This window comes from Somniosus microcephalus, chromosome 8, assembly GCF_052327205.1.
Source record: "Somniosus microcephalus isolate GS21.2 chromosome 8, FLI_Smic_1.0, whole genome shotgun sequence".
NCBI lineage: Eukaryota > Metazoa > Chordata > Chondrichthyes > Squaliformes > Somniosidae > Somniosus > Somniosus microcephalus.
In genome coordinates, this window is record NC_140994.1 from 197,662,148 (window position 1) to 197,921,008 (window position 258,861).

General features: G+C 44.4%; 2 protein-coding genes and 1 long non-coding RNA gene across 4 annotated transcripts; 2 read left to right on the forward strand and 1 right to left on the reverse strand.

Moving 5' to 3' along the window:
* Positions 1–122,030: 122,030 nt before the first annotated feature.
* Positions 122,031–189,677, forward strand: LOC147114022 (ras-GEF domain-containing family member 1C-like). 2 transcript variants are annotated; one of them, XM_085995545.1, is made up of 14 exons: positions 122,031–122,983; positions 148,385–148,567; positions 152,566–152,688; positions 168,232–168,369; positions 171,889–172,101; positions 177,590–177,664; positions 179,722–179,817; positions 179,980–180,082; positions 180,970–181,049; positions 181,151–181,246; positions 182,123–182,218; positions 185,705–185,828; positions 187,040–187,112; positions 187,652–189,677. In XM_085995545.1, the coding sequence occupies exons 2-14, from the start codon at positions 148,391–148,393 to the stop codon at positions 187,674–187,676; spliced, it is 1,419 nt and encodes a 472-aa protein (XP_085851671.1). In that variant the 5' UTR covers positions 122,031–122,983; positions 148,385–148,390; the 3' UTR covers positions 187,677–189,677. The 2 variants fall into 2 exon arrangements, with proteins under 2 accessions (XP_085851671.1, XP_085851672.1); XM_085995546.1 differs by lacking the exon at positions 122,031–122,983 and having other exon boundaries at positions 148,013–148,567.
* LOC147114023 (uncharacterized) lies at positions 123,596–217,126 on the reverse strand. Its single transcript, XR_015079337.1, has 3 exons — positions 216,173–217,126; positions 126,512–126,630; positions 123,596–125,840 (listed from the first exon to the last, which is right to left on the reverse strand). It is a non-coding gene; the product is annotated as an uncharacterized LOC147114023 (long non-coding RNA).
* Positions 217,127–218,241: 1,115 nt separating this feature from the next.
* Positions 218,242–240,782, forward strand: LOC147114024 (dual specificity protein kinase CLK4-like). Its single transcript, XM_085995543.1, has 13 exons — positions 218,242–218,260; positions 218,451–218,611; positions 218,691–218,943; positions 220,123–220,213; positions 220,722–220,788; positions 223,189–223,299; positions 227,518–227,684; positions 234,112–234,206; positions 234,315–234,444; positions 234,527–234,609; positions 237,503–237,582; positions 240,122–240,212; positions 240,300–240,782. Exons 1-13 carry the CDS (start codon positions 218,252–218,254, stop codon positions 240,426–240,428), a joined length of 1,467 nt encoding a protein of 488 aa, XP_085851669.1. The 5' UTR covers positions 218,242–218,251; the 3' UTR covers positions 240,429–240,782.
* Positions 240,783–258,861: the final 18,079 nt, after the last annotated feature.

Sequence of the window (258,861 nt, forward strand, 5' to 3'; positions counted from 1 at the left end):
GTGATCATCAACTACCAATGAGATTACAACACATATCCCAAGGCAGTTAACAAACAACGAATCACAATACTTTTACTAATCAAGGAATAATCACCACATTCACCCCTCCTTTAAAATATACTCTAACCTAATAACTTTTACAATTTACAATTAATTATTTACAACTAAACTATGCACGAGAATAAAACTATTTACATAACACAATACTAAATGAACAACAACGAATAATAACATTACGCATAAGTATTAAGTATCTCTCAACTAAAACAATATACTATAATATTTCAACAATTTTTAAAACATTACTATCAATTTAAAAGTCCATTTTCAATCGGCCGACCGGATATCTTGTTCGTGTCGACCTTCTTAACCTTGGTGAAATTCCTTGCCCTCCCACGCCAGAAGGCACAGAAGTATCTTCAACAGGAAGGCTATCCATATCCCGATTCTCAACGGTTTCCGGATTAGAAATCCCACCAGAAGATGCACTGGGACGGTCATAAACATCTATCAAAGGCTGACTAATAGAAGTATGATTATCTGCAATCAGATTGGAAATATTCGTAGTATCTGTAACAGCATCCACATTATCCGAATCATGACCATTATTATTATCCTCAGAAGAGGGCTGGCCCCCACAAGGAGCCAAGTCTTTAATTGAAACAGTACTTTCTTTCCCATCTTGGAATCGAATATGAGCATATTGGGAATTTGCCTCCAACAGCTCCACCTCCTCCACCAAGGGGTCATATTTTGACAATCTAACATGGCGTCGAAGCAACACAGGTCCCTGCATAGTAAGCCATGAAGGTACCAAATATCCCGTAGTAGATCACCGCGGATAGTTAAAGAACCTTTCATGGGGGGGTCACATTAGTAGCCGTTGAAAGCAATGATCTAATGGAATGCAGGGCATCAGGCAGTACCATTTCCCACTGTGTATTCTTAAGGTTCCGGGATGTCAACGCCAACATAACTGCCTTCCAGATCACCCCATTGTATCGTTCGCACTGTCCATTACCCTGGGGATTATACGGGGTAGTTCGACTAGTAGAAATTCCCCGACTCTGAAGGTATTCCTTCAACTGGGAAGACATAAAAGAACTTCCCTGATCCGAATGGATATACGCAGGCATCCCAAAGATGACAAAAAGTTGAGTCAAACATTTAATAACTGTAGCAGCTGATACATCTGCACAAGGAAAAGCAAAAGGGAACCTTGAAAACTCATCCACAACAGTAAATATATATCGGTTTTGAGTAGTTGAAGGAAGAGGTCCCTTAAAATCAACACTCAAACGTTCAAAAGGAGAAGTAGCCTTTATAAGATGAGCTCGTTGAGGCTTAAAGAAATTCGGTTTACACCGAGCACAGATAGAACATGATGGAGTCATCCGCTTGACATCTTCAACTGAAAAAGGCAAGTTCTTACTGCGTACAAAGTGTATCATCCTCGTAACCCCAGGATGACATAAGGCATTGTGAAGATTAATAAGCTTATCTCCGTGAATCACCGAACAATAAGCCCTCGACAGTGCATCAGCAGCAACATTATCCTTCCCCGGACGATAAACTATGTCAAAATGGTAACATGCCAACTCAATCCTCCATCTCATTGTTTTATCATTTTTAATCTTTCCAAAATGTTTAACATCAAACATAAAGGACACAGATTTTTGGTCAGTTACCAACGTGAAATGTCGCCCCGATAAATAATGTCTCCATTTACGCAATGCTTCTACTATTGCGTATGCCTCTTTTTCTATTGAGGAATGTCTTTTTTCACTATTATTCAAAGTACGTGAGAAAAAGGCCACAGGTCTTCCATTTTGGTTCAAAGTAGCCCCAATTGCAAAATCCGAAGCATCCGTCTCAATCACAAAGGGAACCTGCTCATCAATGGAATGCACAACTGCTCCTAAAATATCCTTTTTAAAATTCTCAAAACATGTCCTGGCCTCCCATGATAGAGGATATGTCGTAACCCGAATAAGAGGCCGGATCTTCCGTGAAAAATTTGCAATCCAATTAGAATAATAAGAAAACAGTCCAACAACTCGTTGCAAAGCCTTAGAATTAGTAGGACAAGGTAAATCGATCAATGGTCGCAGACGTTCTGGATCTGGTTTAATCTTATTTCCCGAAATAATATACCCCAATAGATTTACCTCAGTAGCCGAAAAGACACATTTCTCTTTGTTAAAAGTTAAACCAACTTTTTCTGCAGCTTGAAGGAATCTTTTTAAATTAGAATCATGCTCCACCCTTGATTTGCCACACACTGTGATGTCATCTAAGTATGAAAAGGTGTCAGAGAGGGAGTTATCACTTATAAAAGCATCCATTGCCCGTTGAAAACAAGCAACACCATTAGTAACACCAAATGGTATTCGGCAAAACTGATACAGCTTTCCACCAGCCTCAAAGGCCGTATATGGTTGATCCTTCTTAACAATAGGAATCTGATGATAAGCACTCTTTAGGTCAATAGTGCTAAAAACTTTATACTGAGATACTTTATTGATAAGCTCATCAATCTTAGGCAAAGGGTACGCATCTAATTGAGTATACCTATTAATAGTTTGGGAATAGTCTATCACCATTCGTTTCTTGTGTCTCTCGTTAGTCGTGACAACTACCTGTGCTCGCCAAGGCGAACAACTAGGTTCAATGATTCCTTCCAATAAGAGACGTTGAACTTCAGAATTAATAAATTCTCTATCCTGACTACTATATCTTCTTGACTTGGTAACAATTGGCTTACAATCCGACATCAAATTGGAAAAAAGTGATAATGGAGGAATAGATAAAGAGGTTAATCCACAAATAGATAAAGGTGGCTTAGTCCCTCCAAATGAAAGACTAAGAGACTCGTGTAACTGAAGCACATCATGTCCAATCAAAATATCCGCACAGAGATTAGGCAAAACAGATAGGCGTATATCAGTATACGTATTACCTAGAAGAACCATTTTCACAAAGCAACAACCAGCTATTTGTGAAGTAAGGGTCGTCTGAGCCATACACACCTGATACGTAACAGGCGAAATTTTCAAATGCTTCTCCTTCGCAAACTGAAGACTTATAAAACTCTCAGTACTGCCCGTATCTATAAGGGCCTTCACTTCCAACCCATTAACTTGAGCCGTAACTATAGCTTTGTTTAGGCCATGAGCAAATGCAGCAGAAATTGATGCAATAAACGCCCTATCTAAAGGCTGAATAGTCACAGAAGAGGTAGTGGAGGAAGACCCTCCCACACCAGGAGAAGGGAAGGTAATTGAACCTGATGATTTGCACACACGTGCATAATGACCTCTCTTGCCGCATTTACTACACACAGCCTCCCGAGCAGGACACTTCAGACGAGGGTGCCGGATATTCCCACAAAAATAACACTTCTGAATCCTAGAGGCAACGGCCGCCGAAGTAGAAACTGTTTCAAAATCTAGTAAACCACTCCCATTAATTCCACATAATTCCTTTTCATCCGAAACTGCCGAAACCATAGTCGCAGGCCGATTAAAAAGAGCATAAGAATCCGAACTTCTCTGAGCCATATCCAATGTAGAAGCTTGCTCAAAAGCACTTTTAAGATTCAGAGTCTTATTTTCTAACAACCGCTGACGAATTGATCTAGACAGTAATCCATTAATAAAAGCATCCCGTACCGATTCGTCCTTATATTCTTCAGCCGTCACAGCCTTATAATTACAGTCAACACTAAGGCACCGAAGTGCTTGTAAATAAGTATCCAAAGATTCTCCCACCTGCTGCCTACGGGCAGATAGAAGATGACGTGCAAATACCTCATTCTTTGGTTTAACAAAAATGTTTTCCAATGTAGAAGTAGCCTCTTCATAAGTTTTACAGTGCAAAATATATTTATATACATCCGGGTCAATGTAGTTGATCAGCATATTCAGCTTATTTAGAGCCTCTTGATCCAACACGCCCAAAAAGTTTTTAAATGTACAATACCAATGTTTCCATTTATCATCCACTCCAGCAGAATTGGGGTCAGCCTTGAATCGTTCTGGTTGAAGATATCGCTCCATTCCAACATAAAGTTAATAAATTGAAATAAAGAATAGATTTGCCTTCCAAAGTTAGGCTTTATTAACTTTAAAATCAGCAGCATATCTTTCTACATCCAGTCCCAACTAAAGCTAGAAAAGGACTGAATTTAAGGTAGCCACAACACATCATGTGATCATCAACTACCAATGAGATTACAACACATATCCCAAGGCAGTTAACAAACAACGAATCACAATGCTTTTACTAATCAAGGAATAATCACCACAGAGACGCAAACTCTTGTTCCCGGACAGTGGCAAGAAGCCTGCCACCAGCGTCTACAGGAAAGCCTGGAGGGAGGTCACCCACAGGGTCACATCCAACAGCGAGGTCCCCAGGACTGGTGTCCAATGCCGGAAAAAGTTCAATGACCTCACAAGGATTGTCAGGATGAGTCCCCTTTCCAGTGTCCTCCTCATCCTTGCATGTGCACCTCACATTATGGGCAAAGGGACCTAAAAGCCCTAATGGCCAGCCCTCATCCAGCAGCTCTGGGACTGGCATGAACATCAATTGCACATTCTGCACTTTACACACTGGCCAAGCTATTCGACCATGGGAGGCAGTGCACACAAGATCAGGGCACCACACTGGCCAAGCTATTCGACCATGGGAGGCAGTGCACACAAGATCAGGGCACCCCACTGGCCAAGCTATTCGACCATGGGAGGCAGTGCACACAAGATCAGGGCACCACACTGGCCAAGCTATTCGACCATGGGAGGCAGTGCACACAAGATCAGGGCACCACACTGGCCAAGCTATTCGACCATGGGAGGCAGTGCACACAAGATCAGGGCACCACACTGGCCAAGCTATTCGACCATGGGAGGCAGTGCACACAAGATCAGGGCACCACACTGGCCAAGCTATTCGACCATGGGAGGCAGTGCACACAAGATCAGGGCACCACACTGGCCAAGCTATTCGACCATGGGAGGCAGTGCATACAAGATCTGGGCACCACACTGGACTTAGAGGCCGTCCTTTCTCTTGCAGGCCAAGCTGGCACACAATCAGAAGAGCCGGACTGTGACCGGGGGAGGCGGTCCCCAGATCCAGCAGCTCAGTGACCTTGAAGAGCGCGTGGGTAGCCTCATGGGTGCCCGGGTGATTGGCCCCGTTGCATCTGGAGATGCCGACCCTGTTCTGGGCACCAATGGTAAGGGCATCACCTTTTGGACCTCTCTCGTCCCACATGCGCTTCAGATCTACATCCTTTGCCACTGTCCGACCAATGCGCTGAATGCCACCACTCATGCCTCCCTCGCTGACGCCCTCTCCTCACTCTAAAGCTACTCTTGTGCCTTCCTGCTTTCAGATGGTGAGGAGGAGGTCCCTGAAGCTGCCAGTGACAGCCCCTCGGAGGAGGAGGAGGAGGAAGAGGAAGAGCAAGGCGGCCCATCAGGGGAACCCTCAGCCGCGCCAGGGGATGCCAATGGAGGGGACACGTCTTCCCTGGAGGACAGCCAGGGGGAAGTGTCGCAGGGGAGTGTAGCTCCTGTGCCCAGTGGCGTGCAGCAACGCGGGAAGGGTCGGCCAGCTCAGCGGCCTTCTCCCCAGAGGGAGAGTCCGGCCTCCAGTCCGGAGACGGTCCTCGCCAAGGAGGTGCGCCTCCTCGATCAAATGTCCGTGGACTCGGATCGCCGGCACACCGAGTTCATGGGGGTTGTGGCACGGTTGCCTGAGGCCATCGAGTCCCTGGCTCATTGTGTGGCCGATTTCGGCGCCTCACAGGCCAGGAGTTTCGAGCAATTCAAAGCAGCACAGGCCGCGAGTCGGGCCGAATTCGGGGCAGAACAGTCCGCGAGTCGGGCAGAATTCGGGGCAGAACAGTCCGCGAGTCGGTCCGATTTCGGGGCAGAGCAGTCCGCGAGTCGCCAGGTGATCAGTGGTGCCGTGCAGTCACTGGCTGGTCTGATGCGGGCACAGACCAGGGCAGTACGGGCACTCACTGCTGCCACACTCGCTGTGTCAGCCAGGCATCGCCAGGGCACCCGCCGCGCTGCAGCAGCACAGCGGTCTGTCCTTCAGCAGATTGCTGCGCATGCTGCAGTGCTGGCCCGGGCGAGTGCCAGTGTCTCAGGCGAGCAGCGAGCACCTGCCATCAGCCAGCTTGCCCCCATTCCTGCAGCCGCCACTGCCACTCCCCCAGTGGAGCTGCGACGAGCTGCTGGAGAGACTGCTGCTGCCCAGCCACAGCTGCAGCAGTCAGCAGCCGGCCCCTCGAGGGCCAGAGCTCGTCTAGGCCGACCCCCAAGGGCATCTCCCGTCACGCCATGTGCCCCTCAGGAGCCTTCCCCCAGCCTTGCAGCAGCCACTGGGCACACTTTGAGGAGGAGCAGCAGGGCGGCCAGGGGCCGCGAAAGGCTGGTCAAGGAATCGCCCTCGCGGGCCACAAAGTAGAGGGTGTGGGCAAATGTGTTTTTATATGGGGATGGTTGTTTTGTTTATGGGGATGGTTGTTTTTGTAAGGCCGAGGATGAAGGCCATTTTTGTGGAAATGTTTTGTTATTCCTCCCCAGGTTGTGGGAGTGAGTCATGTGTCTGACAGTTTTTTGGGTGTGTTGTCTGTTTTTGGGTTTCATGTGGGAAGGGCCCTGAGTTTGTTCAATAAAGCATTTTATTTATTCAGCTTGTCCATGTTTGATGTTTGAAGTGGTTGTTGCCTTAACCGGCTGAGGGCTTGCGGAGCGGCTGCATTCAGGTCCCTTCATTGCCACAAGCCATTCCCTGACAGGGGGCCTGGAAGTGACGTTCAATAAGCCGCCGACGGGCGGCCCTTGGACCTTGTGCCTCCCTCCTGGGCTGGTACTCCTCCCCCTCCTCCTCCTCCTCATGCTCCTCCTGCTCCTCCTCCTGAGGTGGTGCTCCAGCGTGAGGTGGCAGTGCCTGAGTCCTGCGGATAGCCAGGTTGTGCAGCATGCAGCAGACGACCACGACCTGGGAGACTCTCTCCGGCGAATACTGCAGAGATCCTCCGGAACGATCCAGGCAGCGGAACCGTTGCTTGAGGACGCCAATCGTTTGTTCTATGATGTTCCTAGTGGCTTGATGGCTTTCGTTGTATGCCTCCTCAGCAGGGGTCCTGGGCGCGCGGAGCGGGGTCATGAGCCAGGTACACAAAGGATAGCCTTTGTCCCCGATAAGCCATCCTCTTGGGGGAGGCTGTGCCTGGAACATGTCAGCCACAGTAGTCTGTCACAGGATAAATGCATCGTGGCTGCTGCCTGGAAAGCGGGCATTGACAGCTAGGATGCGCTGCCTGTGGTCACACACCAGCTGTACATTGAGGGAATGGTAGCCCTTCCGGTTGCGGTAATCCTCGGCATTGTGGATAGGTGCCCGCAAAGCCACATGCATGCAGTCAATGGCGCCCTGCACCATGGGGAAGCCCGCTGTTCTCGCAAATCCCACTGCACGCTGCTGCTGCTTCTCCAGGGTCATGGGGAAGGAGATGAATTGGTGTCTCCTTCTGAAAAGGGCATTGGTCACCTGGCGGATGCAGAAATGCACGGCGAACTGGGATATGTTAGCAATGTCCCCAACAGCGGCTTGGAAGGAGCCGCTTGCATAGAAGTTCAGAGCCACCGTGACCTTCACTTCCACCGACAGAGACGTCCTGCACCTCAGCTGTGGACGCAGATCTCTGTGAAGCAGCTGGCAGATCTCTGCAACCACCTCCCTTCTGAAGCGCAGCCTCCTAACACACTGCGCGGCAGGCATGGTGAGATAGGACACCTGCTGGCGGTATTTCCTGAGTGGGTAAGGCCTAGGTTGCCGACGCCTGTTGCCCCCTCTGCGTCTAGCCAGGGCTGCCCCTCTCACACAGCATCTGCGAGCCCTTCGCACATAATGCTGAAACTGAGGGTTGGCACCCCATGCAGCCCCCATAATATACTGGCAAACAATGACCTCACAATGAAGGCGAATTGCCAAGCTCTGGCCTGAAGCCAAAAATACCTCTCCTATGTTGGGCCAAAGCAGTAAGCTCTCTTCCTTGGTCTCTGTCCAGAAATCCATTGCACAAGAGTGATTGCTGCAAAATGGCTGGCCTTTATAGTTCAGGGTAAGTGCCCTTTAATTAGCGCTCCCCGAGGCCCGCATGGCCTCTGCTGCATTCCAGTTCACAGTCCTTAGGAGCGCCACGCCCACATTGGGCGGGTGCGACTGAAGTTCCGGATTGGGGCGCACAAAGGGCGTTGCACGAGGAAATGACGTCATAATCTGCGCGCGCAGCTGAGCGGGTGCAAACACTTTGCGCCGGCGCTAAATGTCTACTGAAGTTGGGCGTAGGCGCAGATCGCCCTGCGCCCGGCCGCTAAGTGCCTAGCGCTCGAGCTCTACTCCTCCTAAGGCGCTAACGGCTGGCGCACGCAACTGACTTTCTAGGCCAATATTTATTAAATTCATAGTTACATTCATGCATATAATATATTTTTTGACCTAAAAATTGTATTTGATTATGAAGTAATATTTTGGCATCTCTCAACACAATCCCTTAAGTACCATAACAATGTAATTGTCATGTTAATTGATCATGATTAATTGTTGGGAGGTTTTTTTTAAAAACATTTACTCAATAATTATTCAATAATTGCTGGCCTTATGCAATTTAATTTCTGAGTATAGCACTGCTCTGCTCATATCCTAATTGCTGGAACAATCCAAAATGCATTACAGAGGAAATTTATTTTTAATAATTGAAGCTAGTTCTATATACAGCAGTGCATGTCATATATTCGGCTAGTCATAATATGCAAAAAACATCTGTCTCTCACTGTGGTTCAGCTCTTTTAAGCTTTTTTTCTTTGTGGGTGTTTGGTCAAAATGCAGCTGAGCAAAAAGTCACTGCATGAAGTAATGCAGAGACAGGAACCATGATGTAATCTGGTGTCATTCTTGATAACAGTCAAATGTTTTCCTCTGAAACATAGGAAATTTAGACCTACAAAAGGGGCTGTCTTGACAGAGCCTGGACACTAGATTAATTGTCTTTGTTATGCGAAATATACCCTCAACCGTTTTTTGAGGTTATCACTGGTATTATTTGTGCTTATTGCTATTGGTACCAAAGTTCCCTTTAAGCCGCGTGGCCACGCAGCTGTCTGGAGCACCCGCGCAGGCAGCTTGCCGGCTTTACAATAGGAAAAACCACGCATGTGCGGGATTTTAAATGGGCCGCACAGCCCGTTAAAGGGGCCGTGCACCAAAAAAAATATTAAAAGGAACATTGATTGGGGCAATAGCAAAACATTGCGGATGCCGGAAATCCGAAGTAACAACAGAAAACGTCAGAACTGAGAAAAAGCAGGAAATGAAACAGATTAAAAAGCAAGTTTGGGGGCTGGGAAATGGGGGAGGGGATGAAAGAACAAAAGTGAAGGTCTGTGGGAGGTGAAGAGACATTAAGAGATATTCAAGGCAAGACGAGATGGTAATAGGGCAGGTAAAGAAACAAACAATGGCTCTAGATGAAGTGTGAAATGCGCTGGCAGGGCGAAAGACAGCTGCCATGAGGGAGAGAAAAAAAAAGGAAAAGGCACAAACCAAAAGTGTGGATAAAAAATATATATAAATATGATAGGGGCCGAGGTTACGATCTGATTGATGCATGTTTATTGGCTGACCAACTTAGATTGTTAGTTTTTGAAGTTCATGATTGGAAGTTTCTGAACTTCACATTTTCATTCGCTCTTGCTACTCCTCAATGCTACATTCTCAGTTGTGATTTCTTGCTGTTTTACAAATATAACATTTGAGCCAACCAGCTGCAAGTATGCCACTGGAGCTGCGACTGACGCAGGTGCGTGCTAGGTGCAAATCTTTTATATATACTAGTGTATCTCCCATGGCATTGATTACAGGTAGTCCAGGGTATGAGCCACAGAGCCGAGTCATCAAATGGAGAGCGGTGCACGAAACAGACCAGCAAGTCAGAAAGCAGAGTGGGTGGGAAACAGAACATGTGCCTGAGGAGAGGAATAGTTGGACAAAGTTGGAGCTACCGTGGGGTAGAGCAGGGTGCAAGATCCAAGACTAAGCAGGGACGGTCAGTTAATGTCAGTTGGCAACTGGGACCAGAAAACTCCTCCACCTGCAACAGGCGTAGTTATATCAAACAGTTGAAAAACCCAGAGAACTGGGTTGGCAGAAGCATTAGTGGGGCTAAAGCATCTGCTGACTGAGCAAGGGAGCAGAAGTTTGGGATCAGAGGAAAGTTTGGGACCAGAGGAAAGTAGGGTTAGAGAAAGCAAAACCTTACTTTAAAAAAAAAATCATTTATGGGATGTGGGCGTCGGTGGCAAAGCCAGCATTTATTGCCCAATCCTAGTTGCTCTTGAGAAGGTGATGGTGAGCCGCCTTCTTGAACTGCTGCAGTCTGTGAGGTGAAGGTATTCCCACAGTGCTGATAGGGAGGGAGTTCCAGGATTTTGACCCAGTGATGATGAAGGAATAGCGATATACTTCCAAGTCATGATGGTGTATGACTTGGAGGGGAACTTGGAGGTGGTGGTGTTCCCATGCGCCTGCTGCTCTTGTCCTACTAGGTGGTGGGTTTGGGAGATGCTGTCGAAGAAGCCTTGGTGAGTTGCTGCTGTGCATCTTGTAGATGGTACATACTGCAGCCACGGTACGCCGGTGGTGGATGGGGGGCCATTCAAGCGGGTTGCTTTGTCCTGGATGGTGTCGAGCTTCTTGAGTGTTGTTGGAGCTGCACTCATCCAGACAAGTGGCGTGTATTCCATCACACTCCTTACTTGTGCCTTGTAGGTGGTTGAAAGGCTTTGGGGAGTCAGGAGGTGAGACACTCACCACAGAATACCCAGCCTCTGACCTGCTCTTGTTGCCACAGTATTTGTGTGGCTGGTCCAGTTAAGTTTCTGGTCAATGGTGACCCCCAGGATGTTGATGGTGGGGGATACAGTGATGGTAATTCCGTTGAATGTCAAGGGGCAGTGGTTAGACGCTTGCTCATTGGAGATAGTCATTGCCTGGCACATGTGTGGCGCGAATGTTACCTGCAACTTATCAGCCCAAGCCTGAACGTCATCCAGGTCTTGTTGCATGCGGGCATAGACTGATTCATTATCTGTGGAGTTGCGAATGGCGCTGAACACTGTGCAGTCATCAGCGAACATCCCCATTTCTGACCTTATGTTGGAGGGAAGGTCATTGATGAAGCAGCTGAAGATGGTTGGGCCTAGGACACTGCCCTGAGGAACTCCTGCAGCGATGTCCTGGGGCTGAGATGATTGACCTCCATCCGCCACAACCATCTTCCTTTGTGCTAGGTATGACTCCAGCCAGTGGAGAGTTTTCCCCCCCAATTCCCATTGACTTCAGTTTTGCTAGGGCTCCTTGATGCCACACTCGGTCAAATGCTGCCTTGATGTCAAGGCCAGTCACTCTCACCTCACCTCTGGAATTCAGTGTTTGGTCCAAGGCTGTAATGAGGTCAGGAGCTGTGTGGTCCTGGCAGAACCCAAACTGGGCATCAGTGAGCAGGTTATTGGTGAGTAAGTGCCACTTGATAGCACTGTCGACGACACCTTCCATCACTTGGCTGATGATTGAGAGCAGACTGATGGGGCGGTAATTGGCCAGATTGGTTTTGTCCTGCTTTTTGTGGACAGGACATACCTGGGCAGTTTTCCACATTGTCGGATAGATGCCAGTGTTGTAGCTGTACTGGAACAATTTGGCTAGAGGCGCGGCTAGTTCTGGAGCGCAAGTCTTCAGCACGATAGCCGGGATGTTGTCGGGGCCCACAGCCTTTGCTGTATCCAGTGTGCTCAGCTGTTTCTTGATATCACGTGGAGTGAATTAAATTGGCTGAAGACTGGCTTCTGTGATGGTGGGGACCTCAGGAGGAAGCCGATATGGATCATCCACTCGGCACTTCTGGCTGAAGATGGTTGCAAACATTTCAGCCTTGTCTTTTGCACTCACGTGCTGGGCTCCACCATCATAGAGGATGGGATATTCATGGAGCCTCCTCCTCCCGTTAGTTGTTTAATGGTCCACCACCATTCACGACTGGATGTGGCAGGACCACAGAGCTTTGATCTGATCCGTTGATTGTGGGATCGTTTAGCCTTGTCTATAACATGTTGTTTCCGCTTTTTAGTATGCATATAGTCCTTTGTTGCAGCTTCCCCAGTTTGACACCTCATTCTTAGGTATGCGTGATGCTGCTCCTGGCATGCTCTTCTACACTCCTTAGTGAACCAGGGTTGTTCCCCTGGCTTGATGGTAATGGTAGAGTGAGTGATATGCCGGGCAATGAGGTTACAGATTGTGGTGGAATACAATTCTGCTGCTGATGGCCCACCGCACCTCATGGATGCCCAGTTTTGAGCTGCTGGATCTGTCCCATTTATCACGGTGGTAGTGCCATACAACACGATGGAGGGTGTCCTCAGTGTGAAGACAGTCACTGCTACCAATGCTGTCATGGACAGATGCATCTGCGACAGGTAGATTGGTGAGGACGAGGTCAAGTAGGTTTTTCCCTCATGTTGGTTCTTTCACCACCTGTCGCAGGCCCAGACTGGCAGATATGTCCTTCAGGGCTCAGCCAGCTCAGTCAGTAGTGGTGCTACCAAGCCACTCTTGGTGATGGACATTGAAGTCCCCCACCCAGAGTCCATTCTGTACCCTTGCTACACTATATTATAGATGTTTGTTATAAAGTTAGTGGTACTTATAATTGTATTGTGGTAAAGTTTTATATAAATAGGGATATCTATCTGGTGTGGAACCCTTTTTGGATCAGTTCCATTTTTGTAGTTAACAAGAATTTGATTACAGTACAGATTAAACAACATTTTTAACTATAAAGGAAAAGCTGACCCTGATCAGTCCAGACTCCTCTATATTCCAGCTTTTCTTTTAACCTCAGTGTCACTCTGTCTCATTCCTGTCTTCCCCAGTCCTCAACTCAATGCACAACACCAGGAATAAAGTAGCAAAACAAAAAGTCATGAGTATACATATTGGGGAATTTCACCCATCTCATGCTCCCAATAGGGAGCCACACTGGAAGGGAGCACAGGTCAGGGAGAGGGCTATAATGTTTTGGAACAAATGAATGACATTTGGGTTTTTCCCATGTACTACAGATTAACTTTTAATCTTTTCCCAAAAGCTACCTGAACAATCAAATGTGCTCGCCCCTAATCAGACATACATTTCCCCATGTCTGCTCCCCAACAATTCACAAAGGTATTCAAAACCACCCAGCCAATTCACAGTGACCTCCCTTACTCATGTTTTTTTCACTGCTGGTCCTGGTTCCAGCACCTGCCTGATCCTATTGCATAGCTCTGGAAACAGTTCTATTCTCCAGGCTGTGGATGGAAGTTCCTGATTCAGCAAACTTATCACAAGATTAAGAAATCATGTCTGCAGCATGCAGCCCATTCCTGGACCAATCTAACTGGTATAAACTGGAATTAGGACCAGCAGATAATAGCATCAGAGATTGGGGCAGCTGTAATCTCCTGACTTAGCTACCTTGGGACAACAAATCAGCTGTAGCAGAACAAGTTTGCACTACAAAACTTGATTTACCAGCCCAAGTGATAATAAGGGTATATATTGATTAGCAAACAATATTTACACCTGCCAACACTATTGGATGGTGAGTGCTATTGCCACATTCTTATTGTCAATGAGGATTGTTTTAATGAAGAAAAGATGATTGAAAGGTGACATCCAGCTCTTTAAACTGATAATAGGATTATGCAAAGTCTACATAGGCAGGTTATTTAAAAGAAAGACTTACATTTATATAGCGCCTTTCACGACCATCAGACATCTCAAAGCGCTTTACAGCCAATGAAGTACTTTTGGAGTGTAGTCACTGTTGTAATGTGGGAAACATGGCAGCCAATTTGCACACAGCAAGCTCCCATGTGATAATGACCAGATAAACTGTTTTTGTTATGTTGATTGAGGGATAAATATTGGCCAGGACACCAGGGATAACTCCACCACTCTTCTTCAAAATAGTGCCATGGGATCTTTTACGTCCACCTGAGAGAGCAGACGGGGCCTCAGTTTAATGTCTCATCCGAAAGACGGCACCTCCGACGGTGCAGCACTCCATCAGCACTGCATTGGAGTGTCAGCCTAGATGTATGTGCTCAAGTCCCTGGAGTGGGACTTAAACCCACAACCTTCTGACTCAGAGGCGAGAGTGCTACCACTGAGCCACAGCTGACACTAACTTAACTTAAACAAGTGAAAATCTAGAGGTGACAAGTACTGAATTAAAACAAATTCAAGGTGATGATTATCTAGGTCTAATCTTATCCTCATGTACAAAAGCAAAATACTGCAGATGCTGGAAATCTGAAATAAAAACAGAAAATACTGCAGGTCAGGCAGCATCTGTGGAGAGAGAAACAGTTAACGTTTCAGGTCGATGACCTTTCATCAGAACTGGAAAAATTTAGAAATGTAACAGATATTAAGCAAGTAGAGAGGCAGGGAATGTAGTGGGAGGGCAGGGTGTGAGGGGAACAAAGAATGATCTAAATGATCATGTTTCTTCGTATGGGCACAGCGCCAGGGACCCGGGTTCGAATCCGGCCTCGGGCGACTGTCTGTGTGGAGTTTGCACATTCTCCCCGTGTTTGCGTGGGTTTACTCCGGGTGCTCCGGTTTCCTCCCACAGTCCAAAGATGTGCAGGTTAGGTTGATTGGCTATGATAAATTGACCCTTAGTGTTAGGGGGATTAAATACGTGGGGTTACGGGGATAGGGTGGGATATGTGTTGGTGTAGGGGTTGCGGGGATCGGGTGGGATATGTGTCGGTGCAGGCTCGATGGGCCGAAATGGCCTCTATCTGCACTGTGGGGTTTCTGTGATTCTGTGATATGTTGTCCATATAAAATAATTAGTTAGGGTTCAGGAGTGTGGATTGTGGAGTACAATTAATGGTTAGGAATCTTTCTCAATTGCTTTTTTAAGGTTGGGCAGACATATTATAGTTTGGATAATTTACCTATAGTTAGTTGTCTCCTGAGGAAATTGAATACATTCCATGATGCAGCAAATTTTACATACTCTAGAAGCAATTGGCCTGAGAGACTGCAGCACCTTTTTTTTTTTCTATACTTTTATATAAAATTGGTATGCTCACTTTGATGGTGTTTAGGATGCCAGGATGGCCACAACACTGTAAAACTCCAATGTACTGAATTGATTCTTTGTACAATTTTCTCATGTCAAGAATGATGCACAACTCTTCCCTGTCCAAAAAAATGATTTGCCAAATTATTTTCCATGAAGGCAGTGCATTTTTTTTAGTGAATTCTGTTTTTATTTTACTTGAAATAAACAAAATTCTAAGAAGGATGTTTTAATAAGAGGATTTGGTAAAGTTATTTATTGCAAAAATATGGTCTTTAAGTCATTTTTTTTTCAGTCTGACTGATTAAGAAGCAACTGATAAAAATAAAACAAAATCCTTTCTTCAGCAACATCTTTAGTAGCAGACCTTCCTACCAGCTGTCTGGCTTCCTTCCTGTTCTTTCCCATCTGTAAGAGGTGACGATCAGTAACTTGTCAAACCACGAGCACATTACAGCAGCAATGAGTGTTTGACCTTGTCAGTACCACAGTAGTTGGTCATTTTCAGGTCCCTGCTCAAATGGAAGGTGCATTTTCTTACAACTTTTACAAGGAGTCAAAAATACCGTAGAATCTCATTATAAAATTTATTACATACCTCCTGTTACAGAAGACATTTCCCTTGGTCTTGATTGAAGTTTTTTTCCTAATCACTGGAGGAGCTCAGACTCGGCATGATCCCCCAGAAGCTGCTTTGCTGCTCCCTGTGCTATTATAAAAAGGTTTGACTATAATTTCATTGACCTAGCTGGGATAATATTGTAAGTTAATTGGAGAGATTTCTGATGGATAGAATTAACTTTGAGGTTTAGAGGTATCAAATAATTTAACGTTTTCCCCTGTGTATTTGTGGCTAAACTCGATATTTCTTAATATTTTGGAACATTTCAAACATGGATTTAAGCAAAATTGCTGGTTGGTGAATAATTGGCATAAGTAAAAAAAAACTGTTTAAATACTTCAACATAGGTAATGCAGAATAAACCTGACTCGTTGTCAATTTAGTACATTTAAAATAAATAGTGAAGTTTAAATGTATGACAAACAGCACTGTGATAGTAGCAGCAGATGGTGATGTGATGTCTAAATAGTGGCTGTGAATAAGTTAATATGCATACATCTGTGTTGATGTGATAGTGTGCAAGATGCACAGTTCATTGTCATCTTGCAGAGCAATGAGGAGAGGTGCGATTAAGTCATGTCCGTAAGAAAGGGAGAGTACAACACTTTCATTGTATAAATCTGAGAAACATAAGCATGGCAGTGAGAGAGAGAATTCATGTAAATAGGGCTTATAGAAAGAGAGACCTCATTTTAGATGGTGTTTGTCTGACTTGTTTTAATTGTTACCCTACTCGAAATATCATCAGCAATTCACACTCATATGAAGCTTATATAAGTGTTAATGCTGTTAAATGGTGTCTACACTATGAGCTGTCGCTTGTTTATGAGTCTTGGAAAATAAATTAACATGTTTTGATCCTTTTAATAATTCTTATACTGTGAAGTTCTCCAGATATGAGACGTGTGCAATGCACACAAGAAGCTACTAATGGTGGTAATGAAGCTATTTACCAGTTAAACTCTTTACCAGCCACTGACTGAGCTTTTCAGACTAGGTGTGTAGAGTAGTTTACTTATTACTTTATAGAAACAGAAATTTTAGCACAAGAGAAGGCAACTTAGCGATTCTTGCTTGTGCTGAATTTGGGCCCCTCTCAGGGACTTCTTTTACATAGTCCCATTTTCCTGCTTTCGCTCTTACCCTTTTATATACAAGTTTCAACTAATTTAACCATTATTCATGCACATCAGGCACAACATGTTTAAGAACCTGCAATCGCAGAAGCTTTTCAATTTTTAATGTGACTTATATTTATGCCATAAAAGTGCATTAAAAGAAACAGAAAATACAGAGCAGGTCTCAGTGAGGATAAATTTTTGATAACTGTTTAAAAGATTGCAATAAAACACCAGCAGAATGACTTTCTTTCCTGCTGCGTTTGAAAATCTGGTCATAATGTGAAGAGACCCTCTGAACAAGCACAACTGGAAGATACTCGCATTTGTGTGTTGGAGGCGTGGCCGGTTTTGCGGGTGGAGGTCCGTTCGGGTGGAGGGTTGAATGCACAGCAATGAAAGATCAAGGAGTCTTGGGCGCATTGTGATTACACACGTAATTTACTTATGCCCAAAATTCCGTGACATTTTAAGCTACGTAATTGGTTTGCACCCAGATTATGCATATCCGTGGGCGCAAATGTGGAGGAAACGCCAGGCCCTAGTGCTTACATTGAGATCATAGCCTCATGTCTTCAATTTACCTAACAATAAAAATAACCTATTTATGTTTATCTTGTCCATTTCTTTTATCATTTTGAATGCCTCCGTTATATCCCCCTTAATCTTCTCAGTTCAAGAAAATACAGCTCTAGTTGCTTCTGCCTTTCCTTGTAACTGAGACCCTTCATTCCTGGTAAATATGTGTTGCATTTTCTTGAGGGCTACATTAGCATTTCTACAGAAAAAAAATCCCCAAACTGCACAATGTATTCTAGATGGCTTAACCATTGTTTTGTACAGAGTCACCATGTCCACAATGCTTCTGTTTTCAATGTTTCTCAATATAAAGACCAAAATGTAAATTGCCTTCTTAATGGTCAGGTGCGAGTTGGAGCTGGAACTAGCAGATCAGAGCATCTGCACACACCATTCCCTTTGCTCCACCATTGCGTTGCAAAATTTACTATTTAAAGTATATATCCATTTATTCTTGTTCCCAAAATCCCAAAATACATTTTATGTATTAAACTGCATCTGTCACACAACTGCCCATTTTCCTAGCCTGTCCTCCTATGGTCTCTTGCACTCTTCCTGGCAATTCTCAATTTTGTATCATTAACGACATTTGATATCCACCCCTGCGTGTACAAGTCCACAGAAAACCCATTTACTGTGGCCATTTGCTTTTAGTCTTTTATGCCATGTGTTAATTTCCTCAACGAATTTATTATGTGACACCTTATCAACTGTTTTCTGGAAATTCATGTTAACTAAATCTATTGCTTCACCGAACCTTCTCAGCCTATACCTTTCATTATTCTCTCAAAATATTCTATTAGGTTAATCAAACATGACTTAACTTTCACAAATCCATTTTGACTATCTCTGATCAGTTCATGTCCTTCTATGTATAAATGAATATTTATTTATTCTATCTGTAACTATGTTCTCTAGTAATTTTCCTACTACTGGCGTAAGGCTACTGGTCAATAGTTATCTATTTAGTCCACCTCCCCTTTTTTGAATAGTGATGTAACACCAGCTATATACCATTGGCAAAGCTTAAGGCTGTAAGAAATTTTGAAAAATCATGCTTAAGTTCACTGGTATTTGCTCACTAATCCCCTTCAGTAGTCTACCATTTGACCCTGAATACTTAAATGTTTAGCACTCTCAGGCCTAGAAATTCAGGTGGCTGCGCCATCCGTTAGCGCCTTAAGAGGGCGCTAAGTGGGTCGCAAGCCACTGGCCATGCCTCCCGCCAAATTCAGTGGGACGCTAATGGTGGCGCTAGCCGTTAGCGCTGCGCTGCTACCGATGATGTCATCGGTGTGCGCAGCGCCCCACTGACGCCCCGGCCGCGATATTAGGAAGCGCCCCTGCTTTACCACCGGATGCTATGTGCAACCGACTCAGGGGGGCCTACCTGCGGCGGTAGAGGCGCAAATTAAAGGAGAGGTGTGGGGTGGCCATCTTTGTTGTTGGCCGCCTGCCACACCTCTCTGCGCTCCCGTCCCCGGCCTCCTAACAGCAAACCCCCCTCCCCCCCCCCCCCCCCGCGGAGCGCCGGGCTCTTTTGCCGGCACTCGCAATCCTCAGTGGCCCAGCTGGGCCCCAGATCGCGCAGAACAAGGCCCCTCCCCTTTAAGAAGGGGAGGAAGGCCTGCAGTACTGCAGCACGACATGTCGCAGCGTGTGGCGCTGCGGCACGTTGCGCAACGATATTCAGTTGCAGCGCCCCAAGAGGGATGCGAGGAGCCTCCAGTAGCGCCGCGCTTCCCTTTGGGGCGCTCCAACTGAATTTCCGGCGGGCGGCCGCAAATGCTTCCGGGGCACTACTTTTAGCGCCCTGGCGAGGCTGGCGCCCCAAACGGGGCGCTACTGAATTTCTATGCCTCAGTCTCTTGAGAACCATTAACTTATTAACCCATATATCTGTTAGTTACCTTTCTACTTCCTCATTCACAAACCTTTGAACATTCTCTGCAAATAGTGAATCAAAGTATTGATTAAACATTTAGTTGGCTTAGTTTAGACACTGAAGGAATTTTACTTACGTCTGTACTTGGTTTGTCTTAATCAGCTTATTTGCAAGTTTGCAGATCATAGTAAATGTAAAAATTGATTTGTCAAATTACGATTTACAAATTAGAATTTTCCTATTTATTGACAAATGTTTTTAATAATATGAATTCAAAATAAATCAAAGTGAAATAATCATTTTTACAAATAAATGTATAGGTACAGTTTAAAGCAATTCACAAATGTAGTTCAAGACTGAACTATACATAGGTTTGTTTTCTGCAACCATGTCAGCTGTCCTAGCTACCTGTAAATAATGTGTAAGCTGCACCTGAACACATGTTCCAACCAAGTTTCGAGCATGCTGATTAACACTGTTATAATATCTAGATACAACTAATTTCCCGCTTCATAAAAACATCAAATACCAATGTGTGCATCAAGTTTTACAGCAGCTTGTCTTTTCGGCAATAAATAAGTATTGTAGAGGTGTATTACAGGAGTGCTACTATCACTGTAATGTACCTTGTAAGAGATTTTACCATATTTATATACAGAAGATTGGAAGCAAATCAATTGGTGGGTGATAGTGTCCGCATATTGCTGAGAGTGTTTACCATGATGATTAATTCTTTTTATTATTGTTTGAGTACAAGTGAAATAAAAACCTGAGAGGTCTATTCTCCATATATGACCCCGCAGCCAACATGGTGGCAATTGAGCTGAATTTTCACAGCAAGCTGTATCTGATTATTCTATGAATAGAGCCCACCCAAAAGATTCTTCAGTGCAGTTCCCACCACTTAAAACGTCCACATTTAAAACAGTCAGCCAAAAAGCGATAACCATTACCCATTTGCAGGAACGTCAATTTCAAAGTTGCCAGTTATACTGCCTTAGGTGCACCGTTTATTTCGGACAGATACAGCTGCGTTTACTCATTAGTTCACACCAGGTTATGGTGCACTGAATGTGTTACGTCCGTGAATAATTGAGACACGGACAGCAGGAGTGAACAAAATAAGTCTTTACTGGTGGAAGTCCATAGTGAAACTAAAAACACAGAGGCTCACTAGCGCCTTTTATACAGGGGTGGTCACTGCCGGTACTGCAGTCTGAGACCAGTTATTCTCTTAAAGGTACATACACAACAATTCCTCCCCTTTTAGATAAACAGTACATAACATTCATTTAACAACTAAATGATAACTAATTACAATCACAATTACTGTTGCTAGATACATTGGTTAAGTTTAAGCAATTATAAGTTCAGTCTTTGAGGAGGCTTCCTGATTCTGTCTGGATAACGCCTCTTTGGGGTATCAGGTTCTTCTGGCAATGTTGAGTCGGGATCAATGTCGTTGTTTGGTTCATCTGCTTCCAATATTACCGGTTCTGCGGTAGCTGTAATTGGAACGTCGATTTCATTACCAGGTGTATCAGATCGTGGTGTGGAGTTGACGTTTTCCAGTGACTCTAGAATCTGGTCAGCATGGTGTCTTACAATGCTCTCCCCAGCGTCCACGGTATACATGAGAGGTCCTTGTCGTGTACAAATCGTTCCTGGCTGCCATTTCTCAGTGCGGTAGTCCCGGGCCAAAACTGGTTGACCTATCTTAAAACTCCTGGTCGGCCTTTCATTCATATTCTGAAACTGCCTGTTCTCCACATCTCTTCGGACGTTTGGCTTAACCAAATCCAAGCGGCATCGTAGTCTTCGATTGAAGAACATCATGGCTGGAGTTTGGTTGGTAACCGCATGTGTCGCATTCCGGTAGGCAAACAAGAAGTTGTCCACCTTGTGTTGTAGGGGTATATCTTCATTACACATTGCCTTGATAGCCTTCTTGAATGTTTGGACAAACCTCTCGGCCAATCCATTAGTGGCTGGATGATATGGGGCAGATGTGTAATGCTTAACACCATTGTTCTTTAAGAACCTCCGGAACTCTTCAGACACAAACTGTGGTCCATTGTCAGAGCAAATCTGTTCAGGCAGCCCATTCCTGGCGAATATGGTTCGTAAAACTGTGATAGTTTTTTCCGTGGTGGTTGAGGACATTTTTATTACCTCTGGGCACTTTGAATGTGCATCCACCGCAATTAAAAACATCGAGTCCATGAAGGGACTAGCAAAATCAATGTGCACCCTTTGCCATGGAGATGAGGGCCACTCCCATGGATGCAGAGGAGCTTGTGGTGGGGCGTTTTGGACCTTCTGGCATCCTGCACAGCTCTTGGTCATCTCTTCGATTTCTCTATCGATTCCCGGCCACCACACAAACGCTCTGGCTAAGTTCTTCATTTCTACCCCACCCAGATGACCCTCATGAAGCTCATTGAGCACTCTATCCGTCAACTTAGGTGGAATTACTACTCTGGATCCACACATCAAGGTTCCTCTGCACACTGACAGCTGTTCTCTTCTCGGCGAGAATGCTGGCAGCAGTGGTTCGCCATGTGCTGGCCATCCCTTCACCGTTAAATCATAGACCCGTGATAGTGTCGGGTCATTCCGTGTTTCCTTTTCTATGTTTGCATTCGTCACAGGGAGACATTCGACTATGGTCGAGTGGAATAACTCCATTGGATCCACTGCAAGGTCTTCTTCTTCCACCGTCGGCAACGGTAGACGTGACAATCCATCAGCATTTCCATGCTGTTTAGTTCCTTTGCACTCGATGTCATATTGGTGTGCCCCTAGGAAAAGGGACCATCTCTGCAGCCATTGTGCTGTCATTATCGGTACGCCCTTCTGAGGGTTGAAAAATGGAGACAAGAGGTTGATGATCGGTTAGTAGAGTAAATTTTTGACCGTGCAGGTAGTGATTGAACTTCTTCACCCCCCACACTAGGCTGAGGGCCTCTCTGTCAATCTGGGCATAGTTACGCTCGGCAGAAGTTAACGAGCGTGACGCAAAAGCTATCGGCCTCTCTAAACCATCAAGGAATTTATGTGACAGTACCGCCCCAATGCCGTAGGGAGACGCATCACATGCCAGCCTGATTGGCAGTGCTGGGTTGTAGTGAGCCAAAACTTCCCTTGAAGTGATTAAGTCCTTACTCTTCTGAAAAGCACGCTTACAATCATCGCTCCATTTCCATGCTACCCCCGTTCGTAGCAGGGCGTTCAGTAGGTGCAGAAGTGTCGACAAATTCGGCAAAAACTTATGATAGTAATTCACCAATCCGAGGAATGACCTCAGTTGCGACACATTTTCAGGCGCTGGGGCCTTAACAACCGCTTCAATTTTGTCAGGGGACTTATGTAACCCCTCTTCATCAATCACGTGGCCACAATACGATATCTGTTTCTTAAAAAATTCGCAATTGGGGCGGTTGGCTCGCAGCCCATGTTCCCGTAGTCTAGTGAGCACCTGTTCTAGGTTGTTAAGGTGTTCACTGTCATCTTCATCTGTTACAAGGATGTCGTCCAAGTAACACTGAGTCCCCGGAATCCCTTGCAGGACTTGTTCCATCGCTCTTTGCCATATCGCCGGAGCCGATGCTACTCCGAATACCAATCGATGATACTGGTAAAGACCTTTGTGAGTGTTTATCGTGAGATACTTCCTAGAGGACTCTTCAACCTCCATCTGCAAATATGCTTGTGCTAGGTCAATTTTTGTAAAACGCTTCCCTCCAGACAGTGAGGCAAAGATGTCTTCTATCCTTGGAAGAGGATATTGTACTGTGTGAAGGACTGGGTTCACCATCACCTTGAAATCCCCACAGATGCGAATCTTCCTTGGCTCCCCGGACTTATTGCTTAACGTTTTCTTCATGACAGGAACGCTGTGTGTCGCCCACTCGCTCCAGTCGACCTTAGACAACATGCCCGCCTTCTCCAGATTCTCCAGCTCTGCCTCGACGGGTGGGCGAATTGCATATGGTACCGGTCTTGCTTTGAAAAACTTGGGAACTGCATTCTCTTCTATTTTTATTGAGGCGGTTACGCCTTTAAGCGTGCCCAGTTCTTGTTGAAATACCTCTTTGGCGTTAGCTAAGATTGTTGACAATCGTCCAGGAGTGACGTCTTCATCTTTTTTACCGTCCACCGTCATTGCATGAATGGAATGCCAATCTAAGTTTATCTTCCTGATCCATTCCCGTCCCAATAACGATGGTCCACCATTTGGCAGTATGTAGAGATACAATTTCCGTATTTTCTTGCCATTGTATTCGACAGGCACCCTTATTTTTCCTCTGGGGTATACTTTTTGCCCTGTATACGTCGTCAAGACGATGGATGTCTCTCTCAAGGGTATGTGTGAAAATAGCCGCTCGTAGTCTCGTCGATTCATGACGGTTAGCGCTGATCCTGTATCCAATTCCATTTTAACTTGGGACCCTGCTATCATGAGGGTGACCCAAATGGTTCGGTGATCCTCTTTTGTGATTACATTGTGAAGTTTGAGACAGCTTAGTCTCCTGTTCCCGGATTCACTATCGCTCATCTGGTCTTCGGAACTACTGTCCGTCATCTTTTGTACTTTCTTGTACGGTTCCTTAGTAGCCTTTTTGTTGTCGCTGGTCTTCTACCCAGACCTGCAAACTCGTGCAATGTGTCCCATCTTCCCGCATTGCCTGCATATTTTGTCTTTGGACCAGCAGTCCTTCTGGTCATGGTTAGTTCTGCCGCAGCGATAACATTTTGCAAATCCCCGTGTCATTTCGTGGGTGCCGTATTCCTGTGGTTTTTGTTGAATTTCTGCAGCTCCCCTGGCTGCTGCTTCATACGATACTGCCACGCTGAAAGCCTTATCTAGCGTCAGCTCTTTCTCTGAGAGTAACTTCTTCTGTGTTCCTTCACTCAGGAGTCCACAGACAAATTTGTCCCGTAGGGTATCTGCCAGTCCTGCTCCGAACTGGCAGTGCTTTGATAGCTTGCGTAGTTCCGTAAGATACTCAGCATTGCTCTCATCTTTGTGCTGAGTTCTCCTGTGGTATTTAAATCTTTCTGCTATCAACAGTGGTGCAGGGTTTAAGTGTTCCTGTAGGACAGCAACAATTTCGTTAAAACTCTTCGCCTTCGGTTTGGCTGGAGCAATCAGGTCCCGCAATAGGCCATACGTTCTAGCGCCCATTAAGTTTAGCAATATCGATGCCTTTTTCCCCTCCGCTATTTCGTTTGCCTCGAAATATACCTCGACTCTTTCCACATACGTGGTCCAGTCCTCTATTGTATTATCAAAAGCAGTGATACAGCCAGTCTTCGGCATCTTGCAAATCTAAAATGGCGCCTCCCGCGCTTTGCCTTCTTCCCCGATTTAACAAAATGGCGCCTCCCGCGCTTTGCCTTCTTCCCCGCTGTTGTTAGCGCTGCTTTCCACAGTTTCTTGCGCATTTAATATTGATTTTTTTTCTTTTATTATTTTCCCATCGTGGAGCGGACCCTCTGGGACACTTTCCTCCCTCGTCTTAGGTCCGAACGCTGCCCGGCTTCGAAACACCGGCCGCGCCCTGTCTGCTCCACCCTCTCTCTCTCTTTGCTTCCCGACTCGCTGCCCGGCCCCGTTGAAAAGCCACCCGATCGAGCTCTAGCCCGCCGCAGCCCAGGAAGGATCAGTGCACTACCTGCCACCAGCCCGATTAGCTGGGAAACCACAGACCGAGGAACCAAGCCTGGCTCTGGACAGTCTCTCCTGCAAGTTTTCAATCTGACGATTTGGAGGGCGGTTGCCCACGGTTGACGCCCGTTTCTCGAGTTTCTTTGGCTTTTATTTATTTATTTATTTATATATTTTTTTTCTGGCTTCGACCTTCAATGACGTTGTCTGAGGTGCTGCCAAGTTGCAGGTAAGTTCGTTTCTTACTCGTCGCCAGTGTTACATCCGTGAATAATTGAGACACGGACAGCAGGAGTGAACAAAATAAGTCTTTACTGGTGGAAGTCCATAGTGAAACTAAAAACACAGAGTCTCACTAGCGCCTTTTATACAGGGGTGGTCACTGCCGGTACTGCAGTCTGAGACCAGTTATTCTCTTAAAGGTACATACACAACAGAATGTAATAAAAGAACCCTACTGAGGCAGACTTCACTTTTCTTAGGTTTCCATTTCTCCTACAATTTAAAATACAGGATTATTATCCTGAGCACTGCCTCCAGATTTTTCTCATGTTCTCTCCTATTCCTTTCAACCTTTGCTGTGTTCACCGAGCTTTCACGAGTAGAAAAAAAGACATAGGACCATGAGTAGGCCATTTTGCCCCTGAGCCTGTTCCAACATTCAATGAGATAAACATCCAAAAACGAGCACTAAACTTCCTAAATCACCTCAAATCTAGCTCCCCAGACACCCTTCATTTCAAAGCCTTTCAGACCCAAGAGCTAAACCCAGAAAAGAGTCCCCTGAGTCAGCTGCTACTGAAACTAAGTACTCAGCCGGACCCTGACCAGCCCCAGACCAACACAGCCGTCCAAACACCAATCCGAGTGAACCAAATCATTAAACAATGCAAAGAAACCTACCTGGAACATTGGAACAAAATAACCGAAAGCCAAAGCAGATTAGAATGTTACCGGGCCCTAAAAAGAGATTATAAACTGGCAGACTACCTCACGACCATCAGAGACACAAAACAGAGACAGACCCTCACCAGGTACAGACTAAGCGACCACCAACTGGAAATTGAAAAAGGCAGATACAAGAAATCCTGGCAGCCTAGAGAGAATAGAATATGCGATCAATGTCTGGCCGGCGAGGTTGAAACAGAAATGCATTTCCTCCTAAAATGCGAAAAATTCAACACATCAAGAAACATATTATTCAACAAGCTAAGCCAAACAACCCCAGATTTCAAGGAATTGGATGACCTGTCAAAATTGAGATTAGTCCTGGGAGAAGGAGACAGACCATACCTTGGGGCCAAATATGTAACAACATGTCACAACCTGAGGACTGTTTAAAAGTAAGACTGTTTAAAATTAATATTGTTAAAAGTAATATTGTATGTACCCAACAAATGTCAAATCGATTGACACCTACAGAATGTTGGAAAACTGTACCTTTTTGCTATGTAAGCTTTGGCAATATGGTTCCCTGTAAACTTTCATGCCAATAAAGCATTTGAATTGGAATTGGAATTGGATCATGGCTGATCTATGACCAACTCCATATACTTGCTTTTGGCCCATATCCCTTAATACCTTTGGTTAAGAGAAATCTATCAATCTCAGATTTAAAATTAACAATTGACCTAGCATCAACTGCTGTTTGCGGAAGAAAGTTCCAAACTTCTATCACTCTTTGAGTGTAGAAGTGTTTTCTAACTTCATTCCTGAAAGACCTGGCTCTAAACTTTAGGCTATGTCCCCTAGTCCTAGATTCCCCAAACAGCAGAAATAGTTTCTCTCTATATACCCTATCAGTTCCCCTTAATACTGTATCTTGAAAACTTCAATCAAATCACCCCTTAACTGTCTAAATTCAAGGGAATACAACCCTAGTTTGTATAATCTCTCCTTGTAATTTAACCCTTGGTGTCCAGGTAACTTTGGTCTTTGGGCCTCCACTGCTTCTACCTTTTCACCATTTAGAAAGTACTCTGATCTATCATTTTTAGGTCCAAAGTGACCTTATACTTGCCTATATTGAAATCCATTTTCCACAGTTTTGCCATTTAATTAATCTATTAATACCTCTTTGTAACTGTATGCTTCCATCTACACTGCTTACAATGCCACCTATCTTTGTGTCGTCAGCAAACTTGGATATGTGGCTCTCTATCCCATCATCTAAATGGTTAATAAATAGAGTGAATAGTTGAGGCCCCAACACAGATCCCTGTCGGACACCACAAGCCACATTCTGCCAATTAGAGTACCTGCACATGATCCCTACTCTCTCTTTCCTGCCGCTCAGCCAATCTCCTAACCAGGTCAATAATTTGTGCTCAGTTCCATGAGCTTCAACTTTAGCTAACAAGCTCTTATGAGGGACTTTCTCAAATGCCTTCTGGAAGTCCATATAAATAACATCCATAGACATTCCCCTGTCCACTACTTTAGTCACCTCTTCAAAAAAAAATTCAATCAGGTTCATCAAGCATGACCTACCCATTAGAAATCCATGGTGGCTCTCTCTGATTAGCTGAAAATTTTCAAGGTCTTCAGTCACTATCCTTAATTATAGACTCTAGTAATTTCCTGACAGCAGATGTTAGGCTAACTGGTCTATAATTTCCTGGATTCCCTCTCTCACATTTCTTAAATAGCGGAGGGACGTGTGCAATTTTGCAATCTAAAGGAACGATTCCTGAATCGAGAGAACTTTGGAAGATCATAGTTAGGGCATCTGCAATGTTCTAGAAACATAGAAACATAGAAACATAGAATATAGGAGCAGGAGTAGGCCATTCGGCCCCTCGAGCCTGTTCTGCCATTTAATGAGATCGTGGCTGATCATCCAAATTCAGTACCCTGTCCCTGCTTTCTCCCCATATCCCTTGATCCCTTTAGCCTTAAGAAATATATCTAACTCCTTCTTGAATATATTTAATGAATTGGCCTCAACTGCCTTCTGTGGTAGAGAATTCCACAGGTTCACCACTCTCTGGGTGAAGAAATTCCTCCTTAACTCAGTCTTAAATGGCTTACCCCTTATCCTTACACTGTGACCCCTGGTTCTGGGCTCCCCTGCCATTAGGAACATCCTTCCTGCATCTAGTCTGTCTAGTCCTGTTAGAATTTTATAAGTTTCAATGAGATCCCCTCTCATTCTTCTAAACTCTAGCGAATATAAGCCTAATCGACCCAATCTCTCCTCATACGTCATTCCTGCCATCCCAGGTATCAGTCTGGTAAATCTTCGCTGCACTCTCTCCATGGCAAGAACATCCTTCCTCAGATAAGGCGACCAAAACTGCACAGAATACTCAAAGTGTGGTCTCACCAAGGCCCTGTACAACTGCAACAAGACATCCTTGCTCCTGTACTCGAATCCTCTCGCTATGAAGGCCAACATACCATTTGCCTTCTTAACCGCCTGCTGCACCTGCATGCTTACCTTCAGCGACTTGTGCACAAGGACACCCAGGTCTCGTTGCACTTCCCCTTTTCCCAATTTATTGCTGTTCAGATAATAATCTGTCTTCCTGTTTTTGCCACTGAAGTGGATAACCTCGCATTTATCCACATTATACTGCATCTGCCATGCATCTGCCCAATCACCCAACCGGTCCAAATCATACTGGAGTTTCTCTGCATCATAGAAACATAGAAATATAGAAGATAGGAGCAGGAGTAGGCCATTCGGCCCTTCGAGCCTGCTCCGCCATTCAATGAGATCATGGCTGATCATCCAAACTCAGTACCCTGTCCCTGCCTTCTCCCCATATCCCTTGATCCCTTTAGCCTTAAGAAATATATCTAACTCTTTCTTGAATATACTTAATGAACTGGCCTCCACCGCCCTCTGTGGCAGAGAATTCCACAGGTTCACCACTCTCTGGGTGAAGAAATTCCTCCTCATTTCAGTCCTAAATGGCTTACCCCTTATCCTTAGACTATGACCCCTGGTTCTGGACTCCCCGGCCATCAGAAACATCCTTCCTGCATCTAGTCTGTCCAGGCCTGACAGAATTTTATAGGTTTCGATGAGATCCCCTCTCAATCTTCTAAACTCCAGTGAGTATAAGCCCAATCGACACAATCTCTCCTCATACATCATTCCTGCCATCCCAGGTATCAGCCTGGTGAATCTTCGCTGCACTCCTTCCATGGCAAGAACATCCTTCCTCAGGTAAGGCGACCAAAACTGCACACAATACTCAAGGTGTGGTCTCACCAAGGCCCTGTACAACTGCAGCAAGACATCCTTGTTCTTGTACTCGAACCCTCTTGCTACGAAGGCCAACATACCATTTGCCTTCTTAACCGCCTGCTGCACCTGCATGCTTACCTTCAGCGACTGGTGCACAAGAACACCCAGGTCTCTTTGCACTTCCCCTTCTCCCAATCTATTGCCATTCAAATAATAATCTGCCTTCCTGTTTTTGCCACCAAAGTGGATAACCTCACATTTATCCACATTATAATGCATTTGCCATGTTTCTGCCCAATCACCCAACCTGTCCAAATCGTACTGGAGTTTCACGACATCCTCGTCACAGCATACCCTCCCACCCAGCTTTATGTCGTCTGCAAATTTGGAGATATTACATCCAATTCCCTCGTCCAGATCATTAATATATATTGTGAACAGCTGGGGTCCTAGGACCGATCCTTGCGGTACCCCACTAGTCACTGCCTGCCACTCAGAAAATGACCTGTTTATTCCAACTCTTTGCTTTCTGTCCGCCAACCAGTTCTCTAACCAAGTCAATACCTTGCCCCCAATCCCATTTGCCTTAATTTTGCACGCTAATCTCTTATGCGGGACCTTATCGAAAGCCTTCTGAAAGTCCAAATACACCACATCCACTGGTTCTCCCTTATCTATTTTACCAGTTACATCCTCAAAAAATTCCAGTAGATTAGTCAAGCATGATTTACCTTTTGTAAATCCATGTTGAATTTGTCCGATCCAGTCACTGCTTTCCAAGTGCTCTGCTATTACATCTTTTATAATGGACTCTAGCATTTTCCCCACTACCGATGTCAAGCTTACCGGTCTATAATTCCCCGCCTTTTCTCTACCACCTTTTTTGAATAGTGGGGTAACATTAGCTACCCACCAATCCATGGGTACCATTCCAGAGTCTCCTCACAGCACACATGCACACCCAGCTTTGTGTCATCTGCAAACTTGGAGATATTACATCTAGTTCCTTCGTCTAGATCATTTATATATATTGTGAATAGCTGGAGTCCTAGCACCGATCCCTGCGGTACCCCACTAGTCACTGCCTGCCACTCGGAAAAAGACCCGTTTATTCCAACTCTTTGCTTCCTGTCTGCCAACCAGTTCTCTATCCAAGACAGTACAGGTAGACTACCCTTTATCCGAACTTCCGAAAACCGAAACCCTCTAAAAACCGAAGGTTTTTTCGGTCAGCGTAAGTCGTGCGCACGACCCCCCGTGGACCCCCCCGCGGACCCCCGCCGACCCCCCCGCCGACCCCGACCCCCGCCGACCCCCCCGCGGACCCCCCCGCGGACCCCCGCCGACCCCGACCCCAGCGGACCCCCGCGGACCCCGACCCCCGCCGACTTACGCTGAGCAGACGGTCAGCGTAAGTCGTGCGCACGACCCCCCGCCGACCCCCCCACGGAACCACCTGACTCTCTTCCAAAGGCTCAAAAGCAACGAGAGCTCTGAGCCCGCGGCGGTGCTGGCCCCTGTTCCGACCGAGCATGACGACCTGTTGGTGGAAATGAGGAACTTCATTGCATTCCAGGCTAGCAGCGACGGACAAACCATGACTGCGGACCCCCCCGCGGACCCCCGCCAACGCTGACCCCCCCGCGGACCCCGACCCCCGCCGACCCCGACCCCCGCCGACCCCCCCCCGTGGACCCCCGCCGACCCCCCCGCGGACCCCCGCCGACCCACCTTCCGAAATCCGAAATTTTCCGAAAACCGAAACACGGCTGGTCCCGAGGTTTTCTGATAAAGGATAGTCTACCTGTACCTTACTCCCAATCCCATGTGCTTTAACTTCCCACCTACTTCCTTTTAAAACCCTGGTCCTGGGGATTTGTCACTCCTTAGAGCCATTATTTTCTTCATTACTGTTAATTTGCTTATGTTAATTATGGTGAGTCCACATCCCTGATTCAATATTAGTTTCCTTGGGATGTCCGGCATGCTATCCTCTTCCTCCACTGTAAATACTGATGCAAAGTAATTATTTAGCATGTACGTCATTTCCTTATTTTCATTTATAATATCACCATTAAAAGTTTTTAAGGCGCTCACATTGCTCTTAACCACCCTTTTTCCTAATATAATTGTAAAAATTTGTGTGTTGATTTTGATATCCCTTGCAAGTTTCTTATACTCTCTCTTTTAACTGCTCTTGCTATCCGTTTTGTCACCCTTTGCTGTTCTTTGTATCTCCCCCGTTCGCCAGGATCTGTGCTATTTTTTGCATTGTTGTTTGCTTTTTATTTTATTTTTATGTTGTCCCTTACCTCTTTAGTTGTCCATGGCTTTTTTTGGGGGGAAGTAGAACTCATAGGGGTATAAACTGATTCTATATCATGTTAAATTCTTTTTTGAACATCTCTCATTGATCTTCTGTCATTTTACCCATTGATCTGTCATTTTACCCATTAACAGATTTGTCCAGTTTATTGTGGACAGTCTCTCTCATCCCGTTAAAGTCAGTCTAAATCTAGAATCTTAGTAGCTGTTTTGCATTTCTCCCTTTCAAACACAACATTAAACTCAGTCATATTATGGTCACTATTAGATAACTGTTCATGCACTGTTAGGCTGTTAACTAAATCTGGCTCATTACTCATTATTAAATCTGATATGGCCTGCCCCCTTGTTAGTTCTAGGACATATTGGGCTGGATTTTGTCAATGGGGAGTTTTGGAGGCGGGACTCCCACTTGTTGGGTTTTAGTCCCACCTCCATCGACTTGTGGCCAACCCACGCTATTTTCCTTTGATTGACCTTGTTAAGCCCGTCCAGCGGGCTTAGCAGGCTAATTAAGGGAAAGCCAGTTACAGGTGACGTCAGCGAGTGCCGTTTCATCTGCCAAGAGCTTTTGACAGATGAAATGTCATCGTTTGACAGCTCTGTGAAGCTGTCAAACACTGACAATCTGTCTTCTAAGTCGTGTCTTTACTCAAGACTCAATTAGAAAGCCTTCCTGACCAGAAAGCAGAAGGCTGCAGCTTTTGACAGTTCAGCGGCCATTCTGCTTTCTGTGCCGGTGAGCTGAGGGACTCCCGAGACCTGAAGGGAGGAAGCCTGCAGGAAGAAGTAAAGGTAAGTAAAACTTATTAAAACACTTTACACCCACCTCACACACTTACCTCTGCACACATGCAGCCATTACTCACCTGCACACCAGACATCTCGGCCCCTCCAACCCCCGCAGACCGACAGCCCGCCTCGCTGACCCTGGCGAGGTTTGGAGCCGTCAGGAAGCCCACACTTCAGGGCTCATAATAGAGATTAGCCAAAAAACTTCCTGTTAACCGCCTGCCAAAAAACTGCCTGTCAATCAAGGGAAACTACCTGTTAACAGGCAGTTAATTGGCATTAATCCCCTTCCCGCCTCGAGGAGGTGGGACCCGGTGCGGGTCGGCTACCCGCCTCCTGGCAAGATGGCATGGAGGCGAGTTGGGCACCCGCCCCCAAATTCTGCCATTTTCCCGGCAGTCCCGCCTCCAAACCCGCCTCCCCAGGCTGGCAAAATCCAGCCCATTGTTGCAGAAAACGGTCCTGAACACACAAGAAATTTGCTACCTTTCTGACAGGAGCTCGTCTGCTTATCCCAATCTATATGGAAGTTAAAATCCCCCATTAATACCGCTCTGCCTTTACTAAGTTCTTATCTAATCTCTGCATTAATACATTCTGCCACTTCACAGCTGCTACCAGGGGGCCTATACACAACTCCCACTACAGTCTTAAATTCTTTTCTATATCTTAATTCTACCCATAAAGTGTCCACTGCCTGCTTAAGTCTCATTATATCATCTCTTATCATAGAAGTAATTTCATCCTTAATCACCAATGCTACTCCTCCCCCCATTACCAGGTTCCCTATCCTTCCTGTAGGCCTTATAACCTGGTATATTCAGTTCCCAGTCCTGACCATCTTGTAGCCATGTCTCAGTAATGGCTACCAATTCGTACCCTCTAAGTTGAATTTGCACCTGCAATGTATTCAATTTGTTCATTATACTCCCTGCATTTGTATTAAAAAATGCTTATTTGGGCCACACACCCTAGCCTGTCCTTCTGCTCTAATGTTTTTCTCACACATTTCTTATTTCTCTCTCTCCTGATTTAATTATGTTACATCTTTTAGTTTTCCCTTTACCTGTAGTGCCTACCACACAATTTATGACTGTTGCTCGACTCTCTTCCTTTTCATTTGGTTTAGAATTAATGGCCCTGAATTTGCGGTCAGCAGTGAAGCGAAGGCGTTCATTGCTGGCCCCGAAGTACATTCTGCACAAGGATCTCGCAATCCCGGTGTTGAGAACTTCGGGTTTTCTGACCTTGAATTCAATTCAACTGAACTTAATGGGGGTCCCCTTGTTCAAACTGCTAAGCAGCCAATCAAAAGCCAGAATTCTCTCAGACAGCGAACAAGGAAGTGAGTAAGCCCTTAAAATTCTAAGGGGGAAAAATTCGGTTGGTTAACGCCTCCCTTTAGCGCCAGGAACTTAGCGCCCGAACGCAGCGATTTTAGTGCCGCTCACGAAATTGACCAGTTGATTTGTGGCAGCGCTAAACACTACCACCATGATCTCCTGCGCCCACAGATAGTGACGTCAGACAAGCGTGCAACGCCCCGGTAGCTCCCCAGACCGGATATTGAGTTGCGCACCCCTGCCTTAGCGCCTGCCACTAGGAACGACAGGTGGAGGGGAACGTTTTCAAGTCAGGAAGGGGCTGGGGGAGCGCAATTTAAAGGCGGGTGCTTCCTGCCTTTTCTTGTCGGCAAAAGTTTTGGTTTTAATGCTGTCCTAAGGAGTTTTGGCCCTCAGCACCACTTTTGAGGTTCCTAAGCACCGAGCTCTTTTCCTGGGCCTATCCATTAGTGCTTCCAACACAATTGCTTTTGAGGTCTCTTCAGGTCGAGATTCAAGGCTGCAATGAGCAAGGAGTGGCTGGCCAGTAAGATGGCCCCTCCCCTTTAAGAACTGGATGGCGCCAGTCTGTCTGGCTTCCATGGTAACTGACATCGCCTGAGCATTGGTAGCATTCTGAGGTAATGCCTCGCTCCCTGACGTTTGCGCCTTGAGAGGTGTGTAGTGCCTGATTAGCGCTCAAATCACCTCCAGGGGCGATAGTGGTGCATTTTGCAGTCGGAGGAGATAATTAGTGCCGGGAGCTAAACTTTGCGCCCAGCCGATATTAGTGCCCCAAAATGGGCGATACCAAATTTTTCCCTTTACTTTTCAGAATAGCTAGAGAGAGCAAAAGAAAGATTGAGGTTCTCACATGGGGAAAAGGCAAACCTAACATAAAGATGGGCAAATGTCAAAAAAAATTAACATTTTTTTGAAAAGTTACTTAATTTAAATTTTTATTAAAATGGACAAATTTCACACTGCACAAAATTTAAATGAGTTTCCCAGGCCCTTAACTTTTGTTTAGCAGTCAATACATTGTTAAAGCCCCAGTTACACCTAATCCCTTTGGGTCTAACTCTTAGTGGGGAGTTGAACAGCATACTTATTGCGGAAGAGCCGAGGTTTTCGTCAGTTTCAATGATTTACAGGATTTCACTGATTGGCGGCTCTGTGGTGGGGGCAGGGGGCACAGCGCAGCCGGTTTCGGAGCTACCATTGACAGACCTCAGCTTTGAGATTTCCACATGCACTTGCGTACTCTGACAGTTCGCCGTCATACCAACTGCAAATTCAGGGCCAATATTTATACTACCTTTTCCACGTGCAATAGTAAAGGCTGAGGAAGCTTACCTACTCTTGAAAAACAGCACTATTATTTTAATTGCCCTCTCTCTGGCAGTCTTTAAAACAGTAAAATTCAGCTCAGCAGCTACTCGAGGCCAACTAACTGGAAATTAAATGACTTTTAATTTTATTAATGCTACTGTAGGAACGTGGGTTCCTAACTAAAAGACTGAGTTCTACTCAGGCGATCAAACAAAACAAACTTTAATGAAACAAACAGGTTTTAACAAGAAACTGCAGGATAACATCGAATGTAGGTCTGCTCTCTTTGGAGGCTCCACGAGGACTGCCCCTGCAGTCCCGTGGCTGACGTCATGACATCATCACGTTCTCCCACCAGTGGGGAATCACGTGATGAACGGCGTGACGTCATCATGTTTTAGCCGCGCTGTTAAAGTAACCACGCTCTGTACAATTAAACAGCATAAATAAAGATACAGACTCAGGCTGTAGCTAACATGTTGTTAAAGGAATTATATACAAACGATCTGAGTCCTTTGGTGGCTCCGCCACATGCGCCCCCCCAGAATTGTCTTTAACAGCAAAGTGAGGCGTCGAGGAGACCTGACAAGTCTGTCCGAGCGACTTCGGTAACCCTGCGGAGGAAGCTGATGGACGGTGGTCGAGCTGGCGGGCGGTTGCGGTTGAGCTGGCGCAGCGAGTGTGGTCGAGCTGGCGGGCGGCTGTGGTTGATCTGGCACAGCGGCTGCGGGCGGTCAGCCACGTTTCGGCGGTTGAGCGATGACGACTGGGCGGTCCAGGTCCAAGTGAGCCGGCTTCAACCGGTCCACCGAAATGTGATCCGGCTTTCCTCCGATGTCGACCAAAAAGGATTTGTCTCCTGATTCAATGACACGGAAAGGACCAGTGTAAGGGGGCTTGAGCGGATCCCGGTGAGCGTCATGGCGGATAAATATGTACTCGGCGTTCTTCAGCTCAGCTGGCACGTGGGAGCTCTGTAGGCCGTGATTTGATATAGGCACCGGAGCGAAGCATCTGGCCGCTTCCTGGTGGCTGACGAGTTGCTGGGAGGTGGACCATGACTCTGTGGGAGAAGGGAGGAAATCCCCTGGTACTCGGAGCGGCTGGCCATAAACGAGTTCTGCTGAGGACGTTTGCAGGTCTTCTTTGGGCGCCGTACGAAGACCCAAAAGGACCCATGGGAGTCTGTCCACCCATCCCGCACCTTGAAGACTGGCCCGTAGGGCAGCTTTAAGCGACCTGTGGAATCGCTCGCACAGGCCGTTCGCCTGTGGATGATAGGTGGTGGTGCGATGAAGTTTGGTGCCGAGCCCCTGAGCTACAGCCTTCCAGAGCTCCGAGGAAAATTGTGGCCCACGATCGGAGGAGATGTCCGCCGGTACCCCGAAACGAGCAACCCAACAGGAGATGAAAGCTCTAGCGACGTCTGCTGAAGTGGTGGAAACCAAAGGAATTGCCTCTGGCCACCTAGTGGTGCGGTCCACCATGGTGAGGAGATGCGTATAACCATGGGAAGGCGGAAGTGGCCCCATGAGGTCCACATGCACGTGGTCGAAATGACGCTCCGGAACAGCGAATGTAGCCACTGGAGCTTTTACATGACGCTGGACCGTGGCCTTCTGGCAGACCACGCAGGTGTTGGCCCAGTCACGGACATCGAGGTGCATACCCTTCCAGACGAACTTCGCCGACATTAGCCATTGTGAAGCCTTCATACCAGGGTGCGACAACCCCTGTATGGCGTCAAACACCTTCCGGCACCATGCGACTGGCACGATAGGTCGTGGAACGCCCATGGAGACGTCGCAAAGGAGCGTGGTGCCTGCGGCCTGGAAACTGACGTCGGTCGCTTGGAAACTAGAGGGGACGGTTCTGTATGATTGGACCTCTGGGTCCGAGGCCTGATCTGCAGCCATGAGGGTGTAGTCAATCCCAAGGTGAACCGCATGGACCATCGCGTGGGAGAGGCAATCCGCCACCAGGTTGTCTTTACCAGACACATGTTGAATGTCCGTGGTAAATTCAGAAATAAACGTCAGGTGACGTTGTTGACGAGCTGACCACGGTTCGGCGGTCTTGGCCATGGCGAACGTTAGAGGCTTGTGGTCAACAAAAGCCGTGAAGGGACGTCCTTCTAATAAGAACCGGAAATGGCGGATGGCTAGAAAAAGGGCCAGCAACTCCCGATCGAAGGTGCTGTATTTTCTTTCATTTCTCCGTAGTTGACAGCTGAAAAATGCCAGCGGTTGCCACGTGCCGTTCACCCACTGCTCCTGCACTGCGCTGATGGCGTAGTCTGACGCGTCGGTGGTAAGGGCGATGGTGGCACCTGGAAGTGGGTGCGCCAGCAGGGTTGCGTTGGCCAAAGCGCTCTTGGTGTTGACGAACGCCTGGTCCATCTCGGCCATCCAGCTGATTGGATCCTTATCGGACTTGCCCTTGAGGGCCCCGTACAAAGGCTACATAAGCTGAGCCACCTTAGGGACGAATCGGTGATAGAAATTGACCATCCCGAGGAACTCTTGCAGGGCCTTGATGGTTGGCGGGCGCGGGAAAGAGATAACAGCTTCCACCTTCGTCAGTAAGGGGACGGCGCCATCTGATGTGATGCGGTGTCCCAAGAAATCGATCCGCTGCAGGCCGAACTGGCACTTGGCCAGGTTGATGATCAAACCGTGCTGACTGAGGCATGTAAAGAGGGTACGCAAATGGCAGATGTGCTCTTCCTTGCTAGCGCTGGCGATGAGAATGTCGTCGAGGTAGACGAAGATGAAGTTTAGGTCTCGGAGCACGGAGTCCATCAAGCGCTGGAAAGCCTGTGCCACATTCTTCAAGCCAAACGGCATCCGCTGGAACTCAAAAAGGCCGAAAGGGGTGATGACTGCAGTTTTCGGGACATCTTGCAGGTGCACGGGAACCTGGTGATACCCCTGGACGAGGTCGACTTTTGAAAAGATAAAATTTCCCGCCAAATGAGCCGAGAAATCCTGAATATGCGGGATCGGGTACCGATCAGGAGTAGTGGCGTCGTTCAGGCGTCGGTAGTCACCGCATGGCCGCCAGCCGCCGCCCGGTTTTGGAACAATGTGGAGAGGCGAAGACCAGGGACTATTCGACCGGCGAATAATCCCCAGCCGCTCCATCGTGTCGAACTCTGCTTTCGCAGCCGCGAGCTTGCCGGGTTCAAGCCTTCTAGCCCGTGCATAAACCGGGGAGCCAGTAGTGGTGATATGATGTTCAACACCATGCTTCGTGGCCGAGGAGGAGCAAGTGGGCCTGGTCAGCTCTGGGAACTCTCCGAGGAGCCGAGTGAAGTCATCCGGAGATGGGAAGGTGCAGGCGATAGAGCGCGACACGGTGGTACCGTGGTGGCACGGAATCGAGTGGAAGGTGGTCGCATTGATCAACCGGCGGTGCCGGACATTGATGAGGAGGCCGTTAGCACACAGAAAATCCGCCCCTAGGATGGCCTTCGAGACTGTGGCCGTGACGAATTCCCAATGGAAGCGCTGACCGCTGAAACACACTTGGACCCGCCGCTTTCGGAAAGTTCGAATGGCTGCGCCATTAGCCGCCACGAGGGAAAAGCCGTGGTCCCCAGCTTGCATATTGAGATTTGACGCAGGTAGGATGCTACACTGCGCCCCGGTGTCGCAAAGGAAACGTTGACCCGATAGGGAGTCGGTGATGTAAAGAAGTTTCCCCGAAGATCCGATGGCCATCGCAGCCGCGGAGCGCCCGTTAGACCCGGTCTTCCTTCGCCAGGAACGCTGCAGGAGCTTTGTTTTTTTGGGGGGCGAAAAGCTGCAGGGAGAGCGGCAGCATCGTGCTTTCGCGCCAAAACGGGCGTGGTAGGAGCACCAGCCCGCTGCAAGAGAGGCTGGAGCCGCGTCTGTGGGGGATGGGCGTCTTGTGGCAGCGCAGCACTGCTGGGTTACTGTGAAAATCTTATCTGCTTCGGCAGCAAGCTCAGCGCAGTCTGTGACCTCAGACCTGGCTAGGGCAGCCTGCACCTGCTCCGGCAGTTGGCAGAGGAATAGCTCCCGGAAGAGGAAGCATTCCGGTTCGGCACCTAAGAGCGTGAGCATTTGGCTCATGAGCTCGGACGGTTTGGCGTTCCCGAGGCCAGGCACAGTGAGGAGCCGGCGAGCGCGTTCTGACTTCGAGAGCCCGAAGACTTGTAGCAACTGCACCTTTAACGTATCATACTTGCGGTCAGTGGGTGGACTACCGAGGAGGCTGATGAACCGCGAGGCAGTGGCGCTATCGAGGGCGGAGACCACGTCGTAATAACAGGTCTGATCCGCGACGATGTTCCTGATGTCGAACTGGGCTTCAGCCTGGATAAACCACGCGGCTGGTTGTTGCTCCCAGAACTGTGGCAGTTTCAGAATCACGGCGTTCGTTTCCATGCTGAAGATCTTCCGCGAAAACCGTTCGCGAAAGTCGGGGTCACCAATGTAGGAACGTGGGTTCCTAACTAAAAGACTGAGTTCTACTCAGGCGATCAAACAAAATGAACTTTAATGAAACAAACAGGTTTTAACAAGAAACTGCAGGATAACATCGAATGTAGGTCTGCTCCCTTTGGAGGCGCCACGAGGACGGCCCCGGCAGTCCCGTGGCTGACGTCATGATGTCATCATGTTTTCCCGCCAGTGGGGAATCACGTGATGAACGGCGTGACAGCATCACGTTTTAGCCGCGCTGTTAAAGTAACCACGCTCTGTACAGTTAAACAGCATAAATAAAGATACAGACTCAGGCTGTAGCTAACATGTTGTTAAAGGAATTATATACAAACAATCTGAGTCCTTTGGTGGCTCCACCACACTACCTCTTTATACTAGCCATCGCATATAGCAGGCAAATCGTGTTCGCTGGTACCAGTAAAAGTGGCCATGAAGCTGTCTGATTGTTGTAAAAACCCAACTGGTTCACCAATGTCCTTTAGGGGAGGAAACCTGCCGTCCTTATCCAGTCTGGCCTATATGTGACTCCAGTCACACACCAAAATGGTTGACTGTTGACTGCCCTTTGAAGTGGCCTAACAAACTGCTTGGTTGTAAAAAGGCCCACCACCACCTATTCAGAACAACTAGGGATAGACAATAAATGCCAGCCTTGCCAGCAATGCTCACATACCAAGACTAATTTTTTTTTAAGTAATTGCCCTTTAACAGTAAACTTCCCAGTAATGCCCCTTTAGCAGTAGAATTTCCTGTTCTTGACATATCACTCATGCAAATAAAATTTGTACAGTGTATTCTATTTACCTGTAATGAAATAAGTAAAGAGTAATAGATACTAAGACTGCTTACACAATCATATAGAGAAGTAAAAGTAGGGGAACATATAGGCAATAGTGACCATATATATGATATGTCCTTCTGTATTAGCATCTTAAAGCATAAGTATGACAAAAACCAGGTTAATAGATTGGAGAAAAGCTGATTTTGAGGGGCTGAGAATAGAACTTGGGAAGATAAAATGGGCAACAATATTGGCAAACAACGATGTAGAATGACTATGGGAGACATTTAAAACAGTGTTTAATAGAGTGCAGGAGAAATATATTCTGCTGAAAGGAAAGAACAAACTAAACATTAATGAGACTCCATGGATGAATAAAGACATAAGGGAACAATTGAGGGTAAGGAAAGAGGCATACATTAAGTACATAGACAGCAGAGGATAGCATAAGAAAGAATACGAAGGGATTAGGAGAGAAGTCAAAAAAACAATTAGGAAGGCAAAGAGGAACTATGAAATTAAATTATCAAGGAACATAAAACAAAATAGTAAAATATTTTACAGGCACATCAATAAAAAAAGGTTAGGATGGGAATAGGACCATTAAGGGATGGACAGGATAAGACCACAGGTAACACTGGAGAGATGACAGAAATATGAAATAATTATTTTGCTTCAGTACTTACCAGGGAGATAGAACAGGTGGACATGACATTGGATCATGAGATGAGTAATGAGATAAGTGCATTTAAAATTTTAAAAGGGGATATTATTAAATAAACTAATCAAACTCAAAGAGAATAAAACCCCTGGTCTGGATGGATTGCATCCACGCATTTTAATAGAATCTAGGGAAGAGATAGCAGAGGCATTACTACACATATTTAATAATTCATTAGAAAAAGGTGTAGTGCCAGAGGACTGGCGGATAGCTAACGTAATAATTATATTTAAGGGGGATAGAACATGTCCAGGGAATTAGCAACCAGTCAGTTTAACATCGGTGGTAGGAAAAATAATGGAATCCCTACTAAAGGAGAAAATGGAAGAACATCTAGGAACGAAAAGTATAATAATGAATAGTCAGCATGGATTTCAAAAGGGAAAATCTTGCTTGACCAACCTTATTGAATTTTTTGAAGTAGCAACAGAGAGAGTAGACAATGGTAATGCAGTAGATGTCATTTATCTAGATTTTCAAAAGGCCTTCAATAAGGTACCCCATAATAGACTGATGAACAAGGTCAGAGAATGCGGAGTCGGGGGACAAGTAGCAGAATGGATTGCTAGCTGTCTTCAAGACAGAAAGCAAAAAGTGGGAGTAAAGGGTAGCTATTCACAGTGGCAGAAGGTGGGAAGTGGTGTTCCACAAGGATCAGTGCTGGGACCACTACTGTTCACAATTTACATTAACGATTTAGACTTTGGAATCAAAAACACAATTTCTAAATTTGCAGATGATACCAAATTGTGGGGGGATATTCAATACTGAGGAGGACTGCAACAAATTACAGGAGGACATTAACAAACTTGCAGAATGGACAAATAATTGGCAAATGAAGTTCAACACAGATAAATGTGAGGTATTACATTTCGGTAGGAAGAATAGGGAGGTCAATTATCACTTCGAGGGTGCAAGTCTAGGTGGGGTGGAGGAACAAAGGGATCTCGGAGTACAAATACACAAATCACTAAAAGCTGCGCCACAGGTTAGCAAGGCCATTAAATAAGCAAACCAAGCACTAGGGTTTATTTCTAGAGGGATAGAATAGAAAAGTAGGGAAGTTATGCTAAACCTGTATCGAACCTTGGTTAGACCACACTTGGAGTACTGCGTACAGTTCTGGTTGCCATATTATAAAACAGAATATAGAGGCACTGGAGAGGGTGCAGAGAAGATTTACAAGGATGATACCAGAAATGCGAGGGTATACCTATCAGGAAAGGATGAACAGGCTGGGTCTCTTTTCTCTTGAAAAAAGGCTGAGAGGTGACTTAATAGAGGTTTTTAAAATTATGAAAGGTTTTGAGTGGATAGAGAGAATGTTTCCACTTGGGAAGAGCATAACTAGAGGCCATCAATATAAGATAGTCACCAAAAAATCCAATAGGGAATTCAAAAGAAACTTCTTTACCCAAAGAGTGGTGAGAATGTGGAACTCGCTACCACAAGGCATGGTTGAAGCGAATAGTACATATGCATTTAAGGGGAGGCTAGACAAGCATATGAGGGAGAAGAGAATAGAGGGTTATGCTGATAGATTTAGATGAGGAAAGACAGGAGGAGGCTCAAGTGGAACATAAACACCGGCATGGACTGGTTGGGCCGAATTGCCTGTTTCTGTGCTGTATATCCTATGTAATCATCTCGTCAACACCTTCCGAAGACATAGACCGTGATTTATAGTTGGCATCTAAAACCCAAGAAGAGATTACAACCGTAAAATCATTCCCAGGTATATCAATTACTTATTTCCATGGCATACTGTGCAGTTATTGAGGTTGTTTTATTGAGCTTTAATTCCTTTTTCACTGCAGCTCATACAGATAGACCCTATACTGCCAATGGAGGTCACAGAGATTGACAGCCACATTGCCTCATGTAATGCTTTACAGAAAAATCTGTTGTCCGATTATTGCAGTGCATAGTCCCATATAGTTCTCAACAGAGTGTTATAACAAGAAAGAGAACTTTGTTTGAAAGCTATTGCCACATTAGGGCTGAATGAGGTTAATGTAGTATGAAGTCTGAACCATAAATTGTGTCATGCCATGCATATTCTGCACTTACTGTAATGTAGATCCACGGTAAAGAAGGTCAAATGGAGAATTTTACTAACTGCCTAGACTAGCATATAAAAAACAATGCTGTTAAGTGCCTGGGCCTTCTAGCAGTATTTGAAAGGGGACCGAGAATTTTAACATCAGATGATTCACTTGAAAAATGTAACAATTATAGAGCTGTAGTCTTTAATGCAGCAACAATGGAATAGTCAGAAATCTAAGCTTATTTTTAATTCAAACTGTGTTTTCATCTGAAATTATTGGTACGTACTGTGTTACAGTGTTAAATTAAGCTCCTGGAACACAGCACATGTAAACTAAAACATAAATTTGCGAGAGCTAAAAACATATTCTTTAGGACTTGAATGACTTCATCCAATTTTATTTAGTTTTTGTTTGCCAGTAAAGAATTTAATTAACTTAAGAACTCTGCTTCTCCCAGGTAATTGTTTTATGGGGTGTGCTTTGGTACAAAGCCAGCATACTATTAAAAGCAGATGACCACCTTGTTCATTAAAATGCATCTGATGTCTCATTTTACCAATATATGTCAGAAGTTTAAGAGTGCAAGAATTCTAATTTCTAATGCTAAACTCGAATTTTGCAGCTTTTAAAGCACACAGGGATAGTTTTTCATTTAGCAGGACCATTGAAGTGGCATTTTAACCACTGTTGGATTTTCTTTCCTGCTGGTAGAACCAGAAGAGTTATATTACCTGCCATATTTCCAACTCCACCCCTGCTCTCCCCCAGCTTCCATCTCTGCACCAGTATTGAGAAGGAGCCAGTAATAGGAGGGAGCCAGATGTGTGTATTCCTCTATTGTGGTGGCCACCAACCTTTTGGACATTTGCCCAGAATTTTCTGGCGTGGGGCAGCATTAGGGTTGCATATACAGCTCAAGCAAGGCACTCATCTGCATTCTTCTGGCTATGGTTATCCATTGTATCAAAGAACCTTCCAAGTGGGCCAGGAGTTGCTGATGATAAGGAGCCCGATGCTGAATGTGAACCATCATCTTCTTGAATGGAAGCAGAGGAACTCTGGGCTGACTACTGTGAGCTTTGAGTGAAGGTGTTGCATTTGGATAAATGCTGCTGCATCTTTGTGGCATTCTTTACATATGGCTTTGTATAGTGCTTGCACATGTACACAGTCTTTCCATCTTTAATGCCTGGGGTAAAATGCTTCTACACATCCGATGATAAACGTGGCATTGTTCTATGCAGAGAAATAAAGGGCATTCATCTCTGTGTCGAACTGCGGTCGATCAGCACGATTGCAACAGGGTGAGTAAATTTTTCCTGATGCTCCATGTGATGGAAGCATGACCTGTGCACGCACGACGCTACATCACCAATAGAGCGAGCTAATCGCTCATCCACTCATCCAACCAATCAGGTCACATTTGTTCACAGTCACACACAAAACTTGTAATTATTAAAACAAGCCAAGTAAGAAAATAAAAATATATTGATTAAGAAATTCATTAATAATTAAGATTCCATCTCTGTTAGTAATTTTAAGAGAGGACCTGTGAAAAAAATGAAAGAAATACAACAACAAAAAATATTATGCTAGCATGTGCTTTTTTGGGCGAAATTCCCAAAATTCCCAAGCTAAACTGCCCGTGGAAAATTTCCAGAAATTTCCCAGAAATTTACCTGAAACTTTCCACCCCTTCGCAACCCTAGGCAGCATGCCCCATTCGTTAGACTTTTTCCCTCACCCTTCAGCACGAAAATGTTTTGCCCTGCAAGTTGCTGGAAGTGCGAGCTGTTAATGGTGTGGCACGGTCAATGGAGCATCTGGGACCTTGGTGAACGACTGAACGATAGGACCAACAGTCTATCTATTTAAGCATTACGATTTAAGGGTTGAGAACGAAACAGAGGAACGACAGAAGGAAACAGGGTGAATTAGAATCAAATCAGGTACAGAAAGAGAAATAGAGAGAGGGAAAGAAAGAATGGATTAAGAGAGAGAGAAAAAGGTAGAAAGGAAAAGTAAGTAAAAAATTTAAAAAATTTAAAATGTAACAATCTCTAACTATAGTTTGCTACCTGCAGGAATGAGTCTCCACAGTTTCAATTGTTCCCTTTCTGGTGCAGAGCAGTTGAGTCATATTGCAGGAACATAAATCTCGTCGTTAAAAAAGTACTTTAAGTATTAGCCCTAACTTTCTGCGGCGAGTTTTATTGGCAATTAATGAGCAAATGCAACAATTTCTTGAAACTCACAGGAAGGTTGAGGGCGAGTTTCTGCTTTCGCGAGGCTAATGATTCGCAATTCACGGGGTATCTCTTCCTTGCCACAAGTTGCTGGACGATGTACACATTAATAACAGCGTGCTCATTAACTCGCTATTATTTTGGCAGCAAAATCTGGGCCAATATCTTTCTTCTGATGTATGCTTATTATTAGTAGATCTCAGTGATCTAACTTCTGTCCATACTAAGATTGGAGCTCGTACACGTTTGCACCAGTGAAACAAATGATTTTAAAATAATGCATCTGTATCTTATTTATGCTGGGATACTTTATCCATCTACCCTAACTGACAAAAAGGCTGTTGTGAAGTGGAAGTAGATTTTAATTGCCATCCTGTCACCAATTAGGGAAATGGGAAATTGCAGATTTTAGCTGGTAGTGGAGTTCAGAGCATCCTCTGAAGACATTATAAAATTATAAGCTTGTTTTATTTGGAATGCAGATATTCAGAAATCCTATCATAATATTCAAAATATGTAATAAATCTTTTCTGACAAATAATAGTTAAAACCAGAAATTTGGTGATTAGAACTTAGGTGGGGAAATAATTATTTTTAGGCTTATCATTCCAAAATATTGGACTCAGTTTTATGTAACTCATTTTCCTGTAGTTAACTTCCAAGAAGTCAGTATTCTGCTTTCTTTCAATTTGTGCTTTGTGTTTTGAGTCAAATTCATTATTGTCAGGCTATTCGTGTCTGGATTTGATTAGAGATTTTCTGGTAGGGGATTATCAAGGGAAACAGGAAGTGAGAAATAACAAAGTAAAATGGAACTAGTGTTTGGAGTTTTTGCCAATAGGTTGAAGATTACCTTTGGATAAAAGGTATAGGCCGAGGTAGAAAATCACAACACACACTTATTTGCAGTTGATTCTAAGAAAGCTATGTAATGCAAGTCACCACATAGCAAATTTATGTTCAAAGGGGCTTTGTTTTTCAAAACTTGAAATGTTATAGATTAGATTCTCAGAAAAATTGAGTCCTCTTGTCCAGTTGAACTGTTTACATCGTGAATACAAAGAGAAGGCTGTGCTCTGTCGTTCTGAGTCTCGGCTATGTTTCAATGTTTTATGGTGAGCTGCAGAACTGATCTTCCCAGATGAAATAAATATGAAGCACAGTTTTGATACTTACCTTGGCATTGCCATGCCATTTCTAGGTTTTAGTTAAGGTGGGGGAAATGTGCTGCTGAGATAGTCAAAAGCACAAAATGGAATTGAAGTATTTTTGCTGTCCACCATTGATACCAAATAAGACATATTGGGTGTCATTTTCATCTTCACTGCTTGGGCATAATGGAAATGAAAATCAAGCAGTTTCTATAATGGGTGGGCAACCTATTGCACTGGTTAGATAGAGAAGATGAAAACTGCTCCCATTGGGACTGATTTTCAACCCCCTTCTGTCAGTTGGGAATGGGTTGGCAGTGCGATTAAAATGGCAATGCAGCATTTACCGCCACATTCCCGCCAATGTCCAAGTTACCGCCAATTTGGTGAAGGACTTAAAATGGGCGACCCAGGTACCTTCCAGGCTGGAGCCTCATTAGACTATGCAAATCAGATCCAATTATGTCAACAGGACCCAGATGCAATTTTGACATTTCACTAGGTGGTGCGTGCACTAGGAATGCTCCACCCAGTGGTACTTGGGGTAAAGTGGCCTAACCAACAATCCTTAAAGGGACTGCAGGCAACTCAAGAAATCACCCCCCACCCCTCCCCCCACCCCACCCCCTTAAACTTACCTGCTGGGTTCCACAGTAGAGCTGCTGGATTTTCCCTCCCTCCAACTGACGGATTGCAACTGAGGGAAGACCATGAAAACTGTTCAAGCTTCCATCCACTTGCTCCCTCTGCCTCCTGCCCAATGGAAGCAGTCATTTGAAAGTCAAACCCATTGTATCCATTATAGTTTTCACACAGAACACCACATTTCCAAATCACTTGTGACATAAATGTAGCAATCCATATAATAAACAACAAACTTGCATTTATATAGCACCTTTCACATTCCAGGACGTCTCATAGCACTTTACAGGCAATGAAGTACTTCTGAAGTGTCTTTATTGCTGTATTGTAGAGAAATGCAGATTCTGTGCACAAGGTCTCACAAATAGCAATGAGATAAGAACAACAACTTGCATTTATATAGCACCTTTAACGTAGCAAAACGTCCCAAGGCGCTTCATGGGAGTGTTATAAAACAAAATTTGACACCGAACCACATAAGGAGATATTAGGGCAGATGACCAAAAGCTTGGTCAAAGAGGTAGGTTTGAAGGAGCGTCTTAAAGTAGAAGAGAGGGGTTTAGGAAGGATTCCAGAGCTTAGGGCCTTGGCAGCTGAAAGCACGGCCACCAATGGTGGAGCAATTAAAATCGGGGATGCTCAAGAGGCCAGAATTATAGGAGCACAGATATCTCAGAGGGTTGGAGGGGCTGAAGGAGATTACAGAGATAGAGAGGGGCTAGGCCTTGGAGGGAGTTGAAATCAAGGATGAGAATTTTGAAATCGAGGCGTTGCTTAACCTAGAGCCAATGTAGGTCAGCGAGCACAGGGATGATGGGTGAACCGGACTTGATGCGAGTTAGGGCATGGGCAGCAGAGTTTTAGATGACCTCAAGTTTACGGGGGGTAGAATGTGGGAGGCCAGCCAGGAGTGCGTAGGAATAGACAAGTCTAGAGATAACAAAGGCATGGATGAGGGTTTCAGCAGCAGAGGAGCTGAGGCTGGGGCGGAGTCAGACAATGTTCCGGGGGTGGGAATGGAGAATCTGTTTTTCAGTGATGTTGGTTGTGGAATAAGGAGAGCTAGGTAATATGGTCTGGGGTTGGGTCAGGAAGGGAGGAGACTGATGCAGCTGAATGCATAGTCTCCATCTTGGGGACAACAAAACAGTCCATGAGCTGCTCACACAAGACTTGAGAGGAGGATGGGTAAAGCAAAAGAAGGTGGTCAGATGTGAATGAGCAGTTTGCACAAGTAAGGGGACAGATTTTCCTGTTTCTGCAACTGAGCATATTGGATTGCCTGGGCTCAACACATAGGGAAGAAATGGATAGGAAGGATTGCACAGACGTGCATCCTCCTGCCTGATTTTGCTTTATAAGCTGCACCCTGGCTATCCAAAAGTCCTTGATATCATTTGTTGGATGTACTTTATTTTTGTTATCTATGTGGTCAAGATATCAAACAGCATTTTTAAAAATAATTGTTGTTATAAACAAATGCTGGTACATCTGATATTTAACTTAAGTAGAAAAGGAAACAATTCATCTTAGCTAGGAATTGTCAGATTCCTTGGTAATATGCTGAATGAAAGAGATTCCATTTAATTCTTACAAATCATTCATTTGTAACAATACTGCGTTCACAAAAACATAGAATAGAGTTCACAATAACTAGCAATTGTGTTTTAGGTGGGGGTGCAAACAAGTGATAAAAACATTGGATTCACTTCAGATTCAATAGCACTTACCTTTCGTTAGTGGCTGTAGGGTCACTGAAGAATTTTGAGCGAGGCAGGCCCGGCATCTGTTCCGCTCATCACAAACACATTTTACAGAGGGGTCGTTTAACTGGCGTTAGGCCCCTCATTAACATAAGCAGGGGGCCTATTACCCAAGGCAAAGCCGCTGACTCCATAAGGCAGCATTTGTAATGCAGGCACTGATCGGACACGGGATGTTGCGCCCTGAAATTGGTCCTTTTTCCCACTGCTTTTTTTACTCTGGACATTGCAACCGCTTGAAAAGTGGATTTTGAAATGTATGATACTATGGTGGATAGTAATATAACTTTCCATGGTATATTGGCTGCTAAAGAAATAATAGGTGTTTGGTTTACAAGCAATAGTTCTCTGGAATGGTACGAAGAACAATTAATTTTTCCGCGAGTGTATTGCATAAAGGAAAAGCAATGACATTCAAACTGTGGTGCAATAATACAATATTATGTGTGGCTCATGCCAGAGGATTTAATTTGAGATCAAAGTATTGAGGCTTAAAACTGTTAATTTTTCTTCCAAATAATTCTAAAGCTAAAGATAAGTTAACTATAAGCATTCATTACATAATATTTACAACACAAACAAGCCGTCCAGTCCAATAGGTCTATGCCTGTGTTTATGCCCCACACGAGCCTCCTCCCACCTTACTTCAACTCACCCTAGCAACCTTCTATTCCTTTCTCCCTCATGTCTTTATCTCGCCTCCCCTTAATAGGCATTCTAGATATTCCAATTATGGACTGAATTAAGCAAATCAGTAATGCTTCTTGATATATTCTGAAATGTATCCAGTCCCAAATAAAACCCAAGGTCAATCATAAAACAAACCCAAGGTCAATCATAAAACAAACCCAAGGAAAACCAGTTATTGTTAATTGTACAATAAGAAGATGTGTAATCTTATATTTTCAGTCTCTCTTCTAATCCACAGCAGATGCAGTGCTGAATATGCGTCATTGGCAAGAATTTCATGATGCAGCTGTAGGAGCTGCATAATGCACTAACAATGAAATCCACTAAAAAATGTTGCTGACCCAGTGGTTGCGATCGGCCATGTGGAATGTTGCTTTTTGTTGTGACTTTTATAATAATGGGCCCCAAATTCCTGGGTTGGGGGAGGGCATAAGTCACTATTTGCATCCCTGCACTTTCTCTAAATTATCAGACTGCTTGTCCGACATCCAGTCCTGGATGAGCAGAAATTTCCTCCAACTAAATATTGGGAAGATCGAATCCATTGTCTTCTGTCCTGCCACAAACTCCGTTCCCTAACCACCAACTCCATCCCTCTCCCTGGCAAACTGTCTAAGGCTGAACCAGACCGTTCCCAACCTTGATCATATTTGACCCCAAAATGAAGTTCCGACACATATCCACTCCATCACTAAGACCACCTACTTCCACCTCCGTAACATCGCCTGTCTCCGCCCCTGCCTCAGCTCATTCATTGCTGAAACCCTCATCCATGCCTTTGTTACCTCTAAACTTCACTATTCCAAAGTCCTCCCACATTCTACCCTCTGTAAACTTGAGGTTATCCAAAACTCTGCCCATGTTCTAACTTGCAACAAGTCCCGTTCACCCATCATCCCTGTGCTCACCAACCTACATTGGCTCCCGGTTAAGCAATGCCTCAAATTTAAAATTCTCAACCTTGTTTTCAAATCCTTTCATTTTCTCGCCCCTCCCTAGCTCCGTGATCTCTTCCAGCCCTACAACTCTCCAAGATGTCTGCGCATCTCCAATTCTGGCCTCTTGTGTATCCCCGATTTTAGTCGTTCCACCGTTGGCGGCTGTGCCGTCAGCTGCCAAGGCCCTAAACTCTCGAATTCCCTCCCTAAACCTCTCCACCTCTCTTTCCCCCTTTAAGACGGTCCTTAAAAGCTACCTTCTTTACCAAGCACCTGCCCTAATATCGCCTCTTGTGGCTCGGTGTCAAGTTTTCTTTGTGAAGCACCTTGGGACATTTTACTATGTTAAAGGTGCTATATAAATGCAAGTTGTTGTTGCTGCTGCTGCTGCAGCAAGAATATGGCATGGGATCTAGGTCTGCCAGGTTTCCATTCCAAAAGTGACTCAGTATAAATTCTGACATGTTTCAGGGCGTGCTGAAGAAGGGCCCATCCTCACAATGCCAGCCATATGTAAATCACGGAGTTAGCATGGGATCACAAGTGATGAAGAAGAACATTCAGCCCATATTAGTTTTCCATCTAGAAGCACTGTGCAGTCCCCAATTGCTGCATCTAGTTGCTTCTTAAATGCATCCAGGGTTTTCACCTCCAGTACTCTCCCTGGAAGTTCATACCAAGTGTTGATCACTCTGCATGAAGAAGAACCTCCAGATATCAATTATAATTACCTTTTACTAGTTTAAACCCATGTCTATTTGTCTTATGCCTACAATTTAATTTATATTTTGGATTACATTTTCCATACCATTTGCTACCTTGTATACCTCTAGAAGACCACCTCTCAAATGCCTCGCTTCTGGGCTGAAAAGCCAAAGTCTCTCCAGTCTTTCCTCATGTCATATCCCTAACACCAGGGATCAGCCTTCTAGCTCTTCTTTGCACTGCCTCCAGCACTTGAAAGTCTCCCTTCAGTCTCAACGACCAGAACTGGACACAGTACTTAAGGTGTCGTCTGACCAGAGGACTGCACAGTTTGATCATGATTTCCTCTGACATATGTTGTGTATGTACCTTTAAGGGAATAACTGGTCTCAGACTGCAGTACCGGCAGTGACCACCCCTGTATAAAAGGCCCTAGCAGGCTTCTGTAGTTTCAGTTTCCAGGTTGTCTCCATTCAGTAAAGACTTGTTATAATCAACTCCTGCAGTCCGTGTCTCAATTATACACGGACATAATACTGGCGACGAGTAAGAAACGAACTTACCTGCAACTCGGCAGCACCTCAGACGACGTTATTGAAGGTCGGAGCCAGAAGAAAGAAAAAATAATAATCCAAAGAAACTCGAGAAACGGGCGTCGACCGTGGCCAACCGCCCTCCAAATCATCGGATTGAAAAATTGCAGGAGAGACTGTCGAGAGCCAGGCTTGCTTCTCCAGTCTGTGGTTTCCCAGCTAATCGGGCTGGTGGCAGGCTGGGCTGCGGCGGGCTAGAGCTCGATCAGGTGGCTCTGCAACGGGGCCGGGCAGCGAGTCGGGAAGCAAAGAGAGAGAGAGAGGGTGGAGCACTCAGGGCGCGGCCGGTGCTTCAAAGCCGGGCAGCGTTAGGACCTAAGAAGAGGGAGGGAAGTGTCCCAGAGGGTCCGCTCCACGACGGGAACGGTTCTTCAATTAACGGTGCAAATATTGAAGCGCGATAGAAAAATAAAAATACCGCGGAGAGCGGCGTTGGCAGCAGCGATCGGGGAGGCGCGAAGACCATAGGGCGTCGCCATTACAGGATAGTAAAATAAATATAATCGCCAGCAACAGCATTGGCAGCAGCGGCGGGAAAGCGTGGGAGGCGCCATCTTAACTCGGCGGGGAAGAAGGAAAAGCGCGGGAGGCGCCATCTTAGATTTTCAAGATGCCAAAGACTGGCGATAACACTGCCTTCGATAATGCAATAGAAGACTGGACCACGTATGTGGAAAGAATCGAGGTATATTGCGAGGCAAACGAAATAGCCGATGAGAAAAAGGCATCGGTATTGCTAAATTTAATGGGCGCAAGAACGTACGGCCTATTGCGGGACCTGATTACTCCAGCCAAACCGAAGGCAAAGAGTTTTAACGAAATTGTTGCTATCCTACAGGAACACCTAAATCCTACACCGCTGCTGATAGCAGAAAGATTTAAATTCCACAGGAGAAATCAGCATAAAAATGAGAGCAATGCTGATTACCTTACGGAACTATGCAAGCTATCAAAGCACTGCCAGTTCGGAGCAGGACTGGCAGATACCTTACGGGACAAATTTGTCTGTGGACTCCTGAGTGAAGGAACCCAGAAGAGGTTACTCTCAGAGAAAGAGCTGATGCTAGATAAGGCTTTCAGCGTGGCAGTATCGTACGAAGCAGCAGCAAGGGGAGCTGCGGAAATACAACAAAAGCCACAGGAATACGGCACCCACGAAATGACACGGGGATTTGCAAAATGTTATCGCTGCGGCAGAACAAACCATGACCAGAAGGACTGCTGGTCCAAGGACAAAATATGCAGGCAATGCGGAAAGATGGGACACATTGCACGAGTTTGCAGGTCTGGGAAGAGGACCAACGACAACAAAAAGGCTACTAAGGATCCGTACAGGAAAGTACAAAAGATGACGGACAGTAGTTCCGAAGACCAGATGAGCGATAGTGAATCCGGGAACAAGAGACTAAGCTGTCTCAAACTTCACAACGTAATCACAAAAGAGGATCACTGAACCATTTGGGTCACCCTCACGATAGCAGGGTCCCAAGTCAAAATGGAATTGGATACAGGATCAGCTCTAACCGTCATGAATCGACGAGACTACAAGCGGCTATTCTCACACATACCCTTGAGAGAGACATCCATTGTCTTGAGGACGTATACGGGGCAAAAAGTATACCCCAGAGGAAAAATAAGGGTGCCTGTCGAATACAACGGCAAGAAAATACGGAAATTGTATCTCTACATTCTGCAAGATGGTGGACCACCGTTATTGGGACGTGAATGGATCAGAAAGATAAGTTTAGACTGGCACTCCATTCAGGCACTGACGGTGGCTGGTAAAAAGGATGACGATGTCACTCCTGGACGATTGTCAACAATCTTAGCTGACGCCAAAGAGGTATTTCAACAAGAACTGGGCACTCTTAAAGGCGTAACCGCCTCAATAAAAATAGGGGAGAATGCAATTCCCAAGTTTTTCAAAGCAAGACCGGTACCATATGCAATTCGCCCAGCCGTCGAGGCAGAGCTGGAGAATCTGGAGAATGCAGGCGTGTTATCTAAGGTAGACTGGAGCAAGTGGGCGACACCCATCGTTCCTGTCATGAAAAAAACGTTAAACAATAAGTCTGAGGAGCCAAGGAAGGTTCACATCTGTGGGGACTTCAAGGTGACGGTGAACCCAGTCCTTCACACAGTACAATATCCTCTTCCAAGGATAGAAGATATCTTCGCCTCACTATCTGGAGGGAAATGTTTTACAAAAATTGACCTAGCACAAGCATATTTGCAGATGGAGGTTGAAGAATCGTCTAGGAAGTATCTCACGATAAACACTCACAAAGGTCTTTACCAGTACAATCGACTGGTATTCGGAGTAGCATCAGCTCCGGCGATATGGCAAAGAGCAATGGAACAAGTCCTGCAAGGGATTCCGGGGACTCAGTGTTACTTGGACGACATACTAGTGACAGGTGAACATGACAGTGAACACCTTGCCAACCTAGAGCAGGTGCTCACTAGACTACGTGAACATGGGCTACGAGCCAATCGCCCCAAGTGCGAGTTTTTTAAGAAACAGATATCGTATTGTGGCCACGTGATTGATGAAGAGGGGTTGCATAAGTCCCCTGACAAAATTGAAGCGGTAGTTAAGGCTCCAGCGCCTGGAAATGTGTCGCAACTGAGGTCATTCCTCGGATTGGTGAATTACTACCATAAGTTTTTGCCGAATTTGTCCACAATTCTGCATCCACTGAACGCTCTACTACGAACGGGAGTAGCATGGAAATGGAGCAATGAATGCAAGCGGGCCTTTCAGAAGAGTAAGGACCTAATCACTTCAAGAGAAGTATTGGCTCACTACAACCCATCACTACCGATAAGACTGGCGTGTGATGCGTCTCCCTACGGCATTGGGGCGGTACTGTCACATAAATTCCTTGATGGTTCAGAGAGGCCGATAGCTTTTGCGTCACGCTCGCTAACTTCAGCCGAGCGTAACTACGCCCAGATTGACAGAGAGGCCCTCAGCCTGGTGTGGGGGGTGAAGAAGTTCAATCACTACCTGCACGGTCAGAAATTTACTCTACTAACTGATCATCAACCTCTCGTCTCCATTTTCAACCCTCAGAAGGGCGTACCGATAATGACGGCACAACGGCTACAGAGGTGGTCCCTTTTCCTAGGGGCTCACCAATATGACATCGAGTACAAAGGAACTAAACAGCATGGGAATGCTGATGGATTGTCGTGCCTACCGTTGCCGACGGTGGAAGAAGAACTGGCAGTGGATCCAGTGGAGTTATTCCACTCGACTATAGTCGAATGTCTCCCTGTGACGAATGCAAACATAGAAAAGGAAACACGAAATGACCCGACACTCTCCTGGGTCTATGATTTAACGGTGAAGGGATGGCCAGCACATGGCGAACCACTGCTGCCAGCATTCTCGCTGAGAAGAGAACAGCTGTCAGTGTGCAGAGGAACCTTGATGTGTGGATCCAGAGTAGTAATTCCACCCAAATTGAAGGATAGAGTGCTCAATGAGCTTCATGAGGGTCATCTTGGAGGGGTAAAAATGAAGAACTTAGCCAGAGCGTTTGTGTGGTGGCCGGGAATCGATAGAGAAATCGAAGAGATGACCAAGAGCTGTATAGGATGCCAGAAGGTCCAAAACGCCCCAGCACAAGCCCCTCTACATCCATGGGAGTGGCCCTCATCTCCATGGCAAAGGGTGCACATTGATTTTGCTGGTCCCTTTATGGACTCGATGTTTTTAATTGCGGTGGATGCACATTCAAAGTGGCCAGAGGTAATAAAAATGTCCTCAACCACCACAGAAAAAACTATCACAGTCTTACGAACCATATTCGCCAGGAATGGGCTGCCTGAACAAATTTGCTCTGACAATGGACCACAGTTTGTGTCTGAAGAGTTCCGGAGGTTCTTAAAGAACAATGGTGTTAAGCATTACACATCCGCCCCATATCATCCAGCCACTAACGGATTGGCCGAGAGGTTTGTTCAAACATTCAAGAAGGCTATCAAGGCAATGTGTAATGAAGATATACCCCTACAACACAAGGTGGATAACTTCTTGTTTGCCTACCGGAATGCGACACATGCGGTTACCAACCAAACTCCAGCCATGATGTTCTTCAATCAAAGACTACGATGCCGCTTGGATTTGGTTAAGCCAAACGTCAGAAGAGATGTGGAGAACAGGCAGTTTCAGAATATGAATGAAAGGCCGACCAGGAGTTTTAAGATAGGTCAACCAGTTTTGGCCCGGGACTACCGCACAGAGAAATGGCAGCCAGGAACGACCTGTGCACGGCAAGGACCTCTAATGTATACCGTGGACGTTGAGAAGAGCATTGTAAGATGCCATGCTGACCAGATTCTAGAGTCACTGGAAAACGTCAACTCCACACCACGATCTGATACACCTGACGATGAAACCGAAGTACCAATTGCATCTACCGCAGAATCGGTGATACTGGAAGCAGACGAACCAAACAACGACATTGATTCCGACTCAACCTTGCCAGAAGAACCTGATATCCCAAAGAGGCGTTATCCAGAAAGAATCAGGAAGCCTCCTCAAAGACTGAACTTATAATTGCTTAACTTCAACCAATGTATCTAGCAACCATAATTGTAATTGTAATTAGTTATTATTTAGTTGTTAAATGAATGTTATGTACTGTTTATCTAAAAGGGGAGGAATTGTTGTGTATGTACCTTTAAGGGAATAACTGGTCTCAGACTGCAGTACCGGCAGTGACCACCCCTGTATAAAAGGCCCTAGCAGGCTTCTGTAGTTTCAGTTTCCAGGTTGTCTCCATTCAGTAAAGACTTGTTATAATCAACTCCTGCAGTCCGTGTCTCAATTATACATGGACATAATAACATATACTTAACTGTCTTGGCTATGGGGTTTAACTTCCTATTAGCTTTGGTAATTGCTGCTCTGGTTTAGTTGGACATCTCTAGTATAGAGTCTACTAAGACTCCTAGGTCTCTTTCAAGTTTATCTTTAGCTATTTCAACACAGACATGGAATACATGTGTTGCTTATTTTTCCATCCTATTTGCAGTGCTTCTCTGCATTAAATTTCATCGTTCATTTGTCTGCCCATATACTTACTTTCTTCAATTCACTAATTTTTGAACTGCTTCTTCCGATTCCGCTGCCGCTCCCAGTTTGGTATTATCAGTAAATTTGACACTTTGCATTGAGTTTCTGAACCTAAGTCATTTATATAAATTAGAAACAGTAGTGATCCTAACAGTAAACCCTGGGGTATCCCACTCCATATGCCCCACTCTGACCTAACTCTAACGTGTACTCATTGCTTTCTACCTTTCAGCCAGTTTCTTATCCATTCCAGGTTTTACCTTGAATCTCTGCAGATTTGAGTTCAGTTAATAGCCTTTGACATGGAACTTTATTAAATGGCATTTGGAAGTCAAGGTATACCATGTCTTTGGGCTTACCACATTCCACTTGGGTTGTCACTTCCTCAAAGTCAAGGAGGTTGGTCAGGCAGTATCTTCCCATTCTGAATCCATGTTGGCTACTATTTACTAGGTTATAATTATACAGATACTATTCAAGTTTACTCCTGATGATCATTACCATTATTTTATATGGGGAAGTGTGACAATTGGGTTTATAGTTGCATGTGTTTGTTTTACCCCCCTTCTTCAATATGAGCTATGTGGATCTGTTTCCAATCTACCAATACCTCCCCAGTGTCCAATGAATCCTTCATAATGGTTGTCAGTGTATCACAAATCTTCTCTCTAGTCTTCTTCAGCACTTTCGGAAAATACCATTTATCCCCAGTGGTTTGTTTGTTTTGAACCCTTTTAGCCTGTCTAGGACTTCCATCTCGCTTATACCAAAGTCGTTAATTATACTTCAATTAACTCTATTTGAGAATGCGTGTTAATCATATCTTCCCTTGTGAATACTTGGAGGAAGTAAGCACTCAGAATATTAACTGACGTGCTCATCCTTAGTTTCAGTTCTATTTGCATCTTTTATAGTTTTCATCACTTCTCTGAGTATCTTTGCACTGTTGTAGTACTGAAATAATTTTTTACTATTATGTTTAGCCTCTGACACCATGCTTTTTCCTAGGTATATGTTTGCCTTTCTAATCACCCTTTTAGCTTGTATCTGCACTTTCTCATATTCCTCCTAGTGATCCCTTTCCCGTTTCTCTGGAGGATTTGTAAAGGTTTTTTTCTTTCTATCAGTTTCAATTTGTTTGTTGATCCATTTTGTTTTTTCTGAGTCTATTGGTTTTCAATGACTTCAGCAGTCCTAAATTCTATGATTTTCACCTTCCCATCCACCTTTGTGAATGTGTGCCACAATTTAAAAGGTATAGTTTGCCAGAACCCACTCATCAAGCAGGAAGTACTTGATGAAAGGGAAATTGCAGAAGTGAGATTGCTTATGCAGACTTTTGGTTATATCTTGCCATTAACTGCAGGTATCTGAAAAAAATGTACTGTCGTATTGAGGAAGTCTTCCCCTACAGTCTACATTGTGGTATCCTGTTGTGTGCTGCATAACTTTGGTGTCCTCTGGAACATCTACCATCAGTCCTTTCCTGTTTGCAGAGAGGCTGATGATAACACTGAGGAACAGGCCCATGAAGATTAGGAAGCAGGTTCAGTGACATGCTGCTAGACAGCTGACAGCCAGGCTTATTTGGCACACCTTCACAGATGCAAGAGCAATAATTCTGGGCCAATCAAAGAGAAGCCTCCTCTCACCAACTTCTCTCTGGTCTAAGTAAAATCCTTGCTCTCTACAGCTAGCCATCAAGTCCTGATCCTGAGCCTTAACATCAGCACATTACCTGGTCCCCACTGTCTGAGAAGAGAACCAAGCAGTGCACATTCCTTACATCAAATATTCCAGTGATTTATTACAACAAAAGATTACTCACTTTGTCACCATTCGCACTCCTTACAATCATGCAACCTTTTCTCTGCCCTATTCCAACATAGATTCTATGTGCCACCTGAAGGCCTAGGGTCTGAGGTGTCAAAGGCTACTGCAAAATATTATTAGCTTCTTGGGATAGAGGTGGCCCTAGTCTCAGGCACTCCCAATCCAGTGAGCGGGAGCGCAATGTCAGGTGGCAGTAAGATCCCGCTACGGATTGAAGAAATGGTCCTTGGCACTCCGATACATCACACGGAGGGGGTTTCTGGAGGGCCTCGCAATTGTGAGGGGAGGGGAAACCTGTGACACAGTAGGCTTAAACCTTCCTTGTGGGGCCTGGAATAGTACTCCTGGTAAAATAACTTACCTTTTGGGCCTCCTCTGGCCCCGACTGCTGTTCCCGCTAAGTTGCCCTGGCTTCTCCGCGCAGGCCTCTGGTTAAAATTGCAGTCGGGCCCCGATGACATCATATTTTTTCTGCGTAAGAGTGGTCATAATTATATCAGAATCATTGGCAAGGATTGTCCTTAATTATTCTTTGAAGATCTGGATTTATTTGCTGTATATAGTTTCAATGCTGAACACTGTTCTCTGAATTTAGAATTTTAAAGATAGTGACCCACAGACCATTTACTTATTACCTTATAATAATTTCAAGGATTAATTATTACTTTGGTAAAGGAAAGTGGTTACATGAAAATAAATTAAAATTTTTGATGTAGATTTTAACTTTTGAGCAGCCGACTGGTAGAGTGTACAGGAGCAAAGAGGCCAGAGCCATTTCAAGGCCTGGGCCGCACTTAAATGGAACCGGCAAGCTGCCCGCCCAAAAGGGGCACCCGATGTAGCTCGTCGGATTCAGGCCCGCACAGGAAGGTAAGTCCTGGGGGGAAGGTTTGCAATTGTGGCAGCAGCCCCGATTATTTTTGTGGGGCCTGGAGGAGCACGCTTGCTCCTTCTGACCCCTTAAAAATAATTTAAAACTTATCTTTTTGGAGCTTGTATGGCTGAATCACCAGTAAAACTCATTGGCGTGTGCTCACTTGTCTCCCAAAATGCGAATATAGAGACCAATACTGCACATTATAAAGGCCTAGGGCAGGATTTTCATTCAGGAGTCGGGTTGGAGGCGGGACTACAACTTTCGGGGTTGTAGTCCCGCCTCCATCGAGGTGCGGCCAATCCACACGATTTTAACTTGATTGATCTTGTTGAGCCCGCCCAGCGGGCTCAGCAGGCCAATTAAGGGCCACCTAGCAACAGGTGACGTCACAGATTGAAATTTCATCTGTCAAGAAGTTTTGACAGATGAAATATCAGTGTTTGAAAGCTGTTTGAAGCTGTCAAACACTGACAGTCTTACTTCTAACCTGAGTCCTTCGCCACAGACTCAGTTAGAAATCTCTTCTGCACAGAAGGCTGAAAGCTGTCACTTTTGACAGTTCGCAGCCATTCTGCTTTCTGTGCCGGTGAGATGAGGGACTCCCGGGACCTAAAGGAAGGAAGGCTGTAAAGGTAAGAAAAGGTCATTTAAACTTCTTTAATCACTTTAGACACACCAAACACACTTACCTTTGCACTCATGCACACATCACTCACCTGAACACCGACATCTCGACCCCTCCAAGTCCTTCAACCCGACGCCCGCCTCCTCTAACTTGGCGTGGTTTGGAGCCGTCGGGAATCCCACACTTGAACCTTAAAAATAGGGATTAGGCTAAAAACTGCCTGTTAACTACCCGTTAACAGGCAGTTAATTGGCACTAATCCCTTCCCGCCTCGGGTAGGCGGGTCCCAGTGCGGGGCGGGTACCCGCCTCCTTTGAAACTGGCATGGAGGCGGGTTTGGGTGCAGGATGGGGTCGGGACCCCTGATTTCGGGATTTTAACCCCCCACACGCCTCCAATCCCAACTCCATGGCCCAATGAAAATCCTGCCCCTAATGCCTGAAACAAGCGGGTGCTTTAGCCACCCAGTAACAGGCCTCTTTAAAAATGGCAGCGGACAGAGAGTCCAGGCTAATGGGGTGGTATGTCTACCAATCCCATTTTGTGGCTGATAGAGGCTCATTAATGCCGATTTGGCCCCTATCTGTTCTGCTTGGAGAAAAGCAATAAAATTATACAGCATTTTTCAGTTGTGTTTGAGTAAAATTGACTACAGAATGCTGATTGACTTTAGTCATGGTTAAATCATCTTGAGCATACTGAGTTAGCAGCAAAGTCAGCCATACTGAGAGCTCGGAACCACTCAGTTTTCTAATGCAATTTGATTTTTGTGTTCCTATTAGGATCTTTACAATTTCACACTGTCATGTAGATTCACCAATCCGATTTAGATCAATGGAGCTGAAGCAGAGCACTTTTTTGCACCCTTGCAGATATGCTGGGGCACAGTTTCATAATCAGAGGTCTCTGCCTTTCACTGGAGCATAGGAACATACTGTCAGCACTTCACTTTAAACTTGCTAATTGATTTGCTTTAATAATAAAAAATATAGTCCAGGGACTGCATAAAGGTCTTTGGCCTAGAAATTCAGTTGGGCGCGCCAGCCGTTAGCGCCTTAGGAGGAGTAGATCTCGAGCGCTAGGCGCTTAGCGCCCGGGCGCAGCGCGATCTGCGCCTCGCCCCAACTTCAGTACACATTTAGCGCCGGCGCAAAGTCTTAGCGCGCGCCCTGCTGTGCGCGCAGATCATGACGTCATTTACTAGTGCAACGCCCTTTGTGCGCCCCGAACCGGAACTTCACTCGCGCCGGGCCATTGTGCGCCGGGCGGCCCTAACGACTGTGAAGTGGAACGGTACACAGCCGAGGCGGGCCGCGGGGAGCGCTAATTAAAGGGTACTTACCCTGCACTATAAAGGGCAGCCATTTTGCAGCATTCACTCTTGTGCAACGGTTTTTTGGAGAGAGACCAAGGAGGAGAGCTTACTGGTTTGGACCAACATTTGGACAGGTATTTTTGGCTCAGGCCAGCGCTTAGCAATTATCTTTGCCTTCATTGAGAGCTCAGTGTTTGCCAGCATATAATGGGGGCTGCATTGGGTGCCAACGCTGAATTTCAGCCTTATGCCAGAAGGGCTTACAGACGCCGTGAGAGAGTGGCAGCCCTGGCTAGATGCAGAGGGGGCAACAGGCGTCGCCAACTGAGGCCTTACCCACCCAGGGTATACCGCCAGCAGTCCTCCTATCTGACCATGTCTGCCGCGATGTGTGTAAGGAGGCTGCGATTCAGAAGGGAGGTGGTTGCAGACATCTGCCAGCTGCTTCAGAGAGATCTGCAGCCACAGCTGATGCGCAGGACGTCTCTGTCGGTGGCAGTGAAGGTGACAGTGGCTCTCAACTTCTATGCCACCGGCTCCTTCCAATCCGCTGCTGGGGACATCGCTAACATCTCCCAGTTCGCCGTGCATTGCTGCATCCGCCAGGTGACCGAAGCCCTTTTCAGAAGGAGACATCAATTCATCTCCTTCCCCATGACCCTGGACAAGCAGCAGCAGCGTGCAGTGGGATTTGCAAGAATAGCGGGCTTCCCCATGGTGCAGGGCGCCATTGACTGCACGCATGTGGCTTTGCGGGCACCTCTGGAGCATGCCGAGGATTACCGCAACCGGAAGGGCTACCATTCCCTCAATGTACAGCTGGTGTGTGACCACAGGCAGCGCATCCTAGCTGTCAATGCCCGCTTTCCAGGCAGCAGCCACGATGCCTTTATCCTGCGACAGACAACTGTGGCTGACATGTTCCAGGCACAGCCTCCCCCAAGAGGATGGCTTATCGGGGACAAAGGCTATCCTTTGTGTACCTGGCTCATGACCCCACTCCGCGCGCCCACGACCCCTGCTGAAGAGGCATACAACGAGAGCCATCAAGCGACTAGGAACATCATAGAACAAACAATCGGCGTCCTCAAGCAACGGTTCCGCTGTCTCGATCGCTCCGGGGGAGCCCTCCAGTATTCGCAGGAGCGAGTCTCCCAATTCGTCGTCGTTTGCTGCATGCTGCACAACCTGGCTATCCGCAGGACTCAGGCACTGCCACCTCACGTTGGACCCCCACCTCAGGAGGAGGAGCAGGAGGAGCATGAGGAGGAGGAGGACGAGGAGTACCAGCCCAGGAGGGAGGCAGAAGGTCCAAGGGCCGCCCGTCGGCGGCTTATTGAACGTCACTTCTAGGCCCCCTGTCAGGGAATGGCTTGTGCCAGTGAAAGAACATGATTGCAGCCGCTCCGCAAGCCCTCAGCCGGTTAAGGCAACAAACACTTCAAAGATCAAACATGGACAATGTTAATAAATAAAATGCTTTATTGTACAAACTCAGGGCCCTTCCCACATGAAAAACAAAAACAAACGAAACCCCCAAAAAACACTCAAACACATTACTCGCTCCCACAACCTGGAGAGGATTAACAAAACAGTGCAACTAAAATGGCCGTCATCCTCGGCCTTCGTGAAAAACAAACATCCAATTCTCGGCCTCAAAAAACAAACATCCAATTCTCGGCCTCAAAAAACAAACATCCAATTCTCGACCTCAAAAAACAAACATCCAATTCTCGGCCTCAAAAAACAAACACAACAATTCTCGGCCTCAAAAAACAAACACAACTGGCCACACATTCGACTTTTTGGCCCGCTAGGGCGATGCCTTGGCCATCTTTGTGTGGCCCCTGCCCGCCCTGCTGCTCCTCCTCAAAGTAAGGCCATTGACTGCTGCAAGGCTGGGGGCAGGCTCCAGAGGGGCACATGTCGTGACGGCAGATGCCCTTGGAGGTCGGCCTAGTCGAGGTCTGGCCGTCGAGCGGGCGGCTGTGGAATGCTGCAGCTGTGGCTGGCCAGCATCAGTTGCTGCAGCAGCTCCTGGCAGCTCCACTGGGGGAGTGGCAGTGGCGGCTGGAGGAATGGGGGCAAGCTGGCGGATGGCAGGCGCTCGCTGGTCGCCTGAGACACTGGCACTCGCCCGGGCCAGCACTGCAGCATGCGCACCAATCTGCCGAGGGACAGACCGCTGTGCTGCTGCAGCGCGACGGGTGCCCTGGCGATGCCTGGCTGACACAGCGAGTGTGGCAGCAGTGAGTGCCCGTGTTGACCTGTTCAGTGACCTCATCAGAGCACCCAGTGACTGCACGGCACCACTGATCAGCTGCCCACTCGCTGCCTGAGCTGCCCCGAATGCCGCCCGACTCGCTGCCTGATCTGCCCCGAATGCCGCCCGACTCGCTGCCTGCTCTGCCCCGAATTCCGCCAAACTGATGGCCTGTGAGGCCCCGACGTCGGTCACACTCCGAGAGAGGGACTCGATGGCCTCAGGCAACCGTGCCACTACCCCCATGAGCTCCATGTGCCGACGCTCCGAGTCCGCGGACAAGTCCTCGAGGCGTTCCATCTCCTCGGCGAAGACCATCTCCGGACTGGAGGCCGGACTCTCCCTCTGGGGAGAAGGCCGCCGAGCTGGCCGACCCTTCCTGCGTTGCTGGACGCCGCTGGGCCCAGCAATTGGACTCCCCTCCGACCCTTCCCCCCTCTGGGGAGAAGGCCGCCGAGCTGGCACCCCCCTCCCGCGTTTCTGCAGGCTGCAGGTCCCATGAGCTCCCCTCCCCTCCGACACTTCCGCCACGCTCCCCTCCAGGGAAGACGTGTCCCCTACATTCGCATGGGTTGCCACGGCTGAGGGTTCCCCTGATGGGCCGCCTTCCTCTTGCTCCTCCTCCTCCTCCTCTTCTGAGGGGCTGTCACTGGCAAGTTCAGGGACCTCCTCCTCACCATCTGAAAGCAGGAAGGCACAAGAGTAGCTTTAGAGTGAGGAGAGGGCGTCAGCGAGGGATGCATGAGTGGTGGCATTCAGCGCATTGGTCGGACAGTGGCAAAGGATGTAGATCTGATGCACAAGTGGGACGAGAGAGGTCCAAACGTTGATGTCCTTACCATTGGTGCCCAGAACAGGGTCGGCATCTCCACATGCAACGGGGCCAATCACCCGGCCACCCATGATGCGCTCCACGCGATGTTGCAGCTCGGTGAGTGGCTTGATCTGGGGTCGGCCTCCCCCAGTCGCAGTCCGGCTCTTCCTATTATTGGCCAGCTTGGCCTGCAAGAGAAAGGACAGCCTCTAAATACAGTGTGTCGCCCTGATCTTGTGTGCACTGCCTCCCATGGTGGAATAGCCTGGCCAGTGTGTCGCCCTGATCTTGTGTGCACTGCCTCCCATGGTGGAATTGCCTGGCCAGTGTGTCGCCCTGATCTTGTGTGCACTGCCTCCCATGGTGGAATAGCCTGGCCAGTGTGTCGCCCTGATCTTGTGTGCACTGCCTCCCATGGTGGAATAGCTTGGCCAGTGTGTTAAGTGCAGAATGTGCAATTGATGTTCATGCCTGTCCCATAGCTGCTGGATGAGGGCTGGCCATTAGGGCTTTCAGGTCCCTTTGCCCATAATGTGAGGTGCACATGCAAGGATGAGGAGGACACTGGAAAGGGTACTCACCCTGACAATCCGCGTGAGGTCATTAAACTTTTTGCGGCATTGGACACCGGTCCTGGGGACCTCGCTGTTGGCTGACACCTTGCTGGCGACATGCCTCCAGGCTCTCCGGTAGGCGCGGACCGGCGCCTTCCTGCCATTGTCCGGGTACAAAATATGGCGCCTCTTCTCCACACCACCAACCAGCACACTCAGATCACGCTCTGAGAAGCGCTGCGCTCGTTCACGGGCCTTCTGCATGGCTTCAGGCGCTATTTGGGTCCAGCAGCAGTGTTCAGGCCTAGCTGGAGGGCTCCACTATCCAGGGCGTGGCAGCAGACAAAGTCGACCCTTCCCCCTTAAGAGCTGGCCGGCGCCAGGGTGTCTGCTGTCAATCACGAGATGGCCGCACCTGCGCTGCGCCCAGCCTCGGCGCTCTCGCTCAGCACCTCCGGCTTAGCGCCTAAAGAGAGGCGTCCAGCGCCAGTTTTAGCGCTCGAGCAAACTCTTAGGGCGAAGCTAATGAATATCGGAGAAGTGGCCTCGATTTGGCGGCGGGCGCAAACTTTAGTGGCCGCCCGACTTTACCGCCCCAAAAGTGGCTACAATGAATTTCTAGGCCTTTATGTCTCCTCTCGGACTGTGTCATCCAGATATTGGTTAACTCTGTTCGAAAACCATAATAATATCCCATCAATGCAAGCTGTGTCAGCCAAATGGTTGTCGGTAAAGGATGGGTAAGTGATGCTTTCAGAAAGACAATGATTCCGAGAGCTGTAAATAGCTTTACTGAACTACCCTTAAGATTTGCTTTCAGATCATGTAGGAAGGTTTCTGCCAGCTGCACACTCCTGCTTTCCCTTTTTAAAAAATAAAATTGTTCATAACTGGTGCAGTCCTTTGGCACAGTTTTGAGTTGCTACTGTAGCTTGACATTTTGTTTTGGTTATGTAAAAATAGGAATGTTATTAGAATTCAATACTTGAATTCCAATTTTAACCCTGCTGAAATAAATGTCCTTTATTGTATGTACTGTAGTTGCATCCAATATGCTGACAAATTTGAGAAAGCTAATCCCATAATGATAAAACCGTTATATGCACCAACAATATTGCACCTGAGGAAAAAATCCCATCCAACAAAATGACAATATTTCTGTTCTGTCAGCAAATACTGCTAACCCTTTGAGGATTACTACAATAGCACTGTTGCATCATCTCCTCAAATAGTACGAGAATAGAGTTTTATTTTTTCATCTACTATAGTTTTATAAATAGAAAGATTCTGCCTATACTTTATTCTCACATATTCCCTCATACTTGGTATTGCTGTTTTCAGAATATTATTTTGCAAGAATTGGAAAAAAAAATTATGTCCTCACAAGAATGGGAATGATCTGTTCTGTGCTTTAGGCTTTCATTGAATTCTATCTCGTCTGCAACATCAGAAGTTGATCTAAATATCATTTAATATGACAGTTCATTGGTGCAAATAACATTCAGTATTCAAAGATTCAAGATCAGAACAATGAAATAATAAATCACGGTGCATTCAGTTTCATAAATATTAATTTAAGTGGTGCACTGAGCTCTGTAGCTCACTTGATCTGATCATTACTCTTACTACAAGAAGCTGATATTGCAGGACCTCTAACTATTAAATCAGGCTGATCTGGCATTTAATGGTGAAACATTACATTCAGCTCTTCTGCTCCACAGCACATTCTATCTACTCTTTCTGTTAAAACCTGCTACTTCCCCTGGGCAATGGATTTCACCACTTCAGATGGGTGACTGAGGGAGGACACATTGGTGTGTACGTTCTGTCTAGTTACCCAAGCAACACACATTAAGGTTATCTATGGAGATACCTGCAGTTCGGAACAAAGTGGAAAACATAGTTGTGACTTTGCAGGACAGGGTAGGAAATTCCCCCCTTTTTCTTGAGGTTCTGGATAATCAGCATCTATGGAGAGAAAAGACAGGATTACATTACTGGGATAAGTTTTTTAAATTCATTCCTGGAATGTGGGCATCGCTGGCAAGGCCGGCATTTATTGCCCTTGTCTAATTGCCCTTGAGAAGGTGGTGGTGGTGAGCCGCCTTCTTGAACCGTTGCAGTCCGCGTGGTGAAGGTACTCCCATAGTGCTATTAGGGAGGGAGTGCCAGGATTTTGACCCAGCGACAATGAAGGAACTGGAATCTATCATCAGAGACAGTGACAGAGCACTTGGACATGTATCAGTCAATCAAATAGAGTCAGCTTGGATTTGTGAAGGGTCGGTCATGTCCGACTAATCTAGTTGCATGTTTTGAGGAGGTCACTCGCATGGTGGATAGGGAAGTGTCTATGGATGTTGTCTATATAGATTTCCAGAAGGCATTGATAAGGTTCTGCACAAGACATTATTAGAAAAAATAAGAGCGCAAAGAATTGGAGGTAATGATTGATGGACTTTTGTTAAGTAAGGGTATCAAGGGAAAAGGATCAAATGCAGGTAAATGAAGTTGAAGTACAGATCAGCCATGGTGGAACAGGCTCGAGAGGCCCCAGCCCAATCTGAATCAGATTGTTTGCAATCTGTGTCCTTGGCGACCCTGGGCTGAGCTTGTGATACCATATCCTCACCATCATAAAGATCATCTATTTCCACTTCCATATCATCACATACCTCTGTCCCCATAGATAAGGGGGCACCAATGGTGGGAAATATGGAGATGGCAAAAACACTGAATGAATATTTTGTATCAGTCTTTACAGTAGAAGACACTAAGAATATCCCAACACTGGACAAACAGGGGGCTATAGGGGGGGAGGAGCTAAACACGATCAAAATCACTAAGGAAGTGGTACTCGGTAAAATAATGGGACTCAAGGCGGATAAATCACCTGGACCTGATGGCTTACATCCTAGGGTCTTCAGGGAAGTGGCGGTAGGGATTGTGGATGCATTGGTAATAATTTTCCAAAACTCCCTGGACTCAGCAAAGGTCCCGACAGACTGGAAAACTGCTAATGTAACGCCCTTATTTAAAAAGGGCAGTAGACAGAAGGCTGGAAACTATAGACCGGTTAGCCTAACACCTGTGGTAGGTAAAATATTGGAGTCCATTATTAAGGAGACAGTAACAGGACATTTGGATAATCATAATTTAATAGGACAAAGTCAGCATGGTTTTATGAAGGGGAAGTCATGTTTGACAAATTTGCTGGAGTTCTTTGAGGAAGTAACATATAGGGTGGATAAAGGGGAACCAGTGGACGTAGTGTATTTAGACTTCCAAAAGGCATTTGACAGGTGCCACACAAGATTATTGCTTAAGATAAAAAATCACGGGATTGGGGGTAATATTCTGGCATGGATAGAGGATTGGCTATCTAACAGAAGGCAGAGAGTTGGGATAAATGGTTCATTCTCAGACAGGCAATCAGTAACTAGTGGTGTTCCGCAGGGGTCAGTGCTGGGTCCCCAACTCTTTACAATCTATATTAACGATTTGGAGGAGGGGGCCGAGTGTAACATATCAAAGTTTGCAGATGATACTAAGATGGGAGGGAAAGTAGTGAGTGAGGAGGACATAAAAAACCTGCAAGGGGACATAGACAGGCTAAGTAAGTGGGCAGAGATTTGGCAGATGGAATACAATACTGGAAAGTGTGAGGTTATGCACTTTGGCAGGAAAAATCGTAGTGCAAGTTATTATCTTAATGGCAAGAAACTGGAAAGTACTGAAGTACAAAGGGATCTGGGGGTCCTGGTGCACGAAACTCAAAAAGGTTAGTATGCAGGTGCAGCAAGTGATTAAGAAGGCCAATGGAATGTTGGCTTTCATTGCTAGGGGGATAGAATATAAAAATAGGGAGGTATTGCTTCAGTTGTACAAGGTATTGGTGAGACCGCACCTGGAATACTGCGTACAGTTTTGGTGTCCATACTTAAGAAAAGACATACTTGCTCTCGAGTCAGTACAAAGAAGGTTCACTCGGTTAATCCCAGGGATGAGGGGATGGACATATGAGGAGAGGTTGAGTAGATTGGGACTCTACTCATTGGAGTTCAGAAGAATGAGAGGCGATCTTATTGAAACATATAAGATTGTGAAGGGGTTGGATCGGGTGGATGCGGGGAGGATGTTCCCGATGATGGGTGAAACTAGAACTAGGGGGCATAGTCTTAGAATAAGGGGCTGCTCTTTCAAAACTGAGATGAGGAAGAACTACTTCACTCAGAGGGTGGTACGTCCATGGAATATGCTGCCCCGAAAAGCTGTAGAAGCTACATCATTACATAAATTTAAAACAGAAATAGACAGTTTCCTAGAAGTAACGGGAATTAAGGGTTACGGGGAGCGGGCAGGAATTTGGACATGAGTCTAGGTTCGGATCGGTCATGGCCCTGTGGGTAGCGGAGCGGGCCCAGGGGCCGTGTAGCCCGATCCTACTCCTATTTCGTGTGTCTAATTCTGTTAGATTCAGGAGATGGTTCTGTGATAGTAGATTGGCGGTTAGGATCAGATCAGCCATGATCTTATTGAATGGCGGAGCAGGCTCGAGGGGTCGATTGGCCTACTCCTGCTCCTATTTCTTATGTTCTTATGTTCTTAATGGATGTGGTTTATTTGCATTTTCACAAGGCATTCGATAAGGTGCCACGCAAGAGGTTATTAAACAAAATTAGGGCTCATTGGATTGGGGGTAATATATTAGCATGGATTGAGGATTGGTTAATGGACAGAAAACAGAGAGTAGGAATAAACAGGTCATTTTCGGGTTGGCAGGCTGTAACTAGTGGGGTACCGCAAGGATCAGTGCTTGGGCCTCAGCTATTCACAATCTACATCAATGATTTGGATGAGGGGACCAAATGTAATATATCCAAGTTTGCTGATGATAAAAAGCTGTGAAGAGGATGTAATTTGTGAGGAGGATGCAAGGAGGCTTCAAGGGGATATAGACAGGCTATGTGAGTGGGCAAGAACATGGCAAATGGAATATAATGTGGAGAAATGTGAAGTTATCCACTTTGGTAGGAAAAATAGAAAAGCAGAGTATTTTTTAAATGGTGAGAGATTGGGAAATGTTGGTGTTCAGAGGGACCTGGATGTCCTTGTACACGAATCACTGAAAGTTAACATGCAGGTACAGCAAGCAATTAGGAAAACAAATGGTATGTTGGTCTTTATTACAAGAGGATTTGAGTATAAGAGTAAAGACGTTTTACAGCACTTATATAAGGCCCTGGTGTGACCACACCTGGAGTGTTGTGTACAGTTTTGGTCTCCTCACCTAAGGAAGGATATACTTGCCATAGAGGGAGTATAATGAAGGTTCACCAGACTGGTTCCTGGGATGAGGGGATTGTCCTATGAGGCGAGATTGAGTAGACTAGGCCTATATTCTCTAGAGTTTAGAAGAATGAGAGGTGATCTTATTGAAACATACAAAATTCTTACAGGGCTTGACAGGGTAGATGCAGGGAGGATGTTTCCCCTGGCTGGGGAGTCTAGAACCAGGGGTCACAGTCTCAGAATAAGGGGTCAGCCATTTAAGACTGAGATGAGGAGAAATTTCTTCACTCAAAGGGTGGTGAATCTTTGGAATTCTCTACCCCAGAGGGCTGTGGAGGCTCAGTCATTGAGTATATTCAAGACAGAGATCGATAGATTTTTGAATATTAAGGGAATCAAGGGATATGGGGATAGTGCAGGAAAGTGGAGATGAGGTAGAAGATCAGCCATGATCTTACTGAATGGCGGAGCAGGCTCGAAGGGCCAAATGGCCTGTTCCTGCTCCTAATTCTTATGCTCTTATGTTCTACCTTCGTTCATCTACTACTGAAACTCTCATCCATACCTTTGTCAACTCCAAGCATGATTATTACAATGCTCTCCTGGCCGGCCTCTCATCCTCCATTCTTTGGTAAACTTCAGCTTATCCAAAACTTTGTTGCCTGCATCCTATCTGTCACCACGTCCTGTCACTCATCATCCCTGTCCTTGCTAACTTACATTAGCTCCTGGTCTCCTAACACCTCTAACTTGAAATTTTTATCTTTATGTTTAAATTTCTCCAAGGCCTTGTCCTCCCTATTTCTGTAGCCTCCTTCAGCACTACAGCCACCTCCTAACCCAAACTTTCCATTCCACTGACTCTGGCCTCATGTTTTCCGCATTTATTTACCCCACCATTGGTAGCCATGCCTTCAGCCACCTAGGCCACAAGCTCTGGAATTCGCACCCTAACCCCTTCCACCCCCATTGCCCTCTCCTCCTTTAAGACCCTCATTAAAGTCCACCTCTTAAACCAAGATTTTGGTTACCCTTCCTAATATCACTTTACTGGCTCAATGTCCAGTTTTTCTCCTTGTGTCTCTGTGTTTCTACATTAAAGGCGCTATATAAATGCAAGTTGTTATGTTTTATTCTGAAAAAAAGGAGTAGATTCTGATAGGATGACATGCTGAATCAGTTGGTAGCACACTCACCTCTGGGTGAGAAGGTTGTGGGTTTGAGTCCTGTACAGGGTTTGGTAATCTAGTGCAGTACTGAGGGAATGTTGCATTGTCGTGATGTGCCATCCTTCAGCAGTGATGTCTGCCTGTTCCAGTGGTTTCAGGGAACGTTGAAGTTCCCAAGGTAGCATTCAAAGAAAAGCAGATGAAAAAACAGTTGCACTGTATAGGGAAATAATGACAGTGCGACTGGGTCATTTCTTGTTAGCTTGTTCAGGTTACAGGGAAAGCATATGGGCCAATGGCACACTGCCAGTTTGCTGCCACACTAGTCTCTCAGTACATTCACAAACTATAGTGTCACTGTAAACATCGACCATGAAATTACTGCATTCAAATTTACTCTGAACTATGGTAGAAAACCACTAGTAAGAAATGGAATGAGCTTTGTGTATCTGCAGCTATCATAATTTGCCCAGATTTCTCACTAAAGATCTTTGTTTGAGTTTTGTCAAGTGTATTAAAAGAGAGCAACTTTTGAAAATTATTTAGGGACTCAAAATTCTAGGTATACTAAAATGTTAAGTGATTGAATACAAGTTTGCTTCAGGAATATTCTTCAATAATAGCATAAAGCTGCTGTATTGCATTAATAAGACTGAGTATAGAACTGGTTCAATTCAGCTTAGTCTTTTGCTTACTGTTACAGTATTTTAACCAGTTCATTTTATCAAAGTGGATTTATAATACGGGGCAGCTGTTGCTGTGTCTCTAAAGATGAATAATGAAGCATTACACAAGGCTTTGCTGATGCAGTTTTCTTGTGCTGTGCCAAATGCATCTGTCACTTGAGCTCTGTTGGAAGATGAGGACAGGTCCAACAGTAGCACTAAAACAGTCATCACTGTGAAGAATAAGATTAGAAAATTTCTATCAGAACATGCTACTCACAATAGCATTTCTGATATTTTCAGTAATTATTGAAAACTTATTTTCTAGTTAAAATTAATTAACCAGTAGAAAAATATCAACAATATTTAATACCAAACACAAATTTTATATTTCAATTGATGTATTTACATTTGATACATCTAAGTGTCTTCCCAAATATCCTTAGTATGGCAAAAGCTCAGTTATACACTCAATGTTAACAGGACTTGGTATGATTTTACAATGTCTCGTGTGAAGGCAACATTTGACAGTACTATCTGTAGTACGTATCACCACCATGACTTATGTGCCATCATTATGTACAAAATCAGTACAGATTTTGTAGTTTATTAAATATGACCAATAAACAATGATTTGTTCATCAGTCACTTTATTTTCCTCCTTTTGCTTATGGGCAAGCTTTTTGATTTGCCATTGGAGGTGCGAGTAATAAATTGACTACAACCCAATTACTGAATTTTGCCCTCTTGAATCAAGGTAAAAAGTGTAGATCTGCCAAATAGACAGCATTACAATTGGGCTTATCTGTGTCAGCTTAAAAGGTGCAACTGGAGCAGAATTAGCAATAGATTAATGGTTCAAGACTAGATCAAGACCAACAGTTTTGAAAATACATCACTTACATTTATAGAGTGACTTGTTTGTCATATTCTTTTGCAATCCTATTCATTGTCATTGAAATCATGTATAATTTAAATGTTTTTTTTAGAGTATGCTTTCACAATGGTTTGCTAGTTTCTTAAACTTCTAAGAGGGGCCTACTCCTGCTCCTATTTTCTTATGTTCTTAAGACAATAGCTACCTAAAATATTTCCTCAACACAGTAATGTTACTACTTCAAAAAGCTTCTAAACATTGTCTATTGGTCGGCACTAGCCTACTCAATAATTTCATTGTTACATGTTGCATGAAACTTGTGAATGGCCCATTTTTAGGCATGCAGTGGGCGGAGTATCTGATCCCTGTGCTTGAACGATGCGGTCCGAGGCACGCTAGATATTGAGCCTTGGCCCTCATTTCCATGGAGGTGGTGAGCTGCGCAGACCTGCCAGCAAAGTGCCGTTGAAGCTCAGGCCAATGCTCTGCAAGCAGCCTTAGTTTGATTCCAAAAATGTGAAGGGACTATAACAAAACGGCCCAGAAGAACAACAAAGGGTTTGTTGTCAAGGACAATGGCATAATGTTGCTGATGTCCCCACATCATCAGCGTGCCAGTAGTACATTTACCATTCATATCAATGAGAAGCATAGCTTCTTTAAAATCATTCTTGCAGCTACCGCAAAGATGTTTATTCTTGTTTATTTCTGCTTTAATTTTTCCAGAGCACAAACAGGATAACAAGTAAAATTATTTATAGCCAAAGCATATGATATCTACATATTTGTTAACAGCATTCTGTTTTCCGTTGTAAGATTCGTCAATAATTCTTTACAAGTTGCAGCACACTGCTGGCGTGGTGATGTCAACAGTCAGCTACAGACAAATTCTGGGGCTTTCTAGTCCAGTAGTTTGATACCCAGAAATTATAACAGAACACAGAACAAGTGAATGATTGATACATAATTGATCATTATGCATTATTTCATGATCTAAGTTGTTTTAAAAATATTGTGCCAAAGGTTTTTTTCCGAAATGATTCTGAATGAACTTGACTATGCACACACAGTGGCAGTAAAACTTGGGCCAGAATTTTCCTTACCTTGGCGGGTCCGGTGCGGGCAGTGTCGGTGGCGGGTCGCAGCCCCGCTGCTGGCTCCATCTCGCTGTAGAAAATGAACTTACCTTAATGGGGCCTATTAAGTCCGCCCAGCGTGTTACCTAGCACAATGAGATGAAGCGGGTCTGATCCTTAAAGGGACCCTGGACACATTAACTTTTAAGTTTAATCTAAAATAGTGGGTGTTGAATCTTTACTGTACAATAATATAATAAAAGTTATATGAGTGACAAAGAAATATTTAAATTAAATTATCATTAAGTAATATGCCTCCATTTACAAATACGATCAAGAACATAATTTAAAAAGTACATTCATTCGGAAGTTATTGGTGCTATAGTCACAAATCTATAGACTTTTGTATCAGTAACTGGTACAAATAAAAGATGTGTGTGTATAGGTAATACATAAAATTAAGCAGATTTTAAATGTCATTGTAAAGAGGTGGATTTACAATCTTATGCAAGTTCAGCAGAAGAGCTGTGGAATCCCTGACAAACAGTGTAAGTGGTGCTTACAATGTGTTTCTGGGATTTCTGCAGCTCTTCCGCTGAAGTTAACAATGGACAAGTGAGAGAACCTCTGCAAAAATTCACCCTAAAGCCTGAGACTGAAAAATTTAATTAGTCATATTTAGGGACTGAAAGCAAATTGACCAATGGAATGAGAAATAAGAATTAAATTGTTACGGTTGATGACTTGATTTAATGTGTAACTGGACAATCACAGTATACTGTGAAAAAAACCTGACCAGAAACAACACAAAAATGTATTTAAATGTCATTTTTTTAGATCAATTCACTGCAATTACTGTTCAGTTAGAAGGCAACAGCCAAGAATGGCCAGTGAAAGATTAAGGCCTAGAAATTCAGTATCGCCACGTTTGGGGCGCTACAGCCGGGCGTTCGCTAAATTTAGCGCCCGGTGCAACTTAGCGCCACCTTCGCCGAAATTGAGTTGCATCACCCCAAGAGGTTGCTGCTGCGCTAAAGCAGGCGATGCACGACTATCATAAGGCACTAAACCGGCGAGCCGAGGCGCTAACACCAAGGGCGGGTGCAGCGCAGGTGCGGCGAGTTGCTGATTGAAGGCAGACACGCTGGCGCCGGTCAGCTCTTAAAGGGGGAGGGTCGATTTGTTTGGCTGCCACGCCCTGCACACTGCAGCCCTAAAGCAAGGCCTGACCATTGCTGGTTCAACAGTTCAACGCCCAGAACCATGGGGAAGCCCGCTATTCTTCCAAATCCCATTGCACGCTCTTGCTGCTTGTCCAGGGTCATGGGGAAGGAGATGTACTGACGTCTCCTTCTGAAAAGGGCATTGGTCACCTGGCGGATGCAGCAATGTACCGCAAACTGGGAGTTGTTGGCAATGTCCCCAGTAGCGGATTGGAAGGAGCCAGTGGCATAGAAGTTGAGAGCCACCGTCACCTTCACTGTCACCGACAGAGACGTCCTGCTCCTCAGCTGTGGCTGCAGATCTCTGCGAAGCAGGTGGCAGATCTCAGTGACCACCTGTCTTCTGAATCGCAGCCTCCGAACACACTGCTCCTCAGACATGTTCAGATATGAGAACTACTGGCGGTATACCCTGGGTGGATAAGGCCTCCTGTGCCGACGCCTGTTGGCCCTTCTCCATCTGGCCATGATTGACACTCTCTCACGGCATCTCTAAGCCCTTTGAATGCAATGCAGAAAGCCAATGTTTCCACCCATTGCAGCCCCCATTATATGTGGCGACTCTAGGCTATGGCACTGAAAGTTAAATCCATGTGCAAAGCTCTGGCCTGAAGCCAGAAGTACCTGTGCGAGCGCTGAGTTAAAGCAGAAAGCTCTCTCCCTTTGTCTCTCTCCAAATATCCGTCTCTCACACAGGATTGGCACAAAATGGCTGCCACTTATAATGCAGGAGGAGTCCCCTTTAAATAGCGCCCCCCACGTCCCGCAGCGACTGGGAACCGTTCCCCTCTACCAGTCTCTAGGGGCGCCAGGCGCACAGAAGGCGGGCGCCACTGAAGTTCCGGATCGGGACGCACCAAGGGCGTTGCACCATGAAATGCCGTCAGGATCTGCGCGCGCAGCTGAGCGGGCACTGCGGTTTTGCGCCGCCGCTAAATCTTGCCTGAAGTTCACGAGAGGCGCAGATCACGCCACGCCCGGGCGCTAGCCGCTTAGCGCCCCACTTCTCCTCCTCCTAAGGCGCTAGCGGCTGGTGCTAACAACTGAATTTCTAGGCCTAACATTTATCCAGTATCTTTTCAAGTAGTACAGAATTTCCATCAATCTGTTAGCTAATGTAATCAACATATTTTCATTTTGGTTTGTTTCCATGTTGTCAAGTAATCAGCTGGAGCAATGGCCACAGAACTCATGCCTCAGGTTGACAGACATGATTCCTGAGCTGTGTGAATCCTGTGGCCATGTAGGGAAATTTAAAAAGTAGGGGGAAAAAGGCTCTTAAGTGCCTGTAAAGTACCTCATAATGATTTCAATTGGGTCCCCCGCCACTGCAGGTCGGGTCAGCTCCACACTGACAGATGCGCTGTGGGAAAGGCGCGTGGGAGCGAGTTGACAGCGGGTTCCTGACCCGCTGTCAAAAAACAACTTTCCCACCCGACCCGCCACCAATCGCGCCCACTACCACCATGGAAAATTCAGCCCTTGATGTTTGTCTTGCATACAGAAAAGGGTGATGAAAATCCACAGCCACAGCATTTCAATTGGGATGCACCCTCCCAGGACCTCCAGCACTGACTCTGCCAAAGGTCACTGGGTGTTAATATTCTACGCTGGTGCCCACAACATTGGGGCACATCTCAGGAGCATTATCAGACAAAATTTGACATGAGGAGATAATAGGACATTCTTGTGATTTAATTAATTATACTAAAAACTTACTCTATTTTTCATTTTTTTTAAATCTAAGGGTTCTAGTACTTCAAGCAACTGATATTAAAAATATCAAGCATATTTGCCTTTGATATCTGGTATGGGTTATTGAAACCCATAATCTTTGAAAGAAAATAGATTAACTAAGGGTGCATTTGATGTGAGCTTCCTGACACTAAACATACTCAGAAAATTTAGGCCAAATATAGTATAAAAATGCAGCCTGAATCCAGAATCAGTTCCTCACCTTCCACTGGAGCAAAGCTGAATGAGACTCCCTAGAGTGGGGACTCACTCCACTTCAATTTGGCCCTTCACATCCAATTTACAGTACATCACTTTAGCTTTAGTGTGAAACTGAAACTACTTTGCACCATAAAGTCTATAAATAATTTATACTAGATTCTTAATTCCATTGCATCTGCTTTATTTAAAATAACTCTCGTATTATACTCTCCTGTAAATTAAAGGGCAATATTTTTTTGCACTGATGACATGATGGTCCACAATCTATGTAATTTCAATGCTACTTTTAATGGCTTATTATTATTGTTTTACTCTTAATGAATCCACAAAATGCTGATTATAAATTGTTATAAATAGTACAATTTTAAAGGGGATGCAGGGACAGAGAGACCTGGGCATGTTCATACACAAATCTTTGAAGATGGCAGAGCAAGTTGAGAAGGCTGTTAAAAAAGCATATGGGATTCTTGGCTTTATAAACAGAGGCATAGGCCTCGATTTTCATTGCGCCGTGGAGGCGGGCTTGGAGGCGTGCGGGGTTTAAAATCGCAAAATCTGGCGGGCGGGACCCCCCCCCCAGCCTGGTTCCTGACTCTGAGCAATTTTAACTCATTCGTGTCTGATTGCCCCGACTCCGTCCCGCATCCAACAGGCAGGACTGGTCGTTCAGGCCCTTAACAACCACTAAATGGCCTTTATAATCCTATTTTGAAAGGCCCTTGCGAATTTAACCCTTTTCCCACGTGAAACACGCCTGGTGGGAAACACGAATGTGAAACCTGGCGGGAGCACTATTGGATTGCTGACTATCAACTGCAGGTCAACCATTAAAGAGGAGATTTGATCAGCCATAATTTGTAGGTGGCAGGACTTTGTTCTTTCAGGTCTGGGGCAACTTTTACAAGGCGTAACCACACCTGTGGAAGGTTGGAGCCTCACACCCATCTTCAGTGTGACCTCCTGGGAAACCCCTCTCACCACCTTCACTCAGTGCTTCTTCAATGGAGGCATATGCCAGAAGCATGGGAGCCATTTATTTCCTTCCCATCTGGGCATTAGAGGAGCACGAGCACCAGCCGCGGCAGCAGCAGAACCAGGAACAACAGCAGCACCAGCAACAGCAGCAGCAGCAGGAGCGCCAGGCTGCTGCTCACCCACCTGAAGCTGCACAGGCCAGAAGGGGCCAACGACTGGAAGCCCGTCGGCGCAGGAGATACCTCCCAAACAGGGTCTACAGACGCAGGGTCAGCTACCTCAACATATCTGAGTAGCAGTGCCAAAGGCGACTCCGACTTTCGCGAGAGGTAGTGGGTGACATCTGCGCAATGCTACAACAAGACCTGCTGCCCAGAGGACCAGGTGGACAAGCATTACCAGTGGCCATCAAAGTCACCACCGCACTCAACTTTATTGCCTCAGGCTCATTCCAGGGATCAGCAGCAGACATCAGCGGCATCTCCCAGGCGGCCGCACACACTTGCATCATGCAGGTAACCGATACCCTCTTTGCCCTCGCACACAATCACATCCATTTCACCAAGGATCGAGCAAGTGTCATGGCACGAGCGGTTGGATTAGCTAATCTGACAGGCTTTCCAAGGGTGCAGGGTGTCGTTGACTGCACACATGTGACCCTTAGGGCACCCCATCGCAATCCAGGTATTTTTGTCAACCACAAGGGCTTCCACTCCCTCAACGTTCAGCTGGTGTGTGACCACAAGAAGGAACTTTTGCATGTTTGTGCCATGTACCCTGGCAGTTGCCATGACTCCTTCATACTGCACCAGTTTAGTGTGCCTCCGCTATTCAGTCTGCCAGACCAACTTAACAGATGGCTACTTGGAGACAAGGGCTATCCCCTGAAGACATGGCTAATGACGCTGTTGAGGAGGCCAGCCAACGAAGCTGAGGAGCACTACAACTCCAGCCACATTTCCACCAGATCCATTATTGAGCAAACCATCGGTTTGCTGAAGATGCGCTTCAGATGCCTGGATAGATCAGGTGGAGCCCTACAGTACTCAGCAGCCAGGGTCTCAATAATCATCGTGGTTTGCTGTGCACTTCACAACATAGAACAGCGTCGTGGCTTACAGATTCCTGAGGACCAAGTGGCTCCTCACATATCCTCCTCAGATGAGGAGGAGGAGGAGGAGCAGAAGGAGGATGAGGAGGAGGAGGAGGAGGAGTGCAAAAACAAACATTCTGCAGAGGCCCATCAACCAGCGGCCGCATTACGCGAAAACATTGCTGCCCGGGATGCAAGGAACGCACTCATCCTGGCCAGATTTGCTTAGCCTAGTCAGTCAAACACTTTTGCCTCGCTGCTTCTTACCAGAGCTTTGTCAGTGGCCAAGAACCAGAGGATTCCTAGCACTCTGACCAACATACTGACAGTTGCAAGTATTCCTAAGGCCTCAATGTGGAAGTCCCAATAGCGAAATGACAGATGCCACAACTGCAACATTTGCCATCAGAATTTTTATGTTCAATAACGATGTGATGGCATTTTTACAATAAACACAAAATTGCACCCAAGTGACTACCCTTGTGACTATTTGTGCAGAATTTTCCTCTTACGCGTGCTCCTACGTGGTGCCTCCCCTGTGGCTTCAGCAGATGTGGAGGCCCCTTGCTCACTTTCCTGCTGCTGCTGTCTCGACATCTTTGGTGGGCGTCCTCTGGGGTTGCGAGCCTGTGAGGGCTCGTCAACAGTCTGCTGCTCCTGCGGCTGTGCAGGGGTTGAGACGTCTATCTCACTTGGGTGTGGACTCCGGTGGGGCTCTAATCGAGGGGTCTGCAGTGGCATGGAAGTGTGAGCGCTTGGAGAGGAGCCCCCACTTCCTTGAGGTGTGCCACCAACCTCCCTCTCATGGGTCAGGTCCCCCTCAGCGCCTGCAAGTGGCTGGAGAGCACCTTGCTACACATCAGGGGGGCCATGGGGACCCGTATCTGCAATGGCAGTCCTACTCAGAAGGACATCCATGAAGGTCTGGTTTCTCTGTTCAATAGATGCCCATCACTCCTCAAGAGATGTCATTCTATTCTGAACAATGACCATGTTTTCCATACCCTAGCGACTAAGCTCCTCCATGGCCATAGCCATCCTCTCCTCTACCATAGCCATCCTCTCCTCTACCGTAACCAGCCTTACCACATAGGTAGCCATCCTTTCCGTGGTGATGCGTTCATGTGCCAATGACTCCACAAAGGCTCTGCTCATGTTCGCTATGGACTCCTCCATTCGCTCCACACTCGCAGCAACCCTAGAGACAAAACCTGCCAGAGACTCCTACATCTGTGCCTGGAGTTCCATCACCTCTGATCATATGGATGGACCCAGAGGCAGAGGGTCGACATGCTGCTGAGCCGAGCTGGCAGAGTCCTGCGCCCTCCGACTAGAACTCTCCACTGCTGTCCCTGTCTCCACAATCTGCTGATGCTCACTTGTGAGCTGTGATACACCAGGTGACAACACTACTCTATGTCCCGTAAGTCCCACCGAGGTGTGAGTGTCTGCGCTGGTGCTGGGTGCGCTGAATTCTGCTGACGCTGCGCCCTCAGAGGTTGCAGCTTCCTCTGAGGAGTCTGGCTGCTCAGCCTCTTCTTCCTGGCTAGGGGGGATGGATGCTTGTGATGGTCCTGTGGGAGAGTAAAGGAAAGAGTCAGAGATGTAATGCAAAGGCTACATGCACATAGCTTTTAGCAGATGCTCATAAGTCCATCTGTTACAGCTTCACAATCATTATCAGCGACTCATGCAATGTCAAAGAGAGAGATGGGAAACTTTTCTGTCACCAGCTTGCTCTGTTACACCCGTCTGTCCATCCCCCATGCGCGAATCATCCTCTATTCCCATAATTTCCAGGACGGCCTCCTCCCAGGGGGTCAGGTGGGCTATTGAGGCTGTCCCTCCTCCTGTCCTGGCTCGCTGTCTTTTGTTGTGAGCTCTCTTTTCCTGCAATGAGGGAGACAAGTGGAGGTTGAGTGAGAATGAAGGAGTGAGTGTAGAGATTGCATCGCATAGATACTTAGAAGGAGACAAAGATGGAGTGAGGTTGCAAGACCAAGGGCCCTCCCTGTGTGTTGTCAGTTGTGTTCAAAGCATCAGAGTGATAGGGAGTGTGAGGGCTGCATGGTCGAATAGTTATGTGAATGTGAGCATAGAGAGAGAGGGAATGGGTAAGGGTGCATGGATGTCAGTGTCAAGTGGGATGTGGAGGAAGAGATTGCTAAAGCTGAGTGCTGGTGAGGAAAGGCAATGGAGATCAGATTGAGGGTGATGGAAAATTCATACTCACTTTTCCAGTGCGCTGAAGGTCATGAAATCTTTTCCTGCACTGTATCTAGGTTCTGCGGGTGACTCCCAAGGAGTTGACCTCCTCAGCCACCTGCATCCACACTGCCTTGGTCTGAGTGGAAGGCCTCTTCCTCCCTGATGAAGGGAAGAGCACCTCCCTGTTGGCCCTAGCCCCATCCACTAATGCCTGCAGTGCCACCTCGTCAAAGCGAGGAGCTGATCTGGCCCTCCTGCTTGTCATATTTGCTGCAGCTCCCTCACACTGCACAGTCAAGAAGCTTGGCAGTCTGCAGAAGAAGCAAGGCTTGCTGTGGACCTTAAATGCAGCAGCAATGATGATGTCATCGGGGGGGACTTTCAATCATGAAAAACCCATTTGCAAAGGCTTCTCACACGTTGGAAATGAATTGGCCAATTCAGTTAAAATTGCATCAATCTCCCACATCCATTTAGATTCGTGTGGGAAACACGAAATTCGAATAACACGACACCATCCCGCACCTGAGTTAAAATCCTCCCCACCCCCCATAGAGTACAAGAGCAAGGAAGTTATAGTAAACCTTTTTAAATCACTGGTTAGCCCTCAACTGGAGTATTGTGTCCAATTCTGGGCACCAAACTTTAGGAAGGATGTAAAGGCCATAGAAAAAGTGCAGAGGAGATTTATTAGAATGGTACCCGTTCTCTCCCCATACCCCTTGATGCCTTTTGTGTCTAAAAATCTATCTATCTCCTTCTTAAATATATTCAGTGACTTGGCCTCCACAGCCTTCTGTGGTAGAGAATTCTATGGGTTCACCACCTTCTGAGTGAAGAAATTTCTCCTCATCTCAGTCCTAAATGTCCTACCTCATATCCTGAGACTGTGACCCCTTGTTCTAGACCCCCCAGCCAGGGGAAACATCCTCCTTGCATCCAGTCTGTCTAGCCCTGTCAGAATTTTATACGTTTCAATGAGATCTCCTCTCATTCTTCTAAACTCTAGTGAATACAGGCCTAGTCGACCCAATCTCTCCTCATACGACAGTCCAGCCATCCCAGGAATCAGTCTGGTGAACCTTCGCTGCACCCCCTCTATGGCAAGTATATCCTTTCTTAGGTAAGGAGACCAAAACTGCACATAGTACTCCAGGTGTGGTCTCACCAAGGCCCTGTATAACTCTAGGAACACATCCTTGCTCCTGTACTCAAATCCTCTTGCAATGAAGGCCAACATACCATTTGCCTTCCTAACTGCTTGCTGCACCTGCATGTTTGCTTTCAGTGACTGGTGTACAAGGACACCCAGGTCCGTCTGTACATCAACATTTCCCAATCTATCACCATTTAAATAATACGCTGCCTTTCTGTTTTTCCTACCAAAGTGGATAACTTCACATTTATCCACATTATACTGCATCTGCCATGTATTTGCCCACTCACTCAACTTGTCTAAATCGCCTTGAAGCCTCTTTGCATCCTCCTCACAACTCACAGTCCCACCAAGTTTCGTGTCATCAGCAAACTTGGAAATATTACATTTGGTTCCCTCATCCAAATCATTGATATATATTGTGAATAGCTGGGGCCCAAGCATTGATCCCTGCGGTACCCCACTAGTCACTGCCTGCCACCCCGAAAAAGACCCATTTATTCCTACTCTCTGTTTCCTGTCTGTTAACCAATTTTCAATCCATGCCATTACCCCCAATCCCATGTGCTTTAATTTTGCACACTAACCTCTTATGTGGGACCTTATCAAAGGCCTTCTGAAAATCCAAATACACCACATCCAATGGTTCTCCCTTATCTATTCTACCAGTTACATCCTCAAAAAACTCCAGTAAGTTTGTCAAACACAATTTCCCTTTCATAAATCCATGTTGACTTTGTCTAATCCCGTTGATATTTTCTAAGTGTCCTGTTATCACATCCTTTATAATAGACTCTAGCATTTTCCCTACTACTGATGTTAGGTCTGTAGTTCCCTGTTTTCACTCTCCCTCCTTTTTTAAATAGTGGGGTTACATTTGCCACCCTCCAATCTGCAGGAACTGTTCCATAATCTATAGAAATTTGGAAGATGACAACCAATGCATCCACTATTTCCATGGCTACCTCTTATTATTCTGGGGTGCAAATTATCAGGCCCTGGGGATTTATTGGCTTTCAGTCCCATTAATTTCTCCAGTACTTTTTTTTTACTAATACTAATTTCCTTTAATTTCTCCTTCTCACTAGGCCCTTGGTTTCCTAGCATTTCTGGGAAGTTATTTGTGACCTCTTCCTTGAAGACAGAACCAAAGTATTTGTTTAATTGCTCTGCCATTTCCTTGTTCCCCATTATAAATTCTCCCATTTCTGACTGTAAGGGACCTACATTTGTCTTCACTAATCTTTTTCTTTTTACATACTTGTAGAAGCTTTTGCAATCCACTTTTATGTTCCTTGCAAGTTTACTCTCATACTCTATTTTTCCCCTCTTAATCAGTCTCTTGGTCCTTTTTTGCTGTACTCTAAACTGCTCCCAATCCTCCGGCTTGCTACTTTTTCTGGTAACTTTATATGACTCCTCTTTGGATCTAATACAATCCTTAATTTCTTTTGTTAGCCATGGTTGGACCACTTTTCCTTTTGTGTTTTTGCACCAGAAAAGAATTTATAACTGTTGCAATTCATGCATTCATTCCTTAAATGTTAGCCATTGCTTATCCACTGTCATGCCTTTTAATGAAGCTTCCCATCTATCATAGCTAACTCACTCCTCATACCTTCGTAGTTTCCTTTGTTTAGATTTAAGACCCTAGTTTTGGATTGGACTTCTTCACTTTCCATCTTAATGAAGAATTCTACATGTTATGGTCACTCTTCCCTAAAGGACCCTGCACAACAAGATTATTAATTAACTCCTTCTCATTGCACAATACCCAATCTAGGATAGCCTGTTCCCTAGTTGGCTCCTCAAGGTACTGGTCCAAAAAAGCATCTCGTACACACGCCAGGAATTCATCCTCCACAGTATTATTGCTAATTTGGTTTGGCCAGTCTATATGTAGATTAAAGTCACCCATGATTACAGTAGTACACTTGTTACATGCATCTCTAATTTCCTGTTTGATGCCATCCCCTACATTACCGCTACTGTTTGGAGGTCTATAGACAACTCCCACCAATGTTTTCTGCCCCTTGATGCTTCTTAGCTCCACCCAGACTGATTCTACATCTTGATTTTCTGAGTCAATATCCTTTCTCACTATTGCTCTGATTTCATCCTTTACTAACAACGCCACCCCACCTCCTTTTCCTTTTTGCCTGTCCTTCCTAAATATCAAATATCCTTGGATATTCAGCTCCCAGCCTTGGTCACCCTGCAGCCATGTCTCCGTAATCGCAATTATATTGTATCCGTGTACATCTATTTGCGCTGTTAATTCATCTACCTTATTACAAATGCTTCGTGCATTCAGATACAGTGCCTTTAGATTTGTCTTTTTAACATTTTTAGACATCTTAACATTTTTTTGTACTATGGCCCTATTTGTCTTATTATCATTTTTTCTTACCCGGACTCTATTTGTTAATGCGCTCCTTTCCTTCAATTCCTGACACAATCTGGTTATCCTTACCCCAATCACTTTCCTGCACTGCTTCCTTGTCTTTTCTCTTTAGCATTCTAGATTTCTCTCCACCGGAACCCTCCCCCCCACTTTAAGTTGAGTTTAACTCTTCACACTCAACCGTCCAGAATTGTATATGGACAAACAAATATAGGAACTGCTGTAGAAATTCCATCTTAGTGCTGACTGTTACTATCAGTGACTATAAATGTACCTTCCTCCAATTATTTTTATTGCATAACTCTTACTTTACTTGATGACATAAGTAGCAGTTAAGTCGTTAAAAGTAAATTTTCTTAGCGATGCCTTAAGCAATTGAGCAATTGTGTTTTGTGTAAGGGGTCTCATCTACCTTTCACTCTACGGAATGAAAAAGTAATGCAGCTTTTGATACTCTTCTGTTTTTTCAACAAAACTAACTCCATAAGAATGATTGCTTTTTTCTTGCAATAGAACAAAACCATCAAGCAAAAGAATGTTGATGCAATTGGAATTATGCTGGGAACAAAGGTTAGGTGTGTCATTACCAGTATTTGGATGTAGCACGGTCCTACAATTTATTTTAAGTTACTGATTTAGCAGCATAGAAATGTATACCTAATGGGTCAATATTTTATTTTTCAGTGCCTCAAAATACTAACTATGTGAACACAGCAAAATTAATTTCAAACTGCCTTAATCTGTTCCTGAACTCAGCCTCATTGAAACATTGGTTTTGTATATTGTATGTTTTTTGAAGTGTACCACCCTATTTTCCGTGCTTCTGATCATTGTATGGATCGATGGATATCCCAATAATTCCTGAGTGTGCGTATCAACACATCATCTTGTAAACCTGAAACGCTTGCTGTGACTGAGCTTTTGGCTGTGCATTGGTTTTGTTACCGTTGAAGGATGATGACCTAAAAATATCATTACTGTGGATCAGTTTTGGTTGTTCCAGACTGTTCCGCATGTTGACCAAATGCTTCAAATAGCCAACAGGATGAGACATGGCCTTACTTGATAAAAGATAATTGAGCTGCAGCATTAGGAGACTTGTCCCATGATCCATCAACAAAAAACAGGCAACAATTCTAGCAAAGATGAAACTGAGTCTTTTCCGGATATGAATTGTGTTCTCCCACGCATTTACCACACAACTTCTGCAAATCTCTCATGCAGCAAGAGCTTCCCTGTTGGACTGTGGCCTTGAGCATTGAAGTGCATTCTGCTGAACAAAGTACTCTTTCATTCCTCTGTAATTACAGCTACCCAACAGTAACTAAAAGGGTCTGTGTACTATATGTTGTATTTCCAGTAGATAAGAATTAATACGTTGCTTTCCTTTTGCGATTAATGGTGTCATGAAGCCGCATCACAAAATCCATTCTGCCAGAATCAATGATGTCAGTAAATCAAACTCTTCATGGCAACTGTCTACATTTACTGTAAGTTCATCAACTGATGTCTTTGTCAGGCAGAATGAGAAGCTGCTTATTACTCCCAGTTGTCAACTGGACTTTTGTAATGTTCAGTGAAACATATAAACAACTACTATAGTTTTTGATGTAAACAATACCATCCAAAAGATAAGGACCCAGAAATTCGATCGCGCCCAGAAACGAGCATACAGTGGATGGGGCGCGTACTGTGCGTACCTGTTGGGGTTGGCTCGGGCCGCATATAATATTCGTGCTGCCTACTGATTATAATTACTCAGGTGTGCAGCCAGTGCTACCCTCACTACTCATTGGCAGCACGGCTCTTGGGCGGTGGGGGGGGGGGGTGGATATCGGGCATATCTGATGCCACTTAAAGGCAGTCAGCATCTCTTAAAAGGGAGATGCACTCTGGCTACAGACAACAGGGAGACTGCACAGATTCAAGAAGATGGCTGTAAAAGGTCCAGACAAGGCACCGAGGTTCTCCATTGCTGAGTCGGAAGCCCTGTTGCAGGCAGTGGACAGGAAGATGGAATCCCTCTTCCCCTTTCTCCCCCCCACCCCCACTTCCCCTCCCCCAGGAGCAGGAAGCCCTCTAGGCATCAACTCCGGCAATTGTGGGAAGAAATTGCAGAATTTGGCACATTTCCAGCTTGTAATGAATGTGCACTTCCTACCCGCCATATTGAAAGCTTAGGAGGCTGTTTAGTGCTCAAAAAAGGGTGCTCTGCATTCGAATTTCTAGGCCAAGCTCTCTACAAAGAGCATAAACTGCTGTTACTTGAAAACATGTCATCCTGCTCCATATTGTGGTATTTTGCATTTCAATAGTTATATTAAATGTAAACAATAAATAGGAATCATTAAAATCTGATTTCCACTGATAAATCTCCAGATTGTTTTGGATGGTGAATCAGATTTTTTTTAATTGATTTTCCTCCTGAATTTAAGAAGGAAAAAATGCACATTCCTATTATTTTCTTACCAAGAAAAGGAATCTGGAGATGTGTATGCATTATACCCATGAGGTCAGCACACACATTACATATTGTACGTGCTGTGCTGATGTCACCGATACAAGGCACGCGCATCGCTGGACCTGATATTTTGCAAGAAAAGAAACAAAGGCTGTGCTGCTGTGAGGACTATATTTGTGATATTGCAGGAAATGTCAATCTTTCATTCGTCGTTAGATATGGAGCAAGAGCATCAGTACGCTGACACTGTTAACACACTGAAAGCCCCCTGAAGATTCAGGTCATCAATCAATGGCTGATTCAGGCCATGCCTCAAGGCATTGTTTACTAAAAGCAGGATCACAACTATTCCCACGTGCATAATTTCTAACACTTTTTATTATCCCATCATAATGGTAGATAAGTGGCTGGAGTCACAACAATAAAAATAGGAGCCTAGAACTCACTGTTTTGTTCCTGCTATGATCCTATCCCAAATCTTCAGCATGGAGTCATTTAAATAAGAGGACTGGGTGCCCACACCAGTAATGACACTATGGAGCGATTTTGTAGGAGCTTCTTGCCACTCTGGGATTGAAACAATCCTTTCCTACCTTAGTCTTCAAAATGATGTTGGGATAAGAGGGCAGGTTGAAGAAACAGCCACCCCATCTCTATCGGAATGTGCTATGGCTGCTTCTAAAGAGCAGAAACCCAATAGATATGGGTTGCACCCCAATCTCAAGTTTCCCCTGTTGGCACTACCCCTGACTTTCACCCCAAAAAGGAATGGAAGTTCTAGACTAGGTTCTTTTATTTTACTTTTAATTTTTTTTAAAATTATTTCCGGGTTAAGTGAAACCCATAAAATGATATCTATTAACGGTATAAATAATTGTTCTCATTTACCTTGAGTACTATTTTAACTCCCTGCCTTGTTTTCTTGAGTTTTATGATGTTTAAAATAAAAACTATATTTTTACTGATTTTTAAATTTACCCAGGTATTTTGAGGTCCAATTTTTTTCTCACTGATTTTCTCCTATTTTTTGAGCTATTGAAACCAGATTTACAGATAAAATACAAGATGGTGGGGAAGAGACAATAACAGACCACGAGGCAGTGTGAAGAGTGCTTTACAGACACTGTGTCACTTTCTCACTCGAGAATCCCACCACAGTTTAATGTAGAGTAAATAATAAATTATAGGGCATGTTTTCCTGGCCATTGACCCTGGGGAACATCAACTTCCTCAGGCACCAGGTCAGGAAAAGGTAGCGGAAATTCATTTCACCAGGTCTCAGGCCTTTTCTGGTTGCTCCAGGATTTCTGAGGCTTCCCTTGGGGTGTGGAATATGCTGTGCGGATGAGGCAGAGTGGGCCATTCCTAACCTCTCACTTCATTTACCTGCCGGGCTGCCCAGAGAAATGTAGCGCTATGGCCTGTCCCTGAATCCCTGCCAAATGGAGGGTCCAAGGGGTTCCTGAGGGCATGCCAAAGACTCAAAGGTCAATGCTTTTTTCAAAGTATAAAGCCCTTCCCAGGAAGTTTAGGTCTAATCTCCACCACCATCCAGGAGGTTCCAATCTCAGAGATCCAACATGCAGCTGCAAGCCTGAGAAGCCTGAAACTATATTTCAATTTCCTGCCTCTTCTGTCAGCACTGCCATGGGGTGGCCCAGGACAAGAAATCCTAGCACTCCTGTGCATAAACAGGAACAGCACTCTTTGGTCATGCTACTTTTATCCAGTGCCAGGGTGGAGTATGGGGTGGGTGGGGGTGGCATTGGGGATGCGGAAGGCAGGAAAACCTTCCCTTATAGTTTTTGGAGGCACAACATTGGTACACTTTTATTTAGTAATATGTTTGTGAGTTTAACATGTAAACTGTTGCTGGTGATGCTTTTCCAGAAGAGGAAGCATCCGATCATTACCTGTTCTCCCAATATTCCTTCCAATCTATTTCCTTAGTAGGGGGGTGAAATTTAAGTTCGACGGAGGCACAAAATGGGCAGTAGCAAATCAATGCCTGTTATACACCCTGTCCGATTTTCCTGTCCAATGAAGTCAATCGGAGAGGGTGTATAACAGGTGGCTGACCTGCTACTGCCTGTTTTATGCCCCTGCCAAAGCTAAAATTCACCCCTGCCACTTACAGCCTTCAGTCACCTCATAGAATCTCAACTTTGTGTGCAGAACAAAGCTTATGATCCCTTTCCACAGCTTTTCCTGAAGCTTCAAAATTAGGGGTTTGAAAATTTGTATTCCCAGTGTGGGAATTTGGGAAACAATGTAAATGGACAATGCCACTCTGATAAATAGCATGAGAGAGTAACACTCTTTACCATCTTTACCATCAATTATCTAGTTAAGCAGACATTTTACTAAATAAACAGAACTTCAAACACTGCTGAATTAAACTTTGAAAGATGCTTTTCCAGGCTGTGTTTTCTACAGATAATCATTTCTGTTACCCACCGATCAAGGAGCTCCATAATGGTACTTCCCATGTGGATCCTGACAGCCACAAGAAAGAAGCCAGTGTGATTTTTTTGTTTGATCTGCACTATACTGAACCACAGTGCTGTCAGTCTCAGTACACCCATAGTTTTCAGGACCCCCGCATCCCCCATGCATTCAGAAGGAATAAGCAGCAGGAATGGCCTTCCCAATGGGCATCCCCCTAACATACGGACCAGGAGGGGTAGTTCAATGATCAGGATTTGGATGTGGAGGTGAACAAGGGAGCAGGAAGTGGAAAACTGCAGAGTGGCAAAGGTTTGAGGCTGGAGTGGGTGGGAGATTTGGGGAGTACAGAAATGGGAGAAGATGGAGGGAAGATACATGAAGGATCTAAATCTTAGAGACAACGAAATCCATGAACTCTTCACACCTGGTATTGGAGGTCGGGCAAAGGGGGGGGCGGTGAGGGCTCGAGGCGACGGTTGGTTGTGGAGAAAAGAAGTCTGTATTGTCCTTGCCCTACAGAATGATCCTGGTGTAGTAGGTGGTTTTTGTTAGATCCGTGATTCTGAGGGTATGCTGTTATTCAATAACCACACGGATGCTGTAACTTAACAATTAAACAGGTATTTACTGGAGGAGGGTAGTCTCAAGACTGGGGGTACAGAGGCATGCACAAAGCTTATATACAGGTGTGGTCACTGCCGGTACTACAGTATACAGGAGCTGTAAAAGTAGTTCTGTCTTAAAGGCACATACACTACAATTCCTCCCCTTTTAGATTAGTAGTACCCCTAATATTCAAATAACAATTAACACTTTAGCATGTACATTAAACAACAATAGTCCATTTATAGATTCAGTCTTTGGGGCGGCTTCCTGACCCTTTCGGGATAGCGCCTTTCCTGAGGTTCTTGTTCTTGGTGCAGAGGCGATTCTGACCCCTTTTCATCGGGTAGTTCATTGGGTTCCAATACTACTGGTTCTGAGGTAGATGCTACCGGTATGTCGGGTTCATCCCCAGGTACTCGAGACATGGGGTTGAGGCGTTCCTGTGACGCTAAGATCTGATCGACGTGGCATCTCACAATGTTCTCCCCAACATCCACTGTGTACATTAATGGCCCCTGCCTTGTGCATATCGTTCTGGGTTACCATTTCTCTGTTCGATAGTCACGGGCCAAGACTGGTTGCCCTACATTGAAGCTCCTTGTCGGCTTCTCATTGATGTGCTGGAATTGTTTGTCCTCAACATTTCTTCGCACATTTGGTCTGAGCAAGTCCAGACGAGATCTCAACCTTCGGTTAAAGAACATCATGGCCGGGGTCTGGTTGGTAACTGCATGTGTCGCGTTTCGGTAGGCTAATAAGAAATTGTCCATCTTATGCTGTAGTGGAATTTCATCGTCGCACATGGCCTTTATCGCCTTCTTAAAGGTTTGTACGAACCTCTCAGCCAATCCATTTCTGGTTGGATGATACGGGGCGGATGTGTAATGCCTTACCCCATTCCTTCTCATAAATTTTTGAAACTCTTCGGACACAAACTGTGGTCCATTATCAGAGCAAATATGCTCTGGCAAACCGTTTCTGGCAAATATGGTCCATAGGACTGCAATCATTTTCTCTGTAGTGGTTGAAGACATTTTTATCACCTCAGGCCACTTTGAATGAGCATCCACTGCTACTAAGAACATTGAGTCCATGAATGGACCAGCAAAATCAATATGCACCCATTGCCATGGAGAGGAGGGCCACTCCCATGGGTGTAGAGGGGCATGTGGTGGTGCATTTTGGACCTTCTGGCATCCTGAGCAGCTTTTAGTTAGGTCTTCGATTTGTTGATCGATTCCCGGCCACCACACATAAGCCCTAGCAAGGCTTTTCATTTTCACTCCCCCCAGATGACCTTCATGTAGCTCATTTAGCACTCTCTCCCTTAACTTGGGTGGAATCACCACTCTGGATCCACACATCACTGTCCCCTGGCATACTGACAGCTGTTCTCTTCTGGATGAGAATGCTGGCAACAGTGAGTCACCATGTGTTGGCCATCCCCTCACCGTCAAATCATAAACCCGAGACAGCGTCGGATCATTGCGGGTCTCCTTCTCTATATCCGCGTTCGTTACTGGCAATCGTTCAATTATTGACAAATAAAATATCTCGATAGGGTCCACTGCTGGTGCTTCCTCCACAGTAGGCAGTGGCAGGCGCGATAGCCCATCAGCGTTCCCATGCTGTTTCGTGCCTTTATATTCTATTTCCTATTGATTCGCCCCTAGAAACAGGGACCATCTTTGTAACCATTGTGCAGTCATCACTGGAACGCCCTTCTTAGGATTAAAGATGGAGACAAGTGGTTGGTGGTCAGTCAGCAAGGTGAACTTCTGCCCATGCAGATAGTGGTTGAATTTTTTTACTCCCCATACTAGGCTGAGGGCCTCCCTGTCAATCTGGGCGTAGTTGCGCTCAGCTGAGGTTAGTGACCGAGACGCAAAGGCTACTGGCCTCTCCAACCCGTCTGGGAATTTGTGCGACAGCACCGCTCCAATACCATAGGGTGATGCATCACATGCCAAATGAATTGGTAGTGCTGGGTTGAAATGGGCCAACACCTCTTTTGATGTGATCAATTCTTTACACTTCTGGAAAGCTCGTCTACGTTCGTCATCCCACTTCCATGGTACCCCTGTTTGCAGTAGGGTGTTCAGTGGGTGTAATACCGTGGACAAATTTGGTAAGAACTTGTGGTAGTAGTTTACCAGCCCGAGGAACGACCTCAGTTGTGACACATTTTCCGGTGCTGGAGCCTTGACTACTGCCTCAATCTTTTCAGGGGACTTATGTAACCCCTCTTCATCGATAACGTGGCCACAATACGAGATCTGTTTTCTAAAAAACTCGCATTTGGGGCGGTTAGCTCGGAGCCCATATTCCTGCAATCTAGTGAGCACCTGCTCCAGGTTAGCAAGGTGATCACTGTCATTTTCGCCCGTGACCAGGATGTCGTCCAAATAACACTGGGTCCCTGGGATCCCTTGCAGGACTTGTTCCATTGCCCTCTGCCAAATAGCCGGAGCTGATGCTACCCTGAATACCAGCTGGTTGTATTGGTAGCGACCTTTATGGGTGTTGATTGTGAGGTTTTTTTTGATGCTTCTTCTACCTCCATTTGCAGATACACCTGGGCCAGATCAACCTTAGTGAAGCGTTTCCCTCCAGATAGCGAGGCGAAAATATCTTCAATCCGCGGAAGTGGATATTGTACGGTGTGAAGGATCGGGTTCACTGTTACCTTAAAGTCCCCACAGATGCGAACCTTCCTTGGTTCCCCAGGTGTGCTGCTCAATGACTTTTTTATCACAGGGATGATGGGTGTAGCCCACTCGCTCCAGTCTACCTTGGACAGTACACCTGAACGTTCCAGACTCTCCAGCTCTGCTTCGACGGCTGGGCGGATCGCACAAGGTACCGGTCTGGCCTTAAAAAATTTTGGGCTTGCTTTTTCTTCCATTTTAATCATCGCTGTCATGCCTTTTAGTGTTCCGAGTCCTTGCTGGAACACTTCTTTCGTGTCAGTTAGGATCTTTGACAGTCGCCCAGGTGTGACTTCGTCATCCTTTTTGTCAGCCACAGTCAGTGCCTGTATGGAATGCCAATCCAGTTGTATTTTCCGGATCCATTCACGTCCCAGTAATGGTGGTCCTCCATCTTGCAATACATACAGGTCTAGTTTTGGTGTTTCCTTACCGTTATATATAACGGTCACCCTTATTTTTCCTTTGGGGTAGACTTTTTGCCCCGTGTACGTCTTCAAAATAATTTTTGTGTCTGTGGTGTATGTGCCTTTAAGAGCCCCCTGTGTACTGTAATGCCGGTAATGGCCACTCGGGCTATATAAGCCTGTATAGTGTCTTGTATCTGTTAGTTCACCTCCAGACTTTGTTCAGTAAACACCTGTGAAACCAACTCCTGCATTCCGTGTCTCCATTAACACACAGATACAACAGTGGCGACGAATTGGAAACGGACTTACCTGCAATTCGGCAGCACCTCCAGGAGATCGATTCCTCAGACGAAAGTCGAAAGATAAAAAAACAAAACTGTGGTTTCACCAGCTAGCCGAGCTGGTGGCAGATACTGCAATAATCCTTCCTGGGCGGCGGGCTGGGGCTCCATCGGCTGGCTCTGCAGCGGGGCCGAGCAGCGAAGGCGGAGGCAAACAGAGACAGAGGGTGGAGCACTCGGGAGACGGCCAGCGCTGCAATGCAGGTCGGCGTTCGGGCCAAGCAGAGGGAGGGAAAAGTCCCAGAGAGTCCGGCGGGAACGAGTCTCCACCTATTAAAAAAAAAAATACCTGTGTAAATAAAAACCGCGGAGAACAGCGTTGTCAGCAGCGGCAGCAGCGGGAAAGCGCGGGAGGCGCCATTTCTTTTCTGCGGGGAAGAAAGGAAAGCGCAGGAGGCGCCACTTTTTTTCAGGATGCCTAAGACTGGCAATATTACTGCTTTCGATAGCGATATAGCGGATTGGACCACATATATGGAAAGAGAGGAGGTATATTGCACAGCAAATGAAATAGAGGATGATAAAAAGGCATCAGTACTTCTAAATCTAATGGGCGCAAGGACATACGGGCTGTTACGAAACTTAATCACTCCAGCCAAACCGAGGGACAAGAATTTTAAGGAGATTGTTGATACCCTACAGGAGCACTTAAACCCAACACCGCTGCTGATAGCGGAACGATTCAAATTCTTCAGGAGGAATCAGCACAAGAATGAAAGTAACGCTGATTACCTCACCGAATTAAGGAAGCTGTCAAACCACTGCCAATTCGGAGCAGGACTGGCAGATTCTCTTCGAGACAAGTTCATCTGCGGTCTCCTAAGTGAAGGAACACAGAAAAGGCTACTTTCTGAGAAAGATTTGACACTGGACAAGGCTTTCAGCGTGGCTGTATCATACGAAGCAGCCGCAAGAGGAGCTGCAGAGATACAGCAAAAGCCACAGGACTTCGGCACCCATGAAATGACACAGGGTTTCGAGAGATGTTATCGCTGTGGCAGATCCACCCATGACCAGAGGGACTGCTGGTTCAAGGACAAAGCATGCAGGCAATGCGGAAAGATTGGACACATTGCACGTGTATGCCGATCTGGAAACAAAAAATCCACGGACAGGAAAAAAATCAATAAGGAAAAGTACAGAAAGGTACAAATGATGACGGACAGTAGCTCCGAAGACCAGAAGAGCGATAGCGACTCCGGAAACAAGAGACTAAGCTGTCTCAAATTACATAATGTAATTGCCAAAGAAGATTACCAGACCATTTGGGTTACCCTCACGATAGCGGGGTCCCCAGTTAAAATGGAGCTAGATACAGGATCAGCTCTGACCGTCATAAGTCGACGGGATTACGAGCGGCTATTTCCGCATATACCTCTGAAAGACACATCCATTATCTTGAAAACATATACGGGGCAGAAAGTATACCCCAAAGGGAAAATAAGGGTGCCTGTTGTATACAACGGCAAGGAAAAACAGAAGTTGTATTTATACGTTCTGCAAGATGGTGGTCCACCGCTGTTGGGACGTGAATGGATCAGGAAGATACGTTTAGACTGGCACTCCATTCAGGCACTGACGGTGACCAGTAAGAAAAAAAATGATGATGACGTCATACCTGAACGATTAAAAGACATCTTGGCCAACGCCAAGGAAATGTTTCAACAGGAACTAGGAACCTTGAAAGGCGTCACCGCCTCAATAAAAGTGGAAGATGCGGCAATTCCCAAGTTTTTTAAGGCAAGGCCGGTGCCATACACAATTCGTCCAGCAGTCGAGGCAGAGCTGGAGAATTTGGAAAAGGCAGGCGTATTATCCAAGATAGATTGGAGCGAATGGGCAACACCCATCGTCCCGGTCATGAAGAAAACGTTGAATAATGATAAATCTGAAGAACAGAGAAAAATTTGCATCTGTGGGGACTTCAAGGTGACTGTAAACCCGGTCCTTCACATGGTACAGTATCCTCTTCCGAGGATAGAAGATATTTTCGCCTCACTATCTGGAGGGAAACGTTTCACCAAAATTGACTTGGCACAAGCATATCTACAGATGGAGGTTGAAGAGGCCTCTAAAAAGTATCTCACGATTAATACACACAAAGGCCTGTACCAGTACAATCGACTGGTTTTCGGAGTAGCATCAGCTCCAGCTATCTGGCAAAGAGCTATGGAGCAAGTCCTCCAAGGGATTCCGGGGACTCAATGCTACCTGGACGACATCCTTGTAACAGGAGAAAACGACAACGAGCACCTTACCAATTTGGAGCAGGTGCTCACTAGGCTGAGAGAACAGGGCCTACGAGCAAATCGCCCCAAGTGCGAATTTTTCCAGAAACAAATATCATATTGTGGCCACATAATTAACGAGGAAGGGTTGCATAAGTCACCTGAAAAAATTGAAGCGGTCATAAAAGCCCCAGCACCTGAAAATATCTCACAATTAAGGTCGTTCCTGGGATTGATAAATTACTATCATAAATTTTTACCGAACTTGTCAACTGTTCTGCACCCTCTTAACGAACTGCTACAAACGGGAGTAATTTGGAAATGGAGCGAAGACTGTAAATGTGCCTTCCATAAATGCAAAGGCTTGATCACGTCCAAGGAAGTTTTGGCTCATTACAACCCATCACTGCCAATCAGACTGGCGTGCGATGCATCCCCTTATGGCGTAGCAGCGGTATTATCACATAGATTCCCTGATGGCTCGGAGCGGCCGATAGCTTTTGCGTCACGCTCATTGAACTCAGCTGAGCGTAACTATGCCCAGATCGACAGGGAAGCACTCAGCCTGGTATGGGGAGTTAAGAAATTCAACCATTACCTACACGGACAAAAATTTACCTTGTTGACTGACCATCAACCCCTCGTCTCCATATTTAACCCTAAAAAGGGTGTTCCCATTATGACAGCGCAAAGGCTACAGAGGTGGTCCCTTTTCCTAGGGGCACACCAACATGACATAGAATACAAAGGATCAAAACAGCATGTGAATGCTGACGGTTTATTGCGCCTACCGTTGCCAACGGTAGAAGAGGCACCTACAGTGGACCCAGTGGAGATGTTCCACTCAACCATAGTGGAATGTCTACCAGTAACAAATTCTGCCATTGAAAAGGAAACGAGAAATGACCCGACTCTCTCACGAGTCTACGATTTAACGGTGAAGGGATGGCCAGCACATGGCGAACCACTGTTGCCAGCATTCTCACAAAGAAGAGAACAGCTGTCAGTGTGCCGAGGAACCTTGATGTGTGGATCCAGAGTGGTGATTCCACCCAAACTCCAGGATAAATTGTTAAAAGAGCTTCACGAGGGGCATCTGGGTGGAGTGAAAATGAAGAACCTAGCCAGAGCGTTTGTGTGGTGGCCAGGTATCGATGGAGACATCGAAGAAATGACCAAGAGCTGCCTAGGATGCCAGAAGGTCCAAAACGCCCCACCACAAGCCCCTCTACATCCATGGGAGTGGCCCTCATCTCCATGGCAAAGGGTACACATCGACTTTGCTGGTCCATTTATGGACTCAATGTTCTTAATCGCGGTTGATGCACACTCCCAAGTGGCCGGAGGTAATAAAGATGTCCTCCACCACCACGGAAAAAACCATCACAGTATTAAGGACCATATTTGCCAGGAATGGGCTGGCTGAACAGATCTGCTCTGATAATGGACCGCAATTTGTGTCCGAAGAATTCAGGAAGTTCTTAAAAAACAATGGGGTTAAGCACTACACGTCCGCCCCATACCATCCCGCCACCAATGGATTGGCTGAAAGGTTTGTCCAGACCTTCAAGAAGGCCATAAAGGCCATGGGTAATGAAGACATAAATCTACAGCATAAGGTAGATAACTTCTTGTTTGCATACAGGAATGCAACACATGTGGTTACAAACCAAACTCCCGCCATGATGTTCTTCAATAGAAGCCTAAGATGCCGGCTGGATTTGATCAAGCCAAACATCAGAAGGAACGTGGAGAACCGGCAATTTCAAGGCATGAATGAAAGGCCAACTAGAACCTTCCAGATAGGTCAACAAGTTTTGGCCCGGGACTACCGTACCGAGAAATGGCAGCCTGGAACTATTTGCACACGACTAGGACCGCTGATGTATACCGTGGACATTGGAGAAAGCATAATAAGGCGCCATGCTGACCAGATCATAGAGTCATCCGAAAAGGGACAACCTACACCACAACTCTATACGCCTAATGATGAAGCAGAGATACCCATAGTATCTACCTCCGATCCGGTGATACTGGAACCAGATGAACCCGACACTGGCATTCAAGCCGAATCGACCTTGCCAAAAGAACCTACTACACCACCAGAAACTACTACACCACCGAGGCGTTATCCGGACCGAGTCAGGAAGCCTCCAGAGAGACTGACTTATAATTGATTAACTGCAGCAAATGTGTAGATTATTGTTCTTGTAACATGTTAATTAATGATTACTTAAAATGTTCTATACTGGTTGTCTAAAAGGGGAGGAATTGTGGTGTATGTGCCTTTAAGAGCCCCCTGTGTACTGTAATGCCGGTAATGGCCACTCGGGCTATATAAGCCTGTATAGTGTCTTGTATCTGTTAGTTCACCTCCAGACTTTGTTCAGTAAACACCTGTGAAACCAATTCCTGCATTCCGTGTCTCCATTAACACATGGATACAACAGTGTCTCTCAAGAGTATGTGTGAGAATAGCCGCTCATAGTCCCGTCGGTTTATGACTATTAGGGCTGATCCTGTGTCCAATTCCATCTTTACCTGGACTCCTGCTATCTTGAGAGTGACCCAAATGCTTCGGTGATCCTCCGTTGAGATCACATTGTGTAGTTTCAGACAACTCAGTTCCCTGCTTTCGGAGTCGTTATCACTCTTTTGTTTGTCTGAACTATTCTCCGTCATCTTATGTACCTTCTTGTACTTTTCTTTGGTAGGTTTCTTATTGCTGGTTTTCTTTCCTGACCTGCAGACTCGTGCTATGTGTCCTACTTTTCCACACTGTCTGCACACTTTGGGCTAAAAATTCAGTATCGCCGCGCCAGGTTTTTAGTGCCCGAAATTTTGCGCTCGCCCGGATTCCCGTAGCGCCCGCCTGAAATTCAGTTGCGCCGCCCCAAGACGGAGGCGGGCGCTATTGCAGGGTTTCGCCGCCTCGTTTGGGGCGATGAAAGTCAGTTTCAGGCGTCCAGCTGCCGCTGCGGCACCCGATGCGGTGCGGCAGGCTGGGGTACTGCAGGCCTCCTCCTTCTCTTAAGGAGGAGCTGCCTGCAGCCGTGAGATCGCCGCTGGATTCCCCCGGCAAATGAGCCCGGCACCACGGAGAAGTGCCGGGCTCGCGGGAGTCAGACACCAATGCCGCGGGGGGGTGGTGCAGGAGTCCGGGGAGGGAGGTGCGGCCAGGCGGCCGCCGGGAAAGCGGCCGGCCGCCCCTCCACCTTTATGCGCCGGCCTCTCGGAGCTGCAAGGCACCGTTTTTCAAACGCTGTTTGCGGCCGCTACGGGCGAGGCGGCCGCAACTGAATTTGGCCATCGGCACGGAATAGCATTGGAACCGGGGCGCTGCCCTGTGTGCTCTGCACTCTCTCTCTCTCCTCCGTCGACGCTGCTCGGCCCTTTGCTGTGCCGCTCGGTCGGGCTCTAGCCCGCCGCTGTCCGGGAAGGGTCTGCGCACTACCTGTTGCCAGCCCGTTTCGCTGGACCACCTCAACTGGAAAGCCAAGCCTGGCTCTCGACAGCCTCCCCCGCAATTCTCGAGTCTCTGCTGGATGACTGGGCGGTTGCCCGTGGTCGACGCCCGAGTCTCTGGCCTTGACCTCCAATGCACTGATCTCCAGGAACGAATCCCCGGGAGGTGATGCAGAGTTGCAGGTAGGTTCGAACTTGCCTCGTCGCCAATGTTGTGTCCGTGTATAATAAGACACAGACTGCAGGAGAATGGTACAACAGGTGTTTACTCAACGTGGCTCACACTGGAACTGATCTGTACAGATTATTACTCAGTGCTATATACAGGTGTGGTCACTGCCGGTACTGCAGTATACATGAGCTGTAAAAGATAGTTCCCCCCTTAAAGGTATATACATTACACTAGAGTACTGCTAACATTGTACCATTGTTTAAGAAGGGAGTAAGGGATAGACCGAGTAATTACAGGCCAGTCAGCCTTACCTTGGTGGTTGGCAAATTATTGGAAAAAATCCAAAGTGACAGTATTAATCATCATTTAGAAAGGCATGGATTAATCAAGGACAGTCAGCATGGATTTGTTAAGGGAAAGTCGTGTCTGACTAACTTGATTGAATTTGTTGGTAACAAGGAGGGTCAATGAGGGTAGTACGTTTATTGGCCCAGAAATTCGGCTCTCTACGGGTGAGTACGCACGGGGTACTCACCCGTAGGCCGAATGGAATTGCTGGTTTCCTGCATGCACTGCGCATGCGCGGGAAACCGGCACTTCCGATCCTCTAAATGAAGAGGTTCAGAGGTGGAACGCGTGCGCAGGGGAGGCTGCGCGTGCGCTTTGAACTTATTATTTTTTTTACAGGTTTTCCCGGGAGGGTAAACCTGCAGGATTTACACATTTAAAAAGCAGGCGTAAGGCCTGCTTTTTGCAAGGTACGTGGTCAATTAATTAAAATTAAAACATTTTTTCCACAGGTTTATTATTTTTAAATACTTTAAAGCAAGGTAAGTTTATTTTTAGCCCCAATATAACATAAAATTATTTTTTTCAAAAATTTAAATTATTGTTTAAAATAGTTATTTAATGTAATTTATAGTTTATTTAAAAAGTGTGATTTAAAAAAAAAATTATTTGAAGGTTTACTGCTATTTTGGGCCCGTAGTATTTATAAGTTTAGACAGGTCTACCTGTCAATCTTATGAATGGGCTTTTCCCTCCTCCAATTGGCTGCCCGTGGCTCATGTGATCCCAGGGGACGCATCGCACTAACTATGCCCCTGGGACACGCAAGCACAGCGCGCCGGCAGCTGGGCCAGGCCCCGGAGCGGAATTCCATGGGAGCTCAGAGCTCAACTGCCGGCGCGCAAGGTAAGTGCAGGTCGGGGGCTTACACCCGCGGGAAGCCCCCGACCCAAATTTCTGGGCCAATGTAGTCTACATGGATTTTAGCAAAGCTTTTGACAAGGTCCCACATGGCAGACTGGTCAGAAAAGTAAAAGACCATGGGATCCAAGGGAAAGTGGCAAGTTGGATCCAAAATTGACTCAGTGGCAGGGTAATGGTCGACGGGTGTTTTTGTGACTGAAAGGCTGTTTCCAGTAGGGTTCCGCAGGGCTCAATACTAGGCCCCTTGCTTTTTGTGATATATATCAATGACTTAGTCTTCAATGTAGGGGGCATGATTAAGAAGTTTGCTGATGATACAAAAATTGGTCATGTGGTTGATAGTGAGGAAGAAAGCTGTATACTGCAGGAAGATATCAATGGACTGGTCAGGTGGGCAGAAAAGTGGCAAATGGAATTCAATCCGGACAAGTGTGAGGTAATCCATTTGGGGAGGGCTAACAAGGCAAAGTAATACACAATAAATGGTAGGGTACTGAGAAGTGTAGAGGAACAGAGGGGCCCTGGAGTGCATGTTGACAGATCCCTGAAAGTAGCAGGACAGGTAGATAAGGCAGTTAACAAGGCATATGGGATACTCTCCTTTATTAGCCGAGGCATTGAATATAAGAGCAGGGAGGTTATGCTAGAACTGAGGCCACAGCTAAAGTACTGCATACAGTTCTAGTCACCATAATACAGGAAAGAAGTGATTGCTCTAGACAGGGTACAGAATTATGAGGATGTTGCCAGGAATGGAGAATTTTAGCTTTGAGGGAAGATTGGATAGGCTGTGGTTGTTTTCTTTGGAACAGAGGAGGCTGAGGGGAGATTTAATTGAGGTGTATAAAATTATGAAGGGCCTAGATAGAGTGGATAGGAAGGACGTATTTCCCTTAGTGGGGAGATCAATAACCAGGGGGACATAGATTAAACTAATTGGTAGAAGGATTAGAGGGGAGTTGAGGAGAATTTTTTTCACCCAGACGGTGGTGGGGGTCTGGAACTCACTGCCTGAAAGGTTGGTAGAGGCAGAAACCCTCACAACATTTAAAAAGTACTTGGATATGCACTTGAAGTGATGTAACCTACAAGGCTATGGATCAAGAGCTGGAAAGAGGGATTAGGCTGGGTAGCTCTTTCTCGGCCGGCACAGACGCAATAGGCCAAATGGCCTCCTTCTGTTTCATAAATTTATATGATTCTATAATTCTAACATCCACACTCTTTTTTGGTTCTGTTCAGTTGCACATATTGTAAAAGCCAATGTTCACACACTGTATTTAATCTCCCCCTGCGAGTTTTGACGATGCATATTGCATTACACACTATTTAATTGCTGGCAGAAGGGGCCTTTTTATTTAGTCGTAGTCAGTTTTTGCCTTGCATCTGCGCCACACAGCTTCTGGAAATAAAATGTTGCTTCACCCAGGCACTATCTGTGCACAATGGCCAGATGGCTTTTGTTCTCCCCACTCAAAAAAACAAAAGCAGCAGACTGTTCTTATCAAGACAGCAGACTGACTACTGACTGAAAAAAATCTATCAAATGGAATAACTTGCCTCTTGCTTTCAGAGGCACCCTTCATCCTTCCTACTTGTGGGAAGACACTAGCTATAACAATTCCTGTTCCTCAAAGGAATGCGAAAGCAATATGCCGCACAACAGACATGTTTGCATCTTTCCATCCCCATGAAAACCTGTCTCCTTTTACTTTGAGCTTCACAGCATCCTGAATAAAACCATATATTCCTTCCAAAATTTACTCATTAATGTTCAAATATACACACTTTCAATATTTGTATCACTGTAATTAACTATAATTTATAGTTTATATGCATGTTTTTAGTACAGCATACACATACATGCCAACTATCTGTGTTTTACATAAACAATCAGCGTTTTGCACCCCGTGAACACTTGTGTGATTTGTAGATGAAATTATTTGGACATTCAAACTTCCCACACTTCACCATAGTCACATCAACGAATGATCACAGCTCAGTTGTAATGGCCCCACATCTACCCGCAGCTTCTACTGAAGGAATCAAAGATAGCGAACAGAAATGAAGCTGAAGGAAAAGTTTAGCAACCTTCAGATATCCAAGTCCAGATTGACAAGTCTAAGGAACTGCCAGCAAACAATCAATCTGGACATTGGTGTATAAAATGGTCCATAGTTTGTGAATGGTGTCCAGAGTCACATTGTGCGTTGTCTCTCTTATACCAGAGGTGTAAGAAATGACTGCATCTGCCATGTAATGTTCTGAAACAGTTCAATATGGACCATTGGTTCTGGCATAGGTTGAAGCCTGGGAGTTCTTCTGCAGGGTCCATATTCAGGTGTTTGGGACATTAGCGTTGTCCCAGAACTCCAGTGTGCCTCAGGTTTAAATGAGGGCTCTTTAAGAGCATTAGCCAGATCGCAAAAAGGCTTGCAAGATGACATGGTTGATTTCAGGTCACTTCTGATTACCTATAAGCCTGCAAATTCTATAATTTTTTCATGTTTTTTGAAATTATTGGATTTGTAGAAAGTTACCTTGGAGATGTGGCATTGTGAAAAAATGCTCCAAACTTTTTTAATTCAGACTCATTGTTCACATTCGCATTTCACATAGAGTGGTCTTCTTGTCAAATGATCACCTAGCAGTATTGGTGATAATAATTCCCTGCCCTATTAGTTAAAGTTCCCAGAACTTTAATGAAAGAAATATACAATTGCTAAAAGACAATTTCACAACTACCAGAGATGAGAGGATTTTTTCAGGCAGTGCAGTTTGATGATAAGACTATAAGGGGGGAAAATTCAGTTGGTTTGCGCCTCCCGTTAGTGCCTTAAGAGGGCGCTAATGGGGCGCAAAGCAACTAGCGCCTGGGCGCGGCGATGTTTGCGCCGCTTACGAAATTAACTAGACATTTTGCGGCGGTGCTAAACACTACCGCCACAATCTCCTGCGCCGGCAGATCGTGACATCAGTCGAGTGTGCAACGCCCCGGACTGGATATTGAGTGGCGCCCCCTGCCTTACCGCCTGCCACTAGCAACGACAGGTTGAGGGGAGCGTTTTGCAGTCAGAAAGGGACTGGGGAAGCGCTATTTAAAGGCGACCGCTTCCTGCCTTTTTTTGTTGGTGATATTTTTGCACCACGCATTCTGAGAGAGAGAGAGACTTCTGGAGAGATTCAACGCTGTGTGAAGGAGTTTTGGGTACTGAGCAGCACTTTGCAGGTTGGTTTTGATTTGCCCTTCCTTGTATCGATTTAGAAGAGATTGTGGGGGCTGCACTCTGAGCTCTTTCCCTGGGTCTCTCCATTGTTCTTTCCAGCAGATTTGATGTACAGGTCTCTCCAGGCCGAGATTCAAGGATGCAATGAGCAGGATGTGGATGGAGAGCAAAATCAACTCTCCCCTTTAAGATAAAAACAGAAAATGCTGGAGAAACTCAGCAGTTCAAGCAGCATCTGTGAAGAGAGAAACAGAGTTGTTGGCCCAGAACTTGGTGTCGGGGGCTTGCCGCGCGTGCAAGCCCCCGATGTGCACTTACCCGGCGTGCTGACATCTGAAACCTGGCCCGCAGTGGATTTCCTGTCACTGGCCCGGTTCAGATGTCGGCGCACAGTGCTTACCTGATCCAGCGGCGTACTTAGTGGGATGTGCCGGCTGGGATCAGGTGAGCACTCTGCAGCCAATCAGGGGAGGGGAAACTCATTCATGAGTTTGATAGTAAAGACTCAAACTCATGAAAACTACGGGGGCCCAAAACACTAGTTAAACTTTAAATAAATTTTTTAAAAACATCCCACTGATTATAATAACTATAAATAAGTTTTTAAAAATGTTTTAAACAATTAATCAATTTTTTGAAAAAAATAATTTTTTTAAAAATAGGGTCTAAAACTAAACTTACCATCCTGTAAATTCTTTAAAAATAACAAACCTGTGGAAAAAAAATTTCTACATTGTACTAAAAGCCCACTTACCTGAAAAACTAAATACTTACGTTTTGTTTTTCCACGCGTAAAGACCGGAGGCCTTTATACGCGCGCAACGCTGGAAAAAAAAAGGAATTTTACTGCGCACGCGCTGCCTGTGCAGTCGCGTGCGTTCTGCCTCTGAACCCCTTTGTTCAGAGGGCAGGAAATGCCGGTTTTCCCCGCATGCGCTGTGCATGCTGAAAACCGGCATTTCCTCCGGCCAGATGCGTGAGTACCCCGACCGTACTCACGCGTTTGGAAAGGAATTACTGGGCCAATGTTTCAGGTCGATGACCTTTTGTCAGAACTCCCCTGTAAGAACTGGCCGGCGCCAGTGTGTCTGTGTTCCATTGCTGACTGACATCACATGAGCTGCGCCAGCGCTCTGAGGTAGCGCCTCGCTCTTCGGCCTTTGTGCCTTAAGGCAGGTGTGAAGCACCTGATTTAGCGCTCCAATCACCTCCAGGGGCGATAAAAGCCAAGTTTGCCATCGGAGGCGATAATTAACGCCAGGCGCTAAACTTTGCGCACGGCCGATAATGGCGCCCCAAACGGGGTGATACTGAAGTTTTCCCCCTAATACTTTAAGCCAATATCATCAGTCCATTTCAGTTTCAGATTCCAGGCCAGACTTTCCACTGCCCCAACTGTGGCAGCTGAGCAGAGGGACTGGCAATATTTTGATGAAAGGCAATGCTGTGCATGTTTGGCTAACTTGTGATTAAACATATCACCTCTAAGATTTTCCCAATATTGACAAATGATTAAATCTAGGGTTTGGTCTCAGAATGAGTCACTGATAATATACATAAGGGCCAGAATGCCTTACAATCTTCTTCAGAAGATAGGTGCTCATATTACCTTCACCTTGTGTGATTTGCTTTTTCCCCATAGTCCTGCAATTTTTTTCCTTTTCAAGTATTTATCCAATTCCCTTTTGAAAGTTATTATTGAATCAATTCAGGCAGTGCATTCCAGATCATAACAACTTGCTGCGTAAAAACAATTTTTCTCATCTCACCTCTGGTTATTTGGCAATTATCTTAAAGCTGTGTCCTCTGTTACTGACCCTCCTGCCAGTGGAAGCAGTTTCTCCTTATTTACTCAATCAAAGTCCCTCATAATTTTAACACCTCCATTAAATCTCTCTTAACCTTCTCTGCTCTAAGGAGAATAATTCTAGCTTATCTAATCACTCCACATAAGCCTCATCCCTGGCATCATTCCAGTAAATCCCCTCTGCACCCTCTAAAGCCTTGGCATCCTTCCTAAAGTGTGATGCCCAGAATTGGCACATTACTAAATGAGAGAATATGATTAGTTGCTAATATTACAGATATTTTACCAACATTCTTGTTAGTATTACAACATGTATTAAATACTTGAATGTGAAATAGGGTTTATAAAGTTTAAATTATTGTAGATCACAGAATTCATCCATTATTTATATGCATTTATATGTAGTAATACACAATTAATTAGTTGTTTACACATATTTACACATTGTATAACATAATTATTTTTATTATAAATTATATTAGCGTATGCACACTAGATAGTTATATTGGGTTATTCGAAGTACATATCCCTATGGTTTACTGCTAGTGTTTTTTTCTGCATTGGTTTATTAATGTAATACAGGTAGACTACCCTTTATCCGGACTTCCGAAAACCGAAACCCTCTAAAAACCGAAGGTTTTTTCGGTCAGCGTAAGTCGTGCGCACGACATGACCAGAGTGGCGCACGACTTACAGGCCTAGCCGGATAAGGGATAGTGTAGCATTTTTCCGCACTTCTAAAAACCGAAATCTTTATCCGCACATCCGAAACCAGAAAACCTCTGAAAGCCGAAAGTGGAGCAAAGCATGACTTCTGAAAACCGAAATGCGCACGACCACGACCCCTGCCGACCCCCACCCCCGACCCCCCAGCCGAACCCGACCCCCACCGACCCCCGACCCCCGACCCCCCCGCCGTACCCCACCCCCGCCGAACCCCACCCAATTTCGGATAAGAGATAGTGTACCATCCTTTATCCACACATCCGAAACCAGAAAACCTCTGAAAGCCGAAAGTGGCGCAAAGCATGACCCGACGCTGCCGATGCTTGACCCACACAGGTGTTATGCTGCTCTGTGTGACATTTGCTGCTCTCTTAGATATTTGCTGCTATTTGCTGCTCTCTTAGATATTTGCTGCTCTCTTAGATATTTGCTGCTCTCTTAGATATTTGCAGCTCTCTTAGATATTTGCTGCTCTCTTAGATATTTGCTGGCTTTTAACAATTTGTGAAAATGCTAAAAAGAGCTGCAGATACCCCAATGGGTAACAGTGAGAAGCAGAGAAGGAAGCGTCGCTCATTATCGATATCGCAGAAAGTGGAGTTATTGCAGAAGCTTGATCGTGGTGTGTCTGTGCGACATCTTACTGAAGAATATGGTGTGGGAAGTACCACCGTATATGACTTAAAGAAACAGAAAGACAAGTTGTTGAAATTTTACACTGACAGTGATGACCATAAACTAATGAGAATTAGGAAAACATTGCATAGGGCAAAAAATGAAGATCTTGACCGTGTGCTGATTGAGTGGATTCGACAACGCAGAGGTGAACGTGTGCCACTGACTGGTTTGATGGTCATGAAGCAAGCTAGAATATACCATGAAGAACTGAACATTGAAGTTGAGTGTGAATATTCAGAAGGTTGGCTGCATAAATTTAAGAAGCGTCATGGTATAAGATATCTGAAAATCTGTGGTGAAAAAGCTTCTGCTGATCATGAAGCAGCTGAAAATTACATAGATGAGTTTGCAAAAATAATATCGGATGAAAACCTTGGTCCTGAACAAATTTACAATGCTGATGAAACAGCTCTGTTCTGGCGCTACGTTCCTAGAAAAACATTAGCAACGGCTGATGAGAGTGCACCAGCAGGTTTTAAGGATGCTAAGGACAGGTTGACTGTTCTTGGGTGTGCCAATGCTGCAGGCACACACAAGTTAAAGTTGGTAGTGATTGGAAAAAGCCAACATCCGAGATGTTTGAAAGGTGTATGCAATTTACCTGTGCATTATTATGCGAGCAGGAAAGCATGGGTAACCAGAGGAATATTTTCTCACTGGTTCAATAACCACTTCGTACCAGCGACACGAGCTCATTGCAGGCAAGTTGGACTGGAAGAAAACTGCAAAATTTTATTGTTCCTGGACAACTGCTCCGCACATCCCCCTCCTGAACTTCTTGTGAAAAGTTATGTTTTCGGCATTAACTTTCCCCCTAATGTGACATCTTTAATACAGCCTTGTGACCAAGGAATTTTACGCTCCATGAAGAGCAAGTATAAAGACGTTTTTTTGAACTCTATGCTTGATGCAATCAACAGAGGCGAAGGAATCCAAAGCTTCCTGAAAGAATTCAATGTTAAGGATGCCATTTATGCAGTTGCTAATGCTTGGAACGATGTTGACAAACCAACATTAAAAAATGCTTGGCACAGACTTTGGCCTTCAACGATGTTTCATGAAGATGGACCTGCAGATGATGAGTTTGAAGGATTTCCTGTCAGTCAGGAGAAGATGATGATATCAAACCTCCTCACTTACGCCAAAGGTTTATCATCCGAAAGTGTAAATACGTTAGAGGAAGCTGACATCGAAGAAGTGCTGAACATTGACAATGATGCACCTGTTGTGAATTCGTTGAGTGATGGGGAAATTGCTGAAATGGTGTTAAATAAAGACAAGCATGAAGACAGTAGTGATGATGATGATGACATTGTGAACACAGGTGACAAAATCCCCATAGACGATATGGTGACAATGTGTGATCAGTTAATTGCTGGCCTTGAAAAACGTGCATTTATCAGTGAGCAAGAGATTATGCAAGTTTACTCAATTAAAGAGAGACTGCTTAGACAGAAACCAATGTTAATGAGACAGATGACACTGGAAGAAGTCTTTAAAAAGGCCGTCTGTCGTAGTCATGCTTCATCACTTGAGAATCCTGTTCCTGGCCCATCTTCAGATGTCCAACTCCAACCTGATGACAATGATGCCAACACTAATGTACCCTCTTCTCCAAGATCCTCAAGCCAGATGTAATGCTGCTTCATCACTTGAGAATCCTGTTCCTGGCCCATCTTCAGATGTCCAACTCCAACCTGATGACTATGATGACAACACTGATGTACCATCTTCTCCAAGATCCTCAAGCCAGATGTAATGTACCTTTATTGCATGTTTATGTACAGGTATTTAGCTTAGTTTGTACCTGTACATGTTTGAAGTTTTACTGAATGTTTTCCTTACAAATAAACTGTACTACAGTATTTATCCCTGTAACTACAGTATTTATAGTCGTTATTTTCGGATAAGGGATAGTGTATCCTTTATCCGCACTCCCGAAAACCAAATTACCTCTGAAAACCGAAGTGTTTTCGCGCACCTTCCGAAAACTGAAATTTTCCTAAAACCGAAACACGGCTGGTCCCGAGGTTTTCGGATAAAGGATAGTCTACCTGTATTAAAATACAATGTAAGAGGTTTATGCAGGTGGTCAGGCACTAGAGAAAAACCTTGTTTGTGTTGATTGATATCTATTGAGTTCCCATTCAGAAATTTGACAAAAAGTGGAGAAAATAACAGCTCATACCAAGTTTCATTAGATATCTTTGGACTTATTTTATCATTGTGGCATTAATGGAAAGCATATTTTTGCACCAGGCATAGATAGAGAAGGAGTCTGCATCAACAGCAATGACTAAGCAAATTTCCATCCCAACAACGTGCTGAATAGCAACTGCAGTCTGTAAAACTGGGCGTTCTGGTAAGGTGTGAGCCAGTTCTGTATTCTTCTTGCATCAGTGGGAAATGTTACTGTTGGACACAGCACAAATGAATGCAGGGGAAAAAACACTAGGTTTGTAAGCATCTAAAAAGAGAAATGATAGAAAGCGCTTGCATTTATATAGCATCTTCCATATCCTCACATTGTCCCAAAGTGCTTCATGGCCAATTAATTACTTTTGAAGTTAATTGCTGTTATGTGGGCAGTTAATTTGTGCACAGCATAGTCCCACCATCAGCAAGTAGATAAATGACCAGTTAATCTGTTTTGGTGGATTTAGATTTATGTTCACAGGCTGCATATAGCTTCCAGACTGTAGTTTGGATGTTCCAGAGCTAGCCAATTGAACTGGAACCTGGATTTGAACCAGTGAAACTTCTGCCAAAGCCAAAAATACAAGTAGATACGGGCAGCAGAGTTTTGGATGAACTGAAATGGAGAATGGGAAACCGGCAGGAGAGCATTAGAATAGTCGGCCGCGATTTTGCCGGTGCTCAGAGTGCGGGTTCGGAGGCGGGTCCGCTGTCAAAATCAGAATGATTGACAGCAGGTTGGGAACCCGCTCCAAACCCACCTCCATGTAAGTTTCCAAAGTGCCGGGTCGCGATTTCGGAACAGAGCTGACACCAAGCGGTGGGGGAGGCATTTAAGATAGTTAAACCTGAGATTTTGTTTTGTGGGGATACCCTTATGTCTCACCATTCACTGCAACTCACTACGCCACTTCCAAAGGTGCACACAAATCTGTCCAAGAACGCAAAGTGTTGAAAATAAAAAATAAAGATTTCAATGTTTGACAGCACATTAACAGAAACTTCACATGAACATTGGCTAAAACACCCAAGTGCCTACCCTTGTGTGTTGTTAGTTGGTATGTTTGGACTAGGATGAGGGTGAATGTGAGGGGTGGTTAGTGAGATGGGGAAATGATAATGTAGATAGAGAGGGATGGGAGGAGGTGCAAGGTAAGTTGGTGTGAGTAAGGATGTGCAGGAGTAGGGTAGGGAAGGTTGAGTCATGGGGATGTGATGAGAGGCACAGCAGGATGAAGGTGAGTGTGGCTTTGCAGTAACCTTTCGTGATCTACTGAGATCATTGAAAGGTTTGCGCCACTGCAGCCCGGTCCTCCTGACAACATCCCTGCTTGTGCCCTCCTTTGCAATGTGTAACTAGGCTGCATTGGTCTCCTGGTGAGGTCTCTTCCACCCATTGGAAGGGAAGAGAACCTCCCTGCCTGGGTGCAGCCATGCACCTCTGCGCAGTGCTTGTCAGTGTTTGTAGCACCTCAATGCTACAGGCCACTGACAGCACAACTATCAAATTAAATTTAGGCATGGCCCCTTTAAGAAAACCCGCTGATGACGCATCATCAAATGATGTCATCAGACCTGCTTCCTGTTAATTGGCCGGGAAACGTGCTGGGCGGGCTTAACAAGCCCAATCAACCTAAAATCACTTCAACAGAGTGGGATGGAGCCAGCAGCGGGCTAGGACCACGCTATCAACTCCGGCCGTCCCAGACCCACCTCGATAAGCGAAATCGCAGCCCTCGAGTCTGGGCATGACAAAGGCATGGATGAAGGTTTTAACATCAGATGAGCTGAGGCATGGGCACTGTTAAGGAGTTGGAAGTAGACGCCCTTTGTGATAGAGAGTATATTTGGTCAAAAGCGCAGCTCTGGGTCAAGCAGTCTGCCAGCACACAGGCAATGAAGGCAACATGGAAACAGCTAATATTTTGTCCTTTCATCCACTGTGACAACGGATACAAAGTACTCATTTAACAAGTCTACCATTTCCTTATTGTCCATTATAGTTTTGCCCGCATCTTACATAGAATAGAATAGATCTGTCTTTAACGTGCCCGCATTTCCCCTCACTCGTTTTCTTTTAATGTATTTATAAAAACCTTTGTTGTTAGCTTTGATATCTTGTGGTATCTTGAGGTGGCCATAGATGGAGACGGACACAGGTTAACTCCGTAACATGGTTTAATCAACACTTGCACATAAAAGCTTCTGCCATGAGGCAGCAAAAACAAAGAGTACCACCAGTACAGATCAGACTTAACTCAGGAGACCAATTGCCACAGCACCACCTGGTGGATCAGGTTACTCATAACCTCCCAGGTTACTACATATCTCTTGCAGGTTGTTTTTCATATTCCCTCTTTGCACCTCTTATTAGTATCTCTGTATCCTTTTGTTCATTTTTATAGCTCTCCCAGTCTGCTTTTCCTTGCTTTTGTGTGAGCCTTTTCCTTTAGCTTGATACTGTCTCTTACCTCATTTGTAGACCATGATTGCTTAACTATGCAAGTAGTGCCTTTGGCTTTAATAATTATGTTCTGGTTTTGTATTGTACCAAATACTTCTTTGAATACTTCCCACTGTTTGTCTGTAAATTTACCCATTAATAGTTCAACCCAGATTACGCCGATCAATTCATTTCTCGTCCCTTTGAAGTTTGCTTCACTTAAATTTAAAACCTTGGTTCGTGACTCTCCCTTCTCCCTCAAACCAAATATCAAGTTTAATCATATTATGCTCACTATTTGCAAGATGTTCCCTTACTGTCAGATTGTTAATTAATTCTAGTTTGTTACTCATCACTAAATCTAGTATGACCTGTTCCCTTGCTGGTTCTAAAACCTAACTTGACCTTAGCTGGAGGGAAAGCTGTAGCTTCCCTGCTTGTGTCAAAAGTTAAAATCGTGGTTGGGGCCAGATTACGTCATGGGATCTAATCTGCATATTTAAAGGACCACTCCAGCTTCAGGCGGGTACCTTTGTCACTTACTCAGAAGAGCAGTTTATAATTGAAGATGGCAGGATCCAGATGGGACATCAGCGGAGAAATCACCCATTCAATTTTAGCTGTCCACCCGTCCATTTCCTGGCGGATTGATGGGGTTAAAGCTGACCCCAAAATGTACTAAGTAACATAAAATGCTCTTGTAAAATCTTAGAAAAGATAGGAGTAAGCCATTTGGCCCCTCATTTTGTTAACCATGGCTGCTCTATCCTTTAATCCCTTCTCCACATCCCTTAATACCCTTGCTTCTCAATTAAGTATATTCCTTTTAAACACCTCCATCAATTCTGCATCTATGTGGCAGTGTATTCCACATTCTCTCAAACATGTGAAGAGTTGTTTTTTATTTGTTTTCCCTTTTAACTGGCTTGGTTCAAATTCTAAGATGTTTCCTTGTGTTTTCAAGTATTATGTTCTAAAGTATTCCATAAACTCAATGTTTGTTTATATGTCACCCATGAGGTTTAATTGTAGGAAGCTAAGTGGCCCATTAAGCAAAAAAATTGGAACCCCTAGGCTAAGTCATATTGAACAGACTTGAAAGTCCAGATCAAGTCTGCTTCAGCCCTAATATTAATATGGAAGAATGCCAACAAGCAAAAAAGCACCAGCTGTTCCAGAACGCCTTTCCTCAATTAAATTAAAAGACTGATTTCTGTAGAAACAGTTTGATGATTTTGTTTGTAAATTTAGGAGGGGTGTATTCTTAACAGGTAAGTATAATAGTCTATTCACATTTTCATTCTAGGTTGTTTGTGAAGCTGCCAAGTGGAGATCCCATCGGTTACAGCACAGAAGGGGGACATTCTGCCCATTGTGTCTGTGCCAGCACTTTGCTATACAAGCCCAAAACTAATTCCACTTTCTGCTCACTCCTTAGCCCTGTATCTTTCTATGCTTTAAATATTTATCCACTTTTTCCTTAAAGGATGTAGTGGTCCCCATCTCAACTACTCAATATGGTACCGATGTTTTGACTTCTTTGTAGAGCTAATAGCTGATTCGATGGCAAATATAATCAATAGATGATTTATAGGGAAAGGTGGATGGAGGAATTCAGGTGCGTGGGCAGAGAAGTGACAAATACTGTACAGTCAAAATGTACTAATCTGATCTGAGCTGGAGGAGGTAATTTTCAACTGCTGGCATAATTTGTCCAAACAAAATCTGAAATTTTACTTTCAACCCCTTTTTAAAGAGGTCAGTAAATATGAATAATGAACATAGGTTAGGTTGTGATTGCAATAGGATTCATGAGTTCAGGTCATAACTGTATGACAACCCTATCATTAAACAAACAGGAATCGCCAATAATAGATCATTTTTCAAAGTACTAAGTGATTTCACATATGACAGAAATGAGAGAGGAACAGGATCTTTCCACTTTCCACTCTCTAGAAATGAATGGAACTGAAAATACAAAGTGGCATTACACTGATATCATAAGTATATAATCCTTCAGAACAGTCAGGATATTCATTTGGAAATATGAAAAAATTGCACATAAATGGGAACAGTTAATGTTAATGAAATATTAATTTCTTAAATACATTGATGCTTAAGTTAGATATATTTTTTAAGGCTAAAGGGATCAAGGGATATGGGGAGAAAGCAGGGACAGGGTACTGAATTTGGATGATCAGCCATGATCTCATTAAATGGCGGAACAGGCTCGAGGGGCTGAATGGCCTACTCCTGCTCCTATCTTCTATGTTTCTATGAAAAGAAGGATGAGAATTTTGAAATCGAGGCATTGCTTAACCGGGAGCCAATATAGGTCAGCAAGTACAGGAGTGATGGGTGAACGGGACTTGGTGCGAGTTAGGGCACAGGCAGCCGAGTTTTGGATCACCTCAAGTTTATGTCGCGTAGAATGTGGGAGGCCAGCCAGGAGTGCATTGGAATAGTCAAGTCTAGAGGTAACAAAGGCATGGATGAGGGTTTCAGCAGTAGATGAGCTGAGGCAGGGGCGGAGACGGGCGATGTTATGGGGGTGGAAATAGGTGGTCTTGGTTATGCTGTGATATGTGGTCGGAAGCTCATTTCAAGGTCAAATATGACCCCAAGGTTGTGAACAGTGTGGTTCAGCCTCAGACAGATGTTAGGGAGAGGGATGGAGTCGGTGGCTAGGGAACGGAGTTCATGGCGGGGACCGAAAACAATGGTTTCGATCTTCCCAATAGACCCTGATATTACAACTACATGTCTAACCAGGACATTTTATTTGTTTTGTTATTCAAGCCAGCAACGTGTTATAAAAGAACAGTTACTTAATAGCAGGCAATGCTAATACCTGATTCAAGAAAGGAGGGAGAGAGAAAACCATGAACTACAGGCCAGTCAGCCTGACATCAAACATCGGGAAAATGCTAGAACCCATTATTAAGGAAGTGGTAACGGGGCACTTAGAGGCAGAGTCAATATCGTTTTATGAAAGGGAAATAGTGTTTGAACGGAGGTGGGGGGGGGGGGGCGGGGCGGGCGACCAACCCACTCCCAGGGGGAGGTACCTTAATTTAAATATTGTAATGAGGCTGGCAGCCTCTTTTTTCACCTCCCTTTTGAATTTAACTGCATGGGACAATTCGTGAAACCCGGCAGTTAAACGAAGGCGGGGACTGCTGCATCCAGGAATTACGTGGCTTTATAGCTAACCCCTGGATCCAGGGTGCCTACCTAACCCACCCCCGTGATCAGAGACCCCACAACAAGGCCTACGATCGCGTTCCCAGGCTTCCGATCCCCACCATGAGGCCTCCCCACCCCCCCACCACATCGATGATGCTGAGGCCGGCTATAATCCTCCAGTGGCCAGCCCTGATCTTCTCTTCCCCCCGCCCCCCACTCCCCCACGATCCCCGGCCGACACCCTGCGATCGCCGACCCCTCCTCCCGATCCCTGACCAAGCTCATGCCGATCCCTAACCCCCCCCCACCCCCCACTGATCCCCGACCCCCTGCCGATCCTCCAACCCCCCACCAATCCCCGACCCCCTGCCGATCCTCCAACCCCCTCCTGATCCCCAACCCTCTGCCGATCCTCCAACCCCCTCCTGATCCACAACCCTCTGCCGATCCTCCAACCCCCCACCAATCCCCGACCCTCTGCCGATCCTCCAACCCCCTCCTGATCCACAACCCTCTGCCGATCCTCCAACCCCCCACCAATCCCCGACCCCCTGCCGATCCTCCAACCCCCCACCAATCCCCGACCCCCTGCCGATCCTCCAACCCCCTCCTGATCCCCGACCCTCTGCCAATCCTCCAACCCCCCACCGATCCCTGACCCCCTGCTGATCCTCCAACCCCCCACCGATTCCCGACCCCCTGCTGATCCTCCAACCCCCCACCGATCCCTGACCCCCTGCTGATCCTCCAACCCCCCACCGATTCCCGACACCCTGCCGATCCTCCAACCCCCTCCTGATCCACAACCCTCTGCCGATCCTCCAACCCCCCACCAATTCCTGACCCCCTGCCGATCCTCCAACCCCCCCACCAATCCCCGACCCCCTGCCGATCCTCCAACCCCCCACCAATCCCCGACCCCCTGCCGATCCTCCAACCCCCTCCTGATCCCTGACCCTCTGCCAATCCTCCAACCCCCCACCGATCCCTGACCCCCTGCTGATCCTCCAACCCCCCACCGATCCCCGACCCCCTGCCGATCCTCCAATCCGCTCGATTCACGATTCCCTGCCGATCCTCCAATCTGCTCCTGATTCCCGATCCCCTGCCGATCCTCCAACCCCCTCCTGATTCCCGATCCCCTGCCGATCTTCCAACCCCCTCCTAATTCCCGATCCCCTGCTGATCCTCCATCCCCTCCTGATTCCCGATCCCCTGCCGATCCTCCAACCCCCTCCTGATTCCCGATCCCCTGCTGATCCTCCATCCCCTCCTGATCCCCGATCCCCTGCCGATCCTCCAACCCCCTCCTGATCCCCAACCCCCTGCCGACCCCCTGCCGATCCTCCAGCCGACCCCTCCCTCCCCGGCGATCCACGACCCCTATAATCCCCGACCATGTCGAACCCGCGATCCCTCCCCCGGACCCACCCCTCACATCTGAGGCCTACCCTCCTGCAGCCAGCCAGCCTTTCAATCTGGCTGGCTGCGAGCAGGAATCTGAGGCCTCACATTCAAATCAGGCCCTGCTGTTCAAGTCGGCAGGGCCTATGGGAAACCCAGCCTCCCAGGTTTCCCGCCCACCTGGGCCTGCCACCCCCAACCCGCCTCCCTTGAGAAAATTCTGGCCAGAGAGTTAGCATGCAGGTACAGCAAGCAATTAGGAAGGTAAATTGCATGTTGGCCTTTATTGCTAGAGTGTTGAAGTACAAGATTAAGGAAGTCTTGCTACAATTGTACAGGGCTCTGGTGAGGCCACACCTGGAGCACTATGCAGTTTTGGTCTCCTTATTTAAGGAAGGATATACTTGCCTTAGAGGCAGTGCAACAAAGGTTCACTAGATTGGTCCCTGGGAAGAGGGGGTTGTCCTATGAGGAGAGATTGAGTAGATTGGGCCTATACTCTCTGGAGGTTAGAAGAATGAGAGGTGATCTCATTGAAGCTCACAAGATTCTGAGGGGGATTGACAGGGTAGATGCTGAGAGATTGTTTCCCCTCATGGTGGAATCTAGAACTAGGGGGCATAGTCTCAGGATAAGGGGCTGGCCTGAGATGAATTTCTTCACTCAGAGGGTTGTGAATCTTTGGTATTCTCTGCCCCAAAGTGCTGTGGATGCTCAGGCGTTGAATATATTCAAGGCTGAGATAGATAGATTTTTGGACTCCAGAGAAATTAAGGGATATGGGGATAGGGCAGGGAGGTGGAGTTGAGGTTGAAGATGAGCCATGACCTTATTGAATGGTGGAGCAGGCTTGAGGGGCTGTATGGCCTACTCCTGCTCCTAATTCTTATGTTTTTATGTTCTGATAATGAGTATAAAGCATTCAGGTTTATTGCAGTACGTGCTAATGAGCTTTTACAGTATGCTATAGAATTTTAGGGTAAAGATTGTATTTTATAAAATTGATTGCTCTGTCTCAAATATATTAAACAGTTTTGCAATATTTTTACTTAAATTTGAGAAAAGCTATTATTTCATTTGTCACTTAGTAATGGAATTATAATTCCCATGACTATTGAACATCTGAACATGTTGGCAGATCTAAGTACCTCATAGTTGATGTTAATAGGAAGCCAATGAATGGATATGTTGTGCTACAATTGCACTTATTAAATATTACTTGTAAAATATCCCAGGTGTCTAGCTGTTAAGAGAACTGCTAACTCAACCCTATTAATATCCAGAAGCACTTATTTTAATTTTCATGAAGTAGTTTCATATTCAATTTATAATTCATAGTTTGTATGTTTACCCCTCTGCCATGTATATTTTTGTTGCCCAAATCTTTTTTTCTGAGGGTATGTAATCAAAAATAAGGTACATGAGCTTCAAGAATAATTAAAGGTGATTGCCCCTGCCTCGAGTTTTTGGTGTGGAGATACCGGTGTTGGACTGGGGTGGACAAATGTAAGAAGTCACACAACACCAGGTTATAGTCCAACAGTTTTATTTGAAATCACAAGCTTTCGGAGTGAAGTCCTGAGCATAAGCAATCTTCTTGTACGAGGCCCCTTGGGTCAGAGCGATCATAATATGATCGAGCTCTCAGTCGAGATGGAGAGTGAGGAAATTGAATCAGAGACTAAGGTCCAGAACTTAAATAAAGGGAATTACGAGGGTATGAGACGGGAATTGGGTAAGATTGATTGGGTGGTGTTTCTGGGGGGATTGACAGTGGATAGACAATGGCAAGCATTCAAAGATAGAATGGAAGAATTCCAGAACATGTTTATACCGGTTTGGCATAAAAATAAACCTAAAAAGGTGACTCAACCGTGGATAACGAGGGAAATTAGGGACAGCATAAAATCAAAAAAAAGGGCATATCAACTGGCAAAAAAAAGCACCAGACCGGAAGATTGGGGGCAGTACAGGATACAGCAAAAGAGGACAAAGGGATTAATCAGGAAGGGGAAAATAGAATACGAAAGTAAACTTGCAGCAAACATAAAGACAGACTGCAAAAGCTTTTATCGGTATATCAGGAGGAAAAGACTGGTAAAATCCCAAGTCGGTCCCTTGCAGTCCGATTCGGGAGAATATATAATGGAGAATAAGGAAATGGCAGACCAATTAAACTCATACTTTGGTTCTGTATTCACAAAGGAGGACACAAATAACCTCCCAGGAATATCGGCAAACATAGGGACTAATGAGAGGGAGGAGCTGACAGAAATTAGTATCTCTAGGGATATGGTGTTGGGTAAGTTGAGGGGACTGAAGGCCGACAAATCCCCGGGGCCTGATAAACTACATCCTAGGGTACTTAAGGAGGTGGCCCTGGAGATAGCAGATGCTCTAAGGATCATCTTCCGGAACTCCATTGACTCGGGAACAGTACCCGTGGATTGGAGGGTAGCTAATGTTACCCCAATATTTAAAAAGGGGGGTAGAGAGAAAGCAGGGAATTATAGACCAGTAAGCCTTACATCGGTTGTGGGCAAAATGCTAGAGTCCATTATTAAGGATAAAATAGCGGAGCACTTGACAAATGGGGAAAGGATCGGACAGAGTCAACATGGATTTACAAAGGGTAAATCGTGTTTGACTAATCTGCTGGAATTTTTTGAGGAAGTAACTGGTAAAATAGATGGGGGAGAGCCAGTGGATGTGGTGTACCTTGACTTCCAGAAAGCCTTCGATAAGGTTCCACACAAAAGATTATCATGCAAAATTAAGGCTCATGGGATTGGGGGCAAAGTATTAACGTGGATAGAGAACTGGCTGGCGGATAGAAAACAGAGAGTTGGAATAAACGGCTCGTTTTCGGAGTGGCAGGCAGTGACCAGCGGGGTGCCGCAAGGATCTGTCCTGGGACCCCAGCTGTTCACAATATATATAAATGATCTGGATCAGGGAATTGGATGCAATATTTCCAAATTCGCTGACGACACTAAACTAGGAGGAGGGGTGGGCTCTGATGAGGATGTCAGGAGGCTACAGTGCGATTTGGACAGGTTGGGGGAATGGGCGGATACGTGGCAGATGCACTATAATGTGGATAAATGCGAGGTTATCCACTTTGGGGGTAAAAACAGGAGGGTAGATTATTATCTAAATGGCAATAGATTGGGAGATGGGGAAGTGCAGAGGGACCTGGGTGTTCTTGTGCACCAGTCACTGAAGGAGAGCATGCAGGTGCAACAGGCGATTAAGAAGGCAAATGGTATGTTGGCCTTCATATCAAGGGGGTTCGAGTATAGGAATAGGGATACCTTACTACAGCTGTACAAGGTGCTGGTGAGACCGCATCTGGAGTATTGTGTACAGTTTTGGTCGCCCCATCTGCGGAAGGATGTTCTTGCCATGGAAAGAGTGCAACGGCGATTCACCAGGCTGATACCTGGAATGGCGGGAATGACCTACGAAGAGAGATTAAATAGTTTGGGCTTGTACTCACTGGAGTTTAGAAGATTGAGAGGGGATCTCATCGAAACATATAAAATTATGGCAGGCCTGGACAGGCTGAATTCAGAGAGAATGTTTCCAATGGCCGGGGAGCACAGAACCAGGGGCCACAGTCTAAAAATAGCGGGCAAATCATTTAAAACAGAGATGAGGAAGAATTTCTTCACTCAAAGAGTGGTGAGCCTGTGGAATTCCCTGCCACAGAGGGCTGTGAAGGCTAATTCAATAAATATTTTCAAGAGAGAATTGGATATATTTCTGAAGGCTAAGGGGATTAAGGGTTACGGAGAAAAGGCGGGGACGGGGTACTGAACTGGTAAGATCAGCTATGATCTCAGACGAAGATCAGCCATGATCTCATTGAATGGCGGAGCAGGCTCGAAGGGCCGAATGGCCTACTCCTGTTCCTATCTCTATGTTTCTATGTTTCTATAAGTACAAAGGCAGCTTGAGGGTATCCAAAATAGCAAAGAAATAGAGCTGCCTGCAATTTTTTTAACTCTTTTGTAGTAGTTTCAATATTTGCCTTAGGTTCTATGGAGACACCAGACAAGTTGAAGTTTTGTGTACGGATCCCTTTCCGCACCTATAACATAAGCTTGTCTGTTCGTTCCACAGGTGCTGGCTGATGTTTGTTTCCAGCATTTTCTGTTTCAGTTTCAGATTTCCAGCATCTGCTATCTTTTGTTTTTTTACATGCCTTAGTTTCTGTTGCCTCTCGTTAAAATCCGACAGGCAGATTTAAGCTATATAGCACTATGAAACTCTATTGATCCTTGGCTTGTGATGCAGTCCACAATAACACACTGATTTAAAGACTATCCAAATTCGCATCTCATCACTAGAGGCAGCACGTGTAAGGTACTATTTTCAGATTTCAATTTTCTTAAGTGTCTTACAGCTCGTACAGGAGCCGAATACTCTCGTGGAAATCACAACATGATTAGGATGAATGTTTGTCAAGTTTTTCTCATACTAAGATAAATTATGTTAAGACAGAAAACATCCTTTTGTCTGATTAAGATATTTATAGCATTATGAGAAATATACTTTTTTCCTTGTAATTGTCACTGTAGTTAATAAATAAGAGTGCTGTTTTACTGTGTTAACGCAGTATTTGTAACATACAAATCAATATTTGATTAGTTTTGTGATGGTTGTCATAATCATAAAGCTAGATTTTTGTTTTTCTGCACACCTACCTAAACAAATCTAGTGATATTTAGCCTGAAGTAATTGTTCAGTGGACTCGGAGCTATGTGAATGAGTCATCTGATTGTACGGCTCTCTTAATGCGATCTGAGCATGTGCAGATGTCCGATAGCAAAATACTGCAGATGTTGGAAATCCGAAATAACAACAGAAAATGCTGGAAAAACTCCGTGGAGAGAAATTTGAGTTGACGTTTCGGGTAGTGTTAAACTGTAATCAAGCAGACTCATGAGGTTTACTTACAGATCTTTATTTAGACCATTTGCCCTGCGTGAACACTGTGATATATTCTTATCGATCTTAAACAAATAAAATTCCCAAATATTTTAAGAGAAAAAAGTACTATTCAAATATATTGGAGTTCACAACATGATCAGGATAATTCTCGCAATGCTAAACTCCCTCATTTTCACTTCATCTACTATCACAGTTTGCTCTATGTCTGGCATACAAATGTGTTAAAGCAACTGAAATATTGATTTATTCATAATAACTGCTAGCTTTAGCACAGAAAATAGGATACCATTTTGTGGACAGCTCCTGATTTCATCTGTTATGTGGGAGTCTATTCCAGCCATTCAAAACAGTGCTCTGGCATAATCTGTTTTCAACTGCCTTTCACTCTAATTGTGCCGGGTGTGTGTGTGAGACAGCCATTGTGAAGCAACCTTTGCCCTTAAGGCATGAGCTAATTTGAACGCATGCTTCAGTAGTACAGCAGACACTGAGGGAAGTGTATGTGGATTCCCAGCTGATGTTTGTGTGGAATAATTGCACCTGCCTTCAAAATACAGTGAGCAGCACAAAGCTATGGACTATTCAACGGTCTTTGTCAGCTACGGAACGGTTGTTTGTCCTTTCAGCACCCACATGTGAACATTTCTGCTTCAAGGCTATGTGCAATAGGCTAAGGGAGCTGCCCCGAGCTCAACACTCCCTCATGGTGTCCTGTTTCAGAGATCTGCCTCGCTGCTCACACGGCTCAGCTGTCTCCTGTAGGTGTGTTTGCTCATTCCTTCTTCCGCAAATGTGAGCTGCTTCTACTTCCATTGTATTAGTAAGCCATTTTAGACATTGCTGGAAGATTGTGAGGACGTAATTAAAGTGCTGAATGGGCAAACAGCAAGGTGAAGAATTTGTACCTAAAGACTATTGGAAAACAGGACCTTCAACATTAAACAGCAGGAGTCCTTAATAGGTGACCAAGGCATTACTTAGAGCTGGACCATTCTGTTCACGGAAGACTAATCTGTAGGATTTGTTGATTACAGGTACAGCTAAAGCCTACTTTATTAACTTTTTTTCATTATTGACGTGACTGTGATAAAGAGTTTAAAGTGGAGCATTACAGCACAGAATGGATAAGTAACAGCAGTTGCTGTAATAGTTTTGATTACAATAATGCCATGCTTATAGAGTAGGTAAAATATAAGTTGTTACAGGAAGAAATTTTGACAGAGTTCCAACAAGAACTGGAACAGTAGGATGCCATTGTTGGCAGTCTGAATGTTGATTTACTATTAACTGGGTGACTGCAACTTGCCAGTAAATTAATCCAGTGTCCTATTCCTGTTGTTTCTTTTAATTTTCGGCCCATTTTTTGTTTATGCATCCTTTTCATTTCCTTGTGTGGATATGGTTAAAGCTAACTGCTTGCTCTGGTTTGTGTTGTGCTTTGCTATTACTTCTTTGGCTCAGTAAGAGCAGCAAATTTCCGATGCAGAGTTTATATCTGAAGGTGTCAACCTGTATACTGTTACACATCCCTGATCATTTTCCTTTTGCAAAGCATCCAGTTAGAGCCTAAGTTTCTAATCAGCTTCAATCAATCAATATAATTTGCTATATTCAAAGTAAGTAAAGGCATATAAAGAGTAGACCAATAAACATATATAACATATCAACTAACATGGATCTGCCAATTCATTCATGAATGTGATATTTTTAAATTATGTGCATCACGTTGTACTGTTATAATGGATTAATTGAGCTTCATGTTAGAACCAAAAAAATGCCTTCCTCTTTTTTGATTCATTTAGATCAGCGTATTTGTTGCAACCATGTGCAAAATGCAAGGGGGAGGAACTGTAGCTGTTCAGCTGCAAGGCATTTATGTACCCAATGTAATCCTTTATTCACTGAACACAAGAAATATCTTTTAAAAAATCACCTTGACAGAATAACAAAATATGTAGACTATTGGAACCCTTGAGAGAGAAATGTGTAGAGGGGCAATAAGGATGAAAGCTAACAAAATAAAGTAGTCAGTGGTCACTATGGAGATTTAGGTCAAAGGGTACTGGAATTTGTTATTCAATTTACTCAAGCAACAACCTCTTAAGATGCAGACACTCCAGATTTTGAGGATTTCAAGATGACAAATGATCTATTGATTTTATTGGACAAACCTGTGGTCAACAGTCAACTGAAATTGCATTGCACGGTATTGTCATTCATTTAAAAATGTTCAATAGTATTTGCAGATTAATCTTCAGCATGTTTTTCCTCTGACTATGCCAAATGTGTGGGCTACCTCCTGGCATCATGACAGCATGCAGTGGCGTTGTTTCATGCGAGTACAATATTTTGCCCATTACAGTGTATAAAGGAGATCTTAATGGAGTAATTGCATGGTTCAGTTAAATATCATTGCATCAAATATATCAGATCTTAACTATTTGTTGTTTTTGCATATTAAAAGTACTTGTTTGAATGAGCGAGAACATTTTAACAATACTAGTGGAAAAAGAAATCACATACTGCTAATTTATTTTACAACTGAAATACATAGCGTGGAACTGTTAAATGGGAGATTTGATGACAGTTCACATTTTCAGATGGCTGACTGGACCTAAACCATTTTCTGATATATACCCACAAGAGTGATGATTTGTCAGTTCCATTGACATTTTATTTAAAAATGGGGCAGGTTGATGGTGATTCCAACTCTTTCCTGATTTTTTTTCCTGATCTGGAGGAATGCCTTTACCTGTATTTTATCACTGTGCCAAGCATCCCTCTGTGAACATTGTGCTAGAGCTGTGCATCTTCTCAGATGTTATCAACTAAATACTACGGGGAGTAAAATATTTAAGTAAGGTCCTTACCACCTAACTAACTACAAACTCAATACTTTTCCACCAGAAATGATCCCTGTAGTTTTCCAGAACTCGTACATTCCTTTATTTTTCCTTTTAATAAGACTTGCATTTATATAGTGCCTTTCACGACCTCAGGACGTCCCAAAGCGTTTACAGCCAATGAAGTACTTTTGAAGTGTAGTCACTGTTGTAATGTAGGAAACACAGCAGCCAATTGTCCCACAGACAACAATGTGAAAATGACCAGATAATCTGTTTAGTGATGTTGATTGAGTGATAATTATTGTCCAGGACACTGGGGATTACTTCCCCTGCTCGTCTTCAAAATAATGCCATGGGATCTTTTACGTCCACCTGAGAGAGCAGGCTGGGCCTCAGTTTAATGTCTCATCCGAAAGACGGCACCCCCGACAGTGCAGCACTTCCTCAGCACTGCACTGGAGTGTCAGCCTAGACTTTGAGCTCAAGCCTCTGGAGTGGGACTTGAACCCACAACCTCCTGATTCAGAGGCGAGAGTGCTACAAATGTTTCAACGGAATGTTTACATAATTCAATGTCCCAATTAGCTACAAAAGAAATGTTTAAATAAATAAATAAATAAATAAATGTCTTTTCCACTGACCAGCCCTACAAATACTGACCATACAGTGGCGAAATAACAAGATCAATATTTATTGGGTGAGAATTACAATTATAATGCTAAGACTTGTGCACCAACGTCGCCTTGCTGCTGCTGCATGTTTTGATTGTCCTATTTCTTAACTGTGCCAAAGTACTCCAAGTGGAGAAGAGTAACTATGGTGACGGGTGGCCATAGGTTTGTATAGACTGAGGCATGAGATGGTCGCGGTCTGGAACCTCTGGATACAGGATCATGTGATGTCTCTGCAACAGCTGGTGCCAGGTCTGATGATGTAATGGCTGCCAGTGCCTGCATGCTCTGGGTCACTTTCTCACTCCTTTGAGGTGTCTAGTTAGAGTGAAAGGATGTGTGACCACCTTGAGAGGATGCTGTCTTATAGGACCCTGGAATGAATGTAACAGGAAAATAAATAAAAATAAAAAGAACCCACATTGAAAATCAAATGAATATGCCAAACAATTAATTTTAATTTAATTAAACAAAAGTACTTGTATGCTATACGCAAATGTGGCCAAAGGAAAACAAACATGAGGAGGTGAGCAATTCACCACATTGTTATACTGCCACTTGTAAAGTGATTTTGAGTTTGCTACAATCTTTTCAATCATTTGCAAAGAGAATCTCCACTGTGAAAACTGCACTTTTAAAAATTCTTCCTGGTGAAAATATTGTGATATATTTTCAATCCACGATCATCTTGAAAGCACTGAATGAGCAATTTGTTTATTTATGGATTTCCTGATGACATTGTCTCATTAGGGTTTGGAAATAAATTTAATTTTAAAAACCATTTTTCTGAATTTTAATTTGGGGGATCATGCCAAATGGTTCTGCATCAGATTCTCAATCTGAGATATTTTCAGTTTCATTCTTATCTTTGCTCCTCCTGTAGTAGGATCACAGTGCAGCATCAGTTATAGTCCTGGAACAGTTCATATCCCAGACTATGTTGGATGAGAATTCACACTGGTCAGTCGTCTACACGGGGGTGGGGGGTGTGAAATCATTGCATAATTTTATTTTTTTACTTTTTTTTAATGCACTATGCACTCACTAAAGTATGTCAATTCTGGAGAATGACAGACTTTTCCACAGAGAAAGGACTCTTCAGTCCCATCAGTTTAGGTCAGAATCTAATTCAGGTCCTTCCGGTAAGAAGTATGCCACTCAGCCCTAGGAGGAAGCAGAAAGGGAAATGGTTACTGGAATTCCCTGCATTCTTTCTCAGTACTTTAGTTTAAAATAGTCTAAAGTGTTCCTCAAGTATAAAGCCTCTCTTATGGCAGTGCCAGCAGGTCACTTGGTGAAGATTTTGTCCGACTGCAATGTGTCCCTGGGCCAGTCAGAGTGTCCTCGTGCACTGCAGTCAGACTACCAGCTGCTGCCAAGCTACCCTTGAGGTATGTGTTCTACTACAGTGCTGCCAGGGCATTCACCACCTAGCGAGAAAGTAAACTTTTATACAATAAATTGCACGTTAGCGATTTTGTAATAGAACTGGAGGTCTGCAATTGGTTTCATGAGTACCTGGATTACAAATTAATGATCTTAATCATCTTTTGCTGATTCAGTTGCTAATAAAGGTGTGACTGACAACAAATGTTACATTCTGGTAAAATAAATCATTAAAGTCTATTTTGATACACAACCCACCATTTTTCCATTCATTTTCATGTTTTTGATATTTTCTAAGAACATAAGAACATAAGAAATAGGAGCAGGAGTAGGCCAATCGGCCCCTCGAGCCTGCTCCGCCATTCAATAAGATCATGGCTGATCTGATCCTAACCGCCAATCCACTATCACAGAACCATCTCCTGAATCTAACAGAATTAGACACACGAAATAGGAGCAGGATCAGGCTATACGGCCCCTGGGCCCGCTCCGCTACCCACAGGGCCATGACCGATCCGAACCTAGACTCATGTCCAAATTCCTGCCCGCTCCCCATAACCCTTAATTCCCTTTACTTCTAGGAAACTGTCTATTTCTGTTTTAAATTTATGTAATGATGTAGCTTCTACAGCTTTTTGGGGCAGCATATTCCATGGACCTACCACCCTCTGAGTGAAGTAGTTCCTCCTCATCTCAGTTTTGAAAGAGCAGCCCCTTATTCTAAGACTATGCCCCCTAGTTCTAGTTTCACCCATCATCGGGAACATCCTCCCCGCATCCACCCGATCCAACCCCTTCACAATCTTATATGTTTCAATAAGATCGCCTCTCATTCTTCTGAACTCCAATGAGTAGAGTCCCAATCTACTCAACCTCTCCTCATATGTCCATCCCCTCATCCCCGGGATTAACCGAGTGAACCTTCTTTGTACTGACTCGAGAGCAAGTATGTCCTTTCTTAAGTATGGACACCAAAACTGTACGCAGTATTCCAGGTGCGGTCTCACCAATACCTTGTACAACTGAAGCAATAGCTCCCTATTTTTATATTCTATCCCCCTAGCAATGAAAGCCAACATTCCATTGGCCTTCTTAATCACTTGCTGCACCTGCATACTAACCTTTTGAGTTTCGTGCACCAGGACCCCCAGATCCCTTTGTACTTCAGTACTTTCCAGTTTCTTGCCATTAAGATAATAACTTGCTCTACGATTTTTCCTGCCAAAGTGCATAACCTCACACTTTCCAGTATTGTATTCCATCTGCCAAATCTCTGCCCACTTACTTAGCCTGTCTATGTCCCCTTGCAGGTTTTTTATGTCCTCCTCACTCACTACTTTCCCTCCCATCTTAGTATCATCTGCAAACTTTGATATGTTACACTCGGTCCCCTCCTCCAAATCGTTAATATAGATTGTAAAGAGTTGGGGACCCAGCACTGACCCCTGCGGAACACCACTAGTTACTGATTGCCAGTCTGAGAATGAACCATTTATCCCAACTCTCTGCCTTCTGTTAGATAGCCAATCCTCTATCCATGCCAGAATATTACCCCCAATCCCGTGATTTTTTATCTTAAGCAATAATCTTCTGTGTGGCACCTTGTCAAATGCCTTTTGGAAGTCTAAATACACTACGTCCACTGGTTCCCCTTTATCCACCCTATATGTTACTTCCTCAAAGAACTCCAGCAAATTTGTCAAACATGACTTCCCCTTCATAAAACCATGCTGACTTTGTCCTATTAAATTATGATTATCCAAATGTCCTGTTACTGTCTCCTTAATAATGGACTCCAAAATTTTACCTACCACAGATGTTAGGCTAACCGGCCTATAGTTTCCAGTCTTCTGTCTACTGTCCTTTTTAAGTAAGGGTGTTACATTAGCAGTTTTCCAGTCTGCCGGGACCTTTGCCGAGTCCAGGGAGTTTTGGAAAATTATTACCAATGCATCCACAATCCCTACCACCACTTCCCTCAAGACCCCAGGATGTAAGCCATCAGGTCCAGGTGATTTATCCGCCTTGAGTCCCATTATTTTACTGAGTACCACTTCCTTAGTGATTTTGATCGTGTTTAGCTCCTCCCCCCCTTTAGCCCCCTGTTTGTCCAGTGTTGGGATATTCTTAGTGTCTTCTACTGTAAAGACTGATACAAAATATTCATTCAGTGTTTTTGCCATCTCCATATTTCCCACCATTAATTTCCCAGTCTCCCTCTAAGGGACCAACATTTACTTTAGCCACCCTTTTTCTTTTTATATAACTATAAAAACTCTTACTATCTGTTTTTATATTTTTTGCTAATTTACTTTCATAATCTATCTGCCCTTTCTTAATCAATCTTTTTGTTATTTTTGCTGTCTTTTAAAGTTTTCCCAATCCTCTATCCTCCCACTAGATTTGGCTACCTTATATGCCCTTGTTTTTAGTCGCATACTATCCTTAATTTCTTTACTTAGACACGGATGGCTGTCTTTTCTTTTACACCCTTTTCTTCTCAGTGGAATATATTTTTTTTGGAAGTTGTAAAATAACTCCTTAAATGTACACCACTGATCATGTATCGTCTTACCCTTTAATCTATTTTCCCAATCCACTCTACTCAATTCCGCTCTCATACCTTCATAGTCTCCTTTATTCAAGCTTAGCACGCTTGTTTGAGATCCAACCTTCTCACCCTCTAATTGAATATAGAATTCAACCATATTATGGTCACTCATTCCAAGGGGATCCTTTACTAGGACATTTTTAATTAATCCTGTCTCGTTACACAGGACCAGATCTAAGGTTGCTTGCCCCCTGGTCGGTTCAGTTACATACTGCTCAAGAAACCCATCCCTAATACACTCAATGAACTCATCCTCAAGGCAGCCCTGCCCAATTTGATTTGTCCAATTAATATGATAGTTAAAATCCCCCATAATTATAGATGTTCCCTTATTACAAGCCTCAACTATTTCCTGATTGATACTCCGTCCAACAGAGTTGCCACTGTTCGGAAGCCTATAGGCTACGCCCACTAGTGTTTTTTTCCCCTTATTATTCCTTACCTCCACCCAAACTGTTTCATTATCCTGATCTTTTGACCCAATATCATTTCTCTGTATTACAGTGACTCCTTCCTTTATTAACATAGCCACCCCACCTCCCCTTCCTTCCTGCCTGTCCTTCCTGATCGTTAAACAACCTGGTATGTTTAATTCCCAGGCATTGTCACCCTGCAGCCATGTTTCTGTAATGGCCACAAGATCATACCCATATGTAGTTATTTGTGCCATTAACTCGTCTATTTTGTTACGAATGCTACGTGCATTCAGATAGAGAACTTTCAAAGATGTTTTCTATAGTTTTCTATAGTTTTATAGGAACATTTCAAATACATTGGACACATTGACAGTTTAGCATATTCTAGTTTTTCAGTCTCATCCTTTTAAGCTTGGAGGGTGATCCTGTGCAATCAGCGGGGAACCATGCTACAATAGAGCACTGTCTCCACCCCTGCACTCCCTTCAAACACACCTCCCCACTGAGAGCATGGAATAACCCCAAGTATATTGAAGTATGATGCAAGTTTACAGTAACAAACAGTGACTTGCTGAGTAATCAAACATTAGAACGAAAGTGAAATCTGATATAAAAGCAGAAAATGTTGGAAATCCTCAGCAGGTCAGGCAGCATCTGTGGAGAGAGAAACAAAGTTAACATTTCAGGTCGGTGACCGTTCATTAGATCTGACCTGACCTGCTGAGTATTTCCAGCATTTTCTGTTTTTAAATCAAATATTAGACACTGGAACAAATGGGAGAAAAATATTACTCACACACACAGAATAAATCAGTCACATGTGCAGCCACTGAGGGGGGGGGGGGGGAGGTTGGGGGAATGCGAGAGACCAGTTCCCCTCTAACTCCCTAATTTGTTGGTTTGGATTATAGGCCTAGAAATTCAGTTGGGCGCGCCAGCCGTTAGCGCCTTAGGGGGAGTAGATCTCGAGCGCTAGGCGCTTATCGCCCGGGCGCAGCGCGATCTGCGCCTCTCCCCAACTTCAGGACACATTTAGCGCCGGCGCAAAGTCTTAGCGCGCGCCCTGCTGCGCGCGCAGATCATGACGTCATTTAATAGTGCAACGCCCTTTGTGCGCCCCAAACCGGAACTTCACTCGCGCCGGCCCATTGTGCGCCGGGCGTCCCGAGCGACTGCGAAGTGGAACGGTACACAGGCCAGCCGGGCCGGGGGGAGCGCTAATTAAAGGGCACTTACCCAGCAGTATAAAGGCCAGCCATTTTGCAGCATTCACTCTTGTGCAACGGTTTTTTGGACAGAGACCAAGGAGGAGAGTTTACTGGTTTGGACCAACACTTGGACAGGTATTTTTGGCTCAGGCCAGAGCTTACCAATTATCTTAGCCTTCATTCAGAGCTCAGTGTTTGCCAGCATATAATGGGGGCTGCATTGGGTGGCAACGCTGAATTTCAGCCTTATGCCAGAAGGGCTTACAGACGCCGTGAGAGAGTGGCAGCCCTGGCTAGACACAGAGGGGGCAACAAGCGTCGCCAACTGAGGCCTTACCCACGCAGGGTATACCGCCAGCAGACCTCCTATCTGACAATGTCTGCCACGATGTGTGTTAGGAGGCTGCGATTCCGAAGGGAGGTGGTTACAGACATCTGCCGGCTGCTTCAGAGAGATCTGCAGCCACAGCTGATGCGCAGGACGTCTCTGTCGGTGGCAGTGAAGGTGACGGTGGCTCTCAACTTCTATGCCTCCGGCTCCTTCCAATCCACTACTGGGGACATCGCTAACATCTCCCAGTTCGCCGTGCATTGCTGCATCCGCCAGGTGACCGAAGCCCTTTTCAGAAGGAGACATCAATTCATCTCCTTCCCCATGACCCTGCCTGGACAAGCAGCAGCAACGTGCAGTGGGGTTTGCAAGAATAGCGGGCTTCCCCATGGTGCAGGGCGCCATTGACTGCATGCATGTGGCTTTGCGGGCACCTCTTGAGCATGCCGAGGATTACCGCAACCGGAAGGGCTACCATTCCCTCAATGTACAGCTGGTGTGTGACCACAGGCAGCGCATCCTAGCTGTCAATGCCCGCTTTCCAGGCAGCAGCCACGATGCCTTTATCCTGCGACAGACAACTGTGGCTGACATGTTCCAGGCACAGCCTCCCCCAAGAGGATGGCTTATCGGGGACAAAGGCTATCCTTTGTGTATCTGGCTCATGACCCCGCTCCGCGCGCCCACGACCCCTGCTGAAGAGGCATACAACGAGAGCCATCAAGCGACGAGGAGCCTCATAGAACAAACAATCGGCGTGCTGAAGCAACGGTTCCGCTGTCTCGACCGCTCCGGGGGAGCCCTCCAGTATTCGCAGGATCGAGTCTCCCAATTCGTCGTCGTTTGCTGCATGCTGCACAACCTGGCTATCCGCAGGACTCAGGCACTGCCACCTCACGTTGGACCACCACCTCAGGAGGAGGAGCAGGAGGAGCATGAGGACGACGAGGAGTACCAGCCCAGGAGGGACGCACAAGGTCCAAGGGCCGCCCGTCGTCGGCTTATTGAACGTTACTTCTAGGCCCCCTGTCAGGGAATGGCTTGTGCCAATGATAGAACATGATTGCAGCCGCTCCGCAAGCCCTCAGCCGGTTAAGGCAACAAACACTTCAAAGATCAAACATGGACAATGTGAGTAAATAAAATGCTTTATTGTACAAACTCTGGGTCCTTCCCACATGAAAACCAAAAACAGAGGAAACCCCCAAAAAACACTCAAACACATTACTCGCTCCCACAACCTGGGGAGGATTAACAAAATAGGGCAACTAAAATGGCCGTCATTCTCGGCCTTCGTCCAAAACAAATATCACATCATCGGCCTTCAAAAAACAAACATCCAATTCTCGGCCTCAAGAAACAAACACAAATGGCCACACATTCGACTATTTGGCCCGCTAGGGCGATGCCTTGGCCATCTTTGGGCAGCCCCTGCCCGCCCTGCTGCTCCGCCTCAAAGTAAGGCCATTGGCTGCTGCAAGGCTGGGGGCAGGCCCCTGAGGGGCACATGTCGTGACGGCAGATGCCCTTGGGGGTCGGCCTAGTCGAGGTCTGGGCGTCGAGCGGCCGGCTGTTGATTGCTGCAGCTGTGGCTGGCCAGCATCAGTCGCTGCAGCAGCTCCTGGCAGCTCCACTGGGGGAGTGGCAGTGGCGGCTGGAGGAATGGCGGCAAGCTGGCGGATGGCAGGCGCTCGCTGGTCGCCTGAGACACTGGCACTCGCCCGGGCCAGCACTGCAGCATGCGCACCAATCTGCCGAGGGACAGACCGATGTGCTGCTGCAGCGCGCCGGGTGCCCTGGCGATGCCTGGCTGACACAGCGAGTGTGGCAGCAGTGAGTGCCCGTGTTGACCTGTTCACTGACCGCAGCAGAGCAGCCAGTGACTGGACGGCACCACTAATCACCTGGCCAGTCGCTGAAAGATCTGCCCGGTATTCCGCCCGACTGGTGGCCTCTAAGGGCCCGAACTCGGCCACACTCCGAGAGAGGGAATCGATGGACTCAGGCAACCGTGCCACTGCCGCCATGAGCTCCGTGTGCCGGTGCTCCGAGTCCGTGGACAAGTCTTCGAGGCGTTCCATCTCCTCGGCGAAGAGCATCTCCTGACTGGAGGCCGGACTCTCCCTCTGGGGAGAAGGCCGCCGAGCTGGCCGACCCTTCCTGCGTTGCTGGAGGCCGCTGGGCCCAGCAATTGGACTCCCCTCCGACGCATCCCCCCTCTGGGGAGAAGGCCGCCGAGCTTCCACCCCCCTCCCGCCTTTCTGCAGCACGCAGGTCCCAGGAGCTCCCCTCCCCTTCGACACTTCCGCCACGCTGCCCTCCAGGGAAGACGTGTCCCCTACATTGGCCTGGGTGGCCGCGGCTGAGGGTTCCCCTGATGGGCCGCCTTCCTCTTGCTCCTTCTCCTGCTCCTCCTCGGAGGGTCTGTCACTGGCAAGTTGAGGGACCTCCTCTTGACCATCTGAAAGCAGGAAGGCACAAGAGTAGCTTTAGAGTGAGGAGAGGGCGTCAGTGCGGGATGCATGAGTGGTGGCATTCAGCGCATTGGTCGGACAGTGGCAAAGGATGTAGATCTGATGCGCAAGTGGGACGAGAGAGGTGCAAAAGGTGATGTCCTTACCATTGCTTCCCAGAACAGGGTCGGCATCTCCACATGCAACGGGCCCAATCACCCGGTCACCCATGAGGCGCTCCACGCGATGTTGCAGGTCGGTGAGTGGCTGGATATGGGGTCGTCCTCCCCCAGTCGCAGTCCGGCTCTTGCGATTATTCGCCAGCTTGGCCTGCAAGAGAAAGGACGGCCTCTAAGTACAGTGTGTCGCCGTGATCTTGTGTGCACTGCCTCCCATGGTGGAATAGCCTGGCCAGTGTGTCGCCATGATCTGCTGTGCACTGCCTCCCATGGTGGAATAGCCTGGCCAGTGTGTCGCCATGATCTGCTGTGCACTGCCTCCCATGGTGGAATAGCCTGGCCAGTGTGTCGCCATGATCTGCTGTGCACTGCCTCCCATGGTGGAATAGCTTGGCCAGTGTGTTCAGTGCAGAATGTGCAATTGATGCTCATGCCTGTGCCATAGCTGCTGGATGAAGGCTGGCCATTAGAGCTTTCAGGTCCCTTTGCCCATAATGTGAGGTGCACATGCAAGGATGAGGAGGTCATTGGAAAGGGTACTCACCCTGACAATGCGTGTGAGGTCATTTAACTTTTTGCGGCATTGGGCACCGGTCCTGGGGACGTCGCTGTTGGCTGACAGCTTGCTGGCGACATGCCTCCAGGCTCTCCTGTAGACGCGGACCGTCGCCTTCTTGCCATTGTCCGGGTATAAAACATGGCGCCTCTTCTCCACAGCAGCAAGCCGCACACTCAGATCACGCTCTGAGAAGCGCTGCGCACGTTCACGGGCCTTCTCCATGTCTTCAGGCGCTATTTGGGTCCAGCAGCAGTGTTCAGGCCTAGCTGGAGGGCTCCACTATCCAGGGCGTGGCAGCAGACACAGTCGACCCTTCCCCCTTAAGAGCTGGCCGGCGCCAGGGTGTCTGCTGTCAGTCACGAGATGGCCGCACCTGCGCTGTGCCCGGCCTCGGCGCTATCGATCACCACCTCCGGCTTAGCGCCCAAAGAGAGGCGTCCAACAGCAGTTTTAGCGCTCGCCCGAACTAGTAGGGTGAAGCTAATGAATATCGGAGAAGTGGCCTAGATTTGGCGGCGGCCGCAAACTTTAGCGGACGCCCCACTTTAGCGCCCCAAAAGTGGCGTCAATGAATTTCTAGGCCATAGATAATACACAATATTGTACGAACTTCAGCAACACTAATATATAAAAGAGAGATCGCAGCAAGTAAGCAAACTGTCCACTGAAGGAGCTGCTTGTGGTTAATTAATCCCAACAGGGAGTTCTTTAAAGAAAGAAACAATGTTTATGCTTTTTTGCTTATTTTCATTCAACTTCATGATTGAATGATTTTATGCAAAATTGATTTTTAAATTGGAATAAAATGAATTTGCATTCTCATCAATAATTTTACAATCAATGGAAAAATATTCCAGATTTCTTGCTCAGAGAAAAATAATTTCTCCAGTTCTTCACGTTTGATCAGAAATCTGTAATATTACAGCTTGCATCAACACGTTTTTATTCATTTGTATTGCATCACTGGCAATTTTTTTACAAATATACCAGCAGCCACAATACACTGACAACTTAAACATACAAACTGGTCTTTTACTCTGTTGTTGTTGAAAACTGACAGCACATTTGACTGTTTCAGCCTTCAGCAAAGATCCATGTAGTTTCTATCAATACTCAGTTGAAATTTTGATATATTATATTCTCTGAAGGTGCTTTTACTTGCGGTACCACCATCAATGGCAGGCACGCAGTTCTAGCATTATTGACAATTGCAAATATAAAATCATGGACCTGTGCAAAGCATGAGTCCACATTAAAAAAAATGGTTTCCAAGAGGCCTTGATTTGGAGTAGCATCACTAATAAATAAACAAGGGAGGGTGTTGCGTTTAGTACATGGGTCTCTGTTTGTACGCTGCTCTTTTGCGATCTCTACAACTTTCCCTCCACTAACAAAACCCGGGTCCACACTTTCATCATTTCAAGGATAGATTTCTCTAGTGTTCTCCTCACCAATTTCCTTCCTCCATATACTACTGTTAATCCAGAGTCCTTCAGCCTGAGTTCTTTCTCACACAAAGTCCATCACACCTATCACCTCTGTCCTTGACAGGCTTCACTAGCTCTCTGTTCCTTCAAGGCCATTTTCAAAACCCTATGCAGTCTTGCTCCACCTTATCTGTGTGATCTGCTCCAACTGTAATTCTCAGCCTGCACCCTCTGCTCCTCTGACTCTGGATTACTGCTCATTCCCCACTCCCTCTGCTTCACCATTAGAAGCTTCTCTTTTGATAACTACACACCTGTTTTTTGGAACCATCTCCCAAAACTACTTCACTGTGCTATCTGTCTCTCTTCCTCCAAAAGCCTTTAACAACATAACCCTTTCACATTTTTAGTTCCCCTTCCCCTTAATTATTTTATCTCTGTCTCCTGCTTGGTTACTCCTCTGTCCCTTATCAATGGCATTGTTCTTTGTGATGGGTGCTACACAAATGTAAGTCATGTTGCCCCCCCCCCATATAAAAGTGTCCTATATACCTCAACTAGGTAGTTGATCCATTCTCGTCCCTTTTATCTTACAATACTGCTTGAATGTGACACTGAATTCACGCTAGGTATCACCATACATTTCACCTCATAATTTCATTGAATAACTGCTGAAATAAACCATTGACAGGCAGGCCACAAAAGTGGTTGGTTTGATTCTGATTGTGTCATCAACAGTATTCCAGTCAGAGGTAACATGATGAGAAACTGATAAACATCATGACATCATGACTTTTAGAAATTTGACCCCGTCTTGGGCCAGTAGGTAGGTTTCAGCGTGAAGAAGCTGATTGTATGTATAGAGGCATATTATCTAACTGTGTATGCTAAATAGTGTCCTGAATTTCAGTGGAAACTAGAGCAGCACTGATCAGATATGTACAATTCCAAGATTTATTGGTGCTGATTTTTAAATGTTATTTATTTATTCATTCATGTTATGTAGGTGTAAAGACTTGCAGCATTCTGAATCTGTAGTGGAAATGCAGTTTAGAGAAGCTAGTGGTTAAGGGAACATTTCTCAATCAGCTGGGAGCTTTGAATTGACATTTGAAGCTGTCAACTCATCAGCTGATTCAATGGCAAGTGACCTCCTGCCTCAGCTTCACAGATGTGAACCCACTGTCAAAATGTGCACACTGGACTTTCCTGATTTCGGGTCTGCCAGCGCTGAGCAGACCCGACAGCGGCGGGGGACACAATTCAAATAATTAGTGGCTTGTTTACAGCCACTTAACAATGCTTTTTTCCCCAGCTTTTTGAATTTGACAGGTCACCCACCGGTTTCCCACTGTGCCTAGATCCCATCTGTGAAGCTGAGGCAGGAGGTCACTTGCCATTGAATCAGCTGATGAGTTGACAGCTTCAAATGTCAATGCAAAGCTCCCAGCTGATTGAGAAATGTTCCCTTAACCACTAGCTTCTCTAAACTGCATTTCCACCACAGATTCAGAATGCTGCCTTTACACAAGTCTCCATCTAGTCTGACCTCATTTCCTCTCCCACCATCACTTCTGTCATCTCTACTTCACCTGCCATCTATTCCATCAGCATGGGTGCACTTTATACTCTCTCACCTTGGTCCTCAGAATCAGCCCCAACGCCAACATTACTAGCAGCACCAACAACCACACCAACCTTCTCCACAATCACCTGATGCTGCACAGGACAGAGGGCATCAGCACCTGACAACATTGCTGCCCGGGACGCCAGGGATGGCCTCACCATAGCCACATTTACTTCACTTGATGCTGCACACCCTGGCTGCCACATGGTGCACCAGGCTGGCACCACCCCACACCAACAACATAAAGCATTTCTACAATGCTTAAGCCATACCTTTCACACTCATCAGCATTGTGGGGGTACCATTCTGTCTCATCATTCATTGCAACTCACTAAGCCAGTCCCAAAGGTGCACACAAATCTGTCCAAGAATGCAAAGTGTTGAAAATAAAGATTTCAATGTTTGACAGCACATTAACAGAAACTTCACATGAACATTGGCTAAAATACCCAAGTGCCTACCCTTGTGTGTTGTTAGTTGGTAATATTGGACTAGGATGAGGGTGAGTGTGAGGGGTGGCTAGTGAGATGGGGAAGTGATAATGTAGATAGAGAGGGATGGGTGGAAGTGCAAGGTAAATTGGTGAGTAAGGATGTGCAGGAGTAGGGTTTGGAAGGCAGAGTGATGGGGATGTGATGAGTGGCACAGCAGGATGAGGTTGAGTGTGGCTTTACAGTAACGTTTCATGATCTACTGAGATCATTGAAAGGTTTGTGCCACTGCAGCCTGGTCCTCCTGACAACATCACTGCTTGTGTCCTCCTGTGCAATATGCAACCAGGCTGCGTTGCTCTCCACGGGAGTTCTCTTCCGCCCTGCGTGCTGTGACTCCCTCCATAAGCATATGGAGGGAGTTATGGGAGAGCTTGGATGCAGCCGTGCACCTCTGTGCAGTCATTGTCAGTGTTTGCAGCACCTCAATGCCGTAGAACACTGACAGCACAAATGTCAAAGTAAATTTGCGCATGGTCCCTTTAAGGAAACCGGCTGATGACGAGTCATCAGACCCCGCTTCCTTCAATTGGCCAGGAAACGCGTTGGGCGGGCTTAACAAGCCCAATCATTGGAAAGTAATTTCAGAGGCTGGGATGGAGCCAGCAGCGGGGTCACGACCCGCCACCAATGTCACTCACCGAGGTAGGGAAAATCGCGGCCACTGTTGCCATATTGTGGGGTTCTGGGGCATGGTAAGCTCAAGACAAGAATACCCTGATGTGAGTGTGTTATGTTGACTACCAAGGTAAGTTTATGTAGCAGCACATTGTGTATATATTCTACAGCATTAACACTTGTCCATTTTAAATTAAAATGAGAACAACTTTTAGGGGGAAAACAGTGACATAATAGTGTCATCACACAAATGATCACCATATTAGAAAAGTTTAAGACACTTCCTATATTGGTACAATACTTTACCAAATGATATGCACATTTAATATCGTTTAAATTCCCTTAAAAGTTTAATTGCTGAAATAAGAACAAGTAGGATGTGTAGAGGGCAATGCTGTTTAGTGCAGAATCCCCGGCTTTTAAATAAAGCAAATATTTTATTGGTAGAACCCTAAAGTAGAAATGAGAGAACCTGTTTGCCAAACTTTTTATCTTGGTTGCTAAACACAACACATCATTTTGGAGCACATCATATTGTAAAGTCTGTGGGTTGTGCAGTTAATAAATACACAGACTTCAGAAGTAACAAACAAACAGGTCTTTACTATTCGAAGGTCCGGGCGAATCTGCCCAATAACTCCTGGCACAACACTTATATACTGGTGTGGTCACTATCGGTATTACAGTATACAGAAGCCAAACAAATAGTGCCACACCTAAAGTAGTTCCCTTAAAGGTGAACGGTTACATTCAATAGTTCCCTTAAAGATAGACGGGTACATACACTACAATCCTCCCTTTTTAGCTTATTACTTACAGAGTCCCTGTTAAACATACATATCTTCAACTTCCTATAAAACAAGTTACAGATATAATCTCGGTGGAGTCAATGTCATATAAAACAATTTACAAATATAATCTCGGTGGAAACAGTTCACAGGTTCAGTCTCTGCGGAAACAGTTCATAGATTCAGTCTCTGATCTTGACTCGTTCCGAACAACATTTCTTTAGTGTAGCCGGATTACCTGGCTAGCGTGACTCCTCCATAGCCTCTTGACATTTTCCAGTTTTTCAACTAATTTAGCTCCTTTCGTAATGTCCCGCCTGGAATGGTAGAAGTGCTAATATTTTAGACAGTTATTATCTTCTGCTTCTTCTTTTTCTTTTCTGCCTTTTTGAAACTCTCGGAGCTCCTTTCTCGGCTGCCAGCTGTAGCGCCACCAACTCTCTATGTTCCTTAGACCTTAAGTGCTTCCTCCGGATTTCAGCACTTTGAGAGTTTTCATCACAAGCTGGGCAGACCACATCCTCGTAATATTCAGTGTCACTCAACAGGTCATGGTAATATTCGGGTTCGTCCTGAGTTAGGCCAGCGAGAGAGACTTCTTCTTCCTCCTCACCCGTCTGGACGTTAGCTGACGGTGGTTCCTTCCCTAAACATCTTTCTTGAAAAGCCTTCTTCATGCATTCATATTCATCCCGCTCTTCCTGGGTTATCTGCCATTCCTTCACGACGGACCTCATTTGTGAGTTCAATACCTTCCTTTCCATCGGTAATTGCGTTATCAGGCTATTTAACCCTTCTACTGAAGTAACGGTTTCCACATTCTTCTGTTCACCTTGACGTGATTCAACGTACTTTTGGCATCCTTGTAAAATTTGTGTTGCCACCTCAGCTATCTCCGTGACTTTTGAGAGCTCCGAACTCGTTCCCCCTGAAGATTGAAGCTCGTGTTCAGATTGTTCCCCTTGCAGAGTCTTGTCCTTCAGCATATGAAGGAGTTGGCTGACCGTTAACTCTTCCCTGGGAACACGGTGGATCAGAGTCTTCTCCATTTCCTCCACCTCTTTCTCCAATACTTCCACCTTACGTTCCTCTTGAACTTTGGCTTTCAGCGCTTGGAAAAGTTGCGCCCTGATGCTCTCTAGTTCATGTTCAGGGACCATTCTTACAGTGTCCTGTTCTTCCACTGAAAGGATTCCCAGTTGAATCTGTTCTTCAAGTTGTTGAACCTCGGTCATTGCCGCCTCATATTTGTCTTGGGTGTCCTTCAATGTTTTTATAAGTTCTTGGACATCCTGTCTTTCATGCTCTGCCATGATTTTCACCTCTAATTTCTCATCTATGGATGGATCTCCTACCGATGAGTCTGTCTTGGCCTTGAGCTCATCAAGGATTTCCTGCAGCCTTTGGACTTCTTGCTCATGTTCAACCTTTAGTTGTTCATATGCTTCTACTGAAACTAGCTTTTTGGAGGCTGCCGAGTTAACCCCCTCCAGAATTGTAGCCTGGGCCTGTTCATACTGTTCTTTCAACTTCTCACACTCTGCTTGTAAGGAGTCGTAGAGAAGAACTGGAATAAAATCCTGGCTCCCTGAAGATTCCTCTTCCTTTGGTTCATTCTGTAAATATTCTAGTTCCTGAACAGCATCAGGGGAATGTGATTGGTATTTGACCACGATGGCTCTATGGTCGCTCTCTGCTTGAGCTAGCTGTCTCTGTAGTCTTTCCAGGTTCTCCCATTCGGTGTCCCAGAACCTTTCCATATTTTTCATCTCTTGTACGAGACGGTCACTCAACTGTTCTAATTGTTGTCGTACTTTGACATAAGTTTGTGTCCGAGCTCGGTGTTCTTCCGTCATGGATGAATCCTTTGCTTGAACAGGCTCAGAATTCTCTGTCAACCTGGAGTTCTGCTCTGCAGCTTTATTCTTCTTGGTACCATAAGTCCTTCTGCATGTCTTCGTTTTCTTTCCCATCGTCGGCAAGTCCCTTTTAGCCTTGTCTTCCATATTCGACTTGGTCTTATCATCATCCATTTCAGAATCTGAGCTAATAGCTTGCACCGAGTCCTCCCTCATTATGGCTTTTAGGTAATGCTAATCCATGTCTATTTTCTTAATCCACTCCCGTCCTAGAAGTGGTGGTCCTCCCTCAGGTAATACGTACAAGTTCATTCTTGGGTGTTCTTTACCCCTATCTCTCACCTTGACTCTTATTTTCCCCACGGGGTATACGTTATGCCCCGTGTATGTCTGTAATACGAACTTGGTATTTCTTAAAGGTATGTGAGAGAATAGCCGGTGGTAGTCCCTTCGGTTGATGACTGATAGAGCTGATCCAGTGTCCAGCTCCATTCTTACTTGGACTCCAGCTATTTTTAGTATGACCCAGATGGCCTGTAGATCCGTTTCTTTACCCACATTGTGGATTCTCAGCCGACCCAGCTCCTGGTTGTTTGGGTCTGAGTCTGAATTCTGTTCGTCTGAACTCTTCTCAGCCACCTTGTGTACCTTGTTGTACTTTTCTTGTGGTGGCTTCCTTTGATTATTGGTCTTTTTCCCGGACCGGCATACCTTCACGATGTGACCCAGTTTGCCACATTTCCTACACTCTTGGTTCTTAAACCAGCATTGATTCTGGTCATGCGTTGTCTTCCCACAACGGTAGCATTTTGTTGTGCTTGAAGTAATTTGGTCCACCCCAAGTGCCGCCGCCTTTAGTTGCATTTCCGCCGTTCCTTTCGCTGCGGCTTCGTGCGATGCAGCTATAAGGACAGCCCTGTCCAGTGTGAGGTCATTCTCTTCCAGTAGTCGCTTCTGCGTCCCTTCTTTGGACAATCCGCATACGAACTTGTCCCGCAGCGCTTCTGTCAGATTCCCTCCGAACTGGCAGTATTTCGCTAGCCTACGCAGTTCGACCAAGTATTCTGCATTGCTTTCGTCTTTCTTCTGCGTTCTTGCGTAGAATTTGAATCGTTCAGCCAGCATCAGCGGTGTGGGGTTCAAATGGTCCTTCAGCACAGCCACAATCTCTTCGAAGGTCTGATCCGCTGGTTTATTTGGTGCTATTAGATGCTTCAAGAGCCCGTATGTTTTTGCCCCCATCGAGTTTAGCAATGTTATCGCCTTGTTGTCTTCCTCTATTTTGTTGGCTTCGCAATAGATCTCTATGCGTTCCACGTACGTGGCCCAGTCTTCTATTTCCGAATTAAAGTCGTTAATATTCCCTCGCTTAGGCATTTTTCTTCCCTTGGGAGCAGCACCAGTATTTCTTTAAGTATTCTTATTTATTTGTTTGTTTGTTTCTAAGATGGCGGTTTTCCCGCGAAATCGGCGATTTCCCGCTCTTTCCTTCTCTCCCCGCCCACTTCAATGGCGGTATGTCAATCAAGATGGCGGTTTTCCCGCGAAAATGGCGGTTTCCCGCTCTTCCTTTCTCGCCCCGCCCACTTCAATGGCGGTTTCCCGCTTCTGGTGTCTTCTCCGCCTAATGGCGGCTTCCCGTGTTTCTTCCCGGTGGAAAGGGTACGCTTCCCCCACAGCGGACAGGTTCAGCCGCTGGCTGGCTTCCGCACAGCTCCCCTTACTCGGCTATGTCTTTTCCTCCCGCCCGCACGGCTCTACCGGCGCTGGGTACACCCCATTAACGGAGGACAGTTCAGCCGCTGGACTGGCTCTCGCGCAGTCTCTCTCTCCGTACCCGGCTCTGTCGCTCTCTCACCCGCACGTTCGGTGCTACCGGCCCTGGGTACCCCGTTGGTGGAGAACAGTTCAGCCGCTGGACTGGCTCTCGCGCAGTCTCTCACCCCGTTTTCGGCTGTGTCTCTCACCCACTCCCGCACGTTCGGTTTTGCCGGCTCTGAGTACCCCGTTGGTGGAGAACAGCTCAGCCGCTGGACTGGCTCCTCGCAGTCTCTCTCTCCGCACCCGGCTCTCACCCGCACGGTTCCCGTTCGCCTCCCCAGCCCTCTCGCAGACCGGTGTTTCCCTCCCCGGCTGCGGCTGGGTTTCTCTTCCCGCGCCTACTCGCAGGCTCAGCGCTTCGTGGCTGCGGTCGCTGCCCGGATTTTTCCCGCCGATCGCGGTCCGGCTGTCACCCGACGCCGTTGGACCCGACTTTTGCCCGGCACAGCTCCCCCTCGACCGAGGTCGAGTGCTCTGCCCTTATCCTCCAGATACTTCTACCCCTTCCCCTACTCACAGTCTCTTTGGCCGCCTTGTTTCTTGCTGGTCGGCTCACTCCGCACCGTGGCAGAAGGGTAGTCAGTGCCTGTTGCTGATACAGCTTTTGTTGTTAGTCTTCCTGCTTTCTGTTGTTGCAGCCTCGTGTTTTCTTTTGGTAGCACGACGAGGGCAGTTGTCTCTCTTCGACGCTCTTCGTTGCTTTTGGTAATCTTGCCGCAGGGTACGATCGGACTCGTCGCCACTGTAAAGTCTGTGGGTTGTGCAGTTAATAAATACACAGACTTCAGAAGTAACAAACAAACAGGTCTTTACTATTCGAAGGTCCGGGCGAATCTGCCCAATAACTCCTGGCACAACACTTATATACTGGTGTGGTCACTATCGGTATTACAGTATACAGAAGCCAAACAAATAGTGCCACACCTAAAGTAGTTCCCTTAAAGGTGAACGATTACATTCAATAGTTCCCTTAAAGATAGACGGGTACATACACTACACATATCACTTGTGCAAGGCATTATTGTGACAAACAGTCAGACGCATGTTCTTTTGTTTTCCCTCTGGTGACTAAAACAATTTTTTCCTTCCAATTTTCTCACCTTCCCTCCTCCACTCCTGAAGTAATTGATGCCTTATGCAGTTTAAGAGTTGTAATTTGCCCTCCACTACCTCATCCAAGTAGCTATTCTTCAAATGTGAGCCTTGACAATTAGTCATCCAGCTATTCGACTGTAGTAGAACATTATAAGAACATAAGAAATAGGAGCAGGAGTAGGCCATTTGGCCCCTCGAGCATGCTCCGCCATTCAATAAGAACATGGCTGATCTTCTACCTCATCTCCACTTTCCTGCACTATCCCCATATCCCTTGATTCCCTTAATATTCAAAAATCTATCAATCTCTGTCTTGCATATACTCAACGACTGAGCCTTCACAGCCCTCTGGGGTAGAGAATTCCAAAGATTCACCACCCTGAGTGAAGAAATTTCTCATCTCAGTCCTAAATGGCCGACCCCTCAGTCTGAGACTGTGACCCCTGGTTCTAGACTCCCCAGCCAGGGGAAACATCCTCCCTGCATCTACCCTGTCAAGCCCTGTAAGAATTTTGTATGTTTCAATTTTGTATGTTTCACAGTCAAGCGGGATCCTTCTCTCACCAAACATCCATGCAAGTGCATTTCCATCTGGGGTATGGATAGCAGTCAGGAGTAGGAATACTCCCCCTCCCCAACCCTGGCTGAGATCAAACCTAGGACTTTTTTTGGTCAGCCATTGTGGAATCCACATGACCAGGACATTTAAAGAGGCTCTAACATTTTTTTAAACCCTCAGTAGCACTTATAAAGCACCATTCTTTTGAAATTGCTATGAAACCATGATCTTTAAAGTTTGCAACTTATAATTTGCAGTGGATCTGATGTCTTGAAGTAAGGGTTTGGTTTTGGCTGAGAAGAAGCTTTATACACTTTGTACTAAACATTTATTAATTTTGTTTTAACAGTAAGATTTTATTAAAGGGACTTTATTGTAGGCTTGAGTTTTCCTGGAGCTGCCAGGTAAAGGTTCACTCAATTTCTTGCACATTGACTGATGGAGCAAGTTTGTATTGCAGCAAATATCTGCTGAAACAGATACATTTCTAATACTTTTTTTAAAATTAAAAAGTACAAAGTAGCAGACTTGACAAGAAGTATAATGCCATTGCATCACTGTTCATTTCATTCTACAGTACATTCCTTTGGCAAAACTTATAGTATATTTATTTTAAAAAAAGCTAAACTGAAAATTGTCAGAGAAAATTACACTTTAAAAAGTATCCTGTCTTGGAATAAAAGGAATATAATTGACAAATTATTTACCATAATACTTTGCATATAATGTTTAGCATTTGTGTGGTGTAATGGGCTTTGAAACAAACCTATGCACTATATGCAGGTTCATTCCTATTAATTCAAAGTCCTTTTTGCTTGAAAAAAATGAATTATCCATTAACTTAAATTAAACATTTCAAATAAAACAGCACAGGAGCTGTTTTTATGCAATTTTAATTTTAATTAACAGATAATTCAAATTAAGTAACTTTGAAAAGAAAGATTTGCATTTATATAGCGCCTTTCACGACCACCAGACGTCCCAAAGCGCTTTACAGCCAATGAAGTGTAGTTACTGTTGTAATGTAGGAAATGCGGTAGCCAATTTGCGCACAGCAAGCGCCCACAAACAGCAATAGGATAATGACCAGATAATCTGTTTTAGTGATGTTGATTGAGGGATAACTATTTGAATTAAGAGTAGACTGTGTATGAAAACATGTTTAAGGAAATGGACCTAGAAGGTAGTTGTGCCTGCTGCAGCCAATCAGAATATATCAAATTCCTCCCTGCAGCAGTATGGAGCAACTGGAGAGCATCTAACAATATTGGCCTAGAAATTGGATTGTGCCCAATCCTTGTGCAACATACGCTGCTATGCACCTGATCAGGTTGGCAAAAAGGACCACAGCAAATTGGTCCACCGGCTTTATTAGGGTAGCACCAGCTGTGAGCGCTATTCGCAGCCGTAGAGACAGCTCGCCGGTCACGGCGAAACAGTCAACATTTTGCAGTGGTCAAATACTCTTCCTACCACTTTTATCATCAGTTTTGCAGTCTAGCAGCTTCCTTTTTTTTTTAACTCTGGCACTTGCCATTTGGATCACATTGAGCTACGTTTGTGGAAGAGCAAGTAAAGAATTTGACAAGTTACTGAGTTAAAGTGCTGAATGTTGGAATTTACAGTGTTCCTATCTAGGTGGTATGTGAATACATAATGGTACAATTACTTATTTATATTCACATTTTGTTGCTGACGGCACCTCGGAAATCAGCAACAACATGCAGATGTAAACCAAGTAATGATCTTGTCGTTGCAGGTAGTGAGCACCACCAAAAAAAGTGGCTTCAAGCTGCACCTCCAATGACAGTGCCAACTCCAGCAGCATAAATGCCCAACAGCTTGCCGATGGAGGTGTTCAACAGTTATGGCTGCCTGTAGCTTGAGTAGTGAGAGGAGCACTCCTGCCTGTCTTCATACAGGTCAGCAAATCACTTTCGTTATCACTGGCCCATATGGATCTTTCCTAGCCAAGGTTGAATAACATGTTGACACTGTTCAGGTTCACCCATGGGGAGGGGAATACATTTCGAAAGGAAAAAAATTCCAGTATTAAAATTATTTACCATTAACTCTCTGTCTGATGTGGAAACATAAACCTTTTGCACTAAATTTTATCTTGGGAGTCTGCAACGACCTTTCTGGAGAGAAAACCTACCTCAAAGACAGAAAACCGATTTTATTATTGATATAATACATGAGCTATTTAAATAAATTAAGATAGCATTAGAAATATTGATATTTCCCTTGGTAGTATGGTCTGGTTTCTAAAGAAAGGAAGGGATCATTTTTTTGCAGCACTTGAGCGTATTCCCTTTTACGTCAAATAAGGCGCAACATTTACTGGGTCAACTGAGATGTTTGTCACTGGATCATCCCACAATCCCAAACAAGAGCTGCTTGCACTTTGCTGCACCAATTTCCAACCAGCAATACTAAACTGAAATTTTACCACCATTCAGGGGAGACCAAAACTAGGGGCCATAAATAGAAGATAGTCACCAAGAAATCCAATAGGGAATTCAGGAGAAACTTCTTTACCCAAAGAGTGGTGAGAATGTGGAACTCGCTACCACAGGGAGTGGTTGAGGCGAATAACATAGATGTATTTAAGGGGAAGCTAGATAAGCATATGAGGAAGAAAGGAATAGAAGGATATGCTGATGGGGTTAGATGAAGAGGGTTTGGAGGAGGCTCGTGTGGAGCATAAATGCCGGCATAGACCAGTTGGGCGAATGGCCTGTTTCTGTGCCATAAACTCTATGTAATTTCTTCCCCCCCCCCCCCCAACCCCCTGGTTTTCTGCCTGCCACCGTTCTCTTATCTGGCAACAGGAGAATTTGATGGCAGTTCTTAAATCCTATGAGACAGTGGGGCTCTGCTGCCACTGGAACATGGCGCATTGCGTTGTTTACATTGGGTTACTTAACTGCAGCTGACATTTTTCATTGTGAATGCAGGATGGAAAAGAATTTGCAAAAGTAAACTTGGGAAAGCTATATGGATAATTACGACACAGGAAGCCTTTTCATAACTCTAGATAATCCAAATGTACAAATTTTCAAAAGCAACTTTGATCCTTCTGGTAATAAGCATTCTAGGAACTTAATAGTTTGACAAATATCTGATATGGCAGAAACAGACAAAAGCAAAGTTGCATCAGCAAAGCCCTCTCATTTTTCTAATTTGAATAGTTGTGTTGTTGTTGACAGCCAGTGGGAGGAACAGGAAGGAGATTGTTCATAAATGTGAATGTTTTTGTGATTCAAAGTGAAACAGTGTTTTTGTTTTAAAACTGAGCTGTAGAGGAGGAAAATTAACATTGTGACAAATGTGTGGTACTAAAGCACTTTGGTTGAACAATTTGAAATATCATTCTATTTGAAAGAAAAATTATGTATTGTATGGCCAGTTTTTCTAAGGCAGTTATGCAAATAAATAGGATTTGATTTTACTTGTCTCTCATGGATCTTTCTGACTCTTTTCACAGGAAGGCATGCCACAAACATTGACTTCTACAAGTATGTTTAATACCAGTGGCTTTAGCCATCAACTTCACCCAACCAAAGAAAATGAACATGGAAGGCTGATATTTCAGGATGGTAACCTTATCTCTGCATCTTTAGAGGCGTTGATCCAGCATCTCATACCTACAGTTGATTATTATCCTGAAGTAAGTGTTTGGCACTTTTATTGCGTACAAATGTAATGCATTTTCTCTCGGTACTGTTAGGTGTTAGTGGAAATGTTTAGAAAATCATAAGAAAATTCACTGCACCATTGTACCTATATTTTTTAAATGTCATTATGCTTCTGCAATGTTTATTCTCTTCAGAATCAGTGATTTATCCTGACTCATCATTTCCATTTTATGTCAGTGCTGATATATATTCCCTGAGGCCAAGACAATGCATTATGGGAATTGCAGTCTTCTTAAATATCAGATACTATGTATAGTGGAAAGCAATCTCTTTTTTTGCTCCTGCTGTGGAAGCAGTCTCCCGCACTTTCTGTATTTTAAGACAGCAGTTCTTTTGAAATCAGACTGTCTCTGCTGGCTTTAAAGTTTGTAATACTGCACCCTTTTTTAAAAAAACATAATTTTGCAGGGCTTCAGAACATCAAATTAAGCTAAATTCCTAATTCATAATCTTGTTGCTATTTTGTTTCACATACCAGCTGGCTGCTCAATGATTATAAAACATACAGAACAAGCCAAACATTTAGTAAATTAATTCTGTTGCCCCTGTTGAAATTAGCAACAATAGTTCTCTACCAAATGTTCATTCGTTTCTGAAACTTAAGCCCCAATTTTATCCTAACCTGCCCAGTAGGAATGGGGCAGGTTGAGTATACACTGCCTGACTTTGCTCTTCACTGACTTCTATGGAGAGTAAAATCGGACGGGGCATAAAAATGGGCATCTGATTCGAACCCGCCACATTTCTACTGAGTGGGTTAGGTTAAAAACAGGGCTTATAAGACTGACCTAGTCAAAAAGAGTAATCAGATTGTTACTAGTTTCGGATCTGTCTTGGATATTCTATCAGGTGCTGATCACTCCCATAAATGATCTGAGGATTTTGTATTCAGGAATGTACCTGTGCTGCCCAATATCTAATTATATGATAGTGTAACAATAGGAGTGCCTATTAGGGCCTGTGATACAAACTGGATATCATGTCTTTTGCACACACCCTAGCAAGCTCTTCTCCAGTCTATCCAAGAGAAGACTGAGAACACACTTGGTAAGACGAGGCCAAAAATAAAAAAAATATTTAGCTGCTTTATTTTACCAAACAGCCAATTCATATACCGAGTAACAGTCATATTCCATATACTTAACTCAATCTCACTGCTCTCCTCAATAAATGGGGAGAAGTAATAAATCACCTGCTCTGTCCCTTTTGTGGGTATGACTTGCTTTTGGTATTATCTTTCTTTCACGCTACTGTACCTCTAACTGCAAAAATGGACCTACATTTTTATCTGCCAGCTTGAGGTCCCAGATCTGCACCTTGCAATCTCATAAACAAAAGTAAAATACTCTGGATGCTGGAAATCTAGAATAAAAACAGAAAATGCTGGAAGTACTCAGCAGGTCAGGCAGCATCTGTGGAGAGAGAAACAGAGTTAATGTTCAGGTCGATGACCTTTCTGATGGTCATTGACCTGAAACGTTAACTCTGTTTCTCTCTCCACAGATGCTGCCTGACCTGCTGAGTATTTCCAGCATTTTCTGTTTTTATTCCTTGCACTCTCTTGTTAAAACCTGACTGACCATGTGTCCCTTTTTCTGTGTGTTCCTCACCGGGGGATGACTTACTCCTTGGTCAGTGATTCATCAGTGGGCCTGTTAATAAAACTGGCTACGTGTCCTCTACCATTGGGGTGTGGGTTTAAACAAGTTCTGCTGTTCTCAAAATGAATAGGGGCCATCCAGGCTAATGGATCTGGGATCATTGTATCAATTGACATTGCAAAAACTGGCCAATCTGGCTCTAATACATATCTTGAATGCATCAAGCCTGTGGCAGTTTTGTAAAACTTTTCAAATTCACTCTGTTTTAAAACACAGTATTTAAATATTGTTCAATCACAAAATCCTTTCCGTGAAGAAAAAAAAATCAAAAATCCCAAGGCATGACAGAATTTTCACCAATGAAATTAATATTGAAAACAATTTGGAGAACAGCAGTCTGCATAGGTCTTAGATTCTCTTAGTTGTATGATGCCACAGACACCATCCCTCTTACTTATTATGGAGGTATCAATTTTGGGAGAATATGAGTGCAATTTATGATCAGTAAGAGTAACATAGCTTCCAAAGTATTTAAATATATGAAGCTATTTATTTTCACGGTGGTACTAAAATAGGTTGCACTGTTAAGATTGCTCCCTTTGACAATTCCAAGACTATATCTGAGCTCTAAGCTTTGCTTTCCTGATGATGAAAATTCATTGACAAATGTAATAATCGTAACAATAAATGCTCCCACTTCACACAAGACATTAGTGAAATAAATAGACTGTTATTTAAAAATTGGCACTAATATCAGGTTTACATTTCAGTCAGTTCCAAATCTAAGCTGTTCAATAAAGTAGTGATGCATGTTATTTAACCAAAATTACTAATACCACTCCTGATGAGCAACATTTGATACATCTGTTCTTTCTGGTTCAGATGTGTCTTATATGCTGGTGATTGTATAGTAAACAGAACATTTAATTTTTCTACAATAATTACAATCAACCAAACATTCAATTTGATATATAAATTGGTAATGGTTTTTATAGTGCTGAAGTTATTTTGCTATTGTATTTCAAGGAAACTTTGTGTAAAATTGTTCATTTGTGATTTAAAGGTTAACTATAAATCATGAATTACACGCAGATTCTACTCAATTAATGTGGTTGGAAACTAAATTGTACCTCAGCTCAAACAGATTGTATTAGTAAAATATTGTTAAATATCCCTCATAGAGTATTTGGCCCTTAAATTCTTCAAGTTATAATCTCAGCAGACACACCGAGATCATACTCAACAGGTCCCTGCAGCACTAACCCCACTGGAGTGTTCAGTGAGACAGCATCCCATTAGTATTGAGCAGGCGGTTACAAGCATCACTTTGGTTGCATCGCTGGAGTACATCTGCCCCATTCCCACAGAAATGTTGGTCTCTGCCCACCCTGGTGAGGGATTCCATAGCCCCACCATCCACAGCTAGAGTTCCCTTAGTTCTCTGACCAAAGGGGGTGATCTACAGAAATTTTCACCAATCTGACTTGCCATTTCTTCAGGGGTTCAGGCTAGCTAAACTTTTTCTAACTAAACATCAGGAAGACTAATATTCCATAGGGTAAGATTTTCCTGACCTTTGCCCCCCAAGAAATACCCATTTCTCCGGGCGCAAAGATTTCCCCCCTTTTCCGTTGTGCCATGATTTTCGGAATTCCTAGGGGGGACATGGAGGAGTTGGGCATGCATGGCCATCATAGGCATACTCGTGAGCTAAGAGGTGGCATTCCCAGCGTTCCCCCCTCATTTTCCTGGAAAAATGCTTGCTGGGCACCCCAAATGCAGGGTGTCCAGAGAAATGTGGAGGGTCTGTGGGCATCCAGTGATGGACCAAGACAAGCTAGGAGAACCCCACCCTTCCAGGATGTTCGCATCAATCATCAGCCCGAAGGCCACAATCTTGGCAACTGATACATAGCTGGCAGGTATGGGAATACTGCAGTTATGCTGAAATTCCCCGTCCCTCTCCCAGCAAGAGGCCCTGCCAGGGGTGGATCTATGCCATGACTAGAAAATTAGGTATTCTTGGCTCTGGACAGGAACAGCACACTTCAAGGGAACTGTCCCTGTCCAGCACCATGCAGAGGGGAAGGTCAGGAACATCTACTCTCGTACCTTATTCATTATTGGTTGTAACTGCTAGTACAGCAGGACGGCAGATTAAACTGACCTGTGAGTTCTATCACTTCTCAGAGTCCTTTTCTCCTCCGTGAAGTGCTTTGGATGTTTACTATGTTAAAGCCACCATATAAGAGCCTTTTGTATGCTTGCTCAATAACAAAAGCACAGAAAGTGCATGCACTGCAGATACTTGTATATTTTCTGTCCTCTGCTAACTTTTAACTATTACAAATGTGCATTTTTCCTAACAGAAAGCATATATATTTACATTTCTACTGAGTTCAAGACTATTCATCGAACCTCATGAGCTTTTATCAAAAGTATGTCACATGTGTATTGAGCAGCAAAGTCTAGATGAGCCAGTGCTTGACAAGGTCAGAGTTATATTTAACTACATGTATAGCATTTTCTTTTAACAGTAAGCTAATTGTACTATCCAAAAGAAATGAATTCCTCATAACAAAAATTGTTCTCATCAAAATTCATTTTTCTATTGTTGTTAATTGATTTGAACTTGATACAAACTACTGTTAACAATAATCTGTTGTATTTTTATCTATAACTTATGAAATGTAGTAAAACGTAAAAGAAATTGTTGAAGCACTGTGGTAGCTGCAAGTTATACACACCATGGGAGTGAATATGCTCAACGTTTTCAGCATATTTCCAGTGCATAATTGGAGCAAATAAAATTTTATGGCAAGAAATTCGGGCAGATGCTGTTTTTACTAGTTTTTCACTATTGAAGCTTTAGTTTGACTTCATCCCCCTCTTCATCGTCATCCTCCTTGTCTTACCTAAGGAAGGATATACTTGGCTTAGAGGCGGTGCAACGAAGGTTCACTAGATTGATTCCTGGGATGAAAGAGCTGTCATATGAGGCAAGATTGAGTAGAATGGGCCTCTATTCTCTAGTGTTTAGAAGAATGAGAGGTGATCTCATTGAAACCTTTAAAATTCTTAGAGGGCTTGACAGGGTAGATGCTGAGAGGCTGTGTTCCCTGGCTGGAGCATCTAGAACTAGGGGTCATAGTCTCAAGATAAGGATAAGATCATTTAGGACTGAGCAAAGGAGAAATTTCTTCACTCAGAAGGTTGTGAATCTTTGGAATTCTCTACCCCAGAGGGCTGTGGATGCTCAGTCAATGAGTATACAGGAAACTCTCTTTTTACCGGCACCTAAATAACCGGAAATCTCTCTTAACCGGCAAAATTCAGGAGTAGGTTCAGGTAAGTTTTACTTCATATTAGTGGCCGTGTAACCGGGGTTCCTGCACCTGTTGCCATGCAACAGGGACGCCTGGATCTGTGGCTGTGTAACTGGGGTTCCTGCACCTGTTGCCATGCAACAGGGACGCCTGGATCGGTGGCCGTGTACGGGGCTCTCGTATCTTAGTAACTATACCTCTCTGTAATCCGGACTTTTTGATCAACCGGCACTCCGTCGGTGCCGGATAAAAAAGAGTTCCCTGTATTTAAGACTGAAATCGATAGATTTTTGGGCACTAAAGGAATCAAGGGATGTGGGGATTGGGCGGGAAAGTGGAGTTAATTTAGTTCAGCCATGATCTTATTGAATGGCAGAGCAGGCTCGATGGGCTGTATGGCATACTTCGTCTGTTATTTCTTATGTTCCACCTCAACAACATAGTTCACAAAGAGCTAGTTGCATGTCTGTATTTTTCCTGCTCCTCCTCCTCATGTGCCCCGGTTGTGGTGGTGGATCTGCAGGAAAGGAAGGTAGAAGCTAAGAATGGGTGAGCATTACCCCCTTGAGAGTAAGGAAATAGAGAAGAGAGTGGAAGCTTGTGTCTGTGAGTGTCTTCGAGGGAGGCTGCGACAACTGTGCAGGTGTTCAGTTACAAGCCTGGTGCAGGCACTATGCCCCCATCCTCATCATCTCACATGGCAAGAGCAAAGTGTCTTCCCACTAGTTCTATGGCCAGCTCCATGGCCTGCTGCTCGTAGAAACTGGGATGCCTCCTCCAGTGACCTGTGTCTCATGGCATTGTGCGACAAGATTAAAAATTTGGTGAAGGCTAGCAACTGAGGAGTGTCTGGTGGCATCTGAAGAAAGAGATGTGGTGGTACCACCCTGTTAAAGTTGAGGAAGTGGTTTTAAGGTTAGGTATTAAAGTAATTGCTTTTAAGGGAGATGGGTACCCATAGAAACATAGAAGATAGGAGCAGGAGTAGGCCATTCGGCCCCTCGAGCCTGCTCTGCCATTCAATGAGATCATGGCTGATCATCCAAATTCAGTACCCTATCCCTGCCTTCTCCCCATATCCCTTGATCCCTTTAGCCTTAAGAAATATATCCAACTCCTTCTTGAATATACTGTAATATTCCAAGTTATTCCCCCACCCCTCAAGCCTTTAACCAGAGTGAATTGTGAAGGGTTATTTATGCAGCTTTTAATTTTAGAGGACAAAGTGTGTACTGGTGCCCAGGGTGCCCAAGGAAGTAAAGGGGAGTGGTCGGTGAATTACTTTGCCTGTTCGAGTCTGGTCAGTAAACTTCTTGCAGCACTGGTCTGTAGTCTTCGAGGTGACACGGTTGCCACTCAGTGCCAGTAGCACCTTTCATGTGGCAGGAGAGACATTTTTTGGGAGGCTTCATCCCACAGACATCCAGCAGTCTGTCGCTTCTCTGCCTTATTTCAGTGAGGGCAGTTTGCAGGTCTGATTCATTGATGTTGTAAGCTCTTCTTTTATGCCTTTATGGCATGTTTTTGTCCCTTTCTGGCTGCCTCTGTCAGCTGCTCCTTCGGTAGACATTCCTGAAAAGTGGCATAAAAACACTCATGAGACATTGAGCTGGATTCTCCTTCATGATCCTGCCCAAACTTATGGGCCTAGAAATTCAGTTGTTAGCGCCAGCCGCTAGTGCCTTAGGAGGAGGTGAAGTGGGGTGCAAAGCAGCTAGCGCCCGGGCGCGGCACCTCTCGCGAACTTCAGTCAAGATTTAGCAGCGGCGCAAAACCGTAGTGCCCGCTCAGCTGCGCACGCAGATCCTTACGTCATTTCATGGTGCAACGCCCTTGATGCGCCCCGAACCGGAACTTCAGTGGCGCCCCCCTTCTCTGTGCCTGGCGCCCCCAGCGACTGGTTGAGTGGAACGGTTCCCAGTCGCTGTGGGGCGCTATTTAAAGGGGACTCTTCCTCCATTCTTTGTGGCAGCCATTTTGTTCCACTCCTGTGTGAGAGAGAGATATTTGGAGAGAGACAAAGGGAGAGAGCTTTCTGCTTTGACTCAGCACTTGCACAGGTACTTCTGGCTTCAGGCCAGAGCTTTGCAGTTGGATTTAACTTTCAGTGCCATAGCCTTGAGTCGCCACATATAATGGGGGCTGCAATGGGTGGAAACGTTGGCTTTCTACATTGCATTCAAAGGGCTCAGAGACGCCGAGAGAGAGTGCCAGTCATGGCCAGACGGAGAAGGGCCAACAGGCGTCGGCACAGGAGGCCTTACTCACCCAGGGTATACCGCCAGCAGTTCTCATATCTGAACATGTCTGAGGAGCAGTGTGTTCGGAGGCTGCGATTCAGAAGGGAGGTGGTCACAGAGATCTGCCACCAGCTTCAGAGAGATCTGCAGCCACAGCTGAGGAGCAGGATGTCTCTGTCGGTGGCAGTGAAGGTGACGGTGGCTCTCAACTTCTATGCCACCGGCTCCTTCCAATCCGCTACTGGGGACATTGCCAATATCTCCCAGTTCGCGGTACATTGCTGCATCCGCCAGGTGATGAATGCCCTCTTCAGAAGGAGACATCATACATCTCCTTCCCCATTACCCTGGACATGCAGCAAGAGCGTGCAATGGGATTTGCAAGAATAGCGGGCTTCCCCATGGTTAGGGCGCCATTGACTGCACACATGTGGCTTTGCGGGCACCTCTACAGAATGCCAAGGATTACCGCAACCGGAAGGGCTACCATTCGCTCAACGTCCAGTTGGTGTGTGACCACAGGCAGCTAATACTAGCTGTCAATGTCCGCTTTCCAGGCAGCAGCCACGATGCCTACATCCTGCGCCAGACTTCTGTGGCAGACATTTTCGAAGCCCCGGCTCACCCAGGAGGCTGGCTTCTCGGGGACAAGGGCTATCCTTTGTGCACCTGGCTGATGACCCCGCTCCATGCGCCCACCACCCCTGCTGAAGAACAATACAATGACAGCCATCAAGCTACCAGGAACATCATTGAGCACACAATCGGCATGCTCAAGCAACGGTTCCGCTGTCTGGACCGTTCAGGAAGAGCACTACAGTACTCGCCTGAGCGAGTCTCCCATTTTGTGGTCGTGTGCTGCATGCTGCACAACCTGGCTATCCTCAGGACTCAGCCACTGCCAGCAGACATTGGAGGACCACCAGAGGAGGAGGAGGAGGAGGAGCACCAAGACAGGAGGGAGGCACAAAGTGCAAGGGCCGTCCGTCGGCGGATTATTGCAACTCGGTTCTAGGCCCCCTCTCAGGGAGTGGCTTGTGCCAATGAAAGAACATGAATGGAGCCGCTCCGCAAACCCTCAGCCGGTCAAGGCAACAATAGTTCAAAGTGCAAACATGGACAATCTGAATAAAGAAATTTTTTTATTTTACAAACTCTGTGCCCTTCCCGCATGACAAACAAATTCAGAGCAACCCCCCAAAAAACAGTCAGACACATAACCGGCTCTCACAACCTTGAGAAAATGAAAAAAACAGTTAAACAAAAATGACCATGATTCTCGGCCTTCATATAAAAAACAAACACAACATTCTCGGCCTTCATATAAAAAAACATTTTGCCACACCTACTTTTTCGCCTGCGAGGGTGATCCGCCTCGCTTCCACGATTGGCCCCTTCCCGCCCTGCAGCTCCTCCTCAATGGGACCCCAGTGGCTGCAGCAAGGCTGGGGGAAGGCTGCTGAGGGTCAGATGGTGAGATGGCAGATGCCCTTGGGGGACAGCCTGGACCAGCTCTGGGCCTGGAGGGCCTGGCTTCTGACTGCTCCAACTCTGCTTGGGCGGCAGCAGTCTGTCCTACGGGTGGTGGCAGCTGCAGTGGAGGAGTGACAGTGTTGGCTGCAGGAATGCTGCCAACCTGACAGAGCACAGGCACTCCCTGGTCGGCCGAGACACTGGCACTCGCATGGGCCAGCACTGAAGCATGCGCAGCAATCTGCTGAAGCACAGACTGCTGGGCTGCTGCGGCGCGGCGAGGGCCCCGTCGATGCCTGGCCGATCCAGCGAGGGTGGCAGCAGTTAGTGCCCGTGTGGCCCTGGTCTGTGTCTGCATCACACCAGCCAGTGAATGCACGGCACGACTGAGTACTTGGCTGGAAGCCACCTGTGCTGCCCCGAATTCCTGAACACTCCTTGCTAGTGACTCCATGGAGTCAGGCATCCTTGCCACTGCAGCCATGAGCTCAGTGTGCCTGCGCTCAGGCTGAGCGCCGATTTCACCAAGGAGCCGCACCTCCTCTGCGCTCACCGTAGCAGGACTGGAGGCCGCACTCACCCTCCGGGGAGAAGGCCGCCGAGCTTCCCCACCCCTCCCACGTTGCTGCAGTCCGCTGGGCCCCGGAGCTTCACCCTCATCAGACCCTTCCCCCCTGCTCCCCTCCAGGGAAGACATGTCCCCATCATGGCCATGAGCTGCGTCGGCTGAGGGTGGCACTGATGGGCCGGCTTCCTCTTCCTCCTCCTCGAATTCTGAATCAGACACAGTGCCAGCTTGAGGGCCCGCCTTCTCACCTGGCGAATCAGCATCTGAAAGCAGGGAGGCACAAGAGTTGCTTTAGAGTGAGGACAGGGCGGCAGCGAGGGAGGCATGAGTGCTGCTATGCACTGCATTGGTTCGAGAGTGGCAAAGGATGCTGGTGTGAGGCACAAGTGGAAAGAGAGAGGTCAAAAAGGTGATGACCTTACCATTGCTGTCCAGAACGGGGTCGGCATCTCCAGTGGCGACGGGGACAATCAGCCGGCCTCCCATAATCTGCTCCACTCGCTGCTCCAGGTCGTTGAGCTCTTTAAGGTCAGGACGGCCTCCCCCAGTCCGTCGCTGCTGCCTGCGATTGTGGGCCAGCTTGCCCCGCAAGAGAAAGGACGGACTCTAAGTACAGTGTCAAGCCCTGATCTTGCCTGCACTGCCTCCCATGGTGGAATAGCCCTGACAGTGTCAAGCCCTGATCTTGCCTGCACTGCCTCCCATGCTGGAATAGCCCTGACAGTGTCAAGCCCTCATCTTGCCTGCACTGCCTCCCATGGTGGAATAGCCCTGACAGTGTCAAGCCCTCATCTTGCCTGCACTGCCTTCCATGGTGGAATAGCCCTGACAGTTGTCAAGCCCTGATCTTGCCTGCACTGCCTCCCATGGTGGAATAGCCCTGACAATGTCAAGCCCTCATCTTGCCTGCACTGCCTCCCATGGTGGAATAGCCCTGACAGTGTCAAGCCCTGATCTTGCCTGCACTGCCTCCCATGGTGGAATAGCCCTGACAGTGTCAAGCCCTGATCTTGCCTGCACTGCCTCCCATGGTGGAATAGCCCTGACAGTGTCAAGCCCTCATCTTGCCTGCACTGCCTCCCATGGTGGAATAGCCCTGACAGTGTCAAGCCCTCATCTTGCCTGCACTGCCTTCCATGGTGGAATAGCCCTGACAGTTGTCAAGCCCTGATCTTGCCTGCACTGCCTCCCATGGTGGAATAGCCCTGACAATGTCAAGCCCTCATCTTGCCTGCACTGCCTCCCATGGTGGAATAGCCCTGACAGTGTCAAGCCCTCATCTTGCCTGCACTGCCTCCCATGGTGGAATAGCCCTGACAGTGTGTAAAGTGCTGAATGTGCAAGTGATTTTCATGAGAGTCCCATAGCTGTTGGATGAGGGCTGGGCATTGGGGCTTTCAGGTCCCTTTGGCCATAAAGTGAGGTGCACGTGCAGGGATGAAGAGGATACTGGAAAGGGTACTCACCCTGACAACCCGAGTGAGGTCGTTGAACTTTTTTCTGCATTGCACAGGAGTCCTGGCAACCATGCTGTTGGAGGTCACCCTGTTTGCCACCTCCCTCCAGGCTTTTCTATACTCGCTGGGCAGCGGCCTCCTGCCACTATCAGGGAAGAGGACAGGTCACCTGCGCTCCACTGCGCCAACCAGTAGCTTCAGGGCACCCTCGCTGAAGCACTGCGCTCGCTCCCTAGTCTTCTCCATAGTCCTGAGCGTTGAACTGGTAAAGCAGCTATGTTCAGGCCTTGATTCAGGGCTGCAGTGTGCAGGGCGTCGCAGCAAAACAAATCGACCCTGCCCCTTTAAGAGCTGACCGGCACCAGCGTGTCTGCCTTCAATCAGCAACTCGCCGCACCTGCGCTGCACCCGCCCTCGGTGGTAGCGCCCCGGCTCGCCGGCTTAGCGCCTTATGATAGTCGTGCACCGCCTGCTTTAGCGCAGCAGCAACCTCTTGGGGCGATGCAACTCAATTTCGGCGAAGGTGGCGCTAAGTTGCGCCGGTCGCTAAATTTAGCAATCGCCCGGCTGCAGCGCCCCAAACATGGCGATACTGAATTTCTAGGCCATGGTGTCTGCATCCCACCTTTGGGACGGCTGCTGGCCATTCCTTCTCCACCTACTATAAATGGTGGTAGGTCCTAGGTTCCTAGCCAATTTTCCTCTAGTCTGCCCATGTTACCATCACTTATGCCATGGGCCCCATTGACATCATAACATCAATGGTAACAGTACTGAATTGTCCCTAGTAGACGCCTCTCCCTCCATTCTGCGCCCAGTAGTTACCTGCTGAAGGCCCCAGTCTCAGTTGAGAGTTTTAGTGGGACATCTATTCCAATCTATGGGACACTTCTGCCCCTTTAACGACATTACCAGTTCTTTTGGTGCTGTAGCAACAGAAGAATTTCCCTCTTCTACAGGGAAGGTTCCCTTTTGGTGGTGGAATTGGGTTGGGCTATCAGCTTCGAGAGGGTTGGGCAGTAGTCCCACCCTGCCAGAACACCACTGCTGGGGGAGAATCCCAGTCATCTGACAGTGAACTGAGTGAACCAAACAATTTGTTAGTTACCTGCTGGTCACTCAGCCTGTTGCTAAAATATTCACCCAAAATTGACCTATGAAAGGCTGCAGTTAAATTTTCAAGCACCCCAGCACATTACTCCCATTTTAAATGGGATTTACTCCAATGACTCATCCACTGGCTAAGCAAATGAGTTGACGCACGAAATTCTGGTGCAGACAGCTGTCCAGCCCATCAGCGACCACAACTCATCTCGCATTGGTGCAAATACGACGTAATTCATCGTGTGGAAATTTGGGGCCATTATTTGAATTTCTACTATTCAGATCAATCTTTTCCCTGTTTCCTTACACATGTATACAGGAACTGGACTGGAATCTACCAGTCAAGTCTATGCTTTATAAAATACCAAAATTAGCACACTCCTTACTCTTTTTATATACCCAGTCAGAAGTATCTTAATAATAATTATACATCGAGTTAATCATAGAATTACAGTACAATCCTGAGTGGAAAGAGTTAATTTCTAGCCAGAGTCACTAAACTAATACTTTATTTGATACATCTAAGTTAACACAACTAATACCATCACAAGATCCACTTGCTTGTCCCCCACTCTGCTGCTGCACTGTTCAGCCAGAACAGTCTTTTGAAAGGTTGCACTCTAATTTCCATGCACTCTAGCATATTACACCTGTTTTACACTGGATTTACACAAATCACTACTCCAATTGGTTTGCAAATGGCGACCCAGGAAACTCTTGTGTAAATACCTCTCCAAACGATCGACAGGCACAAATATTTTTCCATTGTTGTACAGGTAGCGCAACTCACCGCATGGAAATTCACCTCACTATTAGGAAAATCTTAGAGCTTTAGATCTTCAGTCTGATTATTAATAGTTTGTCACTGTATTTGGAGCCTTTTGATTGTGTATCTATCAGCTATTAGCATTTGATTTGATGGAACAGATTGTAGTACAAAAGAGTGTCTACAAAAGAGCATATCCCAAATGCAAGTGCACAGCAGCTCATTTATGAAACACATTATCGTATCAGGAACCTAAGGGTGGAATTCCCTGTGTATTTCTACCTGGCAATGTGTGCACTGTATTTCCTCGCTCTTTTACGCCTGTCTATTGATTCCTGCGCTCAACTGCCACTCGACTCATTATAATGACTTTGGATTGGGCATTTCATAAATCCTTAGTTATTTAGCCCAGGCTAAAGAAACGTACATGTGAATTACGCTGATTCAAAACGGGTGTAAAATTAAGCCCAGAATTTTTGCGACATCAGGAAACAAAGCAATTTTTCTGGAATTTAATTTCAATTTTTTTAAATTACATTTATTCTCACTGAGACCTACACTGTATTTTCTGTTTCTATGAATACATATTTATGGCAACAGTATAAGTCACAAAAAATGAAAAGCTTCCACAACTGCATGTTCTTAAACATACTGGGGGAAAAATTCAGTTGGTTTGCACCTCCCATTAGCGCCTTAAGAGGGCGCTAATGGGGCGCAAAGCAGCTAGCGCCCGTGTGTGGCGATGTTTGCGCCGCTCACGAAATTAACTAGACATTTTACGGCGGCGCTAAACACTACCGTCACGATCTCCTGCGCCGGCAGATCGTGACGTCAGTCGAGTGTACTACGCCCCGGACCGGATATTGAGTGGCGCCCCCTGTCTTCCCGCCTGCTGCTAGCAACGACAGGTTGAGGGGAGCGTTTTGCAGTCGGGAAGGGACTGGGGAGCGCTATTTAAAGGCGACCGCTTCCTGCCTTTTTTTGTACCACGCATTCTGAGTGAGAGAGAGAGACTGCAGGAGATATTCAAAGCTGTCATGAGGAGTTTTGGGTACTGAGCAGCACTTTGCAGGTTCTTTCTGATTTGATCTTCCTTGCATCGATTTAAAAGAGAATATGGGGGCTGCACTCTGAGCTCTTTCCCTGGGTCTCTCCATTGTTCTTTGAACAGATTTGATGTACAGGTCTCTCCAGGCCGAGATTCAAGGCTGCAATGAGCAGGGTGTGGATGGAGAGCAAGATCGACCCTCCCCTTTAAGAACTGGCCGGCGCCAGTGTGTCTGTGTTCCATTGCTGACTGACATCACGAGCTTCACCAGCGCTCTGAGGTAGCGCCTCGCTCCTCGGCCTTTGCGCCTTAAGACAGGTGTGTAGCGCCTGATGTAGCGCTCCAATCACCTCCAGGGGTGATAAAAGCCAAGTTTGCAGTCGGAGGTGATAATTAGCGCCAGGCGCTAAACTTTGCGCCCGGCCGATAATTGCGCCCCAAATGGGGCGATACTGAATTTCTCCCCCACTGTGTAATGTACTTTAATTTTCATACTTGTAGAAGGAATATATGGCATGAATTTGGCGCTTTCCCCGGGACCAATTGTGTACGCTGATTTCTGCTTGTTTATGCCCATTTTCACATTCCAGTGTATGTTAATGAGATTGGTAGGAAATTGTGTGTAAATAGACATTGGCAAAATGGGAGCACAAATGGGCGTAATATCGGGTGTCATTTTCTAATTACGCCCCCACAGGAAATTCCATCACTTAATGTCATTGAAATGAACTGAGTTAATAAAAATAAAAATATATGGAATGAGAAAAGCCCATTTGAACCATCATGCCTACTCCTTGTGAACATTTTTTGCACTATCATGAACTGTACTTAACTCATTTAATCATCCGAGGGAAGATAATAACCACAAGTAAATCTCCCAATAAGTTAAATCTTTGTAAACTTTCACTTTGTCTCCCAAAGGTAGCCAAGAGAAAGTCTAAAATATCAATTTAACATTCCAATCTGCATTGTTGAAATACTTGTGTCTTCTCGTATCTCTTAAAACCATTACAAATGCTTCACATGCAATGAATTACTTTGAAGTGCAGTGATTGTTATACAGGCAAACATGGTAGTCATTTTGCACACAGTAAGATCCCACAAACACCAATGAGATGAATGATCAGGATACTATTCTTTAAATAGTGTTGTGGAATCTTTAATACTTCAATTACAGGAATTAACAAATAGTTTAACATCTCAATTGAAGAGCAGCGTGTCTGACGATGCAGCACTCCTTTAATATTGCACTAATGTATCCGCTTAAATTATGCACTCAAATTCTGGAATGGGACTTGAACTCATAACCTTCTGACTCAGTGCTACCGAGCGAGCAAAGCCTACACAGACACATTCCAAAGATACCATTTTCATGTCGGAAATAAATTATAATGTTCCACAAAGACATTTGGTTGCCTATGTCAACTAGCCTTAAATTACGTTCGCCACCAGACATTCATCAGATCTTTTGCAAAAGAGTTAATTGACACTATTTACTGCTTTTGATGTGAACCTAATCCACATAGCTGCAAATAGAAAAGAAAGTTCATTTTGATGGTGGTGTTCAGACGAAGTCTGTCTGGGATGAGTTAAGAAATAATGAGAGATCTGTGACCATATTTGGAGTAGATTAAATGGCTGGGTTTTACAAATGCGTGCTACTGGCAGGAAGCCTTGCTCCTGACCCCGCAAATTGGGAAATCACAGATGTGTGATTTTCCCGTTTATTGATTTTAATGGATGGAAAATCATGAGTAGTGTGCAGGTGAGGCTCTCTGTGGTTATCATGTATTCATAAAATTGTAGCCTACTAAACAATTAGAAAGAAATCAAGAGTAAGAGTTGTAGGCAATTGGTAGCATTTGTAGTAAGAGAGATAATAATATGGGGCTTTAACAATCTTAAGGTAAAGATTTGTGGACAACATGAAAAGGTTTTTTTTGAATATATCCAGGAGTTAAATTAGTAAATTGCATATCCAACGGGGATGAAGTTGTAGCTCTGGATCTAATTAATGAGGCAAGACAAATAAACAGCCTGAAAACGGGAGAACACTTAGAATATAATGGCCATAAACTAAAAATAAGGAAGTGATGTTGAATTTGTACAGACATTGTTTGGAACACAGTTGGAATATTGTTTGCAGTTCTGTGTATTAGAATGACACCAGGAATGAGAGGTTATGGTTTTGAAGTAAGACTTGAAAAATGTTTTATTTACTGAAACTGGAAAGGTTAAGGAGGTTTTAAGAATTCTGAAAGGTTATGAGAAGTTAACTAGTGAAATATCAGTGGTCATTTTAACTTAAACTTTCCGGTGGAAAACTGACCCACTTTACACTTTGCGTAATGAAGCCATTGGACTGCTGCACAAGCTGGTCCTCTTTGTCTGCTCCAACCTAGAACTGAAATCTTTTGTGTGTTTTTTTGTCAGTATCAAATTTGTAAAGTGCATTACGGCCTATTTGTAGCTCAGTCATTTCCATCAGAGCTACCCCCCACTGATCGCTATGAAACTACTCCACTAGAAATCTGCCCTTACTTTAAAGTAGAGTTAAAATAACAGAAGATTACATGATGAGTAGAGTTGCCAATGTTTATATTTAGTACATAGGTCTAGAGGCCAGAGAGTGCAGACTGTATACAACCTGACAGCCTCTGGCACCAGACATCCACATGGGTATGTCTACAACCTTGGACCACCTACCTGAATATGACTGCAGAGCATCCATGCATGACTTGCAGTTAGCCAGGGATATGGTTGCTCAGTTGTGCACCTCATGGAACCTGCGCTATAGGAGCAATCCACTATGTGCACAGCTCTGCCTGTGGCTCTTAAATGACTACAACCTAATTTATTATGCCCTAGGGACATTCCAAACTATCATAACTGCTTTGACAGGAGCCATTGCTCAGGATAAAGTGATGTATCCTTTATGTCTGCTAAAGCAAAGAATTTGGCACCGACCAGCAGCAACAAGTATCCAGGCAGCAAGGCTTCCTTGACACTGTCAATTTCTCAAAGTTGTAGGGCATCATCAATTACACACCTATTCCAATTCAAGCTCCATTAGCCCAAAGTATGCCATACATAAGTAGAAAAGGATATCACTCAGTCAACGTGCAGTTGGTAAGGTCAATTTTGCTGATTTGCACAACTCCATGGAGCTTCACCTGCCAGCACTGCGAAATCGTGAAATTTACCCTAGTGTGTGATATCAACCTCCGCTTCTTCCAAGTATTACTGCGACTCTCCAACATGCCATTTCTGTGAAACAGGCATTGAAAGGCTGGCTATATTGGGGGATTCCAACGATCCTCTTCAATTCAGTGGGGATTAGGAGGCAATGAAGGTTGGTGAGTACAAGTGTGATAGGGGAGTGGGACTTAGTGCAGGATAGGATGCAGACATTGGAGTTTTGAGTGTTGCAATTTGTAAATGGGGTGGTGAGGGGGCGGTGCTCGGGAGGCAGCAATGAGCACTGGAGTAATTGAGTTTGGAGATGACAAAGGCATGAATAAATGTTTCAATGTCAGTGGATGCGAGGTAGGGGGTAGGGGCAGATGATGATGTGGAGGTGAAAATAGGCAATCTTGATGATGAAATGTATTCAAAGACAGAATCATAGGAAAGTTTGGAACAGAGTTGGCTGGTGATTATGGACCGGAATTTGCGGTTGTGATGACGGCGAATTGGCAGCATTCGTTGTCATTCCGCCTTTGAAACTGAACGCAAATTCGGGATTTGGCCCATGCGCAGGTGCATGAGAAATCCTGAAGTTGCGGTCTGTCATCGACAGCTCCGAAACAGGCTGCGCTGTGTACACCCCCCACCCCTCCCCGCACAGAGCCGGCAATCTGTGTAATCACCCAAATCAGGGAAACTGCTGAAAACTTTGGCTCTTCCGCAGTAAGTACGCTGTTAAATTCCCCACTAAAAGTTAGAGCCAAAGGGATTAGGTGTAACTGGGGTTTTGACAGCGTTATTACTGCTAAACAAATGTTAAGGGCCTGGAAAATTAATTACAATTTTGTGGAGTGTGAAATTTGTCCATTTTAATAAAACATAAAATTTTTTAAGAAACTTAAAAAAAACTGGAGAGGGTGGAGTGATTGAGGATTTTTTTTGAGATGGGGTTGATGAACCAAGAAAATGAGCCGGGATCAAAGTGGGGTTGGAGTGATGGGCAGAAGCCCTCTCTGACCCATTTCCAGGGCATTCCTGCTGATGAGGGAAATTTCACCCAACATTTAAGCCACAAAGAAACGTAGCTAAATGATCCCTACCCATTTTGTTACTGACATATTTTCCGTCAGAAGTAACAGGCGATACAGAAGTTCTTGTCCAAATATGAGTGGGCATATTAAAATTATGTGATAATCACAGTGATGTCACAAAACATTTTCCATCATTATTACCTAGACAGCGCAGTACACTGCTTAATGCTAGCAATCTTAACAGGTGGCCAGGGCTGCTAGGATAGATACATGATGCAAAAAAGAAACACCAGTAAATGTGTTATGACATATCTCATATAAACTATATAAATGACATATCTCATAAAATATATAAATTACATATTATCTCAGAAAATGACTATCTAATTGCAGATACTGAATATAATTTATACTATTTTATCGGTTCTTTTCAAGTTTCATTCTTTGCAGTTGTTACTTTGAATTTCCACCGACTTTCCAAAATATTTCTCTTCTTTGAGGTTGTAGTTCTATTAATTAGTAATTCTGTGGCCAGAAACAATTGAAATACCCAAAGAAGGAATGGAAATTGAATGAGACATGATAGGTTGGCAGTTCTACACCAGTAGAATATGTCACTCCATTAGAAGCTACAAAATTTTTCAAAGCTCCAAAACCACCTACCCCTTTAAGCTGCTGCCGGTGTCCCTCCGCCTCTCGCATGAAAAGTTCCAGAGCACAGGTGGGAATGTTGTTGGGAGATGCTGAAGAAACTTTGATGAGGCTAACCTTGCAAACTTGTGCATGGTCAGTGGCAGGTCTGTTGGGTAAGCCTGCCCTGTCATTCCAATGCAGCAAATTGTGCCGAAGAGGAATCTGCCGGCAACTGATTTATCCCATTCGGCTGGAGGGAGGAGAGGGATATGGGTTTAGGGCAGACAGAGGTTTAAACAAATTGGGATATCACAATAGCCCCTTCTTCTTCCTATATTCTCAAGTTATTTTGATAGATTTTACTAACTGTATACAAATAATGGAAAATTTGCATGAGCTGTATTAATGCTGGATGCAGTTAAAGCTTACTGATGATGTTTTACAATATATGTTCAGTATGATTTTTTTTAAAGTAATCAATAGGAGTTGTGACATTTTTTTCTTGGAAAAAGTCAATACCCGAGTGCAGATACTGAATATATTTACACTATTTAATAACAAAATTCGCACACAATTAAATGGGATAGATAATTTTCACGTTCCATTCTGAGACTGTGGCCATGAATTTCCAGCTCATTCCTGTTGTAGGTCAGATGGAAGTGTAGTGGAAGGCCTGCAAATTAGATGCTGCCAGTATTCATAGGCATTGTTTGGGATGGAACCTCCGTCCACTCCAAACAAGGTCATTCATATCAGGAGAGGCGATTCCCAGGACGAGAGTTTCCTCGTCCCAGGCCTGGGATCTGCCAGACAGCCAGTGCGCCAGGTGAGAGGAGCATATCAGCCAATCAGCGGAAATAAGGCCCACCTGAGAGTCGAGGGTTGGGTCCAGGCCTGGGCCCCTGAAGACTCAGGTTGATGGTATATAAAATTCAGCCCCTGATTTAACCACACTTTCAAGTGTGCCTGGCATCTCCTACATCTACCAACCCCAGCTCTGGTCCAAGATATGCCTTAGTGCTATAGGTGCCTACAACTTTATTATATTAATAAAGGAACCTCCCCCTGACCCCTTAGACACTGATAGGGTCAGTGGTGGAGGTGCCAGGATCCTGGGACTTCTGTTAGGGTCAAAGCTCTGCAGATATCTGAGCCCTGTAATTTTATCTTAACTTTAATTATACCTTTTTTGCTGGCGTTTAGGTACGAATTAGAAAATTTGGACCTAAGATAATGCAGCTGCTGACAGAATGGACAGAAACTTTCCCTTCTGATTTTCGGGATGAGAGAATGATTGGACATCTAAAGGACATGATCCGCAGGATAGCTCCTTGTGATGAGGTGAGTTTCATGAATAATGAAGCCTCAGAATTAAAATCTCTACTGAAATGCATGTTCTGCATGTCCCAAGCAAGATTATTCCCATTTTATTATTTTTATTAGTTTAATCTTCTATTAGTTTTTTCACACTTAATTATGGTAGAAACCCTTGTGAAATAAAATCTGATGAATATATAATTAAAAGTCTACAGCAGCGAATGGTTACAGCATGGAGAAAGGCCATTCGGCCCGTCAAGCCCGTGTACTAAAATAATTTGAGTTCTGCCTTTTAACAGTAATTTGTAGAGTCATTAATACCACTTTTTTATATAAAAACACACACTAATTTAAAAGAAAAATAATTGTTAGACAACTCTTTTATTATGTACCAAAGACAAATGCATCCTGATTCATTTATTCATTTTGAGTAAATTATGTGACTAATGATCAATAGAACAAAGTTACCAGTAAATAAACTCACCATGTCTGACTACAGGTACTGCTTCTGACTAAGCAAAAATAGAACTTTCAGTGTCTTTGCAAATATTATTATGTTTTAGAAGTAAATTAATATGTTTGCTCTTAAAACAAATAATACATAATCATCCTCCAGCAAATATTGAAACATAACAACTTTTCACAATGTAAAAATAATTAGATATTCATTTAGAGTTTAATGAAGACAACAGAACAAGAAATAGCTCACAAGCTAATGAAATGTTGTAACTTTACTCCCCACCCTGCAATGTGCTACAGACTTGCTATGTTAGATCTCAAAGCTAGATGAGTGCCACTCCCCTGACATATGCATTGAGTTCATAAAGCAATATCTTTCTTTCTATCAGCACTGAATGTCAATCCTATTTAATATTAAGCAGTGGTCGAGGCTCAATACTGAATTTTTAATACTCCACTACGCATCTGAGACAGGGAGCTGTACAGTGCAAGACACACATCGTGTGTGTTTTACTGCGGGCTGCAAATTTCATGCTGTCCACTAAGAGAACATTATGGGGTCGATTTTCCTGGAGCCGTCAGGCGGGGTTTCAGGCGTGGGGGGGGGGGGGGGGGGGGGAGGGAAATCCCAAATTCGGGGGTCCCGACACCATCCCGCCCAAAACCCGCCTCCATGTAAGTTTCACAGGAGGCGGGTACCCGCCCCGCACTGGGACCCGCGGCGGAAGGGATTAGTGCCAATTAACTGCCTGTTAACAGGCAGTTTTTAGCCTAATCCCTATTTTGAGGGGTGTCGTGTGGGATTCCCGACGGCTCCAAACCACGCCAGGTTAGAGCAGGTGGGCCGTCGGGTTGAAGGACTTGGAGGGGTCGCGATGTCGGTGTTCAGGTGAGTGATGGGTGCATGAGTGCAAAGGTAAGTGTGTTTGGTGTGTCTAAAGTGTGTAAAGAAAATTAAATTACCTGTACTTACCTTAACAGCCTTTCTTCCTCTAGGTTTCGGGAGTCCATCACTCAGCCGGCACTGAAAGCAAAATGGCTGCGAGCTGTCAAAAGTGACAGCCTTCAGCTTTCATTGCCGGTGAGATTTCTAACTGAGTCTGTGGAGAAGGACTCAGGTTAGAAGTCAGACTGTCAGTGTTTGACAGCTTCAAACAGCTGTGAAATGCTGATATTTCATCTGTCAAGACCTCTTGACAGATGAAATTTCAGTCTGTGACGTCACCCGTCGCATGGATTGGCCAGACGTCGATGTAGGCGGGACTAAAACCCGAAAGTTGTAGTCCCGCCTCCTTCCCAACAGCTTAATGAAAATCGACCCCATGTGTGCATGCTCACGTACATGCACAGATCTCTTCTCTTTGCCAATAATTGTTTAATGTTTTGAGATAACATCAAAAGACTCTTCATTAAGTTGATAAAGTGCCCAGGAGATCCAGCTTCTCAAAACTGGTTCCACACTGCACTAGAATTATACTCTACACGGTCCCAAGTTCAAGTGATGTAAAACCCTAGTGGGTCTTGCACTGTTGGCTTTTAGCATGTTCCAGAGTCAGATCGGGACCAGACTTCAAAGTTATTCTGACAATTTGTATGATCCATATCTAAAATCTCTTTACAGTGATGCAAAAGTGGCAGTATAACTGCAGCCTAAATCAGTCTGCAGTCTACTGGCTCCAGGTAAATTATTGTCTTCTGGCTTTCAGACCTGATAAGTGGGTCTCGCAGGCTGCCAGAGAAGGAATTTAAGATTCCTCCTAACAGGTAGAAAAATCGATTAATGATTTCTCCCCCCCCCCCCCCCCCTTCCCCCATCAACTATACAAAGAATTCATTTTACATTAACTGTGTTTTGCTGCTTCCCTGCAATAATGTTCCCATTAATTATTGCTATACTGCAGGTACCATTGGCACAGTTGTAGTACTCTTGCTCTGAGACACAAGTCTCACTCCAGGACTTGAGCAAAAGATATAAGCTGACACTTCAATGTAATACTGAGGGAGTGCTGTGTTATTGGATGAGATGTTAAACTGCCTTTCAGATGGATGCTAAAGATCTCATGGCACTAGTGAAAGAGCAGGGAGCTCTCTTGGTGTCTTAAGACAACATTCATCAATAACAAACACTCCCAGAAATAAATTAACTGGTTATTCATCTTGTTGTTTGAGGGACCTCCTATGCACAAAATGGCTGCCATGTTTACATAACAGTGACTGCACTTCAAAGTAATTCATTATATGTGAAGCACTTTGGGACTTCATGAGAGGTAATAAGGCACAATATAAATCAAACTTCTTTCTTTACCAGCTTGACATCATTACCTGTTTTCAGAGCAGTACGAACTGACAGCATCCAGTTATATTACATCCATCACATCACTGAACAGGATTACAGATAAGCATTTAAATGCACATGCAGAGCTCTGCTCACTGGTCTCTGACTGCTGGTGAAATGCTTTAATATTAGAAAAGAATTGATAGGGACAATAAGCACTTTTCTAGCATTTAAAAACAAAAAATAAATTAATGTTTCAAAAAGTTGGCTTCTGTACAAGCAGTCATCTTACAGCACTTCTGATAAGCAATGTGAGCACAAATTGATAAGACATAAACTGTAGTTAGACTACAGATTCTGTGAAAACTGCACTGATTTGAAGTTTAATAGTTTGTTTCATGTAGCTTATCGCATGGAAAATGCTGGGCTCTGAAGCTGTACTAAAGACAACTTCTCTAACTTGTGTAAGCAAATGTTTACTGATCATTAATTAAAAGTCTCCAATGGTTTATATTATTCTTTCAATAGGGACATGATATAAAACTATAATTCGGATGACTCATCCAGGTTTAGGGAGTGGAAAATCAGCCAAAGTTCCCATTTGTGATTGCAATCCAAAGACCCACTGTGCGAGATTGAGCACTTAAATGAACACTTGATACACATTTATGAATGTTCCGAATGTTTTATAAAATGAAGCAATATAGCATTAGTGTACTTTCTTTATTTGCTGTAAGTACAGGTAAGAATGTGTAGTCACTTTCACAGTTCATGTATAGTGAGTGACATGCCAGTTTTTTTTCTCCCAGAGTTATTGGAAGACGATGAATCAGCTTTTGCAAACCCTGAACCAAAAATTGGCAACTCTAAATCAAGGTGAAGAAAACACAGTCAAGGTTAATGCTAGTGTGTCCGATAAATTGGTTATTATCAAAACAAAGCCTCCATCTATTCAAAGGGATATACTGAGTATCTGCAATGACCCGTATACACTGGCACAACAGCTAACTCATATAGAACTGGTAAGTAGGATGACTATTTTCATAGAGCTTGATCAGCACCATCATCTTTCTTAGCCTTTGAATATGTGGATCTGGTAAACATTTTTTGGTGTGAGGAGTTTCAATACAATGGTGGCACAAACACAGTAAATGGCAATGAAGGAACTGCAGGATGTTGTAACTACAATAATAGGAGGTAAAACACATCTGCCAGCAGGAGGATAGAATTATGATACTACCACTAGTCTGACTAGGCACTGGCATGAGACCAACTCCTGAAGTGATTCTGGTTAACACTGCATCAATTCAGAATGCATAATTCAACTAATTCAAAGTGGCAAAGAAAGGTGACATTTCAGGATGAGGCGTAATAGTCAATGTAATATCTTAGCACCAGTGTTTAATTCAATTTCAGAGCACAATGATTGAAACTGAATTGACCTCTTTGGTATTTATAATATTTATAGTGTGGTTCAATAATATTAAGGCTGAGTTAGTGCTGGCTCCAGGTATATATGAACCTACCTCTCTGCCTCGCTTTCATTTGGAAAGTTCATAGAGTAGGGATGGGGAATTATGGAGGCATGGAATGGCAGTCAGTATGGGACTGGGGCAATTGAGCAAACAAAAGAAGGTGGGGATCAAAATTATTGACCGGCAATTCGCAATCTTCATTATGAAAATTACTATGACTATTTTGAGGGGTAATTATCAAAAACTTGCAATTTAAAGTGAAATGTAAAGTACAGTTTTTGTATTCCCCTCACTTCCTGATTTTGATCTTTATTGCCCACATGGCAATCTAACAGGGGTTTTACCATTAAACTGGGCTTTTGGTTGTCTTCAGTATACAACATATACCTAACTCTTTACATTGGTTCAGTGATATGACCAGTTGCATATCATAGTTATCAGCTGCCATAAATTGTTCTAGGATTTATAAATTAGTGCAGTTTGTAAGGACAAGTAGTTTTGCATTTTGCATGTTACCTTTGTACAATTTTATCCTTAATTTATATATTTTACACTTGGGTTATTATAATACAATACATTTATTTACAAATTTTAATAAAACATTTGAATGACCACAATAAACGAGGAACCATGAAGAGGAAGTGTACTAAACACTGAAGTGAGATTACGGCCTAGAAATTTGATCGCGGCCGAAAACAGGCACGCAACAGGCGAGGAATACGTTGAACATGTCTATTTGTGTGGTCGCAGGGACGACGTGAAATTGGTGCTGGAAGCTCATTATACTGAGCCAGGCGTGCAGACAGCGCTACACATGCTGCTTGCTATTGGCTGTGTGTTTGTTTGGAGGAGTAAGCAGGTTTCACTGACGCTACTTAAAGGCAGCTTCCACCTCTTAAAAGGGGAGGTGCACAGTGGCTGCAGGCAGCAGGAAACACTGGAGCCGCCAGACATGGCTGCAAGGGGTGCCCAGATTCTCAGAAGCAGTCCTTGTGCAGATGGTTGACAGCAGGAGGGGATTTCCCCACCCCCCCCCCGCCCCGGGCAGAAAGCTCTCCAGACAACATCTCTGAAGACAGTGAGAAGAGGTGGCTGAAGAAGTGAATGCGAGGACCTTAGTTCCCAGGACCTGGCTGTAATTCCGCAAGATGTTTAATTACATCACCAGGTTTTTTTTTAATTTATTCATTCCTGGGATGTGGGCATCGCTGGCAAGGCCAGCATTTATTGCCCATCCCTAATTACCCTTGATGAGGTGGTGGTGAGCCACCGCCTTGAACCGCTACAGTCCATGTGGTGAAGATACTCCCACAATACTGTTAGGGAGGGAGTTCCAGGATTTTGACCCAGCGACAATGAAGAAACGGCAAAATATTTCCAAGTCAGGATGGTGTGTAACTTGGAGGGGAACTTGCAGATGTTGGTGCTCCCATGTGCCTGCTGTCCATGTCCTTCTAGGTGGTTGAGGTCGCGGGTTTGGGAGATACTGCCGAAGAAGCCTCGGCGAGTTGCTGCAGTGCATCTTGTAGATGGTACACACCAGGGTTGTCCAGGTAAGAATCCTAACTCAGCTCAATCACTCTTTGCACCACCTGCAGCTCCACTACTCCCAACACTGCCTTCCCCGCTTCCCTTCACTCCTACAAAAACTGCCCCACACTTCACTTCACCTCCTTGTCCTCCTACTCACACACTCTGTACCCCATCTCTCAGAAACCTCACTTCCCCACACCTCACATCTTGCACACAACACCCACACTATTCGACTCTGACAGACACATTCTCAAAACAGCTCACAAAGCTCCCATTAACACACTCGCCTTTCTTGCAGGAGAAGGCGGCACACATGAGGCAGCAGGCAGTGGAGCAGGTCCTTGACCTGGTGGGCAGGGTGTGAGTCATGGCTGTCCCGAGTGAAAACGCTGGAGGAGACGTGCCACAGGGTTTCTTCCCACCATACCCTATTTTTCCCTTCTCAATTCTATCTCCCCCTACACACTTTGCATGACAAACTGCAGCTGCTTTCAGCAGCCAGTCATTTTTCTCCGCTTACCCGTGACACTAAAAGCTAACGTTTGTCCCGCTTTCATTTCAGGTGCAGAAAATGTCGAGGCACCCGTGGCACTTCAGGAAAAGAAGAGCAGCCTTTCTGAAGATACAGCGTCACTCAATCTGACCCTAGCAAGCACCAGCTCAGAGACTGGCACCACATGTACTTTAGAGGGTAGGCTAGAGGAGGGGTCTTCCCAAAGTGAATCGCTGGTCACAAGTGTGCAGGGGGATAGGATGCCACAGGTGCAAGCTCGCCAGAGGATGAGACTGTATCCTAGCCCTGCTGTAGAGGACTCCGATGTTGACTTTGAGGGCCCAGACTACCAAAAAAAAGCTGATGACCATTAACCAGGAAATGCTAAATGCACTGGCCTGCCAGCGAGCTTGTGCGCAATGGTGAGAGCATGGAGGAGTCCAGCTCCAGTTTGTGTCAGGGCTTCACGCAGAGCATTAAGACCATGCTCTCAAGCATGGAGTGACAGAGCCTCTGGTGACAGCTCTGACAGCATCCATGTCAGCTCAGACTACTGCCATCTTGGCTCTGGGGTCCAACTCTGTTCACCTCCCAAGCTTGGTCCATGGGGAAAGGAGATGTAGATGTTCCTCCTGGAGTAGAGAGCGTTGGTAACCTCCTTGGTGCAGCAGAGTAAAGCGAATTGTGAGATGAGAGCACTAAAAGTTGCGCCACAGGTTAGCAAAGCCATAAAAAAAAGCAAACCAAATACTAGGGTTTATTTCCAGAGGGATAGAATTGAAACGTAGGGAAGTTATGCTAAACCGGTATCGAACCTTGGTTAGACCACACTTGGAGTATTGTGTACAGTTCTGGTCGCCATATTATTAAAAGGATATAGAGGCATGGGAGAGGGTGCAGAGAAGGTTTACAAGGATGATACCGGAAATGCTAGGGTATACGTATCAGGAAAGAATGAACAAGGTGGATCTCTTTTCTCTTGAAAAAGGAAGGCTGAGGGGTGACCTAATGGAGGTCTTTAAAATTATGAAAGGTTTTGATAGAGTGGATACAGGGAGAGCATAACTAGAGGCCATCAATATACGATCATCACCAAGAAATCCAACAGGGAATTCAGAAGAAACTTCTTTACCCAAAAGAGTGGTGAGAATGTGGAACTCGCTACCACAGGGAGTGGTTGAAGTGAATAGTATAGATACATTTAAGGGGAGGCTGGACAAGCATATGAGGAAGAAGGGAATAGAGGGTTACACTGATAGATTTAGATGAGGAAAGACTGGAGGCTCAAGTGGAGCATAAACGCCGGCATGGACTGGTTGGGCCGAATGGCCTGTTTCTGTGCCTTATATCCTATGTAATAATGTCACTGGTGTCACCTGCTGCAGCCTGGAAAGACCCCATGGTGTAAAAGTTAAGGGTCACAACGACCTTAACAGCCACTGGCAGTCCCGTGCATGCCCTCTTTGGTGCTCCAGTTGTGACAGAGCTCCGTTACAGTCTCCTTGTTGAAGCGCAGGTGTCTCACACATTGCTCCAGTCAGGTTGGTGTAGGAAAAGTGTTCCCTGAAGACCCATTGTGGTTAGGACCTCCTGCACAGTCCCCTCCTTCTTCCTCTTCTAGCTGCTCCTGTCTTCTTTGCATCTCCACTTCTTCTTCCAGCCCCAAAGACAGATCCTACAGACCAACCACAAATGAAATGAAATATTTGCAAAGCAGACGAGCAGTCCAGCACCAACAAAAAGTTGTTCCCAGAACTCACAAGTCATTAGTGGAACAGAGAAAATAGCCAAAAAAAGGCCCAGAAGTTGACTAACAGTCTAACAGGACAAACCAACCACTAATCTGCATGGAGTGGATGAGTCCTTTAAATATCACTCCTGCAGGGTCCTTGCTGATTGTTAGCACCACAAGTTACTGGGTAAGTTTATCACATGACGAGTCAGGTGCTATGGTTGACTAATTTCATGAAAGAGTCCTACAATCAGCATAGGACCCTTATTTTAATATGATAATGAGCTTTTTGAATACGTCGATGCCTGTGGGAGAGACCAATCCAATGGGGGAGGGATGCACGTGCATCACCCACCATATTGGATCCTAAGGCGCTCATTTCATTCCTTAAAAAGCGGGTGCTGCGCGATACAATTTCTAGGCCTATAAATTCTCTAAACTTTTTTGATCAGACATCTACTACAGATATTCTTGTCTCAAATGCTGTGATACTAGTAAAGAATCCCAAACACAAAGTTGTTCTAAATGACTAACTAAATAAAAATAAACATAGAAGTAAACTATCTTTTCAGTATCTTCTAGCAATATACACAGAGCATTGTCATTGTTTAAAGGTGCTAGAATATTATCAAGGTTTACTAGCTGTTATTCGATCACCAATGAATTTTTTCTGGTAATATCTGCACAAGTGTGATATCTATTTTGTGTACTTACTTGTGTTTGGGAATCATTTCCTAATAGTATTTCACAACAGGTTAAAAAAATCTTTTGACTCTAATAATATCCAGTATAATCTCATTCAAATGTATTTTTCCGGAAATCAGTCGTTCTAAATTTATCATCCTGCACATTATGTATTTATTATCAGGAATAATTAAAAGTAAACAATTAATCTTTTGATGATTGCTGACTGGAGCAATAAGTTAGCTACTGTTTCAACAGGATATTTGTGTCAGAAGCCTCTACAGTAATGGGATTTGGCTATACATAAATAAATAACCATAATATGATACAACCATGAATAAAACATTGACTAACATAATAAAAATCTAACAGATTTAAATTTTAGTGCAACTTTAGGTTTCTGAACTACACGAATACATACACACATACAAATGAAGCTTTTGGCAACTTGTTGCACTATTGATGCAACAGAGCAAAACATAGGTGAGATTTTAACCATAAATTGCTTTTGACTGAATATAAATTGCTTTTGACTGAATATAAAATGTTTCTGCTCAGTTTTAGTATATTAACACTTATTTAATTTTCCTAAGGAACGATTGAGTCTTATTGGTCCTGAAGAATTTGTGCAAGCATTTGTTCATAAGGATTCTTTGGATAACACAAAGGTACAACTTCACGCCGATATCTTGTATACAAAATATTTTCTAAATCAATATTGTGTTCATCTTATAGAGTTCAATAAGATAAGCTATTGATTTATTTTCTTTCTATATAATACCAGTCACAGCAGTATATACATATACATGGTGTCCTAGTGCAAAATATAACCAACATTATTCAGCACAATAAAATTAAAAGGAAAAACTGGAACTTGAGCATTAGCATTATACCATCTAGTGGCCTGTTTGAGAAGTGACAAATGGGTTGGTGGGATTAAGTAAAATTACTTGAATCCAAAACTGATTTGAGATTCAGATTCTGATCTCCTGTCTTTCAAAGCCAAATTCAGATTCTTTTAACAATGCCATCACTGTTAGCAATTTATTACAAAATTGTCAATACACTTACACTGGACAGGCAAAGGTAGCATCCAAAGTCTAAATTAATTTGAGTTGCTCAAATATAGATACACTGCACTATCTCATATTGAAACTTACCAGAAAAGGAAATTAATCAAAGCGTGATTGACATTGATGCCATTGCATTATTTATTAAGAAGCGTATGATGCTGTATACCACAGGACAAAAAGCTGATTAAAGTTGAAGATGGCAGCTTAATGTTTTAATCAGCTCAGTGTTCCTATTCTAAAATGGATCTTACTTGATCACGTCTTACCTACTAGTTGAGGAGTCAGGGGAAACATTTTTACATATACTTTGGATAAATATAGTGTATAATCTTTATGTTTATGGGAATTTTTAATTAGTTCTCAGAATGTTTTTGTTCTAGGAGCTAGGAGTTTGAATGAATTCTTATCATACAAGATTTTCCCCAGAGGAAAAACAAGAATTAAATGAGCATTGGCAATTTTGGGGAATTATATCACTTGAAGTAATTGGTCTTGTTTCATTGGTAACGTTTTTATTGGTGGCATGCTGTATATGCCATGTCTGCGCTGGGTTGATCACAGAAATCTGCAATACTGTAGTTTGATGCATGTACTCTGTTTCAGTACTGCACTGAATTACTAGCCTCATATGTAGTGCATGTATTTCAGTAGTATATAGTTTCTCACAGTATTATTTAGAAGACATTGGCTCGGACTTTGCGTTGAGAATAACGGTGAGACTAACAATGATCACCATTATTAATGAGTAAATCAGACAGCAACTTCCGGAGTATGCGCATGCACGATTAAACGCGGAAATCCGTAAGTTGTGGTTAGAGTTAACCTGCTCTTCCACAGGCTGCGCTGTAACAGTATCGCCCCAATAGACTCGGCATTGAAATCAATGTAAGGGCATGAAGTTGCGTTACTTAACCACTAGACACGCCAGAAAAAGTTCGGGCTGATGCATTCAGGTGTAAGTGAATTTTTAACAGCGTGATCAGTCATAATTACTACCAAACAACCTCTCTGGCCCTAAAAATGTAATTTTACAAGTGTGGAGTCTCATTCCTTCAGAATTTAATTAGTGTTGGTGATTTTTTAAAAATTTAAATAATTAAAAAAATGTTTTTACTTTTTCTGCCTGTCTCCTTTATCTCTCTCTTAATCCCATCTTTCATTCCCAATCTTTATTTTGCTTTCTGTACATTATTTAAAGCTAATTTATAATTCCTGGTTTAGACTCTTTGGGGGGGAATTTTAGCATTAAAAAAACGGGTGGGTTTGGAGCATGGGGGTAGTTAAATTGTTAAAATCCTCCCGGGTTTCCCGACCGGCTCGGAGCCCCCCCCGCCCCCAACCCGCCTTCCTCCTCAAAATCCAGCCCTGTGTGCCTCAGTGAGGATTCTTCAATCTAATTGGTTGAAGAGCCTCATTGTTACTTGTCCTGCTCACTGACACCGCAGATCCCCTGTAGAGGGCGCCGCGCTGGATCAGACGCCCAATGACAGCAAGTCTCAAAAGCCCGTGAAAACTCTGTGGGCAGTTGTCAGCGAGGTGAACGGCGAGTGTCGTTCCTTCGCCGCTGACTGCAAAATCCAAGCCATTCAGTTTATCATTATGGCTATATTAGTCCATAATAAATACTTAACTTTTCCTCTCTTTATCTAAAGTCTTGCTTCAGTGACCAAAAGAAAACAGACAATCTCGAAGCCTACGTTAAATGGTTCAACAGACTCTGCTATTTAGTAGCTACTGAAATATGCATGGTAAGTGCATTTTTTACAATATATTACACATAGATTTTTTTGATAATACTTGGCTCAAAATTCTTTAAAAGTAATTCCATAATTCCAAAAAATAGTAATTGAATATGTATAGTTGCATAGTTTTATCAATTGAAATCAATTTAATGTTTTTTTAAATTGCAGCCCGCGAAGAAGAAACACAGAGCACAAGTAATAGAATTTTTTATTGACGTTGCTCGAGAGTGCTTTAATATTGGCAACTTTAATTCCTTGATGGCAATTATATGTAAGTATGACTGAATGTTTTTTTAAAGGAGAGAAATATGAATATTGAATAAAACAATTCAAAATGAATACAGGCATGCAGTAGGATTTTTTCCCCCCTAACTTACACTTTAAAAAAATTGGTCTCATGATTTATCTTGTGTGTTATTATTTCCCAGGGTGAATAAGCCAGGTTCAGTTTTACCCCATGAAATATGTTTTATGAGAACATGTTAGCGGGAATGGTAGCATAGTGGTTACGTCCCTGGACTAGTAATCCAGAGACTTGGACTAATGATCTGGAGTGCATGTTTCAAATCCCACCATGGCAGCTAGGAAATTTAAATTTTAGTTAATTAGATAAATCTGGAATAAAGAGCTAGTATCAGTTATGGTGACCCTGAAACTACCGTATTGTTGTAAAAAAACCATCTGCTTCACTAATGTCCTTTAGGGAAGGAAATCTGCCGTCCTTACCTGGTCTGGCTTATATATGACTCCAGACCCACAGCAATGTGGTTGACTCTTAGATGGCCTTGCAAGCCACTCAGTTGTATAGGGATGGGCAATACATGCTGGGTTTGCCAATACATGCTGGGCTTGCCAATACATGCTGGGCTTGCCAGCGATGCCCACATCCCGTGAATGAATTTTAAATAAAATCAGCCTTTTTTAAAAAATCAAAATAATCACACATTTTAACAGATGGTATTACAGTAGTTTGGTTTGTTCCACATAATTATCCAGTCAAAATCTAACCTTTTAGGATTTTTGTCATTAGTTTTTAAAATCTTTATCTTGTACTATTTGCAGAGCAAATCAATATAAATTTTTACAGAATGAAAAATGTCACTTCAGGAAAAAATTCTATGGTTTTGTGAAGTGATCAGTTTTGTTTACCTTCTGCAGCTGGTATGAACATGAGCCCTGTTTCTCGGCTAAAGAAGACATGGGGGAAAGTTAAAACAGCAAAATTTTTCATTCTTGAGGTCAGTACAATATGACAGCAAAATTACATTAAAGTATGATCACCCCTTGTGTTAGTTAAGCTAATGTCTAATATAATGACCTTTCTAAATTTGATATGCAGCATCAAATGGATCCTACAGGTAACTTCTACAACTACAGGACAGCTCTCCGAGGGGCAGCTCATCGGTCCCTGACTGCACACAGTAACCGAGAAAAGGTAAGATTACCAATAATGTATTATGGTACAGGCTATAATATATGAACTGGAGTGTACTTTTTCCAACTGGACAAACATTTTAACATTTACCCAGTACCTTACTTGAGTATAATCTTTGAATATATTTGCGGATTTATGGAGTTGCAGTACATTAAAACCAAATTGTATTTTTTTTTATGATTTATTATTTTTATTATTTCCTTTTCCCATCTCACTCTCCATGGCTCACTCACCTCCAATGTACTCCTCCATCCAAAGAGGAAGTGAACAGACTGGAACTGCTCCCATAGCAAAAGAAAAATGTGCATGCCCCAAAAGAACATGAAAAATGGAATGTCCATTTATAGACTGGGTAACCCATCTAGTGGCCTGTTTAAGAAGTGACAGATTTGTCACTGAATGGGTGGGTGGGATTAAGCAAGTTACTTGAATCCAAATCTGATTTGGATTCAGATTCTGAGCTCTGTTTTTCATAAACAAATTCAGAATATGTTAACAGTGCAATCAGTTTTTAAAGCAGTTTTAGCAATTTATTACAAAAGTATCAATGCATGTATACTGGACAAGCAAAGGTAGCATCCAAAGTCTAAATTCATTTGAGTTGTTCAAATATAGATACGTCTAATTAGTGCAAGTAATATGAATAATAATGAGCTTTGAGCTCATCCCTGCAAGCTGGTGCATCAGTTTGTGGTGGAATTTAAATCCATGTGATTTTAGGATTGTGTAGTAAATGCTTCATCTGGTAGCTCTACTGGAACGCATTTTTATATTTATTACAATAGAGAAGTAAAAAGTATAAATAGCTCAACTTTCTTAATGTGAAAAAATATAAATGGATAATTGTGGGTGAAATCATAATTTGCTATCTTCCAGATTGTTATCCCGTTCTTCAGTCTGCTGATCAAAGATATTTACTTCTTAAATGAGGGTTGTGCAAACCGTCTTCCTAATGGGCATGTCAATTTTGAGGTAAGTGTCACAGATATCACCAGATTTTTTGTAGTACTAATAAATGTCCAGTTTCTACTATAGGTGCTGGATATGCCTGGAATCTTTTGAAAGCTGACTCTCATTTGTTGCTTACATTTACAAAGATTAAAGACAATATACCAGAGTGGGGCAGATAATAAGACCCTGAAGTGCAGTTGTACATTGACGTGGGCATCTCACTTTAGCAGGTACTAGGCCTGAAGCTTTCTCAGTGCCCACTGTGTACAGCACCACATAATATAGTTCACAAGCCCTGTCAGCTAGGGTTGCCAACTCTGATTGATGTATTCCAGAAGGTTTTAAAACATGACCTCCCACTTCCAACTGTCTACTCTTAATTCAAAGTTACTTCATTAAAAAAATCTGATAATTCAAATCTTTTTAGCACCAAATTCCCAGCTGTGCTCTGTATGTAACTTATTTCAAATTATTGGATAATTAAATTTTTTAGTGCAAAAACAACTTTGAATTATCAGCAGTAGACTGTATTGCAGTGATGGCTGCCTGGGCCTGTAGTCACTTAAGTGGGATGGCTGAGTGTTGTGTTAGTGGGATTAACCAGAAAGTCAATCCCACTATCAATGTCAGGTCCTATCACCCTGCTGCTGAGCACACCAACAGCATGGACAAAGCTATGTGGGAGCAGGCTGTTGGACAGCAATAAAGTGTTGATGCCCTGCATCTGATCCTCTAACATGGTGAATCCATATGAGGCAGACAGCTGGAGATTTGAGCCCAAGATCTGTATATCCAGTCAAAGTGGTTAACAGCCTGCGCAATTGGGTGGCAGCCATCATACTGAGCCATCCTTTTTACAACAAAAGTCCCTTTTCTATCTATTTGCAGAATTCTGCACATAACCAGAGGCAGTGTCTGCAAATAGAATCACAGAATGTTACAGCACAGAAACAAGCTATTCGGCCCATCAAGTCTGTATCTGTGTTTTTCCCCATTTGAGCCACGAGTCTAGTCCCACTCTCCAACACCTAATAGTCTTTTAATTGCTGCTTGCATCCATCTAATTCCCTTTAAAACATAGATAGGCTAGCAGGATAGATGGATAGGTAGCAGATGCTTTTTGGAAAGGTGGTAAACAGGGTCAACACTACCTTCATAACCTGAGAACAGATGTAGAAGACCGGATACTTGAAGGAATTTAACATAGAAACAGTACAATATATCTCATGGATAGCTCAATGATTGCTTGCCACAAAGTATTGCCTGTTCTGTTGCAGTTTGTTTTTTGCATCTCATGCCTACTTATACTTGAGATGGGGACCTCTTCAAAATGAATCTTACAATTGAAAACCAGGAAAACTTCCATAACACCTCAAACTCACTGTGTATCATGCAGCAAGTTTGATACACAATCACTCACTGATACCCAGACTGGTGTACAAGTTGTGCACATGTCTGTCACTATATGTGTGCGCCTTCAACTTCTAAAGACTATCTTTCTGCTGGCACAAGAAGTTGGCACTTTGTAGGAACAATCACAACTTGGGGAAAGGACCCTCTCCTCAATTCTTCGATAATGTGCCCAAGGAGCTCTGGCAGTGTTTGTTGACCTAGGGTCTGTGCTGCCTGCCTCAGGTACAGGCAGACTTACTTGTAATTAATCCTCTTAAATTATCCTCCAGCTCCCGAAGGAGGAGAGGAATTCCAAAAGGAATGACAATTCTACCTGCAGGAGTTATAGCAAATCACAGTGATACTCCCCTAACTGATGGGTGATAAAAGGAGAAAAAGTTTGTTCTTTTTAAAGCTAAATTAAATTGAAATGCAAAAAAATACTCCTACAGAATGCAACAATAGAAAAAAAAAGTTTTTTTTTTAAAGTACCCACCAAACATTAAATAAAGCAGCTTTAGGAGCAGTAATTCACTTCTGATGGCTGTCACCTACTGAGGGGTGCTGTGCACCTGTTTATAGAGACACTCAACAATGACTGGGACAGTGGTGGAGCAAACCACCAAAGAATGCGAGGAAAGAGCGCCCCCTTCCCTTAAGTTAGAACATAACAACGGAGGAAATAGGAGCGGAGTAGGCCATTTGGCCCCTCAAGCCTGCTCACATGGCTGATCTTCTACCTCACCTCCACTTTCCCGCACTATCCCCATATCCCTCAATTCCCTTAATATCCAAAAATCTATCGATCTCTGTCTTTTGAATATACTCAACAACTGAGCCTCCACAGCCCTCTGGGGTAGAGAATTCCAAAGATTCACCACCTTCTCAGTGAAGAAACTTCTCCTCATCTCAGTCCTAAATAGCCGACCCCTTATTCTGAGGCTGTGACTCCTGGTTCTAGACTCCCCAGCCTGGGGAAACATCCTCCCTGCATCTACCCTGTCAAGCCCTGTAAGAATTTTGTATGTTTCAATGAGATCACCTCTCATTCTTCTAAACTGTGGAGAATATAGGCCTAGTCTACTCAACCTCTCCTCATAGGACAACGCCCACCCCCCCCCCCCCCCAATCCCAGAATCAGTCTGGTGAACCTTCATTGCACTCCCTCTTTGGCAAGTATATCCTACCTTAGGTATGGAGACCAAAACCAAAACAGTACACAATCTATTTTTTCCCCGATGTCACCTTCGTCACAGATGCCCTAATACCTTTGTCACTCTCTCTGTCCCTTCCTGACCTACTCTGTTTATTTTTACCCAAAACTCTGCTCTGCTCTAGAGCCTTGATATTTCTCTTGCTGTTTTTAAATTTACTCTTTCCTCAATCCTTCCACCCGCCCTTCATTAGTTTAAAGCCCTGTCTACTGCCCTAGGTATTCGATTCACCAGGACACTGGTTCAAGCCTGAACCAACAGAACAACTTCCGCTTTCCCTAGTACTGATGCCAGTGCCGCATGAAGCAAAACCCCTGCTTCCCACACCACTCTTTGAGCCACGCATTTAACCTTATAATCTGCTTATCCCTATGCCAATTGCTCAGGTAACAATCCAGAAGTTATTACCTTTGAGGTTCTGCATTTTAATTTGGACCCAAACTCCTCAAACTCTCTCAGCAGAACCTCATTCCTAGTTCTACTTATGTCATTGGTTCCTACGTGAACCACGACAACCGAATCCTCTCCCTCCCATTCCAAGTTCCTCTTTAACCCTGGCACCAGGCAGGCAACACAACCGTGGCTCCATCAGAGAAAACAAGTGGAAAGAAACAAGTACGTTTATCTCAACAGTGTAGTTTTGTAGATTTCATCATTCTTTGATTCTGCAGCAAAAAAATTTGGTAAACTTTGATTCAGCTACTAGAGTATAATTATTCAAAACAAATAAAATTTGTTGGTGTACTTTATTACCTGTAAATACAATCAATTTTCTAATGTTTGAGATCACCAGATAGAAACATTATTTTAAAATCTAATAGTGTTACTTCCAAATTATAGAAATTTAGGGAGGATTTTATGTTTTGCTGTGAAGTATAATGTGCTCTTTGTACCCTTATAGAAATTTTTAGAACTGGCCAAACAAGTAGGAGAATTTATGATGTGGAAGCAGGTGACATGTCCTTTTGAAGATGATCAAAATATCATCCATTATCTTCACACAGCCCCTGTCTTCTCTGAGGATGGTATGTTTTTGGTTCACTAATCATTCAGAAAGTCATTTTTTATGCTACATTATTAAAATTGCAAAACTGTGGTCGAGCACTCCCATACAGAGGGCCCAAGTTTATATCCCAATTTTGACTGATGTTTAGGCCTGGATTTTCCTCCACTAACTCATCCCAAAATGGACAGGATAGTGATGGATATAGGAGGGAAAATAGGGTCGTGAGGCCTAGCACAGCCGGCCCACCCCAACCTAAATTTTCCTTCCACGACCTCTGCAGAGATCTCAAGTTCCCTTCCCCATCTGCCACATGCAAATGCCGGCAGGAAGTTGGAACTTTGGTTGCTCTGGAGTTGAATAAGATTTCACTGTACTGTACTGGCCTACCATCCCACCGCTCCGCACGAGCATCATGCAAAGCTGGGGTAGTTAGTCCCTGGGGCAACAGCGGGTGTCCCCATTGTATCCTGATGGAGGAAGAGGGCTTTGTCGCAGCCCCGTCTCCCTCCATTTCGGCCCAAGCACATGGCTGCTGAAGGCCTTGGTCCCACTGCAGTACTACTGGGATTTTGCAGCCTTGCAGTGGTAGGTTTCTTCTTGGCAGCGGGAATCCTACCAGGAGCCTGCCTTGCATCCTTAATGATCCCTACCCAAAATAATGTGTTGGGATCAGTGCAGAGCCAGAGGTGTGGGCAGAAGTCAGCCTTTAAAGTTGCTACTAGGTGTGAACGAAATTTAGTCGGTACCAAATTATGTGCTGTGAACCTTAGCTCATTTTGCATAGGACCTTTACAATTGGCTGAGATGAGAAGTTCCATTAGTCTGGGTTAGATTTGAACCTATAGGTTAAAGGACAGCATAATCACCGCCACACTGAAAAAGCCTGTTTTAGTGTTAAGCGAGTTGAAATCTAAAGTTATTGTGATTTTTACACTTTGTAGCAAATATGTTTCTTTACTGTTCGAAAATTGGCTTCAATTTGCTGTATCCTGGTTAAAAATTATTTCTAAATACATTTTCTCATAACTATTCCTGCTTTTAGTTTCTAGTACCTGTACTCAAACTTTAACATGATTATCAATTTTATTTGTTCTAGTCCTAAAATCATATTTATCATTGTTCTCTAATTCTAAGTTTGATTTTACACTTGAAAAAAATAGCAAATGAAGCTGATCTGCATAGCTTTGATGAAATACATTAACAGAAACTGCATTCCATTCCTACTCTCAGGTTTGTATTTGGCATCGTATGAAAGTGAAAGTCCAGAAAATCAGCTTGAAAAAGATAGGTGGAAAACTTTAAGGTAAACTCCAATTCTAATATTTTTTTATTCTAAATGCTGTTAGGAATAGAAGCTATGATATATTTGCTATTGATGTCATGACACCATTTCCAACAGAATACAAAGAAAGTTTTACATGTATATCACAAGTTATCAAATATATCAGAAATGTTGCAAAGTGTTTCACATACTGTACAATGAATTATTTTAAAGAGCAGTGACTTATTATGTGGGTAACAGTAGAACATAATTGTATCAAAGTAAGGGACCTGTTCAATAGATGAGAACTTTGGTAACTCTTGAGTTGCATGGTAAGATTTCACTGTACTGAACTCCAACCTACCAAATCTCTGGATTTACCATAATCTGACTTGGTGGATTTATCCGTTAAGTTTAGATATAGTTTATTAGTACATTCAACTGTTTGTAATAGTAAGTATTCCAATATTATATTTCTTGGTAGCATGTTTTAATGCTTTAGGTAATTTAAAGGATGCAAAATATTTTCATAACTCTGACAATCTCTTATTCTACATTTTCTGACTTTTTTTTTGTTTCAGATCAACACTCCTGGGAAAGACATGAGTGTATCGAAGCAGTGGATATAAATCTACCAATAACATAGCTTGCACTATTGACTTCAGAAACCAGCAAAGACCTAGGTTTTCTTATGAACTTTGATGAGCAGGATTCATCAGTCAGAATTATACACGTACAGAGAGAAAAATGATTTCCCCCACTGCAACCCCTCTCTGAACAAAAGCATTCTTTAAGTTGTACAGATCCTATTTACAGAAAACTGGTTAATACTAAATTACAGAAAAGTACTGAAACAGAAATATTTCCGTTATTACATGGTCTGCGACTGATTTAGACAAACAACAGACTGCAAGACAGGCAGAAATATTTTCTCTCAATAAACTCTGAATAGATGTGTCAGTAAATACATCATTTTTTAATATTCTGGGCACTGGATTGCTCGTTTTAAACTCTACTTGAAATGGGTTTGAACATGTGAGCTGAACTCAAGAAGCAGAGGATTCACTGTGCAAAGGCAACTGCTCTTCATCTCAACTGGAACGGATCACTTCCATATGCAGGAAGCTTCTACTGGACTGATATTCAGTTGTGTACATTACTTGGTAATTCTATAGAGCACATATTTTATGTTGTAAGATTTTACTCAGTGGGCACCTGACCTGATCATATGAATGTATTTAAAATGTCTCATTAAAGTTTGAATTATTGTGACATTTTTAACTTGCTTGTTTAGCAAGACTAGATGATACAATTCATCACTAACATTGTTTAAACAATACAGAAATGCATAATGTAAATATAAATCTGATTTTCTTTTGTGCCCTTTCAGATGTGGAAAAGATTTTGGGTTGTAAAATGCCATTTGTCAGTATGCCTTGTTCACATTAAATCACAGATTAATACAACAGATTCAAACCTGATAAATTATAATAAAAAGTTATGGAGATTTAACAGACTGCAGTTACATTATCCGTATGGCCTACTCCTGCTCCTACTTCTTATGTTCTTATGTTAATTTATCGGGTTTAAATCTGGCAGAAACATGCCTTTCCCCGCAGAATGTGGTAATTTTGTTTATATAAATGTGATTTTCACATACTTCTACTAACCTTTATCATTTACTACAGCAAAGAAATCATGATTAATACTGTTGACTGCTATCTGAACAGTCATGTTGGTAAAGAATATTGAAGAAGAACTGAGTCTATATAACTGCGTATGATCATACCACTGTATTAATTAAAAGTCTGGAAATTAAAGCCATTCAAAATACACACAATAGTGACATACATATATAATAGCATTTGATTGTCAAAGCTACTTAAATAGCAAGCTATTTCTGTAGCACATGATATTGTATATGGAGTCACATATTAGCCACACTAGTATTATATGACTGGTGTCACATACATATACTGATCTTCTCTGCCCTGCATCCATTTGTAAGCACTTGTTCCACAAACAATTTTTTTGTAAATTGTATGTCAATTACTTTATCCATTTAATAATTAAACAAGGATTACCAAGATCACTCATAACTCTACACAGCTGATATCTATCTGTTCCTGAGTGGTGATGAATTTGGCAAAACTGCTGGCTGTAATTGGACACACTGCAGGTGTTATGAGGCTTAAAATATGTAGTACTCCATACTGTGCTGGAACATACTTGTCATTCTGACAGTTCATTGCCACTTTTCACACTTGAAAGTCTGTTTTGTTGTCAAATGCTTCCTGTAAATAGCCTAAAATAGCATGACTTCTTCTACAGTTTTGTAGCTGTATGCTTAATTTGGTTTAAAAAAATATGAAGTTGCAGCTGTGGTATTTGAAAATTGATTTTTTTATACTGTATGATATTAATGGAAATATTGTTGATAATATTCTGGCTAATTTATCTGTGCATAGAATTTATATATTATGTGTAATTTATACTGTGTTCTAACAGTTTGGCTGAATGGTTGTCAATTTCTAATTTTTGTACCCATAGTTGTGAATGTTTTAAACTCTTCTAATAAATGAAGCAACCCATTATAACTATGAAACATTTTGTTGCATTCTCTCCATTTTTCATTTGATTCTCGTTTCCAAACATCTAAAAATTATATTTAATAAAGCTGTTTGGTAAGATTAACTGCAGACGGCTATCCTAGGTGGATAACTCATTTTCAGAAATGTTTCTGCACTTAGCTAGCTGTGTAAGTGAGAAGTACAAATCTTGGCCCTGAAATTCCGAGTCTTGAAATCTGCTACCAGAATTGCGAGGGGGCGGAACTTAAGTGCACCCAGTGAAAATGAAGCTAATCATGTCAAAAATTCCGGGATCAGCTAATTTGAATAAAGCTAGCATGACACATTCAGGAGTCCTGCCAACCATAGGGCAGAAGTGCCCATGGAGGCCCTGAAAACACGGATGGGAGAGGGTGGAGGAAAGTCAAGTGTGAAGTAATTTAAAAACAGTCTGCACTTAAAAGTGTGCATCCTCATTCCTGAACTGGAGATGGCAGCAGCAAGTGGGAGGAAGAGAAGGAGTAGCTAATTTTGATAGACAGTCAGATGGAGTGTCTCTTAATAAGATAAGGCTGTGGAGCAAAAGAGACTGAAAACTGTGCTGCAGGAGCAATCTGGAAGGAAGTAGCAGTAGCTATTCATGGAACATGACTGACCACCAGGATACCCTTGCAATGCAGAAAGAGGTTCAATGATCTGACAATGGGCAGCCAAGGTAGGTGCTCTGGCCCCAACACCAATCAGTACCATGGAATAACAGAGGCAAATGTGCATTGCATGCCATAAGTGTTCAAGTACTATCCTCTGGGTTATACCAGTGAGAAAGAAATGCACAAGTACTTTGTCACCTGAATCCCTCCAAATCACCCTCCCTCACATGTACATGTCTTTTCATCGATCACCTATCTTTTTAATTTTCTCCTACAGTAGGCATTCTTCCATTTCAAGAGATGAAAGATTACATCAATGGAAGAAGAAGGGTAGTAGTATGTAACACAGCACTGAAACTGTACCCTCATGCAGGTTGTTCACAGTGCCTGCGAAAAAAGGGTTCCAGGTGGAGGACCAGCTGTCATCCATGTGCTAACATCCCATGAGGAAGAGGCTATGGAGATCCTGGGCACCAATTTATCACTGGAAGTGGGAGATGATGAAGTTGCAGTAGGTCTCTTTTGAGCAGATAGATGTGTTGTATTGAAAGCAACTTTATATGTAGCATGTATCTTGCTATCAGTATGTTTACAAACCCAAGAAAGAGGGATGGAGAGAATGGAGGCAATAACTTTAATGTGATTCTTTTCATTTGCACAGAAAGAACACAAGCTGAAGCAATGCAAGAATGCTCAGAGGTATAGCTAGCTGGAGCTTCAGCAGCAGAGAGCAACTCAAGATATAATCCCACTCTGTCATGCCCCCCTGGCGCCAGCACTCACCAACCCAGAGACACACTCAGGGGAAATAGATAGTTTAGATGAAGAGTAGTGACTGGGTGATTCACAGAGCACAAGGATGCCAAAGGACGTTGGAGTAGAAGAGGATCCTGAAGGGAGGCCCCACTGACCTTGTTTGCATATGGCAGAGTGAAAGCCAGTGGTGTAGCAGCCGTGAGTTTCCTAGGTTTGCACTGTTAATGCACTCGAGGTAAGTTAGAATGAGATATATGAGACAGAGCAGCTGCCAGAATCAACTGATCAAGGTGGAAGTATGAAGTTTGACAGCCTTAAAAGTCTGGAGGGTTTAAACACTGATTTCTACAGCTTGGAAATACTTTTTGAAGCATTTTTTTGGATTTATGACTACAAATATCTATACATACTTCTGACAGGGCTAGCCCAACGGCATACTTCCAGATTTATGTAATATCAGCCAGGGTGCAGCGTGGGCATACATTCATAGTCATAGAGTTATAGGGCTGGATTTTGTCATTGGGGCGGGCTGGAGTCGTGTCATCCGCTTTTCGTGTTATCTACCCGATTCCAAATCGATGTGGGAGATTGATGCGATTTTCACATAATTGGGCAATTGAGTTCCAGCGTGTGGGAACCCATGGCCCAATTCGTTTTTTCAGTCTGAAACTCGCCTTCAATGACGTCCTCATTGCTGCTGCATTTAAGGTCTGCAAGAAGCCTTGCTTCTTCGGCAGACTGCCAACCTTTTGGCCTTTGCAGTGAGAGGGACCTGGAGGCAGAATGAGCAGCGGGAGACCTAAGTCTGCTCCCAGATTTGATGACGTCGCCCTACAAGCTTTGGTGGACGGAGCAAGAGCTAGTAAGGAGGTGCTCTTCCCTTCTTCAGGGAGGAAGAAGCCTCCCCAGCAAACGAAGGCTGTGTGGGTCCAGGTGGCCCAGGAGGTGAACTCGTTGTCCCTCATCCGCAGAACCTGGCTTCAGTGCAGGAAGAGATTTCATGACCTTCTGCGCACTGGAAAAGTGACTATGACGTTGCCATCACCCTCAATCTGATCAACATTGCCTCTCCTCACCAGCACTCAGCTTTAGCAACCTCTTCCTCCACATCCCACTTGACACTGACATCCCTGCACCCTTTCCCATTCCCTCTCTATGGTCCCATTCACCTAACTATTCGACTATGCAGCCCTCACACTCCCTATCACTGTGATGCTATGAAAACAACTGACAACACACAGGGAGGGCCCTTGGTCTTGCCAACTCACTCCATCTTTGTCTCCTTCTAAGCATCTATGCTATGGATTCTCTACACTCACTCCTTTATTCTCACTCAAACTCATTGCAGGAAAAGAGAGCTCACAATAAGAGGGAAAGAGCGAGGGCAGGGGGGCCACCCTCAGTAGCCCAGCTCACCCCTTGGGAGGAGGTGGTCCTGGAGATAGTGGGACTCGAGGACGATGCGCAAGTGGGGGACGGACAGACGGGTGCATCAGAGAAAGCTGGTGACAGAATAGATTTTCATCTCTCTCATTGACATTGCATGAGTTGCTGATAATGATTCTGAAGCTCTAACAGATGGACTAATGATTATCTGCAAGATGCAATGTACATGTAACCTTGGCCTCACATCTCTGACTCTTTCCTTTACTCCCCCCCAGGACCATCGCAAGCACCCGTCCCCACTATCCAGGAGGAACAGCCTGAGTCTCCAGACTCCTCAGAGGAAGCTGCAACCTCTGAGGGCACAGCATCAGCAAAATTCAGCCAACCCAGCACCAGCGCAGATACTCACACCTCGGTGGGTCAATCGTGAGATATAGTGTTGTCACCTGGTGTATCACAGCTCACAAGTGAGCAGCAGCAGATTGTGGAGACAGGGACAGCAGTGGAGAGTCCTAGTCGGAGGGCGCAGTGCTCTCCCAGCTCGGCTCAGCTGCATGTTGACCCTCTGCCTCTGGGTCCATCCAGAAGAACAGCGGCGCTGGAACTCCAGGAACAGGTGCAGGAGTCTCCAGCAGGTTTTATCTCCAGGGTCGCTGCGAGTGTGGAGCGAATGGAGGAGTCCATTGCGAAAATGAGCAGAGCCTTTGTGGAGTCATTAGCGCATGAACACAGCACCACGGAAAGGATGGCAACCTCCATGGAGCAGTAAGTCGACGGAGTGAGGAAAACATGGTGAGTGTTCAGAATAGACTGACATCTCTGGAGGAGTGATGGTCAGCTATTGAACAGAGAAACCAGACCTTCATGGCAGTCCCTCTGAGAAAGACTGCCAGTGCAGATATGGGTCCCCATGGCCCCCCTGATGTGCAGCAAGGTGCTCTCAAGTCACTTGCAAGCGCTGAGGGGGACCTGACCCATGAGAGGGAAGTTGGTGGCAGACATCAAGGAAGTGGGGGCTCCTCTCCAAGCACTCACACTTCCATGCCACTGCAGAGCCCTCGGTCAGAGCCCCACCAGAGTCCCCACCCAACTGAGATCGGCGTCTCAACCCCTGCACAGCCGCAGGAGCAGCAGACTGTTGGCGAGCCCTCACAGGTTCACAACCCCAGAGGACGCCCGCCAAAGGTGTCAAGACAGGAGTAGCAAGAAAGTGAGCAAGGGGCCTCCACATCTGCTGAAGCCACAGGGGAAGCACCACGTAGGAGCACGCATAAGAGAAAGATACTGCACAAATAGTCACAAGGGTAGTCACAAGGGTGAAATGTTATGTTTATTTTTTAAATGCCATCAGTTGGTTATTGTAAATTAAAATTCTGATGGCAACTGTTGCAGTTGTGGCGTGTGTCATTTCGTAAATGGGACTTCCACATTGAGGGCTTAGGATTACTTTCAATTGTCAGTATGGTGGTCAGAGTGCTAGGAATCCTCTGGTTCTTGGCCACTATCGATGCTCTGGTAAGAAGCTGCGAGGCAAAAGTGCTCGATTGGCTAGGCTAAGCAAATCTGGCCAAGATGAGTGCATTCCTTGCATCCCGGGCAGCAATGTGGTCGCGCGCTGGCGCCTTCTGGCCTGTGCAGCTTCAGGTGGGTGAGCATCAGCTTGGTGCTCCTGTTGTTGCTGCTGCTGTTGGTGGTGCTGTTGTTCATGGTTCTGCTGCTGCCACGGCTGGTCTTCGTCCGAATCTGACATCCAGGAGGAAAGGAAATAAATGGTTCCCATGCTTCTGGTATATGCCTCAATTGAGGAAGCGCTCAGTCAAGGTGGGGAGAGGGGTTTCCCAGGAGGTCACACTGGAGATGGGTGTCAGGCTCCAAACTTCCACAGCTATGGTTATGCCTGCTAAAAGATCCCCCAGACCCGAGACAACAAAGTCCTGCCACCTGCAAATGATGACTGATCAAATCTCCTTAATGGTGGAGCTGCAGCTGATAGTCAGCAATCCAATTGTGCTCCTGCCAGGTTTTACCGTCGTGTTTCAGAGGAGACGTGAATCACGTGGAAAACGTGTTAAAATCGGAAAGGCCTCTCAAAATGGGATTATAGAGGCAATTTAGTGGTTGTTAAGGGCCTTAAGGGTCTATCCCGCCTCTTGGAGGCGGGACGGAGACCGGATCAGAAACCACAAATTTGGGAAAATTGCTTAGAGACGGGATGGAGGCGGGGTCGGGCCCGCCCACCACTTTTTGCAATTTTAACACCCCACATGCCTCCATTCCTGCCTCCTCCGGCCTGGCAAAATCCAGCTCATAGAGTTATACAGCACAGAAAGAGGCCCTTCGGCCCATCATGTCTGCACCAGCCATCAATCCCTGTCTATTCTAATCCCATTTTCCAGCACTTGGTCCGTAGCCTTGTATGCTATGGCGTTTCAAGTGCTCATTTAAATGCTTCTTGAATGTTGTGAGGGTTCCTGCCTCTACCACCGTTTCAGGCAGTGAGTTCCAGATTCCAACCACCCTCTGGTTGAAAAAGTTGTTCCTCAAATCCCTTCTAAACCTCCTGCCCCTTACCTTGAATCTATGCCCCCTGGTTATTGACCCCTCTACGAAGGGGAAAAGTTCCTTTCTATCTACCCTATCTATGCCCCTTATAATTTTGTACACCTCAATCAGGTCCCCCCTCAGCCTTCTCTGCTCTAAGGAAAACAACCCCAGCCTGTCATAGCTGAAGCGCTCCAGCCCAGGTAACATCCTGGTGAATCTCCTCTGCATCCTCTCCAAAGCAATCACATCCTTCCTATAGTGTGGCGACCAGAACTGCACACAGTATTCCAGCTGTGGCCTAACTAGCGTTTTGTACAGCTCCATCATAACCTCCCTGCTCTTATATTCTATGCCTCAGCTAATGAAGGCAAGTATCCCATATGCCTTTTTAACCACCTTATCTACCAGTCCTGCTGCCTTCAGGGATCTATGTACATGCACACCAAGGTCCCTCTGATCCTCTGACCTTCCTAGGGTCCTACAATTCATTATGTATTCCCTTGCCTTGTTAGTCCTCCCAAAATGCATCACCTCACGTTTTTCAGGGTTAAATTCCATTTGCCACTGTTCTGCCCATCTGACCAACCCGTCTATATCGTCCTGTAGCCTGAGGCTTCCCTCCTCGATATTTACCACGTTACCAATTTTCGTGTCATCTGCGAACTTACTGATCATACCTCCTACATTCATATCTAAATCATTAATGTACAGTACAAACAGCAAGGGACCCAGCACTGATCCCTGCGGTACACCACTGGACACAGGCTTCCAGTCACAAAAACAACCTTCAACCATCACCCTCTGCCTCCTGCCACTAAGCCAATTTTGGATCCAAATTGCCCTGGATCCCATGGGCTCTTACCTTCTTGACCAGTCTCCCATGCAGGACTTTGTCAAAAGCCTTACTGAAGTCCATATACAGTAGACTACATCAACTGCACTACCCTCATCCACACACCTAGTCACTCCCTCGAAAAATTCAATCAAATTGGTTAGACATGATCTCCCCCTGACAAAGCCATGCTGACTATCCTTGATTGATCCTTGCCTCTCCAAATGGAGACTAATTCTGTCCCTCAGAAATGTTTCCAATAATTTCCCTACCACTGATGTTAGGCTCACTGGCCTGTAATTCCCTGGTTTATCCCTACTACCCTTCTTGAATAATGGTACTACGTTAGCTGTCCTCCAGTCCTCTGGCACCTCCCCTGTGGCCAGAGAGGTTCTGAAAATGTGTGTCAGAGCCCCTGCAATCTCCTCCCTTGCCTCACACAGCAGCCTGGGATACATCTCGTCTGGGCCTGGGAATTTATTCACTTTTAAGCCCGCTAAAACCGCTAGTACCTCCTCCCTCTCAATACTAATTTGTTCAAGTATATCACAATCCCCCTGCCTGATTTCTATGCCTACATCGTTCTTCTCCATAGTGAACACAGATGCAAAATATTCATTTAAAACCTCACCTACATCTTCCGGCTCTACACACAGATTGCTACTTTGATCCCTAATGGGCCCTACTCTTTCCCTGGTTATCCTCTTGCCCTTAATATACTTATAAAACACCTTGGGATTTTCCTTTATTTTGCCTGCCAGTGTTTTTTCATGCCCCTCTTCGCTCTCCTAATTTCTTTTTTAAGTACCCCCCTGCACTTTCTATATTCCTCTAGGGCTTCCACTGTTTTTAGTCCTTTGTATCTGCCAAAAGTCTCCCTTTTTTTCCTAATCCATTCTTGTATATCTCTTGAAATCCAGGGTTCCCTGGACTTGTTGGTCCCATCCTTGACCTTTACGGGAACATGTTGGCGCTGTACTCTCTCTATTTCCTTTCTGAATGACTCCCACTGCTCTGATGTGGATTTTCCTACAAGTAGCTGATCCCAGTCCACTTTGGCCAGATCCTGTCTTATCATATTAAAATCGGCCTTCCTCCAATTTAGAACCTTTATTTCCGGTCCCTCTTTGTCGTTTCCATGACTACCTTAAATCTCGCCAAATTATGGTCACTGTCACCAAAATGCTCTCCTACTGACACTTCTACCACTTGCCCGGCTACATTCCCTAGGATTAGGTCCAGTACCTCCCCCTCTCTTGTAGGACTTTCTACATGCTGGCTCAAAAAGCTCTCCTGGATGCACTTGAAGAATTCCGCACCCTCTAAGCCTTTCACACTCTGACTATCCCAGTTAATATTGGGGAAGTTGAAATCCCCTACTATTATTACTCTATTATTTCTACACTTCTCTGAGATTTGCCTACATATCTGTTCCTCTATCTCCCCCTGACTGATTGGGGGCCTATAGTACACTCCCAGCAAAGTGCTTGCCCCCTTTTTGTTTTTAGGTTCTACCCATATGGCCTCATTAGAGGAACCTGCTAAGATATCATCCCTTCTCCTCCTTACTACAGTAATTGACTCCTTGATTAATATTGCGACACCTCCTCCTCTTTTACACCCCCCTCTGTCTCGCCTGAAGATTCTATACCCCAGAATATTGAGCTGCCAGTCCTGCCCCTCCCTCAACCATGTCTCTGTGATAGCAACAATATCATACTCCCATGTGTTCATCAACACCTTCAATTCATCTGCCTTACTCGCAAGACTCCTTGCATTAAAATAAATGCCATCCAGCCTTGCCATACTCCCTTGTGCCGTTACATATTTGCTCTGCCTTCCAGGCTGACTTGTTTTTTCCTCTCTATTTGGCTGTGCATCACCTCCTACTATAGCTCCACTCCGTATCCCATCCCCCTGCCAAGTTAGTTTAAACCCCCCCAACAGCACTAGCAAACCTCCCCGCAAGGATGTTGGTCCCGTTCCGGTTCAGGTGCAACCCGTCCGACTTGTACAGGTCCCACCTTCCCCAGAAACAGACCCAGTGATCCAGGAAACTAAAGCCCTCCCTCCTGCACCAACTCTTTAGCCACGCATTCATCTGCTCTATCCTCCTATTTCTATACTCACTAGCACGTGGCACCAGGAGTAATCCAGAGATTACAACCTTTGAGGTCCTGCTTTTTAATCTGCTACCTAGCTCCCTAAATTCTTGTTGCAGGACCTCATCCCTCTTTCTACCCATGTCATTGGTACCAATGTGAACCACGACCTCTGACTGTTCACCCTCCCCCTTCAGAATGCCCTGCAGCCATTCAGTGACATCCTTGACCCTGGCACCTGGGAGGCAACATACCATCCTGGAGTCACATCTGCGGCTGCAGAAACGCCTGTCTGCACCCCTCACTACTGAGTCTCCTACCACTATTGCCCTTCCACTCTTACTCCTCCCCCCTTGTGCAGCTGAGCCACCCACAGTGCCATGAACTTGGCTCTGGCTGCACTCCCCTGAGGAACCGTCACTTTCACCGTTTTCCAACACAGAAAAACCATTGTTGAGTGAGATGCAACTGGTGCCCTTTACAGGAGAGTGGTCAATTCATCACCTTTGGCATTACAGCAAAGTAGCGATGAGAAAGGGCCATACAATTGTATGAGGTTGGTAACTTCCCTGAAGTCTGGAGTGCAAGCAACGACGCTCACGTTGCTTTGATGACACCCACAGAACACCCACTCAACTACATCAACAGGAAGGGCTTCCACTCCCTCAATATCTAGAATGTGTGTGACAACGATCAGAGGATTCTGCATGTCAAGATCTGATATGCAGGTTGTCATGATGCCATCATCCTTTGTAATTCGGCCCTCCCTACATTCCTAATGGTACAATCGCTGATCTCTGGTCTGTGCTGATTCCCTGATGGTTCAAGCCTGAACCTGTCCTCACTCACTAACTGTGTCAAAATGTCTCTATCTAATTAATGACCCGCCTGTGAAATGTAATTAGTCAGAGTTATAAATGTAAAGCTGGATTATTGCTTTGGTGTTTAGCTTGATTGGTCTTGTGGAGAAATCTCACAGAACTTTATTTTCGATGCCTCATTGGTTATTTCCCTCAGGAGATTAAATGGGTTGGGTAGAATCCGTGAGAGAGCAAATTGTACAAGTCTCTGTGGTTGCAACAGGTTTGAGAAGCTGAATATCCTTTTCTCAATACACACTTTACATTGTTTTAACTCTATATGGTTCTTTGCTAAGGCCACATTTAGAATATTCACAATTTTTTCGCCATCCAATCTTCAAAAGGACAATAATGTTGGGAAAGGGCTCAGAAAAGAATGATTTGGAAGTTCAATGGTCTAGACGAATAAATAGAAATCAGTGTGCAAGCAAAGTTCTCCAACTGAATCTGATAAATGGTTTGATTAAAAGCAGATAGTGAATGCAGAGGTTTCCTATGTGGATACCACTAAATAAAGTCTCCACTAGATGGCATGTGCACAACTGCTGCAGTTGTACACTTTCTTGTATGGTATTTACTCGTGTTCACCTTTACATAGATATATACAATGGCCGGAATTTTCTGGGGTACGTGTGGGCGTGATTGGAGGCGGGTCGGGTGGAAAATTGAAATAAGTTGCAGCGGGTCAGGAACCCGCTGTCAATCCCGCCCCACGCACCTTTCTCTTGAGCGCGTCTGCTGGTGTGGCAGCAACCCGACCGGCAGAGGCGGGCGACCTAATTCAAATCATTAACAGGTAGTTGTCAGATCCTTAAGAGTGTTTTGCAGCCTACCTTTCGAATTTCCCTGGCTGCCCACAGGATTCACGCAGCTCGGGAACCACGTCTGTCAGCCTGAGGTGGGAGTTGAGTGGCCATTGCACCAGCTGATTAGATGACAGCCTGAAATGTACTATAAAACCTCCCAACTCACAGCAGGTCACTTTCCTCAGGCAGAAGCTGTTGCTGACTGCATTCCCAGCACACATTTAACTTTCTACAGGCTGCAAATGCTTCCAGCAAAGTCGTCATCCAGTCTCACCTCATTGTTACAACCTATCAGTGATAGCTTGCTCCTCTGATCTCTACTTGACCTGCTATCTATTCCATCAGCATGGGTGCCGTTTTATACTGTCTCACCTTGGTCCTCAGATCAGACCACGATGAGCCCCAACACCAGCAGCACCAGGAACACCAGCAGCACCAACAACACCACCAACCTTCTCCTCAACCACCTGACGCTGCACAGGACAAAGGGCGTCAGTGCAGGGCTGCACTGCGCCAGAGGTGAAACCCCCAACACAGTGTATACAGGCAGAGGATGAGCTTCCTCAACATGACTGAGCAACAGTGCCAAAGGAGGCTCAGGCTATCGCGCCAGGTCATCGCAGATATTTGCACACTGCGAGAGCAAGACCTGCAGCCCAGAGGAGCAGATGGACACGCCTTACCAGTGGCTGTCAAAGTTACCAGCGTCCTCAACTTCTTCACCTCAGGCTCCTTCCAGGGATCTGCAGCAGACATTTGCAGCATCTCGCAGTCGGCCACCCACAGATGCATCACACAGGTCACCGATGCCCTGTTCGACAAGTCAGCCAATTATATCAACATTGCCACTGATGAAGCCAGTGTTACTGAGCGGGCGCTGGCCTTTGCCACTCTGGCTGGCTTCCCACGGGTGCAGGGCGTCATCGACTGCACACATGTGGCCATCAGGGCACCCCATCATAACCCAGGAGTCTTTGTCAACGGCAAGGGCTTCCACTCCCTCAATGTGCAGTACGTCTGCAACCATAGGAAGATCATCAGGCATGTGTGCGCCAAATTCCCTGGCAGCTGCCATGACTCTTTCATCCTGCGCCAGTCCACCCTTCCTCAGCTCTTCACTCCTCCAAACAGACCTTCCGGCTGACTGCTTGGAGACAAGGGCTATCCACTGAAGACATGGCTCATGACACCCATGAGGAGGCCAAGTACTGTGGCCGAGGAGAGATATAATGAAAGCCACATTTCCACCAGATGTGTCATAGAGCAGACAATAGGCATGCTCAAAATGCGCTTCAGATGCCTTGACAGATCTGGAGGAGCCCTTCAGTACGCACCAGCCAGGGTCTCCGGAATCGTCGTGGTCTGCTGCGCCAAGCAGCGAGGATTAGCACTGCATGAGGAGCAAGGCACTGAGCGCACGGCCTCTTCAGAGGAGGAGGAGCATCAGCTAGAAGACAAGGAGGAGCAGGAGCTGGAGGAACCTGTGGGCCAGATCCTGCAAGCACCCGAGCACATTACTGCCCGGGAGGCCAGGGATAGCCTCATCATGGCCAGATTTACTTAACTTTACGTCACGCAGTACACCCATATGGCTGCGCGAGGTTGGCACCATACCACAGCAATACCATAAAGCATCCCTACAAGCCATTCCTTTCACACTGCCCACCATTGCTGGAAGTACCGTTATGTCTCACCATTCACTGCAACGCACTAAGCCACTTCCAAAGGTTCACACAAATTTGTCCAAGACGGGAAAGTGGTGAAAATAAAGATTTTTATGGTTGACAATACATTAACGGAAACTTGACATTAACATTGACTAAAACACTCACGCAGCTACCCTTGTGAAATCTACTTGTGTGTCATCTTTCTCTTCCGCATGCTTCTACGAGGTGCTACCCCTGTGGCTTCAGCAAAGATAGAGGCAGCCTGCCCACTTCCATGCTGCGACTGTTTAGACACCCTTGGTGGACGTCCTCTGGGTTTTTAAGCCTGTGATGGCCCCGCCAAATTCTGCTCCTCCTGCGACTGTGCAGGGGCAGACTTGTCCATTGTGATCCAAGGAGCCATCTGGGGCTCTGACTGAGGGAGTGGCAATGGGGGAGAAGTGTAAACGCTTTGAGAGGAGCCCACACTTCCTTCTCCCCATCACCTTCATCCCTCTCATGTGCCACCTGCACTTCCCTGTTAGGAAGGAGCTGGAGAGCACCTTGCTGCACAGCAGTGGGGCCATGAAGACCCACGTCTACGCTGACATCCCTCCTAGACTGGAGGTCTACGAGCCTCTGCCATCTATGCTCCAGATAGCCATCTATTCTCCATAGAGACCATGTGCTCTTTTGAGTGGTGCATTAGCTGATCCATGCAGGTGGCCATCCTATCCATGGAAAAGCCTACAGTCACCATTGCCTGTGACACGGTGGTGCTCAATTTGGAGATGGACTCCTCCATTCTCTGAACATTTGCAGACATCGCAGTTGCAAAACCTGTCAGCACCCCCTGTACTTCTTCCTGCCCCGCCAGGATTGCCCTCTTTCTGGATGGCCCCAAGGCTCAGCGTCTGCATGCAGCTGAGCAGAACTGGGAGCGTCCTGCGCCCTCCGGTGAGGAGTCTCCTGCACCCTCCGGTGAGGAGTCTCCACTGCTGTCTCTGTCTCCACCATCTGCCCTTGCTCACTTGTGACTTGTGACGAACCCGGTGAGAACACTACTCTGTCTCGCGTGGGACCCACCGAGGTGTGCGTCTCTGCGCTGATGCTGGGTGCGCTCATGTCTGGAGGCTCCTCTGAGGAGTCGTCTTCCTCTTCCTCCTGGACAGTGGGGGGGCGGGGGCTCTTGATGGACCTGTGGGAGAGTAAAGAGATGAGTTAGATATGCCATATGAAGAATGGGTACAGATACCATAATGCACATGACCATTCAGTGGCTGCTGACATCAGTCCCCATATGAGTGACTGATGTATGCCATGTAGCTGTATATATGTAATTCTGTCACCAGGTTGCTGAGATGTCCCCCTCTCTCCGTCTCACACCTCCAGCTGCTCGGCCACTCCCGATACTTCCAACGTAGCCTCCTCTGCTGTTGTGATGGCGGCAAATGATGGAGGCCCACCTCTAATTCTGGCCCTCTCCCTCTTATTGTGCGCTCTCTTCTCCTGCAAGAAGGGAAAGAGAAGGTTGAGTGAGAGCGATGGAATGAGTATAAGGAATGGCTGGGTTACATCTTTAGAGGGAGACTATGATGGATTGGGCAATGCCAAGTGGCTTCCTTGTGCGTTGTTAGTTGGCATGATTGCATTAGGATGAGGGTGAGTGTGAGGGGTGGCTAGTCAGATGGGAATGTGATAATTTAGATAGAGAGGGATGGGTGGAGGTGCAAGGTATGTTGGTGTGAGTAAGAATGTGCAGGAGTAGGGTTGGGAAGGCAGAGTGAACAGGATGTGATGAGAGGCACAGCAGGATGAAGTTGAGTGTGGCTTTGAACTCACCTTTCCTGATCTAATGAGATAATTCAAATGTTTCCGGCACTACACCCAGGTCCTCCTGAACACATCCCTGCTGTTGACCTCCTCTGCAATTTGGAGCCAGGCTCTTTTTGTCTCCTGGGGAGGTCTCTTCCGCCCATTGGAAGGGAAGAGGACCTCCCTGCGTGCTCTGACTCCCTCCACGAGCATATAGAAGGAGTCATCGGAGAACCTGGGTGCAGCCCTCCGCCTCTGTGCAGCCATCTCTCCAACTGTTTGGAGTAATCAAAACATCCATTCCTAGATGAACCTTCAAATGCAATGTGGCCATGGCTCCTTTAAATATCCTGGCTGAAAACGCATCATCGATGACATCATCAGACCCGCACCATTTAATAGGACCGGAAAGAAAAGTCCATTTCTGCAGTGGGTGGATGCAACAACGGGGTCATGATCCACCACGCCGACCGCCTGCACCCGACCCGCCCAGGTGCAGAAAACTCCGGCCAATAAGTCTGTTGGCATTGTTGTTGATATTCATATAACACTACAGGGTCAGGGTGGCCATGTGTGTCAGGGCGCGGAGGGGGCGGGGCGGGGCGGTGGGTGGTGGTAGGGTGAGGAAAGGGTAGCCAGGAAGAACAGAGGATATGATACCACCACCTACCCCAGCTACCACAAGAATAATGCTTTTTAAGTTAAATCTCCAGATGAAAGATATGAAGTTCACTGTGTTGGTAAAATGAGGCATTTTAAAACTCTTGGCATTATTGAGATTTATTGTTTATTGTATGAAATTTTAAAATAACTCAGTACATAGTAATTTATTACAATAGCTGATACTCCTTACACTGTCAATATCACAAGGAAGGCCTCTACTGATTTATAGGCTAGATTATACTACGTAATTTGTGTCAATGTGAAGTGATTTTGACTTCACGTCAAAACAACATCTAATGTAACTTGGGTGTGAAATCACCAAAATCACATTTAGGAAAGTGGTGTGGGACAATCTTCAGATGATCATTTCGTACTGCTTTGATTTCATGACAGTGGGAAACAAAGTTTTTAAAATTCCTGGGTGTTCCACTGGAAGGTGTGAAACGCGAAACTTTCACCCGGAATTTCTGCAGAGGTTCTTCCGATTTCCCACCATAACTTCAGCGGAAACCCCAGGGAACTGGCACAAGTGGCAAAAGTTACAGAGGGAATTCAGGAGAACCTGCATGGAAACTGCTGGCATCTGTCCCAATTTGCAGTAGGTTTGGCTTCCTTTTTGTTGTGTGTTTTTTTCTTTGCTGGTCAAGGTTTCAGTTGACTCCATGAACATTAATTACCACAGGGATTCTCCCGCTGTCATTTCAGTGGAAGAGACAGAGAATTCCCAGAAAAATGATGTGGACAAGCGGGAGGACCCCTCTGGAAAATATTCCCTTTGTTATTTTGTGATCTTTTCAATATCTTTATTTCTATCATGAAGTTGATTTATTTACTGCCTTGCAGTAAATTAATCTTCTATTTCCTTTCAATACAATTTTGGATATTCTCCTTCTGTTCTGTTGTCTTGCACTTTTATTATTTTCCTGCACTTTAGATATGATCAGCATCATCTGTTTTAATAATTTTACTCAGTATTTTCAGAAATCCTTCATTTTTATTTACTAAGCTTTCTATTATTTTCTCCTATTATTCTTTGTGGCTTAGCTCATTCTTTGCCCTTAACCTTTCAGTTCAATTATTGCTAATTTTTTTCCCAAAAGTTTAGCCAGAAACTGACTCTTAATTCTTTCAGCTTTGTATTGAAAAATGTGGTAAATTGATTCATTTAATGCCTTTAACATAGAAAAACATTCCAAGGTGCTTCAAAGAGATGTAAGGACAAAATGGATGCCAAGTCAAAGGAGATATTAAGAGGGGTGAGATGTGGGTTTTAAGGAAGGTCTTAAAGGAGGATAAGGAAGTTGAGAGAATTGAGGGGTTTCTGAAATTAATTCTAGAGTGTGGGGTCTGGGCAGCTGAAGGCACAGCCATTAATGGTGGGTCAAAGTGGGGGATGCACAAGAGGCCAAAATCAAAGGACTGGAGAGTTTGGGGTGGTTCTGGCATTGGAGGAGGTTACAGAAACAGAGAAAGGTGAGGCCATTGACATATTTAAACACAAGGATGAGAATTTTAAGTTTGAGGTGTTGGGGACCAGGAGCCAATGTAGTTCAGTAAGGACAGGAGCGATGGGCGAGCAGGACATGCTGCAGGATAGGATATGGACAGCAGCGTTTTGGATGAACTGAGGTTTATAGCCATTGGAGGATGGAAGCCGCCTGGAGAGCATTGGGATATGCCAGTCTGGAGGTGACAAAAGCATGGATCTGGGTTTCAGTAGTAGAGGGACAGAGGTAAAGGCCAAGGCAGGCAATGTTACAAAAGTGAAAGAAGGCTGTCTTTATAATGGAAATCATATGGGGTCAAATGCTCAGCTCGGGGTCAATAGTCTAATTCAACCTGAGACAGTGGCCAGGGAGGGGAATAGAGTCAGTGGCAAGGGTATGTAGTTTGTAGTGGGGGCTGAAAACAATGGCTTTGGTCTTCCCAATGTTTAGCTGAAGGAAACTGTAGCTCATCCAAGACTGGATGATGGACTGGCACTGACAGCACAGAGGCAGTGGAGGGGTCGAGAGAGATGATGAAGAGATAGAGCCGGGTTTCATTAGCATACATGTGGAAGCTGATACCATGGCTGGGAATTTCCTCTGAACTGCCCTGCTCCACTACCACGTAAATAGGGTTTCCACTGCACTTCCAACAAAGTTATGGCAGTGGAACGGGAGCAGCTTTGAGAACATTCTTGGTGCATGTCTGTGGATGATGTCATCAAGGGGCAGGCAGCATTTAGGTGAGGAAGAGGAGGGGGCCAAGGATAAATTGTTGGGAACTGCTGAGGTGATGGTGCAGGGATGGGAAGAGAAGATAGTTAGAGGTGCTCTGGCTACATTTGGATAGGTAAGAGTGGAACCAAGAGAGGGCAGTTCCTCCGAGCTGGACAATGAAGAAGAGGTATTGGAGGAGATGATGTGGTCAACCATGTCGAAGGCTGCAAGAAAATCAATAAGGATAAGGAGATAATGTACCATGGTCATAGTCACAGAGAATGTCATTTGTGACTTTGGTTAGGACTGTTTTGGTGCAGTGGGAGGGGCAGAAACCAGATTGGAGGAATTCAAGAGAGAGTTGCAGGAGAGATGGGCATTGGTTTGGGGGGCAAGTTTACACTGGGATTAACCCCAGCTGCTTGAATTAGGAAATGGCATGCTAACACTTCTCTTGAGCTCAGTGCAATAGAATACTACCTTGTTACTTGTATACTGAGCTTCGTTTTGTTGTCTGTCTGCTCATTACTTGATTTCCTATCAATATATAAACATTTCCATGGATGAATTAAGTTTTATGGGTAAATTTACAGGCAAACTAATTCATAGACAAATTCCTTTCTGTTTTAAGTATTACATTTATATTTTGTGTATTCCAAGTTCATTTATGTTGTTCATCACCTCCCACAGAACTGTAAGAGCACTTAGTGGGGTGCCCCAGGGCTCAGTATTGTGACCACTGCTGTTTCTAATTTACATCAAAGATTCAGAAACTCAGTGCAAATTGGTCAAATTTACAGACGATACAAAACTCAGCAGGGGCATTGGACTCAAAGGAGGCAGCCCAGAAATTACAGAATAAACGAAAAAAAATCTGAGTGGACCCAACAATAGCAGATTAAATTTAATGCAGACAAGTGTAAAGTATTACATATATGAAGAAAAAAATTGGGTGATACATGTACTTTATCAATGATGTTGAAATAGTTTCTGACATTACAACAGTGACTACACTTCAAATGTACTTAGTAAAGGGTAGCTATTCACAGTGGCAGAAGGTGGGTAGTGGTGTTCCACAAGGATCAGTGCTGGGACCACAGAAAACGCTGGAAAAACTCAGCAGGCCAGGGCAGCATCCGTGGAGAGAGAAACAGAGTTAACGATCGACCTGAAACGTTAACTCTGTTTCTCTCTCCATGGATGCTGCGCTGGCCTGCTGAATTTTTCCAGCGTTTTCTGTTGTTATTTCGGATTTCCAGCATCTGCAGTATTTTGCTATCGTATTAGTGCTGTTCACAATTTATATTAACGATTTAGACTTTGGAATCAAAAACAATTTCTAAATTTGCGGATGATACCAAATTGGGGGGGGTAGTCAATACTGAGGAGGACTGCAACAAATTACAGGAGAACATTCATAAACTTGCAGAATGGGCAAATAATTGGCAAATGAAGTTCAACACAGACAAATGTGAGGTATTACATTTTTGTAAGAAAAATAGGGAGGTCACTTATCACTTGGAGGGTGCAAGTCTCAGTGGGGTAGAGGAACAAAGGGATCTCGGAGTACAAATACACAAATCACTAAAGGTTGTGCCACAGGTTGGCAAGGCCATTAAAAATGCAAACCAAGCACTAGGGTTTATTTCTAGAGGGATAGAATTGAAAAGTAGGGAAGTTATGCTAAACCTGTATCGAACCTTGGTTAGACCACACTTGGAGTACTGCGTGCAGTTCTGGTCGCCATATTATAAAAAGGAGAGGGTGCAAAGAAGATTTACAAGAATGATACCAGAAATGCGAGGGTATACATATCAGGAAAGGATGAACAGGCTGGGTCTCTTTTGTTTTATCTCAAGAGTTTATTAACCTTGCTTGTATAACAATTAAAAGAGTACGCAGGAGACAGAGTTCAGTTAACAGCCATTACTTCCAGAAGAATCTCTTCCACTTAATGCACTCTATTTCCCATAGTGCATTGCACATCACAACTACGGTAAGCTATGTGGGACAATTCACATACAACATTCAAAATACACAACATCTCCTCCCCTCTTACATTAGATGTCCCAATAGAACCACAAAATTTTTAAAACACAATAACCTGGGAGTGAGGGTAGACTTCCTCACCATGGCTATACCCATGGGGATTATTCTGCCCCAGATAAAGGGTAAGCCTCTGAACTATAAGTTCAAACGTATAGGGGCCCGCCGCTCTCTGGTAGGATACCGGCGGTCAACCTGGCTCTCCAGTTCATTGTCTCTCACAGGTGACATCACCACAGGTGTAGGCGGCTGGGGTGCCTGTATAAAGGTCTCCCTTGCTGATGAGATAGGGGCTGAAGCGGCTGCTTCCTCAGAAGGTGAGCCTCTTGGTGTAGAAGGCGGATGACCCACAGCGTCACCCAATGGCAGATAAACTGCTGTTGGTGGTTCAGTGGGTGTTGCTGCACTTCGTAGAAGCTGATCGGTGTGTCTCTTCCAGACAATGTCCTCGGGTGTCTGTACAGTGTAGGATACTGGACCAGTCTGTGCAATGACAGTAGCAGGAACCCACTTAGGTCCACCACTGTAGTTCCGTGCCAACACATGTTCACCTGGACTGAAGACTCTGTCTTTGGAGCGTTGTTCACGTCGCTTGATCTGCTTGTCCTGCTGATACTGTACCACGTCTTTCACCTTTGGCGGTTTCAGCAGGTCGAAGTTGGTTCGTAGCTCACTTTTGAGCAGTAGAGTGGCAGGTGATGCTTTTGTGGTCGCATGTGGTGTGTTCCTGTAACTCAACAGGAAACTATTCAGGCGCTGATGAAGCGTTCCCTGGCCTTGCGATGCCTTTAGAGAGTGTTTCATGGTCTGAACAAACCTCTCAGCTAGACCATTGGTCGCAGGGTGGTATGGTGCAGCCCTGATATGTTGTACGCCATTCACCTGCAGGAATGTAGCCATTTCTTGTGACGCCCACTGTGGACCGTTGTCTGAGACAAGTTGCATCGGAGGTCCAAATCGGCTGAACACCTCACCTAACTTCTCAATGGTCTTCTCAGCGGTGGTGGACCTCATTATAACAACCTCTGGCCACTTACTGTGCGCGTCAACAGCCACCAAAAACATTCTCTCCTCGATGGACCTGCAAAGTCTACATGAATGCAGTGCCATGTTTCCTCCGGAAAGTCCCAGGGGTGAAGAGGTGCAAGCTGTGGCACATTAAGAACTCTCTGACATGAGGAACAGGTTTTAGCTTTGTCCTCAATCTGTCCATCCATGCCCAGCCACCAGAAGTAGCTCCTTGCTATTTCTTTCATACGAACCATTCCGCAGTGTCCGGAGTGTAGTTGCTGTAACACTGGTTTCCGTAGCGATGGCGGAATAACCACTCTCCTCCCCCACAGCAAACATCCAGACTGCACCGACAGTTCGTTTCTCCTTAAGAGATATGGTTTCAGGTTTGGGTCATCGCTGTCAAACGTGCCCCTGACGATAATGTCCAACACTGCAGACAACACTGGGTCGTTTCTGGTGTTTCGTCGGACCTGTGTCGAAGTAACAGGCGCGTTCTCCACCTGCCTAAAATAGCAGATGTCCATGCTACGCGTCATAGGCTTGGTGACAGGCAGCGGCAACCTGGAAAGACCGTCGGCGTTGCCGTGCAGGTCAGACTTACGATATCTAATGTCAAAGGTGTGTGCAGACAACAGCAGCGCCCGCCTTTGCATTCTGCTCGCAGCAAGTGACGGAATCCCTGTATGTGGCCCGAAGATGGTCGTGAGAGGGCGGTGATCTGTTAGTAGGGTGAACTGTCTCCCGTACAAATATTGGTGAAACTTGCGAACGCCAAAAATGATGCTCAGTGCTTCTCGTTCTATTTGGACGTAGTTAGTTTCAGCTCTGTTCAAAGTCCTAGATGCGAATGCTATCGGCTTCTCTTCTCCGTTTGGCATGATATGAGAAACGACCGCTCCCACACCATATGACGATGCATCGCAAGCTAACTGTATTGGTAATGAAGGGCTAAAATGCGTCAAAGCCTCTGACTTCAGGAGCGTGTCCTTTGCTGTCATGAACGCCTGCTGGCACTTGTTAGTCCATTCCCACTTCTTGTCTTTACATAGCAACCAATGCAGCGGCCTCAGCATCGAGGCTAGGTTCGGTATGAACCGTCCATAGTAGTTCAATAGCCCTAGAAAAGAATGCAGCTGGCTGATATTTTCAGGTGCTGGGGCATCCACGATTGCCTTGGTCTTGGACGGTGCCTTGTGAAGGCCTGTGGCATCGATCACATGACCGAGGTACTCAATTGATGCCTGAAAAAAATCGCATTTATCCTGCGAACTCTGAGTCCATAATCCCTCAGTCTCTGTAGCGTTGCATCCAAGTTACGCAGATGGTCTTGGTCATCACACCCAGTAACTAAGGTATCATCTAAGTAGCACTGGACTCCAGGCAATCCACTAAGGATCTGGTCCATAGCACGTTGGAAAAGCGTTGGAGCTGATGTAATTCCGAAAGGAAGTCGACGATACCTAAATAGGCCCTTGTGCGTCACAATAGTCAGCATTTCTCGTGACTGTTCATCCACATGCATTTGCAGGTAGGCTTGACAGAGGTCGATTGTGCTAAACTTCTGGCCCCCAGCAAGTCCCGCAAACAAATCATCAATATGGGGAAGCGGATATTGCTCCACTGACAATACAGGGTTAACAGTTACTTTAAAATCTCCACATATCATAACTCCACCCCCTTTCTTGAGCACTGGTACGATGGGTGTTGCCCATTCACTCACGCTGACTGGTTCTAGTACTCCGCTTTCAACTAGGGCTTCTAAGCCAGCCTCGACTTTTGGTCTGATGGCATAAGGTACGGGTCGTGCCTTCATGAACTTGGGTTTGCTATCCTACTTAATACGAAGCTTCACAGTAATATCTTTCATGCTACCCAGTTCTCCATTAAAGACTTCTGCATGTTTCTTTAAGATGGCGGGTAAGCCTGGATCATTGTGTGACATCATGTAGACTGATGACCAGTCTAATTTTATTCTCTCCATCCACGAACGTCCCAGTAGGGAGGGGTAGTCTCCTTTAACTACGTAGAGTGGTAACTTCCTAGTTGTCCATTCAACTGAACTGTGACCTCAGTGATACCTCTCACGGTTACTCTTTCACCGGTATATGTCTTTAACGCTAGGTTAGCTGGCTGAAGTGGAAGGTGCTTTAATGTCTTTTTGTAGACTGTCTCTGACATAAGAGATACTGCTGCCTCGGTATCGATCTGCATTCGCACAGGCTGCCCCTCTAGCAAGGGTGAGACCCAGTAGCCATGCAAATCCCCAGCTACAGTCAGCACGTTCAGTGATAGTTCCTCCTCGGAAGTGTCACTTGCCTCTGTTTTGTCCTGTTCTACAGAGCGGACATGCTTCTTTGTCTTTTGTCTGAATGTTTTTTTTCTTCCTTCCGTCTTTGACGTTTTCTCTGTGTCCTTTTTATTTCTGCATGCGCGCTGAATATGTCCCTTTTTACCACAGCTGTGGCAATCCATGTCCACACACCAGCATGCAGACGCAAGATGTCCCGTTTTGCCACAACGGAAGCATGGCCCTTGGCTCTCTGTTCTTACTTTGTGCACTTTTTCTGTTGCACCCAACTGTTGAGCTTCCTTAGCTGCCAATTCCATGGAAATACTGATTTCAATGGCCTTTTGTAGAGTCAGATTACTCTCCGTTAATAGTCTCTTCTGTATGGTTTCAGTTCTCATACCACACACTAGCCTGTCTCATATAGTATCATTTAGCACGTCATTAAACTCACAGTGCTCTGATAGTCTTTTTAGTGCAGCTACAAACATGGTCACTGTTTCTCCTTCTTCCTGGTTACGCCTGTGGAACCTAAACCTCTCAGCTATGACTAGGGGTTTAGGTGAAAAATGCCCTTTTAGTATCTCCACAATTTCGCTATACTGTTTAGTCCCTGGTTTATCTGGATGCACTAAAGTACGCACAAGATTGAAAGTCTTTGGTCCCATCACACTTAACAATGTAGGTACTACTTTGTTCCCTCCAATGTCATTTGCTTGTGTGAAGTATTCAAATCGTTCTGTGTATGAGCTCCATTGTTCGACATTCTCATCAAACGGTCCAATGTTACCGATAATTCCAGCCATTTTCCTTCTCTCAGGCTCCTAATTATCATTCACTAAGGATCCTTCCAATGTTGAACTCAACTAAAATCACTATCAGTTTTTTATTGCTTCAATTCACAGATCGTTTCACAGTTGAATAAATGTCCTTCCCGATTTACTCACTGCTTTTCCTCCCCTTCCTCAAGTCGTTAAAACCCGACTATCTTCTGCACAGCAGAGCCACGTAAGTTCAGATGTCCTCGTCGCCACTTTTGTTATATCTCAAGAGTTTATCAACCTTGCTTGTATAACAATTATTAAGAGTACGCAGGAGACAGAGTTCAGTTAACAGCCATTACTTCCAGAAGAATCTCTTCCACTTAATGCACTCTATTTCCCATAGTGCATTGCACATCACAACTATGAAAGGATTTGATAGAGCGGATAGAGAGAGAATGTTTCCACTTGTGGGGAAGAGCATAACTAGAGGCCATCAATATAAGATAGTCACCAAGAAAGCCAATAGGGAATTCAGCAGAAACTTCTTTACCCAAAGAGTGGTGAGAATGTGGAACTCGCTATCACAGGGAGTGGTTGAAGCGAATAGTATAGATGCATTTAAGGGGAGGCTGGACAAACATATGAGGGAGAAGGGAATAGAGGGTTCTGCTGATAGATTTAGATGAGGAAAGACGGGAGGAGGCTCGAGTGGAGCATAAACACCGGCATGGACTGGTTGGGCCGAATGGCCTGTTTCTGTGCCGTATATCCTATGTAATCCTATGTAATTGGCTGTAAAGTGCTTTGGGATGTCTGAGGTAGTGAAAGGCGCTATATAAATGCAAGTCTTTCTTTTTAGGATGCAGACCTAAGAGGTTTAATAGGCTCAATGTTCAACATGTATAAACAATGCAGCACAGCAGTCAACAAACCTAATACAGTAGAATGTTTAACTACATAGCCAAAACAGTGGAATGGAAGTCAGAGATCAAACTGTACAGTGGTCTGCTCAGACTGCACCTTGATTACTGTGTCATAGACATAGAAACATAGAAGATAGGAGCAGGAGTAGGCCATTCGGCCCTTCGAGCCTGCTCCGCCATTCAATAAGATCATGGCTGATCATCCAAATTCAGTACCCTGTCCCTGCCTTCTCCCCATATCCCTTGAGCCTTAAGAAATATATCCAACTCTTTCTTGAATATATTTAATGAACTGGCCTCCACCGCCCTCTGTGGCAGAGAATTCCACAGGTTCACCACTCTCTGGGTGAAGAAATTCCTCCTCATTTCAGTCCTAAATGGCTTACCCCTTATCCTTAGACTATGACCCCTGGTTCTGGACTCCCCGGCCATCAGAAACATCCTTTCTGCATCTAGTCTGTCCAGACCTGACAGAATTTTATAGGTTTCGATGAGATCCCCTCTCAATCTTCTAAACTCCAGTGAGTATAAGCCCAATTGACACAATCTCTCCTCGTACGTCATTCCTGCCATCCCAGGTATCAGCCTGGTGAATCTTCGCTGCACTCCCTCCATGGCAAGAACATCCTTCCTCAGGTAAGGTGAGCAAAACTGCACACAATACTCAAGGTGCGGTCTCACCAAGGCCCTGTACAACTGCAGCAAGACATCCTTGTTCTTGTACTCGAACCCTCTTGCTACGAAGGCCAACATACCATTTGCCTTCTTAACCGCCTGCTGCACCTGCATGCTTACCTTCAGCGACTGGTGCACAAGAACACCCAGGTCTCTTTGCACTTCCCCTTCTCCCAATCTATTGCCATTCAAATAATAATCTGCCTTCCTGTTTTTGCCACCAAAGTGGATAACTTCACATTTATCCACATTATAGTGCATTTGCCATGTTTCTGCCCAATCACCCAACATGTCCAAATCGTACTGGAGTTTCACGACATCCTCCTCACAGCATACCCTCCCACCCAGCTTTGTGTCGTCTGCAAATTTGGAGATATTACATCCAATTCCCTCGTCCAGATCATTAATATATATTGTGAACAGCTGGGGTCCTAGGACCGATCCTTGCGGTACCCCACTAGTCACTGCCTGCCACTCGGAAAACGACCCGTTTATTCCAACTCTTTGCTTTCTGTCCGCCAACCAGTTCTCTATCCAAGTCAATACCTTGCCCCCAATCCCATGTGCCTTAATTTTGCACGCTAACCTCTTATGCGGGACCTTATCGAAAGCCTTCTGAAAGTCCAAATACACATCCACTGGTTCTCCCTTATCTATTTTACCAGTTACATCCTCAAAAAATTCCAGTAGATTAGTCAAGCATGATTTACCTTTTGTAAATCCACGTTGACTTTGTCCGATCCTGTCACTGCTTTCCAAGTGCTCTGCTATTACATCTTTTATAATGGACTCTAGCATTTTCCCCACTGCCGATGTCAGGCTTACCGGTCTATAATTCCCCGCTTTTTCTCTGCCACCTTTTTTGAATAGTGGGGTAACATTAGCTACCCTCCAATCCATGGGTACAGTTCCAGAGTCTATCGAGTTCTGGAAGATGACCAGCAATGCATCTACTATTTCTAGGGCCACTTCCTTAAGTACCCTGGGATGTAGATTATCAGGCCCTGGGGATTTATCGGCCTTCAGTCCCATCAATTTTCCTAACACCATTTCCCTACGAATACTGATTTCTTTCAGTTCCACCCTTTCATCAGACCCTATGTTCCGCGGTATTTCTGGGAGGTTATTTGTGTCCTCCTTTGTGAAGACAGAACCAAAATATGTATTTAGTTGTTCTGCCATTTCTTTGTTCCCCATTATAAATTCCCCTGATTCTGACTGCAAGGGACCTACGCTTGGCTTCACCAATCATTTTTTCTTCACATATCTATAGAAGCTTTTACAGTCAGTTTTTATGTTCCCTGAAAGCTTACTCTCATATTCTATTTTCCCCTTCTTAATTAATCCCTTTGTCCTCCTTTGTTGAATCCTAAACTGCTCCCAATCCTCAGGATTATTGCTTTTTCTGGCCAATTTGTATGTCCTCTCCTTGGATCTTATGCTATCCCTAATTTCCCTTGTTAGCCATGGTTGAGTCACCTTTTTTGTTTTATTTTTATGCCAAACTGGGATGAACAAATTCTGTAGTTCATCCATTCGGTCTTTGAATGTTTGCCATTGCCTATCCACCGTCAACCCTTTGAGTGCCATTCCCCAATCAATCCTACCCAACTCACTCCTCAGACCATCGTAGTTTCCTTTATTTAAATTGAGGACCCTAGTTTCTGAGTCAACTACTTCATTCTCCATCTTAATGAAGAATTCGATCATATTATGATCGCTCCGACCCAAGGGGCCTCGTACAACAAGGTTGCTAATTAATCCTTTTTCGTTACATAATACCCAGTCCGGGTCTGGCTTCAAAAAACGAAGGTCACATTTATTAGGTCCGTGTATCTTAATGTTGTGTCCTTCAATAATCAGACAACAGACTGCAGGGAACGATTCAACAGGTGTTTACTGAATGAGGGTTACTCTAGAACTAACTGTACAGATCACTACTCAGGGTTTATATACAGGTGTGGTCACTGCTGGTACTACAGTATACAGGAGCTGTAAAAAGTAGTTCTCCCCTTAAAGGTACATACATTACAACATTCAAGCACTGGAGGCAGTAGAGACGAACCACAAGGCTGATTGACACGTAGGTGCTGAGAGGTTGTTTCCCCTGGTTAGAGGGTATAGTCTCACGATAAGGGGGTTGGCCAGTTAAGACTGAGATGAGGAGGAATTTCTTCACTCAGAGGGTTGTGAATCTTTGGAATTCTCTACCCCAAAGTACTGTGGATGCTCAGTCATTGAGTATATTAAAGGACAAAATAGGTAGAATTTTGGACTGGGAACAATCAAGGGATATGGGGATCGGTGGGTAAAGTGGAGTTGAGGTTGCAGATCAGCCATGATCTTATGGAATGGCGGAGCAGGCTCGAGGGGCCGTATGGCCTACTCCTGCTCCTAATTCTTATGTTCTTATATCAGGAGCTTCTTGTTCACACAGAGTACTTGGAATGGAAGGTCATGGAAACAAAAACACCTGGGCACCACTGAAAAAACAATCAGATACAGTTGTGGGGACGCGTAGGGTTGTTCAGGATGGATGGGTTAATAAGGGCGAATTACCTTCCTCCTCCGAAATGATGATGGTGATATATGTAGACGCAGTCAAACTGTAAAGATATTTGTCAGCTGCTCTGGCCTGATGTGAGCCCCGCCCACCTTCGCCGGCCGGAAATGCGCCAAAGGCTGACGCACAGCGCTTATTGTTGCTCTGCTGAAAGTTCCGCCGCCATTTTGTGTGGGAGTGGAGTTTTATTTTTTGTGTCTTTAGTTGATGCCGTATTGAGGTAAGACAGCTGGCAGTATTTTTGTTTTCGGTTTTCAGTAGGTGCTTTGTGGTCCAATTTTAGCCGAATGCTTTGTATTTAAAGTACGAAAGTCGTTTTTAGAAGGGGGGGGCAAGTCGCTGAGCTTTCTTGTGTTTACTCGGTGCCATTTCCTCATCGTGTATTGTAACAAATGCGGCAGGTTGTTGGCATCGCAGCGAAGGTTCGTTATGCAGAGAGGTGTTGCTGTCGATATCTGCTTTGTTCGCGGACCCTGTTTTAATGTTGGGGAAAATGTCCGTCAGACGGGGTTTGAGACCGAAAACACTAACAAAATGGCGACCAGTACTCGCCGGGCAAGGGTTTCGCTCTGGAGCGGCCCAACAAATACTTTCAGCCTCGATATATTTTTGTTTAATCGTAATTTCGTTTTCCAGGATATATTTTGTGTTTGAAAAGTACATTTTCCCCGAAGGCTCGTTACTACAAATCGGAAAAGTCAGTTTTGATCTTGTTTTGGGCGAGTCTTTAACAGCTGGTATTTATCAGTGCCTTCACTGTCAAGGGTGCCCGTTCTGGTGCTGAAACCTAACTAAAACTTACAAGATCCTGTTTGGTAGGATAACAGTCATTGGGGAGGTGAGGACGAAGTGAAAGTACGATTTTTCACCCCGAGGAAATTAAGGAAGGGTACGAAATAATATCAAGAAAACAAAAGAATATTTTTTTCGGCGCCATTTTAAGTTGCATAACGAATGGCCTGATTACGTTTATTGATCATTTTTTATGAAATAAATTACGCCATTGCTAAAAATCCAGAAAATTTGTGCAAATAGGAATCCTGTCCCGTTATGTTAAACCACCTAAATCTTTTGATACGAACAAGCACTATCCTAAGTGATACTGAAATAAGTCAGCGTTCTCTATTTCGTTTTGTCCATGGAAAAATTTCCACTTGGTGTTTTCAGTGTTAACCATGTCATACTTCCCTGTTACAGCGGGTGTGACACACAATAGCTGCCATTTTATAGTCAGTCAGCGTTTATCACCTGAAATACTGTAGTGGGAGCTCAGTGGCCAGATTATAAAAAGAACTTGCATTTATATAGTGGCTTTCACTGACCTCCGGACACCCGAAAGCACAAGTGAGTTAAGTACTTTTTTGAAGTGTAGTCATTGTTGTAATGTGGAGAAACATAGCAGCTAATTTGTGCACAGCAATATGATACTTGACCAGATACTGGCCCTGAAATTGCTGTGTATGACTGAGTACGCTGCCGTATTCCCTTTGAAATGCCACGCAAGCTCGGGGTTTCCACATGCGTGAAATCTGGAACTTGCGGCCTGTCAGCGTGCTTGGTCAAAGGTTTTATGGAAGGTGTTAATGGAAAAGAGGGAGGCGGAGTGGTTTAGGGAGGGAATTTCAGAACATGCAGCCTAGATGGCTGAAGGTGTGGCTGCCAATAATGGAGTCGGAGGCATGGTGAATTCTGAAGGGGGAGGTCGTTGTAGGACTGGAGAGGGTGGTCATGAAGAGATTTGAACACTAGGATGACTATTTTAAATTGGAGGTGTTTTTTTTTCGCTGGCCCCGTCACCGGCGAATTATTGGAGGTGTTGGGGATTAGTAGCCAAAGTAGGTCAGTGGGGGTGACTGATGGTGCGCAATAGTAGATGGGGATGAACTGATGTTTACGGAGGATGGGAGCCCAGCCAGGAGAGCATTTCAGTAATCAAATAGTAAAATACTGCGGATGCTGGAAATCCGAAATAACAACAGAAAACGCTGGACAAACTCAGCAGGCCAGGCAGCATCCGTGGAGCGAGAAACAGAGTTAACGTTTCAGGACGCAGACCTTTCGTCAGAGCATTGCAAATGGCTAGTGTAAATGACCTACAATAACTAATTTTAAGACAGTAATTTTTAATTCTTCAAATTACTTCCACTGTTGCATAATATTGTACAATATTTTGACTTCGTTTATAACTGCTGTAAAGCTCAAATGTGATTTCTAAAGCTTTCTGTTGAGATTGAATAGACAACATTGATGCAAGCAAAATATATTTATTGATAGATGCCTCATTTGAAGTGTACACGAAGCTGTGATTGGAGCAGCGGAGAGAGTTGGGATCACAGAGACTATTACAGTAATCACAAACGCAAAAAACGATCCCATAGCAGTGAAAGAGAAAACAAACGGCGCAAGCGCCATCATCCCTCAAAGCCTTCAGATGGGTGAGTAAAGTATATGTATAATGTGTGAAGCCTACACAACAATAGTTAAGATTGGTAATTTAGTAAGTTTTTTTTATAGCCATTACTTGGAAACAAAATCTGTTAATGAGCACATGGATTACCATGACGGAAAGCATGAATACAGAGATGGGTACAAAATGGAATATAGGAATGGCTGTCACAACAGAGAATGTCGACACCAGCGCTGCTACTATAGTCATCAAAATTGCAGCAAGTCAGGCAAACCTGATAGTGGAAGGAGTCAAAAAAGTAGCCGGGAAAGGCATAGGCCTAAAAAACATCACTCTGGTTCAAGTAATCATTTGCACTCGGTAAGAACAAATTTATTTGTAATTGACAGATTTGGGGTATTTAAATACTCTTTTGTATATAAGATTTAGGCATTTTTGGGGCGGGGTAGGGCAGGCATCCCAAACAGTGTTTAAAATCTGGATAGTCAAACTTTAGAAAGATAACAATCTAGGAATTTTCTATTACATTTTGGAAGTGGTGTCTCAATTATTATAATACATGTATTCATGCATACAGTTATCAGTAGCAGTGCCTTGATGAGATTGTGTTTAATGTTAGAAGACTATTGCCAGTTTTACTAATAGGAAGTCCCTTGGAATAAAGTAATCAATTATAAAACTTACCTGGACAGTTAAAATACCACACTTTATTATCTTAATAGTTTTCATGTCCTGCCAATCATTCTGAGATGGGGTTATCTAATAATCACTGGCAAGTCGACCGGTGTTAATGATCCATGCATCATAACTGCTGTGTTGATGTAATCTGGCAGTCTGATGTTGAATATAGTCCGTCATTAAGAATTAAACTTATTCTGCCTCCATGCCACCTAGAACAATGTTATTTTCACACAATTTAATTGCAGTCCCTCTCGCCACCCCTTCAGAATGTTAAAACTGATTTCCGCAATGGCCGTTGACTTCTTGTTCTTGAAAATATAATTATTCATGTTGGCCTTGTTTTCGTTCCCTACCTTTTTAAGCCATTTTAGAGAAAATAATTTGCCCTGCAATTCAAAAATCTTAAATTTTCTATTTCCTCCCCCTCCTCCCCATCATAAAAGCCTAGTTGTAACCATATATTGCATCCAAAGATATGCAATATCTTTGACCCCCTCAGAATGCCCTTTTTTCCCATATTTTATTTGTAATTCCCAACCTGCTTTGAATCTTGATGTCTTTTATTAACTTTGATTTGGTGAATTTTGTATTGATGCATTTGTTGCTTTGAAAATTTCAAGAAGCATCTTATCTTAAAATCTGTTCCTTGCCATGTTTTTCTTCTGTAACATACACTGTGTGCCATGTGAATTTCTGGGGATTGAATTTGAATTTGCACCCGTCAACCTACCGTGGCCTTTCGTGGATTGGCGTGTATATGAATACCTGAATCCTCTCCTGGGGAATGGTGTGTTCTGTTCCGAAATACTATCCTTTTTCAATGGCTGGATGAATTTGCTGACTGCTTATCGTGTACAGAAGAGTCACCGCCAGAGGAGAACCAAGAATGTTGAGGATGATGAGGAGGGTCACCTGGTATATCACACTGGAGACAAACTGAAAGCAAGATGTATAGAATATTTTTGTAACAACTTATTACAGAGCACTTTAAAGACATAGTTTGGGAAAGTATGGGAGGGAGGAGGACATAATGTATAGGGGGGGGGGGTTCCATGAATGTGTATTCTAAAATCTGTTTTTCATATTTGGATCCATACATGTAATTTAAAAAAGTATACCATTCTTAGAACTTTGTTCCTCTGAAGTTAGCCTATTAATCTTGTGCAGATAACGCATAGTTCAGGAAACCTTCAAAATAAGGTTTCTCTAGCTTTTGGTGAATGGTGGGGTGGCATTGTTTTCCACTTAATTGAAGTATGGGTTACTTATTTTGAAAGTTTATTGTATAGGAGGATGTTAGTGTTAGGGATACCCTTACCATAGTAAAAAAAAGAAATTAAACTTGACCATATTTTAGTATAAAACTGCTTAAATTATTTTAATGAACTTCTGCATTGATAAGGAGATTTATATTGTGTTTGTGTGCAAATTCTTAAAGCGTTTTTCTTTCCATTCAGATGAAGTAATTTGTAATCTAGGAGAAGGTGCTTTTGGAAAGGTTGTAGAGTGCTTTGATCTAAAAAAGTAAGTGCTTCCATCAATGTATTCATTTGTTAGTAACTATTAAATGTAAATTGATCTCCTGTGGCATTGCATATGGGAAGTTGAGACTGTACAATGCTGAAAAGTTTAGCCTGTTCCCAGAGTACCCTGAAGCAGTGGACAACAGAAGCTACTGCTGAAATAACATAAGAATATCAGAATATAAGTAGAACAAAAGGTGCCTTTTTGACAACATACAATCGCAATAGGAAAACAACTTGGAAAGCAACACAAACCACTTACAGGAAACTTTGGTTTATCTGGAGGTTAACTGTCCGGAATGCTCGATCCACCGGCAAAATTCAGGAGTCGGTTCAGTAAGTTTTTTGTTCTTTTCGTTGCTTTTTTTTTCACCAGTCAGGCTCTGCAAGGTCTAGCTAAAGCTGTTGCTTAGCTACAGAGACGCTTGCAAGCTACGGCCGACTGTTTAGAAGCTGTTGCTAAGCAACAGGGTTTGTTGCTAGATACGGAGCTCAAAAGCTCCGTATGTTTTAACATTACCGCTGGTTTGTCCGGCAGTTTTGATGGGACAGCAACAGCTCGGTCCCGTCGGTGCCGGATATCACAGTTTCCTGTATATTATGACTTGCATTATGACTCACTTGACAAAGAAAGGACATTGATGTTGTAGCATAGCTAAGAAGGCACTAGTGAATTAATAAATTAATGGATATGGGGAAGCACAATAAATTCAGAGTAGTGGGCAACAGTAGATTAAATGGAAAATGGTGGCAGCAATGAATTAATAAATTCATAGTCCAGCAGGTCCATCAAATCAATAAATTAATGAAGCAGTGGGAATATCTAAATGAACAGTGTAAAAGGAGATTAGAAGGGCTAAAGGGGCACATGAAAAATGACTAGCAGATACTATAGAAGGAAATGGTAAGGGCTTTTCTAAGCAATTAAAATGTAAAAGAATAAAGACGATAGGACCACTCAGTTGAAGGCGGAAGTCTTAATTTTGGGGGATGAAAGGAGGCCAAGACACTCAATATTTTGGGGTAGAGTTTCCACTTTGGGCCCAGTCGGCAATCCAGGTGAAACTTGCGCAAGTTTTCCAAATTGATTTTATGGTTCAAGTTTTTGCTCAATATCATTTGCATAATCACATGTTAAATCGTCCATGAACAAGTGCAATCTGGCAGCGTTTTAGAGCGAAAAAAAATTTTGCAAAATATTCTGTGATCTATTTGAGTGGCAACCTGGTGCCGTTTTATTAATACAGCTGAAAATTGATTTTTTTAATAAGTGTATAATCACCAACTGTGAGTAACCCAATTTTAAATAACTGAAAATGACTTTATAAACCTATACAGAACCACTTACTAGTCTCTCTCTCTCTCCCCCTTCTAGTTTCATTGGTGTGTAGTGATCAGTTTCTTCGTAAACAAATATATATTGATATTTAAAAGGTGCCTATTAGTGCCCATGCGCCTAAACAAAAGCAAATGGGCGCAATTAGCACAAACTTGCCACGGTAGTTAATTAGATATGGGGATGTAGCCAGGTTTGTGATGTTAAATCAGAGGCCCTGTCTAGCCTCTTGGGTGACCTAAAAGATCCCATGGCACTATTCAAAGAAGAGCAGGGGAGTTCTAGTGTTCTGGCCAACATGTTGCCCTCAACCAAGGTTAGCACAAAAAATTATCTGATCATTTATGTCATTGCTCTTTGGGGGGTATTGCTGTGTGCAAATTGACTGCCATGTTTGCCTACATTACAACAGTGACTACACTTCAAAAAGTTAATTCATTAGTTGTGATATTTCTTGGGGCAATCTGAGCATGAAAGACGCTGTATAAATGCAAGTTATTTTCTTTACTCTTTCTTCACTCTTTCTTTATTTCTCTCTCTAGCGGATGGGGGGCAGAGGCTAACAATGTTTTTTTTCTATTGTAATTTTTCTTTTGTCACTTTCTATCAAAATATTTATACTATTTCAAATGAGCGCAACAAATAATCACAATCTTTTCCCTCTGTCCCAACTTAATCCAGAATATCATGTGCAGTAATGTTATAATGGAAGAGATATTTGTGAAAGGGGGAAATAATGGCAGGCTATTTTCAAGAATGTAGCTTCAAGCGATTTAGAAATGGGATCTATTTGGATTGAAAATATCTGGGGGATAAGCTAATGGTTTAATTTACTTTTATAAAGTAATATTGTTGGTAATCTGATTCAGGGAAATGCATGAAAGCATACTTAAGATTTGATCATTATTTATACCACATGTATCCCACGGGTCATTCAAAAGTGATGACACTAATTGATAACACAGATTAGGGAGCAGACTGGTCTGAGACTTTTCAAATGGGATTATGTTAGTGAACGTTATTACAGAGCACATTAACATTTAAGCTACATTACTATTCTTTCAGGGGAGAATATATTGCACTGAAGATTATAAAGAATATTGCTAGGTACCGTGAAGCGGCTCGCTCAGAAGTCCGTGTACTTGAAGAAATAAGTAAGCGGGATGCTAAAGCATAGTAAGTATTTATTTTTTAAAAAAATAATTTTTTTTTTTTAAATGGAGTAAGTGTTGAGATTAACATTTTTCTTTGCTATTGCATTTGCTATTTTTGCACGGATGCTTTGCTTTAATAATGTATTGTGCCAAGGAAGTGTGTGAAGATGGCATATTTTGTTTTCTAGATGGTAAATTCTGATGAGACTATACTGGCTAACAAGGGAAATTAGGGATAGCATAAGATCCGAGGAGAGGACATATAAATTGGCCAGAAAAAGCAATAATCCTGAGGATTGGGAGCAGTTTAGGATTCAACAAAGGAGGACAAAGGGATTAATTAAGAAGGGGAAAATAGAATATGAGAGTAAGCTTTCAGGGAGCATAAAAACTGACTGTAAAAGCTTTTATAGATATGTGAAGAGAAAAAGATTGGCGAAGTCAAGCATAGGTCCCTTGCAGTCAGAATCAGGGGAATTTATAATGGGGAACAAAGAAATGGCAGACCAACTAAATACATATTTTGGTTCTGTCTTCACAAAGGAGGACATAAATAACCTCCCAGAGATGCCGGGGAACATAGGGCCTGATGAAAGGGTGGAACTGAAAGAAATCAGTATTTGTAGGGAAATGGTGTTAGGAAAATTGATGGGACTGAAAGCCGATAAATACCCAGGGCCTGATAATCTCCATCCCAGGGTACTTAAGGAAGTGGCCCTAGAAATAGTAGATGCATTGCTGGTCATCTTCCAGAACTTGATAGACTCTGGAACAGTACCCTTGGATTGGAGGGTAGCGAATGTTACCCCACTATTCAAAAAAGGTAGTAGAGAAAAAGTGGGGAATTATAGACCAGTAAGCCTGACATCGGTAGTGGGGAAAATGCTAGAGTCCATTATAAAAGATTTAATAGCAGAGCACTTGAAAAGCAGTGACTGGATCGGACAAAGTCAACGTGGATTTACAAAAGGTAAATCGTGCTTGACTAACCTACTGGAATTTTTTGAGGATGTAACTGGTAAAATAGATAAGGAAGAACCAGTGCATGTGGTTTATTTGGACTTTCAGAAGGCTTTCGATAAGGTCCCGCATAAGAGATTAGCATGCAAAATTAAGGCACATGGGATTGGGAGCAAGGTATTGACTTGGATAGAAAGCAAAGAGTTGGAATAAACGGGTCGTTTTCCAAGTGGCAGGCAGTGTCTAGTGGGGTACCGCAAGGATCGGTCCTAGGACCCCAGCTGTTCACTATATATTAAAGATCTGGACGAGGGAATTGGATGTACTATCTCCAAGTTTGCAGACGACACAAAGCTGGGTGGGCGGGTATGCTGTGAGGAGGATGTCGTGAAACTCCAGTACGATTTGGACAGGTTGGGTGATTGGGTAGAAACATGGCAAATGCACTACAATGTGGATAAATGTGAGGTTATCCACTTCGGTGGCAAAAACAGGAAGGCAGATTATTATTTGAATGGCAATAGATTGGGAGAAGAGGAAGTGCAAAGAGACCTGGGTGTCCTTGTGCACCAGTCGCTGAAGGTAAGCATGCAGGTGCAGCAGGCGGTTAAGAAGGCAAATGGTATGTTGGCCTTCGTAGCAAGAGGGTTCGAGTACAGGAACAAGGATGTCTTGCTGCAGTTGTACAGGGCCTTGGTGAGACCGCACCTTGAGTATTGTGTGCAGTTTTGGTCGCCTTATCTGAGGAAGGATGTTCTTGCCATGGAGGGAGTGCAGCAAAGATTCACCAGGCTGATACCTGGGATGGAAGGAATGATGTATGAGGAGAGATTGTGTCGATTGGGCTTATACTCACTGGAGTTTAGAAGACTGAGAGGGGATCTCATCGAAACCTATAAAATTCTGTCAGGCCTGGACAGACTAGATGCAGGAAGGATGTTTCCGATGGCCAGGGAGTCCAGAACCAGGGGTCATAGTCTAAGGATAAGGGGTAAGCCATTTAGGACTGAAATGAGGAGGAATTTCTTCACCCAGAGAGTGGTGAACCTATGGAATTCTCTGCATCAGAGGGCGGTGGAGGCCAGTTCATTAAATATATTCAAGAAAGAGTTGGATATATTTCTTGAGGCTAAAGGGATATGGGGAGAAGGCAGGGACAGGGTACTGAATTTGGATGATCAGCCATGATCTCATTGAATGGCGGAGCAGGCTCGAGGGGCCGAATGCCCTACTCCTCCTATCTTCTATGTTTCTGGCACACCCAGAGAGGAAGAAAACGCCATCATAACTTTTCCTCTTTAGCTTCCCTTATCTAGTCTGCTCTTTCAATTTGGAACTTGTGTGTGCAGATTTTTTTCTCTCTGCGTAGAGAAAAGCTGAATTCAGGAAAAGTATGCCTGTTTCTCGCCATAGTAAACAAAATTAATCTAGCCAATTAATAATACAGAACTCTTAGTGTTGGTAGGCTCTCTGCCTCGCTTTATGGTGGTAAACCAACATGACGGGCACCAGACTACCTTTCTCTGTCCCAGCTGCACATGCAAGTGCGCAACTTTCCCGCCACATTTTTGCTGCTTATTTGAACTGCGCCTAAAGGAAGCAAGTGTAAGTTAAATCTAGTTGAAGGAATTGTAGGCATATTCAATAGCATCGTAAGTTGAAGAGCTTGGAATGCGCAGCTGCATTTCACTGCATTGTTGCAACTTAAATGCGACATTGGTGGAAATTTTAACCTAAATATAGGTGGCGTGGGGGTAGTTGAAGTGTTAAATATTGGAATCCTGACCTGAACCTGCCTCCAACCCACCCACTTCCAGTTTTGACCGGGTTGGTGGCAGCCAACCCGCTGCCAGGAGGCGGGCCGTTTAAATATTAGGCGACTGGAAGCCTCTTTTGTTTTTAACTCTATTCCATTTTGTTTTTAACTGTAGCTGTTCGGGTTTTGCACACCTCGTAAAACTCGCCAGCCACAGCAAGGTGAGGACGCTGCATCCAGGAGGTAAGTGCCTTTACACCTACCTCCTGGATCCAGGGTTCCTACCTAATCCACCCCCTGCTATCGGAGAACCCCCACCCCAAAGTAGATTCACTGAGAAATTTTGTAAAATTATCTGTCTTTAGCAAGTATTAAATGGTTTGGATTTGATGAAACACATTATTCTTCTATTTTGACGTGGCCTAACCACATACAGGAAACTTTCGTTTAAATGTCCGGAAAGCTCTATCTACTGGCAAAATTCAGGAGCCGTTTCCTATAAGTTTTTTTTACTCTTCATTGCTTTTTTTTTTCCCCAGTCAGGCTCTGCAAGGTCTAGCTGAAGCTGTTGCTTTGCTACGGAGACGCTTTTAAGCTGCGGCCGACTGTTTTGAAGCTGTTGCTAAGCAACAGGGTTTGTTGATTCACACGGAGCTCAAAAGCTCTATGTTTTAACATTAGCGCTGGTTTCTACGGCAGTTTTGATGGTACAGCACCAGCTCGGTGCCGGATACCAGAAAGTTTCCTGTAATTGATTTGTGTTTTTGGGTTCCTCTACGAATTTTCTCTCCCTCTTTTCATGAAGTTAGTGATTCAAAACAAGGATACTGTTCCATGAATGGAAACAGCTTTCTTTTGCCTTGCTTATGTGGTCATGAGCCTGAAAAATGAGTGATGTGAAATTATGCAGCAATAGTGGCAATGTGAGCCCGAATCTGTCTATGGCCATTCGTGGCTAGTGATTGGGAGCAGCAACCAGCCGTATTCTTCAACCCAAGTTGTGATACTCCCTTGGTTACCCCACCCAAGATTAACTAATTCAGTATAGACGAGGATCTAACATGGAACCTTCCTGGTCTTCGAGGCTAAACAACACACCTAAGTTTTGTGTAAAGATTTAGAATTCCCTGCAATTTTCCTCTTTTATTTGCATTTAGAGGACAGGAGAAAGGACATTTGTTACAGCGTGATTTCCATGCTTTTTACTTGGAGAAAATGTAATTGGATTGTCCTACACTCCAGTATTGATCGTCTGGCCTTGGTGCTAATTGTCCTACACTCCAGTATTGGTCGTCTGGCCTTGGTGCTTTTATCTTCTAAGTGTTTTACCAAGTGAATCTGTAATTCATACCAAGTTTAATTTGTAGGATTGTACTTCTTTAGATGGGCTAACATGAGTGCCACTTGAAATTGAAGTAGTTTTGTTAGAACATTGTTCTGTGATTCATATCCCAAGTTGCTATTGCTGTATAAAAATGTAGCTGATTTACTAACACTGGTAATACGGGTTACTCTAATTTGCAGTGGATGTGTACAAATACTGGATTGGTTTGATCATCATGGACATATTTGTATTGGATTTGAGCTACTTGGACTCAGCACCTACGATTTCTTAAAGGAAAACAATTTTATGCCATTTCCAATGCATCATATCCGACACATGGCTTTTCAGATTTGTCATGCCCTGAACTGTGAGTAAAACTTATACTAAATGCAAAAAAAATTGATGATGGTATAAAGTTTTCTGTTTCTCTTGATGTCAAATGTTTGATTCGAAGATTTGAATTGGTGCATATATATTTGTCTATATCCTATGTATGTAACAACTTTTCACTGAAAAATAGTTTATACTGTAGTACTTGTCCATGTGATGCAGTTTAGAATGTCTTGAACTGGATGCCGGTTTTTGCTGTTGGCAAACTTATTACACCAAATTGATGTATAGATACCAAATATAATTAGGATGGTCAGATATCTGCTCTCCAACTTCCCAAAGCAGGTATCTTCAATTTTATTAGTGGATGTCTCATGCTTGCTGCCAACAACAGCACCTACACTGCCTAGAATGAAATTTACTATATGATAATACAGCTGTGTTTTTTGTACTGAAAAAGTGAATTATCCATTCATTATAATTAAGCCAATACAGTGGGAATTTAGTGCTTAAAATTAATTATTTTATTAATTCTTGGGATGCAGGCATTGCAAGTAAGGCCTAGTTGCCCTGAGAAGCTGGTGGTGAGCCACCTTTAACCACTGCCATCCATGGTTGTTGCAGCTTGGTGCAGCTGAGTGGCAAGGCCACTTAGAGGGCAATTGGGGCTGGAATCACAGGCCAGACCCCATAAGGACGGCGGGATTCCTCCCCCAAAATACACGAGTGAACTGGTTGGGTTTTTATGACAATCTAACCCACTGTCTCCATGGTCACTTACTGGTACCAGCTTTTTTTTTTATTTCCATGTTTTTTTAAACCAGAACTCAAATTCTCAAACAGCCATGGTAAGATTTGAACTTGCGTTCTCTGGATTATTAGTCCAAGCCTCTAGATTACTAGTCCAGTAACAACCGCCACACAACCATACCCCATTTATATTATCAGATCAGTTGAATTAAGAGTAGCTAGTTTATGCTCAGAATAAATATAGTGAGCTAAAAAGCAGTACTTTCTTGGAAAATTTTCAGATTACGGACTGCGTGATAGGGTTTCTGCTTTGGGCACAATCGGTAATCCGGACGCAAGTTTTCCGAAATGAAGTTATGGTTGAAGTTTCCGCTCAAACTCATTTGCATAATTACAAACACAATCTTCCATGCCCCATAGAATCATAGAAAGCTACAGCACGGAAGGAGGCCATTTCGGCCCATGTCCGCGCCAGCCAACAAAGAGCTATCCAGCCTAATCCCACTTCCCAGCTCTTGGTCCGTAGCCCTGCAGGTTAGAGCATCCCAAGTGGACATCCAAGTACTTTTATAATGTGGTTAGGGTTCCTGCCTCTACCACCCTTTCAGGCAGTGAGTTCCAGACCCCCACAACCCTCTGGGTGAAGAAATTTTTCCTCTAAACCTTCCCCCAATTACTTTAAATCTGTGCCCCCTGGTTTTTGACCCTTCTGCTAAGGGAGATAGGTCCTTTCTATCCACTTTATCTATGCCCCTCATAATTTTATACACCTCAATAAGGTCTCCCCTCAGCCTCCCCTGTTCCAAGGAAAACAGACCCAGCCTATCCAGTCTTTCCTCATAGCTAAGATTCTCTACTCCCGGCAACATCCTTGTAACCAGTCTGCCATGTGGAACCTTAGCAAAAAGCCTTGCTAAAGTCCATATACATTACATCAAACGCACTACCCTCATCTACCTTCCTTGTTACCACCTCTAAAAATTCAATCAAGTTTGTCAGACACGACCTTCCCTTAACAAATCCGTGCTGACTATCCTTGATTAATCCGTGTCTTTCTAAATGAAGATTTATCCTGTCCTTCAGAATTCGTTCCAATAATTTTCCCACCACTGAGGTTAGGCTGACTGGCCTGTAATTACTCAGTCTATCCTTTTCACCCTTTTTAAACAAGGGTGCGACATTAGCAGTCCTCCGGCACCACACCTGAAACCAGGGAGGTTTGAAAAATGGTCAGGGCCTCTTATGTCTCTTGCTTTGCTTAACAGCCTGGGATACATTTCATCCGGGCCTGGGGATTTATCCACTTTTAAAGGCATAGTGGTTAGCACTGTTGCCTCACAGCGCCAGGGACCCGGGTTCAAATCCGGCCTCGGGCGACTGTCTGTGTGGAGTTTGCACATTCTCCCCGTGTTTGCGTGGGTTTCCTCCGGGTGCTCCGGTTTCCTCCCACAGTCCAAAGATGTGCGGGTTAGGTTGATTGGCTATGATAAATTGACCCTTAGTGTTAGGGGGATTAAATACGTGGGGTTACGGGGATTGGGTGGGATATGTGTCGGTGCAGGCTCGATGGGCCGAAATGGCCTCTATCTGCACTGTGGGGTTTCTGTGATTCTGTGAAAGCTGCTAAACCCCTTAATACTTCCTCTCTCACTGTTTATTTCATCTAATATTTCACACTCCTTCCCCCCACCCCCGATATCGGTGTCTGCTTTGCCCCTCTCCTTTGTGAAAACAGACACAAAGTATTCATTAAGAACCCTACTGACGTCTCCCACCTCTGCACACCGATTACCCTCATGATCTCTAATAGATCCTACCCTTTCTTTAGTTATACTCTTAATAATATTTATAAAACATCTTTGGGTTTTCCTTGATTTTACTTGCCAAGAATTTTTCATGCTCTCTTTGCTTTCCTAATAGCATTTTTAATTGCACCCCTGCACTTTCTGTACTCCTCTAAAGATTCTGGTGTATTTAGCCCTCGGTATCTGTCATGCACCTCCCTTTTTTTCCTTTATCCTACCCTGTGTGTCCTTAGACATCCAGGGGGCTCTAGATTTGTTAGTCCCACCATTTTTCTTTAAGGGCACATATTTGGTCTGAACCCTCCGGATCTCCTTGAATGCCTCTCACTGCTCTGACACTGATTTACCTTCAAGTAGCTGTTTCCAGTTCACTATGGCTAAATCCCCTCTGAGCTTAGCAAAATTTGCTTTTCCCCAATTTAGAATTTTTATTCCTGGTCCATCCTTGCCCTTGTCCATAACTACCTTAAATCTAACAGAATTATGGTCACTAGCACCAAAATGCTCCCCCCACTGGTGCGCCTTCTACCTGCCCAACTTCATTCCCTAAAACTAAGTCCAGAACCGCCCCCTCCCTTGTTGGGCTTGCTACATACTGGCTAAAAAAAGTTCTCCTGGGTGCATTTTAGGAATTCCGCTCCTTCTATACCCTTCACACTAATTTTATCCCAGTTAATATTGGGGTAGTTGAAATCCCCTACTATTACTGCCCTATAGTTTTTGCACTTCTCAGAAATTTGTCTACATATTTGTTCTTCTATCTCCCTCTCACTGCAACATTTTAGAACGTAATTTTTCCCCTTGCATTAAAAAAAATTCCTTGATAGTGGTAACCTGGTGCAGTTTAATACAGCTGAAAATGGGTTTATAACAAAAATAAACATTTTTAATAAGAATGCCTAGTCCTAATCCTAGATAGTTGGATAGGAAGGACCTACAGGAAACTTTCTGATATCTGGCACTGACTGTACGGCACCAGCTCGGTCCAATCAAAAGTGCCGGACATACCAGCGTTAATGTTGAAACATACGGAACTGAAAAGCTCCGTGTGAATCAACAAACCCTGTTGCTTAGCAACAGCTTCAAAACAGGCAGCTGCAAGCGTCTCGCAGCTGCAAGCGTCTCTAGCTGAAGCTGTTGCTATAGCTACAGACCTTGCAGTGCCTGACTGGGGGGCAACGAGAACTAAAAAAAACTTATAGAAAACGGCTCCTGATTTTTGCTGTTAGATCGAGTATTCCGGACATATAACCTCCGGATAAACCAAAGTTTCCTGTATTTACCTCGGAGGCCAATAGTTAGGGGGTAGAGATTTAAAGTAATTGGTATTAGGAATAGAGGGGAGTTGAGAAACTTTTTAACCCAGAGGGTGGTGGGGCGTCTGGAACTCACTGCCTGAAAGGGTGGTAGAGGCAAAAACCCTTCTCACATTTAAAAAGTACTTGGATATGCACTTGAAGTGCTGTGACCTACAAGGCTATGGACGAAGAGCTGGAAAGTGGGATTAGGCTGGATAGCTCTTCTGTGGCCAGCGCAGACGCAATGGGCTGAATGGCCCCCTTCTGTGCCATACACTTCTGTGAGTAACCCAATTTTTAAATAACTGACTTTAAAATCACTATGCAGAATCATTTGCTTATTTCATTGATGTACACTAGTCAGTTTTTAGTTTATTAAAAAATATTTAATTTACTTTCAGAAGGTGCCCTTGCGGCAAAACATTTTTAATTTTAAGAGCCTCCTTGAAGGTCTGCAAACGGGTGCAATTAGTGGAAACGTGCCATGCTGGAGGTGTGGGCAGTTTTGTGGGCGGGGCTGACTTCCAGCACAATTACTTTTAAACCAAGTGCAAAAGATTGTGGAAACTGGACATAATTTACGCTTGAAATTCCTTAATGTTTTGCGCTAGTTGGGCCGATTTTGTGCAAAAAACTAGCGCAAACTCTACCCCTGCTTGTTTAGTTTTCAGGGGTTATCCAAGATCTGAATTCAATGAAATAATTCCCATGTAATTCACTGCTTCATCCTCGAGAGGTGAAAGCTGTATGACTCCGGAAATAACTTTGTAATGTAACAAGTGATCTATTTACCTTTTTAAACTGGCGTCCATCCACCTCAGTTGCTAGTACTTTAGTCTTGAGTCAAAGTCAGGTTCAAACTCCACTCCAGGACTTGAAAACAAGCTTTAGGCTGACACTTCGGTGCAGTACTGCAGGACTGCTGCATTGTCAGATGCTGTCTTTCAGATGAGATATTGGCCCAGATATTCCGACCGCAGACCTCCCACGGACGGAGGCCTGCGATCTGGAAAAATCTGCGCCCTTACCTGAGGGCTCCCAGGAGGCGCATAATTCCGATGCTGGGTCTCTCCAAACTGCAGGTGCGCAGGGCCCACGTATCCCAGATGCGCAGGTAGTTCGCAGTTTCCCTGGGATCACGTGGGCCATGGGGAGCCAATCACAAGGGAATCTCCCTTCATACACTTGACAGGAAGCCCTATCAAATATATGAATGGAGATCACCCCCAAAACATAGTAAAACTTTGAATACATTCTTTTTTTAAATCACATTTTTAAAATGACTTGAAATTACAATAAATTAACTATTTTAAACAAATTTAAATTTATGAAAAAAATAATGTTTTTTACAGGGCTAAAAATAAACTTTTAAAAAAGTTTTTAATGATAAATCAGTGAAAACATTTTTTTTACTTCAACTCTTATCCTGGTCAAAGGCAGGCCTTACACCTGGTTTTACCAGGCGCAATAATTGTAAGGGTTTTCTGCGGGCAGAGGGTCTCCAAAAAGCTGAACTATCCGCCCGCAGAGGCCCTTCTCCAGGGCAGGCGGAGGATCTGTCGAGCTTTCATGCATACCTGAAACTGGCATTTCCGATGTCCCTGTGGGTGAGTACACAGCGTGTACACACCCGCAGGGATCGGAACATCGGGCCCAATAAGTCGAGATGCTATAGGTGTAAAATATCCCATGTCATTATTTGAAGAGGAGTTCGCCTGGTGTTTTGGCCAACCTTACACGGTTAACACGTTATTCATCTCACTCGCTGTTTGTGAGATCCTACTGTGCAATTGGTTGTTCCATTTGCATTCATGATGACAGCAACCCAAAAGTAATGTATTGTCAAGGAAGTGCTGCGATCTTGCTTCTCGTGTTTGTTCGTTCTCTCTCCCTCATGTTTGCTTACACTCTTGTCTTTGTTCTCTTTCGTGTTCACATGTGAGCTCTCTTATGTTTGTGCCCTTTGTTCAGTATGCTCCCTCTTGCATTTGCAATCTCTCATGTTTGTGTTCTCTCACTCTTATATTTTGCCGGAGCTACTGATCAGTATTCAGCTGCTCTGTTGAGTTCTTCGTCTCCCCTCTAATATTTACTTGTAAAGCCAATAGCTGAATGTAAACATTGAAGTACTTCAGTGGCCAGGTCTTTTTACAAGCAGCTGAACTGTAGAGGTAAAAATTAGATTTATGTAAAGTTGTGTAAATTTTAATGCTGTCCCTATACTTTTTAAAGTATGGATCGATCAAGCTCCCACTTGGTTTTTTTTTTCAGTTAATCAACTTGTGCAGGAGCTAATGCAATTATCCTACTCATGGCCAAAAAAATGTGCTGAAGTGTTGAGAGCTAACAATCCTCTGGCAATCCTATTGATGGAGGAGAAAATTATGTATTGTGCATTTTTTATTGTTTTTATTGCATTTTCATTGCACAATGTTTTCCCACCAGCTTTGTATCATGCCATACACTGACAAATTAAAGGAAAGGCTTTGTAAACAGTGATTTATGGTTTCTATTAAGGCTGTTGTTTTTGTTGCATGTGGTAGCTCTCAAATTAAACTGCAGTGATTGTTAACCCGTTCATATAATGGTTTATAATTTTTTTCTCGTTTAGTTTTGCATCAGAACAAGCTTACTCATACAGACCTCAAACCTGAAAATATTCTGTTTGTGAATTCTGACTACAGCATAGAGTATAACATTAAAACGGTAAGGTGGCTCCTCTCTAGCCGAGCCCATCTGGTTTATTTTTTTTTTAAGTCTCTTTCACAACTGCATAAGCTGTTTTTATTGTGCAAAATAATTTCTGTTTCATAGAAACATGATGATAGAACAGTGATAAATGCAGACATCAAAGTTGTGGATCTTGGCAGTGCAACATTTGATGAAGAGCACCACAGTACTGTAGTATCTACCAGACATTACAGAGCTCCTGAAGTCATATTAGGTTAGTACAGTGGAAAATGATTTTTTTTTTGCTAAATATACTATGAACAATATGAACAATGGAGTACTTTTTAATTTTTCAGAATTGGGATGGTCACATCCATGTGATGTATGGAGTATAGGATGTATACTAATTGAATATTACCTTGGTTTGACACTCTTTCAGGTAAGAACTAATATTTTTCTACATGTCTTTCTGGGGCTGTATGGATTTAATGTGACTAGTTATCCAGTATTTTGATCTGCCTCTTTAAAAATGTTTTGCTGTGTAGGTAAAGTTTTATGTCTTGTAGTAATTTCAGAACACGAAGCTAAGTTTATTTCATAGTGTCTGCAAGAAAGTATAACGATATTTAATCTGAGCTCCACTGGGCAAGATCATGTTTTGGACAATATCGGCCCATTTCAAGCAAATTTGTATCTACGACTCAATTTCTCAACTGGTCCATTTCCAATTTAGTTGCCATGAAATGAAATATCACCCTGTCCAGTAGGGAACACTGTCCTGGGTTTGTGCTTTTAAGTACGTTTGACTCTAAATTGCACCTGGCCTGTGTTGTGCCTTGTAGTGTGCATTACACTAGATTCAGAGAAATGTAATTACATAGGATATACGGCACAGAAACCGGCCATTCGGCCTGACCAGGCCAGGCCAGTGTTTATGCTCCACTCGAGCCTCCTCCCGTCTTTCCTCATCTAAATCTATCAGCATAATCCTCTATTCCCTGTTGGTTCAGCCTCTCCTTAAATGCATCTATACTATTTGCTTCAACCACTCCCTGTGGTAGCGAGTTCCACATTCTCACCACTCTTTGGGTGAAGAAGTTTCTTCTGAATTCCCTATTGGCTTTCTTGGTGATGATCGTATATTGATGGCCTCTAGTTATGCTCTTCCCCACAAGTGGAAACATTATCCACTCTATCAAAACCTTTCATAATTTTATACACCTCTATTAGGACAACTCTCGGCCTTTTTTCAAGAGAAAAGAGACCCAGCCTGTTCATCCTTTCCTGATATGTATACCCTCACATTTCTGGTATCATCCTTGTAAATCTTCTCTGCACCCTCTCCAGTGCCTCTATATCCTTTTTTATAATATGGCAACCAGGACTGTACGCAGTACTCCCAAGTGTGGTCTAACCAAGGTTCGATACAGGTTTAGCATAACTTCCCTACTTTTCAATTCTATCCCTCTAGAAATAAACCCTAGTGCTTGGTTTGCTTTTTTAATGGCCTTGCTAACCTGTGGTGCAACTTTGTGATTTGTGTATTTGTACTCCTGATCCCTTTGTTCCTCTACCCCACTGAGACTCCCAAGTGATGTGACGTCCCTATTCTTCCTACCAAAATGTAATACCTCACATTTATCTGTGTTGAACTTTATTTGCCTATTCTGCAAGTTTATTAATGTCCTCCTGTAATGTGTTGCAGTCCTCCTCAGTATTGACTATTCTCTTCCCCCCCCCCCCAAAAAAATTTGGTATCATCTGCAAATTTAGAAATTGTTTTTGATTCCAAAGTCTAAATCGTTGATGGAATTTTTGAACAGCAGTGGTCCCAGCGCTGATGCGTGTGGAACACCGCTACCCACCTTCTGCCACTGTGAATAGCTACCCTTTACTCCCACTCTCTGCGTTCTGTCTTGAAGCCAGCTAGCAATCTATTCTGCTACTTGTCCCCTGACTCCGCATTCTCTGACCTTATTCATCAATCTATTATGGGGTACCTTATCGAAGGCCTTTTGAAAATCTAGATAAATTACATCTACTGCATTACCATTGTCTACTCTCTTTGTTACCTCTTCAAAAAATTCAATGCGGTTGGTCAAGCAAGATTTTCCCTTTTGAAATCCATGCTAACTATTCATTATTATACTTTGTTTCTAGATACTTTTTTTAGTAGGGATTCCATAATTTTTTCCTACCACTGATGTTAAGCTGACTGGTTTATAATTCCCTGGACATGTTCTATCCCCCTTCCTAAATATAGGTACAGGTAGACTACCCTTTATCCGAACTTCCGAAAAACGAAACCCTCTAAAAACCGAAGGTTTTTTCGTTCAGCGTAAGTCGTGCGCACGACCCCCCGCGGACCCCCGCCGGCCCCGACCCCCGCCGACTTACGCTGAGCGTCAGCGTAAGTCGTGCGCACGACCGGCCCCGACCCCCGCCGACTTATGCTGAGCGTCAGCGTAAGTCGTGCGCACGACCCCGCGCCGACCCGGCCGTAAGTCGGCGGGGGGGTCGGCGCCGGCGGGGTGTCGTGCGCACGACCCCCCGCGGACCCCCCCCTTCCGAAAACCGAAACACGGCTGGTCCCGAGGTTTTCGGATAAAGGATAGTCTACCTGTATAACATTAGCTGTCCACCATTCCTCTGGCACTACACCTTTTTCTAACTAATTACTAAATGTGTAGTAATGCCTCTGCTATCTCTCCCCTAGATTATTTTAAAATGTGTGGATACAATCAGGGGTTTTATCCTGAGTTTGATTAGTTTATTTAATAGATCCCCTTTTTTTATTTTAAATGCACTTAATCTCATTACTCATCTCATCATCCAATATCATGTCCACCTATTCTATCTCCCTGGTAAATACCGAAGCAAAATAATTATTTAATATTTCTGCCATCTCCCTATTGTTACCGGTGGTATTGTCCTGCCCATCCCTTAATGGTCCTATTCCCATCCCAACCTTCCTTTTCTAAATGATGTGCCTGTAAATATTTTACTATTCATGTTCCTTGATAATTAAATTTCATAGTTCCTCTTTGCCTTCCTAATTTTTTTAACTTCTCTCCCTTTGTGTTCTCTTATCATGCACTCCTCTGCTGTCTATGTACTTAATGTATTTCTCTCTCCTTACCCGCATTTGTTTCCTTGCATCTTTATTCATCCATGGAGTCTCATTAGTGTTTAGCAGAATATATTTATTTCATCCCTCCTTAATGGTGTGAAGAAGTACAACTTCATATCTAACTTCAAAGTGTTTGGCTTTTGTTTCAACGGCCTACTTGTAATGACTGTAGATGACATGCCATCTCATTTTTCTTGTTCAGACACATGACAGCCGGGAGCATCTTGCTATGATGGAGAGAGTACTTGGACCCATTCCAGCCAGTATGATTAATAGAACACGGTAAGTACGTTTAGCCATGTTAAAACAAACTTTTGGTCTGAAGTAAATGCATATTTGTCTTTTGTTGTCCCTTCTACTCACTTGTACCAAATCTGATTTTTGTTTGTTCCTTGATTAAAGTTTTTGGCTTTGCACGATGACACAGTCAATTTACTAAAACTATGAATATCCTTTTAATCTAATTTCTCTATGGATGCTATGTTTCTATGCTGCTTAAGCTTGCAGAGTAATTTGCTAATTAGGTTTGCAAAGTTGAAAATAACTAATTATGTCTGACTAAAGGTATGACCTAAATCTTGATTATTAGGGCTGGTGGAGTGGCGTGATTGATTGTAATGTTAATTTAAAATAATTTGATTTTCTTTATGATCTTGGGCTTCTTTCTAAAAGTTGAATACTTGGAACCAATATCTCCTTTCCCCCCCCCCCCCCCCCCCTATTTTTTTGGGGGTGTGCAACCTGGTCAAAATTTTGCAGATGCATGAAATGTCCCATTGAAAAGCCGGTGATCGGCCTGCGCGAAACCTCCAGACAGCTGCGCAGCTTAATGGGAACCTTGCTTTGAACATTCCTTTGTTTGTCCTCATTGTTAATGTAAAGATGATCTCTTTCTTCCCCTAGTTTTCTGTTTAATACCCACACATGTTTTACAGTTTTTCATGCAGAAGTTCAGACTTGTCACCTGGACGTCATGATTTTGTTCAAGGAGCATCTGTTTCAATTGTTGATTCACATCAGTACTGGGGGTCCTGATAAATGCAGCTTCATCCTGGACAGTGCTTTGAGACTGCATTTAGTCTTGACTTGAGTGACTGCTTATGGTGTATAAGATGTGGCCAAACGCCGCTACTTGCTGGTTCACAATTCTGGACATGCACTGGGAAGGGCTTCTTCTAGATCGAAGACTAAGTTCAGAGTTCATATTGTAGTAAAATAGGGAACTGGCTGCAGCCTACACTGACCTATCACTCTGTACCCTGGAAGGGGTCATCCTCATGGTAAGCACGCCAGTTTGCTTAACGTGAGGATTCAGATTAAGAAGTTGATGAGTAAACCTGATGTACAAACAGCACTGAAGTTGAGCTTCGGGAATTGATTGTGATGACTTATGCTCTCGTGTAGATCCATCCACTGTGTTGAAAACAAATGTCATAATACCCTACTCCCACAACAAGGTGGTTTACTGTCGGCAGTCCTGTGAAGTGGCCTAGCAAGCTACTCCATTGCATCAAGCCGCTATCGGCAATTCAAGAAGGCGGCCCACCACCATTTTCTCACAGCAACTAAGGATGGGCAATAATGCCAGCCTTTGCTAGTGACGCCCACATCCCAAGAATGAATACAGGAAACTTTGTGTTATCCGGAGGCTACGTGTCCAGCAAGCTCGAGCCACCGGCAAAAATCAGGAGCCGTTTTGTTAGGTTTTTTTTCTTCTCGTGGCTTTTTTTTCCAACAGTCAGGCTCTGGAAAGTCTGAAGCTGTTGCTAAGCTACAGAGAAGCTTCCAAGGTACGGGCCGACTGTTTAGAAGCTGTTGCTAAGCAACAGTGTTTGTTGTCAGATACGGAGATGAAAAGCTCCGTATGCTTCAACATTAACGCTGGTGTGTCCGGCAGTTTTGAGGGAACGGCAACAGCTCGGTCCCGTCGGTGCCGGATAGCGCAAAGTTTCCTGTAGATAGAAGAAGAAAAATTACATTTTTAAAGTATTTTATTGGCTGTGAATTGCTTTAGGACGTTCTCAGGTTATGAAAGTTGATACATAGATTTCAAATTATTTTCTTGGAGAGTTACAGTAATTCCAAGATGGCACACATTTCCTGAAGCTTGGCACCAAGTTGACTCTGGCAGACCTGGTAATCTTATACTTGAACCAGACAGGTCCACATTAATCCAAGGCACTGTTGATAATTAACTAATTAGCTTAGCTCATTAAAGGAACCTCTTAAGGGTTGATCCTGTTGCTGTCAGCTTGGAGTTTTCTTGCTCTGCTCCAGATAGTGCTGCAAGCCAATGCTTTATGATTGGGTGGTCCCAGCTGGACATGTAGCAGAAAGCTTACCAATGCTCTATTAGTAAGCTACTAGGCATCCTTAAGCTTTGGCTCTGCCAACCTGCACCTAAGCTGTTTGGACTTGGGTAGATGGGTAGAGTGTGTGCAAGAAGAAACTACAGGTGCAGATTGTAGATTTCTCAGTAGTTTATCTTGGAAACTTTAAAACATGATGAATATCCAGGTGTGTCAGACGTCCAACTTGCCAAAAATCAAAATCTCTGCATAATTACTGTTGACTAAATGTACTCAAACTCCTTTCTGTGCAAATGTAGATACTGCAGGTTTATTTCATAAGAGTAAATTGTTTCTAGTCGTCTGTGATAACCCAGTTCACATTTGGACTAATTTGAAGTCTTAAAACACCTTTGTGCCATTGATTTCACCTTTTTACTAATTTGCAGTGTTCTATTCCCTTGCATGCTTTAGCTTTGTTTTAATGTTCAATTTCATGGGTGACTTAATGATGGCAGTTTTTTTCTCTCCAGGAAATGCAAATATTTTCACCATGAGCAGTTAGATTGGGATGAAAACAGTTCTGCTGGCAGATATGTTAGGAAACGCTGCAAACCTTTGAAGGTAGGAATTTTAAGGATATTTTGTGCTTTTTAAAAAGTGTATATATTGAAAATCTACTTTACTGTAATTTAAATGTGTTGTTTTCAGGAATATATGACTTGTCAGATCTCTGAACATCAGGAACTCTTTGGCCTAATTGAAAAGATGATGCAGTATGAACCTTCAAAAAGAATACGGCTAGATCAAGCATTGCAACATCCATTTTTTTCACATTGAGAAGAGACCATGGCTTACAAAATGAACTGTTTTGTACAACTTGTAAATTAATTCCAAGTTCTCCACAGGAGGATGACTAGACTGTGTCAGTCTGTATTCAAATCATACATTTTGAAATGGAAGTGTATGTAAAATTATGTCCATATTGTGTGGTACAAATTTATTAAGATGCCATTTTTTTGGTGTTGTCATGTGGGCATGTGCTAATTTTTTGAACCACTATTGCTTTACAATACTGCAATTCTTGGAAAGTTTGGAAAACATTTTCTAAAACTGAAGATTTTTGTATTACACTACCTCATAACTCGTAATGTAAACATTGACATTGTGCAATAAAGTTGTGATTTTATTGTATTCAGATTTGTTTTCAAGTATATTGTATGAAGTGAGAGCTAGTTTATGTAAAGTAAGCAGGGTATGAATGAGGCTGTAACGGTTCTAATGATCAAGCTCAGACTGTGTTCCAGTAATGAACTAGATAATCCTCCTAAGATGGGTTTATTTAAAATTTCAATAGCTCTAAGTTCTCGACCTTACACTCCACTGCTGCATTGTCCTGCTCAGTCCAAAGCTTTGTGTGTGTGTGATCCTTTATTTGGAAAATAGAGCTTCATTCCATTCCACCACCTGAAGGAATGTTGAAGACTTCAGATTGATTTTTTTATGTAATTGCAAACTGAAAACTTCTGAACATTCCAACAAGTTTTTTGTAAGCGAATGATAACCATGCAAATATTTATATTGCACTCTACTGGTAACTGAATTTTCACACCTGACCTATTGCACTGTAAGTTGGTGGTCCTGATAATACATTGTGCATTACATCGCAAAACACTTTGAGCTTGGCTCAGTTGCTAACCAGAGTGAGAAGGTTGTTCCTTCAGGCACCAATGTGTAACTCAGTAAATAACCTAGCCTGACCCTTCAGTGAAATACTAGTGGAATGCTGCATTGTTGGAGGTGCCATCTTTTGGATAAGTTGTTAAACCAAGATCCTGTCTCAGCTCAAGTGGACATAAAAGATCCCATGATACTATTCGAGGAGCAGGGATTTCTCCCAGTTCCCTGGCTAACATCCCCCCAACTCCCCTTCCCAAACTACCATCAAAAACAGGTTTACTAGTCATACTGTTAAGGACCTTGCTCTCTCAAACTGATTGCTGTGTTCGCCTACATAAGTGACTGACTGCTCTTCCAATTATTTGATTGGCTGTGAGGTGCATTGAGATATCTTGATGTATGGTGTTTTAGTTGCTAGAAAACAGCATGTCCTATGGCTCAATATGAGCAATACCATAGAAAACCACAAGTATATATTTGTGTCACACCTGTGAGTGTAACTTCAAGAATCATGCTTCAAAAAATTGACATTGGCTGACAAACCGGTTTCAATCCATTTGTTTTAGTATGTATGAAAAATATGCAGAAAACCACAATCAAAACACCATTCACTCCAAAGTAGCAAGAACCACAAAACCAACAAATCAAACTTGTTTTTATTTTTGAGCCAGTAACTATATAAACCTTTAAAATGCACTAATCAGAAACTTATTAAAACTGAAATAATTAATGAGAACTTGTTATTGATGTGCTATTTTGCCCATCACACTTGCCCCCCTCATAATTTAACTTGCCCAACTGCTTCTTGAACTCTCCTAATGTCTGTTTCCAGTATTACATGGTAGATTGTTCCTTTGTCATCCTTTCAGTAAAGTTTTTTTTTAAAGACATGTTTTAAGTTTGCATTTCATTCATTTGAATTTACCTTTGTTATACTGACCTGACTGTTCACCTTATATGTAATTTAGTACTTTATACTTCATGAAGTTGCTTGTTAACCTCTTTAGACTGCAGAGCTTAAACTTCTGTTGTTTTGCTCTTAGCTTGTACCCTTACAATTGGGATGGTTCTGCTTTGCTCTTCATCTTTTCAAATACATTTCTGTCCCTTTTGAAGTATGGTAAGCAGAATTGCATATAGTAGGTGCAGGCTTTGGCTCAGTGGTAGCACTTTTGCCTAACTTGGAAGGTTATGGCTTGAAGTCCCACTCCAAGGACTTGAGCACATATTGGCTGTACTTAAGTTCAGTATTGAAGGTGTGCTACACTGGCGGAGAAGCCATCTTTCAGATGAGTCATTAAACCGAGGCCTTGTCTGCTACCTTAGGTGGAGGTAAAAATCCCATCATGCTATTCAAAGATGAGCTGGGGAGTTTTCCCGGTGTGCTGATCAATATTTATATCAAACAGCATCACTAAAGCTTTTAACTGGCCATTATTGTTGATTGTGGGATGGCTGTGTAATTCTATAATTGTGCTACACTATTTACCCTGATATTTCCTGGGCTTTTTGCATATGTGGCTCATTTAATAGGGCATGAAGTTCAATGTGCAGTGGGGAAAGAGTTAAACTGACATCGCTGGCAGTTTCATTGAATGGTGTAATAAAGACCGTATTTTGCAGTAGTAAGCTTTTTCTAAGTTGATAACATAGTCGGCTGTGGAAACCATAAGAGGATGGAAGTTCTGTTCTGGCAGGAAAGGAGGACAATGAACCAGAAGTACAATGTTGATGAGACCCATCTGGCATAAACAAAGGTCATAGGTGCAACAACAGCTTGAGGGATAACGGCCGATAATAAAGGTGGTACTTTAATGTAACGCAGCATAGGCAACCAATCGGTGAAGATGCTTGCGGGCCAAGGTCCAATCAGGTGGCAGGAATGAATTTTGACACGTAATGTATAAAAATGTAGTTGCTGTACCAATTTGGAAAGGTCTGGCTAAGACAGCAGACTTTCCCCAATAAAGACAACTTGATTATCAATCTAAAACCTTGTGTCGAGTGTTGGTTTAAAATGCTCCACAACAAATGTTCTTCCTCCAAAGCCATAATATTCTTTAGAAGACTCAATAGAATGCCCCTGCTGGGCAGTGTGGTTGCATCTAAGGTTTGCATCTGCTGGGCGTAACAAGTCTGTGTAAAATACAGGAAATATGAAAAGAAAGTAATTGAGAATTCAAACAACAAACCAAATTGCAATTCAGTATAAATCTGTCGGTTCAAACTTTTAAGAATCCAAGTTCTGTAGTGAACAGCACGGAAAGGCAGAAGCATCCATTGTATACAGGCGAGCAAGGTTAGAGGAGTGAAGAGACCGGAACAGTGATTGAAGTTATTGATCGACCTATTTAAATACAGTTGCATAAAAATGTTGGTGGAAATTTGGAGCACTGCAATTATTCTGCAGGCTTACTTTCACAATATGCATGGGGAATGCATAAGTGCATCATCAGGAAAATGGCTCAAGTCAGTACAAAAGATGTTGGTTGAGAGATAAATATTGACCAGTACACCAGTGAACTCCCCTTCTGGCGAAGCAGCCAGAAAATAAAGTAAATGAAACACAATAAGTTGGGGTAAGAGTGTGATACATAGAAGATAGGAGCAGGAGTAGGCCATTCTGGATAGACTGAAGACTTGAGCTCCAGATCTAGCCACGCCTCTAGCCAAGCTGTTCCAGTACAGCTACAACACTGGCATCTATCCGACAATGTGGAAAACCGCCCAGGTAAAAAGCAGGACAAATCCAATCCGGCCAATTACCGCCCCATCAGTCTACTCTCAATCATCAGCAAAGTGATGGAAGGTGTCATCGACAGTGCTATCAAGCAGCACTTACCTTAACCTGCTCACTGATGCCCAGTTTGGGTTCTGTCAAGACCACTCCGCTCCTGACCTCATTACAGCCTTAGTTCAAACATGGACAAAGGAGCTGAATTCCAGGGGTGAGGTGAGAGTGACTGCCCTTGATATAAAGGCAGTTTTTGACCGAGTGTGGCATTGAGGAGCTCTAGTAAAACTGAAGTCAATGGGAATCGGGGGGGAAAACTCTCCACTGGCTGGAGTCATACCTAGCACAAAGGGTGGTGGTTGAAAGTCATTCATCACAGCCCCAGGACATCGCTGCAGGAGTTATTCAGGGCAGTATCCTAGGCCCAACCATCTTCAGCTGCTTCATCAATGACCTTCCCTCCAACATAAGGTCAGAGATAGGGATGTTTGCTGATGACTGCAGTGTTCAGTGCCATTCACAACTCCTCACATAATGAAGCAGTCCATGCCAGCATGCAACAAGACCTGGACGACGTTCAGGCTAGGGCTGATAAGTGGCAAGTAACATTCGCGCCACACAAGTGCCAGGCAATGACTATCTCCAACAAGCGAGAGTCTAACCACTGCCCCATGACATTCAACGGCATTACCATTGCTGAATCCCCCACCATCAACATCCTGGGGTCACTTGACCAGAAACTTAACTGGACCAGCCACATAAATACTGTGGCAACAAGAGCAGGTCACAGGCTAGGTATTCTGTGGCGAGTGTCTCACCTCCTGACTCCCCAAAGCCTTTCCACCATCTACAAGGCACAAGTCAGGAGTGTGATGGAATACTCTCCACTTGCCTGGATGAGTGCAGCTCCAACAACACTCAAGAAGCTCGACACCATTCAGGACAAAGCAGCCCGCTTGATTGGCACCCCATCCATCACCTTAAACATTCACTCCCTCCGCCACCGGCGTACCGTGGCTGCAGTGTGTACCATCTACAAGATGCACTGCAGCAACTCGCCAAGGCTTCTTCGGCAGCACCTCCCAAACCCGCGACCTCTTCCACCTAGAAGGACAAGGGCAGCAGGCACATGGGAACAGCACCACCTCCAATTTCCCCTCCAAGTCACACAGCATTCTGACTTGGAAGTATATCGCCGATCCTTCATTGTCGCTGGGTCAAAATCCTGGAACTCCCTACCTAACAGCACTGCGGGAGTACCTTCACCACACAGACTGCAGCGATTCAAGAAGGCAGCTCACCACCACCTTCTCAAGGGCAATTAGGGATGGGCAATAAATGCTGGCCTTGCCAGCAACGCCCACATCCCATAAACGAATTTAAAAAAAGATGGAGAAAGGGAGAATGAACAGGCAGATAGTGAACCAGAGAGAGAACGATGGTGTGGGGGGAGGTAATATTCCAATTACAAGCTGGTGGGCAGGAAATTTACGGGCTCCACACCTGTGATTTTCCAATATGCAATGATGTTCCTGGCTGCCGGTGAGTACTTGGAATAGTTAAACTAGCAAGTAATGGAGGAATGTGGTATGAGAGATGGTAAATTAATGACTGAGGCAAAGAAGAGAAAAAAACAGATGTGCCGAGGACAAGTGAGATGAATAAAGGCTACTTTAAATTTAGAGTTGCTTAATTTAAATTATCTGATTATTCAATTTTTTAGTACTAAATTGCAACTTTCCTACGTTCTTTATGTTGCCCAATTCAAATTAATGGATAATTAAAAATTAAAGTGCAAAAACCAACTTTGAATTATCAGGGATACATAGTGGAAGAGAGTGGAAGATTAACAACAGAAAAGGGAAACAGAAAGAATTAGAGTGGGAAAGAACCAGACAGTCACAGGGAGAGGCAATTCTTTAAAATTCTCTGAGCAACCACACATGAAATCAATTACATTATATAATATTGCACTGCCAGACAGTAAACTGAATAAATTCCAACATTTTAGCCTCAACGTCAGTTTGATTTGTGGTGAGTTACGTGACCTTTGGAATAGGTTTCTGGCTCATGCAGCGGGTGCCAAATTGCTGCAAATACTTAAAAGGGAGTTGGACAAGTTTCTGGGGGAGGCTCATACCAACTACATAAAAGGCAGCTGGGACGCTGGGCAAAGTACCTTGTGGTCATCATTATCTTCTGGAACTCATTTTTGACTGCCTTTTATTAGAGGAATTTCCCAAGGATTTTTATCCTGCCCCCAATTTGGCCGAGGGTTTTTTAAAATTTGGTTTATTTTGCCACCCAGTAGAACATAAGAACATAAGAAATAGGAGCAGGAATAGGCCATTTGGCCCTTCGAGTCTGCTCTGCCATTCAATAAGACCATGGCTGATCTTCTACCTCAACTCCACCTTCCCGCACTATCCCCATATCCCTTGATTCCCTTAATATTCAAAAATCTATCGATCTCTGCCTTGAATATACTCAATGACTGAGCCTCCACAGCCCTCTGGGGTAGAGAATTCCAAAGATTCACCAGCCTCTGAGTGAAGAAATTTCTCCTCATCTCAGTCCAAAATGGCCGACCCCTTATTCTGAGACTGTGACCCCTGGTTCTCGACTCCCCAGCCAGGGGAAACATCCTCCCTGCATCTACCCTGTCAAGCCCTGTAAGAATTGTGTATGTTTCAATGAGATCACCTCTCATTCTTCTAAACTGGAGAACATAGGCCTAGTCTACTCAATATGAGATTACATTGTTGCTGGTAGATGGGAAGTATTGAAAGTCATGTTGCCTAGTTGTAGCACAGCTGAACGGGACAGACTTGATGGGTCAGTTTGTGCTTTTCTGTCTGTCTTTTTCATCTGTTCGTGTGTCGCCAGCAGAGTGGGAGAGGTAGAAGTCCAAATGCATCTAAATCCGTGAACAAGGACAGCTAAGATCCAAGAGGATGATTTCATTGTAATTTTTTTAAACTGCGGTAATGCCTGACATTAGGCAGATTTAATACCACAGCCTCCCCTGGTGCACTTTAGAGCTCCTGAAAAACATGAGAATGAATGTTGCAGTCAGGATAAATTTTAAAAAATCAACAACATGCAGATGCTGGAAATCAGAAAGAAAAACAGAAAATGCGGAAGCACCCGATCGGCGTCTGTAGAGAGAGCAGACGAGTTAACGTTAACCCTGACTTCCCCTGCTCTCTCGGCGGACGCTGACTGACCCGCTGTGTGTTTTGGTGTACAGGACAGGGCAGGAGAGGAGGTCTCTCGCTCTCTCCCTCCAGCCACGCTCACTCTCGCCAACTCGCCGCTGGAGGGCGACCCAGAGACAACAGAACAGCGGCGTACACCAAACAAATCACACTGAGCTTCAGCTCTTGGTGCCGGGTAAGTAATTATTTTTAGCATTGTAAACCATTAATTTACGGAGAGTTTAGAGGGTTTCTTCTTACTGACAATGGTACAAATCAGTGAAATCATTTTTTTAACATACCCAGACTAAAGCCTAATCCAGCTCTGAGTGGGAGCCGACAAGCCTGGACAGCACAAACCTTCATTATTTTAATTATTGTTCGCCTTCTCTGTGAACACCAATCACAAGGTGAGAAACGTTATGAATTCGGTTGATTTTTGGAGGATGAACGATATTGCGCAATGTTTCACCGTTACTCATTTTTGTTGCTTTTACTCCGAAAAAGAAAATATCCTCTGGGCTCAGCAGTTTATTGCACTTAAGAGTCATTGCACACACTATTATCTGGTTTCTTGCATTAGGTAAACAATTTAAGTTCTTACACATTTTTACAATTATTGTGGTTTTAGTGTTGTTTCACGTTTGAGCCAAGGCGGTGTGGGCGTGGTACGTTTCATGCATGGGGAGTTGGCTTTGCATAAGTAAATATTCTAAATTTGGCCAGAGGGAATGAGAGGTGGGGTATCTATTGCAGCATTTATTCTATACGTTGGCTAATCACACGCAAGTCGTTTATTGTCGGGACTTGACTCACACTTTCAAACTTTTTATCTGTTTAAAAACATACCCTGGATTTAATGAGCAGGGAGAATACAATCGTTAACAACGGCAGCGACACTGAAACAAAGCAGGAGAGAGCTTGGCATAAAGTGTCAGAAAACTTGATTTTGCAGAATTGCGTCTATTTCTGATTGTTTTTCCACTAACGGAATTTGTTTAGTTTTGGCTGGCCGTGACTTTTTTTAACCTGAAAAACATTTCCCTTTGCAACTGGTGTTGCTGAATTCTGAAGGATGGGCAAGAATGATCAGCCACTCAAGGTTGGAGGAAGCAAAAAGGAAATGGTCCCCCCATCAAATCCTATAATGTGTTTAAGGACACTGCCAACAGTAGTCAGCTTACTGTTATCAGTCACCTCTGTTGTGTTTTGTTTGTTGCTAAATGTTAAAACTTCGGTGTTGGAAGATAGAGTAAAGCTGTTGGAAAATCAAAAAGGAAGCATTTCAGTGCAAGCAATGAGTGACATTTTATGGAACGATGCAGGTTTATTACCTGTGCTACAGAAAAGAATCGACCAACTTCAGGAGGTAAATGAATATTTCTATTATATATGGAGTGACTAACTGATGGAACAGCAGATGTATCTAGTTACTGAGACTTAAGTATAACCTGTTCTCTTTCTGCTTTAACGTTACTATTTTGCATTTGTATTTCGTTCTTCACCATGTCTCGTGCTACCTTGACTATATTTACTCCAGTTATAAACCAAGGTATCTTTTACCCATTGCTTTCTGTTAGCTCTTGCAAATTGTTTGCAAGTTTGCCCTCGCAGTTGTACCTATTGTCATTGCATTGGTGATCTGGCTAACTGTAAGCGTACAATACTGTTACAAGTATATTTGTACCTATTTCATACAATTGCCTTCTTATCTCATTATCTGGAAATAAGTGTAGTTAAAACAAAATATAACACTGAATACTGAAAATAAATACACTGTGAATTTAGTATGTCTTTACTCCTTTGTCTTCCAATCCTATTAAAACATACTAAAGTTTTGTATAAACATTTTCCAAAGAATCATTGTTAGAGCGCACATGTTGGCATTTTACAGCAACTAGATAAGGATACGTATCAGATAACATAGACAGTTGCTATCTTATGAAAATAAATTATTCTTTTTCCAGTTATTTGTTTATCATACTATTTGTGCACTACATAATAGACTCATGATGACTAAGGTCGTCAGGGGACAAGTAGCAAAATTCGCCTCTATCACCCCTGGAGGTGATTTGAGCGCTAAATCAGGCACTACACAACTCTCTTAAGGCGCAAACGTCAAAACAAAACAGAAAGTATGGGTTAAAGGTAGCAACTCAGACTGGTGGAAGGTGGGAAGTGGTGTTCCACAGAGTTTGGTGCTGGGACTACTGTTGTTCACCATTTACTTAAATGAATTGGACTTGGGAATTGGAAGTACAATATCAAAATTTGCAGACAACACCAAATTGGGAGGTATAGTTAATATTGAGGTAGACTGAAAAGATACAAGAAGACATTAATAAACTTGCAGAATGGTCGTGTAAATGGCAAATGAATTTCTATACAACTAAGTGTGAAGTAATACATTTTGGTAGGAGAAATAAGGAGGCCATCTACTCCTTGGAAAATAAGAGTCTAAATGAGGTAGAGGAGCAAAGTGATCTAGAGGTACAGATTCACAAATCATTAAAATTAGCAACGCAGGTTAACAAAGCTATAAAAATGCAAACAAAAGACTGGGGTTAATTTCTAGAGGAATTGAATTCAAAAGCAAAGAAGTTATATTAAACTTGTATAGAATCTTGGTTAGACCATGTAGTGTCTGAGGATCAATAATACTCAGACTGCAGGAGAACAATAAAACAGGTATTTACTGAACAGAGAGTAATTCAAGACTGACGTACAGAAGCCTGCTATGGCTTTATATACAGGGGTGGTCACTGCTGGTACTGCAGTATAGAATCAGTTCTTCTCTTAAAAGTACATACACAACAATTCCTCCCCTTTTAGATAAACAGTACATAACATTCATTTAACAACTAAATAATAACTAATTACAATTACAATTTTCTCTGTACTATATACATCAACTGAAATAATCATTTATAAGTTCAGTCTTTGAGGAGGCTTCCTGATCCTGACTGGATAACGCCTTTCTCGAGTATCCTGTTCTTGCGGTGGAGTTGATTCTGGCTCATTGTCATTGGTTGGTTCGTCAGCTTCCAATACCACTGCTTCTGAGGTAGATGCAATCTGTACTTCGGGTTGATTACCAGGTGCACCTGCTCGTGGTATGGGTTTGGCTTGTTCCTGTGACTCTAGAATCTGGTCAGCATGGCATCTCACGATGCTCTCTCCAACGTCCAATGTGTACATTAGTGGTCCCTGCTGTGTGCATATCGTTCCTGGCTGCCATTTTTCTGTTCGGTAGTATATATAGATACAGTTTCTGTGTTTCCTTGCCGTTGTATTCAACTGGCACCCTTATTTTTCCTCTGGGGTAGACTTTTTGCCCCGTGTATGTCTTCAATACAATGGACGTGTCCTTCAAGGGTATGTGTGAGAATAGCCGCTCATAGTCTCATCGATTCATGACAGTTAGGGCTGATCCTGTATCCAATTCCATCTTTACTTGGGACCCTGCTATCATGAGGGTGACCCAAATGGTTCGGTGATCCTCCTTTGCGATCACGTTGTGTAACTTTAGACAACTTAGTCTCCTGCTCCCGGAGTCATTATCACTCTCCTGATCTTCCGAACTACTGTCTGTCATTTTTTTTACTTTCTTGTACTTTTCCTTAGTAGTTCTTGTAGTGTTGGTTTTCTTTCCCGACCTGCAGACTCTTGCTATATGTCTCATTTCCCGCATTGCCTGCATACTTTGTCCTTAAACCAGCAGTCCTTCTGATCATGGGTTGTTCTGCCGCAGCGATAGCACTTTTCTGCGCCATATGCCATTTCGTTAGCGCTGTATTCTTGTGGTTTCTGTTGTATTTCCGCAGCTCCCCGTGCTGCTGCTTCGTAGGATACTGCCATGCTGAAAGCCTGTTCTAGCGTCAGGTCCTTTTCCGAAAGTAGTCGTTTCTGGGTTCCTTCACTCTGGAGCCCGCAGACAAACTTATCCCGTAAGGTGACTGCCAGTCCTGCTCCGAACTGGCAGTGCTTTGATAACTTGCGTAGTTCCGTAAGATAGTCAGCATTGTTCTCATCTTTGTGCTGGTTTCTTTTATGGAACTTGAATCTTTCTGCTATCAGCAGCGGTGTAGGGTTTAGGTGTTCCTGTAAGATATTAACAATCTCTTCAAAACTTTTCTCCATTGGTTTAGCTGCGGTAATTAAATTCCGCAATAGGCCGTACGTTCTCGCGCCCATCAAATTTAATAATACCAATGCCTTCTTTCCATTGGCCACCTCATTGGCATTGCAGTACACTTCAATTCTTTCCACATACGTGGTCCAGTCTTCTACCTCGTTGTCGAAAGCAGTGACACTGCCACTCTTCGGCATCTTGGGTGATTTAAAATGGCGCCTCCCGCGCTTTTTCTTCTTCCCCAATGTAATAAAATGGCGCCTCCCGCGCTTTTCCTTCTTTCCCAATGGAATAAAATGGCGCCTCCCGCGCCTTTCCTTCTTCCCCTTGCTGCCACGCTGCTCCTAGCGTTCTACAGGGTAATGGCGGCGACCCGCAGCTTCGGCGCGTCTCACTTTTCCTTCCCCGCGTTCTATCCTCTCCACGCTGCCCTGTTCTTGAGCACCGACCGCGCCCTGTGCGCTCCACCCTCTCTCTCTTTTCCTCCCGACGACGCTGCACGGCCCCTTTGCAGAGCCGCTCGATCGAGCCCGAGCCCGCCGCAGTCCAGAAGGGTCAGCGCACTACCTGCTACCAGCACGAATTGCTGGAACACCTCGACTGGGGAGCCAGGCCCAGCTCTCCACAGCCTCCCCTGCAACTCTCCGATGGATCCCTGGGCGGTTGCCCGCGGTCGACGCCCGCCGTTCTGACTTCGACCTCCAAGAAGCTTCTCTTCAGGGAAAAGATCCCCGTGAGGTGATGCAGTACTGCAGGTGAGTTCAATCCCATCCTCGTCGCCAGTGTAGTGTCCGAGGATCAATAATACTCAGACTGCAGGAGAACAATAAAACAGGTATTTACTGAACAGAGAGTAATTCAAGACTGAAGTACAGAAACCTGCTATGGCTTTATATACAGGGGTGGTCACTGCCGGTACTGCAGTATAGAATCAGTTCTTCTCTTAAAGGTACATACACAACAGACCACACTTAGATTAATGTTCTCAGTTCTGGTTTCCATATTACAAAAAGGATGTAGAGGCACTGGAGTAGGTGCGAAAATGATTTACAAGGATGATACCAGAACTGAGAGGTTATAAGTACTGAACAATCTGGGGCTCTTTTCTCTAGAAAAGAGAAGGCTGAGAGGTGACATGATAGAGGTCTTTAAAATTCTGAAGAGGTTCTATAAGATAGATGTAGAGAAGATGTTTACACTTGTAGGGGAGCCCAAAACTAGGGGCCATAAATATAAGATAGTCACTAATAAATCCAATGTTATTCAGGAAAAGCTTCTTTACTCAGAGAGTGGTTAGAGTGTGGAACCTGCTACCTCATGCTTGTCCGACATCCAGTACTGGATGAGCAAAAATTTCCTCCAACTAAATATTGGGAAGACCAAAGTCATTGTCTTTGGTCCCCGCCACAAACTCCGTCCTGACCATCCCTATTTTAATCGCTCCACCATTGACAGTCGTGCCTTCAGTTGCCTAGGCCCTAAGCTCCGGAATTTCCTCCCTAAGCCTCTCTGTGTCTTTAGCTCTTTTTCCCCCTTTAAGACACTCCTTAAAACCTACCTCTTTGACCAAGCCATGCCCTAATATCTCCTTATGTGGCTCGGTGTCAAATTTTGTTTGATAACACTCCTATGAAATGCTTTGGGACGTTTTACTGCGTTAGACCTGTTGGGCCGAATGGCCTGTCTCTGTGCAGTAAATACTATGTAATACTAAGTAATACTATGTGATACACAAGTATTGGAAAGTACGTGTCAAAATCCCAATAATGTAATCAGAATAATTTTGTTCTTCAGAAAATATTACAGTTAATTCATATCACACTTTCTTTTAGTTGATAGTTTCAGATGTTTCCTCAGTTAAAACAATTTGTTTGAAATTACTGCAGACTTGTACAGTATTTATAAAGTGAAGCAATTTTTTGGAACCAAATGCACTTAAAACCTCACAATGTACTCTAATTGACATATGTATCCAATATACTCATTAGAGGCAGTTAGGTAGTTAATGAAATACATTGCATTACATGGGAATTATGGTAAGAGCTGGTCTGTTTTTAACTAGCAGAATTGAACACACAACAGATGATATTTGCTGAGCATGGACTCAAACCCAGAAGTTTGTAAACTGACAAATTCCTAAGGCAGAACTATGTTAGTGCCTCTTAAATCATGATTCAGCTTTCAGACCTGGGAATTTTAAACAATTTTAAACTTTGGGTATGTGAGTATCAGATTTCATTTAAATAGGTGCATCAACAATCTGTGTGAGCCACTTCAGCTCAGGACATCACAGAGATCATTTCATTATATGCTACTGTTTCAGCAGGACTCCCCATGTACAAAACAATAGGCAGTTGATTATCAGGAGACCACAAAGGTTCTTCTACTCTCAGCCACAACACAAACATAATTACAACTGAAAAGTAATTAAAATAATTTTGAAATTGTACCTTTGTTTACAAAAAAAGGCTGGCACCAAACCGTGTAGTCAGTGGGTTTGTGGTGCCAAGCACTGGCAGTAAGCAGCCAACAGTTCTGATTGGTATGGAGGAAAGAGAGTTGGCACTGTTTAATGCCAATGATAAAAAAGGAACACGTCTATAAAATGATAAGTATCCGCCTAAGAAAAATAAGCTAAACAAGTAGTCTCCAAAATGAATGAATATGTCAATTAACAAGGAAAGTAAAATGAGGGGTAATTATACAAAGCCAAATGTAGGAAAAGGAGATAACTATGAGCATTTGTTAAACAGGTCAAAAAGGATACTGGAGATACAAATGGAAATAAATAAGTGTAGCTAAGGATGTTGAGCACAATACTGAACAAGTTCTAACACTAGCATACCAATAAAAAGTTGTTAAATAAGTTAGAAGTCTAAAGGTTATAAGTGACAGTGAAATTGAAGCGAATAAAATAAATGGTTGAAATATTAATATTCACTAAAGAGACTAAAACTAATTTGCTATCCAAATTTTTGCAGTACAGCCAGAAATGATTAATAAGTTAGAAATCAAGACTAAGAAATTGCCTAGGCCAGATGGTATATGTAGGAACATAGGAATTGCTAGATGAAAAAAGACCACAGTCTATTTTGCCTTCTACCATCCTGGTAGTTGCATGATACAACTATAATGGAGTTGTTGACTAATCATAGTAATCAATCACAATCAGTGCAGGCTACAGACCCAAACATGAGGTCAGAAAAAAACATCAGTGGTGGAAAGTTTTGGGCACCGTAGGTCCAAAGTCACCTCTTCCTCCTGCTGCACTTACCATATGACATATTTCAAAATACTCATGCCAAGTATTATTTTCTGAAAGAAATCTATCTAGTTTGGATTTGACTGTATCAATACTATCTGTTTCTACCATCTCCCTGGGGAGCATGTTCCATAGATTGACCACTTGCTCACTGAAATAATGTGTCTGCAGATTAATTTTGAATTTACCCCCCTTCAAGCACAGGCTGTGTCCTCTGATTTTACTGTTACGTACAAAGTGAAACAGCTTGTCATGGTCTGCATTATTTAGTCCCTTTTAAATCCAGAAACAGCAATCATATGACCTCTTAATCTTCTCTTTTCCAGTGAGAACATAGCCAATGTACATAATCACTCCTCATAATCCAATACCTCCAACCTGTTCCGGTGGATATTAAACATCCCATGACCAATGTTCCCTCTAATTACTGAGCGAGCCACGAACTCCTTTGAGTGCGACCTTTTTGTCCGTGAGCAAATTTTAAAACAACAAAAACGTTTACAACAACAACAGCAACCACTTAAAAGCATATATACAGTAATGCAATATTGCCACTCCACCGTCTCAAATCATGAGACAATCAGACAAGGTTCTGTACAAGTTTAACATAACTTCTTCTGCTTTTGAATTCTATTCCTCTAGAAATGAACCCCAGTGCTTCATTTGCACTTTTAAGGCTTTTTTAACCTGCGTTGCTATTTTTAAAGATTTGTGAATCTATACCCCGAGATCCCTTTGCACTTCTACCCTATTTAGACTTTTAGGGGGAAAAATTCGGTGGCTTTGCGCCTCCTGTTAGCGCCCTAAGGTAGCGCCGCGATATTGGGCTGGAGCGCCCCAAGAGGGAGGGGGAGCGCTTCCAGTAGCACCCCGCCTCCTTCTTGGGGTGCTACCATTGAATTTCGGGCACGGGGGTGGTAACATTTTTGGGGCACTAAAAGTAGCGCCTCGGTGAAGTTAGCGCCCCAAAGGGAGCACGACGCAATTTTTACCCCTTATTTTCCAAGGAGTAGGTCATCTCCTTATTCCTCCTACCAAGATGCACCACCTCACACATATCTCTATTGAAATTCATTTGTCATTACATGCCCATTCTGAAAGTTTATTTAGTTCATCATGTACAAACCCTATTTAATAAAAAATTACTTGTCAGAAATGACTGGCATATAAAAGAACTGCATAATAATGCATTAACACTTCTGAAACGTCACTCAGTCACACAGTTATGCATCGACAAACAGTACAAAAGCCCGAATTGAGTTGAAAGATATCATCTATTCGTGCAGTTTGTATTAATTTTAAAGTTTTCAACCTATTAGCCCATCCCTCATGTCACTATAGCAGTGGCTGCACAAGCAGCGGGAGCAGCGGCTTTCCTATGGCGCTGACGGCTGTACGTCCACATAAGTAATTAGAATATTAATCACATGCAACCAGACAACCAACAAATATAAAGTGCTGTAGTTCTTTAGTTCACAGTATTAAAAAGAATTGAACAAAAACGGGTATCCGTATTTCCAACTTCAATCACTTCCATTAATAAACATTGTCTTCTTGAACCCCTCCATGTAACATGTCAGAAATGCAGCACTTATTCACAAGTGCAGAAAAACACATACACAATTTGCATCACTGAATTATAAATAAAAAGCAGGAAAAGCTATAATTTAACAGAAATAAACATTCATCTTTCTTCCTGGACAGGAGAACCAATCAGACTGACTTGGAAATGTTTACTAATATGTTGGCGTAAAGATGTTAATTTATGAATTTCGCTTCTAATGTATTTCTCTCAAACATTCTCCACAATATTAATCCCTGCTCTTATCACGAAATGTGTTGAATTATTTTAAGTACTCCCCAATTAAATAGTGGGAAACAAACTTCATTGTACTCTCAATTTTTAATCTCCTATTTCAAATCAAAATAGTACATTATCAGTTTAATCGAAGTATTTTCTGTGTCTTTCTCAATAAACAAAAAGTAGTTTCTTCTAAAGTAGCTTCCTGCATTTTTTATACATCATTACATAACTCATGTTTCTATTAACACTCCACTAAACGTTTAAGAGGAAATCTATATTCACAATATTCCTGGGACTTGTTAGGACTATAGAACGACAGACAAAATAAAATGGTTTAGGGGAAAAAATTGGGCACCGCCCATTTTGGGGTGCTAATATTGTCCGGGCGCAAAGTTTAGCGCCCGGTGCTAATTATCGCCTCTGTCTGCAAAATTCGCCTCTATCACCCCTGGAGGTGATTTGAGCGCTAAATCAGGCGCTACACACCTCTCTTAAGGCGCAAACGTCAGGGAGCAAGGCGCTACCTCAGAACGCTACCGAAGCTCAGGCGATGTCAGTTACCATGGAAGCCAGACAGACTGGCACTGTCCAGTTCTTAAAGGGGAGGGGCCAACTTGCTGGCCAGCCACACCCTGCTCATTGCAGCCTTGAATCTCGGCCTGGAGAGACCTCTAAAGCAATTGTGTTGGAAGCACTAATGGATAGGCCCAGGGAAAGAGCTCGGCACATAGGAACCTCAAAAGTGGTGCTGAGGGCCAAAACTCCTTAGGACAGCGTTAAATCTTTCCAGACGTCTCTCACCCTCTGAACCTGTGTGTACCAAAAACTTTGCCGACAAGAAAAGGCAGGAAGCGCCCGCCTTTAAATAGTGCTCCCCCAGCCCCTTCCCAACTTGAAAATGTTCCCCTCAACTGTCGTTCCTAGTGGCAGGCGCTAAGGCAGGGGGCGCGACCCAATATCCGGTCCGGGGCGTTGCACGCTTGACTGACGTCACGATCTGCGGGGACAGGAGATTGCGGCGGTAGTGTTTAGCGCCGCCGCAAAATGACTGGTCAATTTCGCGAGGGGCGCTAAAATCGGCGCGCTCGGGTCCCATTAGTGCCCCCTGGAGGCGCTAATGGGAGGTGCTAACCAATGAATTTTTCCCCCCCAATTTGTGTTTTTCACCTTTTTTGGTTCTCTTCCTAAACGTTTTAATGACATTTAAAAAAAAGTTATATGCAACTCCTACAAATCCTCCCCACCCGCCCCCTCCTCAACAGCACGGTTGCATGTTTGTGTAAAGCAACTCACTTCAGTCGATGAATAAAAATCAAATATTGAAAAATTTCAATTAAAAAATATTTTAAGCATTTCAGAACCTCTTTAAAAGCTTCAAGATCTGATGGAAACTTATTTAGATGAGGAGAAAATTTATTTTTGTTTCTGTTTCTTCCAAAACCATATTTGAAACTTGTTTGCTTTAGCCTCCTTCCAGTGGCCATTGTGCATGTGCTGCGCCGCCACCTGTGTTTTACAAAATGCGGCCGCCACTCAGTCCCCGGGAACGGACGACATGCGTCTGGGCCTCCATCCCTCTCTCTGTTTCCCCCGTCTCTCTCTGTTCCCCCGTCTCTCTCTGTTCCCCCGTCTCTCTCTGTCCCCCCTCTCTCTGTCCACCCTCTCTCTCTCTGTTCCCCCCTCTCTCTCTGTCCCCCCACTCTCTCTCTGACCCCCTCTCTCTCTCTGTCCCCCCCTCTCTCTCTCTGTCCCCCCTCTCTCTCTGTCCCCCCTCTCTCTCTCTGACCCTCTCTCTCTCTGTTCCCCCCTCTCTCTCTGTCCCCCCTCTCTCTCTCTGACCCTCTCTCTCTCTCTTCCCCCCTCTCTCTCTCTGTCCCCCCTCTCTCTCTTCTGTCCCCCTCTCTCTCTCTCTGTCCCCCCTCTCTCTCTGTCCCCCCTCTCTCTCTCTGTTCCCCCCTCTCTCTCTCTGTCCCCCTCTCTCTCTCTCTCTGACCCCCTCTCTCTCTCTGTCCCCTCTCTCTCTCTGTCTCCCCTCTCTCTCTCTGTCCCCCTCTCTCTCTCTGTGCCCCCTCTCTCTCTCTGTCCCCCCTCTCTCTCTCTGTCCCCCCCTCTCTGTCCCCCTCTCTCTCTCTGTCTCCCCCTCTCTGTCCCCCTCTCTCTCTCTGTCCCCCCTCTCTCTCTCTGTCCCCCCTCTCTCTGTCCCCCTATCTCTCTGTCCCCTCCCTCTCTCTCTCTGTCCCCCCTCTCTCTCTGTCCACCCTCTCTCTCTCTGTGCCCCCTCTCTCTCTCTGTCCCCCCCTCTCTCTGTCCCCCTATCTCTCTGTCCCCCCTCTCTCTCTCTGTCTCCCCCTCTCTCTCTGTCCCCCTCTCTCTCTCTCTGTGCCCCCTCTCTCTCTCTGTCCCCCCTCTCTCTCTCTGTCCCCCCCTCTCTGTCCCCCCTCCTCTCTCTCCCCTCTCTGTCCCC

What these genes read in the sequence shown, in the direction of transcription:
- LOC147114022 (XM_085995545.1), top strand. Translation starts at nt 148,391, where the DNA reads ATGCCACAAACATTGACTTCTACAAGTATGTTTAATACCAGTGGCTTT. An exon ending in GGATAGCTCCTTGTGATGAG is followed by an intron (nt 168,370 to 171,888) that starts GTGAGTTTCATG and finishes TTTTTCTCCCAG; the next exon opens with AGTTATTGGAAGACGATGAA. An exon ending in CACACAGTAACCGAGAAAAG is followed by an intron (nt 181,247 to 182,122) that starts GTAAGATTACCA and finishes GCTATCTTCCAG; the next exon opens with ATTGTTATCCCGTTCTTCAG.
- LOC147114024 (XM_085995543.1), top strand. An exon ending in AGACAAACTGAAAGCAAGAT is followed by an intron (nt 220,214 to 220,721) that starts GTATAGAATATT and finishes CTTTCCATTCAG; the next exon opens with ATGAAGTAATTTGTAATCTA. An exon ending in GAGTGCTTTGATCTAAAAAA is followed by an intron (nt 220,789 to 223,188) that starts GTAAGTGCTTCC and finishes CTATTCTTTCAG; the next exon opens with GGGAGAATATATTGCACTGA.